The following is a 288,358-nucleotide window of genomic DNA, read 5'->3' on the forward strand; positions in this document are numbered from 1 at the left end:
TTTATTATTCAAGTCACGGGAAGACTACACTTAACTTGAAGGCTGTACTGTTTGCATGTGGGAGACGCGATTGTATCGCTTGGCGTACATTGCGCGCTGTGTATGAAATAAAGTAAATATGTATATTGTGTACAGTACTTCAAAATTAATAATGCGCATGCAAATCTTTGCTAATTATCGTATTTCCAAAATGTATTTCCTTTGACTAAACAAATTTTACTAAATTATGCATGAAGAAAATGCATTTAACCACTCTATATACATATGTCTTCGGACGCTGCGGGAATATGACAGTTACCGAACTGTGACGAAGATTTCTATGCGCATTATCACTTTTGGAGTACTGTAATATGTTATGTAGGTGATGTATAGGAAAATATTGCACGGTGTGTAATGTGTTAGAAAAGGTTGTAAACAACATGGAAATAGGAACGCTACTACACTAAATATAACAACATAAACTTAACATGCCACAAAGACAGCAAATATTAAGACAGGCGCGTTCAGAATAAAATTTCAAGGTCGTGTCATGGCAATACCGTCACGTAAGGCAACGATTTTGGTATCTCTGAATTTTACCAAAGAAGTTTTACTTCTGATACGTGTGCTCGGCTCACACACTCTTTTTATGTATTTTAACTACTAATCATTTTAAAAAAGGTACAGTTTACATCTATGAATATAGACGTTGTTGACGTAGAAATAAAAACTTAATAAAAGGTTATACGTAATCAGGAGTCACGTTACAAAGTGGGGGTCCGAACCCCTAACCCCTCTCCGCAACTAATGGGTCTGGATGATTAATGATTTTGGGCGTTTGTCACTTGTCAAGTGGTAGCTCTATTTGTGACTTCCTTTCGTAAATGTATAAAATTAGTGTAATCTATATGAATATTTATATCTGCATTAGCACCATGCTACTGCTATTGTATATCAAGAACTGTGTTAGCATGTTTGTTAGTCTATTAATCTACTGGATGAAGAGATGTTGATCATAGTGTAAGTATATCTTCTATATTTTATTTGTCAGGTAAAGTTGAAGCGACTGATTAGTTTATATAAATTAGATATCCAATAAATAGGTAAGAAGTAATTCCAGCACTGGTTTATATATCAAATGAAATATATCTACCAAACAGAAATGAAATACAGAACCTAGAAGTTTCACAAAGTCCTAATACTAACTCAGAGGACCCAACCAACCTCCATCCCAATCTTTTTAATTCATAAAAACTTTTAGAAACAACGCCGTCAATGCATTGATGCAGTCACACCCGACACAAAAAAGAGCGTATGCGCCGAGCACACGTGTCAGAAGCGAAACTTCTTTGGCAAGATTCAAAGATACAAAATGGTCGCCTTACTACATGGTGTGACGGCGTTGTGAGTAAATTTCAAGGTCGCATAAACGGTCATGACGCAACCTTTAAATTTACTCTCAACGCGCGTAAAGAAGTTTCACTTCAAAAACGTAATGTACGACAAACACTGCAATTTAACCGCGTCATAGATTAGTTAGTACACAGGTACATCACACTATGTTGAAGTGTATTATGCCCACGCTTGTTTCAGCGCGCCTTTTGAATAAACATGTTTTTATTAATTTTTTTTCTTTATTAGGTGACGAGACGTGACGTTTTCTGAACTGTGAAGTTGTGCTGCTGAGAATTATAGCGTTGGTACTTCTAACTAGTTTAGTGTTGTGACTGAAAAATTATTATTATACGAGTCTAATTTGTAATTTCATAGATAGTACAAAGTCGCTTCTCGGAAAAACTAAACAACGGATCAAGATGAGATTTATTCGATAGAGTGATTCAAGTGGAAGATTTTAGTGTTGAATTTATGATTTACTTGTACGGTTTTAGACAACGAAGCTGCAGCCGGGAAGCTTGTAATTAATTCTATTAAAATACTATATAATATCAGAAACATAGCTGTAATCAATAATTATTAAGGAAATATAAGAATGATATTATGATCTATAATAATTATAATTAACATTTTTATCAAAGATTGTATTTTTTTAAATGAAAAACAAAACTTCTTGTAAGTTCACAAAAAGCGACATTTATTAGTATATACCTCAATAAATCAAAAGAAAATATTATAACTATTAGGTAAATCATCACAGTGAGGCTCAGATTAAAGAATACGATAACAACGTATTTCTACTTTCAGTATATTCTTTCAAAAATGATAAATATCTCCAGCCACTTTCCCCAAAAGGAGCTCAGAATCAGTTTCACCGTGTCGTTAATCAACCGTGGCTGAAAGATTAAACGAATAAAAAGGGCGGGAAAACGTTCAGAAGTGGCTCACAAAAAGTGCAGCGCGTTCGGATTAACGAGACAGCAAGGAACGGCCCGTGTCGTCTCATTTTACTTGACAAATTGCAGATGCTGCTGCGAGTATCCGAATTCAATTTTCGCGCGCTGTCACAAGATGTACAGATAACAAATGTTATGCATTGTCAGTGTTATATTACCTGTGAGTGAAAAACATGCCGCGGGCGATTGGAAAATTGTGGTAGTGAAATTTATTTAAATTTTGAAGTGATATTTGTACCTATGCAAAAATGTGATCCGTGCATGTAATTGCATTTAATCATTTCTACGGGGAATTTAATCTATGCGTTATAATATACTATGCAAGCATACTAGTACGGGAGCTAGCAACGTTTAAAAAAAAGTCATTTTAGTATAGTTGGGTTTTTGATATACTATTTCTCTTGCTATTTCGGTTAGAGTCCGGGCTGTCTGGCTGGCCGCAGTGGTTGCGTTTATTAGTGCGCATCTTATCTGCACAGGAAAATATCCTCAATTTAAAGTCATTTTCAACGCGTAATTTTTAATCTTTTGCCTTTAGATAGATCCATCAGACATAATTTTTTTATTGCAAGACGTTTTTTTCGTTGTAAAATAGGTGCCATACGCAATTTTTATTTCAAAATAACTAAAATGTCATCGAAATAAGTGAAATTACATCAACATGAGTCCGCTTAAAAGGTAAGTAATAACTTTATTATTTATATTATATTATCCTTTTTTAATACTTATATTGAATAATTAGTAAACTAATATTTTTAATAGATGGTTTCATATTTATTACACTTTTGGGTATAAATATGAATTTGATGATATTTGTATTTTCTAGTGTTTGATTTTACGCGAGTATTATACATTTTGAAATTAAAGACTTGAGAAAATAATACAATGAATAAATCGCGTTTAAAATCCGTTAAAAAGTCTTTAATTTCTTGATGATATTTGGTTTTTATCAAGTTTACATTAACGTCCTATTTGAGGTTCGTTGGGAAAAAGGAGGCGATATGGTAGATTTTTGCAAAAAAACTGTAAATAGTAAAATGAATATTATATATAGTATAAGTAACACAGTGATTACTTATCCTTCACTGGGACTCATGTTGATGGAATTTCACTTATTTCGATGATATTTTAATTATTTTGAAATAAAAATTGCGTCTGGCACCTATTTAACAACGAAAAAAACGTCTTGCAATAAAAAATGTATGTCTAATGGATCTATCTAAAGGCAAACGATTAAAATTTACGCGTTAAAAAATGACTTTAAATTAAGGATATTTTCCTGTGCAGATAAGATGCGCACTAATAAACGCAACCACTGCGGCCAGCCAGACAGCCCGGACTGTAACCGAAATAGCAAGAGGAACAGCATATCAAAGAACCAACTATACTAAAATGCTCACTTGTCAACGTTGCTACCTCCTAGAATATACAATTTTGAACATTTTAAAATGTTACATAGTGGTTGTTCAACAGCTGTCTACTTCTATGCTACTAAATTGAATTTCCAAAGCGTGTGAAATTTTTTAGTCAACAAAAACGTGAGAATAAAAAAAATCAAGTATCTGATTTCGAAATTCGAATCGCAAAGCATTCCGAGGGGCATAGATAAAAATAACTATTGTTAGTTTTAAGTGAGGGGTTTTCGACAAATTCACGAATTTTGACGTTCGAAATTTAAATTCTGAAAATGTGGAGAACTGGCAACATGGACAGATAATATTTTTGATGAACAGAATAAAGTTGCAAAGAATTATAAAATGTTGACTTGAATGGCATTGTCTTCAAATACTTTGAATATAAGCACTATCTTTTGAAATATTTTAACAGAAAAATATTTTAGAAGTTCCTAATATATTTTTTAGAGTTAATAATTATATTGGAGATAGAAAATATCTAATATTACTATTAATACTACCTGGCTGAATTATGTGTAAGTAGTTTGAATATAATACGTATGAAATACTAAAACGTAGTTTATGAAAGGTCAAAATTTATATGCTTTTATATTACATAAAGACGCTGTGTGACTGTCAGACAGTGCAGTTTTATCTGCCCTTTTTAACCGACTTCAAAAAAAGGAGGAGGTTATCAATTCGGCCGGTATGTTTTTTTTTTATGTATGTACACCGATTACTCCGAGGTTTCTGAACAGATTTACGTGATTCTTTTTTTGTTCGATGCGGGATGGTGTCGAATTGGTCCCATAAAATTTTTATTCTTTTCTTTCTTTCAGCTTTTCAAATTAATTTAATAGGCCACACATATGAATGTTTTCATAGTAATAAAACTAACTGTGTATGTAGTAAATTGGATGTCGTTGACAATATTAAATATTTGGGGTTGACAATTGATAAACACTTTAATTGGAAATTACATGTAAATTATGTGTGTAATCGTTTGAGATCAGTCTTGGGACAGTTTTACTACCTAAGTCGGATTTTAAATAAACATACTCTGTACGTTGTTTACTATGCACTTGCTGACTCAATAATAAGTTATGGACTGAGTTGTTATGGATTAACTTTTAAAACATACTTAGATCAAATTAAGAACCTACAAGTAAGATTAATTAAGTATTTAGTTCATAAGAAAGTTCGAAAGAAGTTTAAAAATAATTATGACAAATTATTTCCATATTGTAACATCCTACCTGTAAATTATAAGGCTATATATTTAAATGCCATAGATACATATTATAGTAATGACTTTAAAATTGTAAAACAGTTTAGATTTAATACAAGAGCGTCAAAAGTAAGAAAATTTTATGTACCAATAACAAAAAATTGTTATGACCAGCGATCTAGAAAATATTATATACCAAAAATTTGTAACATGTACCCGATTTTACTAGACGAAAATAAATTAAAAATAGGATCTGTAAAGAGTAAATTAAAAAAATACATTTTGTCAAATATCTAGTACTAGCTTTCCGCCCGCGGCTTCGCCCGCGTTGGCTGAAACTTAACATAATATAGATTATTAATTATACTGAAACCTTCATCTTGAATCACTCTAACAGTTGAAGAAAAACAAAACTGCATCAAAATCCGTTGCTTAGTTTTATAGATTTAAGTATAAATAGGTACAGAGAAATGTGACTTTGTTTTATACTATGTATGTCATTAATAGCGGTATTTAAGTGTTTGTTTATCAACTAATTTGGCAATGTATAACCCAGGGTAATCTATAATAAGTAGGAGCGCATCGCCAACAAACTGTTTTACAGTTTGGCGAAAATTTTTTAAGGTTATATAGTGTTAAAATATAGTGTAAATTAATAAATAAAAAAAAAAAAAAAAAAATTCCGATAGGCCCAGTAGTTTTTATTTTATAGGCATTTTTGCAAGTGCAAGTTTGAAGTCGGTTGTTTTTAACGCAGTTATCACTTGTTATTTCACACCCTCTAGATATAAATCATATAAGGATATAAGGCCCTTTATACCGGAAAAAATCCTCAGATATCTTTTCTGTGTGATCATTAAGGATTTTATTTGCAACAAGACAACGAGATTATCTTAGTTGCGACCATTCAACGGTTTTGTGATGTCAAATTTTTGAAAATAAATACTTTTAGAAAATTATTTGATTAAAAGAATTCTTATAGAGATGCAGTCTTTTATAAAATAGACTTAGAAAATCTTGTATTAACATAAGATTGAATTAAATCTGTCCGTTTTAAGTGAGCTGAAATCGAATCTAAAGGGGTCGGTTACCTACATACAAGCAGACGAACATACAGACGAAGTTAATAAAATCGTGTTAAAAATACCAAATTCCCAAAAAACAAGTGCTCCAATATTTCGCACACTAATGTCCAATAGAATATTAACACTAAGCAGACATCTAGACGTAATTATGTCTGAAGCCCGCTTCGTCCGGAGTGCATTATGGGACGACTTCTCGGGAAATTGAATCAAAAATGTCAAAGTCCTTCAGCATAATACAATAATTAGGTTCGTAGATTTAATGTTTTAACGGTCTTTACCCTGTTGTGTTTGCTAATGTGTTCTTGAGTTTTATAATTATTTACTTAACAGTATTAATATTATTTAGAGGTATCTATACTAATATTATGAAGCTGAAGAGTTTGTTTGTTTTAACGCGTTAATCTTAAGAAATACTGGTCCGATTTGAAAATTTATTTCGGTGTTAGATAACCCATTTATCGAGGAGTATAATATTATCATCACGCTAAGACTAACAGGAGCGGAGCAATGCGGGTAAAACCGCGGAGCACCTTCTTCGATGAAATCGGAGTTCCTGAGATTAGCGCGTTCAAACAAACAAGCAAACCCTTCAGCTTTATAATATTATTAGTATAGAAAAGTAAAGACATAATCGCTGAATAGAATAATGTATATTATTATAAAAATAAAACTAAACAAAGCAATGTAGGTATTGTATTTCAAATAATGTCAACTGGAGATAATCCAATTTATGTTGGAAACTCATCCAAGTTTTGCATTATAACTTACGGGACCTTGCCTAGGTCTGCGATGTCCTACCTATTCGTTGACCTGACTCCTTTTGTCGTGAATTGCTGCGTAAATAATATCATTTGAATTAAATTATTTATATTTGTACTATCTACTAATTCAAACTTCCTATAAGAATGATTGATAAAAATATTTAAATTGGAGAAGCTGCAGATCGTTAATTTTTGTATTCGTACAAATTTAGTATTTGTCTACGTAATTAACAACTTAAATATTCTTTGAACATAAACCCGGATATCTATTACCTAGTTTTTCGAATACCATGTTACTAAAGTTCTATACACATATTGCAATAAGGATACGACAAAATCCCGTAAAAAATCGGTAGCATTTGTATTGAAATATAAAATTCAACACATCCAATTATTACGCACCCTCTAAAATAGAATATTTATATCCCAAGCCAATGATCGTTCCATTATCACCAAAACGGACCTCTATAACATACTTTTTATATAGTCCAAAAGGTCCTCAGCTATAAAGACACTATTTATATTATCCACTAACTGCGCTTCGCGGTTTCACCCGCGTGGCTCGGCCTTTGTTGGTCTTAGCGTAATGATATTATATAGCCTATAACCTTCCTCGATAAATGGGCTTACACCGAAAGATTTTTTTTAAATCGTACCAGTAGTTCCTGAATTTGCGCGTGCAAACAAATAAAATCTTCAGCTTTATAATATTAGTATAGATATCGTCTAAAATTCTGCGGCTTTGTTAAGAAAAGCATATAATATGGCAGATTTCCCATCTGTTCATATTACACTGGTCAGTCAGTTATTACAAAGGATCTTTCTCTATGGTTACAAGACTGGAATACTAAAAGGCGTGTGCCTAATGGTTATGTAACTATTTCTTACGGGATTACTTACCTACTTATGTCACTGGTAATATGGATATTGTAGATTTATTAGCGACTTCTGGATAAATGCTGTCAAGGTAATGTCAGTTAAAAAAACGACGTGTAGCACTCGGGGACTGCCTCGGATAAGCTATTGCTAATGCTATGCCTACAAGCCACACCTCCGCCCGTCGGAGTGGGGAGCATGAGGACTGAGGAGTCGTTACGGAATTTCTCGATTCGGTCCCCGCGCTCAAGACCCGCGATAGAAGCTATGCAATAGCTTAACAATCCAGATGGGTTGCTTGTTGATGGTGCTATTTAAGCACTACATAATTATAAGCAAGTTGTAAAACCCTTATTCTCCCGAAATGCAAATTACAATTACAGCCATGTAATGCATATAAACGTTCATAAATGGCAAGGAATTAATGAGCATTTCATTACTTTCTACGATTTAATTAAGAACACACAATATAACGCAGAGATCATAAATATATATTTTTTAAATTATATTACAGGCGGAAAGCTCTGACAATTTATCAATGATATAAAATCTGAATTTGAATAAGACAAGTAACACTTAATTGTTATTACTAGTACGTATGCAGTTGTGCAATTTTCATCTAAAAATATTTATTTTGCATATTAAACAGAAGTCAACATTAAACATCCTGAAAAGGTAACTTCCCCTGCACGTTCAAAAACACACGTATAGCAATCAGAGATAACACCTTGTTTTTCTCTTTACAATTTTAAACAAGTATAAAGCGGGTCACACACAGGCAAGGAAAATGTATAGCGGAGGTACAGTAATGCCTGCTACGTACTCTTGCTCTTGAATACCGGACGACTTGACGATCGAGCTTTTAAGGCTAAACGCTGTTATTGATACACACTGCTGGGGAGAACGGTGAGCGAAAAAAAAATTATTTTATCAATAGTAAAGGTCAATCTATTTGTTAGAATTTATTTTTATGATGTCTATGTATTTGTTTTTATCTTCCTATTAGTATATTCAAACGATGACTGAATTTGTTATTTTGAATTTTGAACTATAAAATAATTTATGTAAAATCTGTAAAAGAAAATAATGAAATCTCTTGTGTTTTTTGCATGGCTTTTTTGGGGTAACAACGACAAAACAATTTATTTTAATTGATAATTGAATAAAAAGACAATATTATTATTGTCTGACCCTGAAAACAACTTATTGTTTACATCGTTCCTCGTAAAATTCTGCAACTGTATCCTGTTTCTTATCCATTAATAATCTAATACAGCAATCAGGCCAACAAATTAACCAAAGAGACAATTAAATAAAACACATAAATCTTTATAAACATATAACACGGATATTCCAAAGTTGCCTGGAAGAAATTGCTTTTAAGCGATAAGGCCGCCAAACTTTTAAGTCTTTATTTCGGTAAATGTTATTTTTGTGTGCATTGTACAATTAAGTGATTTCTATATTTCTATCTACCTAACACTGAAACAGAATAAATTTCCAATACGATTTCCACAGCTAGCTATTTTCTGCATCTATGTGTCAACGTGACACGCTAAGCGACTAAGCTATGTACTGTACACCACATTATGTAAATGTACAAGATACGACACTATTGCGATGTGAGCACGCGATTTCATTTGTTGAATAAGGTTAATTCGGCCGGAATTCATTAAGCTTAGCTATCTTGTGTTTCAGTGAAAGAAAATGTCGGATCTTTTGAATGATAATTAAAAAGTGGATTTTGTACGTATGTTGGTATCATGTTTTATTTGCAGGTGAAATGGTATCATGTTCAATTTTTGGCTGAATTTTTTTCTAAAATTCAATTTTAGGGGAGTTGGTGATATCTTGCTTTGAAGATGAACAAAAAATAATTACTGAAAAAAGGATGTTACAAAAAATTATAATTCCAGATTCCTAATTAAATTGAATTGTCTTTCAAGAGCCGGTGACTTCCTGAGATGATATTAATAATTTTTCAATATCTAAGTAAAAAGAATGATAATGAGAAAAGCAATTGATTTTCTGTTAGTAAATTATTAAGATAAATATTGATTAAATGACCTTGACAAAACAAAGTGGCTTCCCAATGTCTGTCCGTCTTAGATTTTCAAAACTACGCGACCGATTTTGATGAAGATTTTTGAAATATATAGATTGATTCTTTAGGTAGCTTTTAGAAAAATATGATTTTGTAAGTACTAGACAAAGCCGCTGAAGCCGCGGGTGGAAAGCAAATATTAGATAATTAATCCTAAAATGCAACCAATTCTTACAATTAAAGACAAAATTACCAAATTACATTAGTTTACCCTTGCCCCTCATCTTTATCTAAAACTTACATTTCTCTATATCCACATACCTTTCGTATAACCGTTCATGTCAGCCATATTAAAAATAAATGCAATTCAGCATCGTCACTCGTTATGTGTATTGCGTCGTTTGCCGTTTTATAACAACTGCACGCGAATAGCTATCGGGATTTCTTGTTTTAATACTTTTTCAGAGGTCTTTAAATATAAACTAATATTATAAAGCTGAAGAGTTTGTTTGTTTGGTTGGTAAAACTGGGTGTGGTAAGTTAATTTTCAAAATTCGTTAAGTATTTTCTGTTTGTGTTTATTATTCTGTTCTGGGTGTAAATAATTCAAAAGCGTAAAAATTTTCCGATTTCAGAGAAGAAATGCGACCTTTACAATTGACGGAGTAGTCGAATTTTTCAAAAGTAAAATTACTTGAATGTAGTGTCAATCTATTAATATTAATTCTATTATATATATAAATCTCGTGTCACAATGTTTGTCCTCAATGGACTCCTAAACCACTTAACTGATTATAATAAAATTCGCACACCATGTGCAGTTCAATCCAACTTGAGAGATAGGATAGTTTAAATCTCAAATCGTTTTAGAGAAAGCGGGCGAAGCCGCGGGCGGTAAGCTAGTTATATATAAATCTCGTGTCACAATGTTTGTCCTCAATGGACTCCTAAACCACTTAACCGATTATAATAAAATTCGCACACCATGTGCAGTTCGATCCAACTTGAGAGATAGGATAGGTTTTATCCCGGAAATCCCACGGGAAAGGGAACTATGCGGGGTTTTCTCTGAAAACGCGGGCGAAGCCGTGGGCGGAAAGCTAGTTCTATTATAAAAAATAAATAAAGGAAGCTGATAGTCATTTCAATCAATCAGAAATGTACAGCAGATGTATATGATGATGTCGATGACGATGATGAAACCCATGATCTAATCTGTACAGAAGCTTTAAAAAAAGTCTGTGCCGAGCACACGTGTCAGAAGTGAAACTTCTTTGGCAATATTCAAAGATACCAAAATAAAATTTAGTTTAATTAATATTTGAATGATACGGAACCCTAGTATGAAAGATTAGGTACCTCGAAGCACTTAACGATGTAGATTTTTAATTGACATTTATATATTGGCAATGCACGGAATCCGATATCCAATTAGATTTAGAAAAAGCACGTAGAAACTCAATCTCACCAGTTTTTTAGCAAAAAATTCCAGTTTTAATGTTTTATTTTATAAAGAAGAAAGAGCAAAGTAATTATCGCGAGGGACATTGAACAAAATTAGCTTAATTCACAGGTAATCGTGATAATATTGAAAGAAAGATGTACCTAATATATAAATAAAACGATGATTGAGGCTACACATTTTTTATACTTAAAAGAAGAATTAATAAAAAATCCTACTAATATTATTCACGCGAAAGTTTGTGAGGATGTGTATGTGTGTGTTTGTTACTCTTTCAAGCAAATACTACTGAACCGATTACAATGAAATTAAGCACACATATAGATGGTAACCTGGATTAACACATAGAATAGGTTTTATCTCGGAAGTCGAACGGAAACGGGAACTATGCGGGATTTTCTTTGAAAACGCGGGCGAAGCCGCGGGTGAAAAGGTGAAAAAACTGGGGTAAAAATACGGTGACCCTAATGTATTTGATGCCTGAACATTACCTTATAATTGATGTAGCCAGTAAATTATACTCATCATGACTTTTAATACTGAGGTAGGTCACGGTATAAAGGTAAGACAACTTCCCAGAAGCAAGGTTCTGAATACTGTGAATTCTTCCAGATATAAGGTAAAATGAGTTTTTTATTAGCCTTTGAAAAATGACTACTAGTGACATACTCTGTATTAAAAAATTGTCCTAATTAAATTTTACCTATTTTTTGTAATATTTATAATAATATCAATGATGTTATTAATAAAAATATGACGTATACCTTTATATACGGGACTATGTCTTAAGGAGTGGAAAGCGTCGATCGACTATAATAGCACAGGTCTAGTACCTAGTTTAGTCGACCGTCGTGTCTTTTTATTGTGTAACTATTTATAATGTGTGTATAAATAAACGTTTTTTCATATTTTCATTTCATATAATATGGTGATATAGGTTACCAACACAACATTCGATCTTTTAAAACGGCACACTAACTCACACGAAGACGTCATAGTAAGATGACCTATCGATTTCGACGGGCCATTCCCGATACATTTATTTAAATAAGTTCTCACTTTTGCCTACTTATAGTTAGCTCTATTCTTTACATTCGTAGTAACACTTCACACTATAAATATATTAAACATACTGAATATTTATGACACGTGTTCAAGCCAAGTGGCTATACCCCTCCCCGCACCCCTTATATAATTATCCTAGGCTTAAGTCTGCCAATTATATCATCGTTCCAACTTCATTGCTTAATTAAAATATACCTTGATGAAATTTCAATTAGAGAAAATCCTTTATTCATACTTGTATTAAATTTTAAAGACTGTTCCACTTAAACGGCTAAACCACGTCACGGATTTGCATAAAATACCTATAACTAATATTGCGAAAGCTCTGTTTACTAGTCTGTCTCTTTTTCACGAATAAACTGTTGAACCGATTTAGACAAAATTTGCTGCAAAGATGGTAAAAGACCTGAGAAAGTATAGGTTAGCTTATCATATATCATAGGATAGGTTTTAACCCTAAAATTTTACGGGAACGAGAACTATGCGACTTATTTTTTGACTACAGAGGCGAAAAAAAAAAATAGAAAGTATTAGTAGAAACAGTTTCTTGTTTGTTTAACTTATCTAAAAATATAGACGAAAGTCGGGTACAATTTTATTTTGGCTCAGATGAAATATTGACGATCGTTAAGGTATTCTATCTATAAGGTAGATATTCTATCCAAACCCTTTGGGCTAAAAGTTTTATAAAGTTAATTAGCCGCTTATCCAAAGTAGTTTTAATTCTCGTTAAGGCTTAATAACAATTAAATTCTTAAGATAAAATAATAAAAGTTCTAAAGGCTCGGGTTAAGTGGGCAAGATATTAGTTTTTAAAGCGCACTGTGATTTATATTTGAAAAGTTTGTGTTTTCAGATAGTCAGTTTTTAGATTGTAATATTATGAACTAAATAATTGCAAGAAATTGTGGTCTTTTTATTGATTAATTGTAATATTCTGCGGGTAGAGGTACCGTAATTATTTAAAAATTTAAGTTTCTCGTTTCAGGATAGACATAAACCGGGAGATATTGACACAAAATTTTGAGTCATTTGTAACAGGATGGCGGTTCTACAGGGGTCTTAGTACGCAATCTAACTTTTGCACAATTGACCATCGTCGTGCAGCCATTTACGAAAATTGCCATGCCATACTTTTCGGACGATTCCAAATGGTCGCCATACCGCCGAAAATCTGCATTTTTTTTCTCGCCGAACGATTTTAGTAGGTAATAAATTTTATGGTAGCGGTAAATTCTAAAATTTCGCCATCCTGTTACAAATGACTCGAAATTTTGTGTCAATATCTCCCGGTCTAACATGTTATAAAATAATGTTTTTTGTGTAACATTACAGATTTGGCGAATATTTCAAAGTTTCTTAATATATATATACAGTGCCATAGAGGAAAAAATCATTATCAAAAAGAGACGGTTACAATTCGAGTTATCTATACTTAATATTATAAAGCTGAAGAGTTTGTTTGTTTGAACGCGCTAATCTCAGGAACTACTAGTCCGATTTGAAAAATTTACTACTGGTCCCATTTATCGAGGAAGGCTATGTTATAATATTATTATCATCACGCTAACACCAATAGGAGCGGAGCAATGCGGGTAAAACCGCGGGGCACGGCTAGTCTTAGTATGTAAAGTAAGTAGTGGTATTTCAATTTCATATTTCTTTATATTTTATAAGTATCTTTTATACCTTTACATTCTTAGATTCCATCAGGAATTGAAACTGGAACTTTCCAGTCCTACTCTCGAGTTAACTATCGTACCAAAGCGGTAAAAAGCTACACCAATTGTACCAAATCAGTAAAACAAACATATTCCTGTTAAATTAGAATAATGGATTTTAAATTTATAGTAATAAAGGAATAATAGAAGATATTTTCTCTTAAGAATTTTTATCTTAATCTTTAAATTTCTTAGAAATACTATCCGAGTTGGCTTGGATCTTGAAAATTAAAATTACCTTTTGATTGACCTTTAGTCTATATTAAGAATTGTTTTTTCATCAAGTTTCTTATCAGATATTACCTTTTTCATTTCAAATAGTGATTTTTTTGTATTCGTTTTTATAATCTGATAAAATTCAGATAAATCTAAAACAAAAGTCTTGTTATAATTATTAAAGATTGTTATAATGTCACTTTAAAAATACTTTTATTAATAGACAGTTACATCTTTTTAGAGCAACATAGACTATTTCGACTCGAATGAAAGCTGGTGAAGCCTTTATACGTAATTCTTAGTAATACTTTATTATTTCTTTCAAAAGGAATATTCTTTGAAAATGCTCAAAAGAAAATCTTCTCAGCTTCATGTTACAAAACTATAAAGTTGACAACGTGACGCTATTTTTACAAACCTCAACTTTGCTAGCAATAGTCTACTACGCGTTTATTTATTTATCAATTTAATATACCACACCAAGTAAAATATTTACAATAATACAAAACGGATTAATACGGTAGGTACATAAGGCGTTCTTATCGCTTACTAGCGATCTCTTCCAGACTGCCCAAGGTAAGAGATAAAGAAGAAAAGTAAATGTTGCGCGTTTTTCTGTAGGCCAATATAGGATCTAAAACATACTGTTGATCCACAAAATTATAATAATAATATGTAAAAAGGTGTAGATAGGTTAGATAATAGCGGCACGGGAAAAAGCGTCAAAATACCATGTAACCACGTCGAAATATGGCTAATTACGAACATTTTACTTTTGTGTTTTTGATAATTGAATGCTGTGTTGTTAGATAACCTATCTACACATTTTTACTTATAATACAATTACTGTTGATGATGACATTATTTCTATTACTCAAATTCAAACCCATTAGGACACAAGGTTTACGAAATACGGGCTAGTCAAATACCCCCATAATTTAGGTATATACTGTTCTTGAAATCAAAGCTCTCAAAATCAACTGTCAAAATGCACTCTCTCACCAGTGTAATAAAGACGAAACTCGTTTACAAGATGTTATTTTTAAAGGAAAATTGCTCCTTACGAATGATTTAGTGGCGAAACAGTGGGTTTTACGAGATAAGCGTTCCAAGTGCACTTTTGTTAAAGATAATGAGTTTCCAAGGTCTTTATGGTTTCAACATGCTGTATTTTTGAAGTAATAAATATTGTGAGAGGAGATTCTATTTTTACGCTAGTTTCATGTTAAGTGTATAAAAATATGTTAAAAATATTTTTGTGAAAATGTAATCTGATGATAAGTTTTGATATTACAGTAGGTAAATATTTTTATATAGAGCAGTGGTGGCTCAGTGGTGAGACCTTAGACTTCGAATCGATAAGTCCGTGGTTCGAGACCAGGCGAGCGCGTAGGAAATAAATTGATTTTTCAATTTATCTGCGCATGTTGTACCATCACCACTGCTCGAACGGTGAAGGAAAACATCGTGAGGAAACCGACATGTCGAAGAATTAAAAAGTTCGACGACATGTGTCATCCGCCAACACGCACTTGGCCAGCGCGGTGGATTATGGCCTGTACCCTCATAGGAGGCCCGTGTCCCAGCAGTGGGAACGTATATGGGCTGATGATGATGATGATGAAATATTTTTGGAAATAATATGATCTTTTCTGGGAATAACATCTGTGTGCTAAGTGTATATTCGAACAATATTGCTTTTGTATTTATTACTAAGCAATTATGTATAACGATCTGTAGATGCACTCAAATAAATAAATGTGGCATGATAAGATGAATGATTAATTTTTTCTGAACGTGTAAAATTAAGTTTCTGAATGATGATAAGAATGGAAGAACGATAGACTATGAGTGAATGTGAAGCAGAGAGCGAATGAGGAATGATCTCTCTCTTTTATTGGGATCGTGGTTGAAGACGGCTGTTTCTCTGATATAAGTTATCTAAAAATAAAGATTGTAGTCTGAAAATAAGTCTCAAGAAGTTCAAAAGTGTCGTCATTTAGCCCCGATCCTACATAAATAAACCGCCTCCTTGATACAGGGGTTGACGCGTGAGTGTAGAACCGAGGGTCCTGGGTTCGATTCCCGGTGGAGACGAAGAAAAAAAAATGTCTCGGTCTGGTAGGATACAGAAGGCTGATCACCTACTTGTCCCTAAAGAAAAATCGATCAGTGAAACAGATGTATGCATAATGCATCTGCCCCTTACCCCACTACGGGGACATAGGACTTCACACACTACATAAATAAAATTGTTCTGATAGAATCTAAGCTTCTATTACTTTTCTGATATTTTGCCATTACAAAATAGACACTTCAATAATTATATTTGTAGGTATATCATTACAACTCATCTCAAGAAATTTTCAAAATATAAGAAAACATAAACATTCTTGTAATTGAGTTTACCAAAACTAAGAGAATGGCCAATAGGGATTCGCAGTACGCTTTAAAAATATATAAATCAAATAAACTCAAGTTTTCAGTTGTCCCATAGGAATAGATCGTTATATTGCAACCCCGCTATATTATAGTAGATAATTAAATACTGTGGTGGATATTATTTAGGGACTTAATAACTTGCAAGATATATATACCTTTTATAAATTACTAGCTTTTCGCCCGCAGCTCCGCCCGCGTAGTCAAAGGAAAACCGGCATAGTTCCCGTTCCCGTGCGATATTCGGGATAAAAACTATCTTATATCCAAGTTTCCCTTTATGTGTATCGAAATTTAATGAAAATCAGTTCCGCAGTTTTTACGTGAAAGAGTAATAAACAAACAAAATTTCGCATTTTTTATAATTAGTCGGTCGGATATTATTGTCTAGAATTTCGTCTATCTACCTATATTAAAACTAATGCAAATATTCTATGTTTTACTTTGGTGTATTTTAAATGAATCAATAAATTCTTCCTTATCATTATGAATTTAAAAGATACAGACTAACGATGAACGATGACATGTTAAGATGTAGTACGTACAAACATTAATTTTTACCAAAGACAATTACTACCGCTCTTATGTAAATTTTCTTTCACTTAATAAATAACAATATTATACATATTATAATTGTTACATTGAATTAAAAAGTAATGAAGCAAGCCACTCATGATAGAAAAGACATGGAGACGTAATTATTGTACATTTTGTAAATGTATTGTGATGAAAACCAGAGAGTCGACTGGAGGTTTTTGTGTTCAAATATTTCATTTGAAATTGAATTTAATTAAGTGCGCAGTATTATATAATATCTACGAAGTGGCAACGTTATGGCATTAAGTAAGATGATAATTTATAAATTATATAACTCGGATTTGAAACACGAATGAAACAGAGAAAACGCTTGAAAGTATACTCTTTCCTAATGTTCTATTAAAATACTCTTTTTTAATCTTCTTTTATATAATTAATTATGAAAATTTATCTATTTTTAGCATAACACAAATAGATATAATAATATTATGTACGTACCTAAGTACTACGTATAAATACATTTTGTTTTAGTGTTTCTCCTGAGAATCATCAATTCGATACAAGAAGCTTTTGAAAAGTTTGAAGTAATCAATTACGAACTCAAACATTTATTTATTAAATTAGACTTCTACTAGACGCATTTTTGAATCGTCTATCATATTTTTAACATTTACCACTCCAACTACCAACTCTATTTTATACGTAGGTTATAAACTAGTGCTAAATAGATATAACTAATATTCTGAACCTTACATAAGCTCCATTTGCCATACAGTCATATGTTAAACTTCATTAACTAAACACCTATAAGCTTGTAACTTGCACCTCTAACATTTAAATACAATAATATTTTTCAACTTTGTACGCGGTGTTTCAGCATTGAAATGACTGTTATAAACGTATTTTGTTTGCATTTTGCACACAATAATGCGAAATCATCGCGGAATACATTTTATACCATTCACGTTACATTAAAGCAATATTGTGAACCAGTTTTTGTGTTGGGCCAGGGAATAAGCGATGTATACGCTTGTTACGTAATGACTATCATTCTTTATCGAGGACTCGACTTGATAATAATAATATTATAACTATGCGTTTTACAGCCGCTACAAACCTTTCAGAATTCGTGGTAAATAAGGACATAGTAAAAAATAACGAGTTGAACTCAATTTTCTTTTATTTGAGGAACTTTTTTATACCACCGTAACATTTAACTGTGTTAATTTCTTTTCACATTTTCTTTTTGCATGCTTATTGCATGGATCTGGCTGTCACTTATTCCCTATTTAACCCTGTTTTACATATTATAATATTATCATCATACATTATTAACTGTCATTTGTATATCCAGAAGTTAAATAACTAGCAAATAGCAATAAACTCAAAACTCAACATATAAGTATTTAAAATAAATAAAAAGATCATCATCGCCCGTTTAGTGGCCACATGCTTAGAAAGCCAGGCCTATTCAGCGTCCCGTTCCGTTTTGAACACAATATCCATCCCGGATGACACGGCATTCATGGCCTCATGAATAAATGAGTTCGAATCGCCGGTTTAGAGGCCTAGATAGCTTAGACGTTATATGACACCGATTTTCTTTGGATTTACCTTACGGATGACTTCATATGCAACAGGTTGGAAATATGTAAATTTATATTTTTTTTTTTTTTTTTTTTTTTTTTTTTTTTTTTTTTTTTTATTTATTTATTTATTTATTTTTTAATTTACATTGATGCAATCATAAACTCATTCGAGTTTTTCTGTGCACCATAAGCCCACAAACCGCTACATAAATGTTTTAATACTTATTATTAGTTCTTAATCCTAATGAGGGTACTTAGAAATTTTTTAGTGACGAGCGACATCGGTAATCTTGCTGGCCGTGTAAACATACAGTATGCTCCTTTCGTGAATCTATAATTTTGTATTATTTGTATTTATATTTAGATAAAATTAGTTATAAGTTCTTAATATTTTAGAGTTATTAGAAGGTTTTTTTTTATAATAGTTTATTTATATTTACTAAAAAGTATTGCTTTAGTTTGAATTTTAGATTTTTGTGAGTTATTGAATCTCTTAAAGATATAGGTAGTTTGTTGATGAGACAGGGTACCATATAATTTAACGTTCTCTTCCCGTGAAGGTTTCTAAAAGATGGAAGTTTTAGCGTAGCGTTTGTGACGCTACGAGTTATTATATTATTATGAGGCGTTTTTTTAATTTTATTTATGTCAATATTAAAGAATTCCTCTATTGATCCTTTATTGATCATAGATAATTTGCTGTGTGCTGATCCATTTTTTGTGGAGGTGTGATTTTATAGTGTAATTTTTATGCATGGTTAAAGTTTACAGGCTGTTATGTGATTTTACGTTACTAGTGAGTCTAGTGAGTTGTGCATTATAATCGGAGTCAGGGTTTAACTTTGATTGTCAATAAATTATAGTAGACCACGTTTATTTCCTAGTAAGAATGTTAATAATTATCATTCTTACTAAGTAGAATTATTCTACTGTCATTGTGTTTTAGATTACCTTCTTCAATAAAAAATAATAGTCTAAATCTACTCTTTATAATTATAGCTATCTGCCAGTAAAAGTATCAATTATTATTACAGAAATCCCTTGAAAAAAGAACTGATAATGAAGAAGAGTGTTACACAGTTTTAAATAAAATAACCTTTCAGCGTATTTTTAAACTTTTATGACATAAAATTTGTTTGTGCAGCGAACCTCAATTGAGATCCACTGAAAATGATTGCTGCGGATGTAAAGCCCACAGAATTCCTGAGTGATGTCCTTTTTTAACACACACTACCACATTTTATATAGACCACAATAATACAGTCGCATGTAATAACTTTTTAATCATACATACATGTTGGCAAATTAATAAATGTTTTTCGTTTCTTGCTGTAATTTTTGAAATGAAACTTCTTTATCAGGGTTGGAAAAAAATTTAGTGTAATATTTTTTCGTTACGCGCCATCTTTTTCTTATCCCTACCACGCGTGATTCGACGTATTTCTGTAAAGTTGCATATAGTAAATTATTTTTTTAAAAATAAGGTCATAAAAAAGTTTCACTTCTTACGTGTGTACACAAGTACATGCACACATTTTTTGTTTTTAAACTCTTTAGCTATATTCCGCTAGATGATTCTCTCAACAGTGTGTTAAAAATCTATATGACGTATGAACAACTATTACAAATGATTCACAATGTTGCTAAATTAAATTTAACTCCAAAATACACTGAACATTTCAGCTCATTCTCATACAAATAAGAGTTATAAAGAATATGACAAATAAAACTAACAAAGTACCAATTAATATGAGGATCATAAACATAGCATAAGTTTCACGGTAACAAAATACCAGTTTTCATAATATTTTCCCAACAATATCTGATTAGACTATAAATCACAAACTGCTACAGCACACTGTTTTGATTTTAATTAAATTTCAACATAAACGTCCATTCAGCTAAAGTATGAACATTTTAAAATTACTGCTAAGGTCTTTCTCCACAAGTGTGGAGCGATTTGCGGATATATTATTTGATTTTAAGATTGTGCACAGTTGCTTACGACATTTTTATTGAATCGAGATTTCCTAAAATGGGGGTTTTAAATTCATTTGTTACACTTAGTATTATCTATCTTAGTAACTAGCTGTCCGGCCACGGCTTCGCCCGCGTATTAACAGGGGACCCGATTAGTCCCCTGTCCTCTGTGTCGAGCTATCTCTGTACCAAATTTCATCCAAATCGGTTCAATGGTTAAGGTGTAAAGAAGAGACAGACGGATAGACTTACTTTCGCATTTGTAATATTAATAGTTAGGATATAAGTACACGGTTATGTTGGAAAGAGTACAAAATAAATTCATGCGACACCTGTACATGAAGCTTTATGGCGTGTATCCCTTCTATCCTCTAATGTATCCCACACTGTTTGTGCTGGGAATGGTGGGATATAATGAGTTAAGGGTAAGGCGCGAATTTAAGCTGGTGGCATACTTGGTGGAGGTTTTAAGGGGCAAAGAATACAATCCTGGAATATTACAGAGATTGCATTTTAAGGTTCCAGACAACTATTTAGGAAGAAGAATCTTACCCAATTTACTGTATGTTCCAGTAGCGAGGACTAATCTATTAGCCAAATCCCCTCTTTTTTGTGCATTCCGTACAGTTAATGAAGTACACAATAAAATAGATGTGTTCTCTTGTACTTTGAGCGATTTTTCAAAGGTGCTCTTATATATTTTATGCTATCGGGAATGTTAATTGTATTGAGATTATAATTGTTAAGTAGTACTTATTTTTAATTTTAATGATGTTGATGTTTGATGAGATGAGATTTGTTTTTGTTAATTTATAAAAGAACACTGTCGAATTAGGTTAGAATCCTGTAATGATAGTAAGTTCTATGTGATGTAAATAAATAAATAAATAAATAATATAGAAGTCATGAAATAAACTGTACCTACACATTGGATTCTATTTATTTATTATAATACACGTAACAACAATAACTTAAATGATTTAGGTAGGTATTTTAATTTGATACTTAATTAGAATAGAAAATAGGCCTTTTATTTAGTGTTAAATAACATTTTAAACAACCTTAATTTTTCACAGATTCGATTTATATCCTGTGATATTTATATGCTATTTCTTTTTGAAGTGAAACTTCGTTATCGGGGTTGAAAAAAATTTACTGTCACATTTTTCCCTTACGCGCCATCTTTTTCTTATCCCTACCACGTGTGATTTGACGTATTTCTGTAAAGTTGCATATAGTAAATAATTTTTTTTGAAAAAAAAAAGTCATAAAGAAGTTTCACTTCTTACGTGTGTACACTAGTACACGCACACATTTTTTTATTATTTCTTTAGCATTTTTTATTTTTTAAAAGCGCATACATATCTAAAGACAAAATCACAATATCTAGGAGCGACCAAATAAAAATTCGACTAGCATCAAGATATTTTGGATATTTTTAACCGACTTCAAAAAAAGGAGGCCATCAATTCGGCCAGTACATATTTTTTTTTATGTATGTACACCGATTACTCCGAGGTTTCTGAACCGATTTACGTGATTCTTTTTTTGTTCGATGAGGGATGGTGTCGAATTGGTCCCATAAAAATTTTATTCGGATAGGCCCAGTAGTTTTTATTTTATGAGCATTTTTGTCTGTATTTGTCAATATTGCAAGTGCAAGTTTGAAGTCGGTTGTTTTTAACGCAGTTACAGGTAAATTAGCTTGGAGAAATTTTTGCATATGTAGTGGTGTGTATATTACTCAGATTTTAGAACGCGTTTCCACTATATCGTTCTGGCCTATACAAAAATGTTTCGATATCCTAACATTACTATTTAATTTTATACTTATTCCTAGCAACACTTTTGTTTTCAATAAAAACAAGTTTTTATTTGAAAGAAAATGGTTTTGACTTTATAAAAAAAAATATTATATCATTCAATTTCACGTCCTTGAGCAAACGACAAGGCGACTACCGTGAAACAATAAAATATCGTGTCCATAATAATTTGTTTCATAATTAATATTTGACCATAATAATTACGAAACAAAACAAATAAATAAATCGTCACTTGATAGTGGAAAGTGGAAACACGCACAAAACCAGAATAAACCAGTTTACGCAGTCCGCAGGTGCCACGTGCAGTCGTTTGGTACCGTTAGAACATAAAGCACACATTTCATTCAAAAATTATAATTATTACGTATAGACCGGGAGATATTGACACAAAATTTCGAGTCATTTGTAACAGGATGGCGGTTCTACAGGGGTCTTAGTACGCAATGACAAAAAGAAAAACGATGGTGTGAACACTGGTACCGGCGGCTTAGTCGCGTGGGCGTTAGTCGAACTCGTCGGAAAAATAGCGAAAGTCAAACGATTTGTAACACAAAAATTTTAGAATTTACCGATAGCCCATAAAAAAGAAGAAGCGGTAGTGTCATGCCATACTTTTCCGGTGTGACTTACAGCCCGCCATACCGACGCGAATGTGTTGATTTAAAAAAAAACAATTCAACCATTTGTACCAGGCTAACTTTTGCACAGGTAACCATCGTCGTGCAGCTATTTACGAAAATCGCCATGCCAAAAACAGTCGCCATGAAAAAAAAAATTTGCAGATTTTCGGCGGTATGGCGACCATTTGGAATCGTCCGAAAAGTATGGCAAAGTCCCGATTTTGTTATAATATTTGTTGAAGTGTTTAATTTGTGTGTAAGTGTTATAACTTTATATTGTTAATTCAAAATGGCTCCAGTGTTAAAACATGGTCGAGGCAAGCCTTTGACTTCTCAAACTAAAGAATTAAACTTTAAATGTCGTTTCTTTTTCAGGTTAGTAAATTTTTCATTTTAGTAACATTGTTAATGTAAAAGTTATACGTATGTTAAATGTGCAAATATTAAAATAAAGTCTCATCTTTTTCATAGGAGAAACACATATAGTTTAATTTAAAATCCCATATATATAAAATAAAAACTAAAAATAAAATGTTGTTTTATTTTATTTGCTGTGCCATACACTACTACAAACGCAAAAATTTCTCCAAGCTAATTTACCTGTATCACTTGTGATATTACATAGTTTTTCTATCTTTTAATCTTAGTGCTATAAAATAAATTCGTTTAATTATGTTCTTACAGTTTTCTCTTTTAGTAACCTTTCATAAATTATAAAGGTTCATATTTGAACGCTCAATTATTACGTTAGAAATAGCCTTGTCTATCATAGCTGCATAACAATAATAATTATAGTAACAACTACCCTACGAATTGTATTTAATATACAATAGAACATAGTATCAAATACACAAATTTGCATATCAACAATTTCACTAAGATATCACCAAGAATGAAACATTAGGTACAGAGTTTATCCGCTGATAAATTGTATGTCACCGTCTCGGGGATATCATTTGAATTTCTGTTGTAGTTTCATGGCGATTACGTGCAATGCTCGTGACATGATGTTTTGTTGTGTAGTTGGAAATTATGTATGTTTGTTTATCTCTTCTCTATATCTATATTATATTCTAGATCTTCTCTATGTATAAAATTTTCGTGTCATAATGTTAGTTACCATATAATATACTCCTTCGAAGCGGCTTGACCGATTCTCATGAAACTTTGTGCTTATTGGGTATCGGCCCACATTTTACTAAATAATAAGAAGAAGACAGAACAACGTTTGCCGGGACAGTATCTACGTATATACTAATGTATAGTCTATATAGTGACTGTACTAATATTATAAAGCTGAAGAGTTTGTCTGCTGCTTAACTCAATAACTATTCGACCGATTTGAAAAATGATTCCAGTGTTAGATAGCCCATTTATTGAGGAGGGCTAAAGGCTACAGACCAGTAAGAGCGGAGCAATACGGTAAAAGCCACGGGGTAGTAATAAAAATTAAAAAAAAAAACGACAAATAAATGACTGGCTAGCATGCCAGTACATAGCCAAAATTATTAGTATTAGAAACTTATAATGCATTATCAGCCAAACCGCACTTGACCAGCGTGGTGGATTATGGTCTGTACCCTCATAGCCCGTGTCCCAGCAGTGGGAACCTAATGGACTAATGATGATGATGAATATTGTATTGTGGCGTAGTTCCTTAGTCCTAAAGAGAAGGATAAGTAAAAATTGCGTAAATATTGAAGCTTAATATAGATAACTAGTGAAGTTGACGCGATGTCGCGGGCAGAAACCTAGATTTTATATAATAAGCCCTATTTACCTTCGTCATGCCACACCTTTAGCTTTATGCCTTTATTCATATTCTTCAAGTTTTTTTAACATTAGGCAGAAGCTTCGTGAAATATAAAAAGATATTAGATAACTTTTACTTAAACTTCGCATTTTTAATAATTTGCATTAGGACTACTTACTATTAGCCGTAACGTATATGTATATTGTATACTAACAAAAAATCACACGAACCAAAAATAGAATATCACAAAAAATATGAATAAACTGCTAAATATTTAAGGGAATTTTATAGAAAAATATCTCCTGGGAGTATTTTTTTGCATATAAAAAGTGAAGCCTATCAGCGTAGAGCCTCCCAGCGGAAATCAAGTTACCTTAAGCTATGTAGTTAAGTTAGATCGCAAATAGAATTTGTATATTATGTTTATGTCGTGAACATTATGTGAAGTTGAAACTGAGATGATTTATGTATGAGCATCGTAGCTGTGCTATTTATTATAATACTAGCTTTCCGCCTGCAGCTTCGCCCGCGTTTTCAAAGAAAAAGCCGCAAAGTTCCCGTTACCGTGGGATTTCCAAGTTACCCTCTATATGTGTGCTAAATTTCATTGTTATCGGTTCAGTAGTATTTGCGTTAAAGAGTAACAAACACACACACACACATCTTCACAAACTTTCGCATTTTTAATAGGATAATATACCATTATTTAAACTAAACGCTCGCTCTAGGTGTTTTGAATTGGTAAAGCAATTGGAAAAACACTCGAAATATACACGAATAATACAACTGTATTATAATATACATGAATAATACACCAATGAGAGAAGTTTCAAAATCTCTGATGGACGTTGACCCAACACATGATCGTCAATGTTTTCCGCCATTACCATACTATGCCATTATGAATAAAAATCTACAATGACGGCCGATCATAGATAGTGTACAGCCACAGTACGGCCCTCTACACTATCGTAATTGCCTCTATTCGCCCAACGGTGCCCAATGTTAAGAAGGCCCAGTAAGCACGAAAAAAATATGTCCTGAAAATCTTTTGTGTTAATTTTTGATATTTATTTCATTTTGTAGAGATACCGATTGTTAATGGATTAGATTTAAAGAGGCACACGATTAATTGTCCCGGGTACTCCGCCAGTGAAGTCGTGGGCTACAGATAGTATATTATATATAATATGTATAAAACCGACACTCATAACATAATTAAGTAACTAACAATAAGAATGGAAGAATCCCACACTATTCTTTTTCGAACGACAAAAAAAAAACACAGTAGAATCGAGGAGTCAATAACAATAATCGTTTAAAGGAAAAACCGAATATTCTACACAAAAGGTGTAAATTCGGAACAAAAAAACTACCTGGACTATTGTAACAAGATAAGGAAACATAACTAAAGACATTCCATAATGTTATTTTTGATCACTGAACTTTATAGGAATAAGAACATCTAAATAAATATTTATTTATTTAAATAACAACGAGGTCAATAACTTCGATCCAAAATAAACTGAGAAAAACAAATCACGTATGATGAATAGTAACTAAAATATTATTATTCATGACGCATTTCTAGATGATCCTTTACTCTCTGAACCAGAAGAATACGATCATTGTGAAGCCAAGAGTATTCGTGCGTTTACAAAACATATTTTAAGAGCACCATCTTGTTAGAATTATTTTTAATGTGCAGAAACTAGTGCGATAAACCATGGGATATATTTGAGTTTTTTCTTGATTTTTGATTACGTGGATGTGATTTTTATGTTTACAGATTAAAAAATGGTTTCAACATATTATTATATTGTTGACTAGCTGCGCGGTAGCCCGCGGATTCACCCGCGTGGCTCTGCTCCTGTTGGTCTTAGCATGATGATATATAGCCTATAGCCTTCCTCGTTAAATAGGCTATCTACTTAACACCGAAATAATTTTTCAAATCGGACCAGTAGTTACTGAGATTGGCGCGTTCAAATAAACAAACAAACAAACTCTTCGGCTTTATAATATGTCTCTGTCTGTATGCCATAATTTTACCTACATTTAATCGCAGACAAAAGCTGTTAGTAAAAAACCGTTCATGTAGTGTACAACAGCTCTTAAAAAGGAATATTTTTTTTACCCCTGTTTCATCATTTTTCATTGCTGCTCTGCTTCCTTTGGTTGCATCGAGATGTTATTTAGCCTATCCTCGACAAACTATCGAATACACAAAAAGAAATGCAATTCGAATCAGCAGTTTTTGAGATTAGCGCGTCCATACTTCATATCAAACAGACTCTTTAGATTTATACTAGTCCTCTTCCCGGCTCAACCCAACTTAATAACGAAACGAAATATTGTAACTGTTTGTTAGTGAAATAATCATTAAAATAAGTCCAATTTTTGGAGCCTATTCAATACCAACAAAACAAACTTTCCTCTTTATATAATACTAGCTTCCCCCCACGACTTTGTACGTGCATCCCCGTTTTTCCCTGTTCCCGCAAGAATTTCGGGAAATCCTTTCTTAGGGGACGCCTACGTTATGACATCTACCTGCATGCCAAATTTCAGCCCGATACGTCCAGTGGTTTGGGCTGTGCGTTGATAGATCACTATATCAGTCACCTTTAAGTTTTATATATATAGATTAGTGTAGAAGTATAATAGATGATGATGCTCTAGAAAATATTATTTTCCATCTAGAATCTAATAAGTCTGTTTAAACAATAAAACCCAAACGTGCTTATTCGTACATAAGGAGATCACGTTTTCATATTGACCGAATGGATTTCATTTTTCCGGTACTATTTTTTCTCGAAACTTTTTACTATATTAAAAAATGCGTGAAATGTGATTATTATTTTTTTTGTTACTGCCACGAACTGACCTGCATTTTGCATTTACTTAGTATTTTATATACTTGGTATTTTGGATGAAAATGTATATAGGCGAATACAATTAATAAATTGTATAATTATTTGAAAGTGGTGTAATTTTTCTTGCTAGAGCGATAGTTTTCTACATAATAATTATTATATTCTACTAGTATCACACCTAGAAAATTTGGTTAAATGGTAAAGGTGGTATAATTATTTATATTATTGTTCTTCTCGACTTAGTTTTAAAGTGTGGTAGGGGTCACAATTTATGAATCCTGTTTTGATTTGAACTTACTCGAGACAACGTAAACAAAGCAGGGAATTCTGTATAATAGATAATTTCAAAGGATTAAATAAAATAATTTCAAAGGATTATATAAGACACGTAACATAAAAAACCATTCATTTTGTTCATTCCGTTTTTGAGTAAAAGAGTAACAAAGATACATCCACAAAATCTTAGATATTTTTAACTTTTTTAAATATGCGTTTATAATATGATATTCCAAACAAAAAATCAATCCAGTTAATTATCATTTCTACACATAATACAAAAGATAAATGGCTCATTGGAAATTGTTTTGACGCTCTCATTAGTCAGAAGCGCGGTTTTGATGTGCCCGTGACAAATTGCTTTCGCACAACACTGTATATATTTTACTAGCTTACCGCCCGCCGCTTCGCCCGCTTTAACTAAAACCTAATAAATTATATACAAAAACCTTCCTCTTGAATCACTCTATCTATTAAAAAAAACCTCATCAAAATCCGTTGTATAGTTTGAAAGATTTAAGCATACAAAGGGACATAAGGACGGAGAAAGCGACTTTTTTTTATTTATTTTATTTATTTATTTAAATAGGTACACATCACAGCTGACAATTTTGACTAATTATACACAAGTTTAATTACAATCATGTTGCGGTAAAATGCCAGCCAAATTGTGTGTACACAGCACAATTGAGGTTAAAAAAAAATATTAAAAATTACATTATTTAGCACAATTCATAGATTCATTTCATTTCATTTCATTTCAAATACCTACATTACATTCAATCACATAAAATACAGTTAAGTCAATAAGTACCTACATTACATGCAATCACATAAAATACAGTTAATTCAATAAATACCTACATTACATTCAATCACATAAAATATAAAATACAGTTAAGTCAATAAATACCTATGTTTTATACTATTTAGTGATTTGTATAAATTGGGTGTATCTTTATTTTGTGTAAATTTTACTTTTTAGGTCAGAAACAGAAGTTAAGTATTTTATGTTTTTTGTGAGGCTTTTAGGTCAGAAAATGTAAAATGTTTTTTTTTTATATTATTTAAGGCCTTAAAGATTGCTGTCATTACTTTGGTGAGGCTTAGCGTATTATAAATTATTTTACAAGTGATATTTTATAGGAAAAATAGTGTTTCAGCCAACCTAATTAATTTAATAAATTACTTTGTAAATAATACTTTGTTATTAATAAAACATGTGATGTAGAGCAGCTTATAATAAAATTAAAAAGCTATGTAAAAAACGTAATATATACTTACCCATATTGGTTCTTTATTTTGAAGCTACAAACATACAATGTACATAATACATACATCATTCAAAATATTAAATCATCAAGAAATTTTCATTTTTTTCACATTCAAGGTGATCCGGTATATAAGACACGTAACATAAAAAAAGATTTTTTGTTTTTGTTTGGAATATCATACTATAAACGCATAAAAAAAAAGTAAAAAAATTACTAAGATTTAGTGGATATATCTTTGTTACTCCTTTTCTCAAAAACGGAAAAAACAAAAAGGTTTTTTTTTATGTTACGTGTCTTATATTATACCGGATCAACTTGAATGTGAAAAGAATGAAAATTATATTATAGGTAAGTAGGTAATTTACAACATAGAGCGTGTAAGTTTTGTTAATATAAGTTTATAATGTTGATATTTCAATTTTTTCAAAGTTGTGACTTCTTAAGAATATTAAGAACCTCTTCATCCATACAAAAATCTAGTTGTACCAATAATTTAAATCTTTTAAAAGCCAAAATAATGGATTCAAAGCGCCATCGACGTGGCATTAACTTTTGCTCGAAAGGTGATAAATCAAGTTACTCCGGACCTAGTTGCGAATGCTCTGAATAACTTTGTTTATTTTTCTTTTTAACAAGCTGTATACAGTGAGTGTGAGATATGTTTTATAGCTATAGAAAAAGGTAATATTATCCTTTATTCCTTCTGTAGCGGCTTTATATATTCAGGATAGCGGAAATGATATATGATGTTATATGATATATATATTAATACATGCATGCATCATATATATAATGTTATATGATGCATGCCCTAATAAGTAAGCTGTAATGTGCTGACGGCACAATTCCTATATTATAAAGGTATCTTAACACTAAAAAAGAAAGAAAGAATAAAATCATTCCTGGAATAAGGTACACACACAGTAAGAAAACACAAAATGGACTACAACACTACATAGTTTAATAGATAGTCGCTGACTCGCCGTCCCTATCCCGTCCGATTAGGGCCCTTCTGGCCTCCTCCACTCAAGCGACAGCCCAAGCCGAGGTTCGAGATCCCCGTCAAGGGGGGACGCCCTTGTGCATGTCGCTACCAGGGTGAACCTTCAGTTCACCCCCGCGTCCGCGTTAAAATGTAGAAGCCCTTCTGGCTAACATTGAGAAACACCTTACAAAAAAAAAAAAAACGCCGTCCCTATGTATGCTTCTTTAAAACTACGTAACGGGTTTTGATAATGTTCTTTTAATAGATAGAGTAGTTCTTGAGGAAGTCTTTAGTATAAAATTTGTTGCTGTTTATTTTAATTTAAAAATGTAAAAGCTTCTTGTAACTCTTTAAACCTCTCTCCAACCTAAACCTCTTAAAAAGTCATATTTTAAATGCTATAATATCGTAAAGTCACTCGTAAAAGAAACAGCAAGAAACCGTTTATTACCAACCCATTATTAGATTACTTAGTAAAAAAATAATTTCAACAAAACACCGAAATTACGAGTTCCTTAATACCGAAGATCCCTAAAATATTTTACTTGTGTTTTTGTAAATCCCCAAATGGCGTACTAAATAAACAGTGGTTTAACTTTAACCTCAGTTTACTGCAAGTATAAATGTGTCAAAAGTTATGGTTTTATGTGTTGACGGAGAATCTTCGGGACATCGTAAGATGGTATTAGTTTTATGATAGGACCGTTTAAATTTCGGGCAGTTAACCTAAATTGATCGTTGTAGTATTTTCAATGTTTTTTGGGCTTTCTGATAGTGATAGTGATTAAATTATATTCTTCTATAAGTAGGTAATAATATTATAATGCTGAAAAGTTTATTCGTTGGAACGCTTTGATATCAGGAAATACTCGACCGATTTAAACTCAACTCAACAAAAACTCTTTCACTTTTGGATATGTACGTGACCCGTAAATGCAAATTATTATGATGTAGGTATGTACCACGGGCGAAGCTGGGCGGACGGCTTGTATTATCTAAATATTATATAGTAGGTACTCTTATAATTATGCATAATAGCATAAATTTGCGATTAATTTCAAACTGTGTTTAAATATTTATTTCAGGCTCAAGACTCATCAGATCTACAATGCATCTTTTCACAAAGATAGAGTACAGTTTTACTTTTATAGACACGAGTAAAGCCGTGGTTTGAAGCTGGTATATTTAAGAACGATGAAGTCGTCGTTTAGCAAACTAAATTAAACCGAATATAATGGAAAAATTCTAAGTAATAACAGAGATAGAGAACTAATAATTATTTTATTGATAGAATATAACGTGATAACCTTGCTGTTATTAATTAATTGTAACATCTGGGTCTGTAGTAAAGATAAATATCTACCTATCAAGATATTACGTAACTGAATTAAAAGCAAAATAAAATATGGATTACAATTTATTTTATTTGCTAACCTACAATATTTATTTTAGTGCTTAATTACTGAAAAATAAAGTAAATAAACTTTCATGAAACAGTTAGTTATTTGCTTATAAAAGAATTTCTGAATCCTACAAGCTGAAGAGTTTGTTTGTTTGTTTGAACGCGCTTATCTCAAGAACTACTGGTCCGATTTGAAAAATTCTTTCGGTGCTAGATAGCCCATTTATCGAGGAATCCATACTAATATTATAAATCCGAAAGTAACTCTGTCTGTCTGTCTGTCTGTTACTCAATCACGCCTAAACTACTGAACCAATTTGCATGAAATTTGATATGGAGATATTTTGATACCTGAGAAAGGATATAGGCTACCTAGGGTAATGGAGGGTGTGGAGCAATGTGGGTGAAACCGCGGGGCACAGATAGTTATAGATAATGCGAAAGTTTGTGAGGATGGATGGATGTTCTGTCACGATGATGATGACTCTGTCACGCAAATATACTACTAAACTGATTACAATGAAATTTGGTATAAAGATAGCTGAAGACCCAGAATAAGCCGAAAGCTACTTTTTATCCCGGAAATACCACAGAAACGGGGTTTTTCTTTGAAAACGCGGGCAAATCTGGGTGGAAATCTAGTATACTATACAGCTTCGAAGTCAAGATCTTACAAAAAGTGCATCAAGATAGTTAAATTACAAAATAGTACTAACTAGCCGTCTTTGAAATGAAAACGTCTTAAAAGTTGTTTTTTTTTTATTTAATTTCAATTCGAATTCCATTGAAGCTCTGATTGAAAGTGGGTCAACGATAAATTGGATTTGTTTCACCCGATGAGATAATAACGAATAACCTTTTAAAGTTTAGGTACTGAGTTCTGTGTTGTCTGTGCTGAGTTTAATTGTCTGTGGTCGGTCTTGAAAATTATTTTGGTCATAATATTATATTTGGTCGTCTACATGATACTTTTTGAAGAAAAAAACGACGTGTGGCACTCGGGGACTACCGCGGTAAAGCTATTGCATGCTATGCCTTCAAGTCACACCTCCGCCCGTCGGAGTGCGGAGCGTGAGGTTTTTTCGTTGCGGAATTTCTCGATTCGGTTTCGCGCTCAAGGCCCGCGATAGAAGCTATACAATAGCTTAAAAATAACATTTTTATACAAGTATTCCAGAATATTATGTATTCAATATAAAGAAGAAATATTTTAAGTTTTCGTTGGTTAGTTTCATACGACCCTACTTCTTAGGTGACCAATTTCAAATGATTTTAACACGCTTTTATTAGCTTCACCTGTATGTTTGTATGTAACTGACTGATTTAGACTCAAATTTATATTTATTTGACTTTAAACCGTCAGATTTAATTCAATTGTTTACACTTTATCAAGGAGCCCCGTCAATACAATAATTTCAGGAGTTTAGGCGTGTTTTTTAGTTTTTTTTTAAGGCCTGAATCGGGTAGAATCCCCTTTTGATACCGAAAATTAACACTAGTTTATAACCGTTTTTCTTCTTAGATTCTTTATGTACATATCTAAAAAATATATATATTATAGTTTCGAATATGATAAAGGGCATGGTTGTTTTAATTTGTTTATTTTACAATCAGGTTTCTTGGAAAAAAATCATGAACTGAGGTCGATTTTTGTACTTTAAACCAAAACGCTAAGTCAATATAATGTCAATTATTGTAGTGTTTTTACAGTGTGTTTATGAAATTGAAACACAGGGCATGGTTGTTTTAAATATTGATTCAATATCCAAATATCTTTTTAAATAATTTTTATACGTACTTTTACTACGATAGATTCGCGCGGGTCCCCCGATTCCGCCTAGTAAATCGTCGCCAAGGTCGCTAGCCCCTATTAACGCCCATATTTATTTACTAAAAAAGCTCCTTCTTTACCGAGTAACATGTATCATATTTTTGTTTCTCACAACAAAACCATATAAATCAAATCAAATGATTACTGAAAGAATACAAATAGGGAAAGATTAATATTATTGTATGTACAAAAGATAAGCAGAAGTGTAAATCAATTAGGAGACGGAAAATATTTTTCCTTCCACGTGAAGGAAAATAAGCGATCATTAAAATAATGACATTTTTCACTGATACTATGTGATATTTTTATATGACAAGGTGATATTTTTAAGGGAATATTGGAGTTTAATTATATTTTGACTTTTTTTCAATCTGAGACAAGGCCAGAAATCATTGAAATCCGTTCAGCCGTTCTTGAGGTGTATCCTTGTTTTATATAGGTAATTAATTAACATACAATCATAAAAGGAGGGGCTTATATAAAACTAGCTTCCGCCCGCGGCTTCGCCCGCGTGGTGTTTTGATAAAAGGTGGCCTATGTTCTTTCTCAGAGTCTAAAGATTGTCTGTGCCAAATTTCATCAAAATCAGTTGAGAGGTTTAAGCGGGAAAGCGTAACAAACAGACAAACAGAGTTACTTTCGCATTTATAATATTAGTAGGGATGTATCTGGAACGGATACACGCCTACTAATATAATATACACGGTTTCATAACGAAAGTTGAAGATACACCAAGAATTATCTGTTGGAATAAATCCTTTAATTAAGAAACTTCTTAGGCGTTGCTTTTAATTATTAATTTAAAGCCAGCTCAGCTAGCGATACTTTTCCTTTTAGGCATTTTAAAGTTATTTACGTTACAAATGTTGTTAAACTTTGATTTTGAGATTTTGTTAAATTGTTCTTTAATTTTATGTTTCGTGTAAATTTGTAATTGTTTTAATTCAATTAAATCTGGTGGTATTAATAAAACTGTATATTTTAAAAAGAAAACATATTGTCTTTTGGTTTGCAGTTCTTTAAAAAGAGTAATTAGACTTACATTTTGTCATCAATTACCCATAATTATTCTATAACGCAAAGAAAAGTTTTGCCAATATTTTGCACTATAGCTCCTAAACTAGATCTTCTGTTCGACTTAGTCATCAGGAATCTTAGACAACGAGGAAATTCTATTTTTTATTGAAGTTATACTTCTTTTGGCGCGATGGAGAAAAATGATGAGAGTGAATTTTAACGATGCGCGTGCACACCGACACCTAAATTTAACAGCATGAAGTTAGTTCTAGGTGGTATGAAAATAAATATAAATGAATAAATAAATCATTTATTTACACCATTATATGTTATAAAATCTTAATGACCCAGGCTCCTAATATAGTTGTAAACTGTTTTTCAGGAGCCTGAAAATTGATAACATGTTGTATATTCTAGTATTTTTTTTCCATACACCAAAGAAGTATAACTTCTAACGCGTGTACATATGTGCACTCACTCTTTTTTTCAATCCTATACCATGTAGGGATCTAGCACCCTCCCGCCCTGGCGGCCCAATTCGTGCCGAACACAGTGCCGAAGCATGCTAGACTGAACATTAAAAACAGGTATTTTGAATTTATATTTTTTGGTTTTTATGGCATTCAAATGCTTTATAAATATAAATTTATAAAGGATAGAAAAAATTCGATCACGAGGCGGGACTTGAACCCGCATCCTTCGCGCCATTCCGGGGCGGATGCCTAACCAACTCAGCCACTCGTGACCCGCCTGAGCAATCGAATTTATTCTATCCTTTCAGTTTTATGTGTCTTAAGGGACACACCGCGCGCCATCTATTGAGATGATTTAACAACCATTTCAACCAATATGAAGCACTTTTCAGTGAATACAATATTGTAACGATGGAACACGACCTTTTCTTGAATTTATATTTTTTGGTTTTTATGGCATTCAAATGCTTTATAAATATAAATTTATAAAGGATAGAAAAAATTCGATCACGAGGCGGGACTTGAACCCGCATCCTTCGCGCCATTCCGGGGCGGATGCCTAACCAACTCAGCCACTCGTGACCCGCCTGAGCAATCGAATTTATTCTATCCTTTCAGTTTTATGTGTCTTAAGGGACACACCGCGCGCCATCTATTGAGATGATTTAACAACCATTTCAACCAATATGAAGCACTTTTCAGTGAATACAATATTGTAACGATGGAACACGACCTTTTCTTGAATTTATATTTTTTGGTTTTTATGGCATTCAAATGCTTTATAAATATAAATTTATAAAGGATAGAAAAAATTCGATCACGAGGCGGGACTTGAACCCGCATCCTTCGCGCCATTCCGGGGCGGATGCCTAACCAACTCAGCCACTCGTGACCCGCCTGAGCAATCGAATTTATTCTATCCTTTATAAATTTATATTTATAAAGCATTTGAATGCCATAAAAACCAAAAAATATAAATTCAAGAAAAGGTCGTGTTCCATCGTTACAATATTGTATTCACTGAAAAGTGCTTCATATTGGTTGAAATGGTTGTTAAATCATCTCAATAGATGGCGCGCGGTGTGTCCCTTAAGACACATAAAACTGAAAGGATAGAATAAATTCGATTGCTCAGGCGGGTCACGAGTGGCTGAGTTGGTTAGGCATCCGCCCCGGAATGGCGCGAAGGATGCGGGTTCAAGTCCCGCCTCGTGATCGAATTTTTTCTATCCTTTATAAATTTATATTTATAAAGCATTTGAATGCCATAAAAACCAAAAAATATAAATTCAAGAAAAGGTCGTGTTCCATCGTTACAATATTGTATTCACTGAAAAGTGCTTCATATTGGTTGAAATGGTTGTTAAATCATCTCAATAGATGGCGCGCGGTGTGTCCCTTAAGACACATAAAACTGAAAGGATAGAATAAATTCGATTGCTCAGGCGGGTCACGAGTGGCTGAGTTGGTTAGGCATCCGCCCCGGAATGGCGCGAAGGATGCGGGTTCAAGTCCCGCCTCGTGATCGAATTTTTTCTATCCTTTATAAATTTATATTAACAGGTATTTTCCTTATATTTTATATGCAAAATACACGTGAAGCATATTCATTGTTAAACGTAACATTGTTGATGAGGCAGAAATATAACATAGTGAGCTAGTACTGACGAGAGTTATAATTAACCTATTTTAATTGCAAAATTATGATTTATATAACGGAATCTATTGTTTAAACAACTCATTGGATCGCTTTATGTGGAGAATGTTTTGATATTCACTGTCAAATGAAAATTGTGAAAAGCTCTAGCATAATAATATATTATGCAAACGGTTTTCAGATAAATAGAAAATTATTTAAACTGTTTGTTAGCATGTTTGTCCATATATATATTATTATAAAACTAACCGGTAATTAAAGACTACTGTTAATCCATACTAATATTATAAATGCGAAAGTAACTCTGTCTTGAAGAAGTCTAATTGAATAAATAAATGTTTGAGTTTGAGTTTGAGTCTGTCTGTCTGTTACTCAATCATGCCTAAACTACTGAACCAATTTGCATGATATTTGGTATGGAGCTATTTTGATACCCGAGAAAGGACATAGGCTGCCACGGGCGAAGCCGGGGCGGACCTCTAGTAAAATATAAAATAACGAATTGCTTTAATTTTATATAATACTGAAATAATAACTCGTTTTTCTTGGATACATAGATATTAAGTTTAAGAAGGTTCTAAGATGCCTTTTTTGTATTATTATTACAGTAAAATATATTCATTATTTCTTGATTATTAAAGTGTACTTAACTATTCATCATGCCTTTCATTTAGGGAGCAGTAAGGAAAATTCCCAAATTTATAGCCCACAGCTTGAAACATTAATGTGAAGCCAGTGATACTATCTAATGCAATAAAACTGGATGCCCTGTTTTCATGCACCACCAAATATAACTCATAACTTTTTAGAGAATAACACATTTTATTTATTTACTAGCTGTGCTTCGCGGTTTTACCCACAGTGCTATGCTTTTGTTGGTCTTAGCGAGATGATATATAGCCTATAGCCTTCCTCGATAAATGGGCTATCTAACACTGAAATAATTTTTCAAATCGGACAAGTAGTTCCCTAGATTAGCGCGTTCAAACAAATAAACAAACTCTTCAGCTTTATAATATTAAACATAGATAATATTTGTACTTTATTGTACAAACAAGAAAGGAGAAAGCAGAAAATGAACAATACTACATACGTTTTTTTGCATACAAAAAATATCAATATGAACATTTGTTTTAAACATACAAACACACAAGTTTAACGTACAACCTTAGACGTACCACACTCTGTACATCAAACTCAAACATTTATTTATTCAATAAGAATTCTTCCAGAAACACTTTTGAATGGTCATAACATAGTTTTACCATTTACCACCTGTTTGCCTGTATATTAAAAAGTATCATATTATGTTAGTCGTTCTTTACTGAACCCATTGCTTACAGGCATCTGTTACTCAGTACCTAGGTCTAGTCTAATTGGAATTACATACAAGAACCACTCCAAAGGGTTAAAGAAACACAATTTCCCGCGCAAATGTCTGTAAATTTCCCTCCAAATAAAATTATTCGCACATCAAACACAGGGTTCATTTGTGTAGAAAGTCATTTTTCTGCTTCGATGCCTTTGTGGATTTTATATTTAAATATATCTCGGGTAAGTGAGCAAGGGCATTAGCAAGTGGAGCTAAGAGCTTATTTTTATTATTTATAAATGGTAGGCTTAAATTGCTGTGGGATTTTTTACTCCAACTCGATATGTCAACCACAATGGACCGAATAATTGACCATTCAATATGTTTTATTGCAATTAGCGAATAGCAATTTACATGCGGTGTTTTTGTGTTTTAGGGACTTAGGAAGAGCGGATACTATTCTTAAGGACAAAAAGCTAATGCGATGTTGTCAGATGTTTTGGAGACTTATAGGAAGAGTGTGTAGGTATTTTTAAGAACAAGAAGATCTATAACGAACCCCGTTGAGGTTGCATTTGATAGTCTGAATACTTTTTATTAAATGACACATCTATTTAATTCTTCTTCGTCCATAATTAATAACAGCAAGCAAAGCAATTATTTCTTCACGGTTTTAACATATTTACCTATAGTGAAGTACCGTGTCCCTGTAGTGGGATAAGGGGCAGATGCAATATGCATACATCTGTTTCACTGATCGATTTTCTTTAGGGACAAGTAGGTGATCATTCTTCTGTGTCCTACCAGACAGAGACATTTCTTTTTTCTTCGTCTCCACCGGGAATCAAACCCAGGCTCAGGAGACGGTATTTACCTATAAGTATAGAAATAATAGATGAATTATATTTTATAAGTAATACGCTAAAACAGTTTTATTCTTGAACATTCTCACAGATTGTAAACACATTGCAATCCCAATAGATTTACACACAATTACGTAACAAAACATTGCGCAACTTTTTTGAAGTCAGTAAAATAGTATTCAGTTTCTCGCACACCATTGTAAAATACTATAAACAAAGAGATACAATGATGCAATTTAAATAAAGCTGTTTAAAAATGATAAATATACTTCAGGAGCTTACGCTTAGTATCCTCCCGTTGTCTGTGTGTGTCAATTTATATCGCATCATACACAGGAAGCTTATGTTCGAGTGGTACTATGGGAAGTCGACTCGAACTCACTTTAATCTCACACTTTTTGTATAAGAATTTTAAAGTGCAACTTTACATGCGTTCAGTGTAAAATTTCAAGGTCTCGTCATGCTATACCGTCACGTCATGGAGTATGGCGACGATTTTGGTATCTTGCCAAAGAAGTTTCACTTTTTACACGTGCTCGGCACACACATGTGCGTGTGCTTTTATATATTCTAAAGAATAACATGTCATCTCGTTGTTCAAACTAAAAATTATAATGAAAGCTCCTTTAAAATCATTTCTATTATTAAAAAGACTTATTACTACTATTATAAGCACCTGGCAAATCCGAAAAATAGAGTCAGTATAGATAGTGCTAGTTAAAATTACCCCTTTATTAAATAGTACAAGTTATAATATAACACGAATAATAAACGGTATGAATTTGAGTTTACCAATTTAAACGTGGTGAAATAAATATTATTTTAGTGCCCAAGTATGCGCCCAAAATAGTCTATTATAAACTAGTGTCATGTCCTTGACATTTACTGTGTTAGGGCTTATTTTAACGTATTAATTCTATACCTTTCATGTCATCATTACACAATACACTCTTACGCTAAAACCTACATGTATTTTTAGTTCTTTTGAATATAATTTCAATAGAGTGACTTATGAACATAATCTGTCATGTGTATTTTATAATTTAGAATGTTTTAAAATAGATCTTTTACTTGTGAATCAAAGATTACCTACATAAATAGCTAGAGGTGTTTCAAAACACTAAAAATAGAATAGGCAACGAGACTCTTCATTGAAAATTGATTACTCTTATAATTTAACACAGAATATTCGTAAATAATTTGAATATTACTTAGGTATTATTCTTGCTAATAAAATTATTACTTTATTAAAATATAACCCTTAGTAGGGGATAAATAGCTGATATAATCCGATGACGCTGTTCGGAATATGACACTGTGTTATAAACTGACTGACGTTTAAATATTGCTCTGTATTAAAACGTTATAATATAATAAATATTAATAATACACATATTATAAGCATTTTACCTGAATATTAAGCTTCTAAATTTAAACAAATATAATATATGAATAGTTTACAAATAGATATAGGCTTTTTATTGGACACTAAAGCTCCTAAATGTAATATTGTTTAGAAACTTTCATGTAATGTTTTGATAGATGGCTAACTTTTTGTGAAAATAAGTCAAACAATAATAAGAATGACCAGCAAAGTTCTATTTAACAGTATTTAACTAATAAATATTATATACATAGAGGCATTTTTAATAAAATGAAACTATTTCTATATAATATGAATATTGAATAAGTTAATGTAAATAAGTTTTAAAAAATCACGTTTGCGTAGTGTTCGTATTGTCTTTCCTCCTTAATACCCTGAACTACAAAAACAACGCGACAAAGCGAAAATGTATTTATTTATTTTACGTGAAAATATGGTTATTGGATATTATGCGGCGTGGAAAAACATAATATTTGTGGTGTTTCTACTACATTTATTTTACTTACAATATACGAAGCTGCAAAATAATTTAACAAAAACACTCTCGTTTAAATTTCTTATTCTTTACATTATATTACATTATTAACTAGCTGCGCTACGCGGTTTCGCCCGCGTGAATCAGTTTCTCCTTTAAATCCTAATGTGTGGGAATATCAGTATAAAAAATAATCTAAGTTACTCCTCATAACATCAGCTATCTGTCAGTGAAAGTCCCGTCAAAATCGGTGCAGCCGTTCCAGAGATTAGCCGGAACTGTATGATACGTCCGTACGTACGACCCATTTCATTAAAAATATATGGACGATAAAGACCCATGGAGGGTTGTCGCGTAAAAACCACAGGACAGTTCTTTGGCATATTATGATATTAAATTAAATTAAATTAAATATTTTATTTATTTTTCTCATCACAAATGTACAATCAACACATACATTGTTAATCTATATATCTTAATACTAACATTTGTGAGAGACTGGTGCCCGCGATAAGTACAAAATACTTGTGTTACGGGTCACCAGGCCCCCAAGCATTAACAATCACAATCTATCAGACAAACAATGAACGTGAACATTAAATGAGAAAGAATTAATCATAATTAAAGATGGATATATTATAAATTATTTTATAGATGAGATGAAAGGTTAAAATGAATTAATATAGTTAGTGTATAATGTGAGTGTTTGTGTATGTGTGTTAGTGTATGCGTATGTAGGTGAGTGTGTGTGTGTGTGTGTGCGTGTGTGTATGCGTGTGTGTGAGCGTATATATGTGTGATTGAGGGTAGGTGTAGATGCGTTTTTGCGATAGAGTATGCACGATTCAGTTTCTCTACTTTACCGAATATTATGTATAAAATTTTCTGAAGTTTGATAGTCTAAGTCTTTCAGCCATTTACATACCGACGTCTTACACCTTGATGTGCTAAGATAGTATATTGAAATAGACTTATTGATTTTATTGTATAAAAATGCCCCAAGAAAATAGTAAAATCTATGTGACAGACATGTATTAAAAGAGTTTTTTTTACAAATAATATCTTTTCTACGCTTGTCCCTGTTGAAATTCGGATCATATTTTAATTGTGCATGTTGCCTTATTATAATGGATAAGATAAAAGTCTGTCTGACAGTTAGTACATCCCAACGTTTGTATAGTTCGCAAGTAGGATAGCGAAATGGTAAACCAGCTCCAACTCTGAGTATGGCTCTTTGTGCCCTTTCAGCTTCTATGAGGTGTATCTTGCAAGCGCCTCCCCAGGAGCTAATACAATAATTAATGATTGAATGACATAGAGCTGAGTAAACCATTTTTATTGTCCGAAAATCAGCAATATGTCTCAAAATTTTAAATATATATATCAGTTTGCGAATCCGTGTGACTAAAATTTCAATGTGAGGCTTAAATGTGAGAGTTTGATCCAAGTAAACTCCAAGATATTTGATAGTGTCAGTTCTTTGTATAGAAGGACAAAAGCAGGTTCGGTAAGTCATAGGTGTGCATGTATGTGAGGTAATGTTGTAACTTGCAGGAGGAAGAAGATTTTTTTTCGACGCAAAGGCAATATATTTAGTCTTATCCACATTTAACGTTAAAGCATTACATTTTAGCCACTCACAAATCTGATCAAAGCCTTTTTGTGTACTTTGAAACACTTCTGTCCATGAGTCACCCGAGAATAAAATTGCTGTGTCGTCTGCAAAAGACAGTATTTTACCATGGTTCAGTTGAAGTTGGCATAAATCATTTAGATATACCAGAAAAAGGCTAGGTCCAAGAACACTGCCCTGGGGGACACCGTACTGCACCAGTAGTTCATCGCTTACCCAATTGTCAATTTTTACTCGCTGCTTTCTGTGCTTTAAATAATCTCCCAGTAATTGTAATGGAAGGCCTCTCACACCGATCCTTTCTAACTTAAGTAACAAGAGTGGTATTGATACGGTGTCAAAGGCCTTGGCTAGGTCAAGGAAAACCACAATACATTTCTTCCTCTTATCCAAATTGCAAACAATATTATTAGTTAGTTCGTGAACAGCATCATCAGTCGACCTACCTGAGCGAAAGCCATATTGTCCAGGAGAAAGTAGTTCATTAGACTCTAAAAATTTCATCAGACGTTTATTGATCAAGCGTTCCAAGATTTTAGACAGAGTGGGGAGAATAGAAATTGGCCGGTAATTCGTAATGGAGTCTATATCTCCACCTTTATGGATTGGTTTAACTAGTGCAGTCTTAAAAGCCTGTGGAAAAATACCGGTGGTAAACGATAGGTTGCAGATGTATGAAAGAGGAAGCGATATTACTTTGATGTAACGTTTTATGATTTTGCCTGATATGCCATCAATTCCCACCGCAGCATCTTCTCTTAGATCCATAATGATATGTTCAATCTCTGTATCATCAGTTGGAAGCAGAACAAACGATTTGGATATTTGTGAGTGAACATTCTCATAAATGTTAGGTTTATTATGGTTACTGATAATCTTCTCAGCCAATGTTTTTCCAACACCTATATAGTAACTGTTAACATGATCAACACTATTCTTGGGATTGTTCTTATCAATTAGCGCTGAAGCGGACTCTGATCTTTTATTTGTGTTACATATATTTTTAATGACGTCCCACAATTTTTTATTATTATTTTTAGTTTTTTCAATTTCTTGTTTTTCGTAGATTCTTTTTTGCTTCTTTAGTAGAGCGTTGCAAAAATTCCTGTATCTTTTGTAGGTTAATTTAAGTGAATCATCATCAGGTTTCTTTTTTAGTTTTTTATACAAGTTGTCCCTATTGCGTATGCATCTCAGTAGGCCTGTAGTAATCCATGGCTTATGAATCCTCTTTTTGTTAGGTACTCTTACAATGGACGAGTTATCTAATATGGCATTATTTAGAAGTGCGACAAAGTGGTCTGTTGCTAAATTTACGTCACTGTACTCTATTACTGACTGAAAGTTTATTTTATTGATAGATTTATCTAGTTCAGTATAATTAATTCTTTTTATGATTGATAGATTAAAGGTAAGTTTAGTCTGCAAATTAATAGTTATAGCAACACTGTCATGATCAGTCACAGATGAGGCAGCTACACAACATGTAGTATCCAATTTTGTTTTAATCATGAAATGATCTAGACATGTGTGTTGGTGGGTGGGTAAAGTATGAGCGGGTAGTATACAATGATACGCCAGAATATTTAAATATTCAAAAGAGCGCTTATCGGTACTATTGGGACCTATGTCAATGTTAATATCTCCACCAATTACTATTGTTTTATAGTTGTTTAATTTAGTCAGTAATGTATCTAAAGAATTAATAAAATTAGTAGTATTACGTTGACCTGGAGGGCGATAAAGACCAACAATACAAATCTCGTTACTAAATTTTAAGCATAAACAATTAGCATCAACTAAATGAGGCTCATCAACCATTACTTCATACCGGTTTTTATAGTAAATAACAACGCCTTCATTTTGTGTTTGATGGATGGTTGTGCATATATGTCTGTAACCCTCTAAAAGGGGAATATTATGTGACGATCGAAGCCAACATTCAGAGAGAATAATTACGTCCCAATCTATGCCCGATCTATACAATAAAACCTGTAGATTAGGCATGTTACATTGTATACTTCTTATATTTTGAGAGAATATTTTTAAGGTTCGTTTGCCTAATGGTAGGACAGTTTTCATGTCTTCAATGTCGCATGTAAGGGATTTGGCTATATCAAAGGTATCGAGACTTTGATGGATTGATTCAATTCCGGAATTATCGAATTTGTCGTATAAGTACTTTTAGGCTAGCTTTGGTGTATGTTATATGTGAGATGTAAGACATGTGTGGCTGTGTATATGTATATAGGTGAGTGAACGTTTTTTTCTTGTATAATATTTTGTAGAGAAGTATGTAAGTAGAGTTAATTATTTGTGTATAGGAGTAAAATTCCATAATATATCCATTATACATTACAATACCAATAATAGAGATGCACATAAACATAATTTTAACTATAAAAACATAATAAAACGAACATAATATTATAATTAACAACAATACATGCATAAAGAAACTTAAATCTAGTCACAATGATAACTTTTGTAAGTCGGATTCCTCCGCGATACGTAATGGCGGCTGACCGTCTTTTATTTTGATATACACTTTTCCAAAGGAAGTCCATGTGCTAATTATCTTTTTGTTTTTCACAAGCTGTCTGGTCATGTAGTGAAGTTGACGTGCTTTACTCGACAGAACCTCAGAGATGTATATTGGATATGTCGGCCCTGGAAGCTTAATATCCTGTGTATTGAGTAGTGGTTGTTTAGTTAGGCGGCGTGATTTATTATAACTTTTATATGCATTTAAGATAGTTTCTTTTCTGCCAGTGGTAATAAAGTCAACTATCAATGCGTCAGACTTAGACTTATAGACTTCTTTTACTTCTAAATCCACCAACGGATTCTCGGGACACAAAGTTGTACATATACTGTTAATAGTATTCATCATGTTTTGTTTGTTGTCACATGTTTGTGGAATATTGCGTATTTCTATTTTAGAACTGAGTGAAGTTCTCTCCAGTAGATCCATTTTTTTTTCTAGTGCACATATTTGTTTTTTATATTGAAGATTTTCCTTTTCAAGAGCATTAAATTTATTTAATAATTCGTCATACTGAGTGGACATAAAATCAACAGACTTCATGATGTCTTGGTTTTGGGACACTAATAAGTTTATAGAACTTTTTAATGATTCAAACTTTTCTTCTTGTTGTGCTTTCATTTCTGAAAACATGTTTTTTATTTCTGACATAAATTGTTCAGAATTTTCAGAGTACTCCATAAATGTCCGTTTTTGTCGTTTTGTGCCAGTCGAAAAATTTTCTGTATTCGTTTCCTTACATTTATTTAATGCTGAATCAGATCCATATAGCAACGGGGTGGTTTTTAATTTCAATCCGGGAGGTGATCGTTTAACCGACATTATTTATAAAAATTGTAATAAAATAAAATAGATATTCCTAGTAGACCAAAAGTTCTCATCTAACCAAACTGTATTAATAGGAGTTTAACAAAAAAAAAAAGAAAATAAAAAATAAAAACAAAATTTAACACAACTTGGAACCACTCGGATACGATCTCGAACTCGCTGTTAGATACCAATTAATAGTCCAAGTCTTAGCTCACTCAACCAATACGCCACTATCGAGTTTGCGAAATAGTAAGTCTTATAATACGTGAGATCCAATTCAATCAAACCGGTTTCTAATAAGTCGTTGATTCAAGATCAACCAACACTGCACTGTAGCAAATTAATATCAACCGTCACAGATTTAAAACTTTGAAAAATACCACTTCAAGCACTGTCCACTGGTATTATTTAACATTCGACTACAGTCCTATCACTTATAAAAGTTTTGACACTACTTAAAATGGTAAAATTGCACTTCTTTCCATTGAAACAAATTTTTAAACTCAGCTAGCACTGGAACACGTCCGTTCGCATTCGCGGCGCGGAGCGGGGGGGGATATATTATGTATAAGTTAGATATAAGTTACATATTATGTAATATTGACATGATTTTAAAAGAGCAACTATGGAGTTTCTTGCCGATTCTTCTCCATAGATACTGCTTTCCGAATCGGTGGTAAATGTTAAAAATACTTATGTAATGACGATTCGAAAGTGCTACTAAATAGTAGTCTAATTGAATAAATAAATGTTTGAGTTTGAGTTTGAGTTTGAATCTACGTTAGTTACTTCATCCATCCATACTTCTTCATTCCATCTATCTTTTATTTAAAAACAGTATCAACAAAGTACAAAGATGACAATACAGTGCAAAATAACCAATGAACTAAATAAAGCAAGAGAAGTGGATCATACAATAACATAGTTATAACAAGTTTTCTATCAAATAAAATCGAAGAGTATCTCGTGTAATAGTATTTTACAATCGCGTAGAGTTGCTATGAAATGGGTCACGGAATCGTTCAATGATATTTTATATGAAATTAACTGTAACTATAGATTAGTTGTTAAGTCTCTCTAACCGAGCCGTGAATCGAAGTTTTGGGTTCCCAGGTGATGAAGGGCTACATAGTATAAAACAAAGTCGCTTTCTCTGACCCTATGTCCCTATATAATATGCCTAAATCTTTAAAAACTATGAATCCGGTTTTGATGCGGTTATTTTATAGAGTATTTCAAGAGGAAGGTTTAAGACAAAGCGGGCGAAGCCGCGAGCGAAAAGCTAGTCAACAGTATAATGGTATTAATTTCATTTTAGAAAATTCTTACAATAGATTGCAACTAAAAGTTACATACAATACATTTTCGACTTTATTCTATTAAACAAATATATAACCTACATACAAGCCCTGTCCGCACTCTGGAGACTGTATTTCACAACCGGTCAGGCTGAAATTTGGCACATACGTAGCCTCTGGTTTTCAAGCAAATTTAAAGGTATAGTTTCGAAATCTTACTGTGGCTGCTGTTTGTAAATGATACCTGTGTGGTAAGCTTAGAGTTCATTATTGATTGAATAATGTAAATGGTATATAGATCTTAACATTTGCTGCAAAGAGAAAAGATTTTGGTGTTGGTCATTTTAGCTTATAATGTATGAATTCGTGAACTACTTTTCTGAAAATTATTTTATCCTTAGAATGCTGTTAAAGTGACATGGACCATATTTTCCAATGCTTAGATTCGGGCAGAATCAAATAGCTAGAAACCCTATTTCAAAGAAAAACAATTGTCTTGTCTTGTGATCTCGGTGGATTAGCATTTAGCATATAGTATATTTTTCTAGTATTTAGCAATCCTCATTTTTCATTGTCTTAAGTTCAACTACTTAAGTTTTATATTCCACATAGTTATACTACAAAATATAATATAGTAAAAATATATGTAAGTATCTATGTAGTTTTCCAGTGTATATTTTATTATAATTTTTAACCAACTAAATAGTTTTAATTACTCCTTAGGGCGGTCGCGCGGTTGATTTTTTTGACTAGTCGAGTCATTGATTTTCAGGGGGGGTGAGAGCTGTCGACGGCTCTAGCGCAGTCAACGGCTCGAGCAGTCAGTGTATGCCTCACGACCGCTCGTGAGCCGTCGACGGCACGATGAAATTTCATCATGCAGTTGACGGCTTGAAGCGGTCGCGACGGCTCGAGCGGTCATGTGTACGGCGGTGAATGAATGTCCATAGTTCACCGTGCGGTCGCGGCTTCAAGCGTCGGTCTCAACTGCTTGAAGCGGTCTGCGTACGGCCGCCCTCAGGCCGTCCCGACCGCTTCAAGCCGTCAACTGCATGACGAAATTCCACCGTGCCGTTGACGGCTCGCGAGCAGTCGTGAGGCATGTACACCGACAGCTCGAGCCGTTGACTGCGCTAGAGCCGTTGACGGCTATCTCCCTCGTGAAAATCGATGACTCGACTAGTCAGAAAAATCAACAGCTCGAGCGGTTGGTAGCGACGGCTCGAGCAGTCAACAACCGACGGCTCGAGCCGTCAACGACCGACCGCTCGAGCCGTCCGTGTACGGCGCTCAGCCGTTTACTGCTCGAGCTCGATATTTTTTTTATAATTATTATGATGTTCTATAACAAAACACAAAACATAGTTTAATTAAGATTCTATTCATCCCAAACTCGACACGTATAATTAAATATAACAAATTTGTTTGTCAGTTGTTTTGTCTGTTAAGTTTTGAACTTGTGGATAGGAATTCTTAGTAAGGTCGTTGCACTTTCTACTATTAATAATACAATTAATTCATGAAATACGAAACGCGACACTGTTTTTAATAATTACAAAGAACCTGGTTATATTTATTATCTAGTTTGTAAGTTCAATAACCCTTGGAAGTTTGAAGAATGTTTCAATGAACATATTTTATGAAGTTGTTTAATTGTTAATTCAAGTCTTCTAACGGTACTGTAAATAATACAATCTATGCTAAAAGTACCGCTTTTATCTGAAAATGTAAACAATTGATCTAGTTAACAAAACAGCTTTGTCGTCTGGCTTTTCCTATCGAAACTTAGTGTGGTTACAGAAAAATGCTTTCTTATAATTCTTATAGGTAAGTGTACATCACTCAGATGATACTAATATTTTAACGACTTTTGTAATTCTTATTTTAGATACTCTGTTTGAATTCTATCTGATCGAGATAATCTTCGAAAATGCTGAATCAATTTTAATAGAATTGTAACTTGGTGATAGAGTAAATTATATAGTTCGTTTCAGCAAACCACTAGACCGATTCGTTTTATTACATTCAACCTTTACATTTACTTTGAAATTAAGTTTTATATTCCAAAGTTTAAAGCTTCGTGGAATAAATAAACTACAAATAACAGTGTCAATGGCAAAGGCGTAAATTGGAGCCGTCTCCACTTATTTTATAATTGGAGAAAATTACTCGTGGACTTAACATAAACCTGCCTTAATAAGGCTGGTTATATACGAATTAAAATGTGAAAATTTTCTCGAGCTTCTGGAGTAAAAATTGTAATATGTACATGGGTATTTGTATAACTACGCCAGAAGTAGGGATAGGTTTTTAGAGTATGTGTCTTTAGTATGTCCAAAAGGTTTGATGTTTATGAGTATGGTATGTATCATTGGTTTTGTCTTAATTGTGTGAGTATATAAAAATAAAAAATAAAAAATAACGTCTAACAGATAACACAATTTTTCAAAAGGATACATGCGACGCGAGGGCATAACTGCCTGAATTTGCTTATATGCTAAATCATAAAAATCAACAAAATACCTAGTGACAAAATTTATCTTCTTTAATATATATAAATCTCGTGTCACAATGTTTGTCTTCAATGGACTCCTAAACCACATAACCGATTATAATAAAATTTGCACACCATGTGCAGTTCGATCCAACTTGAGAGATAGGATAGTTTAAATTTCAAATCGTTTTAGAGAAAGCGGGCGAAGCCGCGGGCGGTAAGCTAGTTGAATTATAAAATAATAATATTAACGAAAATAAAAACCCTTTTTAAAAATTGAGAAACACCACAATACACCGTCAAAGCTTAGTAACTAGAAAACTTTCCCATTTCACAATCTATTTAATATAAAATTTCTTGTAAAGTGTTAAAAATCAGAATACAAGAGTACATGAAACTCGGTTAAATTAAATCGAAAGTTGTAGAAGTTGAACGAAAAGTGAATAACTAAGAACGAAGCTTGAACTCTAGTCAGAAATGGTTATTTTTTTATTCCGTTTAAAAGTTCCCGTGAGACACAAAAGTATGTCTGCGAGCGTACTTGCTGATTTCATTTCATCAAATTTGGTTTTACATTTTAAAATACATCTATGTATATGTTACAGTCAAAACCCTGAACCAGTCAATAACGTTATTGACCGGTAAAATCGGTTAATAAGGATATTGACTAAGGGCGTCGGTTAATATCCTTATTAACTGATTTTATCTGATTAAACCAGTTAATAGCGTTATTGACTAAGGGCATCGGTCAATATCCTTATTAACTGATTTTAAGTCGAGACATCTAGTCAATATAGGTTTTAACCGACGTGCCCAGTCAAAACTCATAAAAAGTTAAGGACGTTAGTGAAATTATACTAGAAAATCATTTAAAAAGGTTCATAAAACTTTTTAAACTTTTTATATTTAAGAGTTTTATGTTTTATTAATTAATTCGGGGTATTGTTTGTAAACTGCAACCGCGCGAGAATACGTGCCCCAAAATATTTTTGAAGATGGCAATTGTGTTTTAATAACAACTAGGTTTCCGCCCGCAGCTTCGCCCGCGCAGTCAAAGAAAAAACGCATAGTTCCCGTTCCCGTGGGATTTCCGGGATTGCGTTAGTTTCTGATTTGACGGAGTGACCTGCAGGTGTACTTCGAAGACTGCTACTGGATCTAATAGACGAGTAGAGCTAGGAATGCCGAGTTTGGACTCGTTTTGTTAGCTATGTCGAGACCTTACCTCCGGACTTGATGGAATGATCTGCAGGGGTACTTCGACGACTGCTACTAGAACTATTATACGAGTAGAGCTATGTGTGCCGAGTTTGGGCTCGTTTTGTTAGTTACGTTGAGACCTTACCTCCGGAATTGATGGAATGACCTGCAGGTGTACTTCGAAGACTGCTACTGGAACTATTATACGAGTAGAGCTAGGTGTGCCAAGTTTGGGTTCGTTTTGTTAGTTATGTTGAGACCTTACCTCCGGAATTGATGGAGTGACCAGCAGGTACTAACAAAACGTACTAGCTCTACTTGTATAATAGTTCCAGTAGCAGTCTTCGAAGTACACCTGCAGGTCACTCCATCAAGTCCGGAGGTAAGGTCTCGACATAACTAACAAAACGAGCCCAAACTCGGCACACCTAGCTCTACTCGTCTATTAGTTCCAGTAGCAGTCTTCGAAGTACACCTGCAGGTCACTCCATCAAGTCCAGAGGTAAGGTCTCGACATAACTAACAAAACGAGTCCAAACTCGGCATTCCTAGCTCTACTCGTCTATTAGATCCAGTAGCAGTCTTCGAAGTACACCTGCAGGTCACTCCGTCAAATAGGAAACTAACGCAATCCCGGAATCCCACGGGTACGGGAACTATGCGGCTTTTCTTTGACTGCGCGGGCGAAGCTGCGGGCGGAAACCTAGTTGTTATTAAAACACAATTGCCATCTTCAAAAATATTTTGGGGCACGTATTCTCGCGCGGTTAAAGTTTACAAACAATACCCCGAATTAATTAATAAAACATAAAACTCTTAAATATAAAAAAGTTTAAAAAGTTTTATGAACCTTTTTAAATGATTTTCTTGTATAATTTCACTAACGTCCTTAACTTTTTATGAGTTTTGACTGGGCACGTCGGTTGAAACCTATATTGACTAGATGTCCCGACTTAAAATCAGTTAATAAGGATATTGACCGATGCCCTTAGTCAATAACGTTATTAACTGGTTTAATCAGATAAAATCAGTTAATAAGGATATTAACCGACGCCCTTAGTCAATATCCTTATTAACTGATTTTACCGGTCAATAACGTTATTGACTGGTTCAGGGTTTTGACTGTAACATATATACTTTTACTGTGAAGAGGATATTTTTTTAAAACTCAAAACTAGTTAGCCAATTTTCATTAGCACTGCCTGACATCCAAAAAAACACATATTCGTATAATTAAAAAAAATATTTAATAAAACCTTCCTCTTGAATAACTCTATCTATTAAAAAACCGCATCAAAATCCGTTGCGTAGTTTTAAAGATTTAAGCATACAAAGGAACATAGGGACAGAGAAAGCGACTTTGTTTTATACTATGTAGCGATAGTGAAGAGTTCCACTCTATTGGCACATCTTTCTTTACCATGATATAATTAAGGAAACTGTATTTATTATATTAATTAGTTCCTGTTATATTTCCTCCATGATAAAGGAATGACAAGCGACTCGATTCCAATATAGATATCCGATATTGTTAAGGGTGCCACAAGTGATTATACGGAACCAAATTATACCCTTTGTTGGGAATAATGAAAAATAATATACGTTTCATTGGAAAAACATGTTAATAGATAAGTCGTGTCGTCTTAAATTTCAGGAGTGTGTTTGTTTTTTTTTCTATTACTTCGCAACGGAATGATTTAATGGTACAATTATTTTATGTGAATATACTGAGTAGGCTAGAGATTTTAGGTTACTAACGATGTAAAATAATTTTCTTTTACTACACCAATTAAAAAATATCAGAAGGACATAGAAGAGGATTTAAAACAATACTATAAATAGCTTTTAATCTTTATTTTTCTTTCTGGATTTTTGATAAATATGCTAAAAGTACATCCATTATAATTATTAAATTTCCATTCAACGGAATTTGTATCCACTTAACAACGTCTAGGGTTTGGTTCCGACAGCTGGCTGTTACAGATGTCTTTCGAAACCTAGAATTACTTAGAATTTATTTCATTTGAAGTAAGAATTTATTAATTATCGTGATGTAGGATTAGTTATTGATATGAGAAAATTGCCAAGAAAATGAATTCTGTTTAATTAATTAAATTATTACTTATATAATGTTTCCAGTCTGCAGAATTTTCTAACGAAATGATAATATTATTATCTATACATATAATAAATCTGTAGAAGGGTCAATTCTGTAAATTGAAAATATTGAAAAAATAAATAGCAGGGGGTGTTACTGGATCGATACCAAACCCAAATATGTGATTAAAAAAATTTTTGGCTGTCTGTCTGTCTGTCTGTCTGTATGTTCAGGCATCACGCGAAAACTAACGGTTCGATTTCGATGAAACTTGGTATAATAATTATACCTTATTATCCTGGGCATAAAATAGGATACTTTTTATCACGGAAAAAAACGTAGAAAAAAAGTAAATCTTAATTTTTCCGCGCGGGCGGAGTCGCGGGCGGAAGCTAGTAATTACATAATATTTTAAGTTAAGATTTTAATTCACGAGATAACGCTTTTAATCTAGATATTATCTAATGCAAAAAATATAATGTATTATGTTTAATTTACATCTTTAATCTCTATCTTTACTAATAATACCATAAAGCTGAAGAGCTTGTTTGTTTGAACGCGTTCTCAGGAACTACTGGTCCGATTGGAAAAATTATTTCGGTGTTAGATAGCCCATTTATCGAGGAAGGATATTATAATCACGCAAGACCAACAGGAGCTTAGCAACGCGGTTGGAACCGCGGGGCGCAGCTAGTTTAATTACATAGAAGTACCGCTAACGTCGCTCTAGGTATACCGTATTGCTGTATGAAATCTATGTAAATTGACATACAATTTGTTATACCTTATATAAATAGTGTGCCAAATACCATCAATGAAATGAATATGAAAATATAAAAGCCCACGCTCTTTCGAGGAATTCGAAATAACATTTCCCGTGAAACCATAGCGGTGCATAATATGTATATTTTTCGTTCCATATATCGTATTTCAATTCCCAAATCATTTATGAACATTATAATGATAAATTACCTACCTTAGTCAACCTAATTCTGTATCTATAAATAGCAACAGTGGATTGAAAACTAAATCCTTTTCAAAAGACCGACAATCAAACTAACAATATGTTTTGTTATATTGTTTACAACAAATTCTTGTTGTAGATGACTTAAATAAACTAACATATTAAGAAATATTATGGACATGTACTCTGGCGGGTCACGAGTGGCTGAATTGGTCAGGCATCCGCCCCGGTTTGGCGCGAAAGGATGCTGGTTCGAGTCCCGCCTCGTGATCGATTTTTTTCTATTCTTTATAAATTTATATGTATTTATTTATTTATTTTTATTTATTTGAATGCCATTAAATAAAAAATATCAAATTCAACATTATGGAATTAAAAGTAGAAAAACTGAAAATTAAATATATATTTATCTCATACACGTAATTTTACAACTACAGAAAATTTATGGGACCTCTTAGTAAGTTAACAAAAACCTGGAGGACCCGATCTTCTTTAACAAATATAATATAAGAGTATATTCACAATGAATACAAAAGTTTGTTAAAACAACAACAGAAAAAGGGATAAAAATAGCCCAACAACTCAGAAACGATATCACCCACGCCCAAGATTATTATTGAAGAAAATAAAACATTTACTAAAAATAAACAATGGAAAATTATAAATACAAATACAACAGATGTTTTCGTTAAAGAACTATGGAATTATACATATTTTACATACACATATTTATAAACTTCGAAGGTCACTTTTCCAGTAAAATAATAAGTAGGTACGTAATAGAAATCAAGATGAAGAATATTCATTAAACAATGTGTACACACAACAAAGTGTACAGAGCAATCTTATCACTAAAAGAAGACTTTACCAAGCAACCTTTATATATGTTTTTTTTTTTATTTTTTTATTGACGATAGGAAAGAGCTTGACCACAATCTCGCCTGATGTTAAGCTGAGATGTGGTCTAAGATAGTACGCGCTTCCCTAGAAGGTACCTGTTCACTCTACGCTTGAAGATGTATCTCTGGAATGGAAAAAACATGGAATACCTCACTTAAAAATGTAAATTGTAAAGAGCACGACAAAATATATGTACCGCTCAAACTTTAATCATATTTTATTCATAAGTACATAAAGTTATACATTTCTGCGAGAAATCTTGCTTTTCCAGTCGGAAAAGTTTGCTTTGAAATTATTAATAATTAATTAATTATTAATAATTATAAATGAAATATCTATTATTAGCAGTCCCAGCAAACGTTGTTCTGCCTTACTCTTATCACTTAGGGGTAAGAGAATGATGTTTAACGATTCTGAGATCTACCCAACAGGTACACAAAATGTATCTACCCAACCTGTGATCTACCGACACAAAATTTAATGAGAATCGGTCGAGCCGTTTCAGAGGAGTATGGTAACTAACTGCAGTGTGACTGTGCGAGAATTTTATATTATGCGGATGTAATGTAATGTTCTGAAATGGTTAATTCACTAACTAATTATATGTTAAATAAAAAACGAAATATTGAACAGAATACTTATGTTTAACTGTGATTTATATCAAAGAAACAATTTTCAAAATCGATCAAGTAGTTTTTGAACTTATGAATTGCAAACACACAAAAAAAAAAAAATTCTGTATAATATTACTGAAGATATAAACACTAGTATTATTACTTTTACATAAACGATGGCTGATGTTACGTAACGGCATACAATATCTAGGATTAAGGTCTCATAACTATAACTTATAAGATAATACTTTAATACTGTCCAAGAATAAACATTCTTAGCGCATACTAAAACCCTAATTTTAGAAATTTCGGTTTTTAACAGTCTAGAGATAAAGGCTGTTTTCCAATTACAGAGCATAATGCGACTCAGTGGCGCACAATGCCGAATTATGCTGATGCTTAATTGGAACGTGAAACGCACCAGCAGGTTGCGCTAAGTTCAGTGTTGAAAAAAAAATATTCATAGAGTTAGCAATAACCTCATTAATGTGTAAATAAAGTGGTATACACAAGGGTATACATAATAATTGGTTGAAAACTATTTACGGTTATTTTAAGTAATTTGGATTTACCTTCATCCATACTTATATTGATTTTTTTAACACAATTTGAATTAACTTTGATTATTTCGAAAAAACTACAATGAAACGAAAGCTTTAAATTTTTTTCCAACAATTAATAATTACTTACGATAAATCGATTGCTCGCATCAATTCACGCGCATTACTTTTAAGAGTGCTCAATTGTGCGAAGCATTGATGTAATTGGAACATTCAACGTTAAGCATTATGCCGCATAATGCGCTCTAGTGCTGTAATTGGAAAACACGGTATCTAACCACGATACTATATTTCATTGTCAAAATATATTGAAGTTATACTTCTTTTGGCGCGATGGAGAAAAATGATGAGAGTGAAATTTTACGATGCGCGCGCACACCGACACCTAAATTTAACAGCATGAAGTTAGTTCTAGGTGGTATGAAAATTGATAACTATGTTCAAGTTGTATATTCTAGTATTTTTTCCATACGCCAAAGAAGTATAACTTCTAACGTGTCGCACTCTTTTTTATTATTTATTTATGATAAGGTACCTTACAGATAGTGATACAATTTTTGAGATGAATAAATAATATGCTACGCCAATTAAAAGGTACACCAATAGAAATGAATGAATGAATTCATATATTATTATTTTATTCCTGGAAAAGTATTATATTTGCTTCAGTTATAATTATATGATTTATTTATATGCGAAAGACATTAAAATACAGATAATGATCTAATCTTCTTTATATATAAAACTTAAAGGTGACTGATATAGTGATCTATCAACGCACAGCCCAAACCACTGGACGTATCGCGCTGAAATTTGGCATGCAGGTAGATGTTAGGACGTAGGCATCCGCTAAGATATGCTAAGATATATATAAGAAGGATTTCCCGAAATTCTTGCGGGAACGGGGAAAAACGGGGATGCACGTACAAAGTCGTGGGCGGAAGCTAGTATGGTATAAGAAGCTGTTATTAACTTTGATTATTATTTCAGAGAGTTTAAATTCCACTACTCGATAAAATATCTTTAAATTTTTATTGCAAATACATTAAATTTGACTCTACCTTAATTTCCTCTAATTTAATTTCCCTCCGTACTTCCGGTTGTCAAGAAGAAATCGCTGCATAGCGATAAGACCGCCAATTGATTTAATGTAGGTATTCTTAGGTTAAGTATGTAATAATTCTAAGGGAAATAATTATTAATAAAATAAAGAAATAAAATAAATTTGTATAGCCAATTTTATATTTGCCTTTTTGATTGGTTACTAAGCAAAAAGCTACTTTTCTTCAACTTTACAATTTAAGTAATTGAAATCTTTTGAGCGCATTAAAATGTAATAACATACTGTGTGTTTGTTTTAGCTTTTCCAAAAAACAATTGAATTAAATCGTCTATAATAAACTTTCTATAGTCAGATATGCTCTTTGCTCTATGTTGTGGAAAAGAACGTTAATATTTTCATAGCCATTTTATTTCAGTAAATAAAATAAAAATAAAAACCGGCCAAGTGCGAGTCGGACTCGCGCACCGAGGGTTCCGTATTTAATACCTATTTACTACTTACGTATTTAATACCATAATTTGGTATGAATTTCAATTTAATACCTCTACGCGTTTATGAGGAGATGGGTAGTAAGTTTAAAATTATTAAAAAAATATATATTATGTGATGTAACTAAAAATTTATGGCTTTCGTAATTTTTCCTTTATCTATGCTATAAGATGTTGCTTCGTACCAAATTTCAAGATTCTGAGTTCACGGGAAGCACCCTGTAGGTTTTGATTCCCTTGCAAGTGTCGAAAATTTGCCATTTGGTCTATATTAAGACCATTTCAATACAGTCTTGTTGTTTGTTAAAAATAAATAGAGTTTGGAGTCCATATATAAAACTCTACCATAATTTATGTTTTTATGGCTGACGTCTGACTGGCGCCTGTCCACATTTAGCAATCACAATATGCTAAAACTGTGTCCTGTGTGCTTCTGTTTCTTGTTTTGAAAATATTTTATCGAATTTTTGAGTATTATGAATAGAAAATAATTGACCACGGTGGGATTTGAACTCGCGTCTTCGTTCGAATTTATTGTATTCTAAAAAAATTCTAAATAATTAAAGCTATTAATTATACTTTCTGTAACATAAGGTCACTTAGGTTTTAAAAATATAGTACATAAGTGCCCCAATAAGATTTTAATGGACGTACTTAGTCAAAATCGTAGGTGACAAATAATTATTGATTCACCAGCGACCCGCCCCGCTTCGCCCGTGGTACATGTTTACGTTTTCTCTCCATGAGAACCATCCTCATACTTCAAGGAATATGATAAAAAATAATTAACGAAATTGGTTCAGACGTTCTCGAGTTTTGCGCTTAGCAACATTCATTTTTATTATAACGTCGTTAAATTGGCAGAATTTGTTTACTAACTGGTAACAACCTTTTATTTATATCCATTCTATTATTGGAATTCTTTGTTGTTTTTATAGGATTTATATTTATAATGAAGACTCATTCGTTTAAAAATGAGACAGAAGATTGCACTCATTAACTCGGTAGAGCTTTTATTTTGAACTCTTTGAATTTCCGAACGAATGGCGTGACCTTTGAAATAAGAGAGAACAAGGAACACATTTTATTCACACATATTTTTCACATGACATCTCCTCAATTTGACCTCATATTATCACAAAATATCAAAAGTAAGCCTATATATTCAAACAACATAATATCCACCAATATTTCATAACCGATTGCTTTTCTCTACATTATATTCAAACCTTTCAACCGTCTGGACGGCACATAATATATTCCACACAATAGCTAAGCTTTAATACATCAATATGACAACCTCAGCCACATCTACATTTAATAATAATTGTAAAAATAAATGTAAAAATCGTTTTGTTAACGCTCACCCGGGCGAAGTGGCGCCCCCGTCCGGTTTCAGGCAGTTTCATGCCAACCTTAGCTCTGAACGCACGTCCGTCTGTGAAATAATCAATTTACGCACATTTGTGTTGTGACTTGTGAATAAGTGCTGTGAGTGTGGTTTTAAAAACGGAATGTGAAAATGTAAGTTTTGGTAAGCGTGTGTTGTTATTATTATATTCATTTTACGAGAAATTGTCTGAGTATTTCGTTTTACGAGTTAATATCAAATGTCTGCACGATAGAGGTGCTCATAAAATGGAATTAAATGACATTTTTTACACCTTTTACAGCGTAATATTAGCAATGCTTCTAGAAATCTGTCGATGTTTGAAATCTTTATAAGGTCTACGGCGATGAAATTATTATTTGGTTGAATAGAGACGCATCAATCTTGCTCAGAATACAGTTTTATCGATATTTCGAAAATAATTGACGTTAAAGGTACGCAATTTCAGCTCTACATCTCTATATATTTTCTTTTTAGAAGTAATGAAATTAAAATGACGTTTCCGATTAAATTAATCTTTTCATATTATCTATTGTAATTTGTAATAGTAGGTACATAAAATAGTTAATTAAATAAATAAAACTTATTTTATAAAATTAAACATTATGAGGATGTGTATTATTAAAACTCAGTATTTTTCATACATTTCAGTTTTAATAATTAGCATTTTTTATCAATGAGAAATTGCCATCATCTATAAAGTTGAGTTCGTAGCGCTATTAATTTTTCAAGTTCTTTTAAAATTTTATATTGTTCTCATAAAAAAGTCATGAATAAAGCTTTCCCTTTATTTTATGAATACTTGCATATTTATAATGTCAAAGAAACTATCAATCTTTTACTTTAAGGTTAAACCGTACTTATCATAAAATTAATTATGGAGATAGTTTGAGCCTAGATAAGATATTTTGCCCTGTAATGAAATTCATATGGGGTTGAAATGGGACTTATATTTGGAGCATTATGTATTGTGCAGTGGAGAAGCATTTATTGATGAAATTCCATAAAAAAGATAGCTTAAGGTTTACGAATATATTATGGTATGTATATACGTTTTTTTCAAGAATATTCTTGTGTTTGATTTTACTCGAGTACTATATATTTAGAAATTAAAGATTTTAACGGATTTTTAACGCGATTTATTCATTATATTATGATCCTGATATGGTATGTTGTAAGTACATGTAAAAGGTCTATAATAATTAAATGGGGTCTTCTCATGAACTCAATCTCCGTTCCTGCAACAATCTTACGCTTCGTATGCCTGTTCACACTTCCAAATTCTACGATTGCTCTTTTACCGTACAAGCCGTAAGATTGTGGAACTCTCTCCCGACAACGATCAGGCAAGCCCAATCTTTATATAGTTTTAAAACTCTTGTTAAGAACTACTATCTGTCTCTTTAATGCTGTTTGTCTATGTTCTTTGCTGATTTAGTTATCTATTTATGTAAATTTATTTTCCTCTCTTCTAATATTTGTATTCCTATACTGCTCATTTCTCCTTTGTTTTTGTATAATATTATTTGATTCTTAAGTTATCTATCTATGTATAATTACAGTTTCTTGTATATGTATGTATTTATGCACTATCTACCTTTTTACTGATTTATTTTTCCTATATCCCAAGGTTGCCTGGAAGAAATCGCTTTTAAGCGATAAGGCCGCCAAATTGTACATTTATTATATAAGTAATATCGTTTCTGTAAATTTTGTTTTTGTGTGCAATAAAGTGTTTTCTATTCTATTCTATTCTATTCTATTCTAAATTTATTCGTTTTTAGGTATCTAACAACTTTTATAAGCTTGTAACATACGCCTTGTATTCTCGTTAATTGGTACTAAAAATAATTGCTTATTAAAGAGAGCTGCTATGTTGTAACATCTCTTAATTATTTATCTATTTATATCATGGAAGGATACTTTTCCTTTCATAGTTATTGTTTATTCGTATAAAGTAGTATAAAAACATAAAACTTCATAGTTTAACACAAAAAAGTATTGGAACTATTTTTCCTTTTTTATTTGGATTGGTTGAACTATTTTAGAATTTATGCATATATATAACGTAACGGATATTGATTTATATTATACCTATATTTATACGGTCTATGGCTTCTCATTATTTACAGCTTTCAAAAACTACTTCAACTTAAAAGTACCTACGTAGCAGTCCATCGCTTATCAAATACTAGCTTACCGCCTGCGGCTTCGCCCGCTTTGTCTAAAACCTAATAAATTATATACTAAAACCTTCTTCTTGAATCACTCTATCTATTAAAAAAAACCACATCAAAATCCGTTGCGTAGTTTTAAAGATTTAAGCATACAAGGGGACATAGCGACAGAGAAAGCGACTTTGTTTTATACTATAAAGTGATAGTGATAGTGATAGTGATAATAGTATGTATGAATATAAATGTATTATTATCATAACCAAATAACGTCTTAGAAACTTATAAAGTATTTAGAAAGTTTTCATAACTTTAGCCTATCCCTTTAATAATACAGATTATCACGTTTTTAATATTATTGGTGTGGTCTATATTTCTTTACACACGTTAAAGCGTCACCAGCATGATTGATTTCATGATGAAGGGTGTTATAAGTTTAATATTGGGTTTATTAAGTCGTCCCTAGACGATATTTTATTTTTTTTTTTTTTTTTATTAAAGATAGCCAGGCATTTGACTGCATCCTACCTGATGGTAAGTAGTGATGCAGTCTATGAATGAGCATGCCTGCCTAGAAAGAGCCTATTCACTTTTACCCTGAACAGATCCGGATTATAGGTTTCTGGAAAGACAGACGCGGGCAAGGCGTTCCAGTCCCTCGCTGTTCGGTTTATAAAAGAGTTCTGAAACCGTTTTGTGCGCAAAAAAGGTACATCAACTATGAAGGGATGGAAGCCAAGCGCGCGTCGAGATGTTCTGTGGTGGAAAGGGGAGGGTGGAATGAGATTATGCAGCTCCGTTGCACATTCCCCGAAGTGCAAGCGGTAAAAAACTGATAGGCATGCGACTTTACGTCTATGTTCAAGACTAAGCAGTCTACTCTTGGTCAGATTCTGGTCATCTATAATCCTTACAGCACGTCTCTCAATCGAATCCAATGCTCCTAGATGTGTTTTTGCAGCTCCAGCCCATAAATGGCTGCAGTACTCCACACACGAACGAATTTGTGCTTGATATATATTTAGAAGCTGTTTTGGTTTGAAGTACTGCCTGACCTTCGATAATATGCCAAGTTTTTTGGCAGCCATTCGAGCCTTGGATTCGATGAAAGCACCGAAGTTAAGATCAGATGAGAGAGTTACTCCTAGTAGCTCGAGGTGGTCAGCTACTGTAATCGCTACATTCTGAAAAGAAGGCGTCAGCTCAAAACTACTCTTTTTGGCAGTGAAAAGGCAAGCCTGAGTTTTATTGGCATTGAATTGGACAAGATTGGCGTCGCCCCAATCTGAGACCTCTCTGAGTGTCCTATTCACGCGTTCGACCATGGCCTCTCTTTCCATTTTAATTTTGTCCTTTGTTGCAATAGCATCAGATAAGTACCGTTCTACAACGGTGCTGTCATCTGCATACCCAAAAATGTTATGCTTAAGCATATCATTTATGTGCAGCAGAAACAGCGTTGCAGACAGGACAGATCCTTGGGGAACTCCGGCATTAATTGCCAATTGATCAGAAGCGCAGCCATCGACGACGACACGCACTGATCGTTCCCGTAGGAAATCAGCTATCCAAATGCTAAGGGTGGAGGGCACTCCATAGGAAGGAAGCTTGTTTATTAAACTGTCGTGCCAAACTTTATCAAAAGCCTTGGAGATGTCAAGGGACACAGCAAGAGCCTCCCCATGATTCTCCAAGGCTTCTCCCCACAGATGTGAAGCGTGAACTAGAAGGTCACCAGTAGATCTCCTCTTACGGAAACCGTACTGGCGATCATTTAGAAGGTCGTTGGATTCAAGATGCGTGAGGAGCCTATAGTTCAATATTCGCTCCATAATTTTGCAAATTATGGATGTTATTGAGATCGGCCGATAATTAGATGGGTCAGCGCGACTTCCTTTCTTAGGCACTGGTTGGATGTTAGCGAGCTTCCATGCTTTAGGCACCACCCCCATTTTGAGAGACAGGCGAAACAGGCGAGTGAGAATTGGTGATAGCTCAGGTGCGCAGGTCTTCAAGACGATCGCTGGTATACCATCGGGCCCACTTGCTTTATTTACGTCTAGGTTGCGCATTTCATTCAACACTTCTTTTTGTTTTATACGAATTTCTGGCATAATGCACCTTAACATGCATAACGTGGTGTAATGCATGAATATTGAATAATAAATAAATGTTTCAGGACAATTTTCACGCATGGTATGATCTGATTCCATACTAAGATTACTTGTGTTATGAACCAAAACCAAATGGCTGATAAACATACATTTTTTTAATATATAGTTTTAGTTATATAGATAACTAGCTTACCACCCGCGGCTTCGCCCGCTTTGTCTTAAACCCAATAAATTATATACTAAAACCTTCCTCTTGAATCTATCTATTAAAAAAAACCGCAAAATCCGTTGCGTAGTTTTAAAGATTTAAGCATACAAAGGGACATAGGGACAGAAAAAGCGACTTTGTTTTATACTATGTAGTGATTAACTACTAAACATGTCGCAAACATCTATGTTCATCACACGTATATTCGTCCTGGGTGGGAATCGAAACACGACCTCTGATCTCTGACTTCGAAGGCAGGGTACCAACTAAACCAACCGGTCAGTCATTAATAGTGTAGCCTCTAATCGATGATTGAAATGAATGACATGCTGATTGACGAAGCTTCCTATTTTCTATTAGCAAGTTGCATGACATGCAGCATGATCGTTTAGATCGGGTGCTGTCATGCGAAAGCTGAGCGTTTCATGAACGAATGCATGAATTGATATTATTAGACACTCGTGTAGCGTGACAGTTCACGTAAACACATGACATGCTTGGATAGCTGTCTAGAATTACTTAAAAAAAAATGGCGAATGTTTTGTTAATTTTATTTTACGTAAAAAATAGTAATAATAATTAATAGCTCAAACTCAAACTCAAACTCAAACATTCATTTATTCAATTAGACTACTATTTAGTAGCACTTTCGAATCGTCATTACATAAGTATTTTAACATTTACCACCGATTCGGAAAGCAGTATCTATGGAGAAGAATCGGCAAGAAACTCCATAGTTGCTCTTTTAAAATCATGTCAATATTACATAATATGTAACTTATATCTAACTTATACATAATATATCATAATATGCCAAAGAACTGTCCTGTGGCTTTTACGCGACAACCCTCCATGGGTCTTTATCGTCCATATATTCCTGAATACTGTAGTACGCTCTCTGAACTAGTACACCTTTTATATAAGTTTTAAATTTAGAACTACTAAACTCTTTAATATTGAGAGGAATTCTATTGTATAAGCGTATACCTTGACCCATAAATGAATTTTTAACTTTAGCTAATCGGAAAAACGGCATTTCAATTCTATTCCTGTTCCTTGTGCCATAATCGTGTCTATCTCCTACTCTTGTGTGTAAGTCGGCGTTTTTGTGAACATGCAAAATATTATTAAATATATACTGTGATGGTACAGTAAGGATACCAGTATTCTTAAAATGATCTCTTAGTGAGTCCCGAGCACGCAAATTATATATAGAGCGAATGGCTCTTTTCTGTAAGATAAATATAGTTTCTATATCTGCAGCCTTGCCCCACAGTAGAATTCCATAGGACATAATGCTATGAAAGTAGCTGAAATAAACCAATCTAGCCGTATCTTCATCGGTGAGATGCCTTATTTTTCGGACTGCATATGCAGCTGAACTGAGCTTACCTGCAGCGGTGTTGACATGGGCTCCCCACTGTAGTTTCTCGTCCAATGTTAACCCTAGAAATACAGTAGACTCAGTAGGATGCAATACCTCCCCGTTCAAGGTAATATCTCTGTTCAACTTTTTTACATTAGGAAGTAAAAATTCAACACAAGTGGTTTTTTTGGCATTTAATAATAAATTATTGGCAGTAAACCATTCAGATATGTGTGAAAGAGCACTGTTCACTTCGTCAACATTTGGGTCATGCCTATCCACATTAAAAATTAATGAGGTATCATCTGCAAACAGAACTATTTCACACCTATCCTGCAAATAATAGGGAAGATCATTGATATATACCAAGAACAAGAAGGGACCTAAAATGGACCCCTGTGGAACACCAATGTTAATTGACGCACCGCTAGAACGTTCTCCATTAACAACTACAGTCTGTATCCTATCATGCAGGTATGACGCTATGAGGTTCTGGGCTTTTCCTGTAATTCCATAGTGATTAAGTTTACGTAACAAAGTACAATGTTCAACGCAGTCAAATGCCTTGGAGAGGTCACAAAATATCCCCAGAGCATTTTTTGAGTTTTCCCATGCTTTATAAATATGTGTTAGAAGTGCAACTCCAGCATCTGTGGTTGAGCGCCCCTTTGTGAAACCAAACTGTTTGGTGTGCAGTAAATTATTAGATGCAAAATGACTACTCAATTGGTTTAATATTAACTTCTCGAATACCTTACTTAATGTTGGTAAAATAGAGATAGGTCTATAATTGTTACAGTCTTCTTGATCGCCCTTCTTAAATAGAGGTATAACTTTACTAAGCTTTAGTAAATTAGGAAATGTACCATAGTCACAACACTTATTAAATATGAAAGCTAAATTTTTCGCAATATTTTCTATTATATTATTAACTAAATTTACGGACATTCCCCAAAGATCACAAGTATTTTTTAGATTAAGCGTCTTAAAGGCAGTAACAATATCACTAGCAGTTACGTGTCGTAATTCAAATAATGTACTGCACCCCGCAACATGGTCTCTCAAAAAGGTTTCTGCAAGTGCTGAAGACGAATTTAAACTATTAGTAATAGTAGCAGGGACACTACTGAAGAATTCTTCAAAAGCAAGCGCAACATCAGCACTTTTGTCAATAACCCTGTCATTATTTACAAGTTTTATGGTATTACTTGATTTGCTTTTACCCATTTCACCATTAATAATAGACCAAACTGTTTTAACTTTATTATCAGAGTCGCGTATTTTTTCTTTGATATACAAACGCTTTGCAGTAAAACAAACTTTTTTAAAAATTTTTGAGTAATTTCTAACATAACTAAGAAAAGATGGGTCTTTATTATATTGCTTCATACCATATAATTCATAAAGAATGTTCCTGCACCTATGTATACTAGCTGTCGCCCATTTACTAAATGGTAAATCCTTGGTAATATTTAAAGATTTAACTTTAAATATTTTTTCAAATTCATTATGTACTAAATTAAAAAGATTTTTAAACATTTCACAAGGACTATTAGGAAAGGATTGATCATTTAGTACGGGCAGGTTTTTATTAATATTATTCTTAAATTTATTAATGCCTTTTTTAGTTATAGGCCTAACATTAATCCTTTTAAATGTAGGTATGCAATCCCATTCAAAAACTACTTTCTGGCCACAGTGATCCGAAGTCAATGTATTGAGAATATTTTTCTCTAAACAGATGCAGTCACAGTATATATTATCAATACAGGTTGCAGAAGTAGGTGTAATTCGTGTGGGTTCGTTAAAAAGTTTATATAGATTAAATGACTGAAATAAATTAACAATTCGTGTAGCCGTTTGTGTTTGTAAAAGTAAATCAATATTAAAATCACCACATACTATAACTTTTTTTTTACTCCTGCTTAGACGCTTTAATATTTCTTCCATGACTTTCTCAAACATATTATAGTCACTGGAAGGGGGTCTATAAACGCAAACAATAATATAACGCTCCAGCTCCACACAGGACAGTTCAATGGTCCGTTCTACAGAAAGACTAACAATGTCAGTTCGTTCTTTACATTTTACACTATCATGTACAAAAATAACAGAACCTCCGTGAATAGCCTGCGTCCTAAAGTATATACTCTTTAATTTGTAATTTTCAATATTTACTAACGACTGACATTGTTTAAGCCAATGTTCTGTTACACAAAATATTTTAATATTGTTATCATTCAGAAACAATTCTATTTCTAACAATTTGCTAGCCAAGCCTTGAATATTTTGATGCACTATGGTAAAAGACTGCTTAGCTGTTGTCTTATATACTAGTTTAAATCTAGCTTAGGGCTAGATTGACTGTCAACACTTAACCTAGGTTGATGTATATTATAATAACTACTACATAAAATTGTAGTAGATTGATGGTCTGATACCGAACATGTACCAGACTGGTTAATATTATATGCTATTAACATAGCAAGTTCTCGCTTATATCTAGTTGGCAGATACACTGTATTCTTTGTCAAAGTAAAAGATTTAATACATAAGTTGATGTCAAAGTAAATAAATGCATCACGATGATGATTTGTTAGGTTATACAATTTTAAATTCATATTATGAATTAATCTATTTTGTTCTTGTGTTAAACCAGGTAGGTATGGCAATGTACACAACATAAATTTACATTTAGTCCTACTACTAATATCTAACATTTTTTTAAATCCTACATCAATATCCTTATTATTTATATTTAAACTGTCCCCATATAATATAATTACAATATTATTCTTATTAAAGCTGAAATGATCCAGTGATTTGATTATATATTTAAATGAACTGTTAGGGGTACAAACATTAGTAACTATAAGCCCTAAATTGTTAAGCATAGCGCCAAATCCCTGACCAATATTATCTGACAACACAATCAATTCCTGCTTTGAAAGGTGTTTAGTATTACTGGTTGAATTTGTGGTATTGGGTTTACCACTATGTATGTCTGTGTAGTCAGACTTATGGGGCGACGGTTGCTCATTGTCACTGTTTGAACACTGACATACATATTTATTGGTCAGAGACTCAAAACGATCCATATTCTCATTGCTCAACTTAATAAGGTGATCTGCCTGTTGTATATGCTCGTTAATTTGCATTTGGGCAGAAGAATATTTCTGGTTCACATCATTTAACATTTGACTTAAGGAGTCTATCTTCTCCTTAAGTTCAGTTGTTTCTACATCATACAAGATTTTATAATAATCTAGATCCCTTTGATATTTATCTAATTCCTGATGCAGGTTTTTGTTGGCTTTCTCTAATTGAACTACATTTTTTGAAGAACTCTTTCTTACAATTGATTGCGTACGCTTGATGAACTTACTTAATCTAAGATATTTTTTTAACTTGTTATGCGAAGAGAAATTGATCTTTTTAAAGTTTACAGAACCACTTAACTGTCCACATTCAACAAATTCATCATGAAGACTACTTGGTGTGTTGCATTGCCGCTTGGGATTGTTCTCTTCCACTTCCATTAAGCTACATTCCAACTCCGCAATACGGCTGAGAGCCTTTTCATGGTGACTAGAGCACTGCTGGTAGCTGTCCACAATGTCTTGCAGGGCTTTGCACTTGTCTTCACTATTAATATATTTCATATGTAGTTCAGCTAGCTCGGCTTTTAGAAGAGAGTTCTTGTTTATAATTTCTTGAATCTCTAATTCACTTTCATCCCGCTCTTGTATGAGTTTTTCACATAAAGATTGTGAAGCTTTTAAATCATGGAGTGTAGCTTTTAATTTATTCTCCATGTCCTTAGCTACTGCCTTGCGGGTCAGCATGTTGTACTTTTAAGTTGCTGAAACAGATGAAAGGAAATGTATGAGATAGGTAATTATTCCTGAATACTATTATGATAGAACTGAATGTTAATATTAAGTGATTAACGGTATGATGTAGTAAAGAGTAAAGAATAATATTGTCTGGGGCGATAAGTTATTGTCTTCTAAATTGCTTCCAACTTGTCAAGCAAAGTGAGACGGTAACTTTTGTGCCAATGTATTAATTGTGACGTAGCTCATTAAATATGAGCGGTGTTAGTATTACAGCGCATAGCGAATGGAATATCTATTATTACAAGCTTTTAAAAGCTTTTACTCAATGTTGATATGTTTTTGACTGACCTCAATTCAGGTTGAATTTCAGTCAAATAATAGTTGCACTGGTTGCACTATAAATTAAACAGGATTATGAAAGTTTTAATAACGTTTTACAATTATAACGACAAAGGCATGTGGGGGCAATTTCCCGCGCATTTGTGTAAAGTATCTCATTTTCTAGAAGCTCACGTTAATTAATATATTAGCTAGTGATTATCACACGGATTACGGGTTCTGTAAGGCTTATCTTTGGATTAGAGGAGCATCAAAATGTGTTCATTAAATGTGTTAATAAGTAAACTCTACTTCCTGTATTTTTGTCTTAATATCTTTAAACTGTTGCTTTTTAATTTTTTAACTTTATAATATATTTGATGAAATCTTTTTAAAATGATTTGTGAACATTACTTTTAAAATTATTTTCTGAAACAACTCTACATCTATAATTATGGTTCCGAAAGTTTGTGAATATCTTTGGTTGAAAATCAATACATAGGTTGTTTTTTTTTGTATTTGTCTTTCACGTCGCTACAGAACGATTAAACTGAATGATTTCCATGGCAGGAGATAGTGTGAAGACTAAAGAATGATATAAGATTATCGTGGCGTAACATATTTTCCCTTGGAAATTTATTTGTTATTACAATTGAAGCCGCGGTTGGGAAGCTAGCAACTAATATACTATACTGCTAAAAGTAAGGCACTAGCAAATACAGAAATATCTAATTCTATTACACGTCAAACACACGAGATATACAACTTCCTTGACTCCCGTTCATTTCCTCTATTGGTAGGGTGTTGAAAGCACTAAGCAACATTAACTTGGCCGGATGCTAACTTACTGTACTTGGTAAGTTTGATTCTGTAGACCTATGATTTTAAAAGAGCGACTATTGAGTTTCTTGCCCGTTCTTCTCCATAGATACTGCTTTCTGAATCGGTGGTTTTAAAAAAAAAATCAAAAGTGCCTTTATAAGAAGTGTAATTGAATAAATATAATTTTTCCACATGGAATTTGCGATTGAATATTTCTGTAGTATAATAATAAATAAAATATAATATTATCTACTTACGAATTGGACTGATATGGCTGTGGTCTTTTTTTATTAAGGGCTGATTTTTCAATCCTTGGTTAAAACTTATTCATCGAATAATGTATAAAACTACCACTTTAAAAACGTATTCTAATAGCCCGTATTTGACAGTTTACGTGACATTTTAATATTGTCGTGTAATACTTTATTGGACGGATAAGTTTTATCCAAGCATTGAAAAATCGGCCCTAAGTCTTAATTATCAAGAATAGAGCTAAATTCGGTGAATAATAAAGTAGTTAATTTCAAAATATACAGAATATTTTTGAAAATATTTCCGTGGCAAAGGTTTATATTTTTAAATATAAAACTAACATAGATAAAATGCAAATAAAAATCTCGAAAATAGTCGATGAAATGTTATTTCATCCACGATTTCATACAATATTTAGTTTACATTCTTTTTAATAAGTGGGATATAAATTTGATATTAGAAATCAATATAACAAACAGCTGTTATAAACGTTTCAGTAATAAATATATTGTTTGCATGATAATACTTAATCTCCATAATTCCTATAAATATAACGGAACGTTTAACATTGTGTGCACTACAGTTTCCCGGACAGAATTCCATCCCTCCCGTTGACGCAGCTATAAGAGAAAAGATATTTTTGATCAGAAAATTATTATGCTTTAAGCATTTCGCTAGTATGGCGAAATGCTTAAAGCAATTTTGATCAAAATTGCCCTACTTCAAGTGCTTGGAATACTGGAAAATTATAGATTTTTTGAATGTTTTTCCGTGTTCGTTTCAAGAACGAATTTCCGTGTTCTCTGGTGGTGTTTTGGTTTATCCGAAATTAACCTTTATTGATAATAAAATACAAAATATTTATTTTGTCATCATAAAGACGCATAACACAAGAAGACATGATATTATAGTATGTAATATCATCCAGATAGAGACAAAGGAAAGTCTTATCTTAATATATATAAATCTCGTGTCACAATGTTTGTCCTCAATGGACTCCTAAACCACTTAACCGATTATAATAAAATTCGCACACCATGTGTAGTTCGATCCAACTTGAGAGATAGGATAGTTTAAATATCAAATCGTTTTAAAGAAAGCAGGCGAAGCCGCGGGCGGTAAGTTAGTTTTAATATAAATTTATAAATATAAATTTATAAATTAATTAATATTAATTAATTTTTATATTAATTAACATTCTCCCATGATAAAAATTACAAAAATGTATCATCATCAGCCTATGCTTCGACTGCTGGTACATGGGTTTTAGTTTTACTAGTGTTAATGAAAAGTGACCACTTACTAGACCACATGTTCCTTTGCTTATTCTAAAGTAAAAAATATTAACGAAAGTAAATTAATAATATACTTCACGTTTCAATACCAAAATGGATTAACTCGCTACATTAAAATGTAATGAATATTTTGCTAGTAAATGTGTTAGTCAAACTAATGCGACTTATAGGATTAGTTCTTTTAGGTTTGATATTTTATTAATAGGGTTTTAATATAGGTTTTATAAATTACTAGCCATGGTTTTATAACAAAGTTTATATTAATATCCTCTTAAATAAACGAATACAAAAAAACTAACATAGACGTCGCATTTTTTTTATTAATAAAGTTGAATTTATTTCTATATATAAAAAGCGTATTGAGGTTTAAAATAATAATCGCTAAAACCTTAAACTGAATTTCGTCTCTAATAATTTCCATGGTAAATGCATATTCACTGAAGTTTACAAATTATATTATTCGTAATATTATTACCAACTAACGTAAATCTAATGCACGCGGAATTTGCAGTGATATTAATTTCACTGCCATAATTATCTACGATTTGAATATTTGCTCGGATACAGCAAACACAGTTTTCCTGCAATAAACCGTAGATACGCAAACAAATAGTTTATAAGGTAAATATTGTCATTATTCCTTTTATTTGGTATCTGTTTGTATTTTATATTTTTTCCCGATTTCGAAGGAATAATATAAATTGTGTATTTAAAATATAGAGAGATTTCTCTATAGACCTCAACCTCAAGAGATATTTTGATGATTAAAAAAATTGAACTAATGATATTTATCTTTGGTTCTTTAAAATTTTATGTTTAGGACTTGCAAGAATTAATTAATAATTAAAAAAAAAAACTGCAACATATTATGTTTATTTCAACATAAAAAGATAGGTATCTATCTCATCATTAGTTTGTTGATCATTAATTAATCAATCTGTGACATTTTGCTTTAAAACTCAAAACTTATAACATTTTGATGTATCTATGAGCTATCATAGTCGAACCGTTTTATTAAACGACTTTATACGTTTTTGTATTAAATATAATATTCTCCAATTATTTACTTTCGAAAACACAAGCAAAAGTAAACAACTAAACAACTATTACATAAAAACCATCCCAGTTATACTATTACATAAAAAAACAACCCAGATTTATACAGTACATAAAACAAAACGCATTTCCCTCCCAAAAAATAGTACAGTCCAAAAAAGATTTATACAAAGTCCCGTGTTGTTTATCCGATTAAAAAATAAGCATTCAGACCGGTGACATTTCTGGCCCGAAACACGACAGGGGCCTTTGTAGTATAAAATACAAGTGATATAAAATTGTACCATTCAAAAATATAGTGCGAAATATTCGTTCACTGGTACGACTTTGATACGTATTGATTGTATGTAGACTTTTATTATTTTTCTGTACCTAGGTATATACGTGTGTATTGCATATTTCTTTGGTCAAAAGTAGGTAGGTGGTAGGTATATGCTATGTGATAGATAATGAATTAATATGCATATTCTTAGGTACTTGTGCTATGTACTTTAAAAAATGTTACAGTTGTGTTTCGATAAATCGGTACTTATTAAAGTGAAACTTTTATAGAATCAGAATATAAACGTTATTCATCTCATTTATATAAATATGGTGGCTAAGGTGTGAGCCTAGCACCCACGTTTAATAACAAAATCTCAGATAAAAAGTAACTATCCATATTATGTGAAAAATAATTGCTTATATATTATATACTTCACTCTACATTATATCGTAGTTCATAAAATTTTGGTTTTCAACTTATAATATTAACGATTACGTTAAAAGTAATTAAAAATTAATAATTACTTTTAACATTTGTTGTCCAATTTAATTTTTAATGAGGTTTTAATGTTAAAGCTTAAACGAGAAAATTATTATAATTTTAATTTTAAGTATTGATTGTATTTTAAAGTCCATGTTTTCCGTAAAGGATAATTTAACTGCTTTTAAAATAACAGTTTAATTAATATTTCGGAACAGTTTCTACCTTTGCTAAAAGATATTTTATTATTTGTAAAAATTACTAAAAATAGCGAGCTTTCTAATTTATTTTTATTGATAAGAGTTCGTCGTAAAATTAATAGTAATATAATATCTGTGTATCTTTGTTTATATGGATATTGGATTGTATTATATATTTTCAGTATGTTGCCTGAAAGGACCATTTGAAAGTGATTAGGTCGCTTTTTTCTTACTACGTTTTTTTCTTATTTCATGGTAAATAGCGTAGGTATAATAAAATACAAATTAAATAAATACTCATTACGTACTGCAAATTGGCAATGGTCTCTTTTTTAATTCCCCGCCCAGTAATTAAGTACAAACAATGGGTATTATGACCTACTAAAATAACAATAAACCCTAATGAAACTACCTACATAGTACGTTGTGTATTTTGAACGGCTGATAAAAAGTTGAAGTCCCATGTCCCCTAGTGGGGTAGGGGGCAGTTGCACCATACATCTGTTTCTTCCTTGATAAATGGGCTATCTAACACCGAAACAATTTTTCAAATCGGACCAGTAGTTCCTGAGATTAGCGCGTTCAAATAAACAAACTAACAAACTCTTCAGCTTTACAATATTAGTATAGATTAGAAATAATGAATACTAAAATGAAATAGCTAAAATCGGGTAATAAATAGTCTATATCCCAATATATTGCGATCAAAGCATTTTTAATCTATGCGAGCGCAATTTTGAATGGTTATTTGTAAAATAATACTGAAAATAACTATAATAAAATGAAGAATGTGATACGTAAAAACTATTTTTGATCATTCTAAAGAGAACGAAGTAATTCGTTGTGTTTTCTTCTTTTTTATTTAACGTGTTTCAGTTTGAGTTACTTTTCAATATAGGTACTAAGCGAATCTGAGATAGGCTGCTGTATTTCAGATTCTTATTATGTAGATACTATTAAAACACGATATTAAATAACTATTTCAAATATTTATTTTATAATACGATACCTTTTTAAAACAGAATATAAAAAATGGTGAAAATTATGAGCATTATTTATTATCGAACAGAAAATTGCGAATATTTTTCAGTGAGATAAATTCAACATGCTATTTTAAAAAGGGTTTAGGTTAATAAAGAGCAAATATTGACAAATTATATCTCGTTTTTTTTACAAATAGAATATATTATATTTTTGCGAGTGTGCTAAAAATACAACAATAAAACAAGCGTGTGTGCCGAGCACACGTGTCAGAAGTGAAACATCTTTGGTAAGATAAATAAATCGTCGCCTTACTCCATGACTTATCGGTATTGCCATGACGTGACATTGTAATTTGACTCTCAACGCGCCTAAAGAAGTCCGCGGCTTCGCTCGCGTTTTCAAAGAAAAACCCGTTCCCGTAGGATTTCCGGGATAAAACCTATCCTATGTCCTTTCTCGGGTATCAAAATATCTCTATAATTACCAAATTTCATGCAAATTGGTTCAGTAGTTAAGGCGTGATTGAGTAACAGACAGACAGACAGAGTTACTTTCGCATTTATAATAATATTAGTATGGATTTTCACTTCATTTAACAATCCAGAAGATAACATAAAAACGTTTGCCATAAGCTTAACTTTACTAACAAATCAATTATTCTCAAAAAGTTTGGAAAGCTGCATTAACATAAGCCAAAGCACATTTTTACACCTTTAACTTTGAACTATGCCAGCGAAACTGGAATAAATAATTAAAAACTCATCAAGTCAAAAGGACATTTAAATTCCCTTTCACCACTATTCCTTATAATCCAATCTAATGACCTATTTGATTGCGTGTCGACGTGATTAATAGCATTTTCATGTTATACTTTGATTACTTCATTTCCCTTTCGCCATGTTTACTAAGCGTTATGCTAATATTGGGGATTTATTAATTACTCTGTAATGTTTTCATTTTGAGGACCCATTTGCTTGGCGTTTGAAATATTCGGTTTTTATGAAATTACTAGCTGTGCTCCACGGTTTCACCCGTATTGCACCGCTCCTGTTGGTCTTAGCGTGATGATATATAGCCTATAGCCTTTCTCAATAAATGGGCTATCTAACACCGAAATAATTTTTCAAATCGGACCAGTAGTAGCTGAGATTAGCGCCTTCAAACAAACAAACAAACAAACTCTTCAGCTTTATAATATTAGCTAAGTATACCACCTATAAAGTAGGTTGAGTTTGAATGTCGCGGAAGAATTCCAACCAATACCCGCGGCTCGACGGAACACAGTGGGGTTTTAGTCGGTAGGAATCCGACATAACCCACGGCTCCTTCCCCGGGGGCAGTGGGTATCTTTGGAAGATTTCCCCACTATAAAAAAAAAGGTAGAGTTTGAATAGTTGGTAAGGTAGATATTATTTTGTGGAAAATGGTACATTTTTCTTTATTTTCTTAGCATTGTATTGAGCTGCTAGCAATAAAATGGCTATAAATACATTGTATTACAAAATTGCAAATAGTTGAATATCATAATTATAATGTTGAAAAAGGCCTTAAGTCCAGTCTCTGATTTGAAAATTTATTAGATACAGGTTTGAGAAAGCTTTGTCACATGCAAGAAAATATTTAAGCATGATTTGAGACTACAGTATAACGTAAAATACTCAATTCAGAAATAGCACTTATTAAGAGAGAGCAACAGAATCGAAATAAACTAGGTTTGTATTGTTAAGAGATTAACGTCTTACGAAAAAACGAAAAATTTTATTCGATACAAAGATTTATAACAAACATATGCTTCTTTTTATCACAAAGTTCCACATCCACAAAAATCAACATTCCTTTAATTTAAATCAACTAAAAGCCACGAGAGTAACGTATTCCATTATTCAATCAAAATTATAAGGAAAAACCGAGGAAGGAGCGAAACTCAAAGTTCGCAAGATAAGGCACGCACAAATATGAATAACATTTAAAACTTACGCGTATCTCTGCATGAATTTTACATTCAGCAGCAGCAGTATTTCTAGTGTACGAAAGGGATGCCACTAAACGACTTATACAGGGTGTCCCACTATTGGTATACTAAGCGCGAAGGGACTTGTAGTTTTGCATACACTGATTACGTAAAAAATACTTAAACAACAAAAGTATGTCAAAAATTTTTTGCTAAATTTTTCCTGAAAATCCATGCTTTCTCCTCTAGCTTCGCGCAGCCGGCATATACCGCTTCTCTAATGTGAGCATTTTGTCTATGAAAACATAATCTTAAACGATAGCTCACGTGCTGGTGGCAAAGTGGGGCGGGTTGCTTGTTATGGGTGTAAACATATAGTTTTAAGAATTCATCTATTTGAAAAAAAATGCGTCTGGAAATTTATAAGTATTTTTTACGTACTCAGCGTATGCAAAACTATAACCTCCTTTGAGCTTAGTATATCAACAGTCGGACACCCTGTATAGCGCTGTCATTGTTCCACACAGGTATTAACACTGCTTTAAGACATCATGGTACGGGGGGGGGGGGGTATGGGAGCTGGTTTGTTATATTCCCTTCTTATGAAATTGTGAATCAATCTTATGTTTGCTTAGTATGTTTAATTTGTAGGCGTTTTTGTGAATTTAACACAACATTATAACACTTTATCCTATTATTTTAGTACTTATAGTTACTTTTAACAATGTGAGCTTCCTGACAGCGTAATCTTATTACGATCGATGCAGTCATTTAGAAGATGAGAGATGAAGTCATAGTTACACAAAATTGCTGTTTCATAAACGCATTAGTAATTTTCAGTTTTTTATTTGATACTGAATGATTAGCTAACAATAACAAAATAAATACCATGGCTTACATGATAATATTTCTTGTTTTGTTACTTAGGTATTTTATTTTATCATATTATATACCTTCGTTTAACAAGTATCAGATTTCAAATATTAATAAAAAAAAATAGTTTATTTACCCTTCTTAATTTCATATAATATGGAGTAGTAGGGCCCTCCTAGTAAGTTTAATATAAAACCTGTGTCAGGAGGACCCGCTCTTCCTTAACTTAAAATAGGTTATCTACATGAAAAAACTAAACTGTTTATCACAAAATATTAATAGTTAAGTGTGGAGTGTATGGATGTGTGTGTGTAATGTGTTTGTTTATTGTGTGTGTGGGCGCATGTGTGCGTGTGTGTGTGGGTGCATGTGTGCGTGTGTGGGTGTGTGTAATCTACTGAACGTTATCTTCTATAACAAAAATAATATTAAATTTCAAAGCCTTTTCACATAAAATATTATACATTAAACGCTTTAATAATACAATCTCGAAGAACATTAAGTTATATATGGACAAACGCTAAAACGTTGAAAGTTATATAAAATAAATCACTTTTATGAACATTCTGCGAGTATATTAAGTTGGTAAATTCTTCATGTCCCCAAAAACTTTAGCTGGGAACCTATTAAAGTGACATTAGTAGACGGGACTTTTATCTCCCGGTTTTATTAATTATGGCAATGAATTTTCATTATGATTTGATTAAGTTTTGATTTTGGATGGATGTTAATTATCTTTTTTTTTGCAAAGTCGGGGAATGTTAAGATATGGGTCAGGATTGAAAAATAATATGAGCTTTTTCTTCTTAATCTCTTTAGGTTATATAAATAACTAGCTGTTCCCCGCGGTTTCACCCGCATTGCTCCGCTCATGCTGGTCTTAGCGTGACGATATAATGTAGCCTCCTCGAAAATGGGCTATCTAACACCGAAAGAATGTTTCAATTCGGACCAGAACTTCCCGAGATTAGCGCGTTAAAACAAACAAACTAATTCTTCAGCTTTATAGAATTAGTACCTATAGATTATTTATTTTTTTATTAAATGTGTATAGTGAGATAAATTGTTCCTGTCTAATTAAAAAAAATTATATTCACGTGATAATTATTACGAAATAAAAGCTTTTTAATGGAAATATAAAAAATATGTTCTGCCACAAACAATTATATGCTTAAAAGGACTTCTCAATTACTGGAAAAAATGTAAACATATTTGTTATTGAATAAATATTTTTGATTTTGATTTTTTGATTTCGAAATATATTTTACACAATTTACTCCAAATCATTGAAATGGCGCAAAATCTGCTTCTTTTAGCTTACAACAAAACATTCCATCTTTTTTCCTTTACGTATCTATTACTTCTTGTATTTAATTAATCCGGTTTCCGAAAATATCTCGTAAGTCCATCTAAATCGAATAATGGAATACAAATAGTGAAATATCGTAACTAGATACCGATGTCATTAGGCAGCGATCCAAAATATTTTGTGAATCCAGTTTATTTCGACAAATGTACACAGATTCTGTAGATACAACAGTGAGTAAAATCTAAATATATAACAATTTTTTGTTTATCTTTGTGTACATATTGATTACACAAGCACTTTTTTACCAAGATACTCAAATACAAATCTACCTACAGAGGTATACATCTATACTAATATTTATAAAGAGGAAAGGTTTGTAATTATGTATGTATGTATGTATGGTTTTCACGCATAAACTACTGGACCGATTTCAAAAATTCTTTCACCATTAGAAAGCTGCATCTTCACTGAGCAACAAAGGCTAGGTTTTTCCCGAAAATCCCACGGGAACGGGAACTATGCGGGTTTTTCTTTGAAAACGCGGGCGAGGCCGCAGGCGGAAAGCTAGTTAATGGTATAATTTTAAAAGGGTTTTTAAGTACTTCGACATAATTCGATCAATAGGTGGGTCGACAATGAGATGCGGGTCCCAATATGTTTCTTACTATTATGTTCCCAAACCCCTCATAGGAGACCCGTGTCCCAGCAGTGGGAACTTATATGGGCTGTGATGTTCCTAAACTAAACTATAAGCCAATGATACTGAAAATATGGTATCATCTCGGTAAGTAGCAGAGAATCGAATAATAAAAAAGAGCGTGTGTCACGAGCACTCTTGTGAAGTGAAACTTCTTTGGCAAGATTCAAAGATACCAAAATCGTCGCCTTACTCCATGACGTGACGGTATTGCCATGACGTGACCTTGAAATTGTACTCTCGACGCGCCTAAAGAAGTTTCACTTCAAAAATAAACCTACAGTAGACTGTAGAACATAATATAGGCCACTCCTGTTTTATATCGGTTAGAAATCTGACCTACTTTAAACTAATTCCTTTTTCAATTAGTCTACATTATTGTTCAATTAATAATGTAATTAATTTCTCGGGAATGTTGCTATTGGAAAGAAGAAAATGGATAAGACTTAGTACTAGATGGAATTAATGGATCTTTTGAAGCAAAAGCTGTTATCCAATCTTGAAACAGATTTTTAAACTAATAATATATCTGTTAATGTTTTATAAAACTGCAATGAAATATGATTATCCATTTTTATTCTAGGAGGTAGCAACGTTGACAAGTGAGCATTTTAGTATAGTTGGGTCTTTGATATGCTGTTCCTCTTGCTATTTCGGTTACAGTCCGGGCTGTCTGGCTGGCCGCAGTGGTTGCGTTTATTAGTGCGCATCTTATCTGCACAGGAAAATATTCTTAATTTAAAGTCATTTTTTAACGCGTAATTTTTAATCGTTTGCCTTTAGATAGATCCATTAGACATACATTTTTTATTGCAAGACGTGTTTTTCGTTGTTAAATAGGTGCCAGACGCAATTTTTATTTCAAAATAATTAAAATATCATCGAAATAAGTGAAATTCCATCAACATGAGTCCCAGTGAAGGATAAGTAATCACTGTGTTACTTATAGTATATATAATATTCATTTTACTATTTACAGTTTTTTTGCAACAATCTACCATATCGCCTCCTTTTTCCCAACGAACCTCAAATAGGACGTTAATGTAAACTTGATAAAAACCAAATATCATCAAGAAATTAAAGACTTTTTAACTGATTTTAAACGCGATTTATTCATTGTATTATTTTCCCAAGTCTTTAATAATTTCAAAATGTATAATACTCGCGTAAAATCAAACACTAGAAAATACAAATATCATCAAATTCATATTTATACCCAAAAGTGTAATAAATATGAAACCATCTATTAAAAATATTAGTTTACTAATTATTCAATATAAGTATTAAAAAAGGATAATATAATATAAATAATAAAGTTATTACTTACCTTTTAAGCGGACTCATGTTGATGTAATTTCACTTATTTCGATGACATTTTAGTTATTTTGAAAATAAAAATTGCGTATGGCACCTATTTTACAACGAAAAAAACGTCTTGCATTAAAAAAATTATGTCTGATGGATCTATCTAAAGGCAATAGATTAAAAATTACGCGTTAAAAAATGACTTTAAATTAGGGATATTTTCCTGTGCAGATAAGATGCGCACTAATAAACGCAACCACTGCGGCCAGCCAGACAGCCCGGACTCTAACCGAAATAGCAAGAGAAACAGTATATCAAAAACCCAACTATACTAAAATGACTTTTTTTTAAACGTTGCTAGCTCCCGTACTATTTGTAGGTAAACCAGTACACATAGATAAACAGATAATCTATAATATAAAAATGAATCGCAAAATGTGTTGGTAAGCGCATAACTCGAGAACAACTGAACCGATTTCGTTAATTCTTTTTTTATTACATTTCTTGAAGTACGAGGATGGTTCTTATGGAGATGGAGAAAACGTAAAAATGTACCACGGGCGAAGCCGGGGCGGACCGCTAGTATAGAAATAGATATAATATCACCCCTCATATTACGATGGGGGTTAAAAGGGGGTGTAGATGAATTTACTTGTAACATCAATACGTCGATTCCTTTGAAGATATAAGACGAGCGTTTCTCATATATTTCAGAATTCCATTAATAATTTAATCTCATGGAAAACAATATATCATGTCGTATAACTTGGCTCTTTGTAATGAAACAAGTTTATGTTGTAAGGTAGATGGGTATGACAATGTAGCTTTATGGCATGCTACATAAAACGGACGGGTTATACCTACGTTTTAGCTAAGGGAAAAATATCGTAAATTACTGAATGGTGACGAGCTATGATTTGTGACGTTGAACAAATGTAGCGTAAAAATTTCAGCTTTTGCTATAACTATGTGTATTATAATTATATTTTAATTCTATGTATTTTTGTTCGTGTTTTACATGCGAATGAAATTCTTGTAAGGGCTGATTTTTCAATCCTTGGTTAAAACTTCATCGAATAACGTGTTAAACTACCATTTCAAAAATGTATTGTAATTGTCCGTATTTGACAGTTTACAGGTGACATTTTAATATGTTCGTGTAATATGGTCGTTTTAACCAAGGATTGAAAAATCGGCCCTAAGTCAATTAAGAATAATGGAAAATGTTCATTATTGAAATGGGTTTTGATTCGTTTCAATTATCACGAAAAACTATAAGTCTGTTTGAATACCTAGATAGGTTAATGTCCTATTTCCAGAAAATCTTTGTATTTTGGTATTGATTACAATTAGATGATTGTGTTTAGTATTTTCATTATTTGTTTAAAAATGTGTTGCCATTTGCTTTAACTATTCGCTCAATGTTTCTAGTTTTAATGTAAATTCTTCTTACATTGACAGTGAAGTGAAAAGTGAGCTTTAAAATTACTCTGTGACTGTTTGTGAATACTTACATTGTATTTTATGCTAACTGCGCAAATAAAATAACAGTAATGTTTACGTTCAATTTCAACATATTATCATATTGCCGAGTATTTTATTACTTTGTAAATTAGAAAGAATAGACTTGCTTTCGTAAAAATATCATTAGAACTAGCTGACCTGACAGACGTTGTGCTGTTGTAATTTTACACAACGCTGTTTAATTTTCGCATTTTTTCTTGAGTTTCTCTTTCATAAGATCCTTTTCCTGTCAATAACGAACACACCAAAATAAGAATTATCTAAATTGGTCCAACCATTCACGCGTGATGCCGTGAATAAGGGAAATTGGGATTCATTTTTTTAAATAGAAGATTATGATACATGGAAATAAAAGCTTCTTGTTTGTTACGTCAAAACATATGCTAACATAAAACTCATATCGAGAAGCATTTCTAATAAAGATAAAACCTTTCACATAAGAAATGGATACGTCAAATTTAATTACACAGCCAATCAACGTCAAGTGCCATCACAAAGACCCTTTCCCGAAGCTTCTAGAACGTTCCACGCGAATAAAATCCTTCCAATTTGATCGCACCCTATAATTTGTCCTTTCTTATAGTTCTTACATTTTGCCCTTTTCATATCACCCTACGACACGTAAAAGAAGATATTTCCCGCTAAAAGGAAAACTTTCCGTTTATAAGATTTCGTTTGGAAAAGAAATGAGATTTATTGGATTTTTAATTGCTATTTCATTTGATGTGGAATTATAATCAGAAGCCGCGGTATCATAAACCTTATCTATACTAATATTATAAAGCTGAAGAGTTTGTTTGTTTGTTTGAACGCACTAATCTCGGGAAGTATTGGTCCGATTTGAAAAATTCTTTCGGTGTTAGATAGCCCATTTATCGAGAAAGATTATAGGCTATATTTCATTACGCTACGGGCAACAGGAGTGGAGCCACGGGGGTGAAACCGCGCGGAGCAGCTAGTTATATATATAACACAAAATATTATTTTTCACAATAATTATTCATATTAAGTACGTGTGTGTGGGTATGTATAAAAATTGTTTATGTTCACTGGTCCCCATCAATCATGGATAGATAGCTACAAAAATAGTTATTTCAAATATCGTTTTTGTTTACACAAACACAATATATTACTAACTGCGCTCCGCGGTTTTACCCGCGTTGCTACGCTCATGTTGGTCTTAGCGTGACAATATAGCCAGCCTTTCTCGATGAATGGGCAATCTAACACCGAAAGAGTTTTTCAAATCGGACCAGTAGTTCCTGAGATTAGCGCGTTCAAACAAACAAACAAACTCTTCAGCGTTATAATATTATAGTAGACTCTACCTAGAATAAGCTAGGCCATATCTCATGTATGCATCATAATTTATCCATCTTACATTAGATTATAGATCTATAAACACAGTATGAAGCAGATATACTAATTCTCGTTAAACTATCATAAAATTTTAGTATTGTCTCTGTTTTTATGACTGCAAATAACAAGGATAGAGAATTGCATTCCTATTACAATGCAACTATGTCATGAGTTGTTAAAGTTATTATTGACAGTCAGTTAATTTCCTTTAATAGTTATGCAGTATTTATGATATTAAATTTAAAAGCAATGTTACAAATAAATAAATATTTCAGGACAATTTTCAGACACGGCACGATCTGATCCCACACTAAGCTTTCGCTTGTGTTATGGAAATCAGATGGCTGATAAACACACATATATATAATTTTAAATAAATGCTTATATAAAAAATTAACACCAGACACAGAGCCAACCTCTATGTTCATCACACAAATATTTGCCCCGGGTCGGAATCGAACCCACGACCTCTGGCTTGGAAGGCAGGGCCACTACCAACCAAGCCAACTAGTCAGTCAAATTGTTAAATACAAACTAAAACTATGTAGTATGCACTCTTATCTACTCTGTGTTCAACGCTAAAAACGGCTCCGCTTCTGTTGATCTTAGGATATTAGCGTGATGATATTATAAAATAGCCTATAGCCTTCCTCGATAAATGGGCTATCCAACACCGAAAGAATTTTTCAAATCGGACTAGTAGTTCTTGAGATTAGCGGCGTTCAAACAAACAAACAAACTCTTCAGCTTTATAATATTAGTATAGATTATTTATTCAACATTAAAGCAGATTTCTATTGATGAATGAGTTCTCCAATTTGTTTTCGAGTATCTTCTTTACAAACATACAAACCAACCATTAAATCAATTTTAATAAGTAGAGACAAAAACTGCACAAACAAACAGTTTCCATAACTGAATATTGTAGCCAACCGTCATATATCATACAATGGTGTTATATATCAGTTCTTTGGGTTGTGTAGTGGGAGTAGAAAATACGCGAAATATTGGTATTTCTATGGGATTTATGTGATGGACTTTCGTTAAAATGAATGAGGAAAAACGCTACCATCGGCCATATTTGATGAATTAATCGGTGGCTTCAAGGAAAAGCTTTTTATTAAATTAATATTGGTAATGGTTACTTTTATTACTATCTTTACATTTAATTAAGATCGGCTTCAACATTTCTCCTTTGAAACGAAGACGAGTTTATTATAACTTACTTAAGATCTCTATATTTACTATCTAGAGAAATGATTGTCTCTTTTTCTGTCACTATATCCCAATGTATGTTTAAATCTTTAAAACTACGCAACGGATTTTGTTGTTTTTTTCATTAGATAGAGTGATTCAAGAGGAAGGTTTTAGAATATAATTTATTAGGTTTTAGACAAAACGGGCGAAGCCGGGAGCAAAGCTAGTTTAGTATAATTAAATGTCCGTAACATAAAACTTTACACATTCTTAAAAATCTTCTACCATTAGAAAGCCAATTATTCCTCAGTAACATACGCTTTTTGAAAACTGAACGAAACCGGGTGGTTAATCTAGCATGTTCTATATCCGTGATTTCTCCATCATCCTAATATTCTTCCCTTTGTTATTCTATCCAATATTATTAGCGATAGCGGGTGACATGTCTTTATTTTTCCTCGCAAAAACAATATTATTTCTGTCATTTTTATAGATTTCCTTTGTAACATTTACTATAACGTGTAGAATGTATTGTACAGCGGTTAAGAGCGTAGAATGTAGTGGTTATGCGTTTGATTCCAGATAGAGTTAAAAAAATAAATTGACAAGTTTTAGTTCTTGTGATGTTATTTGAATAGGTCGCTTAAAAATCTACTTAGTACAGCCCATAAAGTTCAGCATTTATAGTAAAACCAGTGTTATCAACCTATACTTGCATACTTTATAAGTAAACTCCGTATTAAAATATCTCATCATTACAAAAATATACCTAAATGTATAATATTAGGTACATTTAAACTAAGGAAATACACATATTTACAACCTATGTCACTCAGTGTACCTGGCGAAAAAATTTACAAAACCTGTAACGTACTTTGCGAGCTTATTACTAACTATGCTACGTGGTTTCACCTGCGGACGAAGCCGTGAGCAAAATCAAGTATTTCTATAACTCATGTGTTATTCTGATGTACGTATAACCTATTTATTACTGTAAAGTTTCATCAAATCCATCCAGTGAGCCAATTCGTTTTAACAAACATAGGTAGATACTCCTAAATATTTCCTCTTAAAATATTTATGATTACAAACAAAAACCTTCCTATATTTTTATAAACTATACGTTATATTACTATCCAATTACTAAGGCTAGGATCCATTACGGAATACAAAGCGTTGTATACACTCATTATTGAATTCCTTCCAATCGCGTTGTCAACGGCAGATAAATTGTAGCAAATGGAAAAATACGAGAAAAATATAAAAGTCCTTTGATAAGGATACCTCGGGTTTTGTTTACAAATACTGGGGACTGTCTTTGATCTAATTATAGTATGTGGGTTTTTACGGTAATGAGGGTAGGTAGAGATTTAAATGTTATTAATCTATACTAATATTTTAAAGCTGAAGAGTTTGTTTGTTTGAACGCGCTAATCTCGGGAACTACTGGTCCAATTTGAAAAATTATTTCCGTGTTAGATAGCCCATTTATCGAGGAAGACTATAGGCTATATATCGTCACGCTAAGACCATCAAGAGTGGAACAATGCGGGTGAAACCGCGGGGAACAGCTAGTGTATGTTATAAAGTAAATAATGTGGTTATAAAAAATTGTTTCAATAAGGGTTGTTTTACATTGAAATGTTGTTTAATGGAATTTTAATGAAAAAAACTCACTTGTTTATTTTTCAGCTCATATTTTACGTAATTGAATAATCTGCAGTTTTTACAAACTGGTCTATATTTCGTCGAATCGCCATTCACAAAGTAGTAATAATTGGCGAAGTATTTTTTTTTTTATATTTTTTTGTAACCTTTGATATTTTGTGTAATCTTTAATTAGTAACGCAATAACTAATTGATTGACAACCCTTTAAAAACCCAATGAAAGTTGAAACTTTAATGCCATTTTCTGTGAGGAATGTCACACAATAAACTGCCGCAAAAAATACGGGGTGGCTTCCGAAAATTCGCAACTAAAATGTCGGACTGTCGAATATATTTTTTCGCAAAAATCTCCGGACGAATCGTCATGAAACTGTGGAAATGCGGCTTTTATTGTCGCAAAAACCAATACCGTTAAGGATCTGTGGAGCGTACAGAAATTGTACAACTCGATTTAACGCTCAGGGACCTGTACCTATGTATAATTGTATAACATAGACATGTTATGTGTTTTTCATATCAAAGCAAGTAAATGTACACGTGGACAACCTAATCTATACTTATATTAGTTTGTTTGTTTGAACGCGCTTATCTCGGGAACTACTGGTCCTATTTGAAAAATTCTTTCGGTGTTAAATAGTCCATTCATCGAGGAAGCCCACAGGCTATATATCATCTCGCTAAGACCAACAGGAGCGGAGCACTGCGGGTAAAACCGCGGAGCTCAGCTAGTAATATTATAAATGCGAAAGTTTGCCAGGATGGATGTTTGATGTTTGTTACTCTTTCACGCACATACGCACGAATAATACATATAGGTAGCTGTCACCCAGAACAACACATAAGTTAGTTTTTATCCAGGATTTTTCTTTAAAACGCTGGCGAAGTCGCGGTCGTAAATCTAGCTGCGAGCAACATAACACATAATATTTTACAGTAATAATACTTATCGATCGACTTTTTTTAAATAATAAATTGTGGAACGAATGATCCAATGAATCATGTAACCCTTTCACATTGTAATGTATTTTTTATCGCCATTTATATGACTTCATGATCCTGTTTATTTAATACATTTGATTCCAATTGATATCATGTCATTTGTTTTATGTTGAGCAAAGCAATACGAAGAGATATCCAAATTCGATTCAAAAAACTTGTATTCGAAAATGTCGAGTATTCAATTTTGAAAAATAGATATTATATGTATTAACTAGTAGCTTTCCGCCCGCGGCATAACCCGCGTATTAAAGGAAACCCGCATAGTTCCCGTTTCCGTGGGATTGCCGGGATAAAACCTATCCTATGTGTTAATCCAAGTTACTGTGTAAATGTGTGCTATATTTGTATGTGTGCTAAATTTCATTATAATCGGCTCAGTAGTTTATGCGTGAAAACCATACATACATACATAGTACAAACCTACTCTTTGTAATATTAGTATAGATGTAGCTTGTTTTTATACATGAATGCTTTTCCCACAAATTTGTTCCATCAAACACAAAAGCCAATATGTCCGAACATAAAATTTAATGACCTTGTATTAAACAGTCATAAAGATAGCCACTGTTATTACTAACCTGAAATATTTAGAGCCTCGAATCACGCGTCAGACCATAGAGTGTCATAATATTATAATGGACAGTTCATTGCGATTTTCAACAAAATCTTTACTAATATTATAAAGCTGAAGAGTTTGTTTGTTCGTTTGTTTGAATGCGCTAATCTCAGGAACTACTGGTCCGATTTGAAAAATTCTTTCAGCGTAAGATTGCCCATTTTTTCGAGGAAGGATTATATATCATCACGCTAAGATCAACAGGAGCGGAGCAAAGCGGGTGAAACCGCGGGGCGCAGCTAATGAAAGATACAGGGCGAATGACAATTTGTTTATGTACGATGGAGATAATAAATAATCGTGGTTGTGTTGTAGGTATCAGAGCTTTGAATTTAATTTGCTTTTTATGTTTTATGGGTAAGGGTATAAGAGTTATGGCAAAGCGGTTATGAGTTGAGAATGCAAGTTTAACAGATGATACTTTGTTATATTTGTTGTTAAAGCCCAAATTAATGAAGGAATAGAACGTTATGAAACCGGAACAATATCATTGGATAATAAGTTTAATTATTATCACTATAAATTCGTTCACATCTGATTCAATGAATTAGGAAATTAATGAATTAATCATCACAAGATAATTATTTATAGAATCGAACCTACGATCTCCTCAACACGTACACTTTACTAACCACTCTCCACCAAGGAGGCGCTCTATTAAAAACTTATAATATATGAAATATCTATATAGTTGAATGACATCCAAAATCTCATTGAAATTCAAAAAAAGAAAATATTATTCCAATTTCAAACGGGCGTTATTAGAAAAGTTTACTGCGAACTGTTATGAATCAGGGTTGCCACAAACAAGAAGATAAATTGAGCTTTTTTTAAATAGGGTCACACTCGAGTTTGTAATTTATTCAATATTCAAAATTCATGACCGTGGCTGGGGTAGACTTTCAGTTGGACTCTAGAGGTTTGAGTTTTCATATTAGGTAGTGTAAAAGTATAATAGTATGAAATCATATCTATCAATTTTGCATTTTGTAACAGACTATACTTATTTAATTTGTTTACATGTAAGTTAAATTCACTTTTCAGTGAATTAATAAAAAAAATCATATATATATCTTAAATTATTTTAATTAAAAAGTAAAATTACAATATACGTGTTATTATACAACTCACTGATACTTTTTACTTTACACTTATTCGCCATCGCAAATGCCTTCGCAAATGCCTTCGCAAATGCCTTCGCGAATGCCTTCGCCAATGCCTTCTCGAATGCCATCGCAAATGTCTTCGCGAATGCCTTCGCGAGTGCCTTTGCGAATGCTATCGCGAATGCTTTCGCGAGTGCCTTCGCGAATGCCTTCGCGAATGCCTTCGCAAATGCCTTCGCAAATGCCTTCGCAAATGCCTTCGCGAGTGCCTTCGCGAATGCCTTCGCGAATGCCTTCGCAAATGCCTTCGCGAGTGCCTTCGCGGATGCCTTCGCGAATGCCTTCGGAAATGCCGGCGGTACAGCCGCCGACATTAATTGAAGACCTGGATATAACTTTGGGTACATACCTACTTGGTACATACAGTTGCTAGTAACATATTATTTTTTATTGTTGCCCCACCTTGAGCCCATGGCTAGCTACGCCCATGGGTTTATCTACACTTTCTAAAGCTTACTTTTAACAAAGTTGTTTGTGTATTTATTTTAACAAAGTTACAACCCTAAAAACATCCAATACTTTCACAGATTCGATTCAATTTTCGTGTAAACACTGCTTCGTGGAAATCATACATTAAGTTATTTATTTGTAACGACTTTGTGATTTAATATTTAAAGGGACCTTGTCCCTTACAAGTTCCATGTTATTTATTTATGTTAGCAATAGTGTATGTATGAGAATCATCCTCGACAATATTGAATTTTTGATGATAATACCTTATAATATGTAAGATACACAGGACAGTTCTTTGGTATATTATGATATATTATGTATATAGATATAAGTTACATTTTATGTAATATCGACATGATTTTATAACAGCAACTATGGAGTTTCTTGCCGGTTCTTCTCCATAGATCACTGCTTTCCGAATCGGTGGTAAATGTTAAAATAATTATGTAATGACGCTTCGAAAGTGCTACTAAATAGTAATCTAATTGAATAAATGAATGTTTGAGTTTGAGTTTGAATTTGATAGAAAAAGATAAAAAAATGGCTTATTATCAATATAGGTAATATGATTTCTAAACAACACTAGTTATTGGAAGACAAAAAAGTAGTTGAAATTGAATTGTCAATAATTTATGATTAATCTATTACTATTCGTTTGGTTTATTTGGTATTACTGTTTGGTTTGTAGTTATAATTTGTATCTTGTATAATTTAGACATTCATAAATGTAGCTTAAAGTTTCATGATATTTTAATTAATTTTAGGTAAATAAATCGCTTTAAATTAGAAAAACGTGTTTAATTTTCACTAAAAATGCATAAAACTAAACACAAGTGCTATAATAATTTCCAACACAAAACCTTCAGAATAAACCATTAAATTATACTGTTTCCATTCACTTAATCAAAACACATTGTCTCTGAACAGTATAAACAAACTAAATTGGAGTTAAGGCTAATATTATGCATAGCAGATAAATTTATAGTTGGTAATTTCCCGAACAATATGCATGAAACTACATTATTATTAATTCTAATTATTGAACGTGAATCGTGCAAAGTATGGTAATTTACAGCTGTTAAACTAGTATTCTACCGCAGCTTCGCTCTTATTTTATACTAGCTTTCCAACCGCAGCTTCGCCCGCACAGTCAAAGAAAAACCCGCATAGTTCCCGTTCCCGTGGGATTTCCGGGAATGCGTCATTTTCCCGGGATAAAAAGTAGCCTTTGTCCTATCTCGGGTATCAAAATATCTCCATACCAAATTTCATGAAAATTGGTTCAGTAGTATAGGCGTGATTGAGTAACAGACTGACAGACAGAGTCACTTTCGCATTTATAATATTAGTATGGATTATCTGTGTGAGATACAGATAGATACAGATACCTCTCTGACCTGTCTCACCTGTGTGAGATCTGTGACCGCCTCCTTGGTACAGTGGTTGACGCGTGAGCGTAGAACCGAGGGGTCCTGGGTTCGATTCCCGGTGGAGACGACGAAAAAAAAAATGTCTCGGTCTGGTAGGGCACAGAAGGCTGATCACCTACTTGTCCCTAAAGAAAAATCGATCAGTGAAACAGATGTATGCATAATGCATCTGCCCCTTACCCCACTACGGGGACATGGGACTTCACACATGGATTATCTGTGACGCGCGGTTTTACCCGCATTGCTCCGCTCCTGTTGGTCTTAGCTTAGCGTGATGATACATACCTAATTACATAGCCTATAAGCCTTCCTCGATAAATGGACTATCTAACACCGGACCGGGGAGGTCCGCTTGTTGTTTATAAAATGCGTCGAGGGAAAAATATGAAAAAATAATATTTTTCTATTTACGTTTTATTGTTTGCTTCATTTTATTTGCGATGTGTAAACGTTTCGTTTGATATTGTTTGAAAAAATATTTTATTTTTGATATAACGTGAAAATCTGTATTGGGTATGAATAACCTAGTCAGAGGCAACGAATGTTATATTTTACAAATGATGCAATGATTTAAATGAATTGTAAGGATTCTGAAATTTAAAGCTGCGATTAACAATTTTTGGTAGGTTTCGTGTGGTTTTGTGCCACTCAATAAACTTAACGAATTTCGTAAGACAAGGTTATAATTTAGATGAAATTCAACTATAATATTATAATGTGGTGAAAGGTTTGTAGCAACTTTATAAATTTTTAATTAATTAATATTTCTTGATAAATGACTGCTTTTTTACATTAAAACCCACGAAAATGTAAAATACTCTATTACTAAAATGCATTGAAGCCTTCCTTCAACTGTGTTTTAATTAGACAGAGAATACTGTCGCTTTCTCTGCCAGCTCATTATTTCATAACTGTTTATTTTATATTTTGTTTCAATAGCGCTATTTATTTTAAATATTTAATTCATACATAAAATAATGTTCTAAATAAACTATTTGTATAGTGAAAAGAGTAAAGTGAGCTAGACTATATTCTATAAGTCCCTGACCTTGACCCAGGGTCACTTATTCAGGAGTGCATTATACGCAGCTTTTGAGCGAGCTTCTATGAAAAGAAGCACCTAAGCATTGTGTTTGAAATAAAAAGCAGTTTACTTTTTTATCAACACATATAGCGTAAACTAGACTATTTTATTATTTAAAAGATAGTATAAAGTTTCGTTTGTGTGTTTGATTGGACGCGTTAATCTCAGGAAATGTTAGAATTGAAAAAATGGAAAAAAAGATGGTGTGCGTGTGTGAACACTCGCGTGTCAGTGAAACTTCTTTGGCAAGATTTAAAGATTTCAAAATCGTCACTTCACTCCATGACGTGACCTTGAAATTTTACTTTCAACGCGCATAAAGAAATTTCACCTCAATAATATTCAAATTCAAATTCAAATTATATTTATTTACAAATTACAAATTATAGATGTTTTAATTAGGTACTATATTATTAGGCATAATATGATACATTTAAATCTACAGTGGGTATCAAACTATCGATCCAAAATTAAACGCTCCTAATCATTCTGCCAAGTTTAAGCTTTATTAACAAAACTTAATAACCACATTATTGAAGTAAATTCAAAAATTTTAATTAAATTTAGATTGAGTTTGGTATCGCTACACGCATTTCAAAACTTATTTTTCATCAATCGAAATAATGATAATTATTTGGTACTTACTTATTTTTAAAAATATTAAAATTCTCGGAATATTTTTCGCGTAAATACATAATACTTTTAAAGTATTTTGAATAATTTGTTTTTTACGCTTTGAAAAGTGCATTATTTTTCACGTAAAATTGTTATTAAATTCAAATCAAATCAAATCAAATCATTTATTTGCAATCAAACATGGTTACAACACAACAGACAACTTACATAATATAATAACAGCTATAATATGTGGTACATTTATTGTGACATTTTGATCAATGAACAATTAATTATATTTTAGGAGTTTTGATATGTTTTTGTTACGAATTTGAATATTATATTAATGGGAACACAATATTATGTCCTGAAATAAAACAATTTATTTATTTATTTAACAGATTATTAATCTTTGTTTATTTTAACTCAAATTGAAGTTATACAAATTTTAAAACAAGATTTTTATATTTATTAATTACTAGCGTTTCGCCCACAGCTTCGCTCGCGTAGTCAAAGGAAAACACGCATAATTCCCGTTCCCGTGCTTTTCCGGGATATAAAAACCTGTGTGATAATCTAATAATTTCATGACAATTGGTTGAGCAGTTTTGTGTGAAGTAGTTAAAACAAACATACAAACTTTCGAATTTATAATATTAGTAGGATTATTTAATACGAATAAGAAACATTTATAATAATAGTAACTTGGATTATTTAATCCGAATAAGAAAATCTTTGCATTATAGAGCAAATACAACCTCTTATTACCGTTTCGAACTAAAAATATAATTTCAAAATTGTATTTTACTGTAGTCAAACATTTCCATTAATTTTACACTACTATCTATTTATGTTCACATGATATTCGCACTTGATACACTGCAATAAAGTCCATTATTCCTCAACAAATAAATGTAATAGAGGAAACTCAACACCTCGACGTTGGAAAGGAAACGTAACGTTCATTTACGAGTATGCACGTTAACATTACGTGGTGAGAATTATTAGTAGCTGTTTGTTTGTTGTTTTATATGTATATTTCAACCCTTATATCTTTACTTTTTTTATCTTTATATAAGAGCATCATCTTTTTATAACGTACCTAGTTGTGACGTAGTTTTAAAAGACCAATAGGTATTTAATCATTTCCTTGGTTATTTCCTTTATGTGCAAATAATATATTCCTAGGTAGGTACATACCTACAAAACACGATTATTTTGATGATTGTATGTATGTACAATGTACATGAATGAAAACGTTTTATGTTATCACTTTTCAAATGTTATGATAAAAATTACTAAACTTAGTACCAAAATACTAGTGAAAAATACCACTGTTCTTATGTTTAAAACCTGGAAGAAAAACATATTTCAAGGACACTAGTCGAGTTAAATTTACTGAAAATTAAAAAAGAAGAAATCAAACAAGCAAACACATTCTACAAATAACGTATCCTAAATAAATATCTTAAAATATTAAAGCGTCCAATAAATTTCTCTCCATTGTCTTATTCGGAGGGCTTAATCAATAGTAAATCAATGTTAGTCTATAAATCTTTTGAATAATTAACGGACCTCCATTAACAGAAAGAATTAAGGCCAGGTGTTCTCAGTGATTTGGCCAAGTTTCCCGCCTTTAAGGTCATTAAGTCATTCATTAATTTTTTTGTGTTGATTGAATAAGTCAGGGTTAGGACGTTACAAAAATAATTGTTACGGTTCAATAGTCTTTGGGATTATAAAAGATAATAAAAATTCTACATTATTGTAATTATGTGCTAATAATAATGAACAGTTTATGTGCTCAAAATATATAATAGGTACTATCTTCTACTAGTTTACTTTTAAACAAACAAAGAGTAAATATTAGGTTTAATTTTTCTGTAAAAAATAGTTATAATATCTAGAGACTAAATTCTACATTAATATACACTGGCCTACCTATTACCATAATAGTGTATAATATACTGTATGTGCTGTAAATGTACCTGTTTCTAATCTGTAAGACCAACATTATTTCCATCAAATTTTGCTTTTTATATCAAACCTTTAATTAAAACCAGTACGTACTACCTACACATACTAAAATACACTATTATTAATGCCAAACATTCATCATGCATGTTTAGTTAATTTCCTAGTAAACCGCACGTTGAAATTTCTAGGAACACAAATCGGATAATGTCACACATTTAGCAAAACCTGAATACATGAGCAGTGATAGCACAGTAATATGAAATTCAACAAACAAAAACTATAAATTTTTTTTAAGCTACTGCATAGCTTCTATCGCGGGCCTTGAGCGCAGGGACCGAATCGAGAAATTCCGTAACGAAAAAACCTCACGCTCCCCACTCCGACGGGCTCGGAGGTGTGGCTTGAAGGCATGCTATGTAATTAGCTTTACCACGGCAGTCCCCGAGTGCCACACGTCTTTTTTCAATTTAAGTTTGTAACTATTAACCTACTAATTATTCACAAATCTAAAAAATCAATACACAAACTGTTGTTTACATTATAGGTATTTGTCGTCGTAAACTTTACGTAACAAGTCGTAAACTTTACGCTGCGGCAAGTTCCTTGAGACGTTTACGGCATTTCTTACCGATTTCTACCAAAATTACGTTAGCCAAATCCCTTCCCCTTCCACTCCTTGACTACGCTGACGCCTGTACCACTGATCTTAGCGAAGAGCAATTGAATACACTTGAGCGTCTCCAAAATTTCTGCATTCGTTTTGTTTACGGATTACGCAAATACGATCACGTTTCTCAGTTTCGCAAAAAACTCAAGTGGCTTCCTATTAGACATCGCCGGAATGCAAATGCATTGAAGTTGTTATATTCCATCCTCTTTAATCCCAATTCTCCTTCCTATCTTAAAAATCAATTTAAATTCTTAGATTCAGGTTCCTACACTCTTCGTTCCGCCGATAACCTTCTCCTTAGCTTTCCTTCTCACCATACTTCCTTCCTTGGTAACTCATTTGTTGTAACCGCTATCAGACTGTGGAATTCTCTGCCTGTGGATGTTAGACGAGCTTCCTCTATAAAATCTTTTAAAACTCTTTTATATAAGCACCTCTCCAATTTAGCATATCCTTCTACTTAATATTATGTATTTTATCCTTTCCTATTATTAATTTATATATTTTATGTATTCTATCTTCTATAATTTATATTATTATTTTATTTATTATATCAGCCACCCGCGTAACATGTACGTTTCTTCTTTATCTCTTACCTTGGGCAGTCTGGAAGAGATCGCTAGTAAGCGATAAGGCCGCCTTATGTACCTACCTTTTGATGTACCTTTGTATAATTGTAAATATTACTTGGTGTGGTATATTAAATTGATAAATTAAATAAATATTTGTGTAGCTACTAGCTATCCGCCCCGGCTTCGCCGGTGGTACATATTTAAGTTTTCTCTCCATAAAAACTATCCTCGTACAACCACCAGAATTAACGAAGTGGGTTCAGTTGTTCTCGAGATTTGCGATTTAGCAATATAACATAGATTTTCTTGCCTGACTGACAAAAATAAGGCTTATAAAATTACTTAAATTGTAGAGTTAGATATTTAGTGTAGCGGTGTGTAGGGAGATGAAATAAAGATTGCAGCCAATAGAAATAATATATTCGTCTAAGTTACACAAAAATATATTACTTTAATTTACAAACTACTAAACGTGGGTCGATGGCGCGAGTTGCGGGACAACTGGGGGCGACGCTATGTGAATGTGCGACGCGACCGAAAATCCTGCCGCCTGCGTCAGCACAACATCTACAGATAAATGATAATATATTACTACTCATAAATCTTCGAGTATATTACTAATGTAATATATACTCTAAGTCATAAATGTTTTAATCGAACATTATAATATCTAACAAACCTGCACATTTCACAAGTGTGGATTACAACTGCAGCGACGCCTTTTAACTCTCGTTGAAAGGCGTCGCTGCAGTGAAACAATATGGTCTGACGATTAACCTGAATAATATACAGGCTAAATACTAGGTAGGTACTCCTATACTGGGTATGAAATAGCATATTATCAATAGTAACAACAACAATTTACAGAAGAATTTTATACAATAAAGTTAGGCTTGTTTAAAATTGACATTATTTTCTCCAATTTTCTGAAATTGTTAAAATTTGTTTTTATTAATTTGCGAAATATCAGGAAAATCTCCAAGGTAAAGACGATAATGAATATCATTATCCTTTATTTTGAAAATTGATTTTTTATTTATTCTCATAAAACTGAACGAATACTCTAATACTATGTTGTCACATTTGTTTTCATACAAAATTCACACAAATTCAATAGCAATATAATGTTGTGTAGCGGAAAATGTATTTATTCGCTGACAATAACACCTGCCGCACAGTGAATAATGTATACAGCGAAAAAATGTGATTTTAATCATACAAAAACCGTTTCTAAAAATATTTCTACAAATTTAAACGCCCTGGGGGACTTGTTAAGCGTTTAGAAACCCCTGAAAATATTGATAAAACTTAAATTAAACATAATTCTTAAAAAAAAATTCAATCGGTCAAAACTAGACAAAATTGAAATCGGACCAACCGGAAGAAACTCACTTTCTAACAAAAAATAATTGATTGCAGAACTGTTTTAAAGTGAAACTTCTTAAGCCGCGTTAGGAGTAAAATTTCATGGTCATGTCATGGCAATACCGTCACGTCATGGAGTAAGGCGACGATTTTGCTTTATTTTAATCTTGCCAAAGAAGTTTCACTTCTGATAAGTGTACTCGGCTCACTTGCTCTTTTTTTTGTCTTGTCCCCGGTCCTTGTTAAGTGTACAAAATTTTAATTAAATCTGTCCGTTTAAAGGGGGTCAAAGTCGAGTCTAGGAGTCGGTTAAAAAAACATACACATGAAGCTAATAAAAGCGTGTTGAAAACGATACATTCACACACATACTTCTACAACGTAGTTACGTCAGCTTGGCCCAATTCTCAAATCTTTGAATTTACATTTCAATACCATTATTATTACTATTGTCATGAAACACCGTAGATGTGTGACAGCTTCACGTTTCTACCGCATTGTAAAACACTGAGTGAAGAATAGAAAATTCCGAACAGAACCAATATTGATTTTACTGAAATGTTGAACGTTATTCGACAGCGAAATGCTTTTATGGTGATGTTTTTTAACTGGTGGATAATTGTTTTGGCGATTCACAGCTTTATGTGATAGATTTATATGAAAACATTATTGTTTGCGTTTTTTGAATGGGAGATTTGATGTTAATATTTAAATTGAGTTAGTTAAATTTATTCCATATTCACTAAACTGATTATGATTTAAATTTTGATAAGTCGGTGATTAGCTTTATGAATCAAGTGCTTTTTTAAGAAAAAATAAGAAAATAGACTTCTTATAGGAACTTTAAGTGCCCTTACGCACTAGCGGTTAACCGCGGGGGCGGCTAACCGCGCGGTTAGCCGCTTTCCCATTTTAATATTATGCAACCGCTTATGATTGTACGCACTAATCATAAAAGCGGTTGCATATTAAAATGCAACCGCGCGGTTAGCTGCCCCCGCGGTTAACCGCTAGTGCGTAAGGGCACTTAGGGTTTATCCATTAACTGTGCTATCTTTCTATTGTTATAAAAAATTTCGAATAATATTTTACATGCTTGGTACATTGCTTGACATTGACAAAGACATTTTGTTCTATCACTGATGAAGATGATCAAAGCTGGGGCGTGCAGTTAGTAATAAACATGAATATAAGGTGGCAGGCACTCTTATACTAAAATTTAAGTATTAATTGAACAGATTCAATTTATTTAATAAACCCTTGTTAGGTAATAAGAGAAAGAACAGACTACAAAAAATTCAGACGAAACTGGATTCCAATTTTAATATGAAATATTTCCAACCCAATTAGTAATACGAGAAATTTCATTCAATTAGGTGCTAACAAGCTTAAAAATATATTTTTAAGAGTGAATGGTAAACGTGTCCATCAAAGAAACACTCTTCAAAGAATCCTTTTAAAACCCTTATTTTAAAGAAATGGAATTTGACCCTTCATTTTGCTTGTAAAATAATTTTAAAGTTCATTTATTTTATGAGGTTTTTAACCATATAATAATATATACCTATTAGTTTGTCGTTAAACGATGTAATCGTAATGAAAATTTCACTCTTTGTCTCTACAATGTCGTAGCTTAATTATAAGCTCCTATATTTATAAAACAGTTATTATTAAAGTATACATGTTAAAAATATGTTATGACGATTCAAAAGTGCTCCTAGAAGAAGTCTAATTGAATAAATAAATGTTTGAGTTTGGGCCTGTCACAATTAAGACATAATTTTTACTTTACACAAAGGATAAAACAATCAAGCGTAAACTTTATAATTCCAACGATTATCGAATAGTTTAATCACCCCAACTTAGAAGCCGTAAATAAAATTTAACGGCTTAGTAACAAAGTTTAGTTTGATATAGGTAAAGGCCGATTAAAAACCCGAAGATTCAGTGTCCCGTGAAATTCACTTGAATTGTTTTTCAATTTATCGTCCACCGTGGCGACAAGATAGATTTGTTGAGATTGAAATCAAATGGTAGTTACAGAGTGATATATTTATAGGGATAAGTATTTACTAGCTGATAACGCAAATTTTGCTCTAAAGAGGAAGTTATTTCAACATTCTTCATTGCTGCTACGCTCCTATTTGTTGAAATGGGCTTTTTCTACATTTGATGCACCAATAAAGGTTAAATTATTACAATTATTATTAACGAACATTAACATTGGCTCGATGAATTGAATTGACAAGAAGGCGCACACAATATTGATAGCAAAAGCCTTGCAAATTGGTGGGTTAAATTATTAGATATTAAAAATTTTAATGTTAACAAATACTAAAAATTTCATCTAAATTACTATCAAAGCTTTCTAGATAATTGGATATACTTAGGTAACATATAAAAATTTCAATGAGAACCAATAGCTGATGATCCAGATGTTATCACGTTTAACCAAACTAACAAACTCTTCAGCTATACAGAATTAGTAAGTTTAGATTTGATCGTCTTTTTCAGTGTAGAACAATTTCCTATGATTCCTGTTAGAATAAAAAAGAGTTTACTTTTAGATTTGTACTTTGTGTAATTTTCAATATTTTAATTCATCTCACGAACCCAATTCTAAATAATCTTAATCTTGAAAATTAAGGTAGGTATTGAATATCCAAAAATTAGACTCAAATATCTTCACATTATTAACAAAAAATTGAGAACCAATTGTAACTATAGAACAAAATGTATGCCAAATGCCATAACATAAAAAACATCTTCCCTCTAGCGGTTCTGACAATCTTTGGGAACTAGAAAGCTTCTCCCTCCGGGCTTGTCTTGTGACTTGTCGACTGATGTCACCGGTTTATTCGCAAGACAATAAACGAATATGCAATAGTATGTCTTAATCACGTTACCCCATAAATGAATGGGAATAGTAATATATAAATTCTGCTCAGAGACAAAACGTTCATATAAATTCTGCTTAGTGACAAAACGCTTTTTCACCTTCTAGGGAAGCGCGTTCCATCTTAGACCACATCTCAGCTTAACATCAGGCGAGATTGTGGTCAAGTGCTTCCCTATACCCAATAAAAAAAAAAAAACAAAACGCTCATACACCGAAAAAACAGCAAAGACATAGTTGTGGTTCATAAGAAAACGTTTACGAAAGTAGGAGGAAGACCACAGAAAATTTTGAAAATTTTTTTTCCGCAACGGATGGTATTGTAGTTGTATAAATAGCGGTATAATACTTTCCCCGCTAATAAATATTTAAATCGAAATGACATTTTAAAGACTTTAAACTATTTTATTGAACAATATAGTTACGAAGAAGTAACCATAAGCATCACAGCTTTCTGAATATTAAGTAGTTGATTACTACGAATACACATTTAGACTTATCCAAACACCTATCTTTCAAAGCTTTTGAGGTAATGATGTTGATTCAAGACTCAATGTTCATGGCAAAATACAGTATTATGAGATCGCGTTTTAAACGTTTCAAAAGCGGATAAATTTTCGTTCTTTATAAATTACTTGGAACTTGATCCTATTTGTTAATCTGGAGTATAAAAATAATTATGTTTTAACCATAATTCATACAGAGCGCTGAGACAAACGTCAACACGAAAAGGAATAGAATTCGCTAGCGATACTAATTGTCATAAGCGTATGATATTTCGCTAAGGATTTGTTGAAAATTATGTTTGTGGTCGTCTTCGTCGTTGGTCCATTACTAAAATGTCATGAGCTTATGTCAATAATTATATAGCGGTAGCAGTTTCTATTCCAGCGTTTATTCTATTCTTTGCCATTAGTATCAACCTCTGGTCTGATTACATATTTAGCATGTAAGAATAACAAATATTATATATCCGTCTATTTATCCATATTCTAATTCTAAGTCAATTTCTCTCACGCGTCCTACTATAAAATACAGATTTAGTTACGCGCAAATAACGTGCGTAGGACGTGCGAAGGTTCCTTAGAAGTACATATTATATTTAATTCATGCACACTTAATAAAAAAAGCAAATATGAGTGGGTAGTAAAATTATTATTATTGATGGTAGGTACTCTGGATATCAAAAACTGGCCATCACAGCCATTCACTTATTTTATGTCATGTGCATTCTCTCTAATTTGAAGATAAAAATCCTTTCAACTTTCAATTACTATAAAAATATTCTAGACACCAACACCATCAATCTTTAATATAAAATGAATTGCAAAATCTGTTGGTAAGCGCATAACTCGAGAACGGCTGAACCGATTTCGTTGATTTTTTTTATAATATTCCTTGTAGTACGAGGATGGTGCTTATGGAGAGGAAACGTGAACGTGTACCACGGGCGAACCCGGGACGGACCGCTTGTCAAAGATAAAAATAAAGGTACCTGATATGACAGAGAATTTGACTTGGATTTCTTCTGGATTTCATCTATAAAAATCTACTGGTAATTATTGTAAAAGAGTAACATCATTTATTTATTCTGAAACTAGCTTTCGGCCCGCGACTTCGCCTGCTTTGTCTAAAACAATAACTAATAAATTATATACTAAAACCTTCCTCTTCAATATATTAAAAACCACTTAACTATCTGTTGCGTAGTTTTAAAGATTTAAGCATACATAGGGATATAGGGACAGAGAAAGCGGCTTTGTTTTATACTATGTAGTGATTACAGATAGTAACAAAATAATTTCTATTTCTCATCGCATTTTTAATAACTTAAGTAACACATGTTTGTCTTCTCCTTATTCCTTTAAGAAATTTGATAAACTTCTTATATAATTACAATATTTACTGGATTTATTACATTAAAGAGGTGGTACATAAGTAAATGATCCATTCCCAATCAGATTTATTACCCGTAACAAAAACAAGGATCAAAGTCGAATAAGTCATCCTGGATTGATTTATCTCCATCCTTTAGCACCTATTCGGTATATTGGCCTAAATAATTTTATTCGCCCAAAAGATTTGGATAAGACTTTCCTTCGAGTTGTGTTCAGCCAACGGAATTTATGGGTGTTTTTATTCGATATAAGTTCTGGCCGCAAGTTTATCTGGGTAATATTTTTATGGATATGTGGGTAGTTCGATATTACGTTATGATAACTTATTAAGATTATGTAAGGGGCACGTTTTGGGGGCATGTTTGTTTATATAAAACGGATTCGTGAAGATTTACATTAATATTACATTGGGTCATGTTATAAATTATTAATTAATTATAATTGTTTCCTTCACGTATCTTGACGATATTATAATAGAGTTGTTTTCATTCAAGGCAGATATTATTATAATCTAAAAAAATAACTCAAATATATTTTTATGTATAAGTATTAAGTCAGTCGTGAATAATTATGCTTTAATATATTATGCAACTTACACGTATCGTTATACCAAAAATTACCATCAAAATGTTCCCATCCTTTCAGTATAATGAAAAAAGAGTAAGATTTACTCTAGCAATTTCGTTGGATTCTTAACCCTATCCGTGAATATTGGTGCCATCAATTTTATTCGGATTCCGTAGGTCGCCATTTTTATACGCCTGTTTCTTGCTTTATTTGACTTCGACGGGACGTTAAATTTTATGCGTTCAACTTCCTGTATGTGAGTTATATAGTTCTGTCCCGGGGCCAAATGTGTGTCAATGTTAAACGGATTGATTTCCCATATAATCAACAAAGATGGGTCATACATAATTTCACATAACATGACATTTTGATTAGTTAAAATACATATCAATGCATCGTTGCTATCAGTTCCTCCGTACAAATGTATCTTTACTTACTATATCTATACCTACTAATATTATAAGGCTGAAGAGTTTGTTTGTTTGAATGCGCTAATCTCAGGAACTACTGGTCTGATTTGAAAAATTATTTCGGTGTTAGATAGCCCATTTATTGAGGAAGGCTATAGGCTATAATTATATCATCACGCTAAGACAAACAGGACCTGAGCACTGCTGGTAAAACCGCCTAGTTGTAAATAAGGTGGAAAATTTTAACCGCTTTTCCCTATGAAGTGCTTTACACAATACAGTTAATATCACCAAATGTATAGATAGGTATACAAACAATCGCAAATTCGCGAATTTTAAACAATCAACCCTCAAGACCATTGTCTGAAAACTTAATGGGAAATGATAGAACCGTTTATGAAAGATATCCCTGAATTGGTCCCATAAACAAAGTTCGCTATCTAACCCAATAATGGTTTTGTTGACAATAGAAGATTTAGCTGACTTGAAGTTTTCAAGACGCCATTTTGATTATCGTTCTAAAATTAAACTTTGAAGTTATGACGGTTAATTGTCGAATTTCCTGAACGTAAATAGGTTTAAAACACCTTGAGATTGCAAAATTATGCTTTAATTGTTTACTATGATAGCAGATAATACGATTGTGATTGACAAGGAAATTTTAACGCTGTTAATATTAAAATAATTAGTGGTGATCTAAAACCAATATTGGCATTATTAATAGCTAAATTGAATTTAACCTCAACAGTGTTTTAGTTACCAGTAAATTCTAAACCCACACACAATGGCAGTGTAAAACAAAACAACAATAGAGTTTCAACAAATGAATTCTATATGCCCATACATTTTCCTGACACGTTTGACAGGGGTCCCCTGATGTCCATTAGGCGGTTCTACACAGAGCGAGCAGCCTCGCGAGCACTTGCGCGAAGCTCGGTCAATGTGGACGTGGCTCGGCCGAGAGACATAGTTATGCGCTTAACGTATAATTCATGCCACACCGTGCCGGGTACGGGCCGTGTCAGAGCCGGGAAACATATGAAAATATATCCATACACATTTCAACACCTTGCCCCGTCCGAGCCTAGTACAGTATACTTTAGTGTGTTGTATACTTTTTATATGAATTGATTTTGATACTTCAATAATGTTTGATCGAGCCGCGGACAGAGCACGGCTCTTTCGCGACATGATGTAGCGTATCATTCTTTACTCTGCTGAGCCACGTCCACACTGACCGATCTGCTTCGTGCAATTGCTCGCGAGGCTGCTCGCTCTGTGTGAACGTGCCTAATAACACAATGTATCCAATGTTTGGACATTTTGCTAATTGATCAATCGCGACATATGGTAGCGATTGTTTTCATTGTAAATTCTAACGTTTTTGTCGCTTTGAGCGGGATTAATTGTATTGTATTTTTTACAGGTGATGGAAATGTGTTGTCTAATGTAAATGTGTATTGTGTAGGCATTGATCTGAAAAAGCTTTTTAATCCAAGTTGAAAAGATAAAAGTCGATGGAGACTACCCACTATATTTGTGAAGTCATTCAAATTCATGTATTAATTTTACACAGTGCAAGTTTTTTGTTATTTATGCTAATTGTATGGTACTAAAAATTACTTCAATAAAAATCTTGCAGTACAGAAAATATTCAATTCCAAGTCCAACATATCCGAAGGCTTTCCCTTAACTCGTAAAAAAGTCCTTTATACTGTAATACTATGAAATTAACTGATTCTGTTTTTACATAAAATACTTCGTATACTAACAGAGATGTATTTGAGTAAATACATAAGGTAAGGGTATTCAGTTACTTCCAAACGTGATCAATCTTTGTCAAACGCACGATATAGTTTCACAGATTAGGACGAACTTAGGATTGTAATATATGACGTGTTTTAAGGGTTATTAATGAATTAACGGTATTGTTTAGTAACTCAGAATATTTGTATTTAGATTTCACTATTAAATATTTAGTAAAATTATAAAGCTGAAGAGTTTGTTTGTTTGCTTGAATGCGCTAATATCAGGAACCACGATCGCGATTTGAAAAATTATTTCACTGATGATAGTCCATTTAACGAAGAAGGCTAAAGGATATATATCATCACACTTGGACCAATGTGAGCGGAGCAACGCGGGTAAAACCGTGAGGCGCAGCTAGTACAAAAAAGCACACCTTAGAGATGTATAGAATATTTCAAGGTAAAAATTAGGACCATAGCAGAACAAACATTTAAAGGAAAATTACTCGAAAAAAACATAATATATTTCTAACAACAGGAGAAAATATCTCAGTTTTATTCAACAAAATGGCAGTAATAAAGCGAACTAAGTGGGTACTATTAAAGTTTATATTTAGCTAATTGATAACCTTGACATGGAGTGATGCTTTACGCTACTGGAAACAAGAAAAAATTGTTTAGCTTAGTCCAATGTTTAGTGGGAAAATTCCAAATGAAATGAGAGAAAATTAAAGATACAAACGAACTCTTTAAATGAGTTTGTTTTTCTATTTCAAATTTTTTTGGTTTTTAACGTATATTAAAACTAAGCGCTTAATTGGGACATTAATTGGGGCTTTTTCAGTGCACCTATCTAAATTGGGTAATTAAAGAACTGCAGATGTACGATTGCGTATATAATTTCATAATTTAAAATTAATTTAAGAATTATATATTTTGAATTGTTCATTAATATTAATTGTTGAAAAGTACCTACTTTTAAGTTTTCACAATCTCTCAAAGAGCATAATACATCTAAATGCAAATAAGTATACTAAGTATAGTAATACCTAGGTATAGTAATACCTCGTATACCTAGACTACATGTATCTATAGATAATCTGACGATATCGTCTAATTGAACGAACATGCTCTGAGAAAATTATCTAGCATTACGAGGGTTCGTGTAATACGTTATTTAGGTTTAATAAAATCAGTCTAGACTTGTTCAAGATGGAATTACGAGCTGAAATGTACAGGGATTACAGTTATTGCAAATCGAATACTTTATCTTGTGGGAGTTTTGCTTATTAGGTATCTTAGTTTTTTTTAGTGGATTTGGACAATTGGAATATGATGTCAATAAACGCTGTCATCTTTGATGACGTAGCATTAAATATTTCGTATACCGGATTACTTGGTACTTCATTTTTGAGATAATATAAATAAGTTTTATTTGTTTATGTGTTATGATGTTTTGGTCTTCTTCTATTTGTTCCTATCGAACCAAAGCCATAGATCAGAATTTACTATAGGTACCTATCTATTGACGAGTACATCTAGAAGGAACAGTACTCCAAACAAACCTCATACCTTTTCAATTTGCAAACTTACCTCGTCAAACATTTACCCATTTAACTCTCTCAAAAGCACTACAATTAAGCAATGCAAAAACTAAACTGCATAAACTTTCAGCGGAAACAAAACAGAACAGAAACAAAAAGTAACACGTGTGCTCTCCATTCGGTAAAACAACGGGGCATAAAACCCTCTGAAAACCACATAAAGATAAATTTAAGGAAGAAACACACGCCTGCCTAATGTAGACATAAAACACCTTGACAGTTGAATTCTCGCCATAAAGTAAACTGCTACATTTAAAATTGTAATTAGATGTTAACCATCGCGTGCATATGATGTGTAAAGTTGAACTTTGTATCAGAAAGCCTTTATTACCTCACCTAGTTTAGGTTTTAGGAATGAGTCGTTAAAATTTAATTGGTCGAAGTTGGAAGTGCTTTTTTGATTGACTTTTCAGTCGATTACTGCACTGTATTTGGGCTATGGGTGAAGTTAAATTGTTCTAATTGCAGTGTAGCGTGAACATTCGATGTTGGTTACGTTATTTAACCTTTTGAATTCGAGTGTCTTTGATTGCTAAATGTTTGGCAGCTTACACTATTCACAAACAAGTTTTCTACTAATAAACGTGGATCTATTCTATATCTATTCATGTTATTAAATACAATTTAGTATTTATTTAAGCTATATTATTTAAAGGAATAAAGAAGACCCAGACAGATAGTTGTACAAATTTTTTCAAGCAACTTTATTTAACACTGTTTTATAATTTTTACAAAACTAAACTAAGAGAGCAGATTACAGAAAATATATCAACGGGAGCACAAAATAAAAGAGTATAAGTAAAGAAAAAAAAAACACTGTCAAAGGACGCCAAAATTTGCAAAACTCGAGTGCGAACCGTGACATTTCATTTTGAATTTATTATAAAGGTGAATTTGCATAAAATTTTTAGTACATATCACGTATATGGCGATATAGTCCCAGTTTATAGCGAGTGATATTTTACGCGCCTTCGCGATGCAATATAAAAGAGTATAAACTTGTTTTGAGAGGTTTCCTCCGTTACATACTGATGAAGGGCTTCCGTCTGCTTTGATAGGTGTAGTGATGAATATCCACGATGTTTGTAATTTAGTGAAATATCTATACTAATATTATAAAGCTGAAGGGTTTGCTTGGTTCCTGGAACGCGCTAATCATAGGATTTAGGAACCACGGGACGATTTGATTCTCCATTCAATAGCAAGTCCATTTATCGAAGAAGGCTATAGCTATAATAGCATCTCGCTAAGACCAATAAGAGCGAAACAATGCAGGTAAAACCGTGGGGCATACCTAGTAGGTATTTAATAAATATCACACGACATCTTTTCCTAAATAAGTGACATTTTTACTATGAAATTCTGACATCTACAGTATATTATCTATATGTATATATTTTCATCTTACAATATACACGTTTAAGAAGCTATAAGCCTTCGACGTTACTAAAATACTTGACACCATAAAACTGGAATATTGAAGTTTTTTATGCTAGCAAAAGTACATACTTATAGACGAACCACGAGACGTTATCATAATTTTCCTTACAGAACTGTGGCGACTTCAATACAGCACTATTTTCATAAATTATATTTAAAATACTACTTGCAATGACTCTACAGTAAAGTTAACATTTAAACAGTTGAGATGAAATTCTGGATCGCAGTGATCCAGAATTTCATCTTTCATCACTGAAATTGTGACTACCACTGCTCAAATAAAATGAACTGATCGCAAAAATCACTTGTCAACATTAAAAACAGTAATTATTACATAGTATAAAGAGAACGTAATTACGTACACTGGAACAAAAGCCGTATATAATGTTGAATTTTAATACTCGGAAACGGCGGTCTCTTTGATGAGCTACTCTGTCCGCCATCTTGTCGTGCGGAACTTGTAATGGCGTCGCTTAGACTTTTGTCTATGCCCTTTATGTGGCACTTTAATGACCCTAGTCGTAAATAGCGGTTAACTTTATATGATGGAATGAGGATAGTGTTTATGGCTGCTGGTTCAATATGATTTGGAATTAATCTTAACATATTAGATCTAAGTTTAACAAATGCATAGTTGTAATAAAATAAATAAAAGTATGGGCTTTGTGATAGGTATGTATTTAAAATGTAGAATGCATTTTTTTATTGAACACTAGTAGCTGTCCCCGCTTCGGCCGCGTTAACCTAGGCCCTAGGGTAAAAAATAATAATAAAAAGTGGGCCATAATTTTCAATTTTTAATATTGAAAAGGCAGACGTCCATAGTCCCCATAGACCCAATATACCAGTCCATCTAACACCCCCTTCCATAACCCAGTTTTATTCATTTCCATTTTTCTGCAATAGTCCTACATTGGCCGCGGACTGCCCAGGGCTGTATCTCTATAGTGCAGCCATGGGCACTGGGCAGGCTGCGGCTGGTGTCCCACAACACATTAAATTCTCTAAAGGGCCTCTGCGTGTTGGACATGTGTCCCCACGTAAGCCTTCCAAAGGACCGGGTATCATCCTTACGGCGATACCCGTGTATTATGGAGAGAGACATAAAAAGTGGCCTACATGTATTTGATAAAGAGAGCTTTCCAATGAGTTTTTTTTTATTTGTCGCATAGTTATTCAGGTAACATAATATCTAACAAACAAAAAAAAATACACAATTTTCTCCTCATAATATAGTCTTAGCAAAGATAATTTACATAATATTATAGATATACATGCATACATACTATAGATAAGCATGTTCTAGCCACGTAAAACTTTCTAAAGATTAGAAAAATCATAAAGTGTAAACACTAAAAATTTCAGCATTAGAAAAATCAACTCCTTCATACATTATTTATTTTCAATTTAAAATGTAAGCGTTATGCCATCAAACTTTACCGATGACACTTACAAACATTAGCCAAACAACATTTACCTTTGAAGATTTGGAATTATATTTGACTTTTCCGAACATCAATTTTAAGAAGATACAAACAGAATGTAAATATTAATATTTGATATAATTAATTAAGGTTGGAATGTACAAGATTTTCTAAGATTTTATACGTAAATCACCTCAATTTCGCACGAGTTCAAAAGATTTCGAGAAGAGATCTTCTTAACTATATGTGTAGAAATACCGCTCAATTTTAGTTATCTACTAGATAATACGCGATTCTATTATCTGTACTAATATCATAAAGCTGAAGAGTTTGTTTGTTTGAACGCGCTAATCTCAGCAACTACTAGTCCGATTTGAAAAATTCTTTCGGTGTTAGATAGCCTATAGGAGGAAGGCCATAGGCTATACAATAATATCATCTCGCTAATACCAACAGGAGCGGAGCACTGCGGATAAAACTGCGGAGCACAGCTAGTAAATAATATATTTACATACAAACTCTTAACGTCATGTCTTTTACCTATGTCGGAACTTACCTTTTGATATTTTGTTTTATTGCATTCTGTTCATTAAATTTTTGTAACTTAACCAACTTTTTGTGCTACAAACCTAAGTAGGCAAAATCAAATTCTACGCATACCAGGGAATCATTACTAAAACATTTTCTGGTCACCTTACCCCCCAAATAAACACAATAAGAATTACTACTAAGAAAATAATTTTCACTAAAATTATAACAAACTTCGCATCACATTCAATAAATAAATATACGAAATAAACTGAATTCTCAAAAGCTTAAAACTTGGATCGCGAATTCACAACTTGAACAAGTTTGATTGACGCCCACAAACGACTGTGTGCACACGCGTTAAGAAAAATAACAACGCAATAGATTGATGGCTTCGTTCAGGAAACTGGAAATGGAATGCTTCGCGAACTGTACTTAGCGAGTAATGGGTGATGCTCTGATCAGGATTAACGGGTTCATATCATTCTGAATTAAAACTTTAATCAATTTCAACGTTTGTTTTCAGTTTGAAATTTCTAGACATAATTTATATTGTTGCCTATATTTTTGAACGAAGATTTTTCTTGTGCAATAGACTAAAATAAATAAAAAGAAAAGATTATAGGTAGCTGTTATTGTGAATAAGACTTTTTTAACAAAAAAATTTCTTCAAGTGGTCAGAACTAAACAAAATGTTAATGTGACAAACCCCGAAGACATGAGCTTACAAAAGCGTAATTAAAAAATATAGTTAAATAAGTAGTTCAATATTTTGTAATCTGTTGAAAAATGAGAGATAAAAATTAAAACGAAATATGATTAAACTTACATAAGTACACATTTTTCACGTTGGAGCTTTAAAAACATGTTATGAATACATACCTCATATTATTTCTACATTATGTTATACATTACATCGATTCCCTCTAGGAATTGTTATTAAAAGACTCAATTTCCTTGAAAATCTCTTCGGAAGCTATTTGCCATTTCTATTATACCTCGTTGAAAATAATACTTATATTGTGTTCAAATACACATGATTAAAGTTGTTTATTATAATCTTTAATATGCTTAAAATATATAACAGTACCAAGATATCTTAATATAATAATATCGTTATGTTGAGAGAATGATAAACGAAATCACAACAATGTTATGAAATATTGAGTGAAATGAATAAAAATTCGAGTACCAATAAAGCTTAAATGTTTTATTATATTCCAATTCCCTTAAATCCCGAAACCAGACGGTAATCTGGTTGCTATGGTAACGGCTTAATTGTAACAATAGAAATATCGTTTAGAAAATTCTATTCAATGTAATGTTCGGACGTTCAGCTTTGTTAATTTTCTGTTTGAATTATTAAATTGTTTGGGAAATTAATTATTACTACACAAACATAATTTATTCCAATACTAGCTTTCCACCCGCGGCTTCGCCCGCGCAGTCAAAGAAAAACCCGCATAGTTCCCGTTCCCGTGGGATTTCCGGGATAAAACCTATCCTTTGTCCTTTCTCGGGTATCAAAATATCTCTATACCAAATTTCATGCAAATTAGTTCAGTAGTTAAGGCATGTTTGAGTAACAGACAGACAGACAGACGAGAGTTACTTACGCATTTATAATATTAGTATGGATTAAATGGAAATACATAAGTGTTTTGTTAATTAAATTAAAGTCACATTTCTCAAAACGAGCCTTGAAAGAAGTTGAAAGTCGAATAAAGGATAGGCTCAAAACTTGACCGTTATGTTTCTCGAAATTTCATCAGCCGTTGCTTCGTCGACTAAAATTTTTCATATTAATGTAAATTTGTGTCCGTTTTTAGTCGGCTTTTAGTTAGGAATGACAAAACATTTTAAAAATTTTCTTATCTAATAATAAATTTGTTTTAAACTACTTAAAATTGGTAGCTTAGTGAACAAATAATTGTTCCTAAAATTGAGGCGTTAAGTTTTTTCGTTAATCATAAATTCTGGAACAACTCTTTTTTAGATTTCCATCGACTATGTTTTTTGTAGTACTTGAGAAGTCCTCTTTCTCTTATAATTCCAAGATATTCACATGTTATTCACTTGTTTTTTTCGCTGTGTTATCGAAAATATCGAAACCATTTCTATAACCGAACTTTCTCGAATGTTTTATTCCTCATACGCAAGCGTTTCTGTGATTTATACCCTACATGTTGTCTTCCTTACGTGCCCGTGTTTTCTCTACTATATTGCATTTTGTGTTTTAATATTATAAGAGGTGAATTCTTTAAATTAGACTGTTCTTCTGAATAATGCATATGTATGTATTGATGATGATGATTAACTAGCTGAGCTCCGCGGTTTAACCCGCAGTGCTACGCTCATGTTGGTCGTAGCGAGATGATAATATATAAGCCTTCCTCGATAAATGGGCTATCTAACCGAAAGAATTTTTCAAACCAGACTAGTAGTTCCCGAGCGTTCAAACAAACAAACAAACTCTTCAGCTTTATATAGAACTAATTAGTATGTAAATTATTGACCTAAATATTCCCATATTGGAAGTAATCATCGTCATATATTTCCTTTGTTCTGAATGCTATTGTCTTCAGCTAGATGCTGACGTCATCACGCGCCTGTTATTTTCATTATGTAATAACATTGTGTGGAAAATTAGGTGGCATATGATTAAAATTCTAATTAAAAGGATACATATACCTATGTTTGTAACTATATCTACACGTATATTTGAAGATAGTAAATAAGTTGTGTTCAACTCATAGTTACTTCAAAAACGGCTAAATAGATTCTGATAGAGATAATCTATATAACAAAAATGAATAGCAAGAAAAACAACACAAAAAGGTTACTTATTTTAGTATCCGTCCTTTATACGTTATAACTAGAACATGATAGCAGGACATTTATAAATCAAGTGAAAAGAATATGCTCAGTTTGAAAAATAACAGACAATAAAGGTATCTTGGTCCACAGATAGACGCAAACTGACTGATTACGCTATTTTTCATACAGGAAAAACCGCGTTATGACAGTGTTCACGATAGAGCGTTTTATTTTTAGGGTTCCGTACCGAAAGGGGGACCCTATTACTAAGCCTCCGCTGTCTGTCTGTCTGTCTCCAGGCTGTATCTCATAAACCGTGGAAGCTAGAAAGCTGAAATTTTGCCAAATGATGTATATTTACGATTCCGCTATAACAACACATACTAAAAATTAAAAAATATTAAGGGCGGTCCCCAAACAATAAATTATTTTCTATTACAGATACGAAACCCTTCGTGCGCGAGTCCGACTCGTACTTGGCTGGTTTTTTGAACGAACGTGACAATTTTCTAGTGAATTTTTTCGAAGGGAGTCCCAAATTCGGAAAGTTTTGTCTCGTGGGACTCGGCTGCTATTATCGAGGTGGAACTTAAAGTTGTGGAGAAATCTCGTTATGATGTTTTAGCTTTTTATTTTCATTAATTTATTTCATCTATTGATGCACTGCTCTTATAGACGTAAATACATAAATCATAATCATAATATTAATAAAACGATACATGTAATAAAAGAGTTAGGTCTAAATAAGTGGAACAAGCGTTATTAAAACAAGTAATACAAGGTTTAATTAATTAAAAGGTCAGTTAAATGGCTGCAATGCCGCCATTGCACCCGCTGTTCTGTAGTATATGACCGTGGCCTAAGCATTTTCATACTTATGAAGGATTGCTTTAATTTCGTGATATTGTTATATATTTTTATTGGTTACATTTATTATTCACGCTTCGTCAACTCTTCTTCATTTTTACGATATTTTGTGACCGCTTTTGAGATAATTATAATTTTACGTCGTGCATCATACTAGTCTGTACAATTTATTACATTTCTTCATTATGAGGCGTCCTATGTGTTTTATTTATTTTTTTGTAAAACTATTTATTTGTAAGTTTTAAGTTCATTCCGGACTTTTTAAAACATTCAGAGCCGTCCAACAGATCGTTTCTTATAGTATATTAATATAGATCTATATACACATGTATCTATAATATACATAATATTATATACATTCAATGTCACACTTCTTTGAAAACATTTCAAATTACCTATCAACCATACCAATTTCTATTTTCCCAGTAAAAGGTATTCAATCGTTTCACCTCGTATTTACCATAATAAAAGCTAACGGTTTGCAAATATAAAAATATCTTGGAAATATTTGAATCTCAAATATAAGGATTTGCCCATCAACCCACAATTTCGGGGAATCGGGAAGAGGAAGGGCCTAACACCATTCATTCCTTTTAACGATCAAATATTCATGCGAGATTCACTTCTGAGTTACTTTTGTATTATGAACGGTGAAAAATTGCGTACTTTGATTTTGTTTTATTATTTAGTGGTTGTGTTTTCGTAATTTTATGTTTTTAGATGATGCGCTATGTTTCATTTTTATTATCCTGCCTATCTTTTCTTACAATAATGGTTCTATCGAAATATAATACTGAAGTGTGTGTATGTTTGTGTGTGCGTTTGCGTGTATGAAAGTTTGTATGGATGTTTTAATATTGGCTTCTGAGTGTTCAGTGTGGTAAAGATTCAAAGATTTACTTGGTATGATCGGTACTATTTGAAATGTCAATGCCATACAAAATTCTGATCTTTTTTCGTCATATCACTGAACTATTCCAGAAATTTGATCAAATCACTTAGAAATTTGACCTTTTCTCGTTTTTGATTTTACTGCTACACATACATGTTGTTTAAAGATACCTACATAATTACAGAAGCGAATACAATACACCAAGCGCACGAAATAATTACGAAATGCTAACTCCGCAAAACAGAAGTCGTATAAAACGTTCTGAAATTTAAAACCAAAAGTTTAATAACCAGCTGTTTGTCCATTCTCTTATTTCATTAAAACTTATACTTTCGTCCAGTATGGTATCCGTTTATTAATTCCTTTTTGGACGTTTTCGGAATTCCGTGTCGATTAATAAATTCATTTAATCGTGTGTTCATTATTTTCAATGGAGTTGTTAAATGTTTATCCGTTTAAATATACATGCTTTTTGTAATTAAATATTTAATGAGAGATTTTAAATTATTTTGTTATATTTTACCCGATTATTAATGGGACTATATTTCAGAACTTAAATAGCTTATCAAAAATATACTGTTTGAGATAGAACATTGATTAAATCACTCATTAAACTCGGAAATATAATATGATTATAATGTTCGTATCTAATAATACTTAAAAAAATAAATAAAATATAGATAAATGAAAGAAAGATTCTTCTTCTCCTTACACCATTACCGATTGATATAAAGAACCTATTGACTTTAATGTTTTCCCTAGTTATTTCAGATCAAGCTACTCAATATTTTTTGTGCGGGTTTCCCAGTGCAACAGTTACACAAAAATAATAAACGAAAGACCACAGATAATACAATATAACTTAACAAAGAAAACACACACGTCCGCGATAAATATCCACTATTGTTGGGAACAATTTATACCGCTCGTAGTCGTGTATGAAAGGGAGTAAACGAAATAAAATAAACAAAAAGGAAACCGAAATTCACGGCTTTAGCATTAAGACAAAGTCGCCCATAATCACTATAATCATTTATGCGGGTGTAACATGGATACTGGTTTCTAGAAGCGCCTTTTTATATTTATTTATATAAAAATGAATCCCAAAATTCTTTTGTTATTATATTCCCTGAAGTACGAGGATGGTTCTTATGTAGAGAAAACGTTAATATGTAGGTACCACGGGCGAAGCCGGGGCGGACCGCTAGTTTATTTATATTTTTGATGATAAGGTATTTGGTTATTATTTTTGCGTATTGTTCACTTTTGTGAAACTTATCGTGGTGTTTTGACATTGGTAACTAAACATTATATTTTTTACCAAAATGTGATTGATTGATTGATTTTGATCATTATAACATTTTAGACACAGTTGTTGCTTCATCTCTGTTCTTCACTCATATTATTTTGTAAAATATCAATAGTGTAATTCAAATAAACTATAGCAAAAAAGTACATATCCAGACAATTATTATTAAAACAATCCAACAAACCGTCACCTATAAGACTACACTGCATTTATACAATGCTCTACAAAATGCTAGCAAAAAATATAACAGCGTTAACCCATCTGTTACAACAACGCGGACGTTACGAAAAATAAATGCCGCTTCCTATTTCTCTATATCCTTGTTTTTATAGACTCTATGCAAATCCAGCAACCAGAGCTCAACATGCACCTGCTTTGTATCTGCAAAGAGGTCGAAATTTAAATTTACAATTGTTTTCATAAATTCCTTATTGACGGATTCGGCTCTCTTTGTGTAATGGTTTTCTGTCAGTGGGCCCTTCCCACTGGGTTGTATATGCATAGAAAACGTATTAGTTTTATTAATTTGGATTTTTAATAAAGTAAATAAAAACACTATAAAACTAGCTTCTAGCACAGAATAATAACTAGTAACTATCGTTATTTCTCATTGAGTTAATATGTACTTACATATTAACTCAATGTTATTTCTAGTAAATTTTTTCATGGAATTTAAACTATTATATTTTGCAGTTATTATTATTTTGTTAACTTTATGAAGATTTTCCATTAGATATTAAGAGCATACCTTGATATTATTGTCCTCTAGATAATTAGATATGTTTAAATTAGTTATTTTTAACAGCGATGTTTTATCGCTATAGACTTATATATTCGAAAAATTGGGAAATAAGGTTAAGCAGAAAAAATACAAACCACGAACTACAAACTTGCAGTACGAGTAACCTTAATATTTTAGCTACCTATTCCTTTATAGGGCCACTTACAAAATAATCCAGGAATAAAGAAAATATTCCACGGTATTTAGCACCTAAAGCTAACAGATTACACATAGCCATTAATTTTTAGAACGCAGCTTTACGACAAGGCATAATCTAAGGTAATTACTATCAGCGGTATGTCTTAGCAGTATTCATTCCAGTGCGGAAAAAAGACAGCGCTATAGGCCGTCTAGCGCCATCTCTTTCGCACACTTTAATACTGCTTTAAGACGTAATCGCTATCAGATTTCTTGTAGGCTCTGCTCCAGTGCTCTTGAATCGATTACCTTGATGAGATTTGATATCGATATATACTTAGCTATTTACTTAGCTATATACTATCTTCTATATTAACTTGGGGTGTGTGTTTGAAATTCGACCATACCCAATAGATGCATCTATCAAATTGATGGTTCATTCACTCTGTATGTAGCTAAGTTACTTGTATATCCCATTACATAATATCAAGTATTGTATTATGTACTCCTCAGCACATTTTTCGAAAAACAGAGACAAACATATTTCTGAAAATTTTTTTCTAAAAATCTGGATGAGTTGTGTAAGTTCTGTGTTTGTAACTAATTAATAAATTGGTATTATTTATTATTTTCAGTGTGGAATGTTATTGCAATTTTTCTTCTATTTATTTTTCAGCAAAACGAATAGCTTTGCAGGATCTATAAATTTTGATATAAAGTTTTTTTCAATAAATTTCAGTCTATTTCTGTATGCATACACTCGATCTGTTTGCGATTTTATGAAATTGACATCCCGTGTCCCCTTGTGGGGTATGGGGCTGATGCATTTCAAGTATTTTTTCTATTCCATCGATAGAAATCTCTATGAAGTGTATTAATTTTTTATTTATGTTTTCCACTATAGAATTAAGGACACCAGATTGCGTTGACTACGATATATTTTTATTATCACACAGCATTTTTGAAGTGAAAACTTCTTTAGCGGCGTTGGGTGTATAATCTTAAACTCGCGTCAGGACACGTGGCCTGATCGAAAAAGCGTAAGACGTAAGATGCGTAAGATGGATACCATTCCAAAATATCAAACATGCTGAACGTTAATAATCAAGTTTTCACTTCTGCCGACACTCCCGGAGTGCAACCCGTCTTTTTTTTGTATTTTTATGGCAGATCAAACAATTGTAGATACTTATAATCGAACTAATAATTAAGTAATTCTATCATATTTATTTTCGATTCTTCTCGGTAGAAGCGATATTCAAAATAGGTGCTATTATAAATAATGAATAGGTATTCATAAATACTTGTAAAGGTAAACCTTGTTCATTTAAATGAACAAATATCTATATTTTTTTCGAATTTAATATAGGTACAACAAATCATACAAATGAACAAATATCTATATTTTTTTATAATAAATATACAACAGATTTAACGAATTTTTTATTTATTTCAGGATCATCAGATCAAAGCCAGCGTTATGAAAACGGTAAGTGATATTAAAACCATTTTTCATTAATTTTAATAAAATATATTTTGAAAGCTGTGTTGAACAGCTTTTAAAAAATACGTGTGCGGTTTAGGGTTAATTTTATCCTTTAAGTATCTTATTTCAAATTTTTTATTTAACGAGAATTTATCTTCTATCTAATATATAAAAATCAATGCCACTTTTCGTTGTAATTCCATAACTCGAGAACGGCTGAACCGATTTCGATAATTCTTTTTTTATTATATTCCTTGAAGTACGAGGATGGTTCTTATGTAGAGAAAACGTTAATATGTACCACGGGCGAAGCCGGGGCGGACCGCTAGTCTAATATATAAAAATCAATGCCACTTTTCGTTGTAATTCCATAACTCGAGAACGGCTGAACCGATTTCGATAATTCTTTTTTTATTATATTCCTTGAAGTACGAGGATGGTTCTTATGTAGAGAAAACGTAAACATGTACCACGGGCGAAGCCGAGGCGGACCGCTAGTATAATATAAAAATGAATCCCAAAATGTGTTGGTAAGCGCATAACTTTAGAACAGCTGAACCGATTTCTTTAATTCTTTTTTTATTATATTCCTTGAAGTACGAGGATGGTTCTTATGTAGAGAAAACGTGAATATGTACCACGGGCGAAGCCGGGGCGGACCGCTAGTAATTATATAAAGATACGCTATTAATATTGTTAAAATAAAATTGTCTGGAAAGTACGAACCTTTGATCAAACTAACAGATTTTCATGTTTTCAATTAAAATTATTTTGTAAGTATCTTTAAAGGACATTGAACTTAATGGATTTTTTATATCAATATTCTATTTCAAATATTTTTAAGCTTTTTCTTATTACGATAGAAATTCAGATTGAACTTAAAATGTTGAGGGGCCTATTCAATTTTATTAACTTCCTTACTTTTTGTCTTAAAACCTACCTATACCTTTTGTTTTTCAGTCTAATAATTTGACTATAGTCAGTAAGTAAATGTAAGGATACCATTATGATCTTCAGTCTTTCAAAGCATTGTTTTAAAACAATATCAGCTCTAACCTAACCAAATAGAGTCCCATATCATTTGAGCCATAACTTTATGGTCCGTTGAAGTAAATGACGAACGTTTAGATCGCAGACATTCTAGATTTTTCTTTCGTTTTCGACTAAGTGGATTAGTTCGGGTGTTACTGGGAACAATGTCCCTGAGGAACGGTTATTCATATTTCAGAACGTTTTAATATTCTGACGTTTCATATATTATGGGGTTTGGTTCCTTGAGGGGGAAATAATATTAAATGAGATCTTTGTGCTAGCTAGCTATATTAGTATGGATTTGTTTGTTTGATTGTTGCTTTGAAGGATTTAATATCGGAAATTACTACAAATAATTATTAATATGCGTTACCAAGATAATAATAAAGATTCCTTTGTAACAATGTCGAGGTATTTTTTAACTTCAAAAAGAGGAGGTTATCAATTCGGCCGATTTTTTTTATGTAGATATGGACACCGATTACTCCGATATTTCTGAACCGATTTACGTGTTTATTTTTTTGTTTGATGCGGAATCGTGTCGATCCCATAAATTGCTATTTATTAAATAGGTTTGAAGTCGGTGCCAAACACTAAGCACTAGTATTAGGTTATTCGTGCACCGACATCAAACCTTTTTAGTAAATAGCACATCTAATTAATAATATCAAATTTATTTATTTATTTATTTATTTCAATCTTTTTTATTATTCACTTTTCCGTTTTTGAGGACGGTTGTTTTTAACGAAGTTATTTTTATTACTTTTTTGGGTAGTTCAAAATGTTTGTAATTAATGTAACAAAAGGCTCTGTGTAACCTACTATAGATTGATATTGTGATAAAGAATTCGATCTTTAGTTCATTGTTTAGTTTCAGCAACATTTTTTACACGTTCAGCGATTTTTAACCTTCTAATTAAGTTGTTTCAAACCATAACAATATTATGTAGATAACAACTAAACACAGTCTAGACGTTATACAGTAAATTTCCTTTATACTCGCGACGATAATACAGATAATATAAAGTCATAGATAATAATATATTTTTATTAAAATGATATTTTATAAGTTAATTACTTCAGGCACTTACGTAACAGCTGTTTAAAAGCATTTAATTATAAAATATAAAGCGCGGGATCTCTGACTAATGGCGGAAAAACAAAGAAATCTCAATTGCCTTAGCAATTTGTACTTTGATTGAAATTTATTGTTTTATTCTGTCTATTTTTGCCGCTGATGAGTTTTTGGGAACCATATAAATGGCGCACTTTATTTGCGTTTGCTGTTCTGTAAGACTGATTTATCCGTTTTTAATTAGTGTTCTGTTATTCTTTATGTAGGATTTTCTACTATTATTTCTTTGTTAATGTGTTTGTGTAAATATACATCATCTATATATATTCAATACTTCATAACAATCGCTTCAGTTGTTATGCGTAAAATTGAAAATATAGAAAGAAATAGTTACTTGCACATTTAAAATATTAATATGGATTAACTTAATGAAGTGAAACTTCTTAAGATAGATATTAAATTTCAAGGTCGCGTCATGGCAATACCGTCACATCATGGAGTAAGGCTGGTTGCAGAGCTTGACCGACCGTCAGTGTGTACGTCAGTCGCGCTTGTCATATGTATGGAAATTCATAAAACCTTTCATAGCTAGACCGACCATGCGCACGCGTATTGTCATGCGCATTAGTGTCATAGTCATACAATTGTTGATGCGTATCGTCAGGACCGACGGTACGCACTGACAGTCGGTCAAGCTCTGCAACCAGCCTAAGGCGACGATTTTGGTATCTATGAATCTTGCCAAAGAATTTTCTGACACGTGTGAATTGTGATCATCACGCAAGCTCTTTCTTTCATTTATAACCTTTTATGTAAAACTATACACGTATCTCTTATCTTACATACATATTATCAACTACATAATATAAAACAAAGTCACTTTCTCTGTCCCTATGTCCCTTTGTATGCTTAAATCTTTAAAACTACGCACCGGATTTTGATGCTGTTTTTTTAATAGATAGAGTGATTCAAGAGGAAGGTTTTAGTATACAAGTTATCAGGTTTTAGACAAAGCGGGCGAAGCCGCGGGCGGTAAGCTAGTTAAATATTAAAGAACAAAATAATTTATTTTACTGTCAAATTGGGAACGATTAAATTTTTCATTAGCAGATGTTTGGTTGAACGGTTGCAATTACCTACAATTATATAACAATAAATTTGTGATAACACAGACCCAATTTTGTTATAATTGGAGCAATTAATATGTTATATTGAACTGTTGTAATTAAATGTATTGTTTCAAGTTTTGTCTTTACTTATTTAATACTGTTCGCTTCTATTCTAACACGATAGACACATTTTTTATAAATATTCAAATCATTAAAATCCGTTCAATGTTAATTATTAATTATTATTGTGGCTTGAAGGCATAGCATGTAATAGATTACTATACTAATATTATATAAAAGCCGAAGAGTTTGTTTGTTAGTTTGAACGCGCTAATCTTTAGAACTACTGGTCCGATTTGAAAAATTCTTTCGGTGTTAGATAGCTCATTTATCGAGGAAGGCTATCCATACTAATATTATAAATGCGAAAGTAACTCTGTCTGTCTGTCTGTCTGTTACTCAATCACGCCTAAACTACTGAACCAATTTGCATGAAATTTGGTATGGAGATATGTTGATACCCGAGAATGGACATAGGCTACTTTTTATCCCGGGTAAATGACGCAATCCCGGAAATCCCACGGGAACGGGAACTATGCGGGTTTTTCTTTAACTGCGCGGGCGAAGCCGCGGGCGGAAACCTAGTAGGCTATATATCATCACGCTACGACCAACAGGAGTGTAGCCACGGGGGTGAAACCGCGCAGAGCAGCTAGTAAAAAATATTGATGAAAAACTGTTTTACCGCGTTTAGAATAGAAACCTTAGAAAATGCCTTATATGAATAAATCTCTAAAAGAAGAACCACCAGTGTCCCCTGATTTTATTTTAATGGGATAACCTAGCTTGCTCTATTATAAAAATCCAAAATCGTTAATATTAGCTAGTAGGTAGGTATTTAAAATTGCAATTTCCAACTTCACTTATAGTTATAAACGCATAGTTTGTAAGAATGTATTGAAGTATGTTGGTTACTCATTCATGCGAAAACCACTCAACAGATTTTGAGGATACTTGGCAGGGATGTAGCTTATATAACAGAATAACATACAAACTTGACAATTACTTGCATTTGCCGACGGCAAACGCAACCGCGTGGCACAGCTAGTACACCTATTCATTGAAATATGATTTCCTCGCCTCAGTATTATCAATTTTCCAAACCGTTGATAAATTGTTCAAAACGCGTATCAAAGACGCTTGTTAATGAATACTCCTTTGATTATTAAACTAGTATCTTGACGTCCCGTTTTAATTATCCTTTAAACTTAATCACTAAAGGAAGCTATTCGACATACAATGAATCTATACTAATATTATAAAGCTGAAGAGTTTGTTTGTTTGTTTGAACGCGCTAATCTCAGGAACTACTGGTCCAATTTGAAAAATTATTTCGGTGTTAGATAGCCCATTTATCGAGGAAGGCTTATAGTCTATAATTATATCATCACGCTAAGACCAACAAGAGCGGAGCAATGCGGTTGAAACCTCGGAGCACAGCTAGTAATAGATACATTGGTACTGTGGTATACACGAATTATTATGATAAGCAATTATAGATTTCAAACATTTAAACAATATTTATTAAGCTTTTGCATAGCTTCTATCGCGGGCCTTGAGCGCGGGGACCGAATCGAGAAAAATTCCGTAACGAAAACCCTCACGCTCCCCACTCCGACGGGCGGAGGTGTGGCTTGAAGGCATAGCATGCAAGATAGCTTTACCGCGGCAGTCCCCGAGTGCCACACGTTGTTTTTATTGATAAAGGATAGGATTGTTTTGTTTGAATAATAAAAATAGTACCTATCTATTAGTATTTAAATTATTACGAACTACTTTAGCCATAATTACTATAATGTTTCCAACTAATTCAAGTTTTTTTTATTAAAATGTAAGAATCATTGTTATTATAAATTACATTAAGAAACCTCGTAACTGATTCCCTTGACACTTCTCTACCTTAAATTTAATAAATGTCATTGCGCAATAAATCATCTTTGTGTTTTTATTCACCCACGTTCTCGTGTGCTTTTATTTCATAAAACGAAACTGACATGCAAATGTTGCGTTAAGAAAATATAAAACAAACTGGAATATTGTGAATAAGCCAGCAAAAGCGCGCCATTTTTGTATCGTCAACAATACACGTCATTTTCACATCACTTGTGTCACCACATTTAATTTTAACAAACGTTTGAACGCCACCGCTACACCCAGACAATTACCTAACCCATTTTACGCGAAATGAAACAAAAACACAAGATTCATGACACGCCATTCTTACACCCCGAAAACAATAATATGAATTCGTAAGCGAGAATAAGTCCCGATGTTTTCACGTCCCAAAATTTACATAATAACAAAAAATCTTTCGACACCCGACTCTCCACTTAATATCTCAAACATTAGGGTATAAAATTCAATGTCTGCGAGAGTCCGGGATAAGGAATTTTATGGCACTTCTGTGCCTAAAGCGCGGTGAAAAGTGTGAGGAAAAAATTTAGCTGGCAATGAAGAAATTTATTCAGAAAAGGGTAATCTTATACTAGTGATAATACATTCCAGGACTGGGAGTCAAAGAAAGGGCTATAATTTTAAATAAAGGAGTATCATCTATATATCTCATGTACTAGCTGTTGCCTGCAGCTTCGCCCGCTTCGCAAAATAATTTGATAATATCATAAACAAACTTTCTTCCCCTATTTTATCCCATTGGTCCTTTCTTATTGGATGTCTATATCATAGCGGCTATCTGCATGTCAAATTTTAGCCCGATCCGTGCAGTAGTTTCTTCTAGTTGATAGAGGAGTCAGTCAATAACCTATATATTATACATTTTATGTATTAAGTATAATTGTGTGTATGTATTTTATGTATAATTTTCGTCAAATATCTCATTAACTAATAATCACCTGTTGGTTTACGCCATCCATCCATCCAGTAATTGCTGTCAGGTAATATTTCACGAACCCTTTAAGGGTTGGAGAGAAAACTAATCTATTAGGTCTTCACTAGGATGAGTGTTTTGTTTTGGGATTCCACCAATACATTAACTAAACTAATGGCTTTGAAAACAGGTGGTTTTAATATTGTCATGAAATTCTATTTCCCAGTTTACTTTTCCTGATAATATATTGTTTTGTGCTAAGTGTTTTATCAGAAATACCTATAAATATGTGATTATTTACGTAGTTGACTTGTTTTACAATGTTAACAAATATTATATTATGAACTACTACTACTATAATAGATGCTATGCCTTTCAACGATACTATTATAGTTGTTTTAAGGTAAAAAGGAAATTTATTGGAACGTCAATCAGGATTAAAACTGCACCTAACTGAGTATTATAGATAAACCACCTAAGCCGTAAGGAAAAAACACGTTCGTAAAATAGATATTTTAACAGAATACATTTTATATCCCGCTTCACAATATGTGGTTTACGATAACCCCAAATCTGGTTTAAATAGAACAACCACTATAAATCCAAGCTAGATATTCAATGGATCATTCGTAAATTGCATAGCAAACTAAATCATTGCCGTAGGTACGTACTTGAATACAACTGCACTCAAACTCAATTTACTTGTAAGTGCCCTCAGTCTAGATTTCTGGGTTAATATACTTAGTGATGTAGTTTGAATAATTCGATCATGGCAATTAATTTAATGACTGTAATAATTCCGCTAGGTAACCGCGTTTGTGTTATGCAAGTTTAATTTTCTTTGGTTATTATTATGGATCATTAGAGAGTTTGTAATAGTTGAGTAATGGGTCATAGTTCAGGATACATCGCCCATTTTTGCAAGTGACTACTATCAAGCTGATTTTCCGTTTGTAGCTTTATTTTGATGAGACACCGAATAATTTCGTGTACGAAACTCTCGATTGTGGTAGCTTACAGAGATAACAAGGATAAAATTTTTTGATTTGATGGTTCTCAAATATTTATTACGCAACTAGTGGTCCGCCCCGGCTTCGCCCGTGGTACCTACATGTTTAAACTATCCTATCTCTCAAGTTGGATCGAACTGCACATGGTGTGCGAATTTTATTATAATCGGTTAAGTGGTTTAGGAGTCCATTGAGGACAAACATTATGACACGAGATTTATATGTATATTAAGATTTGTAGGACAATGTCTGTTGAATTATATAAACATTAATTAAGTGGAAACAAAAAAATCAGCTTGTTAGTAATCATTTATGATGACCTCGTTATCGATACACTTTGGAAAGGGGGACTCTTTGAACCAACCATAGATTTTGTAGGACAAATATTTTTTCGAATAATTTAGGTAATTATCTTGAGATTGAACAAAAAAAAAATTCAGTTAGTAATAAATATTTGAGAACCATCAAATCAAAATTTTTTATGCTTATTATCTCTGTTAGCTACCACAATCGAGACTTTCGTACACGAAATTATTGGGCGTCTCATCAAAATAAAGCTACAAACGGAAAATTAGCTTGATAGTAGTCACTTTCAAAAATGGGCGATGTATCCTGAACTATCAGTAATTATGACTTTGACTGCAACATAATATGCTATAGAGAAAGAACGAAACTTTTTGCTTCCAATATCGGTTTCCCATGTCGTTGCATATTTATTATTTGGTGTGGTTTTTTGTTTATTCGAAAAATATGTGTGACTTTTAAGTTTTAGTATATTTCCACATTTACGGATATGATATAGTCAAGATATAGTAGATCTAGATACATTTTTCTAGTTCTTTTAAACAATATTTTCTTGACACTTGACATAATTCGTAATTAAAATTGATTTACATTTTAAAGATATAATATAAGATACTAATCTAATGTATTAAATTTTAATATAACGACAAAGTTCTTTCGTCACAATCACAATAATTCTTATTAACATCTCCTTTTAATACAGCAAAATAAAATATGTTTCTCCACAAATAACGAAAAGAGTAACAATAACTCACACTCATAATATATTATCGGCACTAAAAGGTTCTCCACAGGGACGGTGATCAAAATGACTATCTTCTAAATCCATAACGAAGATAAAAACATATCAAAAATAACCTTAGCCATCAATAACTGCGAAAAACGTGACGGGACTGTAAAAGGCTGCTCATCTTATCATGTTTTTAGGGTACCATACCCAAAGGGGCTAAAAACCTGACCGTAGAGATATATCAGAAGTCTACAATAGTCTACACAAAAATACTATAAAGCAGAAAGATATAATTTTGTTCTATAATAGGTAGATGTTACGAAGACATTGTTCTGTCCTTTTGCCCCTTTAGTGCTTTCTCTCCATAAGAACCTTCTTTGTGCCTAAACAAAATCGTAAAAACATTGCCGAATTGGTCGAGCCGTTCTCGAGTTTTACGCTTAGCAACACATTAAGCGCTTTATTTTTGTTAATTATAGATTTATGATGGATAAACCCAATCCATTTTGCCGTTCTAGAAAATTAACACTAAACAGTTGAACAGTTTTCATGCTTAAAGAAGACGAAGCAAATAATAAATTCAAATATCCAACATAAGTCATGTTATTGTACTATCCTATCATCGGAAAACCAAAGCTCGATCCTTGGTATGCACGAAAGGCTCCAAATATATTAGTTTGTTTAGCACCGATTTGTTGACTTGACCCTTTGCCTATAGCAACGTTTTAGCATATTACCGTCTTTGTCTTATTTAAATTTCGGGTGACAAGATAAATTTGCCAAGGGCTGCATAATCTTTGAATACATTGCGATAAAACCCTAAGCAATTAGTCAAATTAATATAGATTACTTTCTTTGTTTTTATTTTTGAAATACAATTTCTAAGAATGTTTCATAAATGTTATCGTCAAAAAATAAAGGAATTTTCCAGCCATGAGTAATGTTATTTATATCACGAAAATAAAAATAGAAATTCTTATTTTAATCCAAGTGTATTTCTTACAAATAATACAGTTAATCGTATAAATATATTTCTGAATCGGCCGAATATTTCGTGCTTAGAATTCCCTTTTATCCACAATGTCGGGCTAGAATTATTTGTCCCGAATCAATTCTTAAAGAGATCGTATATAACATATTATCTTCTACCGATAGTCGTAAACCTTAATCATATACATACAAATCTACTGGAATTCTGGATAAGGAAAAGTGATCTTTGGCTCAATGGATTAGGGTACAAATCTCTTTGAGAATTCGCAACATGCTTGAAGATGCGAGCATAAAGCTTGACTATCTATTAATTCTGAATATTTTACTTTAATCAAATAGATTACAGTCTTTGACTACCTTTCTCTGGACTTATATTTACATCAAAAGCACACTTTTTTCATAAAGTGATTAAGTATAACAGACATAGCCAAAACGATGGAAATTCTCAATTGGTAGCATTATATTCTTTTTTTCATTATTTTTATCCTAGACCTACGCTGGACAACTACGTGGGTTAATAGACCAAAATCTACCCTATACTACTTGTAGTTTAACTTTACCTAGAAAATGGATTTATTAATCAACATTGGAATTTGAAAAATAGGTCATGATAATGATTTAAGCAAGACCAGCTGAGTGAGCAACAACTGTCCGTAGCACTGCTGCATTGCAGAGAGCAATATATTTGGCACGATGGGTTCTGCTTCCTTGGCTTGTCAGAATTTGAATTAATAACGCAGAACCTTAATTTGGTCCTCTTTCATTTGGATAGTTTTTCAAGTGAATTCAGATCAATAATTTAAACAAGTACCTAAAGGTTAGAAAATTTACAATCTACTTTTGAAGTGAGACTTCTTTAGGCGCGTTGAGAGTAAAATTTTAAGGTCGAATCATGGCAACAACGGTCCTGGAGTAAAGCGACGATTTTGGTATTTTTTAATCTTGCCAAAGAAGTTTTACTTCTAACACGTGTGCTCTACACACACAGTCTTTTTAAAGATACTTGTTATCCACTAAATTCTCTTTAATGTTACCATTCAATTTATTTACATTACAAGCCGAAAAGACTTGCCATTTTCGTCCATTATTATAACGACTGTTTTGTGAAGCAAAATTACGACGTATTATATCAATCCGATTCCATAGTTTTTCCATTAGATTGTAGCTACCCATTGTAGTCTACCAGAAAATGTGTCCAATGGAGCCGTAATAGAATAGATATTCCAGCCATCTTTGGAATACAAATCGCTCAGACTACAAAGTAATTAAGTAGAAGATCTTTGTCAGGGAGTTGTTCAATGAGATGGTTCGGAATTCCTAAGTTTCGGGAGCAATGAATCTATTATATAATTTGGAATTAACGGAACGGTTTCTTGGAATGGCTTAATTTAAATGGGGAGAAAGTTACAATCACCATATGGAATTCGGGAGTTACGTTCATATTGTCTGACTTATCTAAATTCTTGTTAATGTCCTTGTAAATATGTAATATTGTTGCGTCTGTTATTACAATGTTATGAGGTGTTGGGGAGTGCTCATGTGTAGCAATAAAGGCATTTTCAATTCAGTTTTACGTCGCCATGTTATACAATAATGATAATATCTGCATGGCAATTTTGTCTAATTAACTGCTTATTACGTTTTGAATGGTTTCATTGTATTGTATTCGAGCTGTGCCTCGGTATTTCGTGGTATTACCCACATTGCACCGATCCTATTTGTCTTAGTGTTTTGATATTATATAACCTTCCTCAATTAATGAACTATCAAACAGTGAAATAATTTTTCAAAACGGACCCGTAGTTCCTGAAATTAGCGCGTTTAAGCAAACAAAAAAAGTTTTCAGATTATAATATTAAAAATATACTTGGTACAACAACATAAGAATAACATTGTAACAGAACTAATTGGAAACTATTGCATTATGCAAAAAATTCGTGGAATTCATTATAAAATTCAAATTTTCAGTAATCAGCGCACGTTGTACCCACTTAGAGTGAAATTCCAGCTGCCATATTTTACTAAGTTCCTGAATAAATTAATATCTACCCGCGTTCTGAAATTAATATTTCTTTCAACAATATTTGCATTCTTAATTGGTCCATTCATTTGTACTACAAATTATAATGCAGTTATTACAAAAATTGGTAAATTTCTAACGTTTTCAGTGTGAAATTTTCTTGTTTTTAAATTGGGGTTTTAGCGAAGCTTTTTGCATTTTCACTTTCAGTGACTGTAATTTTTTTTTCTATTTATAGGTTTACTACACTTCATATAATGGTAAAATCTATTCCTTTCTTGATTGTATTTTCTTTCTTTTAGATAATCTACAAAGATACTGAACCATATGTTCGTAAACATAGAGCCTATTTTCCTCTGGATTTATCCCGATGAAACTGGGGTAAGCAACTATATATACAGACACATACATAATTACTGAACAAGAATAAAATCATGACAAATTAATCCTTTATTTCGGCTCTCCTCAAGCTAATTAGGTTATGGTTACCTAATTAATTTTGAACACAAATTTCTCATGACAATACAAAGAAATGAATAGCAATTAGAGGAAATTAGCTCAAATTCGTAGTATGTGTTGTGTTATTTAGTAAATTAAGTTCCGGATAAAGGAGAAGATTGGCGGAATAGGCAGTATAATAGAACGGATATAAGGTACTATGTTACTGCATATTAATAATTTATAGCAACAGAAATTGATTTCAATATTCCTTTATTCTCTAAGAGAATCTTTAACTCAATGAATCTTACCATTAAAGTAAGTACAGGAAGACAAGTAATAAATGTGTATACCACAGATTATAATAATATACTAGTAATTGGAAAGGGAAGATAATTGGTAACATAAATTCGCGCGAAACCGAATTTCTTTCAAATTATGATGTATTCTGTCAACACAAGTTTAAGACACAAGTAATTATATTTTATTCTTTATCTTGTATGTTATAAATACGTAATCGTATCGAATAACTTTAATTACGTCTCCTTAATTACGTTGTGTAATAAAATAAACACTATTATAAAATACCTACTTTATATTTAACAATAATACATTTCAACTCGAAACAATATCCGCTCCAAATCCTCTATAGTAATTAATATCTATACAAATTAACATAGTACATGAATCAACCATCCTTTTGACTACATTCGAGATTCGTTAATTATTATAAGCTTCTGGTTAAATGGTATCAAATTTAATCCTAGCTGCAGATTACGGATTATATAACGTTACATTAAATTGTATGGTGAGTAATAGAGACGGATTAGATAGCCACTATGCTATGAGCTTGAAAGCGTACATGGATGTAGTAAGCCTGGATGGTTGTATGCAATATGCGTTTTTGTATAGTGATATTTAAATGGCATCAAATTTAATCCCAGCTGCAGATTACGGATTATATTAAACGGTATGGTGCGTAATAAAGACGGATTAGATAGCCATTATGCTATGAGCCTGAAAGCGTACAGGGATGTAGATTGTCTGGATGGTTTTATGTAATATGCGTTTTTGTATAGTGATATTTAAATGGCATCAAATTTAATCCCAGCTGCAGATTACGATTTATATTACGTTACATTAAACTGTATGATAAGTAATAGAGATGGCTTAGATAGCCACTATGCTATGAGCTTGAAAGCGTACATGGATGTAGTTAGTCTGGATGGTTGTATGCAATTTGTTAGCGTTTTTGTATAGGGATATTTAAATGGTATCAAATTTAATCCTAGCTGCAGATTACGGATTATTACGTTACATTAAATTGTATGATGAGTAGTAGAGACGGATTAGATAGCCACTATGCTATGAGGTTTCGAGCTTGAAAGCCTACATAGATATAAGTCAGTCTGGATAGTTTTACGCAATAATAAATAATAACGTGAAATAATATGATATTTTGATGGGGTAATGGTAAATGTGTTTGCGTAATCAATGTAAGCATTTTGATCTTTCATACATCAACATGCAAAAGATAATATCTTACAAGGAGATAATTATTATAATGTGCATTAATGAACAAATGCACATATTATTATTTCAAACTGTATAATTGTCAAAATTTAAATAATACTTTTATATGTAAAATACAAACTACAATCATCATTTCACCTGTAACAAAACAATTCTCAGCGAGACATAGAGCTCTATGCATTTTAATTAAAAGTAAATTAAGTACGATATTATCAGTACACCTTATCACGAGATCCCTGAATGTAGCAATTTAGCGGAAACATCCGAATCTCCATATTCAACAGCTCAGCTTAACATTTAAGTGGCTACATCGAAACCTCGCATCTCTAGCTTTTAGTTTAGGTCTGTAGTACACACCTGTGCTAAGAGATAAGAGATTTGATTCAGTATTCACGAGGTGAAATAAGTAATAGGTGGGTGGTAGGTTTTACGCAGAGTGGGCGAAGCGAAGGCATATGAAGCAATTGCCCAGCAAAGCAGATTGTTTATTAAAGATAGATATTTTTTAAATATAGTTTCTAAATCCCTTGGCGAGATTCAAAATATGTACACAAACTTTAAAATTCTATACATACACACAATAATAAGCTTCATTCAAATTTATCATTTAATACCGACCATACCATATAAGTAACTGTTTCATTTATATTTCACCTTAGAATGGCGAAGAACACAGGTTCGGATTCCAAATTTTTTCAAACACCGTAGACCTTAAAATACACCACAAGTTCGACTCCCATATATTGCAGACCCCATACAACCTATAAACACACATCACTAGCAAGTAGCATCAGATATTATAGCTTCCCCTACACTACCAGGTTTATAGTATTTCCCGGAACGTTGTTTTAATTTCGCCTGAATATCAGAGTTGAGGAAATTATGTCATTACGTGAGGAAATACTCCGTGACTGTCTGTACATTTACATATTTTATGGATTACAGGCCGCGATCTGGTCTCTAGAATATTTTATTCATTTTTACGTGAAACGCAAGGAGGAATGTTAATTGTAACATTTTCTTGTGTTTGGTTTTCATAAAGCTCCTCTTACATTTGTATTCAGGATTTCAGTTTTATATTGTACTTGAATATTGAAGACATTTCACGAATTAAAATGCGGTTTTCTAGATCATGCTCTATATAAAGTGCTCTTCAATATTGTTGCTTCGTGATTATCGTTATAGTTACCTAGTAATGATTGTTCTTGTAACTTTTACTTTGATCTCAAACCGTTTCAACTACAATAATGCCCGTTTAATACAGATATTCCTGTTATTAATGACTATTTTACATGTAAGAAATAAATCTTACTATCAAATTTCAATATAACAGGCTTTGTTTGCCTATTATATTATTATGTTTGCCATGTACCTTTAATAACAAATAGATACCTTTCGTGGCAAATCATTGAGCGTATACAGAGTATATTCAGATTTATTCTTACTTTATTTTCAAAAGATTTTTTTTATCCATTATATTTAAACATTAGTTTCCCTGACTGTCTGATTTTCATATAAATCTTAAACAGGTATTTATATGTCGATGTAGACAGCAGTGTCTGCGAAAACCTCAAGAAATCTAGCTCACAGAATTTATGGTCACAGTCGCTTTTACGTAAAATGATAATATATCCCTGACTTTTATGTTTTTGGAAGATATCTCAGAAACAATGGCTGAAATATGGGTCTGATTTGAGTTTATGATAGAAAAACTGTTTTTTATTTGGGCCACGTTTTTTCCTATGGTTTTCACTGAAAATCAGCGTCGCTGTAACCCCATAAACCGCTAACCGCTGTTTGTTACCACACTGAACGAAATAAAAATTGAAAAAGGTTATTATAATATTATTAAGTATCAAAAAATACATGCATATTTTATGTTACCATAATACATATTTTTACTTGATCTATTTTGTTTTTACAAAAAAAAAATTCAACCTCAGAAAAACATATAATGAAAACACTGCGAGGCTACCTTATTTACAATTAATAAACACTTTTTATACCTACCTAAAAATATAAAACACAACACAATAAACAAGGGGTTATATTAAAAACGACCGCCTCTTTGGTACAGTGGTTGACGCGTGAGCGTAGAACCGAGGGGTCCTGGGTTCGATTCCCGGTGGAGACGAAAAAAAAATGTTTCGATCTGGCAGGACACAGAAGGCTGATCACCTATTTGTCCCTAAAGAAAGTCGATCAGTGAAACAGATGTATAATGCATCTGCCCCACTAAGGGACATTCTGGACTTCATGGACTTCATTTTTACACGCTTTATATTAGCTTCACCTGTATGTTTGTTTGTAACCGACTTCTTTGGGCGCGATTTTGACCCACTTTAAACGGCCAGATTTCGTTCAAACTTTGTAAATTTATTGAGGACCGATGACAATACACTAATTTGATAAAATTTTCTATTTTTTAGTTCGGTTTTCTATAAAAAGCGTGTTTTTTAGTTTTTTTTAACTATTATTATTTACGTTTGAGTTTGAGTTTATATTTAAACGAAAAATAGAATCTAAAGCGCTTATAGCCTTGTGATATTAATCCCACCAAAACATTTTCATGTAAAATGTTGCCAAGACTCTCTTATACTCTTAAAAAGTTCTGAGATCTAATGTAGAGCTAAGCCCTAACTTAACAAACTCTATACTTAGCTTATATACTATAATCTATCTCTGCAAACAATTTTATCCAAATTAGATCGGCCATTCTTGCGTCAAAGAGAAACAAACATTCATAAAAATAGTTGTATACGGTAAGATAAATATTAATTTAAACAGTACCTAAGCTGTTTATTGATAGATCATTTATCTTGAAAAGCTATTTCTTTTCAAATTTCAAGTAAGTAGTCTTTAGATTATCGAGTGCTGTTAAGTATCCTTCAAGTTAAGTATTCTTAACTTAAGTTTAAGATGAGACTTCAATCTTTACGTTCAAAATGTTTAAATCATTCAATATCATTATCATTAAATTTTCATCAATTAGTTTTTGGTAGTTAAATACAAGTTATTATTCTAACCTAGTGATAATTTAAAAAACGATTATTTAAAAAAAATAAGCAAAAGCATGAGACAAAGAGAGAGAGACTTTAGAAACGCGCAATAAGGAACTTTGTTCAAAAACATATGAAAGTATGTTTGTTTGTCTTTATTTTACGTCGCAACGGAAATATTTTTGTACATGAAATATTTTTGTCCCATTCCAATTTCATTTGACTACGCGAATGATATGTCACGGGTTTAACTTAACCCTACTAATATTATAAATGCGAAAGTTTGTATGGATGTATGGATGTTTGTTACTCTTTCACGTAAAAACTACTGAACCGATTACAATGAAATTTAGCACACATATAAAGGGTAACTTGGATTAACACATAGGATAGTTTTATCCCGGAAATCCCACGGGAACGGGAACTATGCGGGTTTTCCTTTGCAAACGCGGGCGAAGCCGCGGGCGGAAATCTAGTATTACAATAATATAAGGAAATGCTACACCCGGATTTTTAAATAGCTGTTACACGCTCTGGACATCGAAGAGGGTGGCCCGAAACCTCTGTCCGGAAAATGCTGTATCACTACTATCTGTAACCCTGCATTTAATATTACGAACGGTTTTGGTGACATGTATGCAAGTCTTGATTTTTACAGAGAATTCGTTAGTGTTACTACGATTTGTAAAGTGCAAAATATGTGTATAGGTAGTAAATACGATTAGTTGTTAAGTGAAAAAAAAATGTATATTTAAAACAATATTTGTTATTTTGTGATTTATCTCGCGTGTCTAAATATTAATAATTGATTCTTTTTTACATTATAATATGTATTTCGTATTTGTTAATACTTAAAACTGATTGTGGCTTGGTAAAAAAATACTGGATCAATATTAAAGCAGCCTTTAATAATAAACAAAAGTGAAATGTCTTGTGAATTAATTATTTCACTATAATAATCATATCCGTTTGCTTGTTGTTACCAAAACAACACATATTATAATTTTTTGACAGTCGCATTGAAACCACCTTTCCTTTTTTGAAGTCGGTTGAAAAATATTGGCTTCTAAAAGATAGCCACGGAGTTATATGAGATACAAATCGTTACCCTGACTTCAAACAAGGGAAGCATCGGATTGGGCTTATCAAAGTCGGCGTGATAAGCCCTCAGGGGAAATGGTGATGGAATACTTTTCTTTTAGTTTAACTTTGTAACGTGTAAATATGTATTGTGTTAATTAATTTTCAGTAGGTTCTTTTCAGTTTATTTTTAATCAATTTAAAGAGTTCTTTGAATTATCGATGCTGCATTAGAAGCATCTTTCAACAACTATTCGGTGCAGGTTGATATTGGTTTTTCGACCTGTATGTGTAAAAATGTGAAATTGTTCAATCACTACATAGTATAAAACAAAGTCGCTTTCTCTGTCCTTATTTCCCATTGTATGCCTTAATCTTTAAAACTACGCAACGGATTTTGATGCGGATTTTTTTAATAGATAGAGTGATTCGAGAGGAAGGTTTTAGTGTATAATTTATCAGGTTTTAGAGAGAGCGGGCGAAGGCGGAAAGCTAGTTTTATAATATAAAGTTGAACAATTATTTGACATAAAATTATATGCACTAAAAAAAGCAAGCCAGATTTTAGTTGCATTGTTGAGAAATGTTGTAATTTTGAAGTCAAACAAAACAAGTTCTTAAGGTGAAGGATAAAATTCACAATCATCAAAACAAACAATACATAAAATAGTGTATTTTACGGAATTCACACGTCTTACTTCACCCCTTTTCTAATCCGTAAATGGAACCGACATAATCTTTTAACAATATGGCACTTTTTCCTCAAACTTTTTTGTGAGTAGGTATCCATACTATTTAATATTATAAATGCGAAAGTAACTCTGTCTGTTACTCAATCACGACTAAACTACTGAACCAATTTTTATGAAATTTGGTATGGAGATATTTTGATACCCGAGAAAGGACATAGGCTACTTTTTATCCCGGGAAAATGACGTAATCCCGGAAATCCCACGGGAACGGGAACTATGCGGGTTTTTCTTATACTGCGCGGGCGGAAATTTAGTTAATTATAAAAAAATACGTGTGGCACTCGGAGACTGCCGCGGTAAAGCAATTGCATAGCATGCCTTGAAGCCACACCTCCGAGCCCGTCGAAGTGGGGAGCGTGAGGTTTTTTCGTTACGGAATTTCTCGATTCGGTCCCCGCGCTCAAGGTCCGCGATAGAAGCTATGCAATAGCTTAAAATCTCTTCCATATTTCCCTATTCACTGTGTTAACTATAATAAAACCAGCGTCCGTGTCCATGAATAAAATTCCTGTTACATTAATTAAATAACCAAGAAAGCAGCTAAGTTGAAATTTTGCAGCCATAAATTAACACTACGCATACTTGGCACAAATTCTTGCAGCGATTAAGCTGTTTTATTGGCTACACCGTTATCCTTTATGAGGATAAACCTTTTATGTACTATGAACGAAACTGTTAGTAATTGTTAGGATGAGTGTCAAAGAAATGTTTATGGAAGATCCACTTTAGGTACAAAATATAGATCACTCTAGAATCCTTTGAAGCGACTTCTAAAAGATGCAGTCAAGGCGACAAAGTTATGTTTAAACTTCATCAAAGTGGTTTAAAGAAGTAAGAAAATAAAGAAAAATCATTTGCACAAAACAGTAGAGACAAATTATATAAAATTCATCAGGCATGTACCTACTATACAAACATAAGCAAAAATTTGGGTTTTTATAATAATTGTAAATACATTAGGTTCAGATACCTTCCATTTTAACCCGTCATATCTGTAAAAACTTTTTATAATGAACTGAACTAATTTTCATATACCTAATTGAAATGAAATAAGTAAACAAAATTGATTTAAATTTTAATCCTAAAAGTATGTACCTACCTATACGTTAAAACAACAACAAGGCTTTATTATTCTGTTCAGAACATCTGGGGGCACGGTAGTGCCCCCGCCAAGACTAGCCAAAGAAGAAAGCGAAGCGCACGGGCACTACCTATCTTTTCTCGAAGCGCTTCGACGTTTTTTTGAACCCTCATAACTTGGGTTTGGATTATGCTAGATCAACAAAATTTTCGGGATATATTGTCAATAGCGGACTTATTGAACATATTAAGTTTTAATTACATTAGCTTTTATATTTCAGATTTTATTTTTATCTAAAAAACGCTAATTTCGTCACTGACTCACTGATGATCATCAAAATTCTTAAGGTATTTCCTAATGTCCTAGAAAGCTGAAATTTTGTATGTAAGCTAGTATTAGCACACAAACAACAAAAAAATTATAAAACTTGTAACTTTCATCCCCCAACCCCTTAAACTAGGGGAAGGGAGTTTGTATGAGACCTGTAATTTTAAATTAAATTTTGATGACGCTAGAGGTCTAATATAATAATCTAAAACTTGGTTCCCCTAGATATATATATGTATAGGTACTCCTTGTTAAAAAAAAATATTTAAAAATTTAATCGACATGCAAGATATATCGAGACATTACTTCAGATCAGATCATATAAATATGAATAGAAGTGTTGCGAACGTCTCCTGCCTCTTACGTCCACACAGTAGCTAAAAATAAAAAAAAAATTAAGAATAAGAAAAAATAAGAGAGTGGGCTATAAAAAAGGCGTCTCTGATGTGCAAGAAATACACCCCAAAAAAAGAAGAAAAAAATATAAAATTTTTTTGTTACAAACAACTTACAAAAAGAAATGAAATCCCGCCAAAAACATTTTCATGTAAAATGTTGCCAACCCATGCAGGCTCACCCATATGACTCGCACTGTCAAAAAGTTATCAGATCTAATGTAGAGCCAAGCTTCTAAACACTACACGCCCTAACTCTACAAGGCCTAAATTCACAAACTCTACTCCTTAGTCAAAATATGTGGCTGACCGACCACCGACACAGACACCGACACAGACACAGACTCCGACACCGACACAGACACCGACACAGACACAGACAGACACAGACACAGACAGAGACACAGACACAGACACAGACACAGACACAGACACCGACACCGACACCGACACCGACACATACACAGACACAAACACAGACACAGACACAGACACAGACACAGACACCGACACAGACACAGACACAGACACAGACACCGACACAGACACAGACACCGACACAGACACAGACACAGGCACCGACACCGACACAGACACAGACACAGACACAGAGACAGACACAGACACAGACACAGACACAGACACCGACACCGACACCGACACAGACACCGACACAGACACAGACACAGACACAGACACCGACACAGACACAGACACAGAACCAGACACAGACGCAGACACCGACACAGACACAGACACAGGCACAGACACAGACACAGACACAGACACAGACACCGACACAGACACAGACACAGACACCGACACAGACACAGACACAGACACAGACACCGACACAGACACAGACACAGAACCAGACACAGACGCAGACACCGACACCGACACAGACACAGACACAGACACAGACACAGACACAGACACCGACACAGACACAGACACAGACACAGACACAGACACCGACACCGACACAGACACCGACACAGACACAGACACAGACACAGACACAGACACAGACACAGACACCGACACAGACACAGACACCGACACAGACACAGACACAGACACCGACACAGACACAGACACAGACACAGACACCGACACAGACACAGACACAGAACCAGACACAGACGCAGACACCGACACAGACACAGGCACAGACACAGACACAGACACAGACACAGACACAGACACCGACACCGACACAGACACCGACACAGACACCGACACAGACACAGAAACCGACACCGACACCGACACAGACACAGACACAGACACCGACACCGACACCGACACCGACACAGACACCGACACAGACACAGACACCGACACCGACACAGACACCGACACAGACACAGACACAGACGCTGACACAGACACAGACACCGACACCGACACCGACACAGACACAGACACCGACACCGACACAGACACAGACACAGACGCTGACACAGACACAGACACAGACAGACACCGACACAGACACAGACACAGACACAGACGCTGAGACAGACACAGACTCAGACACAGACACCGACAATGACACCGACACCGACACAGACACAGACACAGACACAGACTCGACACAGACACCGACACAGACACAGACTCAGACACAGACAGACACTGACACAGAAACAGACTCAGACACAGACACAGACACAGACACAGACGCTGACACAGACACAGACACAGACACAGACAGACACCGACACAGACACCACTACAGACACAGACACAGACTCAGACACAGACACAGAATCAGACACAGACACAGAATCAGACACAGACACAGACACAGACTCAGACACAGACACAGACACAGACACAGACACCGACACTGACACAGACACAGACACTGACACTGACACAGACACAGACACAGACGCTGACACAGACACCGACACAGACACAGACACTGACACTGACACAGAAACAGACTCAGACACAGACACAGACTCAGACACAGACACCGACACTAGGGCATGCAGAACCGAGTCCGGTTCCAAGTTTCTGAAACCCGGTTCCAAATCGAGCTCGGGTAGAACCGGGTTACCCGGTTCTTTTATAATACCTCGGAAAAAAAAACGAAATTAAACAAAAGTTACTGTAAAAGTACCTGATGGGCCTTTTATTTTACGCGGCTTGTGTCGGGTTCATACGCACTATGCGGGTAGCCGCGTTGCGGGTAGCCGTCCGGCTGACCGCAAGCACAATTATGTACGTAATATTCATTTCTATGCGCACTGTGATGCGGCTACCCGCAGACCGCTCCGGTTGCTCGGAGAGCTGCGGCCCGAGTGACGGCCAGCCGGACGGTTGCTATACGCACTGTGCGGTTCAGTCTGCGGCTGCCCGCCATTGAGTGAGTGTGTGCACGTGGTTGCAAAATGCTTGCTCTCATCTCGTGTTTGCAAATAAGGATGCACCCAGTACTTCTTTCTTTGCTTTTCTTCTATATGTAACGTGTGTAAATGTAGTAAATAGCTGCAACTTCTTCCATTTCCATCTTTGAAATGGATCGACATGACCGCAAATCGCAACGGTTCTTCAACCGCACTATGCGGGTAGCCGTCCGGCTGGCCGCATTCGCAACCGCATCCTGCGGTCAGCCGGACGGCTACCCGCAATGCGGCTACCCGCATAGTGCGTATGAACCCTTATTTTATTAAATTAATAAAGAAACAAAATTTCAATACTTCTCTTTATTTATCAGTCTTATAAAAGTACCTTGTTATCATAATATCACCTATAAACTTAAACCTTATTCATTAACTGTAAACATGGGCGTAGCCACGGTGGGGCAGGGTGGGGCGCTTGCCCCACCCAGGCTTTGACCTGGAAGGTACCTAACTAAATCTAAAAATTGAATTATCCAGGTACTAACTACTAAGCTTAATATCCGTAAGAAAATTCACACTCGATTCTCGAAAGTCGACAGTCGACACAGAAAATGAGATCAAAACATTAGTATTATTTACCTCTACAATGACTGATTAACAAATAATTGTCATACGCCCAGCGACCAAACGGCTGAAGATAGAGACACATTTTGGATCTATTTCGTGATGTGGTAGGTGAACAATAAGGTGTTTTGAATAAGAATAATTCGAATAACGAATATTACACACGAAAAAAGAAAATAGCTGAGGCTTCTATGTTACATAAGCTGTAAGAAAAATGAGTGTAGTACAGTTAGTTACCCCACTATTTTATCCAATTTCAATTTTGTTTTAAGTTTCACGTTCTAAAGAACGTGTCACGTGAGTTACAACTCAAAAAAATATGGGCCTTAGAAAAAAAAACTTTCAGAAAATATTACACAGAATAAAGTGAGTGTTATAAAAAAGTTTTCAAGGTAAAGAAGATGCCATCGCAAATACCATCGCAAATGCGTTCGCAAGCGCGTTCGCAAGCGCGTTCGCAAGCGCGTTCGCAAGAGCGTTCGCAAGCGCGTTCGCAAGCGCGTTCGCAAGCGCGTTCGCAAGCGCGTTCGCAAGAGCGTTCGCATGCGCGTTCGCAGGCGCGTTCGCAGGCGCGTTCGCAGGCGCGTTCGCAGGCGCGTTCGCAGGCGCGTTCGCAGGCGCGTTCGCAGGCGCGTTCGTAGGCGCGTTCGCAGGCGCGTTCGCAGGCGCGTTCGCAGGCGCGTTCGCAGGCGCGTTCACAGGCGCGTTCGCAAGCGCGTTCGCGCTGGCGCGATCGCAGGCGCGTTCGCAGGCGCGTTCGCAGGCGCGTTCGCAGGCGCGTTCGCAGGCGCGTTCACAGGCGCGTTCGCAAGCGCGTTCGCGCAGGCGCGATCGCAGGCGCGTTCGCAGGCGCGTTCGCAGGCGCGTTCGCAGGCGCTTTCGCAAGCGCGTTCGCAGGCGCGTTCGCAGGCGCGTTCGCAGGCGCGTTCGCAGGCGCGTTCGTAGGCGCGTTCGCAGGCGCGTTCGTAGGCGCGTTCGCAGGCGCGTTCGCAGGCGCGTTCGCAGGCGCGTTCGCAGGCGCGTTCGCAGGCGCGTTCGCAGGCGCGTTCGCAGGCGCGTTCGCAGGCGCGTTCGCAGGCGCGTTCGCAGGCGCGTTCGCAGGCGCGTTCGCAGGCGCGTTCGCAGGCGCGTTCGCAGGCGCGTTCGCAGGCGCGTTCGCAGGCGCGTTCGCAGGCGCGTTCGCAGGCGCGTTCGCAGGCGCGTTCGCAGGCGCGTTCGCAGGCGCGTTCGCAGGCGCGTTCGCAAGCGCGTACGCAAATGCCTACGCAAATGCCTTCGCAAATGCCCTTGCAAATGCCCTCGCAAATGCCCTCGCAAATGCCTTCGCAAATGCCCTCGCAAATGCCTTCGCAAATGCCTTCGCAAATGCCTTCGCAAATGCCTTCGCAAATGCCTTCACAAATGCCTTCGCAAATGCCTTCACAAATGCCTTCGCAAATGCCTTCGCAAATGCCTTCGCAAATGCCTTCGCAAATGCCTTCGCAAATGCCGGCGGCGCAGCCGCCGGCCGTGCCACCGGCATTTGAGGTTCGAAGACCTGGATATGACTTTGGGTACATACAGTTGCTAGTTACATATTATTTTTTTATTGTTGCCCCACCTTGAGCCCATGGCTAGCTACGCCCATGACTGTAAACTGTAAAGCAAAAAACCGGCCAAGTGCGAGTCGGACTCGCGCTCCGAACCTATTTTTTATATTGTTGTAACTTTGAAAAATATATGTTTCTAGCAATTTTTTATTTATCTGTGTTATAAGCATCAGTCATTTCATAGATTGTCAGCATCAAGGGACCGAAGACTTGAGTATTCGATATAAATTTCAGCTTGATACCAAAAACAAAAACATGACAGGATCAATATATTATGAAACCTTAGATCATTAAGTAATGAAATAGCATTTCAAATTCACGACAAATCTAATGAAAATATTTCAGTAGCCTATTTTTTGTCATTTTTGAAGCCTAATTTTTTTTGGTAATACATCCGTAGGAAACTTATAGCATCTAAGGTTAGACAACCAATCAGAGCCACGCTTGAGGCGTGGCACGAAAATTCGCGATGCACGTGAGTCTGACGTTGCAGCAAAATATAAATAATACTTGATATTTTAATATTTTGGTCGGAACCGGGAGAACCGGGTTTCAAGCTATTCAGACCGGGTAAACCCGGGTTTTTCGGAACCGGGTAAACCCGGGTGCATGCCCTAACCGACACAGACACAGACGCTGACACAGACACAGACACTGACACAGAAACAGACTCAGACACAGACACAGACACAGACACAGACACAGACACAGACACAGACACAGACACAGACGCTGACACAGACACAGACACAGACAGACACAGACACAGACACCAACACAGACACAGACACAGACACAGACACAGAAACAGACACAGACACAGACACCGACACAGACACAGACACCGACACAGACACAGACACACAGACACAGAATCAGACACAGACACAGACACAGACTCAGACACAGACACAGACACAGACACAGACACAGACTCAGACACAGACACAGACACCGACACAGACACTGACACCGACACAGATTCAGACACAGACACGGACACAGACACAGACACAGACACAGACACCGACACAGACACAGACACCGACACAGACACAGACACAGACACAGAATCAGACACAGACACAGACACAGACTCAGACACAGACACAGACACAGACACAGACACAGACACAGACTCAGACACAGACACAGACACCGACACAGACACTGACACCGACACAGATTCAGACACAGACACGGACACAGACACAGATACAGACACCGACACAGACACAGACACAGACTCAGACACAGACACAGACACAGACAATGACACCGACACAGACACTGACACAGAAATAGACTCAGACACTGACACAGACTCAGACACAGACACCGACACAGACACAGACACCGACACAGACACAGACACCGACACAGACACAGACACAGAATCAGACACAGACACAGACACAGACTCAGACACAGACACAGACACAGACACCGACACAGACACAGACACAGGCTCAGACACAGACACAGACACCGACACAGACACTGACACCGACACAGATTCAGACACAGACACGGACACAGACACAGATACAGACACCGACACAGACACAGACTCAGACACAGACACAGACACAGACAATGACACCGACACAGACACTGACACAGAAATAGACTCAGACACTGACACAGACTCAGACACAGACACCGACACAGACACAGACACCGACACAGACACAGACACCGACACAGACACAGACACAGAATCAGACACAGACACAGACACAGACTCAGACACAGACACAGACACAGACACCGACACAGACACAGACACAGACTCAGACACAGACACAGACACTGACGCCGACACAGACACAGACACAAACACAGACACAGACACAGACACAGACACAGACAGACACCGACACAGACACAGACACAGACACAGACACAGACACAAACACAGACACAGACACAGACAGATACCGACACCGACACAGACACCAACACAGACACAGACACAGACTCAGACACAGACACCGACACCGACACCGACACCGACACAGACACAGACACAGACACAGACACCGACACAGACACCGACTCAGACACAGACACAGACACAGGCACAGACACAGACACAGACACAGAGACAGACACCGACACAGACACCGACACAGACTCAGACACAGACACCGACACAGACACAGACACAGAACCAGACACAGACGCAGACACCGACACAGACACAGACACAGGCACAGACACAGACACCGACACAGACACAGACACCGACACCGACACAGACACCGACACAGACACCGACACAGACACAGACACAGACACAGTCACAGACACCAACACCGACACCGACACAGACACAGAACCGACACCGACACAGACACCGACACAGACACCGACACAGAGACAGACACAGACACCGACACCGACACAGACACAGACACTGACACAGACACAGACACAGACACTGACACTGACACAGACACAGACACAGACACCGACACAGACATCGACACAGACACCGACACAGACACCGACACAGACACCGACACAGACACAGACACCGACACAGACACCGACACAGACACCGACACAGACACAGACACAGACACAGTCACAGACACCGACACCAACACCGACACCGACACCGACACCGACACAGACACAGAACCGACACCGACACAGACACCGACACAGACACCGACACAGACACCGACACAGACACAGACACCGACACCGACACAGACACAGACACCGACACCGACACAGACACCGACACCGACACAGACACAGACACAGACACCGACACAGACACAGACACCGACACAGACACAGACACAGATACAGACACAGACACAGACACCGACACAGACACAGATACAGACACAGACACTGACACCGACACAGACACAGACGCTGACACAGACACAGACACAGACACAGACACAGACACAGACACAGACACCGACACCGACACAGACACAGACACCAACACAGACACAGACACAGACTCAGACACAGACACAGACACAGACACAGACACCGACACAGACACAGACACAGACACAGACACAGACACTGACACCGACACAGACACAGATACAGACACCGACACATACACTGACACAGACACAGATATAGACACCGACACAGACACAGACACAGACACAGACACAGACACCGACACCGACACAGACACAGACACCAACACAGACACAGACACTGACGCCGACACAGACACAGACTCTGACACAGACACTGACACTGACACAGACACAGATATAGACACCGACACAGACACAGACACAGACACAGACTCAGACACAGACACCAACACCGACACCGACTTTGACACAGACACAGACAGACACAGACGCTGACACAGACACAGTCACAGACTTAGACACAGACACAGACACTGACACCGACACAGACACAGACACAAAATCAGACACAGACACCGACACAGACACAGACACCGACACAGACTCAGACACAGACTCAGACACAGACACTGACGCCGACACAGACACAGACACAGACACAGACTCAGACACAGACACAGACTCAGACACAGACACAGACACCGACACAGACACAGATATAGACACAGACACAGACACAGACACAGACACAGACACAGACACAGACACAGTCACAGACACCGACACAGACACCGACACCGACACAGACACAAACACCGACACAGACACAGATACAGACACAGACACAGACACAGACAGACTCAGACACAGACACAAACACCGACACAGACACAGACACAGACACAGACACAGACACAGACACAGACACAGACTCAGACACAGACACAGACACAGACAATGACACCGACACAGACACTGACACAGAAATAGACTCAGACACTGACACAGACTCAGACACAGACACCGACACAGACACAGACACCGACACAGACACAGACACCGACACAGACACAGACACAGAATCAGACACAGACACAGACACAGACTCAGACACAGACACAGACACAGACACCGACACAGACACAGACACAGACTCAGACACAGACACAGACACTGACGCCGACACAGACACAGACACAAACACAGACACAGACACAGACACAGACAGACACCGACACAGACACAGACACAGACACAGACACAAACACAGACACAGACACAGACAGATACCGACACCGACACAGACACCAACACAGACACAGACACAGACTCAGACACAGACACCGACACCGACACCGACACCGACACAGACACAGACACAGACACAGACACCGACACAGACACCGACTCAGACACAGACACAGACACAGGCACAGACACAGACACAGACACAGAGACAGACACCGACACAGACACCGACACAGACTCAGACACAGACACCGACACAGACACAGACACAGAACCAGACACAGACGCAGACACCGACACAGACACAGACACAGGCACAGACACAGACACCGACACAGACACTGACACAGACACAGATATAGACACCGACACAGACACAGACACAGACACAGACACAGACACCGACACCGACACAGACACAGACACCAACACAGACACAGACACTGACGCCGACACAGACACAGACTCTGACACAGACACTGACACTGACACAGACACAGATATAGACACCGACACAGACACAGACACAGACACAGACTCAGACACAGACACCAACACCGACACCGACTTTGACACAGACACAGACAGACACAGACGCTGACACAGACACAGTCACAGACTTAGACACAGACACAGACACTGACACCGACACAGACACAGACACAAAATCAGACACAGACACCGACACAGACACAGACACCGACACAGACTCAGACACAGACTCAGACACAGACACAGACACTGACGCCGACACAGACACAGACACAGACACAGACTCAGACACAGACACAGACACCGACACAGACACAGATATAGACACAGACACAGACACAGACACAGACACAGACACAGACACAGACACAGACACAGACACAGTCACAGACACCGACACAGACACCGACACCGACACAGACACAAACACCGACACAGACACAGATACAGACACAGACACAGACACAGACAGACTCAGACACAGACACAAACACCGACACAGACACAGACACAGACACAGACACAGACACAGACAGACACCGACACCGACACAGACACAGACACCAACACAGACACAGACACAGACTCAGACACAGTCACAGACACCGACACCGACACAGACACCGACACCGACACAGACTCAGACACAGACACAGACACTGACGCCGACACAGACACAGACACAGACACAGACTCAGACACAGACACAGACACCGACACAGACACAGATATAGACACAGACACAGACACAGACTCAGACACAGACACAGACACCGACACCGACACAGACACAGACACAGACACAGACAGACACAGACGCTGACACAGACACAGACACAGACGCTGACACAGACACAGACACAGACAGACACCGACACAGACACAGACACAGACAAAGACACAACACAGACACAGACACAGACAGACACCGACACCGACACAGACACCAACACAGACACAGACACAGACTCAGACACGGACACAGACACCGACACCGACACCGACACCGACACAGACACAGACACAGACACAGACACCGACACAGACACCGACACAGACTCAGACACAGACACAGACACAGGCACAGACACAGACACAGACACAGACACAGAGACAGACACCGACACAGACACCGACACAGACTCAGACACAGACACCGACACAGACACCGACACAGACACAGACACAGAACCAGACACAGACGCAGACACCGACACAGACACAGACACAGGCACAGACACAGACACCGACACAGACACAGACACAGACACCGACACAGACACCGACACAGACACCGACACAGACACAGACACAGACACAGTCACAGACACCAACACCGACACCGACACAGACACAGAACCGACACCGACACAGACACCGACACAGACACCGACACAGAGACAGACACAGACACCGACACCGACACAGACACAGACACTGACACAGACACAGACACAGACACTGACACTGACACAGACACAGACACAGACACCGACACAGACACCGACACAGACACCGACACAGACACCGACACAGACACCGACACAGACACAGACACCGACACAGACACCGACACAGACACAGACACAGACACAGTCACAGACACCGACACCAACACCGACACCGACACCGACACCGACACAGACACAGAACCGACACCGACACAGACACCGACACAGACACCGACACAGACACAGACACCGACACCGACACAGACACAGACACCGACACCGACACAGACACCGACACCGACACAGACACAGACACAGACACCGACACAGACACAGACACCGACACAGACACAGATACAGACACAGACACAGACACCGACACAGACACAGACACAGATACAGACACAGACACTGACACCGACACAGACACAGACGCTGACACAGACACAGACACAGACACAGACACCGACACAGACACAGACACCAACACAGACACAGACACAGACACAGACTCAGACACAGACACCGACACAGACACAGACACAGACACAGACACCGGCACAGACACAGACACAGACACAGACGCTGACACAGACACAGACACAGACTCAGACACAGACTCAGACACAGACACAGACACAGACACCGACACAGTACACTATTATATTTTTATCTATTATATATTTTTATCTAATAAAAACACTATCTGGGGGCACGGCAGTGCCCCCGCCAAGACGAGCCAAGCGAACAAGCACGGGCACTACCTACCTACCTTTTCTCGAAGCGCTTCGACGTTTTTTTGAACCCTCATAACTTGGGTTTGGATTATGATAGATCAACAAAATTTTCGGGATATATTGTCAATAGCGGACTTATTGAACATATTAAGTTTTAATTACATTAGCTTCTATACTTCAGATTTTATTTATATCTAAAAAACGCTAATTTCGTCACTGACTCACTGATGATCATCAAAATTCTTAAGGTATTTCCTAAATCCTAATGTCCTAGAAAGCTGAAATTTTGTATGTAAGCTAGTATTAGCACACAAACAACAAAAAAATTATAAAACTTGTAACTTTCATCCCCCAACCCCTTAAACTAGGGGATGGGAGTTTGTATGAGACCTTTAATTTTAAATTAAATTTTGATGACGCTAGAGGTCTAATCTAATAATCTAAAACTTGGTTCCCCTAGATATATATATGTATAGGTACTCCTTGTTAAAAAAAAATTAAAACTTTAATCGACATACTTATAAAATTTTGTTACAAACAACTTACAAAAAGAAATGAAATCCCACCAAAAACATTTTCATGTAAAATGTTGCCAAGACGAGCCCATATGACTCGCACTGTCAAAAAGTTATCAGATCTCATGTAGAGCGAAGCTTCTAACACTACACGCCCTAACTCTACAAGGCCTAACTTCACAAACTCTACACCTTAGTCAAAATATGTGGCTTGGCCGTTCGTTACTACAAGAACTATTGTATAACACAAAAGTAATGCACAGTGAATTAATTTTTCACCTTACGCCGATGTGAATGTAGCGAAATGGCCAAGCCACATATTTTGACTAAGGTGTAGAGTTTGTGAAGTTAGGCCTTGTAGAGTTAGGGCGTGTAGTGTTAGAAGCTTCGCTCTACATGAGATCTGATAACTTTTTGACAGTGCGAGTCATATGGGCTCGTCTTGGCAACATTTTACATGAAAATGTTTTTGGTGGGATTTGTATTTCAAATAATTGAAACGTTATGGATTTTGTTCAAGCGTAGAGTGAACAGGTACCTTCTAGGGAAGCGCGTTCCATCTTTGACCACATCTCAGCTTAACATCAGGCGAGATTGTGGTCAAGCGCTTCCCTATTACCAATAAAAAAAAACTCAAATGCTTCCTATGTCAAAAATTTTAAATGACTGTCGAAAGAAATAATATTAAGACTAAGTATACAAAACCTTTTTGATTTGTATCTAGGTCAACGCGGTGTTTCGCCCAAAAATGCTTTTAATTAAAATAGATTCATTTCAAACGCGGTTTTTAATTTTTTTTATAATATCTGTGGTAACTTTTCGCTGTGAAGAAATTAATGACTTCAATATTTTTCAAAGTTTCAAATTGTAAAGCACCATTTTCATGTTTAAAATGGATGTAATTGCTCAAGATCGATATAAAAATTAAATGTTAATTTATTTTAAAATAATTCTAGTTGTAAATAGATTTTTACATTGCATAATATTATGAATGGAATTGGAATGTCCGCTCCTTATTTCGCCCCGGGGCCATTTACCAAGTAAATAGTGAGCTGCGTAGATACAATGTAAAAGTAGCCGCACTCCAAGAAGTAAGATGGCCGGGCAAAGGGGAGTGTAATATTGACGATAAAGCGATTTTGTTTTATAGCGGTAATGACACGGGACACCATACACACGGTACTGGATTCATAGTCGCCAAAGATTTCTTACACAATGTCCTTCGCTACGACGCCGTATCTGACAGAATATCAGTACTTCGTATTAGAGGTCAATTTGCCAACATCTCCTTAGTAAATGTATATGCTCCTACAGAATTAGCGGTAGACGAAACTAAGGATCAGTTCTACGAACAGCTCGAACTGATATATGACCAATTACCGAGCTACGACATTAAAATAGTACTGGGGGATTTTAACGCCAAAATTGGAAGGGAGGATATATATGTCCCAACAATCGGAACACATAGTAAACATACACACTCTAACGACAACGGGCTAAGACTAATAAGTTTTGCCTCAGCCAAAGCCATGGTAGTCAAAAGTACTATGTTTCCGCACAAGGATATCTATAAGGGAACTTGGCGATCCCCGGATGGATACACCATCAATCAGATTGATCACGTAGCGATCGACGAGCGTCACAAAAGAACTATTGAGGATGTAAGAACTTTCCGCGGGGCAGACTGTGACAGTGATCACTACTTGCTGGGAATAAAACTCAAATTTAGAATCAAATCAGTAAAAAAACATTCACAAACTGCAGAGGACAGAATTGATATAGATAACCTAAAATCACAAAATATGAAAGAAACATTTCAATTAGAACTGAGCAATAGATTCAAAGATTTGGATATTAATGACCCTATTGACACAGTATGGGAAAATATATAGAACACGGTAAAAGAAATTGGTTTTAAAGTATTAGGGAAGGTCAAAAAGAGAAAGCGGAGGAAGTGGTGGAACCAAGAGTGTGAAGATAAAATGCAAGAAAAACGTCACTATAAGGTCCTGGCGGAGCAAGATAGGCAATGGATTGGAAAATACTCAGAATGCGGGTTACAGCTAAAGAAAGCTATCAGAAGAGCCAAAAGACAGCACTTTGATGACCTCATACAAAACATGGAGTCTTTTATACGAGCCGGTGAATCAAGGAAATTCTACAAAGAAGTTAAAGCCACAAAAAAAGGATACCAACCCACAACCCAAGTGCTGGAGGACGAAAATGGTGACCTCATCACTGATAAAGACGACATCAAGATAGCTTGGCGAGAGTATTTCCAGAACCTACTTAATTGCCCACCCCCTCAAGTTGAAATTACCAGGGTGACCGAAGACAACAAGGAAGACATACCCACTCCCACATTTGAAGAAGTGCACAAAGCAATCATGCGGCTCAAAAATAACAAAGCACCAGGTATTGACGGCGTGCCTTCCGAAATATGGAAGCAAGGTGGGGCGGTGATTCAATCCAAGTTGTACGAAGTCCTTAGAAGAATATGGGAGGAACATATACAGCCAAAAGATTGGAATACAGGGATCATCTGCCCAGTGCATAAAAAAGGTAGCAAGAGGAAATGTAGCAACTACCGCGGAATTGCTCTGTTGCCAACAGCATATAAAATCCTGTCGTACATATTGCTGGATAGACTGGAACCCTACGCGGAAAAAATCCTCAGTGATTATCAGTGTGGGTTTCGTCGAAACCGAAGTACGATCGACCAGATTTTCCTGCTCAAACAGATCATGGAAAAGAGGTGGGAATACGCTCTGAGCATGCACGCGCTATTTGTGGATTTCGAGAAGGCTTACGACAGTATTGATAGGGGCGCCCTGTTTGCAATTTTAAAGGAACTTGGAATTCCAGCCAAACTGGTGGACTTAATTAAAACAGCTATTGGAGACAGTAACATGCGAGTGAGGGTGGGCAAAGAACAAACAGAAGAGTTTGCGGTGTTCACCGGATTAAAACAAGGCGATTCTCTGTCGCCTGTGCTATTCAATTTGGTACTGGAATATATCCTGCGGAAAATGCTTGCATTGGACTGCGGAGTGTTACTAAATGGAAAGCATTTGGTGATTGGATATGCTGACGACCTCGCATTGCTTGGTGAAAACCGTGACGAAGTGGGTAAAGCCGCTGAGACCTTAAAACAAGAAGCTGAAAAGGTCGGACTAAAAATAAACGGAAAAAAAACGGAATATCTCCATATGAAGCGCTATAGGGACACACGAACTCAACGCCAAAACCTACAGGTTGGAGATACGACGTACACGGGAGTAGCTAGCTTCAGATATCTGGGTTGCACGATAACGGATGCACACACTAGAGAGGAAGAAATTAAAATCCGCATACAAAATACCCTCAAGTGTGGTGCAGCCTTGCATAAAGTCCTCGTGTCCAGGCTTCTAAGTAAAAAAACCAAACTGCGGATATACAAAACGGTTATAAGACCAATACTTACCTATGGTTGTGAAGCCTGGACCCTAACCCAGAACGAAGAGCGTAACCTTTTAGTCACAGAACGAAAGCTTCTTAGGAAGATCTTTGGTCCTATCAGACAAGAGGATGGAAGTTGGAGAATCCGGAAGAATGCCGAATTAGAAAAACTCATGGCCGAGCCAAATATACTTGGGGAAATAAAAGCGCATCGCCTGCGTTGGCTTGGTCATGTAGAGCGAATGGGTGAGGAGCGAGGTCTGAAGAGAGCATACTTGGGCCGTCCCTCGGGCCGTCGGCCGGTGGGTCGACCCAAGTATCGCTGGCGCGATCAAGTGGAGAGGGACCTGAGTGCGATTCAAGCCAGTGAAAACTGGCAAGTGACCGCTCAGAACCGGGGAAGGTGGAGAGTTCTCGTCTCGGAGGCCAAGACCCACTTCGGGGTTTCAGCGCCACAGGAGTAAGTAGAGTAAGTAAGTAATATTATGAATGAATTAATGAAAACTCTTTATTCTACACCATATAGGACAATTATTTAAAACAATATGGTTGTAAATAATATACCTAACATTACGTTGTTTACACAATTATAACAAACTTGAATTTCAATGTTAGTTTGTCTGTCTGTTTTTCAATTAATGTTCAAAACTTCTATACCAATTCCGACAGGATTTCACATCCTTGCCTACGTATCTTCCAAATTAATATTACCTATTGAAGTTTAAATCAACATATATTTCCATCATGTTATTTCAAACTACCCGAGATTTTGAATAATTCACAACCAGGAATAATTTATTTATAACAAATAAAATAAAACAGTCCAAGCAATTGTTTCTCAAAGCATGTACTAGAAACTATTGCGATTCTCAAAGAAAAACTATCCCTTTTATAAAAACAAGAGCGATCTCACGATTAGGGCGAGTGTTCACAGACGGCGATTACGTGAACGATAGCAATCTTGTTAATTGCAATCGATGAGAACTCCGCCTAACGTTAAGAAAATGAGCCACTTAGATTAATTTATATCCGTGCAATATGATTAAAATTGTTGCCGCAATCATTCTTAAGAAGCTCCATTAGAATGTTTTATAGTAGTAATCCTAAGTCTAGGTTCATAGCCGTCCGTCTGAGGAATAAAATTGCAGTCTTATTGGTTATCTGTTCTAACTTAAATTAAATCAATTAGTGGAATGAATACATATCTCCCATGTACCAGGAAAAATATAGGATTTCTCAGATAATAGTGCCCCAAAAGGTACAGTAATAATTAATTTTCCATTGACTTTCAAACCAGTACACACATTCATTAATTAATAAATTACGCGTGTTTTAATGTTAACTACTTTATCAACTAGTACCATTAGTAAGTAAACATAATATACTAGCTCAAACTTATTTACTGGCCGTTAAGTAATAATTTTACTAATTTTTGGGACAGTTTTTAAGGTCTTCTTTCCGATGTTCCTTCTTTTACATTACCAAACACAACAAAAACAATTATTTATTGCATATTATAATTCTTTTTTTTTACCTAATTATTCGATACAAGAGCACTCACGTTTGATTTATTGAGACAACACAAATTAAATTAAGCGCACACCCACTAAAAGGAAATATCACAATTTTAATTTCGCCAAGCGCCGACAACAATTTTATAATTTAGTGTCCCAGACGTCCAACCCTGTTTAATATTCCTCTAAAAATTCCTCCATTCTTTCAAACGAAAATGGAGATAATTTGATGAACGCTCGAGATATAATGGAGTTTCCATCGGTTATTTTTGACTTCAGTACTACAGTACTTCTGGTGGGAAAGTTGAGAAATGCTGTTGCAAATATACTTGACAAAAGTGAGAGAGTGTACTTATTCGGAAATTTCTTCTGGTATTTTAGAAGTTTGGATTTTGCTCTAATAACATTAATCGTTTTGGTCAGTATCTATACTTAATGTTGAGTAGTGCCTTTCCCCCAAGGTTGCCCAAAATAATAAAGCCTTTCCTTCAATGAATTTATTGCTCTTCACAATATATAAGTGTTATTTATGCTAGCCGTTATGCACTACTGACTTTTTATTCTAATAAATCTAAAAAGCGTCGGGGAAACAATGTGGACGCACACATATACAAAAAGCTCGATCAGCGAATTGTACATGTGTGTCCCTACATTATTCCCCCCCTTTTTCAAAAAAAAAATTATACACTCCAAAAAATACAAAGACAAACACAGAAATTACCATAAAATACAAATGAGATAACAATGCAATACTGAATACACATATGAATTCGTAATATTTCTTAAATTTATATCAATAAAAGATATAGGTAACATCTAAACGGCTTAGCCTAATTAAAATTGATCGGAATACACTTACTATTCACTACACGAATTTATCCATATGTTACAATTAATACAAGTTTAATAAAAATGCTAAATGAGTGACGATATTATTACCTATGTAATCCGATATAACTTACTAAGTAAATAGGTACTAATTATTACAAAAACAGGAAATACTAAATAAGCATCTTCAATGCGTAAAAACAAAACTATCGTATTACTTTATTCTTTCGCAATTGTTACACAAAAATGTAAAATATGCACAATATAATGTTAATCATATTTATGTAAAACATAAAATGAAATGATTAAACAATAATATGAAACAATAAAAACTTTTACTTCAAAACGTTGTATAGTGAACAATTAATATAAAAATTTGTATAAGACGCAATATTACATGTAAACAAATATAAACTTACATTCTAACAAAAATGTATATAACACACAAGTATAATAAATTGAATTACATACAATACAGATAATACTTCGAATTAAAGACAATAGCTAAATACTGTGTGAAAGTACTATCCCACCAAAAACATTTTCATGTAAAATGTTGCCAAGACGAGCCCATATGACTCGCACTGTCAAAAAGTTATCAGATCTCATGTAGAGCCAAGCTTCTAACACTACACGCCCTAACTCTACAAGGCCTAACTTCACAAACTCTACACCTTAGTCAAAATATGTGGCTTGGCCATTTCGCTACATTCACATCGGCGCAAGGTGAAAAATTAATTAATTCACTGTTCATACAATAGTTCTTGTAGTAACGAACGGCCAAGCCACATATTTTGACTAAGGAATAGAGTTTGTGAAGTTAGGCCTTGTAGAGTTAGGGCGTGTAGTGTTAGAAGCTTGGCTCTACATGAGATCTGATAACTTTTTGACAGTGCGAGTCATATGGGCTCGTCTTGGCAACATTTTACATGAAAATGTTTTTGGTGGGATTTCATTTCTTTTTGTAAGTTGTTTGTAACAAAATTTTATAAGTCGATTAAATTTTTATTTTTTTTTAACAAGGAGTACCTATGCATATATATATCTAGGGGAACCAAGTTTTAGATAATTAGATTAGACCTCTAGCGTCATCAAAATTTAATTTAAAATTACAGGTCTCATACAAACTCCCATCCCCTAGTTTAAGGGGTTGGGGGATGAAAGTTACAAGTTTTATAATTTTTTTGTTGTTTGTGTGCTAATACTAGCTTACATACAAAATTTCAGCTTTCTAGGACATTAGGAAATACCTTAAGAATTTTGATGATCATCAGTGAGTCAGTGACGAAATTAGCGTTTTTTAGATATAAATAAAATCTGAAGTATAAAAGCTAATGTAATTAAAACTTAATATTTTCAATAAGTCCGCTATTGGCAATATATCCCGAAAATTTTGTTGATCTAGCATAATCCAAACCCAAGTTATGAGGGTTCAAAAAAACGTCGAAGCGCTTCGAGAAAAGGTAGGTAGTGCCCGTGCGCTTCGCTTGTTCGCTTGGCTCGTCTTGGCGGGGGCACTACCGTGCCCCCAGATATCGCAAATCGCACGGGTCCTCGGATTACGCGACCGCTCCTAGTTACGCTTATGGGTGGCGCATGCTCAACCGACTTCGATAAAGATGTGTTATGTGGAACAATATTGTTCTCAACTGTAACATCATCTTTTAATATAAAGGCTGGCTTTAACCTGTCAATGGAAACGCGTGCGACTCTATCCGGAAATTGTATTTTAAAAACTTTAGAACTACGTTCTAACACTTGATAAGGACCATCATAAGGCGGTTTTAGAGACCTGTGTACTGCGTCATCTCTAACAAAAACGTGACTACAACTTTGTAAATCGGAATAAACGAATATTTTCTTTGCGTTCGTCTTATCTCTCGTCGGACGATACTGAGATATAGTTTCACGGATTTTCTCTACCAAACTATAAGGATCGTTTACATCACAGTCATTTGTAGAATTATCGTAGAACTCGCCAGGCAAACGTAAAGTTTTACCGAAGGCCAATTCTGCGGCACTAACATTACTATCAGTTCGTATTGCTGCTCTCAACCCTAACATAACAGTGGGTAATTCGTCTAACCACGTTTTTTTACTACTAAGCAGTCTCGCCATAAGGGCTGCCTTCAACGATCTATGCCACCTTTCCACCGCGCCATTACTTTGTGGGTGGTAAGGTGTAGTACGAATTTTATTAATGCCCAAAAATGACATTAACTTTAAAAATAGATTCGACTCAAACTGACGTCCTTGATCGCTAGTTATACGGACGGGACAACCATACCTAACTATCCATCCTTCATAAATATGCTTAGCAACGACGTCTGCAGTAATTTCTTTAACGGGAAATGCTTCAGGCCAACGCGTACATCTATCTATAATTGTTAATAAATATCTAAATCCCTGTGGAGATGTCGGCAATGGACCAACTAAATCCACATGGATATGCTCGAATCGCGAAACTTCCGGGAATTTTCCTATATCCGAAACAACGTGACGCGAAATCTTCGACCTTTGACATGATACACACGCTTTGGTCCATTTCCCTATATCTTTATTCATACTAGGCCAAAAAAATTGTTTAGTGACCATCTTACGAGTCGTACGTATACCGGGATGACTTAAATTGTGAACACTATCGAAAGCAATTTTTCTAAAATACTCTGTTAAATAAGGTCTAATAATATTATTTGAAACTTCGCAATATACTCCTTTTTTACAAGTCGGTAAATACATTTTCTTAAACTTTACATTATTATCGCTATGACCACTACGTGTCATATTAATCAAGTACTCGTCTTTCGCTTGCGAGTCAGCAAGTTCGTTGAAGTCGAGTACAGTCGGGCAAACAATTGTTTCTACGCGCGATAAAGTATCGGCTACAATATTATCTTTACCGCTAATATGCTGTATGTCGACCGTAAATTCACTTATAAAAAGTAATTGTCGCGTCCTTCTAGGCGTTTCTTTACTGTCATTACCTATTTTAGAAAATGCATGACATAATGGCTTATGATCTGTATATATTGTTAAAGGACGGCCTTCAAACAATTTCCTAAAATATTTAATAGCTTGAAAAATCGCTAGTAATTCCCTATCATAAGTAGAATACTTTTGCTCGGTAGGCGAAAATTTTTTGGAAAAATATCCTAGGGGTATCCACTTACCTTTTACTCGCTGTTGCAATACCGCACCCATACAGGTATTGGAAGCGTCGGTCATCAAGGCTAAGGGAACATCTAAAAGGGGATGTGACAATGTGACGGCATTTTGTAGTCCTATCTTACATTGCACAAAAGCATTATCACTAACATTGTTCCAAATAATTTTCGATTTATCATTTTTCTTAGAATTTACTAAATATTTATTGAGTTCGCATTGATGTGACGCTAAATGAGGTAAATGTGGTCTATAAAAATTGATCATTCCTAAAAATCGTCTTAAATCCGATACTGTGACGGGTTTAGGAAAATTAACTATGGCCTCGACCTTATCTTTGAGTGGTTTAATTCCATCTACACTCACTTCGTGACCTAAGAATTCTATACGCGACTGTCCGAAGCTACACTTGCTTAAGTTTATAGATATGCCGTATGTATTGAAACGTTCGAATACTAACTTCAAATGTTCTTGATGTAAAGTCTCATTTTCGCTGGCAATTATGACGTCATCTAAGTAACAAAATAAAAAATCGAGACCTTGTAAAACGGTATTGTTCATAAAACGTTGAAACGTTTGTGCGGCGTTCCTTAGGCCAAAACTCATACGGGGAAATTCGAAAAGTCCAAAAGGGGTAATAATAGCAGTTTTTTCTATATCGCATGGGGCAACTTTTATGCAGTGATAGGCTCTATTTATGTCTACTTTTGAATATATTTTTTTATTAGCCAATATAAAAGTAAAGTCGTGTAATCGCGGAACTGGATATCTGTCGGGCTTTGTAATTGCATTGAGCTGTCGATAATCTCCGCACGGCCTTAACTCGCCATTCTTTTTAACTACAACATGAAGCGGGCTAGCCCAAGCACTTTTAGAAGGCCTACAGATACCTAATTCTTGCATAACCCTGAACTCTTCCTTCACCTTTTTGTATCTATCCGGGGGTAACGGTCTAGCTCGAGCATGAATAGGTGGGCCGCTCGTCTCTATATAATGCAAAACGTTATGCGATGTAGTTTCTTTAAACGACATCGGCTTAATACCTAATGTCAGGAAACATACTTAATAAATCGTAATACGGATGACTTTTGCACACAGAATTTAGCGATTGTTGCGTACACGAAACTACGGAGGCTAATACATGTAAATCGGTAACTTGATCTATTAACTTTTTTCGATACAAATCAACTAATAATTTATGATGTGTTAAAAAATCAGCTCCCAATATTGGCTTTTTGACATCTGCTAAAATAAAATCCCAACGGTACGGTCTTCTTAAATTAAGATTTAAAACAATTGATTCAACGCCATAAGTTGCAATTTCTGTACCGTTAGCAGCGTATAACTTAAGATCGGATCGACATAATTTATTGTATTTAAATGGATTTCTAGGTACGGGTAAAACGGAGACATTGGCACCGGTATCTACTAAAAATTTTAAGTTAGTATTTAAATCTGTTACCATGAGACGGCTGCACGGCGTGATGGTACAGACCTCCGCCGTAGTCTGCACCTGCCTCGCTAGTTTTCCGGCTGGGCGGCTGCTGCGCTGGGGCTGGGGCTCCTCTTCCACGCGCACGGTGGGATGCACTTGTGAGCGCGCTGCCGGTGCTTGAAGTGGTAGCTGCACAACCAGTCAGGTGCGCCGGGACGACGTCGCTTCGAAGATGACCTTGAAGACTCTCGAAAATTGCGTGACGGTGTTCTGGGTCGCCGGTGTACCGCTCGTGATCGTGAGCGCTCGATGTTTGAAAGGCGCACGTTGATTTTCACCAATTCCGCCGCAAGGGTGCCGTAAAAGTTAGATGTAGACATCGCCATGTTAAAATTTAAATTCTTCCAATAAATCTTCGTCTTCAAAATAATTTTATTGTTATAATTTCTTGTTGTTCTTTGTCGGGGGTCACCAATGTTGAATATTATAAAGCTGAAGAGATTGTTTGGACGCGCTAATCTCAGGAACTACTGGTCCGATTTGAACAATTATTTCGGTGTTAGATAATCCATTTATCGAGGAAGGTAATATAATAACGTTGAGACCAACATGAGCGGAACCACGTGGGTGAAACCGCAAAGCGCAGCTAGTAATTAATAGTCTTGGTCAGTGTAATTTTATAGAAGTGACCTCTTCAATACATTGTTATATTATGGTTCAGAAAATCTTATATGAGTAAGGTATAGGAAAATTTTGAAAAAAAACGACTTAGGTATAAAGTTTTCAAAGAGAAAGTATATGGTCTAAAATCAACAGCCACTTTAGTATTGTAGTAAAGCAAGCACTACAGTGAGGGGTGTCTTATTGAGGACAATCTCCAGCTCAGTACATTAGCATCAGATATCTAAATAATTTGTTACATTTTGTGCGATATAAATTAAAAAAAAAAAAAAAAGTTATCTGTGTAGGAAGATGACAGCAGTTATTCTAAGAAAGAAACCTTACTAGAACGATCAATGAAGCTTGTTAAAGACATAAGGAGATTAAAAGAAAAGTTTAAGAAGTTGTAATGTATAAAAATCTAGAAAATAATTGAAATAGATAGTTAACAGAGTAAAGAAAAACCGTTTTGACGTTTACTGCGTTTCATGTCTTTTTGTGTAATCATTTGTCTTGAACAGACTGTCGCGTCCATAAAATAAAAACTACTGGGCCTATCCGAATAAAATTTTTATGGGACCAATTCGACACCATCCCGCATCGAACAAAAAAAGAATCACGTAAATCGGTTCAGAAACCTCGGAGAAATCGGTGTACATACATAAAAAAAAAAAAAACATACCGGCCGAATTGATAACCTCCTCCTTTTTTTGAAGTCGGTTAAAAAAAGAATTATCGAAATCGGTTCAGACGTTCTCGAGTTATGCACTTACCAACACATTTTGCGATTCATTTTTAAATATAAGACTAGTGGTCCGCCCCGGCTTCGCCCGTGGTACCTACATGTTTAAACTATCCTATCTCTCAAGTTGGATCGAACTGCACATGGTGTGCGAATTTTATTATAATCGGTTGAGTGGTTTAGGAGTCCATTGAGGACAAACATTGTGACACGAGATTTATATATATTAAGAAAGAATTTACATAAACTTAATAGACATTACAATGAACTCGCGTTACTCTAATGTTATTGCGTTTACGTTGAATATCATGGTAAATAATGATAATTCCAATTTTAGATAAAGCTTGATGATTCTCTATTTTTTCTTTAAAATTGAAACTCTTACAGTAAATTCTATTTTATTTGGCTTTGCAAAATAAATTAGGGCTCCAAAGTCCAAATACGCATATTAGTGATAAGAATTTAGCGGAGAGTAAATTAAATACATTATCGTACCAACTATAATCGTAAAAATAATAAAATCTGCTCTTTACGTTTACAGCACTTTATTCTCGAAGGTTCTTTGGGCATATCAATATAAAACTTCTCAAGGTCTTCCTCTTAAAATGATTGCAGATAGATTCGATTGTGTGTACTTGCACCATTGTGAGCAAGTACACATATATTAATAAAAATAAAATGACTAATTATAAATGGTAAAATATTCAATAATGATAATATTTAAATTAATGTAAATGTAAACTGTATGAAAACAATGTAACTAACATAGTAATTAAGAAATAATACTCACAAGTGGACCTCTGTTGTTCTATTAATCTATACATATAATAAATCTGTAGAAGGGTCAATTCTGTACATTGAAAATATTGAAAAAATAACTAGCAGGGGGTGTTACTGGATCGATACCAAACCCAAATATGTGATTAAAAAAATTTTTGTCTGTCTGTCTGTCTGTCTGTCTGTATGTGAAGACATCACGTGAAAACTACCGGTTCGATTTCGATGAAACTTGGTATAATTATACCTTATTATCCTGGGCGTAAAATAGGATACTTTTTATCCTGGAAAAATACGTAGAAAAAAAATTAATCTCAATTTTTCAGTTATCCATAGACGTTGTTCTGTAGTAGGTACCGCGAACACACGTTGCGTATTATTATAGGCCTAGCCGTATTTGGGTCCATAGATATTTATAAGATGTCATTGTCCGAGTTACTCAAAATGGAGAAATAAACCATCCACGCAAAGACCGACATCCGCGCGGACGGAGTCGCGGGCGGAAGCTAGTAAATAAATAAATATAATAATAAATATTTAAAGAGTGGCTCACGTTTTAGGTTCATCATACGTCTGCACCTCCATAAATGTTAAACTACTCAACATACTCGTATATCCCATCAAAAAACTTTAAACCACTCTAGCTAATAAAACCTTTACGGATAAAAGAATAACAAAACCATATTTTTAATCCATTAGCGGGATTCAAATTTTAATATTAGCACGTTAAAACCGCGGTAAGAAAATATTTCACAGAAAAAACGTAATTTGACTGCTTTCTTTGCTGTGTTTTAAGTTTCTTTGTTCTGGTTTGTTTTAAAAACAACTTTTTAAGAAGCAATTTGTTTAATTATTTTTGTTTGAAGTTTTATTGATGGCTTGGTTGCGGTGATTCTGAGCCACGTCCTGGTTTATTTTCTCTGGAATAATAATAATTTTTAAGGTTTTGGATTAATAATTACCGTCTATAGTACGGAAGGAGATAAATTATTGCATCCAATAATTAACGCTTATGTGATGTGATGGAGTTTAATTCTCAGGCATATTATGCGAGCATATTATCTGCTATGCATATTATGCAGAGCAGAGAGAGATTGGTCTTCCTCAATCTTGGCAATATAGTTCAGTTACAAGAAAATTAATGAATATTTTTTGGCGTTATGTTTGAGAATTTGATTGCAATTTCGTTTTCACTCATGAGATTGCTAATATACCGGTTATCAACATTTTATATTTATTCGAGAGTAGAGTTTTCATTTGGTAGAACTTTCTTACAAACAAACATTTTGACTTGTTTATACAGAGATAGGTGAAGAATGTAAGAGGCACCTAGAGTTAAGACTATTTCATTTACTCTAGGAATAAGTTCTCAATGATAAGTTTAAGCTATTGCATAGCTTGTATCGCGGGCCTTGAGCGCGGGGACCGAATCGAGAAATTCCATAACGAAAAAACCTCACGCTCCCCACTCCGACGGGCGGAGGTGTGGCTTGAAGGCATAGCATGCCATAGTTTTACCGCGGCAGTCCCCGAGTACCACACGTCGTTTTTTATATGTATGGTTTGGCGTATGCCGTAAATAAATAATTTTTTTTTTCAAACTAAATTCAAACATGATATATAGAAATCTGAACTGGTCCGATATAACCGTTAAATCCCAAAATATATAACATTATTGGGCTGTTAATATTCCGGTTACATCGAGCTCACGCTCAAGGGTTTAGGCAGTAATCCATGTTGGCCAATATCTGGTTCGGGTGTAACATCTCATTGAACATTTTGGTGTAATCTTTGTCAGCACGTACGTTATTGATCTAGATAATGATTTATGAATATAATATTTAAACTAGCTTATTGAACAGAAGATGTCCTGTCTTTGCGCGAAAAAGCTGAGAAGTTAGCTGTTAGGTTAGGTTAGGAATTTGATTATAATGATTCATTTGTTGTATATTAACACATTTAAACTAGCTGACCCCAAAGATATTGTCTGGTCTTCGCGCGAACTGCCTTGTGTGAAGTTGAAATACTTAAGAATTTACCTTTAATTTTTTTTTTTTGAATAATTACTTAAGAATTTTAGTAATTTTTGGAGCAAATCTATTACGTCTTTCTTTCATAAGATCCTTCACCTTCAACTCTTGGTTATGATAGTGGCACTATTATAACCAAGTGGCACTATATTATAATATTATATTCTGTGGCTGGTGCCACTGCGTGCTTCAATGTCTGTAAAAAAAGGTTTAAAATAGTCGACTGAAAAACCAATTTCTAATAATAAACCGATTATTTAATATCACAAGTGAACAATTTATAGTCGGGTTTAATATTTATAACCCAATATCAGAATATGTAAAAAATAATAGAAAATAAAATCAGTTTCAAAAATTTAATATTATGGTATTCATGACAATAACGATAAGATGGTATAATTAATTATAAACCCTTGTAATATAATTTGCTTTTCAATATTCAATTACTGATTAGTAATTAAACCTAGTATTAAATATATTCACAATAAATAAACATGCTTTTACAGTATTCAAAATTAGGTCACCTGTGTACGTCATCATGTCGCTATTCATAGCTTCAGTGAATTTGACGCGAAGAAATAATAATGTGATATTCGATTTTATTTCATATTATAATAACGAGGTCATCTAGATAAAACTAAAACCCTCTTTTATATATAAAATCCTCTATAATTGTAGAAAAGAAATCTTATTTATTTCTATTTTGAGTCTGACTAGGTTAAATTGAGCAGACACAAACGGTTAGGCACAAAAAATACAATTTACCAAATGCTCCGGAAATTTATTGAGAGTTTGTGAATCGAAAAAATGTTGAATTGAGTACGTAAGTTACTAAAGCCAGATTTGTAAACGGTTAACGGTAAAAATACATAATATATTCATATTAAATAGTTATAACTAGCTTTCCGCCCGCGGCTTCGCCTGCTTTTCTTAAAACCTAATAAATTATATACTAAAACCTTCCTCTTGAATCACTCTATCTATTAAAAGAAACCGCATCAAAATCCGTTGTGTAGTTTTAAAGATTTAAGCATACAAAGGGACATAGGGACAGAGAAAGCGACTTTGTTTTATACTATGTAGTGATGATAAGGAGGTAAAGTTGATGAGTATTTATTATAGAACTAAATAGATAATTGAAAAGATGATTCACAAATAAGGCCATATCATTCCAGAATTACACTGATCAATTTCTATTTATTAAAATTACAACCGACGATGTAATTTCGTTCTATTCTCAGCTAACTCAAGCATATTATATTCACCCGCCAAGGGTCCAATCATAGCCAACTGTAAATCATCAATCGACTCACACCAAATTAATCATACAATCGCAAGAACAGATTGTCACATCATTCAAAGCTACAAACAAAGGGTCTATTGGGCAAGGCGTTGGCAAGATTGAATTACAGCGATGTACTTAAGGCAGCCTGTTAAATGCTAATGGTATCGGGTCAGGTGAACGCTTAACTTCGCAAGGGGATAATTGAGACAATGTCCTTTATGTAATCGAGCTCAAAACATGCTCCCTAAGGCAGGTATTGACCCGCTTTCAAGGGTCTGTGCATGTTTCGTTTTTTATTTCTATGTGAGCTGTGAACTTTGAGGAAATAATTTTATTTTATTTTACGCAAAGTTTGAAAGTAATGTAAATAATGATGGCAATGCACATCCATATTAATATTATAAATGCGAAAGTAACTCTGTCTGTCTGTCTGTTACTCAATCACACCTAAACTACTGAAACAATTTGCATGAAATTTGGTATGGAGATATTTTGATACCCGAGAAAGGACATAGGCTACCTCTTATTGCGAAATAAGTACCACGGGCGAAGCCGGGGCTTACCACTAGTTTTTTTATTTTTTTATTTATTTTGGTTTTCCTATATAATTAATGTTATTAAATTTATTTTAATATTTTTAAGAAATTGACGAATTGTAATTGTAATTGTAATTGTAATGGTAATTGTAATTGTAATTGTAATTTTAATTGTAATTGTAATTGTAATCCATTCTGAACGCTGTAATTTCCTTTAATTAGAGGTGCAGAAGATCATGTACTTGTATTAGATGTAACGAATGTAATCTGTATCCTCTGTCGGAAATTCTAAAATAAATAAATAAAATAAATTAAATCACATATTGTATAAGGATCAGAACGACACAGTAACAAAGAAAATGTAAAATTTAATATTATTTGCGATAAGTTTTATGCATTCTCAGAAAAAATAACAAGTAACAGTGAAAACATGATGACAGAAAATAATAAAATTTGAGTAATAGACCGGAAATTAATTTAATTTCCAAGAAGAGAAAAACATATTTAAGGCAATTAAATGCGTACAAACGTTTTGTTTTAATTTATATTTGTATTTTGGGTATCAATAATTTACAATCATATTCTACAAGTATTAAAATTTAAAACACTCAAAGACTTTCCATATGCGTAATATTGTTGTAATGCGACACTAATTTGTACCAGTAAAGATGAAAATATTCTTTGAAAAGGGTACCTAACTATCGAGTAAGTCACAATTATTTATATTCCAACAAATTGCTGGCACTGATACAAGACCCACGGCTATTCATGAAAATCGAGGTTTACGAAATAAATATCGGCGCGATAATCTATTGCCGAAATGCTCTTAGAGCTAAATTCAAAGGATTCTCCGTAGAATTTATGAGTTCCCTTTGAGGTTTAGGTTACAAATAAAAATATTATTGCCTCAATCTTCGGTAGATGAGAAGGGTGGGGAGTCGGCTCGGTTTCGTCTTAAGAATTTTCCTGTTATAGACATTTAAAAGAATTGCGGTGGATCAAAGGTTAAAGGCCGGATTTAAATTAATACAAGTAAATATGGGAGTGATTGTGTTTGCTGACATTTTAATATTTTTTGGTATAGAGTTTGGTATTAGAGATTTATATGGTACTAAGAAAGCTGGTGATATTGAAATACAAGTCGAAAATTGATGGCAGATAGACTATGAAATGCACGCAAAGTAAGAAGGCCAACAATAATAAATTGCTAATGCTACTCACACAAAATCTCTACTTTAAGAAAGAAATCAAAATCCAAATACCAAAAAACATTGAAATCTGTTCAGCACTTCTTGAGTATTAAATGGCATAACTTTTTTTTGCATACTAGAGATATAACATAAAATTCTTGAGTATACTCCACCCTAAAATTCATCAATTGTTTCTACCTTTATAACAGAACACAGCTTCACATAAAGAAGAAGCAAACGATCCAAGATTGAGTCCTCCTGATTAGAATCCTCGTGATTTATTCCTGTTAAAATGCACAAGGTGACACAGAGCAGCCGCGAAGCCAATCTAACTGCTTGTTTGACAATCCATTTTCTGCACGTTGCTGTAGAACTTGTAAATGAGTTTCCCAGTACTATTCCTCAATACACTTTGGTAAATAGTCTCGGCTTTAGAGTAATGCTATTGCGTTGGTCTTATCAAGTTTGGAGAGTTGTAATTTCCGTTGTTTTGGGCAAATAACTTGTTTTTGTGTCCATTTCTAATGTATGGTAGTGAAATTAAGAGAAAGAGTATGTGTTCTTATGTACACGCGTTAGAAGTTATACTTCTTTGGCGTATGGAAAAAAAATACTAGAATATACAACTTGAACATAGTTATCAATTTTCATACCACCTAGAACGAACTTCATGCTGTTAAATTTAGGTGTCGGTGTACGCGCGCATCGTTAAAATTCACTCTCATCATTTTTCTCCATCGCGCCAAAAGAAGTATAACTTCAAAACTATTTTTCAAACCAAAATCCGTCGTGTTTGATAACTGAGTGTAACTTGTAACTTCAGTTAAAACCCATGAATATATTATTATTTTAATTGGCTAATACTTGAATTTTGTCAGTTAAAAATTCTTACTTCTTCAATAATCTTGTTTTATGAAACCCGGTAGCGTAGTAGCCAGTATCTAATTCTAAGCTTTAACACGAAAAGGAGATTTCGGATATTTATTTTACTATGATCTTCTAAATTTACGAAATATCATTTGAGAGTTAAGGTTATGTGATCATAAATAATTTTGTATTTTTTTGTTTCCGTATGTTTATATAACTTATAATCAATGACAGCACAATATTTTATATAAAGCCATCCGCATATACTTTGTTTTGTATAAACTTGAAGTGAATATACGATGTAGTTGCAATTTTAATATCTGATCTGAATTCTGTTATTGCTCTACCACATCTGTGACATAACTTCATTTCATTTTAAAATTTATTACTTTTTTAAATGGGATTTTGTATTTGCGGTCTCCAGTTGGTTTATTTTTGTAGACTATGTTAATTCAATGGAATTTAATTTGTTATTTAAATAAAATGTAACATGATAAGATAAATTGTGCCAGCTTTGGTCACTATATATCTAATATATAAAAATCAATGCCACTTTTCGTTGTAATTCCATAACTCGAGAACGGCTGAACCGATTTCGATAATTCTTTTTTTATTATATTCCTTGAAGTACGAGGATGGTTCTTATGTAGAGAAAACGTTAATATGTACCACGGGCGAAGCCGGGGCGGACCGCTAGTTATTACAAATATTCTGATATTCAATCTTTATATTTTACAAAATATAATGTACATACTAAATTAGATAAACTTACCTATTGCCTATAAACTACAAATGCTACTTCATTATTTATTTAACTACTACTTCATTATATATATTACTTCAGCTGTTCATTAAAAAGCCAATCAAACAGAGACATCACATCGATATAATTATCATTAAAAATTTCATAAAGATAAATATTGCAGATACATCTCTTGTTTATACAGAGATCAATTCCGATGTTGATTCCTGATTTTACCAATATGTCAACTAGCCGATATCCGACACCAATATCAAGAACGAGCATTTCCCTGCATCATGTTCCTAATTGAGGAATCACGGCGCCCGTTGCAGCCAATTGATTTCACACCTTTAAAGCTAGCATTTTGCAGGATTTCAAAATGGCCGCCTTTAATCTGACTTCAACTGGTGCGGGATTTGTTTCGATGCACCTTTTTCAAACTTGTTAGTCTCAACACTTGGATTTGTTGTTCACAAACGAATGGTTACTTTTATTGAAATTTCTATGATACAAATAAGCCGCTCGTTATTAAATAGTGTAGTTTAATTATATAAATTATAGAAGTTTTAATAAACAACTGGCGAGCAAACTTCACAAAGGTCATAAATTTAAATTTCATAATATGTACCTACTGTATAATGAAAAAATCTGATTACTCGTTAGATGAATTTATTTTTTTGCACGATCCAATGAAAATATTCATATTTATATCTATGCATATAATAAATCTGTAGAAGGGTCTATTCTGTACATTGAAAATATTGAAAAAATAAATACCATCTGGATCGATGCCAAACCTAAATATGTGATTTAAAAAATTTTTGTCTGTCTGTCTGTCTGTCTGTATGTTCATTGTTCAGGCATCACGTGAAAACTAACGGTTCTATTTCGATGAAACTAGGTATAATTATACCTTATTATCCTGGGCGTAAAATAGGATACTTTTTATCCTGGAAAAATAAGTAGAAAAAAATTAATCTTAATTTTTCAGTTTTTTCCATAGACGTTGTTCTGTAGAACCGCGAACACACGTTGCGTATTATTAAAGGCCTAGCCGTATTTGGGTCCAATAGATATTTATAAGATTTCATTGTCAGAGTTACTCAAAATGGAGAAATAAACCATCCACGCGAAGACCGACATCCGCGCGGACGGAGTCGCGGGCGGAAGCTAGTTTTAAATATATTAATTTCTATGTACCCTGCCTCTGTATTATTTCTATTAAGCAGAGATAAATATAAACTAAGCCGACAAAAATAGTAAAAATTTGTAGAATTTATTCCATTTTTTCCATTCCAGTTTATAACCTACAAAATACTCAATAATTTTATTCATTTCATCAAATAAAGACACAAATTCCAGTCCTTTAATTACCGAATCGGTCAAATCAGAATATTGAGATGTAATAACAGTTATTCAGTTGGGAGCTCACGGAGACGCAATGCGGTGCCAATACGGTAATGTATCGAAAAGTAATGAACGCCTGTATTTTAAAGCAGTAATAAACATAAATTTGTATGCTAGATGTGCGTCGTGAACGTTTCAACTTTGGCGGGATTGTGTCCTTGAAGTACTATAGTAGATTTGAATGGTTTGGTGATAAACTGAATAAACTTATTGGATTTTACTTTTTATGCGCTGTTTTTATGAATCTAACAACAATATTAGAGTCGATCATTTGATCAAAAATATAGCTTCAAATGAAACCTGAATGTACGTTTTATGAAATTATATTTCTTCGTAAAAATACGTAATTCATATTTTGAGTAATTTTTAATGTTTATTAAATTTCTTGCTCGTATTTTAAAATAAACACGTGAATGAGAGTTTAATACTCTATATTGAATGTTTACATTTTTGCGTTTTTAACGCAATTCGTATATAATTTAATTTTTTTTTACCGAATTAAATTTGTGAAATAACTCGGCGTTTTATCATTATTCACTATTTATTTTATATTGCATTATGTGCATCCAAAAGATTTCTATACTATACATAATATAATATTATGTTAATATACTTCATTATAGTACGTTACTTACATATAAATCGTTATATAGACAGGTTATATTATATTCCAAATGGACAATAAAACCTTCAGCACAAAGTTATAGTACTACTAGTGGTCCGCCCCGGCTTCGCCCGTGGTATATATTTCGCAATAAAAGGTAACCTATGTCCTATCTCGGGTATCAAAATATCTCCATACCAAATTTCATGCAAATTGGTTCAGTAGTTTAGGCGTGATTGAGTAACAGACAGACAGACAGAGTTACTTTCGCATTTATAATATTAGTATGGATCTATTAAACTAACGAGAAAGACATAAATAAAATATAGGCATAATATCGCGGATTTACCCAGCAATTATAGAATACAAAACTGAAATATTTTACATCTAGATTTTACATAATATAAAAATACTGCCTGGCTTTCAGCCAAGGGTGATATTCAGCACGATTGTGTATTACTCTTGGTTTTCAAGTAAAATATTTTTTGTTTTAATATTTCGCGTATTTAAAAATATATTTTTGTAAGTGCTATCAGGTAGTGGAGTTTTTCAAATGGAGTCAAGCATGCTACGTTACGAATTGGGTTGCGTTTTTATTAACGTTATCGTTTTCACTCGAAATTGGGAAGTGAAACGTTTCTGGTTTTTGTTTAATAATGGCATGGTAAAACGGGGACAGGTTTGTTATGTTAAGCGGTCACTACCACCCATAAACATTGTCAACTGCACTGGTGTTGTCATGGGTGCTTTGCCGTTTTTACAAACCTACCTGCTCTTTACTTGAAGGCCTCAATGTCGAAATTCTTTAGGAACAACGCAGGAGCTTAAACTCAAAACTATTATTAATTAATCTTGTTTTATTTTATTAGTACATCTAAATTATCAAACATACAAAAATTATTACTTACGTATATATTCCAGTCATATAAAAACAAATGAAAATCTGTTCTATTAAACTAAAGATTCATCTCTATCTTTTCCATCGTACAATCTCAGGGATCCTAACTCAAGCTTCCATCTTCAGGGATTACACGTGTTACCCTGCGTTATCTCATCTAGCTACAGACCTGTCATTGATTTTGCTTGCTAAGGTCTTCGAGAGAGAACGTTCTAAATTCAGTGTTTGAAACGTTTATAAAGTGATCTAGTTTTTTTTTGTATCAATTCTTGACTGTATTTATTCCTCATCATTGTTTGATATCGTCTTTTTCATTTCTGGTATGACCTTTTGCATTTGCTTATTTTTATAACATAGATGAGTGAAAATATTGATGAATTAATGTAGTAATTAATCAATCACTAAAATGATAGACGATATTTGAAAACCATTTGTTATTTATTAAGCACGTGTTAATATTATCAATAACGGACCCATAATAATATTAACCATAATCATTTATGTATATTTAATTAGTAATTTTAATTATTTCTACGACTTTCCTTTTATGAAACCCGTAATAAAAGGAAACTAAAATAACGAAGTACAATCCATACACATTTCATAAAACAGAACTATTCAACACAAAAACAAAAATATCAAATAACCGCAGAATTCACTCAACAATATTTCCTCTAAGGGAATATGGCATCCCAGATCATTGGGATTTACCCCGCTTGTAAATGCAGTGACCTAAAAATGGATAGCTAAAGAGGGCGAAAAAAATTGTAACATCATTTATCCAAAAAACACCTCACACAGTTTCGGCAGGTTGACATAAAAATACATTAATACGCGTCAAACTGGCTCACTTAAGGTACAATTCCGAGACGGGCCGCAGACCGCAAACTGCAACAGCAAACTGCAAGCGACACCACTTGTTTCTATGAACATCTATGAATCGCTGCGCGTTGCGTCTGCAGGCAGCAGTGTCGCCGCGCTTAGAATCAATTTCATACATGTTCATAGAAACAAGTGGTGTCGCTTGCAGTTTGCTGTTGCAGTTTGCGGTCTGCGGCCCGTCTCGGACTTGTACCTTTACATTTGCAAAAAGTTGATGCTATACCCACTACGCGTATTGTTACGTTTTAATGATATTTCGCTTTCAATATTTTATTCGTTTATGAAATGATAATACTACATTCACTTCACTAGATCCACGCGATTTGATCGATTACTAAAATAAATATGTAAATATTATAAAAACTAAATCGGTTTTATACCTAATTTAGATATTGATATGAGTCTAGGCGAGATTTTAATTATTTTAGGTCACGATTTAGACTATAATTATCAAACCAAATAAATTTTTCACACAAATATAAGTTGCCATATTAATTTTTAGTGTCTATAATTTTTTCATTGTAAATACTCAATCATTTAAGTTTTTTTTTTAAATATTTTAGTACTAGACCCTCCCTTATGCAGCCAAGTCAAGTATTACATACGGCCATACCATTATTTTTTGATATTAATTTATAGGAGCCATAAAAACAGTCTCACCAAATGCAGTCGCGCAACATAATAGTGCGTAGACCAAGAAAACATCAGTACCATAAATCAAAACGTAATGATAGTCACGTTTTTACAACGTTTTTACGAAGACCATTTCGGCTGACATCCAATTGGAGATGGCCCGCTTTAATTTGCATACGATTCCTGTCAAATAGCATTGTATCATTTAGCTCTAGTTGAGTTTTTACCATGATAAACTTAGTGTCAAACCGTTGAAAGGTTACGGTAAATTTTCAATTTTATATCAACGTTTTTAAGCCATGACTTGGAAGTTTTTACAATTTTTTGGTATATTTTCAATTTGCAGGTTGGAAGTTTCTTGGAACATTTTCAATTTATCGGCATTTTTCAGGCCTTAAAGTAATCGTTGGAAGACGTCATGTCAATGATGATGGATGTTTTAGGCTTTTACCAGATTGAAGTTGGATAAGAATTCTACATAGGTGGATAATAAGGTGTCCCAGGTCGACTATTATTTTATGAAATTAGAGAAAAATCACAAAACGATCATTACTTCTAAACCGTGAAAAATAGCATACATAATATTATATTCTATACCACCACTTGATAGTCTTTCCTGGAACACTCCGTATAACTAAGCACTATGACGATGCAGTTTACAGAAGGCCTCTCAAAGTTCTATTATGTAACATACAGTTCAAATGTTGCTTCTATTTGAAATCTCAAACGTAATATTGTCTGGTATAAAGTGTCAAATACACGACTATATTCTGTCGTGTAGTTTGTGCAATATTTGAAATATGATAAAATGATGTAAGATATTATTGTCAGGAAGCTTAGCTTTAAGTCCATTTTAGCTAAAACTGTGAAGTCTGCTTATAGATCAACGTCCACAAAAATTATTTGCATCATTTATTGAAGTGAAAATTCTTTAGGCGCGTTGAGAGTAAAATTTCAAGTCGCGTCATGACAATACCGTCACGTTATGAGTAATGCGACGATTTTGATATCTTTAAAATCTTGGCAAAGTTTCACTTCTGACACGTGTGCTCGGTATACACAAGCTTTTTTTTACATTATTTATAAAAAAGAAACTAAAAGTTGTTGAAGAGAAAATACGCAACAAAACAGTTTAAATAGACAAAGAACAAAGGCGTAATTTTTAAAGCCGTTTAATTTAAAATATAATTTATTCACCGTTTATTAACTTAATTAGTAGAGAGTAAATTTATTTTCCTCACTTCGTCGGAATAAAGATCTAAGAACTAGGAAATAGAATTGTTCCTTTTAATTTATATGAGAACTAATTAGTTTGGTCCACGTCACGTTCAAGCTGAGAAAATACAGTGTTATATAAAATTGACTAAGTTTTTAATTATAATTTTATATTAGTTTTTCTCTTTTTTTCTTCATAATGAATTTTTAGTACCCGGTGTGTTTATTTTTTGTATATATATCATCATTTTGACTTTAGAAACAGAATTGACCGAATCGGTTATTCTACAAAAAAGAGCGTGCTGAGCACACGTGTCAGAAGTGAAACTTCTTTGGCAAGATTCAAAGATAACAAAATCCTCTCCTTACTCCATGACGTGACGGTATAGCCATGACGCGACTTGAAATTTTACTCAAAACGCGTCGAAAGAAGTTTCACTTCAAAAAATCTCTCGAAATGTAGCTAAATTTCGTATTGTAATAATAATTATCAAAATTATTTTGGTTCTCTACGAAAAAACAGTGACTAAATAATGTAAGTCGCACGTTATTCAAACCACATCATTTTAACTTCAAATAACCACAAAACAATAATTCGAAAAAGCTGTTCCACTAAATGGAAAAACGTTATACAATAAAACTCAATCACCATTCACATTATTAATAACAGCATCATAACAAATTTAATTTACCTTAAAAATATAATTAACATCTGACAATAAGGCACTTTTCCGAAACATAAGTTTCAAATTGTCAAGTCGAGCATCGTTAGCGACTTTCAATCAAAGTTATGAAGTGTCGAGCTTCGTCACAGAATAATTGGAAGCCATTGAACGTACGTACTGCTAACTTCGGGAACTATAAATTGTGTTTTTGTGATCTATTTTAGGCTAAAACTGTTAACACTGCTGAAAACGACTCGAAACAGTTAAGAAGAATGTCTACTACATTCTGGGCAGTCATAAATCTTGTGATTTAGTGACACAGGCGAGGCAGAGTGCATTAAGATTGCAGAAGTAAACAAATTGTTAACGTATGCATTGAAAAACTTTGGACTGTGAATTGTGATATTTTGACCCATTCGTTGGCTCAAACGTCTTTCTTTACCTACCGGCTAATAATTCTTTAAATTGAAATAATAAGTAAACATTTTTGGACAAAATTGAATTTAATGAGCAAAATAATATTTATTACATTAAATTAATCCCTGAATTTGAAACCTTTCTAATCTAATAAGCCCTCCTAAACTCCACCACCAAATAATGGCGAAACAAAATGTAATATAAAAACTCGAATAACACTTAAAACGATTGATTTGCTTTCTTTCCAAATAAATAATCACTGTTATGTTACATTTTCATTGAGAGTAAGTCATAAAAGAAATGAATCAAGTCCCTTGATAATTGACGCGGGTGACAAAGCATTTTGTTGATTGCGGAACGTATTTTCAAAGTTTCCTAATGGCTTTTGATATTCTTGACAATGTGAAACTGGAAAAATATTTTTATATTAATGTTTGCACGTGTTTTTAAAGTCTAAATTTATGAAGTTGAGTGACATTTCTATGAGAAAGTTGATTTGTTGTTGTTCAATAAATTATGTAATAATGTTATTTGGTTAAAAAAATTAACATTTTGGAATTGTGAATACAAAGAAACGCCGTTACAAATCTACAATTGGATTAGCTTAGGTATGTTAATTGACAAAATATATAAGTTCATGTCAATAATCAATTAAATTTGCCTATATGTATAGGATACATAGACCTTATCTATTAAATACTTAAATAATAAGCAAACTGGGATTAATACTATAACAAATGAAATCGTATGGTCACTATACTCCTAACATTTATTTTCCCATATACTGCTTTAATATTGAATGAGTCGGAAATTAACGTTAAAATATCATCAATAAATATTTTCTATTTCATCATAAGGAACATATTACGTAAACATGATACATGTACCAGATAATATTGCTAGTTAAAAAATGCTTAAAGTATAAAGGACTTTATTACAAAAAGTACGTCCTTTAATATAAGTTTCATTATATTTTCATCCGCCTTAGCGTAAGTAGGTGATCAAACTTTAAGCCAGACTTTTATTAAATGTTGGTTTCGCTCATTAGTCTAAATTTTCGGACCTACTTTTGGGTATCGCGGAAACATACGTTTGATAAATATGAATTCAGTACGCATCATCGCAAATTACAATTACAATACATTTCGCATTGTGCATAGGTAGTAGCATAAATTCATGCGAAAATTTTATACTATTTATTCACTTGGCTATGATGAGAGAGAGGAAGTGATGGCTTGTAAAATAATAATTAATGAAATTAAATAAACTCATAAAATTATTGCGATGTACGTATGCTATAATTTGCTGATACATTAGTTTGTTTGCTATCTATAAGCAGCCGCTGTCTCCATAACATTAATATATTATTATGAGGTCTAAAAATCCTACTTCATATTAAAAATGCGAAAGTTTGTGAGGATGGATGTATGTGTTTGTTACACTTTCATGCAAATACTACTGAACCGATTACAATGAAAAGTAGCACACATATAGATGGTAACTTGGATTAATACATAGGATAGCTTTTAATCCGGAAATCCCACGGGAACGGGAACTATGCGGGTTTTTCTCTGAAAACGCGGGCAAAGCTGCAGGCGGAAAGCTAGTCTAATCTAATTACAATACCCAACTCTTCAAACGGGTGCAGTAGGTAAAGAAATAACCTTCTAAATTTTAATTACTAAATCTACAATTACAAACCACAAGCAATGTAATGATTTTAATTAAACTGGGACTCTGTCCAGGAAAAGGCACACATTGTGGTCACCCTTCTTACTATTTATCTGATTCTTCCCCAAGGGGCCGGGTTAATTCAAACTAGACTGCTGATTAACATGGTATGTGCTGCCAAGACTATTTATTTAATTGTCTGACTGTTATTGCATTTTTCTTAGCTTTTCTATAGTATAGGTACACGTTTTTAAAATAAAGTACAGGGTGTCTCAAAAGAAAGTTTATATTTTGTGGATGAATAAAAAAAAGTAAGCGGTGTATTGAAAAAATGTTTATTAATTATTAAAGTGCATAATATGGGAATTTATTTCTTAAAAATAATATCGTCCAAATGCAGTCCATTGCGTTCACGGCACTCATTTAATCGAACACTAAAATTATTTATGACAGCTCGGCAGGTAGACACAGTGATGGCTGCCATTTCGTGTCGGATATTTTCTTTTAAATGCACTAGAGAAGTTGGTTTTTTGGCATACACTTTAGATTTAAGATACCCCTTTGTAAGCGAAGCTGCGGGCAACAGATAGTAATTATGTATTGTCTTTTACCAAGATTTATTTATTACATCAAAATGCATACAGCTGTTCTGGCATGTTATTGATATACCTACATATTCAGATATGAACATGGTCTCTTAACGATCAAAATTTTCTAAAACAAAATAAAATATCATCTATTTAAAAACTCAAACCTCTTAAATCTTTCTAGATAAGCTTCTGCTTATCAAATACAAGTAATGCATCCTTACATTATACTATCACTCTGTCCCCTCTTTCCTCTAACGATAAACACATATAACTCCATAATATTAAATATCTCAAACAACACTGCAATTTGCTGAAACGACATCGGCATATCCAACACTGTTCTCTCCACGTAACTAGTTTTATCGTTTTTATGGGCCATTCGCCCAAAACTTTGACTTTATGTATGTATGGATATTAGGTTTTGGTATCTGTGATGTTGTGAAAGGATAGCGGACAATTTATATAATAATTCAATAATTCAATAATTCAATAATTTTTATTATCCAAAATAATATGATACATACAATATAAGAACCCTTGTTCCCACACTAGGATTCCCTGTGTCGTGGGAACAAGTTTCTTCCATTTGCATAAAATTTTTACAAAAAAACAAATTTTTTAATAATTAATAATTATACAATACAAATTATATAAATCACTGTTGAACATGCGTGTGTATGTGTGTGTGTGTGTGTGTATGTGTGTGTGTTTGGGTGTGTGTGAGTAATTTAGATAGGTCTCTATACTTCCAACTTCAAAATCTCTTCCGTCTGAATATAATCAAGGCTTTGCATCCATACTTTTAGTGACTTTTTTAGTTTACATCTAGTCATTTTAAAAATATTTAATGTATTGTTAATTTTAGTATATAAGTAAGGACCTAAGAAAGAGAAAGATTTCTGAGCAAAAGAGGTATGAGTGGCTGGAGTTTGCCATATAAGACGTCTACTTTCTGGATTTGTTAAAGTTCTATTAGCTGACTTATGAAATTTTAAAATGAGTGCCATTAAAAATAACTTCCGTACACTAAGAAAGCCGGTTTCTAGATACAGTTGCGTTGTTGAGAATCGTAAGTGTTTTTTATACGCCACTTTTATTACTGCCCTTTGTGCCCTTTCCACCCTCAGTAGTGTGCTTTTACAAGCTGCACCCCATGCACATATTCCGTAACACAGAAGCGACTGACACAGCGCTGTGTATATAATACGCATCGTTTCTGTATCAGCCACATTTCTTAATAGTCTGAACATGTACATGAGTTTACGAACTCTGGAGCTTAGAGCACGTGCTTGGGTCTCCCATGTTAGTTTCTTGTCAATTATGACACCAAGATATTTAGTTTCATCTACTATTTGGAGGTTAGGGCACGAGCATAGTGGTGTACCATCTTTGCAGTGATGGATGGTAAACCTCATATCTACCCCAGGTGCCGTTTTTAGTGTTGTGTGAAAACAAACAACTTTTGTTTTGTCGGTGTTTAGGGTAAGTAGATTACTTTGCAGCCAACTTGCCATTATTTGAAGACCTGCTTGGGCTACACCAACGACTCCAGCCCAGTCGCGCTCGTAGAATATAACAGCAGTATCATCTGCGAAGGCAAAAACTTGAGCCTGAAGCATGTTCAATGAGCAGAAGTCGTTGATGTAGACCAAGAAAAGGGTAGGACCTAAAACACTACCCTGAGGAACGCCGAAATTTATAGATTTAATATCACTACAGAAGCTTTCCAACTTTACCCGCTGTAACCGCTGAGATAGATATGAGGAAAACCATTCCAGAGGTAAACCTCTAATTCCCACACACTCAAGTTTCCTGAGAAGGATTTTTCGAGAAACAGTATCAAATGCTTTTGCCAGATCCAGGAAAACGCCAGCACATCTGTAGCCACCATCTAATTTAGTAACAATAAAGTCAACCAATGATGTGATGGCATCCTCCGTAGATCTGGCAGCTCGAAACCCGTATTGGTTAGGTGATAATATTTTTTCCTTCTCTAGAAAGCGCATCAGTCGGCTGTTTACTATTTTTTCTATAATTTTAGATAGTGAGCTAAGAAGAGAAATAGGCCTATAGTTGGATGGTGTATTAGGGTCACCTTGTTTAAAAATTGGACAGACATTAGCAAGTTTGCAACAGCTAGGAAATATACCGGAAGATAGACTCAAGTTAATTATAAAAGAAATTGGACGAGAAAGAGATAATTTGGCATATTTTAGAATTGCATTAGTAATGCCATCTATTCCCGGAGCGGAGTTTGCTTTCAAGCAATTAATGACTTTCACTACTTCAGAAGGATCGGTAGGTGTGAAAGCAAGTGAGTTCGATGGACTTTTTGGTAAATTAGGGTAAGTTCGAGCTAGTTCTGATTCGGATTTATCAAGATTATCTAGAATTTTAGTAGCCAATTTTTCACCTATTTCTGAAAAATAATCATTAACTGTATTAAGGGAATCTACAGGGCTGTTAGGTTTGATGTTCAGAAGTTCATTTCGATTATTTTTGGCATCATCAATTTTACATATCCTTTTGACAGTTCTCCAAAGTTTTTTACTATCTTTTCTTGTATCTTGAATAGCCTGTCTATCATATTCATCTTTTAAATTTTGAAATAAATTATTGCAGGTATTCCTATATTTTTTATACTCATTTTTAAGTGCTTCGGAGTCGGGGAACTTTTTTGTCGTCATATGTAAAGCATCGCGTTTTTTCAGACATTTTAATAAGTTTGGGGTTACCCATGGTTTTAAAGTTAATTTACGTTTACTTGTGATGATTTTTGTGGTATTTTGTGTAATGAGATCAGTGAGAGAGTCAATAAAAAGCTCTGCTGCCATGTCAACATTACTACAGTTATATAAAGTTGACCAGTCCATATTTTCTATTGACTCTAGCAATTTATTGTGATTAATTTTTGATTTAATTAATGTATCTGTACTATTTGAAAAACATTTATCCATTATTGTAAGGCTAATTGACAATAAGATAGTATCATGGTCAGTAATATCAGAGTGGCAAATAATAGCTTTGCACTGTGATCGTGACTTAATCATACAATGGTCAAGACAGCTCCCCGATCTCGTTGGTACATTATATGCAGGTATATAGCCATATTGGGTCACTAGGTTTAAATATTGCTCAGAATAGATAGACATGCCAATATCTGTTATATCCAGGTTCAAATCACCGGTTATCACTCTATTTCTACTCGTACATTTTTTTAATACAAGTTCTAAAGAGTTCAAAAAGTTATTTATATCTGTCATGGAAGTAAAAGAAGGAGATCTATAGATTGAAGTTATAGAAATAATAGAGTCTATTTCTAAGATTAAACATGTCCCATTACGAAAACTAGGTTCCACTATTTTCACCTTGCTAAGGCTAGCTTTATAAAAAATTACAATACCATCACTTTTGTTGTAGTATTTTTTTGAGTATGCACAGTAATAACCAGAAAGATTTATACCCCCGAATGTATCGTCAATCCAACATTCTGTTAACACAATAACATCCGGCTGGTAGCCAAGACGATCTAGAAATAATTCAAATGCGCTGATGTTTTTACGTATACTTCTTATGTTTTGTGTAATCATTGTGAACTGTCTATTAACGTCTCCAAAGTAATGGATGCAAGATTCGGGCTTAAAGGTTTGCCAGAACGGAATAATACATGTCTGATCTATATCATCAATTATTAAGTTTGTGTTAGCCATTGGAATTTATTATAATGATTATGTGGAGACCAATACGTATCTTTGATACGTTTATTGTTGTCCCATTTGAAGAAATAAAGATAGTGTCTGGCAGAGTTATAATATGTAAGTGGTGTAGGTGGATAAGGTGAATGTATTATATTATGGATATATATAAGGTTGAAATTAAATGTTTGTAATCGACACACACAAATTTCTGAGCAGTTGATATGTGCAAGAGTGAAAGCGTAAGAAATCAATAAAATATTTATACATTTTTGATGAGTTACAATTATAATTTTAGAACGTTTTAAATATTCGTTGTAAATAGTTAATTTCAAAAGTACAATTCCATTTTTTGTTATATTACTACATAACAAACATTTCATAAATAATATTATATTAGAATTAAGTACACGATCTTTTATAAAGCAATAATTGATAATACACTGTATAAGAATAAACTCATCAAAAAATAATATAATTTTAGTTGCACAAACATAAATAATATCTTCTAATATAATACATTTTGCAAAAATATTATTTAGATACTTAAACGACGCTATTCTATTAAATAAAATATAATAAGCATAATTTGTAAGACTATTGCATTTAAAGCCTTGTATATTAATAAAATTTTTAACATAATTTAACTTAACACTAATCAATATTAAAATACATGCATAAAAAATACCAAAATATATTATTGTTATTAGTCATTGAGTAAGACTTTTTAATTGTTGTTCATCTCTTACGTGGATATGAGGAGAACCATCAGCTTTGCGCAGAAACACACGGCCGTTACTCGACCAGCAATATTTGTACTTTTCCGTATTAGCAAAGTCTCTCGCCAGGAAGAATAGCCGTTTTATTTTAGCAGTTAATAATTCTGACATATATATGGTTGATGTTGAATTTAATCCAAGATGGCTTGCATTTAGTTGCTTCTGTGTAGATTTGTACAGTTTCTTTGCAGTCTCCAAAACCTTGTGCTTAGTAAAGGTGGATGTAAACTCAATAATTATAGGAGGGGATGACGTTTTATTGTTTCGGTTAAATCGCCGATAGACGTCTCGAACATCCGACGTATGATAGTCTAATTTTAATGAGTTAAACAATGAGTGTACCATTTTATATAACCCTTCTTTTTGCTCTTCCTTTTGATGCGGAACCCCTCGTATTTCAATACAAGTTTTAATACAGAATTGGTTATAAACTTCACACTTTTCGTGGATTGAATGGATTTCTTTAGACAACTCTTTTTTAACTTCCTCCAGAGCTTCAATTTTACTCTGCAATGTTTCCAATTGCCCACTAATATATTCCAATGATTTTTCTATTTCTTTATTATGTTGGTCCATGCTCGTACAATGTTTTTTAATCTCTTTTATCTCAGAAATACTCTTTTCAATGAGTTCTAGACGTTTGTTTTGCTTAGATTCGAAGACTCCAAACATTTCTTTGATTTCATTTCGCAGTGATAGAATAGATTCATGAATTTCAACATTATCCCGGGTCAAACCCTTGCGTTCCTTTTGGACTGTACTCGTAGAACCATTTTTATTTTCAGGAGTTATTTTCCGGTTCATTTTATGCAGTTAAGATGATAAAAAATGATATGTATAGGATTTGACCTTTATTAATAACGTCTTAAGGTACTATAATCGTCTCAAGTAATTAGTCCAATAGTAAGATAATGCAGGCTCCGCCCATCAGCGTTAATGAGCAGTTGACTAGGGCGGGGCTTAAGTAGGAAGCGCGTGCGCAAATAAGATTTTTGCACGGCAAAAATTGAGACACACTTACTATGCGTCGTCCTCTAACACGTAGCCGGCACGAACACCGAGTACCAGGAAAACAGCAATGCGTAACGTAAACTTGAACTTGCACTCTCGCTGTTTATGCGCTCCTATTATTTCACTTGATTTATTAGATTCACTTTTAATTTATTTTTAAGTAAAAATTTAGCACGGACACGACTATTCACTGTTGGATCCCAGGCGGAAGAGGGCTGTTTCTGCGTATTTCAGTGTCCCGTATCGCTGATAAATAATATACTTATTGTATTTTCTTTTTGTTGTTTTACGCGATTAAAATACATTTTCTTACATATACTAATATACTAATAATATAAGAAAGCTTAAGAATTTGTTTGTTTGAACGCGCTAATTTTGAAAAAGTTTTTCGTTGTTAGATAGCCCATTTATCGAGGTAGGCTATAGGATATACATATATCATCACGCTAAGACCAACAGGAGCGGAGCACTGCGGGCAAAACCGCGGAGCACAGCTAGTGTATATAACAATTAAAATCTATAATTTTTTTCTCATTTTCGTATAGATTGGTCGCAAGTAGCCTAGTAGTTAACAATTTAGTCGTATAAGTTTCTGTGAAGTTTAATTTAACATGGCTTGACATTTAGTCATTCCATTATTAATGTTTGAACATACACATTTCGTCAAACACTGTTCCGCACATTTATCAAACACTTACGAGATTCTAAAACAAATTGGTACAGAAGTAAGCATTAGCGACTCATTCATTATATTGACTCTACCGTCACTCTAAACCCGGCTTTATTTCGTTGCAGTAACGGCTATTATACCTTGCATCAATATAACTGTAACATTATCTGTATCAAAAATAAAGCATTGAATAATAATATAAAGTCGTTCAAAGGTCCCAAAGTCTTCAGAGATTTTATGAAAGTTCAAAGTGTTCGTGTTTTGTTTGTTTGATGTCGAGTTTTATTCGTCATTGCCACTGTTTAAGTGGAAACTCTAGGGAACGATACAAATACCGTTATTTGGTGTTTAACGTTGACTAAATACCGGTATTTTTAGTTATTCAAGTTTGTTTGAGGTTTGAATAGGTGAATAATGAACGTTCAAAGAAAAGTCTTTATAATTTTTTTTATCTTCTTACTACAAAAGCAATCTATTTTATGTCAAAGTGGTTTTAGAATTTGAGAAAATAAATATTGGAAAATGTTGTTTTATTAAAAATAGAGTTCTAATATTGGAGTCAAACAGACAAACGCCTACGATTTATTTAGCTTAATAGTGAAAAATCTCATTCGAAACAATATCTTATACCCATCTTAGAAATAAATCTATACTTATATTATAAAGCTGAAGTGATTGTTTGTTAGAACGCGCTAATCTCAGGAACTACTGGTCCGATTTGAAAAATTATTTCAGTGATTGAAAGCCCATTTGTCGAGGGAAGGCTATATATTTTTTTTCTATATAGGCTATATTTTTTTTTTTTTTCATTTATATATCATTACGCTACGACCAACAGGATCAGAGCCACGCGGGTGAAACCACGAAGCGCATCTCATATTTTGTAAGCGGTTCCATCTATATTTAACTCTGAAATTTCATTTTTTATGAATATTTTAAATCTCACTCAAATCCAAAATTTAAGGAACACGAAATTTAATTCTTCAACACCAAAATCAAACCAAATTTCGACATAAATCACGTTGAATTTTAACCACCATCAAAAGTTTTACTTTGCCATGTAAATTTGTACAATATCGCTTAATATATTCAACGTTTTGTCCCCACTTTTCAAAGACATCGCTAAGTCTTACCCAATCTTAACACGGAAGGAAACCCGAATAAACAAGCTTCACAAATGAACACCTAAACAAAATCGGTTTATGCAAATGGCGACCCTTGTGGCCGGTTAGATAAACTACCCTCTTTAACTGTAAAACAAAATATTGCATTGGTATCAGCGATAACAAATTTGCATACGTCCCTTTTATGTTAAGGTCAGTTTTTAAGTGAAATACATACGAAGTATTTAAATATCGCGCAGGAAATAAATTGATTTTTCAATTTATCTGCGCATGTTGAAACATCACCTCGAACGGTGAAGGAAAACATCGTGAGGAAACCGACATGTCGAAGAATTAAAAAGTTCGACGACATAATATTGTGTCATCCGCCAACACGCACTTGGCCAGCGTTTTGGGAATGGCCTGTACCCTCATAGGAGGCCCGTGTCCCAGCAGTGGGAACGTATATGGGCTGATGATGATGATTTAAATATCTTGTTTGTTAATTTTCACGAAGAAAACGAAATTTAGTGTTCGAAATTAAACCTTATTTTGCATTAGGCGTATTATCTGAATTGTGATATGAAACTATCGATACATATTTTATAGCAATTTTTAAAGCGAATAAATATGATGTTTAAAGTGTAATATTATGTATTTCGCAAACTAATTATAGCGAAGAAATATTTATGAAATTAGAAATCGCGGAGCTCATTACTGATTTCACAAAAATAAATTAATGATTTCAGACGTAAACAGAAAATTTATACGAAAATGTGTGCTACATTCATCTAGAAATAATCACTACAAAATAATTGTACACTTCAAACGAGGAAATTTAAAATAACGGTGCACGAGTACAAAACTATATCATCAAATTACAAAGAATTGTACAAGCGTAGCTTTTGTGTGATTTTATTCAGTTCTGATGAGTTAAGTGGGAAAGAGTATCAAGAAAATTCATCGTTATCGGTATCGAAATTCGTTCAGCTTTAACATGAAACCTAAAATAATACTACACATTGACGCACAATTTCAGAATCTAGAACATTCCTAATCAAAACGATTTGCATTTGAAATTAAATATCGACAATTATGCTTCGCGTCAATGCCATTTATCAATGCAGATTTGCGTCGAAATAAACGATAAGGCGGTTCCACACAGAGCGAGTAGCCTGGCGAAGAATTTGCTACGCGAAGTAGCTGAGTCTTTGTGCCACGTGGCACGCTGAAACAGCACACGCATTCGCTTCTTCGATAGGTTGCTAGCTCCGCCTGATCATCCGCCTGATCATTTCCTTGACCAAGCCATGTCTTTCATATACGAGCTACTTCGTGCAGCGATTGCTTCGCGAGTCACTCGATCTGTGTAAATCTGCTTGTAGGTCTTAATTAGGCGGTTCTATAAAGAGAGGTGGTAGCTCAGCCGAGGAAAAGGCAGCAAACGCGCTTTCCTTAAGGTTAAGGAACGCCACGTTCACATAGACCCGTCTGTTTCTCGCCGTTATTACTTTTCGAGGCTGCTCGCTCTGTGTGGACGCGCCTATAGACTGTAATTGAATGACAATAAATTACGCCAGCATGTGGAAATAATGACGTGCATTGACCATCACTTTGTGATAACCTTTGATACGAATTGGGTCGAATTTTGGATATAAAAGGCGACTTAGTCCATTGAGCCCCGAGCGGCCCGATCTGACCACGACACAATAGATTTTCTATTGTGTCTGTGATTCCGGGGGCTGAGTTATTAGAACATGCCATGAGCAAATATGAAAATATATTAGGAAGCTATAGATAGTAGTTGTAAGGGTATTTATCTACCAATGGATATTGTTACATTGTTTTAAAGTTGAATAATGAGACTTATTATGAGATTTATTTCAAAGTAATGCGCTTCGTTAAGCGAGCAGAATATGATAGTTTTTAAATTTTTTTTAATTCCTTTACACAACTCAATTCATGCATCAGGAACAATACATAGAACTATATTGTGCAAACTCATGAAATATTTTTTTCATGCTCGACTAGAAAGTGTCTCGCTACAAAGTGCCAGTTTCTATTATTTTTTATACATTTTAACTGTTGCTTAGAACATCCTCTATTTGTTTTCGCGGCCTTTTCGTCCACCTATATGATAAAATTATTAATCAGAAGAGGTCCACCCATCCAGTAGTGAAAATTAAACATACATCTTTAAAACACATTTTATTATTACAACTTTAAGTAGGTATACTTATTATAGCTTCCAAAGTTTATTTACGTAACAACAAAAAGGTCGTTAACAAAATACAGGTAGGCAATAACTAAATATAGTTGCCGTCACGACAAAAGGTATTTTGGGACGAAAACTAACAAGTGAAAAGTTTTGGGATAAGCGAAGTTGGATAAATCATTTTTCCAACTTCTGACAGGCAGAAGACTAAGTAAGACGTATTACGCGTTTGGAATATAATATATTCTGTATAACACATTAAGTTATTAAATTAAGAGATAGAAGTAACGAAAAAATTAAATTAAGAGATAAAGTAACGGAATAGAACTGGTGGCTCAGTGGTGAGGACCTCAGTTTTCAAATCGATAAGACGGGGATTCGAGACCTGCGGTTGTTTTTTTTATTTACCTACACATGTTATAACAGCACCACTGTTCAAACGGTGAAGGAACACATCGTGAGGTAACCAACATGTAGAATAATAAAAAGTTCGACGACATGTAACATCCGCCAACTCGAACTTCGTGCAGCGAGGTGGACGGCCTAATTTACTAGTAAAGTTCTTTCCATTAGTAAAAAGCTACTATTTTTATGTCATAGGCTATTGTTTTTTAAGTCCACCCGGATGAAGCCAGGGCAAATGGCTTGTATCATACATAAATAATGATTGTAGGTATGTAATGAAGTCTATTCTAACTGCATAATATTAATTTTTATAGTCTTTAAGGATAATTATTTTTATACTTGTGATCAGAAATAACATCGTTTAATCGTCCATATTCATTGTTGTGAAGTGATTAAAAATAGAAGACCATTTAAATTTGCACGCGCCAAAAATAAAACCAAATTTTTTTTTTTTTTTTTTTTTTTTTTTTTTATGTCAGAGCAAGCAAAGGAGCAGGTGGGCCACCTGATGTTAAGTGGTCACCACCGCCCATAAACACTTGTAACACAAGGAGTGTTACAGGTGCTTTGCCGGCCTTTAATGGACAAATACGCTCTTTTCTTAAAGGCCCCAATGTCGTAGTTGTTCGGGAACACCGCAGGTGGCAGATCGTTCCACAGTTTCACCGTACGCGGAAGGAAGTTGCGGGTGAAGCGGACAGTGGTGGAGCGCCAACCATCCAGATGGTGCGGATGGAACTGGTTTTTACGGCGTGAGGTCCGGTGGTGGAACTGTGCGGCTGGTAAAAGGTGGAACAATTCCTCAGAGCACTCCCCATAGTAGATTCTGTACAGTATACAGAGAGACGCAACGTCTCTCCGCACTGACAGTGGATCGAGCCTATCGGAAAGCCTACGGTCATCGACAATTCGAGCTGCTCGACGTTGGATGCGGTCAAGAGGAAGGAGTTGATACTGTGGGGCTCCGGCCCAGAGATGAGAACAGTACTCCATATGCGGTCGCACCTGAGCCTTGTACAGCTGAAGTCGGTGGGCCGGCTTGAAGTACTGTCTCGATCTACTGAGCACACCAAGTTTTTTCGAGGCTAATTTAGCCTTCGCTTCCAAATGACTGCGGAATTGAACGTCACTCGAGATTTCAACTCCGAGGATTCCGATTTTCGGCGATATACTAAGGGGAGTACTCTTAAACCGAGGTTCTACGACAAATGGGGTCTTTTTAGCGGTGAACGCGCAAACCTGTGTCTTTAGGGGATTGAACTCGACAAGATTAAGTTCGCCCCAATCCGAGACTTCTTGGAGAGAAGACTCGACTTCAGACACAAGTTTGTTTCGACTCTCATTGAGGCTTTCCTTTGAGGTGTTTGCACGGCCGGGATAAAGAGCATCCCCCGTACTGTCGTCTGCATAGCAATGAATGTTACTGATTTGTAACAAATCATTGATATGCAGAAGAAACAGTGTAGGAGATAGCACGCAGCCTTGTGGGACACTAGCGTTCACATGAAGAGGCTTAGAGCAAGAACCGTCGATTACGACCTTAATGCTCCTCTCTTCCAGGAAGCTGGCAACCCAATCGCATAACCTCGCAGGAAGTCCGAAAGATGGTAATTTCGCTAGAAGTGCCTTGTGCCAGACCCGATCGAAGGCTTTCGCTACATCCAAACTTACAGCCAATGCCTCCCCTTTACTCTCAACCGCCTCCGCCCATCTGTGAGTGAGGTACACCAAAAGATCACCAGTCGAGCGACCACTACGGAAACCGTATTGCCGGTCGCTTAACAACTGGTTCTCCTCCAGATACCTCATGAGCTGGCTGTTAATAATGGATTCCATTATTTTGGAGAGTAAAGAAGTGATGGCGATCGGTCTGTAGTTAGATGGATTTGAGCGATCGCCTTTTTTAGGGATTGGGTGGACAAGAGCAGTCTTCCACGAATTCGGAACAATGCCTTTGGCGTAAGAGAGCCGAAAAAGACGCGTTACAACCGGTGCCAACTCAGGAGCACATGTCCTAAGCACAATAGGGGAGACTCCATCCGGCCCTGTCGACTTATGGATGTCAAGGGAAAAGAGAGCGTTTCGAACGGCACGTTGTGTGAAACGTATATCCGCCATTGAATGGTTGCACCGCGGGATGGTCGGCGGTGTCTTTCCCCTGTCATCAAGCGTCGAGTTCCTAGCAAAGAGAGCGCCCAAGAGTTCGGCTTTCTCTTTAGCGGAATGGGCCAGAGAGTCTTCGTCCTTGTGCAAAGGTGGAAAGGATGAACGACAGAAGTTACCTTGGATGGCCTTGGCGAGGGACCAAAACGCCCTTGTTCCCGAAGGAAGTCGCGTTAGTCTATCGCCAAGTGCACCAATATAACTAGATTTAGCCCTAGCGATTTCTCTTTTGTAGGATCTGGAGGCAAAGTTGTACTTCTTCCTGATGAGACCAACGCTTGGATCGCGACACGCCGTTGCTGCAACCCAGGCTTGAAAAAGTTCCTGTTTCTGGCGAGACGCCATGTTACAGGAACGTCCAAACCAAGGCTTGGATTTGCCACCGACGGGCACAACAGAGTATGGCACAAATAGTTCCATACCCTGCAGTACCACGTCAGTGATAGACTCAGCACAAGCGTTGGGATCCTCCGAGGAGAAGCAAACAGGCCCCCATGGGTAGGAAGCGAAAAAACCACGCATTCCGTCCCAGTCTGCCGACTTGTAGTGCCACACACGGCGTCGAGCTGCAGGTGTCTGCTGTTTCGAACCCGTAAGTGGCACCATACTCCGTATCAGGCAATGGTCTGATGACCCCAGTGGGGCCACGACGGAGACCTGATAGTTCTCGGGATGTGTGGTCAGCAGAAGATCCAGAAGAGAGGGAGTATGGCCCTCCACATCCGGTATTCGCGTAGGCGATGAGACCAGCTGTGTTAGGCCATAGGCTAGAGCGAAATCGTGCACAGTTCGTCCCGCGTGGTCAGTTGTACGCGACCCAAGCCATTCAACGTGGTGGGCATTGAAATCGCCTAAAACCACAAGCTCCGCAGAAGGGAACTGTACAAGCAAAGTGTCGATCATCTCTTGGATGTGCTCAAATAAACGGTCGGTACCAGTATTCCCGCTGTGGGATCTGTACAGGCAAGCATAGACGCGAGGGTGGTCGCCGCAGTCAATATGCAGCCAGATAATGGACAGATCCTCACCTTCAAGGGTGCCAAGACGTCGACAACAGATATCTTCCCTAACGTATGCGCATACCCCGGCACGCGGTGCAAAAGTATGCTCCAGCTTAAAACCAGGGTATGTGAGATAAGATACGTCGGCCGGAGTTGATATCTGAGTCTCAGTCAGGAAGAGCAAGGCCGGCTTAGCCGTCTCAAGATGGTAGTGGACGGCGTTTAAATTAGTGTGCAGCCCCCGGATGTTACAAAAGTCCACCGTGAGAGTGGAGGGGGGTGATTTTCTTCGCTTGCTCTGCGAACCCCTTGGCACATGACCGAGCGGAATTATGCCCGCCCCAGAATACGACGGGCTGCCGCAGCGCAGGCGCTGCGGGAGGGATTCTCCTGCACCGTAGGTGCCGGTACCCTCCTGGGGTATTCTGCCTGATAATACCGCGTTCATATTTGGGGGTTGTTTTTGGGTCTCCGGACCCCTCACTCACCGTACGAAACACGGTAGCATACTGTTAATATGCCACCATTTCACGCCGGTTTTCTGTGAGGGTGTGGTAACTTCCCCGGTGCGAGCTTGACCCATTTTGTGCCGAAGCAGTGCTCGACTCCCACTGCTGATAAAATTATGATAATTGTAAAATTTTCGTTGGATAGTGCATTAATAATTAATTAATAATTATTTTAATTTTAATTCTATATTCCTGATCTCATCATTTACTTATTTATTTATTTTCTCTTTAGTAAAACAAACGATTTATATCTTTTATAACTATTCTGGGTCTTTATCTATTTTCGCACCAAATTACTATTAAACGGTGTGACAGACAGACAAACTTTAATTTAAATACAAATATGGATTCGTGATTATTTAATACATTATAATAGATATTCATCATTATTATCTAAACAAAAAACAAAACAGCCTATCTAAATACACGGCTTATCTAAATATCAAAAATGTGGATGAAATTTTAAAATATCATTTTAATTTCCTATGCCAAAACAATACTCTAACGAAATTAAATCGCTGTAAAATATGATATCAGATAATAACATTATTAAACTGTTTATCTGTTTTTATTATAAACCTTGTTGTACCTTAAACCTTTATAATTAATCAGTATTACGATTCCAGAGAAAGTTTAGGTAATTCTCGGAACCATTACCAGAAGCTTTGTTTTACAAATTTAACAAAAATTGTTTTTTCAATGGAATATTTTAGGTTCATTATCTATAAGTACTTATTGTACGCAATGCACTTATTGTACACAATTGGCAATGTAAGCGGGTGCCGAGTTAATCTAAATTATTAATGATTTATTTCATGTCACTGAATTCCTAATGAAGATAAAAACAAAATAAAACAGGGATTTAGTTATAGTACAGTACACAGTATTCTCAAATTAAAACAGCGATTTAATTATAGTACACTTCACAGTATTCTCAAATTAAAACAGCGATTTAGTTATAGTACAGTACACAGTATTCTCAAATTAAAAAAGCCATTTAGTTATAGTACAGTACACAGTATTCTCAAATTTAAACAGCGATTTAGATGGTACAGTAATTTATTTACTTAAACATATGCACCTTTAAATAAATACCATTTACTTGCAAAATATAATTATTTTATTTCTTCACCTAAATTCATGAATTATATTATTTCTGGTACTCAATCACGTTCCACGCCTGAACATCCAGTAGTTGTTCTGATGATATAAAGGGAACGCTAGAGAATAATACAGGATACATTATATCAAACACGAAAGTTTATAAAATGGAGAGAATTTAGTATGGGCAACGGTTGTCACGCGATAAAATACACGCAAAGGAAGCTACGAGCGAAAAGTTAGTAGTATACTAGCTTTGCCGCGTGGTTTTCCCCCCTCCTACCCCGCAGGCAAAATAAATAAATATTTCAGGACAATTTTCACACATTGCACGATCTGATCACATACTAAGCTTTCGCTTGTGTTATGGAAACCAGATGGCTTATAAACATACATTATATTTTCAATAATTTTTAATAAATACTCATATATATATAGATAATTAACACCCAGACACAGAGCAAACATCTAGGTTCATCACACAAACTTATTTTCATTTCATTTCATTTCAAATATTTGCCCTGGGTGGTAATCGAAACCACGATCTCTGAATCAAGTATTTCTTTAGCTCATGTGTTATTCTGCTAAGTAAGCTGTACATAAGTTATATTACTGCAAAGTATTATCACTATCCGTTCAGTGGTTTTCGCGTGATAGAGTTACAAACATACATACATCCATACTCACGAACAAGACTATGCAGTCTTTTGCCAACCCGTAATTGGCCAGCGTGGTTGATTATGGCGGGAACATAAAGGGCTGATGATGATGATGAATAATCTAATTTAAGAATTAACGCTATTATTTAAATACGATGTGATTCGGGCAAAATAAAACAAAAAGTTGTTGAAATAAAGAACAAAAATGTATTGTATTTTTCAAATGACATTTAACCCTTATTTGACACAAAGTTTCCTATTCTCAGTGAAAATATCATAAGGTTTCTTTTAAATTCCAGAACAAATATTAACCTTCCGATTAAGGATCAAGAGGCCATGTGTATAAACAAATTTCACTGTTTGGTTTTGACCCTTTGCTCACTTCACTCCGGATCGTCTTACTCCTAACAAAGACTCGTAATTGGAAATTTTACGATCCACTAAAGTATAAAATGTTAACGTTTAACATAATGAAGCAGTTTTATGTAATCGTATCCATTACATCCCTTGTAAAGACTGTTTTACGTACTTTTGTGTTAAATAGTCTAACTTTGGGTATAGCAGATAAGTTGTACGGAAAGTTGAGCCGATAAAAATCAACCAAGCGCTATATAAAAGATGAAAAGATTGATTTTTGAAGCGAAACTTTGCGCGTTGAGAATAAAATTTCAAGGTCATGGCAATACCGTCACGTCATACATTAAGGCGACGATTTTGGTATCTTTGAATCTTGCTAAAGAAGTTTCACTTCTGACATGTGTGCTCGGCACATACGCTCTTTACATTTTATAAATTTTTTCATAAATTTTAAATTTTCTTAGAAATTCAGTAATATACCAAATACTTGCCGGGAGGCAAGCCATTGTCTCTCTCTGTCTGCCATTGTGTTCTCGAGTATCAAAATATCTCTAAACCAAATTTCCTGCAAATTGGGTCAGTAGTTAAGGCGTGATTGAGTAACAGACAAACAGACAGAGTTACTTTCGCATTTATAATGTTAGTATAGTATGGATGATTCATTTTTATATTTTCAATCCCGTTTACTAAGAAATTCAGTAATTTAGCAAATATTTTCTTGTTTTACGTATTCAATTATTTCTATCGTATTACAAAACGTTACTTGTAATTCAAGAACGTTACATTTCGCAACAGGAAAATGAATTTCGCAAAGCAATGTTTGTTTGGGCAATGTTTTTGTTTGTATTTGTAAATTTTAATTACCTTTTTCCCAATTTTATGTACTCAGATGGTTGGGCCGGGGTAAAAACGGCCGTTATTTTAATGTGTCTTACTTAAATGGCTTTGCTCTTTTTAGCTGTACCCAAAACAGAAAGAATGGGTTTTTAATCTGGGTTGAAAATGTTGGTTCGTATCAACGAAGATAAGAGTTCAATGTATCAATTAGGATCTAATCTTTCTATGTATCTTATCGATATTCAGGCTATTTGAGCCTAGATCCCGGTCAGTCTTAAATTCAGAAATATTATGCGTCCAGACCCCACGACGAGTCCGTACACTCCATTAGGGTCTGATTTATCGCTTCCAACTAAAAGGGTCTCACAAGGAACGATCTTTGGTCCCCTACTCTATTTAGTATATAAGCATGATATACATATTTTGTCGTATGAAGATTTTCTATGAAATATTATTTTCTTTGATCGTAAGTACATTAAAGTGCCTCTCAATGGTGTATCGATTTTGCATTAAGGCACCCTTTTTGTCAAGATTGTGACTTGCTTATATTACGTTATTAAGACGTTTTATGCCATAAAGTATATTATTTACATTAACTTTTAATTTAAAAATGATAATATTATTTAAAAATGCAATACAATGTTGTACAGTTGGCGAACATTTAATCTAAAACCATTTACATAATCAGTTATTGAAATTATTTGATATGATTAGCAGCAAAGCATTTCATTGCATACACAGGACATATTAATTCATAAACAACATTGTTATATTACAAATTATTTCGAATATATTCACAATCCTTTGTTCTAAAATCACTATTATAATATTTCGAGTGAAAATGGTGATTTTCTCTTCATTACATTATGTTTATTTAGCAAAACCGAACAAATTATCATAAACTAGCTTACCGCCCGCGGCTTCACCCGCTTTGATTTAAACCTAATAAATTATATACTAAAACCTTCCTCTTGAATCACTCTATCTATTAAAAAAACCGCATCAAAATCCGTTGCGTAGTTTGAAAGATTTAAGCATACAAATGGACATAGGGACAGAGAAAGTGACTTTGTTTTATACTATGTAGTGAAGAAAGAAGTGCACAAATAAAAACAAAACTTTTATGACTTAGAGTTATGATATAATAGATATAAATTATAATAGCCTCCTCGCAAAAAAAAAATGGGAGTTCCTGAGATTACTGCGTTCAAGCAAACAAACTCTTCAGTTATATGATATTAGTAAAGGTATATAACAGCTACTAACGCTGAAACAAGTTTAAACAATACTAATAAAATGAACTTATTACGCTCACGTTATCAAGATCTCAAGGATTTACTCTCTGCCATCTAATTGGCTATTTCTTATTGTTGTTTACCAAAGGATCTGGGCTATTAGGTAAACGTGGAATGTAGGTCGATGCAATCACTTTGAAAGCTGAAATAGAGTATTGTTCATTGGATTTATTGGATAGTGCAGTATCTTGGCTAGATATTCTTACAATTGTAAACCGCTCAAGGGTTGAATACTGTTGTGGAATGCTTCGATCTGACCAAAAAGCATATTTTAGTCATTTATTTATATTTAATTTCTATGAGTATCATGCATATTGCATGAGCTTGATTGTGTCATAAGTAAATATTATATTTGATTGTGTCTTAAGTAGCGTGATGATATGCCTTCCTTGATAAATGGGCAATCTAACACCGAAAGAATTTTTCAAATTGGACCAGAAGTTCCCGAGATTAGCGCGTTCAAACAAACTCTTCAGCTTTATAATATTATAGATATAATTATATAGTTTTTTTTACAAAAAACTGCCGTTTCCAGAAAATTGGTTCTACAACTATTGGAATTGAATTGTATTGTATTCTATAACAAGCATCGACGCTTTCCGTTTAGAAACATACGTGCCTGACATTCATCTTCAAATGCATCTGTGTTCTATTATTTATAGTTTTATAGTATTTCAAAAACTTATTTAATTTCTGATAATACTGTAGAACAAGGTGCTAGTCTCTGAACAACAACCTCTATATTTTAGATCTATCATTTTGGCATTATAGAATTACAAACAGATATCAACACACTTATGTGGATGAGTTATTATGAAAAAGATACGAATAAATAGTTAAAAACACGCTCTAATGACTAATCAGATAATTCATATAATTATTAAAGAATCACCGATCCGAAGTGTATAGAGATTGAATTAAATCTGTGCGTAAACAATAGGTCAAAACCGAGTCAAGAGTTGGTTACATACAGACATACAGTCACCTGTAGCTTCACAGCTAATAAAAGCGCGTTAAAATAGTTCTTATAGCAAGATTTCACATGTTAGCCTTATTAAACAGAAATAACTTTCATTTCCATAATTATTTAAAACTAAGCATTTGTCAGCATCATCAAATTTCGTTGTTAATTTCATTTGATTAAAATACTGACCAGTGCAATATTTAGCAACAAATTAGCCATCAATGGAGCGTGAAATATAAAGTAATTTATAATACCAGTAAATATTAAAATTGCTTATAAAGCGAATGTATACACAAATCACATATTATCCCATTATCGGTTATTGAACACCGGTATTATAACTGTGACCTCATTTGAGTATATAAAATTACTAGCGTGGTAATACACGTCGCGTGGTAAAGCTGAAATTTCCTGATACAAAGCTTCATCTCCTATTTATGCCCTTGGGAGTAGAATTTAACAAAATCTGGTCTTAGTGGATCTTTCATTAAAGTCTCAGCCCGATCGGTTGAGTAGTTAGGGCTGAGCGTATGCGATCCGCCAGTCAGTCAACTTACCTCTTATATTATACAAAGACATGAAGATTCCAAAGCTTTGTTTAAAATTACTGGAAAATTTCCGTCCGTCTATATTATGTGTAAGGAGAGAGTATGTATCACGATCGCAACGGGGAGCCAGTAACGTCAGGTTATGTATTTAATTTCTTGATTTATTCTGTTATTATTTTTTGTTTTATATCAGCAGTTTTACAATGTATCACTGTTATAATATAACACTTGTAACCTTTCTCCTTTAACCAAGTTAAAGAGAATATATAAGCCAACATTTGCGTATGGTATGCGGCATGAATACACAGTATGTAATATAAAAGAAGACAGGAATGTAATATATTGTATGTTCTCTACACTGCATAATATATTCAACTTTATTTATGAATATATAAAATGCTTCACTTTAATTCAGCAGTTAAAGTGAAGCAAATTATGTAACAGATATATTTAATTAGCTTTTCTTCCATATAACTCATACAATTTGAAGAGTTTTTCAATGTAACTGTATGAAACTGCGCCAGTTTTTAAGCTAAAACGATAAAAGCTAAATGGTTGTTGGGCGCCCTGTGAAGTCAATAAGAAGATAATCAAAGAATATATTATGTAGGTACATAAGAATAATAGATATAGACCAAGATATTCTTCTACATCCTTGTGAAAAAGTTTATCTCAAGCCTTTCGTTGCTGATTCATTGCTTGAGCACTTGCCTCCCTTGGGTACACATTGTCGATTCAGAGTCTAAGGCCAATCTACACCAATACGATCATGATTGTCACCCGAGGCAGTTGCTTTGGAATACTAATCTGATAGGTCCGATAAGTTTAACATTCTGATTTGGACAGGCGAGTAACTTGGGGATAATCTGTATTTATAGGCCGAGGGCCGTGACGTCATTGTTGTTTTAGATTGTAAGCCCAGCGGATCAACCCAACAATAACAGATTTATAGATGGAACTGATTTTTGAAGACAGCAGTTTTGGAGATTAGTGTATTCTGTTGTTAAACCGATAAATAATAGTTTTAAGAAGTATTTATAGTGGTATTGTTTTCTTAACACCGCCTCGTGCATATTATAAATTCTCCATAGATATGAGTGTGTATACAGTGAGTTTGGAATATCTCTAGGAACGTTACATTTCCTCTTTTCAATTATAGCTCCATTCATACTCTTCCTGTAAACTTGTTATTAGTTCAAACATGTCACCTCTTTTTCTCCAGTTGGAATCTATCTTACTGCTAGTGTAATTGATAAGGTTTCACTTCTAACATCATACATAGTCTTTTTCTCTATTAGGTAGAATCAATCTTACCACTGGCAACTTTGATAAGGTTCTACTGCGATCTATCACAGTTACGTTTCTATATTTCTCTGTATCTCTAATTTATATGTTTTACTCGCCTTCCAGCTTGAAATATCTTTTAAACACCACATTTAGATTGATATTTAGTTTTATAGCATTCAAATGCTTTTTTTACAATTTCACAACCTTTGTCTTATTCAATATTCGCAGAATTAACCTGTTCCTAAAATTGGTAATAATTCTAAAGCTCGATCAACCAAGCAAAGCAGAATGGCGTTTTGGTGTCAAAGCGATTATTATTATGATGCATAACTCGCTTCATAGTCTCAGCCGGGGATGATTTATTTTCAAGATGGTATAATTATTAAAGTGGAGTAACAAATTATGAGCTGGTTATATGAAAGTTTTGTTGGTTCGAAATACGTGTCGACAATAATGAAACTGTTATATTATATTCATCGATTTGTATCGATGTGTGATAATATATTTAGGTAAGTTATTTTATGCATAAATTGTTATTGACCAATTTGCAAATAATATACGATGTTTTTTATTTGACCATTTTACGTCTAAATGCGTTTCACGTGACCAAGGTAGCATGTGTGTTTATTAAGTAAATAAATCAATTTAATCTTTCACAAACACCAATTCCTCAACGTAATTTATCTAACTCCAACAACACAATACAATTAACTTTCAAGAATAGCATCCCAGCCTTTTCTTATTGAAGACATATAAAGTTGTCTATCCTTCGAACATTACCCTGGACCCAGTGTACAAAACTCCAATAATGCTAGAAGATAAATAATAAAGGTCACAATGTTCGCAAACTGCTAATAGAAAAGGAAAATAAGTCATGAAACAACAATCCAGTGATGTTGTTATATGTTACTTCAAATTCATTTGCTCAAGTATATTTCGGAAGAAATATCATCAACTTTTTAAGCCCTCTGGAGTTTTTATTCTTATTTAGTTAATATTTGAATACAATGTTGTTCCGCTCCTTTGGGTGGAGTTTTTTTAATGTACCTACGATGATAATAAAATAATTTCTTTGTTGTTTTGAGTTTGTTTAATCCTTGTAACAAAGAAATTCCTTTAAAATTTTCTCGCTAAACTTTTTTTGTCTCATCAAGGCTCGACGTTGCTATCCGTATTAGTTTTGATATTAATATTTAAATTAGAGATCATTTCCACAACTTTATAACAAAACTTCTTCTTTTGTCTCATTTCAAACAGTTTTGGAACAGTCTACTGTCCTTCAATAGGGTATAATCATTAGAAGTCATATCCAGCCAAAATATCAAGCCTAAGTCACAATTTGCTTCAAGAGTTTCAGCAGTAGTGTGGACAATTTTCAGACAAATTGAACACGACGGTTTAAATTTATCGCTTGATCACTATCGAACCCTCGACCTAGATTTTCGTTAAGGGTCTTTGATCTGCGGGCCTTTCAAATTTCATAAACATTTTCAGTTACTAGATCTTTGTAAAGGTTGTTTATATTCAACGCGATAAATAGTTTTATAGAAATTGGATAGAGGAACATGCAAATTTGTATTTCAAACTAGCTGTTATGGCTTCGCTTGGGGGGACAAAGGAAATACCTTTATCATTATTTAGCCTAGTAAGGATAACGTAAATATTATAGCCATTATTTGCAACTCAAAATCGGAAAGGAAATATGTGTCCTTTCAAATTTAATTGTCTAAAGGCATTCAATTTAAACTTGTAACATTACTCAGATAAAGTTAGCCAAACTTTGACCTAAATGCATCCACAATCAGACTGCAGGAAGGCTCCGAGATCTAATTAGAGGCAAGATTGGGTTTGACAACTTGTTAGTTTGAAGATCTAAGGTATTGTCGGACTGATCAATAGAATGGTGCTCGGGTATAAAGGATTCCAGAGGTATATACGAGACGATAAGATCTGGTTGGTTCAAAGGACTATTTATGTATCTAGCTGTGGTGTATAATGTTGTAAATAGGTTTTGGAAGTAGATATTTTAATGACGTTTTGTGTATTACTTATTATTTTTTTGTATAAGTGTGAAACTTAAAAATTAAATAAATAATCTGCATGGGCTCCTTTCGAAAAATTAATAACTGAAATATAACAGTATGTTAAATGCATCTTTTGTGTACAGAATAACGTTGTAATCCGATATGTTAACATTCATAATATTTATGAAATCTTACTCTACTTTTATTAAAATAAACTTAACAATAATTCGTTACCTACCTGACTTGAAACGTCTTACAAATTTCTACAAAATATTGCACTAATAAACGTAATATAGAACTATGAGAGTTTCAACAGAATAATTTAATATTCGCAAAATTATTAATCACTCAGAAATATTTAATGAAGCAGGTCTTTTTCCAATTTGCAATTTCCTACAAAGTACATGTAAATGAAAATACAAAACTCGTAGACGTAACTCGTTTTTCTCAAGTCCAATAAGTTGAAAACTTGAGCGTACAATAAAATCTATTAGAGAACGAATATTGGAGTCAATCGTGAAGTTAACGGGTCTGGACATATTTTATAAGAAATAGCGTTTTCAAAAGAGTTAGCGATGTTTTCGCTATTTAGTACCATTTAAATGATTTAATGTTGGTTATTTTCTTTGCAATGTAAAATATTATAGAAAATGCTTTTATTTGTATACCAGTTTAGAGCTTATACCAACTTTTTTATTAATTCACATTTTAATTATCTGGTTCCTCTCGTTTTTCTGATTGATATTGATTCCATGTTAGACTCAATTTAAAAAAGTTTATTGTAAACTCCAAGTTTTTTTCTGCTCAGTTCCTTCCAAGTTCCAGGAATTATTCATAAAGTAGAAAACAGAATAAATTACTAAAGTAAAAGAAAGGCAAACCGCACATTTCATTACTGTAACATCCCCCCACCAAGGTATGTTCTTGGCGTAGATATATTTGAAATGAGAGGCTTGGAAATTTTCACATAATACGAGGTCGTGTAAGTCTCTCTAATTACTTTTTAAATTCTGAATAACTTTCCTTTTAGCTCTTATTAATTAAGGAACTATCGAGAACTCAATAACGCTATTAAAATGAGCAAAGATATTTTATACTTAGTTTTACGTAGAGATTTTTATAAGTTTGAATTCGACGTCAATATAGAAGTGTAGAGTATTATAATGGGTAAAATTAATTCTATCAATTGCCTGTATTAGTGATTTTTTATATAGTTACCTCGTGACAATTATGGTATATCTTTGAATGTTTAATTGCAACATAGATTGTATAATTTACTTATTTATAAAATGAATGAGGTATATTCTGCTTATTTTTATACTTTACTAGCTTACCGCCCGCGGCATCGCCCGCTTTGTCTAAAACCTAATAAATTATATACTAAAACCTTCCTCTTGAATTACTCTATCTATTAAAAAATGCATCAAAATCCGTTGGGTAATTTTAAAGATTTAAGCATACAAAGGGACATAGGGACAGAGAAAGCGACTTTGTTTTATACTATGTAGAGATCTGTTTATATTCATTTACATTTTGGAAATACGTTCAACAAATACATTCAATTTATTTCACCACTAACTTTAATTTACATTTCCCATTACTTGAACAATATGAAAGTTGCCTACTATATCTTACAATACTATGAACTTTTATAAATAACCCCATTTTTCCATCGTCTCGCCAGGCACTGGCTTGCATCCAAGTGTCTTAGCAGAAATGCTGGGAAAAGAAAAGTATTCCGAGGGTATTACTTCTTTGATCAGCTTAAGAGATTTTCCGGTTTATTTATTGCTTTAAACACTGGAAAGGTATATAAATGTGAATTGTTGTGAATATGATTCAAACTTTACGTATTTTCAATTTCAATTTTCGGTATTTATGTTTAGGAAATAGGAGATATGAGATATTTTGGACTCAAATATAATTTGTACGTTACTAGCTGCTTTTTGGCCTAGCGGCTTCGCTTTGTTTAAATCTTAACAAATTATGGAAAATAACTAGAAATTAGGTTTAAAGACTTTATTACTCAAAAATAAAAACCGCATCGAATTGCGTTACGTAGTTTAAAAGATGCGTACATAGGAACAGACAAACAACGGGCAGCTATATATACACACGTATAAAAAATCTTTAAATCAGTAATTTTTGTTTCAAACTACGGTCCTTCGAGCCGGATTCTTTGAAACTGAAGCAATTAAAAATTAAAATTTAGTCTCTGTCCTTCGTAAATATTGAAATCCTTTAACTTAAGACGGTAGTTGAATCCCGTATCTCTTACCCTTGATATCCTTTTATCCCACGTGGCTTCAGTGTACAGTTTGAGGTTATGCGGTGTATTAGTATGTAATCCATAAGGGTACACTTACGCCACTAATAGTTATTATTAGAGGACGTTGTTTTTAATATACACTTTACAGTATAATTATAAAAGAAACGCCATAACAGGTAAGGATGTTTAAGAAAGAGCAGCTAAAGTAGTAAAGGAATTATTTTGCAACATAAAATTTTATTTCATATTGAAGACGAAAACAAGATTTAGCATCAAAAAATCGGTAAATATAAAAGACGTGTGGCACTCGGGGACTGCCGCGGTAAAGCTATTGCATGCTATGCCTTCAAGCCACACTTCCGCCCGTCGGAGTGGGGAGCGTGAGGTTTTTTCGTTACGGAATTTCTGGAATCGCGCGCTCAAGGCCCGCGATAGAAGCTATGCAATAGCTTAATATCTTCAATACGCGTTTTTTAAAATGGCTTTCTTATTATTAAAATAGAATAATAGATAAATAACTGACCTAACATCCATTCAGCGCACTTTCCATTCAGATTAAATATTTAATATTCATAAAACCTATGAAGTATAAAATTGAAGCGATTTCAATCAATTCTAAATAAAAAGCTGTTTCAATTAAAAAAATCAATTTCTTCATCCATATTAGCTCCAGGCGGTTTAAATCGTATTGAGAACAAGGCTTGCTCTGGATTAGGTATTGTGCAGGAAATGGGATCGAATGCCAATTGCTTGGTTTGATATCACAACCGCATTATTGTTCTTGAAGCATCCCATAATGGGATACGGGTGCGATCGGGCGACAGTCTTTTATTCTGCGCGATTCTTCTTGGAGTGACGTGGCGATGGTAGTTTTAAAATGCAGGCTATCTGTAAAACGTTTAGATGGTTGAAGGTTATGAGTTTATGGCTTATAGTGTAAGCAATAATATCTTCAAAAAAGTAGGTTTACGATATGCCGTATTTCATGTATACATTTTAGATAGTACTCGATGTATAAATTTTGATACTAAAATAGCATCAGTTTCGAAAACAGCTTCATCAAAATAGAATTATGATTACTCATCCGATTCTTTTAAGTAAGTATTTTGTATCCTATCTACATAAGAAGACTTATAGTAGAGCCATTTTAATAGGCAACATTTGACAGTTCAACAAAATTCAACAACGTAACCTAGTAACGACGACATAGAATAACATGATATTTCGTTTTGTTAGAACTGCACATTTGCTTAACTTTTTTCAATTACGATTACATATTTATAATTATAATGACCGATACAAGTTATTTTAAGATTTCATTTTACTGATAAACCATCCTAAACGTATTAACCAATTTCTGAATTGAAGAACTGACGTCGCTACAATTTTGTGTCAATAAACCTTTTTTCTTTTTAAATACTAGAGACGTTACTCTAAAAATCGAAATCTGACATCTAGAATCGAATGCATTTATTACTTGTGAATAAAAATCATCTTAAGTTAATAAATTCGATTGACAAATGTTTCAAATCCGTATCGATTAATACACTTTAATCGATGTTTTTAAGCAGGTTACCTCTCTTCGAAGATAAAATTGATAGACGTCAAATGTTGCCTATTAAATTGGCTCGACTATAGCTGTTAACGTTTAGAAATTGAGATGAAAATTATGTCTAAATCTTTTATTTTTTGTTACTTTTTCACTTAACATTTTATATCTATACTAATATTATAAAGCTGAAGAGTTTGTTTGTGTGAACACGTTAATCTCGGGAACTACTGGTCCTATCTGAAAAATTCTTTCGTTGTTGGATAGCCCATTAATCGAGGAAGGCTTATAGGCTATATCATCACGCTAAGACCAACAGGAGCGGAGCAATGCGCGTGAAACCACAGGGAACAACTTGTACCTACTTTATAAAATCAAGTGCAGCTAGGGAAAAACTAAGTAAATTGAGCCTGTTTTTATAACGCAAGAGATTATATTATTAACTCTACGTTATTTTATACCGCAAAATAGTTACGGAAGTTGTTAACTGCACGGCAACTACTGGCTACTATAATAATTCGATGAACGTACCAACTCATATAGAAGATTGTTACATAAAGCTTTCTAGGTAATATTAATTTAGTTTGTTGTTGGTATAGCTCTGTTAATTTGTATATTGATAGGTAAAAAAGCTTCTTTGTTACCATAATTAAAAAATTGAAATGTGAAATCATTTTCAGTCTTATATAAATAAAAAAGGAAACCCGTTTTCCATTGTCCCGGCATCACGCGTGAACGGGTGGACCGATTTCGATAATTTTTTTTATTATATTCTTCGAAGTACGAGGATGGCTCTCATGTAGATAAAACGTAAATATGTACCACGAGCGAAGCGAAGGGGCGGACCGCTAGTATATCTATAGAAATGCATGTGTGAATGTATGACATACACACACGCATATCACTTCTTGAAGATGTTTAAATTATGAGCATTTTAAAATTTAACTATTGGTACGTTTTGGATTCAATCCCTGTTTAATAACACCTCTGTAGAATATAAACAGAAGTCTTATATGACTTGAAACGGTTATAACCACTTGATTAAAACTAATAGATGACATTGCTATGAAATGCCTACCAACACCACTACTTATTTGAAACTTACAAAAACAAAAGCAACAAAAAATGCATCTAAAACAGCGCAAATACAAAACACACCAACATTTACATACAAAGCTGATAGCAAAACACTAATTTTCTTTCTACAGCGCTCATTAACCGAGAAAGAAAAAACAAAGCACGTCAGAAAATAAATTACAACAGCACAAAGACTGAGCCAATTACGCGGTAAAGGCGAAGTTCGATTTCCAACTTCTAATTAACGAACATATGCGCATAATTACGCAAATGTAAGGAATTGCTTATATTATACCCCTTGGCTTTGTTCGCGAAATTAGACGGTATAAACGTCAGCACATTTCGGCTAGAATTGGGGTTATGTTAAGGTATTGAAAAATGTAGATCGATAGAGTTTTATTGTGATAAAAATTTAGTATACACAGCTATAATTTTAGATGTAAATAAGGAAATAATATACTGGACGGATCCAGGTTCATGTTATCCTAGATAATAAACTAAGACATCAAAGTATCAAACATTTTACATTCAAATTGATTTTATCGTTTTCTTATAAAAATAAAGAAATAATATATTATCAAGTTTAAATTGCAAATAATTTAATATCATAATATTATAAATTTTACTTGATTCTCATGAATTTGTTTTAATTAATATGCAGATCGATCTATCAGCGTGAAATAAACATACCTAAATTTTAGAATTCAGTCGTGTAAAACTAATTTGAACATATTATTTATTAAGTCTATACCGATTTCGATGAAACTTTGTCAAGTCACGCAAAGGTTAGAGTTTGTTCAACCATATTATATCGAAGAAAATATATTCCCAAAGGTGCAATAACCAGATTGCTCACTTCTAAGGAGTTCAATAGAGTGTGAAAGTTTATGCGACATTTTCGTCATTTAGAAGTTAAAATCTTGTGGATGTTCAGCTGAATTAATTTTATGTTAACACTAGCGGTCCGCCCCGGCTTCGCCTGTGGTACATATTTCGCAATAAAAAGTAGCCTATGTTCTTTCTCAGGGTCTAAATATTGTCTTTGCCAAATTTCATCAAAATCGGTCCAGTAGTTTATGAGCCTATTCATTACAATCAAACAAACAAACAAAGTTTTCCTCTTCATAATATTAGTGTAGATGTACGTAAAATTTAGAAATAACTTACTAATATTATAGATGCGAAAGTAATTCTTTCTATCTGTCGATCTGTCTGCTTGTTTGGCGTCTATTTCTTCACTTCTTCTTCGCCGTAAAACACTGCACCGATTTAGATTAAATTTGGTAAGAATATAGTTTGAGACCTGAGAAAGGACAGAAGATAAGTTTTATTCCGTGGGTCCAACGGAAACGGGAATTATGCGTGATTTCCTTTGGCCGGAAATCTTTAATATAAACTTAAAAAATTGGGAAAATTGTTTGACGTATCTATGCTTACTGTAAAAACAGCAGCATCTAATCGGTATGAAACTTACAGAGGTAGATTAGGGTCTGGATAACATTTTAACACAACGTAAATGAAGTCTTAGTTCTAGCTTGTAATTTATATTTGCAAATTAGTTCGTCTAGACGCAATATTGATAGTGAATGTCAGCAGTCACGCACTAAATTTACTGGTTCTGAAAGTAAGATTAAGGGGTATTTTATAACGCTTACATCAGTTAAATAACGATTTTCTGATTTCAACCTTAAGGAGAGATTTAAGTTCGAGGTCTTAACTTTAACAAATTTATAATATAGTTTAGATTTAAGGTTAAAGTTAGAGGTATTATATTTTACGCTTCACTAGGCACTGGCATGTTGACTGGCCATGCAGTTTTCACCTGTTAAAATATTTTTTATACTAGCTGCGCTCCGCGTTTTCACCCGCGTGGCTCCGCTCCTGTTAGTCTTAGCGTGATGATATATAGCCGGCTATCTAACACCGAAAGAATTTTTCAAATCGGACCCGTAGTTCCTGAGATTTACGCGTTCAATCAAACAAATTCTTCAGCTTTATAATATTAGTATTGATTTGATGAATTTCTTCAAAATATAAACGCTAAACAATACAATTACAAATTTAGCTTTAAACATGAACTACATTAGTATATAATACTAGCACCTTGCCTCGACTTTGCTTGACCAAATTTGAGATTAAAAATACACCTCTATCACTCGGTAAAGATTGAGCTTCATGATAGTAAAAAAATAATTATTAACATAAATCCAGATGTTTTTGAGTTAAGCCAAATCAAACAAAAATATTTTCCTTTTCATAATATTGGAATAGATGAAAGTAAAGTCCCATGTCCCCTTGTCGTGAACAAATCGGGAAACCGTTCGATGCAATTTATTTATATTAAAAATGTCGTGGCCACGGGATTGCCTCTAGCTACTTCCTTAAGGAGTGTGTGTGACATATAATTTACTGTAGGTTATTTTATGTTAATTTAATATGGATTCCAGCCAGCAGTAGGTAGAGTCGATGACAGTTGAATATTATGTTTACATTTATACAATACTTTCAAATAAAACAAAAAACAAAAACAGACGGTTAACTAGTTTATTTAAGAACTATAAACAGATAAAACTATACCAATAACTTATATAGTTATTACTTCACCGCTTGTTGATGGGAAGAAAAATAAAATTAGATTTAGAAATAGCAGATTGAGAAATTATTGAAATAAAAACATATTGCAAAGACATTTTATATTTTAGCGCAGATGAAAAACCTTCTAAAAGTAAAAAAAACGACGTGTTCACGTGTGGCACTCGGGGACTGCCGCGGTAAAGCTATTGCATGTTATGCCTTTGTAGCGACACCTCGCTCTGAATCGCGCAAGCGAAATTTTTTCGTTACAGAGCTATATATACAACTTTCCGACATCATCCATTGGGGCCTAATCGGCCGGCCAGTCGAGTAGACTAGTCGTGAATTCTCTCTTTTTCGATGGAGGAATTCCACCTTCCTTCCTCCACACCTTCAAGCCACACCTCCGCCCGTCGGAGTGGGGAGCGTGAGGTTTTTCGTTACGGAATTTCTCGATTCGGTCCCCGCGCTCAAGGCCCGCGATAGAAGCTGTGCAATAGCTTAAAAAAATCCCTAATATCTTGTAAGTATAATTTCGTATTATTTTAGTCAAGATGTAAATATTATGTTTATTCTTGTAAATTCTATGCCACTTGTAACATGCTTATTCGTCACACAAACTCCCAACGTCTTATTTACAAGACTTCAAACAACCACAAATTTTTCCCAAACCCAGACTAGCGCGTTTAATCAGAAACTTTGTTCATACATTTCGCATAACAAAGGACGAAAGTTTCTCAAGTCATTGTCACATATAGCGAGCTAGTTGGGCTCAGTTTGCGAAACAAGTAAAATTGAAATTCTTGTAGCGTTGAGATATTTATGCTAAGACGGGTTAACGAATGTGTTTATCTATACTTCTATACTAATATTTTAAAGAGGAGAAGGTTGGTATGTATGTATGGTTTTCACGCATAAACTACTGAACCGATTACTATGAAATTTAGCACACATATAGAGCGTAACTTGGATTAACACATAGGATAGGTTTTATTCCGGAAATCCCACGGGAATAGGAACTATGCGGGTTTTCTTTTGAAAACGCGGGCTAGGCCGCAGGCGGAAATCTAGTGGTATATATAATATTTTGTTACCAGGATATAGATTACTAGTTGTGCTCCGCGGTTTTACACGCATTGATACGCTCTTATTGGTCATAGCGTGATGATGTTATAGCCTTCTTCGATAAATGGGCTGTCGAACACAGAAATAATTTTTCAAATCGGACCAGTAGTTCCTAAGATTAGCGCGTTCAAACAAACAAACTCTTCAGCTTTATAATATTAGTATTGTTAGACGTAACTTTTGATTTAATATTTTTGTGGATGAATAGTTGTCAATATAGTTGTCATTATTTCAAGTAGCTGTCGAATACTTTAAAAAGCCGCTTTCCTTTGTCTCGTGGCGCATTCGTACGAATCGTGCCTAGGGGCTCGGACGTTGTTTATACGACGTTCGACCCAACTACCTTCACTTTGCTAATAGTCGTTGACTTGCTGCGTTTTGTTATCAACTACCTACATCAATTAGGTAGCTGTGTAGAATCGCAGTACATTCTTATTACATTCAAACTAATATTTAACCCGGCCTCGCGTGTTATTTCTTAGAGTATAGATTATTATGTTTTCATTTTATATTAAGTTATTTATATTTTATATTTATTTATTACTTAGTTAGTTATGAGAATCTTCAATCAATTTTTTATATCCTTTAAAATATTCTCATGATGTTTTATGGCTAGTAAGTATAGTTTGAAAGAAAGAAAGAAAGAAAGAAAAGAAATTTATTGCCAAAAAAAAACACAGCCAAACACAGCTTTGATTCGGTTGGTGTTTTTAAATCATGTTAAACAATATTTAATACATAATATGGTAGAAAAATATATACTAAGTCACATATTATTGCACTGCAATAATACTGCATTATTTCAGAGTCAAACTTCTACGTCCTCGTTAAATCAAATTAATTTAGCAAGCATTCCTCCATCCTTCAAGAGATACTCTATCTCTTCAAGGATGGAGGTGATCAAACATCATGATTCCTACATACATACTGTAAATAATTATGTTTAGTTATATTAATTGATAAAACACAGTTCAACTTAATCACATCTTATATATAAAATTCTCGTGTCACAATGTTAGTCTGCATACTCCTCCGAAACGGCTGGACCGATTCTCATGAAATTTTCTGTGCATATCGGGTAAGTCTGAGAATCGGCCAACATCTATTTTTCATATGTACCACGGGCGAAGCCGGGGCGGACCGCTAGTTATTATATATTATTTTCCTATTAACGCGACTCCACTCGAAACGCGAGTGTGACCCAAATTGTATTCAAGCATACTCGACCGTTTCAAAATTCTGGTTAAAATAATTGAATAAATAGGGACAATGATTACTTTCCGGCTAAACTCAAGATCAAACTGGGGTCTGTATTTATTCAACCGTAATGTCCGACTTTCAAATCATCGAAAGCTCTTAAGCATTTTGAACATTTTTGTTGTGAAATGGTCAATATTATTTTGCCGTCTTATACTTTGATACTGATGAAATTATAGGGATCAAGGAGAGGAATATTATGCGACCAAATTGTAATGAGCTTCATGTACAGTTTTCTTGGAACTGATATTGAATGCTTCTTGTAATTTGCTTTAACGATTCGACTTGATTCTATTAAACTGAAGACGTTAAATTAAACCACGAGGCCTGGGATAATTATTTCGCGTTTTGGTTTTGAATTTTCCTTCCTTATTCTTTCTTAATAAAATACGAATTTTGAACCCCAATGATTAAAAAAATATAATTTAATAAATTAGATTAATTAAGGGCCTACTAGATTTTGAGTTTATTCGTTACATAAAATATAAATCCTTCCTCATTATAATATTTATTAGTATAGTATAAAATCTTCTTGACGTTGTTTAAATTCTAACGGCCTTACTAATAAAAATATAAACAATGGATCTACCATTTTCTACCATAGCTGTGTCCTGCTCTTGCTCACATGAAACGTCATTCATAAAAACAAGACAGGTTATTGCAATACCTAACTAATCCATTGCATAGCGAATGAGTAACATTTTATTAGTAAGACCATAATGATATAAATACCATTATTCAAATTGTATTTCTTTCTTTCCAGATACGAATCTTCATTGCGCCAGAAGAATGAGTAAAGGGCTCTAGAGATGGCGGTGGGTCTGCTGTTTGGAGTATTAGGTGCCCTTGCTCTAGTCACAAGGACTGGTAAGTTGATTTAATTTACTAACTTTAATAATAACCTATAATAAATAACTATAAAACAAATTTTAGAAGAATATCTAGGTTTATCATTGGCGTTAAATAAACCACAAAACTCACAATCTTGCTCAAAATTGTCCAACGCAAAACTCTGCCTACGTCTCCATTATGCAGACTTTAATGGATAGCATTCATTTTCCAAATAATCATCTAATCCAGGAACATTAGTTTTAATATCCATAACACACAAATACTCGAACATTTATCTTTAATTTCCGCCACGGATTCACAAAAGCATTCAAAGTCACGCAACCATTATGAATTTTTCCATCTAACGTCGAAAATTTGAAGTCATTCTATATAATGGAAGGTCTTGATTAAAGTGGTCACGATGTAATCCAGCTCGGATTTAACTGATCCCAGATTTCGTATAAAGTTGTTTTTAAATCTCTGCATTATTTTAAATTCAGATTAAAGTCCGAGTTTGTCGTAATGGTGCGATTCACTTGTATTAAGTTTTCTGTTTTGATGTCGCTCTTTATGGGTTTTTGCTTCGATTTGCTAGAACGCCTTTTATATGAGAAAAAAGATATTGGACAAACAGACGAACTGACTGTATATATACCTATATATATGGTCTATATGCTTGCCCAATTCTCACTGCGTTATTCACATCTCATAGCGTTTATTGTCACGTTTTTAAAAAGCATAACTTTTGAAACTGAAACAGGCCCGAAATACGAACTGAATTTTACAGGAAAAGGTACGAAACATAATTCAATATAATTTTTTTATTCGAAAAATTTTTCTGTTAAGGACCAATTACAGTGAAATAATACAAATGTATCATATTATTCAAGAATATTTACTATCTTTTGAATTTATCCTGCACAAAATAACACAAAACCCAACTAATTAGTCGTCTTTATAATTTCCACAAATACTAAAGTTTTATAACAAACTAATGCTATGTAAAGACAACTCTTAACTCTGTTATTATACTACTAAAGTTAATGTTTGCATTACGTTTCAAACAGTGTGGAATCTCTTTGAGTTTTATTTACAAGGGATATACAATCTCTAGAGATAACAAAAATATCTAGCTGAGGTAGATTTTTCTAGATTTTTACCTCATTAATTAAACGAAAACATTGTGTACATAAACATGTAGTAATAGAGAAATATTTTTTTTATATTTTATGTCATCTAAATTCGTTGTAATATTTATTTTATTTGTTTATTTTATTATAATGAAGTCCTATGTCCTCTATGGGTGTATTAACATATATTTTGTATTTTATTTCCTAAATCTTTGTTGTTGTAAATTTTAATAATGTTATTATGTCCAAACTACTGAGTATCTTGTTCCTGTGTGTCTAGTAAATCATAAATCTTAATGTAGAGTTACTTGTCAAAATGTTTTTAATTAAGTTTTGTTGACTCAGTAAAAAAAGTAAGAGGTGGGACTACATAATTATGTATTTATAAAATACTAGTGGCCCGCCCCGGCTTCGCACGTGGCACATGTTTACGTTTTCTCTCCATAAGAACCATCCTCGTACTTCAAGGAATATTATAAAAAAATAATTAACATAATCTGTTCAGCCGTTCTAGAGTTATGCGCTTACCAACACATTTTGCGATTCATTTTAATATTAAAGATGTACCTATGTAATTCATCTAGTAATTTCCAATTAAATAGTTTTATCTTATTTGTGACAACTGTATGAAATTGAATAAGAATTATTTTGTCACTACATACTTAGTATAAAACAAAGTCGCTTTCTCTGTCTCTATGTCCCTTTGTATCCTTAAATCTTTAAAACTACGCAACGGATTTTGAAGTGTTTTTTTTTAATAGATACAGTGATTCAAGAGGAAGGTTTTAGTATATAATTTATTAGAATTTAGACAAAGCGGGCAAAGCCGCGAGTAGTAAGCTAGTTGTTAATAAAATACAATTTGAAAATCACTCACAGAACAATGAATGGAGTGAGTGAGTGAAGTCCCATGTCCCCGTAGTGGGGTAAGGGGCAGATGCATTATATGCATACATCTGTTTTACTGATCGATTTTTCTTTAGGGACAAGTAGGTGATCAGCTTTCTGTGTCCTACCAGACCGAGACATTTTTTCTTTCTTCGTCTTCACCGGGAATCGATCCCAGGACCCCTCGGTTCTACGCTCACGCGTCAACCACTGTCAGTACCAAGGAGGCGGTCAAGGAAGACGCGGTTCTTATTTCTTCGCATCGTGTTTATTGTAACCTCTGACGTTATTTTACTAAAATAACACGAATAAATACTCTGATATATTACCAGGAGTTTATCATCGAGCTGAATATAAAACAATGGCTGTTTCTGCTTTATTAAACAATTCTGAAAAACGTACAGTAACTATAACAAAGCCCCCATTTCGTATTCTGTTTAACTTTTGATTGAACTAAACACTGTATGTTAATAAATTAATATTCGCTTCGACATCAAAGCGCAATGGATTGTTAACAATTTGTTATATTATGTACTACCTTCTATATATTGTATAATTTATACTTATTTATTATTTATATAAATAAACTAGCGGTCCGCCCCGGCTTCGCCCGTGGTACCTACTACATGTTTAAACTATCCTATCTCTCAGGTTGGATCGAACTGCACATGGTGTGCGAATTTTATTATAATCGGTTAAGTGGTTTAGGAGTCCATTGAGGACAAACATTGTGACACGAGATTTATATATATTAAGAAGATAAATAAACGAAAGACTTTATTAAGGGGAGGCTCCCTAAATTTTATGTGAATTTGCATTAATATTCTGAAACAGTCACACATACAAACAAAATGGAACTTTAGTATATTATGATTTATTGGGTCTTTTTCTTTCCATGTACAAGACAGTTACGTAATTGTAACATTTTCGCTCGATTCATTTTTTATTCAAAAATTATGCCTTTTTTTTATATTTTCTTATGTTAACAGTAAGAAAATATAGTTTACTATCCAATCCCAAGATATTTTTTCTCTAGATCAATTATTACTTTAGTTAAAAACGAAATAAGAATTGAGACTTACGAGATTTAGTTTCGAGCTCGAACGCGATCAAAGAGCGCACGCGATATTCAACTTTATTACGGCTGTGTAAGCAAGCGTCTAGTACCATAGCAGTGCCAGAAATTATGTTAGGGAGCCTCCTCTTAAGGCCTCTGTGATAAAACTTTCGTCTCGAATCACTCAACCTATTGAAAAAAAAAACATTAAAATCCATCCGTAAATGTCAACTATGTTTTTTGTAGAAATATTTATATGGTACGTACAAAAAAAATCTTTAATTTGAACATAATATAACTGATAATTAAAAAAGAGACTCCGTTATGATTATTGATTACGATTTACGACATAAAAATTTGACCGATTTCATTCTCGTATAATTACTAACAGAGCTTTCATTTAAAACTTGGAATAATATTCTGGAAATACTGTTTCTATAATGAGAAAGAGTTTTTACTTCGCATGGATTTTAATTGCCACGTCTCTGGTTAGAAAAACAGAGACGATAATGGAATTAATTACATACGGTAGTTTTCATTATACTCTCAAAGAGATTGCATGCATTTTCCCTTTATTATAAAAGTAGATTTTACAAATACATACGAATGAGTTGATATAGATAGTTGATTTTAACAGCTCTTGAGACTCTAACTAGTGTTAAGATTTTGTTTGGTTTTTTTATTCGTGACGATTGAGCTTTTAAAAATATTCCATTTGAATAAAATAGGCTTATTTTTTATTGCCTACTGAGTATGATAATTTTATGACGATGATAATGATGATGCCATAATTATAAGTGCTATCGCAATCATATTGTGTTTTTGACTCAAAATGTTACCATAAAAAAAATTACAGACGTTTTCAAATGTCTACAGGTTGTACAGACAACACGAATGGCCTGACCGACATGCAGGATGGGTACAGTGACGTGGAGCTCGGCCTGGCGCAGAGAGGTCCCTACTTCGACGTGGCGTACTCTAAAAATGTCACTGCTTTAGTGGGGAAGACAGCACAACTTAATTGTAGGGTCCATAATCTTGGGAACAGAACGGTATGTAGTTAAAAGTTTTTTGTTAATTAACAGGCGTTATTTATAATTGGTAAATATAAAAGACACGAAGAGTGGATGAGAGAGACAATTCAACAAATATTTCAAAATAACGAAATAAAAATATGAATAGTACCTACTGTTTTTGTCATACTTTCAGGATAGATTAAGCTTTAATTTTTTAACATTGTAATCGAATTTTAATTTACAGTATGTAGTAATAATCGTGTTGATTTAGAAATTGAAACAGACACGGATTAAAAACAAAATTATAAATAAAAATTATTTGTCTAGGTATCATGGATAAGGCACCGTGATATCCACCTCCTAACATCCGGGCGGATGACGTATACCTCTGACCAGAGGTTCATCAGTGTTCACAACCCTCACACGGAGGATTGGATACTAAAAGTGAGTGTACATCTGTACAAGCTATGATATTATTTGTTTTTTTAACACGCTTTTATTTTTTAGAACCTGTTGTAAACTTTGTATGTAAACGATTCCTCTCGACTCGATTTTGACCGATAACGGAGATTTAATTCCAACATAACACACGTATCAAGGTTCGGTGACTGAACAATAATTTCATGAGTTTAAGCGAGTTTTTTAAACTATATTAATTACTAGCTGCTCCGCGCGGTTTCACCCCCGTGGCTCCACTCCTGTTGATCGTAGCGTGATGATATATACCTATCCTTTAACCTTCCTCGATGAATGGGCTATCTAACACCGAAAGAATTTTTCAAATCGGACCAGTAGTTCCCGAGATTAGCGCGTTCAAACAAACAAACAAACTCTTCAGCTTTTTAATATTAGTATAGATTTATAAACAATATGCATTATATGAAAATTAATAGGTGTAGGTACATGGAATGGTTTATACATACCTACGCGTAAAATGTCAATAGATAGGGAGGCGAAGAGGGGAATTTTCTGCAATACTCGAGCGTGGCAGTTTAAGATATGAGAGATACCGTAGACCTAATAGAACAACCTTGTTAACTATTTAGCTCTTTAAGTAGTGACGCGCGCCCAGGATAGACGATCAGATTAGTAAAAAAAAATCGATAGTCTGAAATACTCGAGCGCGTCAGATTAAGATATTGGGGGTTGATTTTAGTGTTTTAAGACTAAATTTAACTAATCTGACGATAAGTCCTTGACGCCGCCAAGTTATAGGGTCGCGAACTTGTAAAAAAAAAAACGTTAATCCGGCATTCTCGAGCGCGATTGTTTTTATTTTTATTTTGAAGAATATAATCTAAAACTTACTAAAAATACAAAAGCTGCCGGTTTCCGCGTGACGAAGCCTGGAGGAGCCATTTCGTCTTCCGAAAAACGCGTTGCAGTATATAAGTCGCGAACGATACATTTTACAAAAAAAAAAAGTTTGAATAAACAAAAAAGGTAATTTTATTTTACACAAAAAAAGGTATCTTTACATTTTTGTCCAAAGTTAAAACTTTTTGACTTGAAGCATCATAAAAACTCAAACTCCCGGTTTTTTGAGTATATCTCGAAAACTGAGGGTGTTAAGAAAAATTGATATGAAATAACGATGATTAAAAAAAAGAAACTCTCAAACCTTTTTCGGTCAGATTAAGAGAACCCACCAACATTTTTGTCAGATTAAGAAAATATGCTTTCAGGAGACCGAGATAAACCTCCCCTATGAAAATCTGACGCGCTCGAGTATTTCAAAAGGACTTTTTTTTTCTGCATTTTCAAAAATTCATCGTAACTTATCGTCACGCCGAAATCGTCAGTTTTTTTAAGGGGAGCTTCCTTGGGGCCTACTTAACACCCCTTCCGAAAATCTGACGCGCTCGAGTAAATTTTTTTTTTTGTGCATTTTTGACGAATTAATATGCCTAGCCCCACCACGCAAACCGGCAGATTAGTATACCGTTGTTATCAGAGGCACTTGGGGCATACGTAGTATGAATATCTGACGCGCTCGAGAATGCCCAAGTAACTATTTTTTTTTACATTTTTGAAAATCCGTACACGCCAAACCCACCGCTAAAATGGTTTTTACCATAGAAGCTTTTCTTTTCGAAATTATTTTATCTATCGATTTTGATAAGTCTCGACGGCGCCGTTTAATTACGCCATTTAGCTACCTCGCCTCCCTATCTACAATGAGAAACGATCGAGTTTTCTTTTACAACATTTCACCATTTCACTTATTGAACAAAATTGGTTGAAGTTGAATAATAAGATTTCCTTAATAAATTTTAGAATATAATATTTATTGTTTATTCATATATAAAGTTTCTATATTAGTTTTCTATACTCTTTAGGTATTTAATCCTTGTAAACTTGTTGTATTCGCTATTAATAAAATTACGAATCACAACTTCTATGAACAAAATACTGAATCAATCAATTAATAAACCGAATTATGTCACAAAATAACTCACGTGGAAATGTTTTATCTTTAATTTAGATGATAATGTACTTCCATTTAAATAATTCTGTTGACAATACCCTGAAGACAGATTGGTTCATGAATAAAAATCGAATGTCGTATTCAAAAAATTCAGCCTACCTAAATGGATCTAAACTCAATAAATATCAATCCACTTGTCCCTTTTATACATAATCTATAATATAATATTATAAAAAAAATGAAACCCGTTTTCCCTGGTCACGGCATCACGTGTGAACGGGTGGACCGATTTTGATAATTCTTTTTTTATAATAGTCCCTGAAGTACGAGGATGGTTCTTATGGAAAGAAAACCTAAACATGTACCTACCACGGACCGCTAGTAGTTTATAAAACAGTAAAATGAACATTATTGTAAGAAAACTTAGTATTTATTTATTTATTTATATTTGGGAAACAAACAATACAATATATCTTATACATAAGAGATAACAAACTATACACATATCAGCAAAGTTTCCACTAAAAATTTAAGTTATTTAAAAAAAAATACACATTCAGTCACAAACAGTCTACTTTAAGATACAATTAGTAATGAAACTATTATTATTCATTTGATTGATACCCAATTTTTTAAGGACGACGCTATTATGTATAATATAATATCTATCTCACGTAAAATATGATGAATATCGTCTCATTTGAAACAATAATTCCAAAACAAATTATTGAAGTGAAACTTATTTAGGCGCGTTGAGAGTAAAATTTCGCTTCACGGTAATACCGTCACGTCATTGAGTATGGCGATGATTTTGGTATCTTTGAATCTTACTAAAGAAGTTTCACTGCTCATTTTTTACATGAAATATACTTCATTACAAATTATTTCCTCAGGTAAGATTCCCACAAAGAAGAGATTCTGGGATCTACGAGTGCCAAGTGGGCACCACTCCTCCTATTGGTCATCGGATGTACCTCTCTGTTGTGGGTTAGTAATATATCAGCATTAATAAACATTATAGAATTAACTATAATATTATAGTAACTTACTTGACTTGGCGTTGGCGTTAGTGACCCTGTCTTCCAAGCCAGAGGTCGTTCGGTTGGGTTCGATTCCCACCCGGGGCAAATATTTGTGTGATATATGTAGATGTTTGCTCTGTGTCTGGGTATTGATTATCTTTATAAGTATTTATTTAAAATTATATACGTATGTTTGTCAGCCATCTAGTTTCATAACACAAGCGAATATTTTCTATAACACAAGCAAAAGCTTACTATGGGATCAGATCGTGTCGTGTTTGAAAATTGTCCTGAAATATTTATTTATTATTAGTAAACCCATAAAAGATAATATTTGAGCAATTTTGTTCACTCTTGCATGTTTTCTCTTATCTCTTCAAACTACTGTTAAACTGTTCTTGAGTTTATTCATATAATATTGTAATCAGTAGGTATGAAGAAATATAGACGTATATTCAAAGTTTTCAATCACTAATTATTGAATACCTACTTAAATCAGCATAATATACTTGAAATTACTAATAAAATAAATAAAAAAATTGATGCATCATGAAAATCCACTGTATTGAAATTATTCTACTGATATGAAATGACATAACTTTTTATTGAATTACTTCAAATACCAACTATTCCATGCAAGCAAAGGAACTTATACATCTTTTAACCAAGCCAATATCCACAGAGCCACTCACAACCATCCTCGGAGGACCAGAGCTGTTCATAAACACCGAAAGCACGATCAATCTAACCTGTGTGGTGCAGCACTCGCCGGAACCGCCACCAGCAATACGGTGGACGCATAATGATGAGGTAAGTGTAGCGACACCTCGCTCTGAATCGCGCAAGCGAAATTTTTTCACTACAGAGCACATATCCAACTTTCCTTGCATCATCCAACGGGTCCTTGACGGCCGGCCAGTCGAGTAGAGTGATCGATGATTCTCCCTTTTTCGATGGAGGAATTCTACCTTCCTTCCTCCACAGTGGAGACCCATGACAGTTCACAACTGCTTCTGTCCATCCATGATGTCCAAAGAAACTGTACTGAAATATTATGGTAGAAATGTGAGAAAATAAAACGTACTATAATATATTATGGTCGAAATGATAGACAACACGAGTACATTCTGTTGTACATGAAAAAAATAATAAAATGAATTAATACATGATCCAAAATATATTGTGTGATATAATCTAACTAAATATTTACTTTAATAAATAAGTGACCATGTAATGTATATAATATGTACAAAGCTAGTAAAGATTCGAAGTAAAGATATGTTAATTAAAAACTGCTAAGTTGCTTTATCTCTATAATATATTTTTTTTATTGTTACTTTTTGCCACTAATCACCTAGGAACCTAAAACATATAATGCATATAATATTTCTCTTAATAAGGTGACATAATATTAATACATAACATAATATTACCTAAATATAAATCCATGAGCTAGAATCTAATATCAAGAATGTATAGTTATACATAGCTTATATTATACATTGTTTGTATTTAAGCCAAAAGATGCCCAAGCCTTTTTCCTTTGTGCTATGATCCCTATCGTACCTTCGAAGCATTGGTATCAATAAATTTTGGCGCGTATCCGCTCTTATGATGTATCTCGATATCCGGGTTATTGGAAAATAGTAGTTTATTTATGTATGAGCAAAAATAAAAAGACTAGAAAGAAATCATCTTGTAAACATGTTAATTTATTTGGTTTACATATTTACCTGTGTACGAGGTTTCTAAAAACGAGGTGTACATTCTAACATCAATATCACAGACAGCTAAATAGCACTAGTAGATACAACCGCTGTTTAACCTACAAAAATTAAAGTCAGTCGTAAATAAAGACAACTTGTCTTTTCTTCCAATGTGCATGATTTATTCCAAACAACTTCCGCGTAAATATACTTCTGCAAATCGATAAGATATACATCCCCAGAATTACGCAATCAGAGCTCGAGAACCTTCGGCAAGCTTCCCCGTTTTTATTTACCCCCTTGAAACGGTGCCAAAACGACCTCACTGGTCTGCCAGGAAATAAAATTGATGCCTCCACCATTGTTCAACTGATGGCCCAGTTTTAAAGTCGCCGTGTGATATTGACATACCTAAACATGTCTGGGTTATAAAGGCCGTATGTGGCAAATGTTTGTGACATCTGTGGTAATGATGGACATGATTTTGAAGATTCTAATGTTCGTTGAAAATTGTTTCTACTAGAACTAGAAATAACTGGAAAGCAAAATCATCACAATCAAATAGACTTTGAAATTCATATCAAATTAGGCTACCTTTGTGTGTCTAGATGAGAAACCTGATTAAAATAATATTCCCCAGCAGTTTTCTTTACTGGTAAGTTTTATACACGGTTCTGCATATCGTAATATCACATTGCCATTATCTTTTTTATGTCGCAGTCAAAAATATAGTCTCAATCTCGCCATGTAATCTCTTTGCTGTTCTCCAGAATTTTTCCAGAATATTCGAGAACAAAATGTCGACTCAAGTTTGCCTGCATCATACTTAAGCTTTCCCTGGCGTTTCAATAAAGATTTTACGAGTTATCTGAATTCTGTACAAATGTCTGCTTTTAAACATTCCCAGAATAAAATTATTTGAAATATTTTACAAGAAATAACAACATTATATTCATGGCATACTTTGATGGTGGAATAACCTTGTTATTATTCGGAGAAGGAAGATTTAATCCTTTAGAAATTAAAGATGTTTTAACGGATTTTTAACGCGATTTATTCATTATATTATTATTTTCCCGACGTTTTGAACACTTCACAGCGAGCGTGGTCAAGGGGAGACGTTCGAAACATCGGAAAAATAATATAATGAATAAATCGCGTTTAAAATCCGTTAAAACATCTTTAATTTCAAAATTTATAATACTCGCGTTATATCAAACACTAGAAAATACTAAGATTTAACCATGTTGAAATTATTAAACTTATATTAAATACGTAAAAATCTTTCCATTCTTAAAAGTAATTGATAATTTCAATCTGTTCTATAAATTCTGGCAATGAAATAATTATGATAAAAAGCACTGGGTTGCCTTCTCATATGTATTAGAGGTTCCCACGTATCGCAAGGATAATATATAACAACGTGCATTTGTCGAATTTTTCAACACGATACGTGCAGTGCAACGCTAATGAGAATTGTTACAATAGGATTTAACCAATTAATTTTAGTTTTTGAAACTTCTTTATCAGGGTTGGAAAAAATTTAGTGTAACATTTTTTCGTTACGCGTGACATTTTTCCGTTACGCGCCATCTTTTTCTTATCCCTACCACGCGTGATTCGACGTATTTCTGTAAAGTTGCATATAGTAAATTATTTTTTGAAAAATAAGGTCATAAAGAAGTTTCACTTCTTACGTGTGTACACTAGTACACGCACACATTTTTTTATAACTTCATTCATCTAAAATCTTAATTCCAAATTTTCCTTACAATTTCCCAACCATTCTTAAGGCATCATTAACCAAACATGAATCTTCGTTTTTATATCACGTTTCTCGTTATTAATCATCGTTGTTAAGTACATCAACATATCACTACATAGTATAAAACAAAGTCGCTTTCTCTGTCCCTATGCCCCTGTGTATGCTTAAATCTTTAAACTACGCAACGGATTTTGATGCGGTTTTTATTAGTAGATAGAGTGATTCAAGAGGAAGGTTTTAGTATATAATTTATTAGGTTTTAGACAAAGCGGGTGAAGCCGCAGGCGATAAGCTAGTTAACTGGATAGGTTAATTCTAGTTCCTGCTTCAATGTTTGTGTTCATATTAACTTACTCTTCAAAATCCATCTATTTTTCGAAACACGAAATTTTCATTCTAGATCGTTACATTTTTACCGACTACAACCACTTAATTTCATCAAATCAACTACCTAGGTATACTTATAGGTTAAATTTTCAGTTTGTTAACTTCTTTCTTTTATTGAAGTGAAACTTCTTTATCGGGGTTGGAAAAAAAATTAGTGTAACATTTGTTCGTTACGCGTGACATTTTTCCGTTACGCGCCATCTTTTTCTTATCCCTACCACGTGTGATTTGACATATTTCTGTAAAGTTGCACATAGTAAATTATTTTTTGAAAAATAAGGTCATTAACGTGACGTTACGTCTGTACACTAGTACACGCACACTTTTTTTTTATCTCCCTTACTTTTCGAATATTACCTATATTCAAGATCTTCCTAGATCCTTCTTATTCATCTAAGGGTATTTATTAAACACACACAAATCATCCTCTCCATCGTTACACCAAGTAACTCTATAACTAAGTATATAGGTTACACATCCAGTCTATGACCTATTATACTAGACGCGGCATACGCCAACATCATTGCACTAAAAAACAGCGTAATTAATACATACCTACTTACTAACGCATTATCACCAATACAGTTGTTCTCTCTTTCACTCTCACGCACGAGACATAATACATGTCTCACTCATGTACTTCGTAATAACAACTGCCGATTAAAATATAAAAAGAACATCCAGCCACGACGCTGAATGGTGCGTGACTAAGTGAAACTCGGGCACTTAGCTGAGTTTTTTCTTGCCAAAATAGAGAGCGGGTAACGTATCTAGCTTTTTTATATATCATAGCATCCAGTATATTCATTACGTGCCAATCGACGACCCACGCGCGACCGCTCTATTAAACTTTGTTTGAACTGCTTTCGCTCATTTGCGCTAGCTATTACGGGAACATCGCCAATGGGTTCTGTATTCATGCCTTTAATAATATATATTTCAGTTTTAAGCCTTAGTACTCCTGCTTCTTAGATCTTACTTATTGTGTGAACGTTTTTGAGAATAGAGGCGTGTTAACGAAATAATTTGGACGGACCTGAATCAAGGTCCGAAAAAATATCAATTTATTCGTCATTTCCCACATTTTATCCTAGTTCTACGTGATGGTTTAAAATTAATTTTATATCACCACATTAATTAGATATAGATACTTCTATACAACATACAATATGAAAATTTCATTAATTATTTTGTTACATTACAAATCAATGTATGCTGTTTGCATCAGAATATTGAAAAATAGAGTGCTGTCATTAGTTCTTCTTTGATAACACACTAAGCAAGCGCTCGGAAAATCATTCGCTAGAATTCATACCTTTAAAAATTCTCCATTTTATTCGTACATTTCAACGATTTTTACGTGTCTAGCTGCAGTCCCAATAAATCCAGTTTAAAAGACAGGTGCCAATATTCAGTATGAACATTGCTTTTACTAGTGTTATTCAACTAATAGTAAAGTCTTGATCATTTCAATTTAATTCAGACTAGCTGCCACCCGCGGATTCCCCTGCGATTCCGTGGGATTTCCTAAAACTGTCCTTTCCTTTTAAAGTTCCTTTTAAAATTGGTAAACTATATTTGTTTAAATTTCAGGCATAGTTTGAATGGTGAAGTCACAGACAGACAGACAGACTGAGTTACTTTCGCATTTTAATATTAGTTATGATTAAATACCTCAGTATAATAATTATACTTTTAATTTATAATTATGCATTTTCAAATAAGACAATTATTGTCTTATTTGAAAATGTATGAATATATGTATGAACTTATCTTCCTTATTTCAATTCGTTATTTTTCTAAAGTGGAAAGGAAATATCAAAGAACCTGATGTTATACCAAGAACAACTACAGAGTTTCTTGCTTTTCCCTGTAGAAACTGCTTTCCAAACTGGTGGTAAATATTATCTATGTATTTTGATGATTCAAACGTGCTCCAAAAAACTATATAGTTACTTACCTTATTTTCTCTGAAGAACCTTCTTTTCTTCGAAAAACCTATTCTTTATCCATTGATATCGTAACAAAATGCAAATACCGGAACGACGCGAGTTTAGTTTTTTAATGTATTTTGAACAACTTTAACAAATTTCGTGTGTGAAATTTAGAATTTTGGTTGTTTCATCGTTGTTGGTAGCTAACCTAACCTAACCTAATCGAAACATTAGCAAAACTAGCTTATGTCAATTAGTATCGATAGCGGATTCTATTTTTTAGCGTTTCTGCCATATGTCTAGAGATGGTGGTGATTATTAATTATCTATATAATATGCTTCTAAAGGAAGTCTATTTGAATAAATAACTGTTAGAGTTTGGGTTTACCTGATACACTTACACAAGCATGAATAATAGGACACGCAACCATATCCTAAAATGCGGTTTGTACTTCTGTTAACATTGTTACAGAAAGGGAAAGGTTCAACACGTGTATTTGGGTCATTGTATTTGATTATAACATCTTCAATTATCATTCTGTTTCACCACAAATCTAACCTAGTTTCTGGAGGTCTAAAAGAATACATTTGACATTCATAGCAATTCCTCTATTTTTCGTAAGATGGCCGTTTTCTCCATCATTTTACAACTTTCCATAATATGATCGTATTCATCGAAAGTGACCTTAGTAGCCCCGTAGTTCAACCTTTAGGTATATGAATAAATTGTCATAATCATGATTCATAATTATAGATGTAGGTATTCAAAAGTTCAGTAGTTTCAATTTTATACATCACCGTTATTGGACGTCAATTTCTTTTCCAATGTTTCAACGTCATATTCAATCTCCTTTTCAAAACCAATCACCAAACGTATAAAAGATGCATCCAAGACATTTCATACGTCGAATCGGCTCCATTCCACTCGAACATTGATATCCTAAAGCTATAAAAGATTGATAGGTATTCATATAAAACATTGCAAATACGTGTTACAAATTGAGTAGGAGTGATACATGCATGAAATTGAAATGAGGATAGCTTACGAATCGCGGTTTGTGTGATATGAACCTATTACTATAAAGTACGTTCTCTTTTGTATTCGCGGAAAGGAATGTACGTGAAGCCATCTGTAAACTTTGCGATTGAAGCATATTTTATGATGTTTTATTTGACGGCATTAGTTTGCTACGAATTTTGCGAAGTAATTTTATGTCATGTAAGCGAATAATCTTTAGCTAGTTCTTACGCCTTTCTGTTTTTGTTATTATTTGGATTGAATAATGAATATAAACTAGAGAAACAATTGAATGAATGAATAAATTGACTAATAATTTGGAAATGTTACACTAAAAAAATATATTTTTACACATATTTTCTCAAATAGAGTACAAAATACAATATATTTTTTCAAGACAGTAAAAAAGAACCCCTCACTTTTTGTGCATATTAAACGACTTACGAGTCAGGAAATGAGCTGTTTCTGATCCGGATATTAAGAAATTTTGAAAATATCTCGTCACTGCAATGACTGTTTTGATTTTATGACTTGGGGTTTGTATCGACGCTTCAGTTTTCAGATCTTATACGACTTTGTAAGGGAATAAGTACATATGATTTGAGTTGTATGTGTTCGTTGCCTCTTGTGTTAGAAATATTTAGAAATAGAGCATAAATAATTTGATGAATAAAGGCATTTTAAATAATACAAAAGAATTTTGTTTTAGTGAATATTCGTATTTATTTCACCTTTATATATTATATTTGATTGATTCATTCGAAATTGTTTTGAAGATTAATGATTAATTTACAATATTACTTCAGACTATTGATTAACCATTATTTCTTTAGAAAATAATGTACACCTAACAATGCTTGAATGCATTGACTGATAACTTGTAAAGTCATAATATATTAAAAAAAAACCCTTATTAATGACAAATAAAATTAACTTAAACCTACTTGCACTTAAAAACTCTACCTGTCTTAAAAATAACTCCACCAACCAAAATTTCATTATGACCAACATTCCATACAAAGTGTATAACAATAAACAACCTATACGGTCGGTCAAAAACTAGACACATATTAGTAAAAATCTATCAAGATACCAGGTGGAGCCGTCAAGACCCTTTTCAAATAAAAATACGTCCATGACTTATGTCCTTTTCAACAAGGGCCTGGTACTAAAGTATTTTCTAAAGAAATAAGCCTCTTATAAAAAGTACCCTTTATGTGTTGAATCTTGTAATTTTTATGAAAAATATTGTACGGAAATAAATTTATGGCTTTTTGGTTGAGTTCTGAAATCATCTAAATTAAAAATTGTTGGGAAGCTGTAGAAAGTATTTTATTAGAGCGTCCTCAGTAAATTAGGCTTATTTATTTATATCGAGTGGATTCCTTTTTTTGAAAATGGTGAATCAATATACTTTCTAATTTATTTAACTACCTACTACAAAATATTATAAATATATTATCATGATCAACAACAATAAACGTTTATTAAAATTCAGAGTTGGGTTAGTTTCCCAACTTCTGGATATTGTTTGTTTAGCTTATTTGACATTAAACACACACAAAACAATGAATAATGTATTTAAATAATAAATATATATCAAAGTGTTGAATAGGCTGACTTTATCGGCAAGTCGTGAAATTGTCCATTTTCGTTATATTCGGGTTGTTTGCGGATAAAAATAAGCCAAAATATGCAACCATTTAATATAAAAAGTTACAAGGCTGAAATTTGTTACCAAATCACTTAGCCAAATCATGCATTTTTTTTTCATCATATACTTATGCTTAAAAATGATAATTCATAGAATGTATATAATATTACTAGCTTACCGCCCGCGGCTTCGCCCGCGCAGTCAAAGAAAAACCCGCATTGTTCCCGTTCCCGTAGGATTTCCGGGATTGCGTCATTTTCCCGGGATAAAAAGTAGGCTATGTCCTTTTTCGGGTATCAAAATATCTCCATACCAAATTTCATGAAAATTGGTTCAGTAGTTTAGGCGTGATTGAGTAACAGACAGACAGACAGAGTTACTTTCGCATTTATAATATTAAGTATGGATTATTATATTCGGTGAATTTTATCTAAACGCGTTATAATTTTATAAAGGTCTGCTAATCCAATAAGAGGAGATAAAATTAAGAAATTTTATGCGGGTTACACATGTTGCTGTAATAAAAAAATGTTATAAGCGCTTACGCTTCCCTATCAACAATAAAAAAAAAATATTTAACAAGCTTTGCTTAACCCACCCATTAATAGTCATGAAATTCAATATTCAATAATTTCATGACTATTAATGGGTGTTTTTTTTTGTTTTGTAAACTATATTTATTACTAGCTGTGCTCCGTGGTTTCACCCGCATTGCTCCGCTCCTATTTTTCTCAGCGTGATGATATAATAATATAATCTATAGCCTTCCTCGATAAATGAGCTATCTAAAACCGAAAGAATTTTTCAAATCCGACCGAGTAGTTCTTGAGATTAGCGCGTTCAAACAAACAAACTCTTCAGCTTTATAATATTAAGTATAGATTGTTTAGTATTTTGTCGTGTTTGATTTTACGAAAGTAGGAATTAAACATGTAAAAATTAAAGACTTTAACGGATTTTAAGCCCGATTAAAATCCGTAGGTAGGCTTTATTTTACATCCTTCTCTTTTGACCAGCATATCCTGAAGTATATGTATTAAATTTTTCTTCTTCCCCAGGAAATAAACTACGACTCCCCTCGCGGTGGGGTGTCCGTGATCACCGAGAAGGGAGAGATGACCACCTCCCACCTCCTGGTGCAGAAGGCGAGAGGCTCTGACTCAGGACGGTATACCTGCGCACCAGCCAACGCCAACCCTAGATCTGTTCTCGTCCATGTACTTAGTGGTAAGACTTGCCTATTGATCCTGTTAATTTAACCTAATACTATAGCACTCATTAGCCTATAGCATTCAGGTTTGACGTACATATTCAATTCTGAAAGAATTTTTGAAATTGTCCCAGTAGTTTCTGAGATTAACGCGTTTAAATAAACGAAAAAGTGTTCCAGCTTTATATTATTAGTACCGGTATAGGTCTTTTAATATCTGGTGTAAACAATGTTCGTATAAAACCTTTTCTGTTTTTGTATGGAACAGCAAACACATCTGTAGGTACATCGCTAAATACTTTCTCATTTATATAAGTCGAAGTAAATCAACTAAGAGCTAGCGCGCAAGAGCAACTTTTGTCTCCGCAACTATTTTGTCTCTCCCATCAACTCTATGGGCTAGTGAGAAAGTGCGCGCACGCAGCGACGCAACTCCTCATAGAGTTGATGGGAGAGACAAAATAGTTGCGGAGACAAAAGTTGCTCTTGCGCGTTATCTCTAATGATTCAGTCAAAAAACCTAGACACCAATCGCTTTGACCAAACTTCATCAATATTACACAATAGATTTGAATCTCAGAAATACTTATACGCGTTAATCAACACTTATTGTTAATACTTTTTCTGATAATATTTTAGTATCAAACCTTTTAATACGAAAACTTTCATCTGGATCGCTCCCAAAAATGAACAGTAAATTGACGCGAATTTCATTCCGACGATAAACGCGAAACGAAACTTTCTGCCGATAAAAATTTTATAGTTTTTGTTTCTAAGTTGTTAAACTCACATGTAAAATGTTAGATTGGTTCGATAGTATTAGAACATGTTTTCATTTATTATGGATAATTGTTTTTTCGAGACGAAGTTTTTTTTTTTTATATCATCATGTCATAGAACTTAATATTTTATAGAGCGTTGTAATTTCTGATGAAATTTTAAATGAAATTATTCTACGGAAGTTATGCATGTAGGTACCTACCTATTGTAATCATAAGATGTAAGAGTCAGAGAAAAATGTAAGAGTCTCATATTCTTTGTAGTCGTGTTCGATTTCATAAGAATTTAAACTAAAGAATAAGAATTTCATTCAAGGCGACTTTTCAAGAAATTTATTTTTACTAAGTACTTTACATTTAACATACCATTCCATATATTATTATGTAAAAAAAATCAAACATAATATATTAGTAGTATTTACAAATACCAAAAAAGTAAAGGTCACAAGAAGGTGAAAACATTCTTTGTTAACCCAAAAATGTTTACGTAGAAAAGCAGAATTTCCTTCCTAATGATAATATTCCCTAGACATCCACGCAAAATATCCCTATTATTTCAACGAAGTCGCATTTGCTCTATTGACGTATTATATTTTATTTAAAAAAAATAAGGGCTAAATTATAAATCTATCCAAAAATTTTACTGTAAAACCTGATTAGTAATTGAAATGTAAAATTTTCATAAAAATAGCGTTTCCCTAATTCGCATAAAACTGAAAATGCTTTCAAAATCGATGCTACTTCTGATTTTTTTTTTTATCGAGTTAAATATTTAATATTGTGTTTCTGTCCAAAAATTCCACTACATCAAACGTTTATCTGTACTATATATTTTTTTAGGATTTTAAATATGATGATTTCTCTGAAAATAACATGATTTAGAAACATGAATTTCGGTCTATGGCCCCTTAATTATTTCGTTCGCAATATAGAATAACGAGCTCTAATTCCAGCTTTTAGGTGCATCTCTTATACATTAATCAATTTGCGTGTTGAAAGCAAAGGGAAATTCCAATTGCTTTTGGGGGCACATACTATGTTCGCATTGAATCTCGCTTGCACGAGAATGGTTCGTTCCTAAAAGACCCATGATATAGTATTTCTAGTTTCTACATTCTACACGATACTGAAAAGATTTGAGCTCTTATAGAGGGGTAATTTATTGTTGTTTGTATATAGGTTCCTTTTTTATAGTGGGGAAACCTTCCAAAGATACCCACGGCCCCCGGTATACGTTATATAAGTTTATAATATTATAGTGAGAAGATTTGAGACCCATATATCTGACCTTTCTTGTTTAGATTTAAATTTCCTTTTGGTAAAAAAGTTCAACCTATACAGCAATATAACGTTTCACGAATTTCAAATAACACCTCGCTGCTGTTTCATTTTACAACACAGAGTTTTTGACTTACAGATGGCTCGTTTAATTTTATTTACATTTATTCACATGATGTATATTTTCACTGCGAGGTAGTCTGCCCTTCTTATTTTCAAATGCCAATTTATTTCACTTCAATCATGATTTTAATTCTTATTTTTTTAAATATACTAATATTTTAAAGCTGACAAGTTCGTTTTCTGTTGTTTGATTGAACGCGCTAATCTCAGGAACTAGGTCGGATTTGTAAAATTATATCAGTGTATATGCTAATCTCAGGAACTAGGTCGGATTTGTAAAATTATATCATTTATAGAAAAAAGCTGTCAATACACAGTCCAATAGAAAGGGAGCTGCTGGTAAAACAGCGGAGCACCGCTATTTAAATAAAAGATAAAATATACTCTAGGCTCTAGCGCAGTCAACGGCTCGAGCTGTCATACTCCGACAGCCTCGACCGCTCGCGAACCGTCGACGGCACGGTGGAATTTCGTCATGCAGTTGACGGCTTAAAGCAGTTGCGACGGCTCGAGCAGTTATGTGTACGGCGGTGAATGAATGTCCATAGTTTACCGCGCGGTCTCAACTGCTGGTAGCGGTCCATGTATGGCCGCTTTAGAAACGAACTACATTTAAATACATTCTATAATCTTATTAAATCACGTACAGAATATTCTAAGTTTTCCTTTGTTTCAGGAGAGCACCCAGCAGCAATGCAGCATGGGGGTCAGTTGCGCCTGCAGTACCCGCTGTCGGCAGCCCTACTCAGCGTCATTGTAGCCCTTATGGGTTGCTAGTACTCGAATAGACTAACATTTTTAATTTTAGGGCTGGCACAATAGATCGAGACCATTTTTTGTAGAGAAAATTGACATTGAAATATTAGCTTATTTTTCAGCCCATTTGTATTTGGTTTTATTTTAGGATTAATATATAATTTAAACCAGGGTTAGTAAGCGTTTTATATAATCGAACTATTTGTAATATCTTCGCCATTTTAAAGTTATGTATGATAATATGACCAATTAGTTTGTTCATTAATAAAAATATTTAAAAATATCGATGTACGAATACGAACGAATACGAATAAAAGGTAGATACATAATTTCATAAATTATAGTATTTAAGATTACTAAAGATAAAGAATTATGAAAATGGTATATTATATTATGCTTCATTTATTATACTTTCAGAACCTTTGAAAGAAAAAGTTTAAAAGTGAACACTTCCTATTTTAAATACTACGGTCATTAAAAGCAACCTTGAAACCTTTCAATTGGTCCTTCAAGCCGGATACGGCAAACGAAATACAATTACTTACAGTTTCAAAATTCGAATTGTAATAACCAATAACAACACACTTCAACAGATCCCCAGACAATACCACAACATGACTAACAATCCAACTAAGATATGTCATGTAAATTGAAGTTCTGTCACGAGATTTGTATTCCCAAACCACTAGTTTTGCTTGCTATAATTTAGTCAATGTATTCTAGGCTTGCTACAATTTAGTCAACGTATTCTAGAGATATGTTACAATTTTGAAGATTTAATTTTAATATACACGAAGTTCTAACTTCAAGAGAGTTGAATATGAGATAAAATAAAATGTACAGGTCCGTTTGTACGGTGGTTTGTAAAGTTAGCATCTCTGGGGATATTATACAAATAAGAACGACTTTGTTGGTAGAGGTCGATGACACGCTTTGAGTAAAAGAGAATTATTAGAACTTTATCTCTCTAGAACTTATTTCGCCTTTAAAATTAAGGCGAATTTTGACCAACTTCTAAAAAAATAGCAAGATCAAGTTAACTATATTTTTTTGAGTTGGTAACCCCATAAGTTTCGGCTAGATGAACCGATTTTGATGATTCTTTTTTATTTAAAAGCCGTCCTGATATTTGTTTATTGTATTTCTTCATTTAATTTTTTTCCACTGCTCACCTCTTCCAGGCGGTTTAGTTTCTTGTCAAAAAGAATTATATGATTCGTCATCCATTTGTCATTGGGTTTTATACAAGAGTTACAAATCTATCAGGCCAAGGCCACCTTTCTGTGAATGTGGCGTCACGCAGATGTCCCACTCTGATGCGAATCGAGAGCTTTTCTGAGTCGGCTCTTGACATATTGTTCACAATTTTTATTTCTTATTGTAATATTTTAGGTCAAGTGATTACTGCGCTGTTTTTTGATGGAAGATATTCGAATGTGGCTATTATTTCAAATGTTTATTCTATATAAGTCCATTGCTCATATAGATCATTTGAATGTGGCTATGATGACATAAGAGTTCATTGTTTAGTCATAATTTAAGAAGATTATTTCACTTAGTTTGTCCATTATTTAATGTTACTTTAATTATATACCTAATATTAATCTATTTCAAGCTTTAGTTAACAAGGTATTTTCAAATTCACAAACCCACACACATCGACACTTTTATATATATTTAAAATTTAAAAAGTTAAGAACGTATAAAATCTTAATGGTGATTTGTGAATATATTAAAAAATGGCGAAGATATTATTTAATTAAACAATTAATTTTGATGTGCATGGATGATGGTGTTAATACATTTGTAAATAATAAATTAAGTTGTAGTGTAATTAATTAAAATTGTAATTGTAAATTGTATTGACGAATGGGAATATGTTGAATTTAGAATTAACGTAAACTATGATTCCGATCATACAGATTGTAAGTTCTCTTAAGACTCGGGTCAAACCAAATATGAGCGTGTGGGCAGAGTACACGTGTCAGAAGTGAAACTTCTTTGGCATGATTCAAGGATACCTACCAAGCTTTATTCCATGACATGAATAAGGAAACAACAAAGTTACTTTCCTGGAAGATAAAATAATTTCCTCGAACGTGTCAAATCTTCCGTTTCATTGGACAAAAAATGAAATGAAATCCAATTAAGATTTGCCTTCAATCCCCTAGTAAAACGTTACTTAATAATAAACCGCAATACTTCAATATATAAAAGTGATGAAACTGTATAGCCGATACATTTAAATACTTACGATGATGCTTTTCCGTGCGTATTCCATTACTCCTCACAATGAAGCAGACACAACACTCCCATACAAAGCCATCAACGTATTTGTGTCGCTGGAAAAAATCGTTTTTCACCCAATTGATTTTTAAAACGATATTCGAAACCTTTCAAGTAAATTGTCCCGTTTTGAGAACAAATGGACGGATTTGGTTAAGTCATCAGAAATTTACGAATTTAATTTTCAAGGCGGAATCAAATTTTCGTTTGATTTGAGAATACTTTTTTAAAATGAACAATGGCGCCGTTCTTTTTGAAAATTTTTAGAATAACTTAAATTCTCATTTCTTTTCCTATGAGTTCAGTGGTTAGCGCATTACCTAAATGAACTATATTTTTAACTCAGTTTGACTCTCAGTGGAGACTAATACTGCCTATATATTATTATCTAGAATATTAGGCATAATATCGTAGGTACCCTACAACCAAATTATAAGTAAAGACTACATTTTAAAACTATGGTAAAAAAATCTATACATTCATCCTTTGCATAGGGCTGTCCCTATTGTCTCTTTCCTTACGCAAACTTTTTAAAAACGTGCAAAGGGCTGGTCCTATAATAAATTAGGTTTGTCCACGACTTCGCGTGGGAGTAAGTAAATTGCGTTTTTCCCTCGTAATTTGCAACATTTTTCATTGATGCTACGTGGTGGTAACTTGATGTCATTTGTTATATAGACTTCTCCCCCGGCTCTGCCCGGATAGTTCTTTTATTTATCGTAAAATAAAATAAACTATTATTTTTTTAAAGTCTTATTAGATCGAGTCCTTTTAGAGTCCATAGTTTATGTGAATTAAGATAGCCTTCCTCGTCAAATGAAACATAGAAAATACCTTTGGATCTTGAGAAATAAAACCAAAGACCTTACGTATAGTACTAACTATTTTACCAAAGAAACAGCTACCATGATTCACAAAAATCAGTTTATTTATGTAAATATATTACTCGAGATATTCAACAATTTCCATTTGTCAATACAATATTTTCACGCATTTATTAAAATAGATTTAGACCATGTTACATTAAAGTTCTTAAAGCATACAATGTACGAGTAATTAAATTATTTAAGCTAATTAAGATTGTAATTATCATGCAAATGTTTGAGTTTTACGTTAAATTACGGTTGTGTAAATAATATCGAGGATGGAAAGATGAAATACTGTAAATCTTTACTTATTACCTTTTTTTTTAAGTGGGGAAATCTTCCAAAGATACCCATGGCCTCCGGGGTAGGAGCCGTGGGTTATGTCGGATTCTTAACGACTAAAACCCCACTGTGTTCCGTCGAGCCGCTTTAATGATGGGGCCGCTGGTATTGGTTGGAATTCTTCCGCGACCATGCAATTATTACCTACTTAAATATAAAAAGTTCTCAGTTTTTTTGATAGACTTAAAAATGTCGTTATATAGAATGTTCTGCAAGCTTGCTTATAAATAACTATTAACTACAATAATGTTTCAGGAAATATTTAAACGATTAATGTATAAGTTAATAATTTAATTCTGTATTAGTCTATTATGTATATTTGTAACAGTATTTTACCTTTCCCATAGCGATGTAATGTTTTAATATTAAGGAAATAAAGTAATCGTCAGACGAATGTTATGTTTGTTTCATTTTAATTTCATCCTACATTTCTATTACTAGTACCTTTAGTGATAAAACCTACAAATATGAGCCATTTCTCATCTGATTTTGACTTATTTTTCACACTATTTTAAAGCTTAATTTAAGCCTAGTTTTGCAATCACTATTAATAAATAAAATAAGCCCCATAAAGAATACTCTCGTAGAAATCTGCATACCAAATTTCATCCCAGTCAGGTCCAGAACAAAACATTTCCACATCAAAAACGTTTTGCAGACAGTATAATATCAAATGAAGTTGTCTACGTCTGGTTAACTCGATCCGTATAGCCTGCGGACAAGTTTGTATAAAATATAAAGTTTAACATTGCCAAGCTAATCTAATAACCTCATTATTCGCTTACATCGCGAGCGGAAAATTACATCAAATATACAGTGAATATTATTATAATAATTCATTCGTAGCACGCGGAATGACCGCCGTCACACACACCTATTTTGCGGCAAAGATTATTTTGCAGATGTGACTAATTTTTAAAATACATCTATTAGATTCATTATGTAAATATATAGTTTTCCATATATGGTATCGTAGTTTGACCGTTTAACTAATTTTCATTTAAATCTAAAGTTAATTAAAACTGTACAATATAGGTTTAGTCTAAAGACTTAACAGTAGGAAGCTTTCATAAAATCTGAACATTTCAATTAAGCCGAGATTCATGGCAATGTTCTATTAAAGAAAGGCTTACGATAATTTAGTTGTTAAAATAGTAAATTATCGACTAAACAAGACAGAAGTGGAAACGTGAATAAGATTTAACACGTAGCTTTCTTAATAGTCCTTATTATATACCATTAAAGGCGTTTTAATTGCGTTTTCCTTAAAATAAAACAGGCAATTTAAAGTACAGGAAAGGATTTCTCCCCTTCACGGTAGATTGGCTTTAAATAGAAGTAATTAATGATATTTGAGTTGGGATCCGTATCAACACCTGAAGTATTATCCTATAATTATAATATAATTCATAACCAACCACTCCATGATTAGGTATGTATAAAATTGTGTTGTTACATAGATTAATGTAACGATAAAATATTAACATAAAAGAGATAGGTATACCCCTGTTAAATAAATATCATTTTTATTACTGAGATAGAACTTAGAGAGATTTACAATTTAAGTTCTCATCCAATCTTGATTTCACATGATAAAATAGACATATAAATTGACATTTCAGAAATTATAAAATTGTCTTAGGAATAAAAACAATATCTAGCTTAAAAACAACCTGTGTACAACGTAGTTATAGCCTCTCTACTTTATGATGTAGAGAAGCTATATTACAAAGAAACAAACAAAGAAACAAAAATACTTTATTGTGCACCACAGAGAAAAGTACAAGTAGGTAAGGACACAATACATTAGTTAATAAAAGAGCACAACATTACGTTTGTTATGAAAAAATTATACTATGATGTTATGGTTTTAATATGGATATATTATGATACTAATATATTCCACTGATTATACAAACAAATAAAAGTTATGCCACGTCTACATTCTACTCTTTGCCACGCACAATCCCATCTGATACAAACCGCAAACCGCGCTTCATAACTTTGCACTTAATTATAATTAGATAAATCTATTACAGCTGCTATCGCAAGATTGCATGCGGTGATCTCTGATGTGATAGGATGATTATTGTGTCACAAACGTTATGTATCTAGACAACTATGTGTTAATATCATCCAACAGTTAGATAGTATTGTATTTTCTAATGTTTGATTTTACGCCAGAAATTAAAGATTTTAACGGATTTTAAACGCGATTTATTCATAATATTACTATCCCGCTCCCTGCAAAGTGTGCAAAACTTCGGGATAATAATATAATGAATAAATCATTGAATGAGAATGACAAACAAACAAAAATCATCTTTAAAATCTGTTAAAATGTTAAAAATTAAGTTAGATAATATATTATTTTAATATATTCTCTGATAAAAAGTATAATAAATAATCTCTGTGACCAAATAAAACGTGTATTAAAGCGAGAGGACCCTTTAATAAAAAATACATTTTCAAAAAAGCACAAATGAAGACACAAAACAAATGAAGAAAAATAGCCTCTGGTGTAGAGAACAAAATTTTTTTCTAATTTTCTCTACCTACTTTTATGAATTGCCTCCTAAATATTTCGCCAGCTAGTTATATAACCAACTAGCGGTCCGCCCCGGCATCGCCCGTGGTACATATTTACGCTTTCTCTATATAAGAACCATCCTCGAACTCCAAGGAATATAATAAAAAAAGAATTAACGAAACCGGTTAAGCCGTTCTCAAGTTATGCGCTTACCAACACATTTTGGGATTTATTTTTATATTATAGACTAGCAGTCCGCCCCGGCTTCGCCCGTGGTACATATTTACGTTTTCTCTACATAAGAACCATCCTCGTACTTCAAGGAATATAATAAAAAAAGAATTAACGAAATCGGTTAAGCCGTTCTCAAGTTATGCGCTTACCAACACATTTTGGGATTCATTTTTATATTATAGATTAGCAGTCCGCCCCGGCTTCGCCCGTGGTACATATTTACGTTTTCTCTACATAAGAACCATCCTCGTACTTCAAGGAATATAATAAAAAAAGAATTAACGAAATCGGTTAAGCCGTTCTCAAGTTATGCGCTTACCAACACATTTTGGGATTCATTTATATATTATAGACTAGCTTCCGCCCGCGACTCCGTCCGCGCGGATGTCGGTCTTCGCGTGGATGGTTATTTCTCCATTTTGAGTACCACTGTCAATAACATCTTATAAATATCTATTGGACCCAATTCCCAAATACGGCTAGGCCTATAATAATACGAAACGTGTGTTCGCGGTTCTACGGAACAACGTCTATGGATAAAACTGAAAAATTAAGATTAATTTTTTTCTACGTATTTTTCCAGGATAAAAAGTATCCTATTTTACGCCCAGGATAATAAGGTATAATTATACCAAGTTTCATCGAAATCGAACCGCTAGTTTTCACGTGATGCCTTCACATACAGACAGACAGACAGACAGACAGACAGACAGACAGACAGACAGACAGACAAAAATTTTTTTAATCACATATTTGGGTTTGGTATTGATCCAGTAACACCCCCTGCTATTTATTTTTTCAATATTTTCAATGTACAGAATTGACCCTTCTACAGATTTATTAGATGTATAGATTTAATGATTCTCGGTAGCTCTTATGATAAAGCGTAAAAACATCAATAGGTACTATGTAAAAAAAACTTTTTATAACGAGCAAAAAATACTTGCATTAAATTCAATTCGTATACTATTTAAATCTCCGTATTAATACACATTAAGTTCCCTCTTTGGAGCTTTAAGGGATTCTCTCCGATTAGTGGTTAGAAGCACCCTCATCAGGGGATTGTAGTAAGTATGTGATTATATTATAACGTATTATGTTTTAAAACTTGAATGTCTTAACCGACTTTACAAAAAAGGTGTTCAATTCTGTGTTTTATGTGAGTTGATCGAGTACCTGCGCCAATTTTCATAGATTATATTCTAAGAAATTAGCGCTACATTAAAATCGATTTAGAATAGGTTCAGCAAATATTCTAATTTATCAAATTTTAAATTTTTCTTCATCTCAGCGTTAATTAATTAAATTACATCATAACTGCCTTATGAGAATTTTCATTTGACTGATAATAATTAGGTTTACCTACATGAAAACCTGCTTCACCTCAAAGCAGCCAAATAGATCCAAAATACAATCACTAACAAAAGAATCTATTTAGAAAAAGGTGCATTTTTCCAAGCACTATTGTACATAATGTCATGTCACATTAACTATGACTAAATAAGGGCTAAATCTATAGCAACTAGTTCAAACTAAAACTTCTATGACCTTCACGAATGACGCAGTAATAAAATCTTGTAAAACAACAATTGGCCTGTAAACAGAAACAAGAACATTTCAAAATTGCTTTAAAACTATGAAGTTTATGCTTTGTACAGCGTACAATGGAAGGCGTTATTTATTTATCACTAACAAGCTCTCTTGTTGAGTGACAACGAAACTTGACTTTGAATACAATGAACGCTAATATTATATTCTTGAGCGTTTACAGAGTATCATAGAAACCTGGGCGGAATTTGTGACCGTGAAAATGTTGCTTTTGTGTTGCAATAAACATTTTTAATAGCTAATTATCTTGGTATTACCATGATTTTAAAGCAGTATTAATTCCAATGTAGGAAAGAGGCGGTAGACGACGTATTAATAGCTCTGTCCTTTTTCCGCATTGAAAATAATATTGCTTTAAAATGTCATGGTAAGGGGGCCGGTTTTCTGGGTTGAATGGACAGCGGTTAAGCCTAAGCCGTAGAACCAAGTGATCTTGGATTCGACTTCCAATAAAGACTAACAAAAGATACAAGTAACAATCTGGTAGAGTACAGTACTTGCTAGCTTATTTGCCCATAAAGAAAATCAATCGTTAAAACAGATCTAAACATTTGTCCCATTAAAGTTGGTACAAATTCTCTTCAAATTCTAGGAAAGGGTAGATATCTGCAAACATACACAAACTACATGTACAAACAAAAAACAAAATAATTAATATACTATCAAAAGGTAAGCAAACACCGTACACATTAAAACTATAATATTCATTCACATGCAATTCAATGTAATTGTAGATCTTTAAGATAAGAGATTAGAGTTATACATTATAAAAATGTACGGAAAATATTACAATGTAACAAACAGATTGAAGACAAAATGTTTAAAACAGTAGTAATAATAGAAAATATTACTACAGGGAATCGAAATAATATCACGAATTATCGAGGTCACGCTCGAGGCTAAAACAGATATTGTTGTCCTCGTTTTATAATTGTAAATAAAGGGTTTGTAGCTTATTCAAATAACATTTCCTATTAATATAGCCATGATGTAGAATTAAAAGGTTTTAGATTTAATACCCTGTAGACTATCAAAATAGTAGTAGGTTATAAAGAGAAACAATATAGATATTAGATATGTATTTAATCTTAAATTTGGTTAAAAGCAGAACACAGAACTTCCTGTATTTATTCCATACCAGTACCTTTCCATTAACATTCATAAAAATATCTTAGGCCATTCTCCCATTACGATACGCACAGGCGATTCAAGTATCCTGCAAGTCTCGGAGACTATAGTCACCACGGAGTATCTCACATACATTTGTATGTAGACCTTAGTACTAGCTCTTCACCCGTAGCTTCGCAAGCGTAGTCATGTCATAATATCGATCCATAACGAGTGGAAGATAGACAAACAAATGAATTTTCGCATTATATCAGAAAGGATTAGTAAGTCAACAACATTTAGTTATAGGTACTTCAGTTGAAGTAAATACGGCACTCCACTCCTTGTTCAAATTACCACAATACATTAAGAATTCTACCCAACTCCAGAAACCTAGACAAAGAAGACGATCAATTAATTCCTCAGCTCAAAACGTTACAAACAGCTTTTGCTGCGAAGGAATCCAATATAAAACTTGAGCTAACCACAATTGAAAGTTCAACACTGCTTTGTATCCATCCTTTCAAATGCCTAAGTGATACGAATCATTTTATTTACGAGATACCATGTACATTGTGCGGCTTTTAGGGTTACCATTTTTTAAGGTCTAGACCCGAATTCAGACAGATTCAACTGGATAAGAAGTATCTAAATTTACATTATTTTATATTATACTTAAGTTACGTAGTTATAAAGTACAATAGCAAATTTAATGCGAAACCTTTTGTCGCTTTTACACAAAACATTCAAACTTTCAGATATAAGAAATGTCATATTATATTTTGTCGTTTTAGGAATACACAATATAATAGTATTTCTTTTTTTTCAAAGTAGTGATTGTTTTAAAACTACAAAAAGTGTAAACCTCTAATATCACATGTCAATATTAAGAACAAAGTAAATTAATATAAAAAAATACATTTCATAAAGTTCCTGAAAAATCCAAAATCATGGTCAATACGAAGAATGAAAGAAATCTTGATAGCGTATGATATAAGCTTTTGAAATGCGTAACGTTACATATCATTTTATTTACAACTCCCTATTGAGATCTGTGGCTTGTAGAGTAACCATGCTTCCTGCAATTATGGGAATTAAATAATCTTAAAATTAAACACTGTTACTTCTTGATGAAACTTCATTTTATAGTTTAGTTAACTGATGATTTGATGAAGATTATTTAATAAAACCGGTAGTTATTTTTATGATTAATGTCAATAAAAGTGGAACAAGTTAATTGGAATAAAACTAGAAATATTTTATTTTAGTTGCGATGTAAATTGCAGTGAAAACAAAAATATTGCTACAACGATAATGCAAGGTTTTAGTCAATGTGGCTCACAAAGGAATACATATTCATGTAAATCATCGACACTGCGGAATCGGCTTGTTGATGAATCGACCTTGACCTGTTTTATAGAGATCAGGTGTTGGTATCTCTCCTATAAATTAATGTTTTCTGAATACAATGATGGATGGATTTGGTACTTTTTTGTTTCATATGATATGCTATTTATAAATGTACCTAGTAAGTCAGAGTAAAATTATCACTGCTACCTATGCAATAAGATGACTATTCAGCGGTACAGCGAAAAATCAATAGAAATTTGTTAAAATATCGGAGTTAATTGTTATATTTTAGCTTAGATGTAGCTTAGTAGCTTAGTGTATCTAGCTTAGTCACTTGTTAAGGCTTGAATATGTGAATATCTTTTCCCTAAATTAGTAGATCTTATTGTATTAAATAGACACGTACTAAATAAAACAACATTTTTGTCAACAACTTTTATTGCGTTACTTGCTCAAGAAAAGTATTTCTCGCTTATTATGATAACGCTCTAATCCACTGAAAACTGTATTTGATAAATAATCTTCCAATTGAGCTAAAATGCTACGAAGTTCCAGAGAATTCCAGAAAATTCCAAAATTATGGTGCTATTAGGGCAGTATGAATTGAAAGTCTTAGTTAGGTAACGACTAATGCCGGAATTTATATTTTCTACCAAAATCGGGTCAGCTCTTGAGGTTTCTCCCAAACAAATTCCACTGACGGCAGTCTATTGAGCTTTTAGCGTTTCAAAAGCTCTGCCTAAATACATGATATTTATACAAAATGTAATTCTTCGTCGTTTTTCGTCCGCGCATTCGAGGTCACGGTTAGAATGTTAAATTTGTTTTGACTTCACTTTCATGGTTTTCAGTCTAGTAAAATATACTGTAGATATTATCTTAAGTATAACAGATTTGAATAAAAATAGATTGATCAGTTTTTTTAGATAACTCAGTAGTCTAAATTTGGAGTAATTCACAGTCTTTTTTTTTCTGAACAAACTTAATTAATACATTAATATTGTTCTCGTAGACAAAAAAAATAATCTCAGTTTATTTCCTGCTTGTGTTCAATGTAAAATCAATTATTGAACACATTGTTCGCAGCCACATAAATTCAGGTGTTTCATTTTTTTACCAGAATCTTACAAGTAAATAAAGGCTCGAAAATAATTTTTTAACCTTTAGGTTTATAGAGAGCGGGTTCCTGCGGTAACAAAAACAAAATATAGGCACCGGAAATTGACAACCTTTACTCTAAAAAGGTGTTAAAATAGATTTCCAAAAATAAAACAAGGGAGAACATTTCTGTATCATCATTTCAACATAAAATTGGTAAGCTTACAGAATACTCGTGTTTCCACCTGTGTTTGCTCACAGTTTGCGCCTAAACCAACAACTTGTAACCTCCCGTTTAAATAAACAGTGCTTACAAAACGTAGTACTATATATTTTATACGGAATGTCGTTTGTTTGCATTGCCTCTTTAGAAGAGTCGTGTGAACATAACTATAGTGCCTGAGGTACTGGGTTCGATCAGTCGAGCGGTATACGATATTTCCGTTTGGAATTTTCCATACGTCGATGTTCTTCACGTTGAAATACTGACCTATTTTTATATGACATCTTAGCTCCTACACTAAAGCTAAAGAATTTGTATGTTACGCCTTCACACAACAACTGCTGAACGGATTTTCATGAAATTCGGCACACACATAGAGGGCAACTTGGATGGGATAGTTTACACCGCCGCCATTTAAATGCTTTGACAATGCGAAGGGAGCTGTTGGCGAAAAGGAACTTAGTTCTTAAATAATAGCATAGTTATGTAGACCATCATACATACTATATACATAATATTATATACCAGTACCAGTATAGATTCTAAGCAAATCCTTAACTAATTACGTCGTAAAATTTATCTCGTAGTTTCTAAGGTTAGTCACCCCAGTCAATGATTCAGCTTATTTGAGATACCCAATAACCTTATCTATGTGACCTAGATGAAAAGAATCCATCGTTATTACTAGCGACACGCCCCGGCTTTGTATGGGTACAATACGATTAAATATACTACGCTATATTATGGGTGTACTTATCCCTACATCCGACAGACATCTAATATCTAATATATATTATAAAGGCGAAAGTTTGTAAGTATGGATGTATGGATGTTTGTTACTCTTTCACGTAAAAACTACTGAACCGATTACAATGAAAATTAGCACACATATAGAGTAACATATAGGGTAACTTGGATTAACACATAGGATAGTTTTTATCCCGGAAATCCCACAGGAACGGGAACTATACGGGTTTTCCTTTGCAAACGCGGGCGAAGCCGCGGGCGGAAGTCTAGTCGGAAATATTTGTATAATTACCCATGTAATGATGATGTTAAACCATACATATCTTTATTCTTTCAACTACACGAAAAGACACCTCTCATATTATTATGCCCATCCTTATGAAACACTAGCAATGTCGCACGGTAAGCTAGTTTATAGGCGGGTCCACACTGAGCGAGAAGGCTCGCGTAGCATTTTGCTACGCGTAACGTTTTTGGAACGAAATTCTTTATCGCGTGTTGCGAAAGGGGGCTAGACTGAATTAAGACCAAAAGTTGAAACGACACTTTATGCAATAGTTGTAAGCCGTGCGGCGTGCACGCATTTCTCTGTCTATCTCTTTCTCTCTCATAGAAAGCAAGTCAGTTATTTTAGTAACTTCGTTCCATCCGAGAGAGGTGTGAACAAGGGACGCCTCCCTTGTTCACACCTCTCAGTTTTTATCGCGTAGTAATTGCCTCGCGAGGCTGCTTGCTCTGTGTGGACCCGCCTAATAACATTAGTTCCAGTATCGTGGGCCACAGAACGTGCCACTAAGTTAATAGTTGTTCGAATATGCGGGATAAGGTCCGGGAATAAATTATGGAATTTACGTGGGTGCTGATAGCACGGTTTTGTGGGATACGGGTCATAGAGTATGGGGCCAGATGCGGACTTTGGTAGGAATGTTTTGTGATGTGTGGAAATGGGTTACTGAAATGAATATAATTTAATTAGGTATTTTGAATCTTTTTTATATTTGAAATCTGTATTGTTATAGTAATTATGTGTGCTCTTTTATCTGAGATGTATATGATGAGGAAATTGTTCTTTTTAACTTGCAAAATAATTGGCTTTATATCAACTACAAGATACAGTTAATTCTATATTGTATACTCAAAAACATACAAGTTATCTTAATTTCTTTAAATTTATTAGTAGAAAATAGTTCACGTTTAAAAATTAAATTTGACATTTTAAATAAACAAGAACCTCAATAATTTAAATAATCTTTGACCAAACGAGATTAGACGCGTTTCTAACCTGACGCAAAGCTTTAACTATCGCTATAATATGAATAAGCCCAAATTTTCTCTTAATTAACTTACTAGCCGAAATCATTTGTTATTTCACTATTCTCTATTGTGAGAACAATAGAGTTGATATATGCAAAACAATATGGATGGAAAATTGTCATAAATATTTTATGTGTTCGGATTTGCTTTTAGTTCACTACTAACAGGCTGTCAAATGAATAAAATAGACTAAATTATGAATGTATTTTAAACAAATATATTACATAAATATACGCAATAATTTTATGGAGATTAGTTGGTAAGTTTGTACCGAGATGTAGATAATTTACATTTTATATTGTTTTAAGTTTATAAGAAAATATTACCCACGTTAACAGAACATCTACTTCTTTTCTATGCTCTATATTTAGTGGAAAACTGACATCTATACTAATATTTTAATGCTGAAAAATTTGTTTGTTTGAACGCGCTAATCTCAGGAACTACTGGTCCGATTTGAAAAATTATTTCGGCGTTAGACAGCCCATTTATCGAGGAAGGCTATATATCATCACGCTAAGCCCAACAGGAGCGGAGCAATGCGGGTGAAACCGTGGGGCACAGCTAGTACTATATAATATTAAAAAAACTTAATAATAATCCTTAAATAAAATTAAATGGTCTACCAAATCTTACATGAAATAATGTCTAAGACCTTTAAGTATATATACTCGTAGACTAAACTAAGTCAGCAGGATCGTGACCCCAAAACTTAGACCGTATGAAGGAAGTTTATTGCAAATACATGTTATAAAGCAAATGTTGTATTTCGTTATTAATACTTTTATTTTAGTTGTGTGTCTATTGCAGAAAAAAAATATTTAAAAAAATATATTAAAGTGAAACTCAAACGTTTATTTCACTACATAGTATAAAACAAAGTCGCTTTCTGTGTCCCTATGTCCCTATTTCCCTATGTCCCTTTGTACGCTTAAATCTTTAAAACTACGTGACGGATTTTGATACGGTTTTTTTTTAATAGATAGAGTGATTCAAGAGGAAGGTTTTAGTATATAATTTATTAGGTTTTAGACAAAGCGGACGAAGCCGCGGGCGGTAAGCTAGTATTAAATAAGGCTATTCTAGGAGCACTTTTAAATCGTCATAACATTAACCACGGGAAGGCAATTTCTATACTCCGTACACTGTTGCTACTTCTTGGGAACTCGTACTGAGTCCCCACAATAAATGTCACTAAGTAGGAAAGTATCCGAAAATTTTTTACCGAATTCAATTTTCCAATTAGCGTTTCGAACATCCAACAAAACTCTCGACCCATCTTAAAAACAACGTGACCTATTCCTGGCATAGTACTTAACCCTTCGTTGATAAGACGGACCATTGCTTTTAACACAAATTGAAATCCATTTTACGCAGTCATAAATAGCCTTTCAGGGTGAACAGATTTAAACTAATCGTTAAATTTTTTCCAATACCCAAGCGGCATGCAATCTCCGGTACTTAGTGTTACCGCCATTAAAGAAACATTCACCCTGGCCCATATTTTTATTCTTTTCACAGGAAGGTAGACATGGCTCTCCTTTAGTAAGGAACTTTTTCTTCTACACTATGATATTTTAGTTTAACTTATTTATCAAGAAAGTCATGAAAATAACGTTCTTTATCAAGAAAAATATAAAGTCAACATAATCATGGCTTGCTCTTAAATATTTGATATTATTTAATAATAATGTAATGAATTAACGCTTACCTCGTGTTCACCCAGAAAAAATACAGCTTTTGCCAATCAATAATAATGAAGCTCCTAAAATGAAAGAAAGAAAGAAAAAACATTTATTTATCAGGGACAGCACAACAAACACACACATACATAGGCATCACAACATAGTATAAAACAAAGTCGCTTTCTCTGTCCCTATGTCCCTTAGTATGTTTAAATCTTTAAAACTACGCAACGGATTTTGATGCGGTTTTTTTAATAGATAGAGTGATTCAAGAGGAAGTTTTTAGTATATAATGTTTTAGACAAACCGGGCGAAGCCGCGGGGGGTAAGCTAGTAAAAAATAAAATGAGAAATATAATTGTTTATGTGAATTATAAGTCACGTTCTAGCATGAAAATGCCTCGCTTCTTACCAAAAGGAGATTGAATGATTGAAGATTTTCTATAACTGCGGTGGTCATATTTGTCCGACTGATCAGGCGGTCAGCACATCATCATCAGGCTCATTTTAGGCTATAATAACATTTTTCTATACTTAAACATATTTCTTCAGATATTTTCAGAAATAAAATATTTTTCTCGATCAATTAAAGAATGTTTAGGCTCTATATTTTTATATAGTCAATATTCTTAGTATTGCTTCCAAAATATGCAATACTACCTAGTAACATACCCCCAATATTTCTACTAATTCTTCTCTACCACTATTCTACTACCTCTCCTAACAATAATTATACAGAACCACAGAGCACTAAACAGTAAGTACAGAACGTTGCCACAGTCCTCTCAAGTCTAGATGGCCGAGATAAACTTGTTCTAACAAAGTGCGAGATGAGAATCCTTCTTTTAATTAAAAACGGTTTCTTGAGTCGTGACGAAGTGACACTTTTCCTGCTAGGACTCTTATTCCTGGATTTTAATTACCTATTTGGAAAACTGTGTCTTAAATGCCAGTGTTTGCAAGTAGGTTAGGACTTGCTTGGTTTTTATTTTCGTTTTAGTGTGTTACATAATAATGTATGGAACACGTATTCTTTGAGTAGGTATGGTGTGATTTAAATGTTATTAATAAATTGGTACAACATTTTAGGAAGTTTTTGTATAAAGTTATATGAATTGTTTTCTTTTCATTCTTTGAACTTCATAGTTATTTCATAGTTCATAGTAAGGAGATATTTTTGACGTGACAACGTCTTATAATTCGATAGAGCCGGCTGCACGCATGAAAAAACATGACTCATGCGGCGTTACCTCGCTCTGAGGCATTCCGTGGCCTTGAAGTGCAAGCGAGAGCGCGGAACGAGCGACAAAGAAGCACAATCGTACGTTGTCACGTTCAACTATCGTCAGTAAAAAGACTTTACCTACAGACAACCAATTTTTTTCGTCAAATATTTATGCAATACTAACGGTAAGCCCCAGCTTCGCCCGTGGTACATATTATTTCGCAATAAAAGGTAGCCTATGTTCTTTCTCAGGGTCTAAAGATTGTCTGTGCCAAATTTCATCAAAATCGGTTGAGAGGTTTAAGCGGGAAAGCGTAACAGACAGACAGAGTTACTTTCGCATTTATATAATATTATATAAGTAGGGATGCATATCATTTATGCACTAAGCATATCAGATTCATGTTCTTTTTTCCACTTGTAGGTACATTGTATCAAAGAATTCTAGTTTCAGTACAATTAAAATGTTCTGAAAATTCATTATCATCATCATTTTGAGTCTATACTATCGCTTATGTTAGGTATGTCCTTTATTTTTTGTTATAATTCATTACTTTAATAACAAAACAAAATTAAAAGGAAATAAATTGTGAATTATTATTGTTGATAGAATGAGAGCTTTTAATTTGGTTTTAAAATAATCTTATACAATCGGCGGCGTAATTGATAGAAAATCTTCTCGTTAAAAAGATAATTTGAGTTTATTCAACGGATCTTGTTGACGCAATTTCGTAATTTTTTGCGAACATTTTTAGGATTCCAAAGTTTATCTAACGTGCTGTTTTTTTAATGTTAAATAACTAGTATTATATTATAATTATGTGATTAAAGTATTGTATAATTAATGTCAACTTTATTATCTATACTATCTTATTATAAAGAGGAAAGGTATGTATGTATGGTTTTCACGCATAAACTACTGGACCGATTTTGATGAAATTTGGCACTGATAATTTTTAGACCCAGAGAAAGAACATAGGCTACCTTTTATTGCGAAATATGTACCACGGGTGAAGCCGGGGCGGACCGCTAGTTTCTTATATTATTGCAATGTAATTTTGTTTTCCACTTGCATTAGGAAAATAACTGCAAAAAATCTGAAAATCTTACAACAGCGGCATAATGTAGTTGATTAAGATTATCATCAACACCCTAAGAGCTCTTCATAACCGATAAAACTTCATAAATTAAAAGTCACTTAATAACTAATTACTCGTCGAATAAGCACACACCGAGATTGCTGGGTGGCTATTCTCAAACCCTTCGTCGTTATGTGTTTATGTACCGTATCGGGGGGCTATTATGTGTACTATCATTTCGTTGTCAGGGTTATGAAATGTGTTTTTCTATATGTAGTTAATAGTATGAATTGTAGTTGTTGGTGAATGGAACTAAAAAGAAATATAGTAGCATCATCCTAGCCTTATAATATAAAAATGAATACCAAAATGTGTTGGTAAGCGCATAACAATGAGAACGCCTGAACCGATTTCGTTAATTCTTTTTTTATTATATTCCTTGAAGTACAAGGATGGTTCTTATGTAGAGAAAACGTAAATATGTACCACGAGCGAAGCCGGGGCGGCCCGCTAGTAGTATTATAAATGCGAAAGCTTGTTGTTTGTTACTCCTTCAAACAAAAACTGCTGAACCAATTTTCATGAAATTTGACAAACATATAGAGCGTTACTTGGATTAACACATAGGATAGGTTTTATTCAGTAAAACCCACAGGAACAGGAACTAAGCAGGTTTTCTCTGAAAACGTGGGCGAAGTCGCGGGCGGAAAGGTAGTATATTATTGTATTAATGACATAATTATATTTATTGATAGGATATAAATATCGGGCTTTGAACATGTACATATTCGCTCTGTACAGGTTTTTACAGCCAACGCAAGAGTGTAAAATAACTAATATTCATGTTAATTAATACAGTTCATATTTGTACGACAGTGCCTGACAAAACAACGCGCCAGAAAGTTTCATTAGTTTCATAACAATAAATAAATAAAAAACGTAATGAACTCTACAGAAAATAGAAACAATGAACAAAAAGACGTGTGGCACTCGGGGACTGCCGCGGTAAAGCTATTGCATAGCATGCCTTCAAGCCACACCTCCGAGCTCGTCGGAGTGGGCAGCGTGAGGTTTTTTCGTTACAGAATTTCTCGATTCGGTCCCCGCGCTCAAGCCCGCGATAGAAGCTATACAATAGCTAAAAAAACACGCAGTAAAAGTAATCTATATAGAAAACTAAAGCAATGTACAAATAAATACATTATCAATTATTCACACTCCGCGAAACAGCCACTAAAATATTTAGCCAGCAATTATAAGTTTTATCTACATTACACTTGGAACGCAAAAAGTTAAATAGGCAATCTATACGAATTCCAACCCGTTAAGGGCCTTGTTAATTGACCTCAGCGTATATAACCCTTAAACGCTGATATAGGCCTGACGGTTAACCCTTTCTTTTGATACAAGACGAATTCAACCCTTAGCAATGGTATTACGATCGATTTTATCTCGAAAACGGTTTCTTAATACGAAATTAAAGTGGCCTTTGTGAAACACCAGCAATATTGCTTAATTATTAAGATTTTAGTATTGTAATTGTTGAAATTGAACAATTTTGGCATTTAGTTTGAGTGTTAAGTCAGTTAATGGTTAAATTGGTGTAAAATATCAATTGAATATTTAGTAGTCGCTTTATAGTCTTGAAATTCAATAAAGACAATAATAGTACTATAAACCCGCACTTTATGGATATTAATTCAACTACTGAACACAATTTGATGAAATCGTTTAAAAGTAGAAACTAATTTTCAATGTTTAAAAAAACCTTTCCGAAGACGGTTATAATTTTATACATATAAGGGTGATACTATACGAGCGGTTTTCCCGCCGCGGGAATCCGCTTCTGAACCGCACTAGTCACAATTTAATATGAAAGTTGTATGCTGCATACTACACTGCGCGGTTTGCCGTCGCGGTTCACAGGCGGGACAAATTCGACCGCCGCATGCAGCGTCAAACCGCCGCTGATAACCGGCGCTTTAAACTACACGGGCGGTTTCCCACTACGTTACATCATTCGGCGCGGGACCTTGGCGCTCGCTCGTGATGTTCAAATGAACAGAAAACAGCGATAAACCGCGTCCCGTGTAGTTTAATGGTCTGCGGCAGCTTTGGCGAGCGGATTCAGCGGCGGGAAAACCGCTCGTATATTATCACCCTAAAATTAGGGTGATACTATACGAGCGGTGCACCCTAAAATTAGGGTGATACTATACGAGCGGTGTTCCCGCCGCGGGAATCCGCTCTCCAAAGCTGCCGCAGACCATCAAACTACACGGGACGCGGTTTATCGCTGTTTTCTGTTCATTTGAACATCACGAGCGAGCGCCAAGGTCCGAATGATGTAACGTAGCGGGAAACCGCCCGTGTAGTTTAAAGCCCCGGTTATCAGCGGCGGTTTGACGCTGCATGCGGCGGTCGAATTTGTCCCGCCTGTGAACCGCGACGGGAAACCGCGCATTGTAGTATGCAGCATACAAATTTCATATTAAATTGTGACTAGTGCGGTTCGGAAGCGGATTCCCGCGGCGGGAAAACCGCTCGTATAGTATCACCCTTAAAGAAAATGCCTCAATTCATAAAAAGGTATAAACCGAATTTCAAAGAACAAAAATACGTGACGAATAAACGTCAAATTAAATTTAAACCTTTTACCAAAGAGGTTTCATCTAATGATAAATTATGGCGGTTTTCTGATTCGGCCACACAAGCGAGAACACTGAAAATATGTACACTGACTGATGTACGCGGATGCTCGGTGAAGATCGCAACCGGCTGACGCCTTTGGCTACTAGTATTAACAACATATTAACACATAAAACCTTTGATGATAGAAATGTTTGATAACAGTTTGATCGTTTGATGATTTATCTACATTCTTAGTAACCCCTTAAGAACAATTTGTTCCACAAATAAATAGTAATTCTACGAAATATTACCAAACCCAAATCCTATTTACAAATAAATCCAAGAATCTGACATCGACAATTTGATTTACAGCTGACTTCTACAGATATAAAGTAAACAGTATCAAAAGACCGAAAGAGACGATATCAAAAAGATATCTGGAGAACGTCAAAGTCATTTCATATCGAGGTTTTATAGGCCGGGAGCTTGCGGCGGAAATATTACAGACATTTTATATTATGATAAGCGGAAATCAAGATAGTTTCTTAGAAATAAAATTTTCTGAATGTTATCATCCAAAACTATAATAAATAACGTAAGTATTTGTATCCAAGGTAACAAAGTTACGTTAGAAACAGCTCATTGAAATATACATAAGTTGTATACAGTTCTTGATACCTAAATTTTATTAAAAAATTGGTTGTTTGTAAAGTAGACTTACGATCGAGATGTTTACGTGATAACGTCTTATTATGAGATGAGACGCTCCAGGTGAGACGGGAGATCGGTCCGTCTCTCTCTCGTTATACCTGCGATCGCGCTCGTGAGGTTTTGGTGTGACACAAGTTTCTGAACATGTCACCCGACTAAAACGATTTTAAAGACGTTATCACGTCAAAATGTTTTTTTATTATACATATCTATATTGGGTATAAGTGGTTAATCTTCCTTTCTGTGGTACTAAACAAGATCTAAAGCATCGACCAGCATTTCATGTATCTTTTAAGGTATACTGTATGTGACAATATAATTCTCTACAAATACTTTCCGATTTGGAATCTCCTCTCCCCTCCTCCCCCTAAACTTTAAGCAGTCGCCTTATTTTCATTCTATCTTTGACTCTATCTTCTTATCAACATCAACTTTAAACGAAATAACAATCATCAAGTAAAACATCCGCCTGCTCCTGGCCTAATCCCCCTACGAGACGTTCCAAATAACCAGGAAATAACCCGGATAACTGAAGAATGGAATTTTATCGAACACTTATTGTCTTACTAAGAATGTAATATAGTCACTATGGTAAATTTTTCGCGTGCCTCGAATTACAGAGGGTGTAACTGCTAAAAAAAGGTTTTGGAAAAGGGTAGGATTTAAAAGAGATTGTAATAAAAGGGATTGTATAAAAACAATGCAACTACTCGACACAAACGCATAAACAAATATTTAGAAGTACATTTAAGAAAATGTGTATAAGATTAGGTATATCTATACTAATATTATAAAGCTGAAGAGTTTGTTTGTTTCTTTGTATGTTTGTTTGAACACGCTAATCTCAGGAACTACTGGTTCGGTTTGAACAATTCTTTCGGTGTGAGATAGCCTATTTATCGAGGAAGGTTATAAGCTACCACATATTATCATCACGCTAAGACCACCAGGAGTCGATCAATGCGAGTAAAACCACAGGGCACAGCTAGTTATAGATATTGACCAGCTTTTATTGTTAAGCTGCTATTATTAACATTTATTTTGTTGGTACTTTGTGAGAGTATCTTTATCTTATTAACTTCATATTAATATAAATACTTTTTATAAAAGGCTACTTAAAATACACGATACTAAAGACTATAATATAGAGCATGATTCATACAATATAATAATATTGTGTGTATGTTCATGTACAACATTACAACTACATATTATTAAAATTGATATTAGTATACTGATTATTTTAATAGGTACCTATCTCAATTCACGAACTTTTATTTTTTTCATACAAACTCATTCTTATCCTCACAAACAAAAACCCCCAATCCATTAAAACCATACGTCACTATTATCCAGAAACAACCAATAGTTCACGGCCACAATAAATCACACATGATCCATCTCAGTTATTCAAATCACGGGCCCGCAATAAAAAAACGCCAGTCTGTTTCTGGAACTTTCTGATTTACGAGCGAGCCCTGTGAATCCGCGAATACATGTCAACGAAATGTATCCGACTATTTTTGGAGCGAAGTTTCGGAAAAAAATCATAGTTTTTACCGCTTTAAAGTCTTACGTATACGTAATCGTTCTGAAAATCCGTTCAATACCTAATTCTGTTTTACAATATATTATAGAACTAGCTGTGCCGCGCGGTTTCATCCGCGTTGCTCCGCTCCTGTTGGTCTTAGCGTGATAATATATAGCCTTTATTACTCGTGGATAATGTAGCTTTCAAATGGTGAAAGAATTTTTAAAAGGTCCAGCAGTTTATGAGCCTATTCATTACAATCAAACAAACAAAGTTTTCCTCTTTATAATATTAGTGTAGATATATTTTAAAAAAGATTTAGAGAGAATTTTAATGTAAATATTACTTTAATTTCATTTATTCATATGGAACTAACAGATTTACAAGTACATTATCCGTACATAACTTTAAAACATTTGTGGTTAAAGTTGGTTGAAACCAGAAGACTTCGAGATGACTTGCTGAAGACGCTAGACAATGGAACAGCTACGTGAATAGAGCTTCCTGTACTTTATTACAAATAACTTTACAATGATATAAATCCATAGATGCGCCTTGAAATTAATTTTGTAAATAGTCATGATGATGTGCGTATTACTTCGCTAAAACTTACCGTGTAAAGTTATGATTTTGCGTAATATATATAATTATATGTACGTATGTTTATCTATTTTAGCTTACCTCCTAAAATATTGTTAATTATTAATATTAAAGTCTCACTTGTTCAAGCAATCCACAACATAGAATTTTGTACCTTGGTCGATAAATCATTATTATTTATTTATTTTTACTAACTAATTAATGTTCTAATAAAAATCAACTTCTCATCAAACAAACGTACCTCATACTTTTTGGTCCATCCTTTTCTACCACATTGAAATTTATATTTTCATCTCCACAAGATATTTCGCTCCAGTATATACTTCGACACCAGGCCTACACCCGCATCACGCTGTCCTAACTTCTCTGATTTATTGTGGAACTAAACTATTAAAGCTCTTGTTATCTCTTGGAGATGACATAACAACCTTGAGATTGTTTTAAAAGTCTGGTATTTGAAGATTTTAACAATTTTATGATACAAACTTTATGTTTATATTGGCGACTAGCTGTGCCCCGCAGTTTTAACCGCATTGCTCCTATTGGCGTGATGATATTATATAGCCTTCCTCGATAAATGTACTGAAATAAAAAGTGAAGTTTTCAAATAGGACCCGTGGTTCCCGAGATTAGAGCGTTCAAACAAACAAACACTAAAACTTTATAATATTAGTATACATTTTAAATGCATGTAAAAGGACGCTACAAGAAAAGCACAAAGTATTTTCTTCAATCTCTTGACTGGAACTTTTGTTGAAATATTGATAAAGACTATTGATATTAAACAAAGACGAATAAACATTTCAAATAAATACATCACAGAAACTATTTCATTCTAGTTAAACAATATCTTACTGACAAAAACAGAACACAAACCCAACGAAACCATTGCCAAAAGAAAATACCAATCAATCGTAACGCTTTAAATTCTACTCCAATATGAATGACAAAGACATCATTTGCTTTGCGAATATTCAAGATTCTGTTAACGGGCCTGAATCTTGTTCTATACTGTTTCAATTCCACTCCAAAACAAACAGAAACTTAACCCGTTGGGTTGATGGATAACATTTTAATTTCGGTTATCGAGTGCCACACTTGAACTATGTAAAATTCTACCTATTTCTAGCCATCAAAATTCGCGAAAATTTCAACCTATTTTTCCCTTTACATCAGGTTGTATAAAATCGCTTTCAATGTTTACATTTCTTGAAAGAAAAACACGATTTATTTATTTTTATTGAAAGCAATGTTCCGAGTATTGTCGCGCGTGAAAATTGCCGCGACAGGAATGTACGATATTTATTTATAGATGAAAAATATCGTTACAAATAGTGGTGGCTCAGTAGAGATCCTCTAACTTGAAAGAGACAAGTCGTGGGTTCGAGAGTAGGCGACCACGAAGGAAATAAATTTATTTTTCAATTTATCTACGTATGTTAATAACATCACCACTGCTCCAATGGTGAAGGAAAATATCGTGAGGAAAACAAACATATTGAAGAATAAATAAGTCCGATAACATAATATTATATTATTATATCCTCATCATCTCTCAATACTTAAAATGGCAAGTAAAGTTTAAAATATTTTTAATGTAATACGATGAAAGATATTGAGCCTCACAACACAGAGGAATATCTTCTTAATATATATAAATCTCGTGTCACAATGTTTGTCTTCAATGGACTCCTAAACCACATAACCGATTAAATAATGAAATTCGCACACTATGTGCAGTTCGATCCAACTTGAGAGATAGGATAGTTTAAATTTCAAATCGTTTGAGAGAAAGCGGGCGAAGCCGCGGGCGGTAAGCTAGTTATTATGTAAAAATTTTTGAAACCTACCCGTACTTTGCTACCGTGTTGGATTATGACCTGTACTCATAGGAGGCCCGTTTCCCAGCAGTAGAATATATGAACTGATAATGATGATAAATATACATTAGATATATCTTTAGAACATAGGTTGTTTTACATTTTGTTCTGTTGAAACTTTGTTCAATACATTAGCGTCTGAAACACACGGATTGAATTACTTACCATATTTTCCAGGCGTATCCGTTTATATAGCTGAGCAAAGTTCGTACGGTTTTAGTGTTTCAAGGCTGTAACGAGTGAAGCGGCAGCGGGATGTATTTGCATGTAAATGATCATAGGACGACAAAAAGTGATAAAATTGTAATAACTGAATATTTTTTTTATGTTTAATTTTAATGTATTTTCCTACAGTACACTAAATGTTTATCCATTACAAATTATATTATTAGTGTTCTAGTTTATTTATTTTATTTATTTATAAGCTTTATTGCACACAGACAGAAAATACAAATTTTACGTCTTAATAGGACATAATTAGTCAAAAGGCGGCTTTATTGCTACAAGCAATTTCTTCCAAGCAACCCATTCGATCAGTGACATAGTTAAAAGTACTAGGGATGATTATGTACACAATAAAATAAAAAGATAGCTAAAAAAAACTTTTGAGTTTAGTTCCGTACACATAATATTTTACACGGCATTTTTTCTCTACAATAATGTGCTGCTCAAATCAACGGTAAAACCTATTTTACAGCTTTAATTTATAGTATAGTTTTCGACGAAACACATTTTTTATACATTATGATTAAAACAAGCAATCATACATTTACTTTATTGCTCGCTCCCGTCTTCGCTCGCTCCCATAACCTCTTACCTCAAAACAGCGAAACTCTAAAGTGAATCGCATATTCTTAACGGCCATGTAAATTGCAAGAGGACAGCCCTGGCGGGCAGCCAGGCAACAAATCGGTTCAGACAAAAGTTATTTGTTCTCTAAGTAATACTGGTTATATGTCAAACTGGTAAGCGTGCGGTATCGGAAGTTTTAGGGATGAACTATACCGGTATTTGTGTTAAACTATCGGTGTATGAATTGTGTGTGAAAAAAATTGATACTTTGTAATGAAACTAGCTGTGCTCCGCGGTTTTACACGCAGTGCTCCGCTCCTGTTAATCTTAGCGAGATGATATTATATTATAGCCTATAGCCTACCTCGGTAGATGGGCTATCTAACACCGAAAAAATTTTTCAAATCGGACTAGTAGTTCCCGAGATTAGCGCTTTCAAACAAACAAACTCTTTAGCTGTATAATATAAGAATAGATTAAACATTGCATAACATTGATTATGGTGTACTGACGATTTCCCATAGCTACGTTCGCGTGGTCATGGGAAATTCCTATGGGAGATTTCACACCATAGTATCCATCTAGTAGCATATATTTCTACCTAGCCTCCTATAATTGCAACATGAGAAAAAGACAAACAAACAGGATTCCGAATTTATAATATTATGAATTAAATATGATAGGACTGTTAGGATATTAGCAGCAGTAAGGATTACTTATTTACAGAATATTAAAAGAGGTAAGGCTATTATAGACGAGGTACTTTACCCCTGGACGAAGTCGCGGGCAGCTGCTCGTTCAATTTAAAAGTTATTTTAATACATTATAATATTAGCACATGTCGTAGCGATGCGACTTTATATTTTCTAAATATTTCGTTAAAAACACTTGATGCACCGAGACCTCCAGCTGGATGGCAAACAAAATATAGCCGGCGCGCTACGTTTGAAGACAGTGCAGATACTCTATCGCTATCTCAATCTGGCTTATGCTGTTATTGACTAAGAGTAAGTAGATTAGAAAATATGTATTTTGTTCTGTCTCAATATAAGAACTCTATAGGTTTATTGCTCTGAGGTTCCCGTATTGTTTCCATTTTTTGTGAGCCTTTAATTTATCCCGCACAACATGAATAAGTGGCTTACTGTACCAGTTAGGGAATTTAAGTGCTGTTTTTCCCTTGGTCTTAGGTGTAAAAAGGGTGATTTGAGCATAAAGTCTCTGATAAAATACATCTACTATTTCGCTTATATTATTACCAACCAAAATTTTAGACCAGTCAGTTTTAGACAAATTATCGTTTATCACAGTAAAATTAGACCGATGGAAGTTGTACCGCGGCTTGTATATTATTATCCAGATTCGATTGAAGGCACTTGGATAAGATTTCTTAAGTAAAACATATATTTAAGTCATCAACTTGAGTGTACTTAGAATATATTGACGTCTTTGTTTTATAGAAAATTATGTAGAAAAATAACTTGGAACACATTATTTTATGGACATCATTAACATTAACATAATTATTACATTAAAATAATTATTATGTTTGTTATATGTAGTAATTATTGCGTTTAGTTTCAAATTAAAAGGGATACTTTTAAATATTTTTGTAACATATCAATTATAATAAAAAATAATATTGCCAAAAAATGTTTTTTTCGTCACTGAACCGAAACTAAATAGCTTTAATCGACTTTTATAAAAATTTTCGTACGGATGAATCATGAGTTACTCAATCATTCATAAAAAAAATTGGTTGTCTGTAAAGTCGGTTTACTGACGATAGTTGAACGTGACAACGTCCGATTGTGCTTCTTTGTCGCTCGTTTCGCGCTCTCGCTCGCACTTCAAGCCTTACATGGAACGCCTCAGATGAGTCAGAGCGAGGTAACGCCGCATGAGTCATGTTTTTTCGTGCGTGCAGCCGGCTTTATCAAATTATAAGACGTTGTCACGTCAAAAACAGACAAGCTTTCGCATTTGTATCACACTAGCTTTCTGCCCGCGGGTTCACCTGCGTATTCTTAAACTTCACCTTATACTTCCAACAAAAAAACACGCTATTCATTGTTAAAACAGAATGAAAATCGGCGCAATAGTTTTTGAGTTTTTCACGAACAGACAGACTGAGAGACGCGGCGGAGGATGTTTTAGTATATTATTTTGTAGAGATAAGTCATAATAATAGATAATAAGGGATTAATTCTATTTTCGTGTAGAAAATGTCATAAACTTCAGTTTCTTTGAGTTAAATATTTCCTAAAAATACCGGAAGTAACCTAAGTTTATGAAATTTTCTACCAAACCAGTAATATTCAAGTTTTACAAAAGAAATCAAACCAGGTTCGTATTATGCCGGCACTTCACATAGGCCAACGCGTTCGCAAGCGCGTTGGCACATGCACTTGTCCAATGTGTAGAACGGGCGTTCGCGCGCTCGTGGTAGGTATTTGAACGTTGGCCAGCGCGCTCGCGAGCTTGCCGCGCGGTGTCGGAAACATCAAAGGACACTTGTCGCAAGCTTGGCGCACCATCCACACATTGGCCGCGCGATCAGTTTGACTGTAGCAGCTATCAGGAGTGCACGTTTTTTTCTTGCGGCGAATTAACACCTAACTTGACAAAATGGCGAACAATATGAGTAACGAGGAAACATTTAAATTTATTGAGCTCTATCAGAGTGAAAACTGCCTGTAGAACCCAAAAAATAAGTACCATAAAAATAAAAATGTTGTACCTATGTATTAAAAGTGCAAAATAAATAAGGTTCTTGGACATGCCGTTTTTCTCACAATGTTTTACTTCACAAAGAGCATCCTACTTTAATATTATTTATTTATTCAATTTATTTCAGATAATTGCAATATCCATATAATTGTTAGTATCTTGGTACCTTAAAAACTACGTTAGTATTAAAATTACACAATTAATTATTAACAATACTATTTTAAATCAAAATGTGCTTGAGACATGGATTTTAATCCAATGTCTCAAGACATTGCATTATAAATGTGAAAGTGTGTTTATTTCTTTGTTTGTTACATCCATTTTGAATACGTCCGCACATTGGCTCGAACCAAACCATACTGAACGACTTTCCAATGTGTGGATTACTCACAAGCGCGTTTGCAAGCGCACCGCCAGCGCGCTGGCGAATGCGCTGGCCTATGTGTAGAGGCGACATTACACGGTCGCGGAAGAATTCCAACCAATACCCGCGGCCCCATCATTAAAGCGGCTCGACGGAACACAGTGGGGTTAATCGTCTCAAACTTTTTGGTCTGTGTAGCGCATGTCGCGTGACGCACGATACGTACGATAATTATCGTACAAATACGATAATTTTTAGTTAAATGTCCATAGTGTGAAAAAAAGTTTCACTTTTACCGTGGTTTCATAAAACCACACAACATTTTTTTTTCGTAAAGTATGCAGATTAATTTGTAAGGTATCTTATGTCATTTGGTGTTTTGAAATCAATAAATTGTGTAATCCTTAATATTATTTTGTTTAAATTTCTTCCCTTAAATGGTTAAAAAAATTGTGTAGGTAAAAAAAATATTGATTTTTATTTTGATATCAAATTAAGTTTGGTAACTACCTAACTAAAATCACAGAATACATAATAGTAGCTAAACGCTACAGAACGGACACTCTCTGCCTCCCGCCAAAATTAAACACTTACCTCACCCCGCACGATCAGACATAAAATGGTCCATATTTTTCTACAGGGACGATACGCAACGAAGATTGACAACATTAATCAAATTGACTTAAAGTAATTTTATTATTTTGGATTTGTGATTATCGTTTTTCGTAGAAAATGGTTAGATATTGTGCCCTCTTACGGATGTATATCATCAGAAAAACGCGAATTTTTTTTTACGCTAGTCAAAAATGTGCCAACCATAAAGCGTTAACACACACATTTGCAGTCTCTACAGTGTGACTGTCAAAACGATAATTTTGTATGGAGTATCCGGGGTGTGCTAAAATTCAACTTAAAAACAAAAATACTATTACTAGCCTTAAATTCAATTCCATTCTCCCTAGCGGCATTTAAATTTTAAATAGGTCAAATTCTACAGATGTTGCTGACGAAGCCGGTCAGTAAGCTAGTTTTGCATACTACAATGATATATTAATTTAATATGAAATTAAACAAAATTAACAATAATAAAACTGTTTTTGTCTATTTAATTAGCATTATACCACATATCATATTATACGCGAAATTAAAATACTTATAAATCAGATGGGTCCTTCACATAATATATAATTTAGTAGCTTTACGCCCGCGGCTTCGTCCGCGTTTTAGAAAAAATCCCGCATAGTTCCCGTTTCAGTGGGATTTCCGGGATAAAACCTATCCTATGTGTTAATCCAAGTTACTCTCTATACGTGTGTTAAATTTCATTGTAATCGGTTCAGTAGTATTTGCGTGAAAGAGTAACAAACACACACATAGACATCCTCACGAACTTTCGCATTTATAATATTAGTAGGAAGTGGGATAGGATTAGTAGGATCATTGCGATAAAACACATATATAAATACTGAATCCAGACCTATTTTATATCTAGCCTATTCATTAAAAACCATATAGACAGCTCTGCCCCATTTGATACAATCAGATAAAAGATTTTGGATGGTCGCCATATGCGCTGAATATATGAATATATTCATAGATTTCCAATTGTGAAAGAGGACAATGGAATCTACATATCGTATAAAATTTAATGCCTTATGGTGGCCTTGGCTCGAAACTGTTTGTTATGCAGATATTAGTTTGTCTGATTTTCATTAGGCGGGTTCACACAGAGCGAGCAGCCTCGCGAAACAATCGAAGCATTAAGTGAACCAGTCGTTTGTGCACTATCTTAGTGACGAACCCCACAGTTCGGTCAATGTTCACATTGCTACGTATATCGGTCTTGAAAAGTTTTAGAAAAGTACATGCGCTGTCCTCAATCAATCTACTATTTCTATAGGTCGTGTGTTACTCTGATATGTACAGTGTAGCCTGTATACCTGTAAAGTTTCAACCAGATCTTGTCGTTTTTACGTGAAATATTAACAAACATCGATACATCCATCCTTCCATACGAACAAGCTTTCGCATTTATTATTATAAGCATACAAAGGGACATAGGGACAGAGAAAGTGACTTTGTTTTATACTATGTATGTTTCTTTCTTTCTTTCTTTCTTTCTTTTCTTTTCTGTAACATCATTTCCTTCGGCCTGGCCGTCCACGTTGACCGAGCTTCGCGCTATTGCTTCGCGAGGCGCTCTGTGTGGAGCCGCCTTTATTTGTGTCAAATTGTATGTATTTGGGTAATCGAAAATATATTTGTATGGGTTATCACTCTTGTGATGAAAATGCAAAACTGATAAATTCTGTATGTTAGTTTTTCACGCTAGAATGGCTAAATAGATTTGAATGAATTATGAGTATGATAATGATATTATTAAAAGGAAAAGCTTTGCTAGCTTTCCTTAAAATCACATTGCAAAGTAATAAAAAATACCAAATAGAAGCTTAAAAATATTTACGTCAGATTTATCTCCATTTGCATTAGGATAAAATTTGAAAACTGCAAAAAAGGACGTTGTTCCAACTTTCATATGAATAAAAAATCATATCCATAAGAACTACCTAGCTAATAAAATACTTGATAATTATTTACGACTAGCTTACTGTCCGCGGCTTCGCCCGCTTTGTCTAAAACCTAATAAGTTATATACTAAAACGTTCCTCTTGAATCACTCTATCTATTAAAAAAAAACCACATCAAAATCCGTTGCGTAGTTTTAAAGATTTAAGCATACAAAGGGACATAGGGACAGAGAAAGCGACTTTGTTTAATACTATGTAGTGATACATTAAACCAAATAGCAAGTGCAACCGAAATACTACAAACAGTACTAAATTTCGTTGGATTGTACAAATTCATACTGTATTCAAAAGCTAGCATCTTCCTACATTCGATTTTACCTCCCGGCTGTAGTTATAAATGCACCGAATATTATGTATCTATTGCACAAAATGGTCGAATTCACAACACGAACCAGACTTCGTAAAATAAATAAATATTTATGAATTTAGTACCTAGGTATGGCAGATTTTATTAATTTTCTACAAATAGTTTCGCCTATTTTTGCATTAAAAACAAATTTTACATTTAAAACATTGTGTATCTTTATGGAAATAACATTTAACAGGAAATTCACATGATGTTATAATTGCAAAAAATTAAATGCTAAGAGAAAACTTATCACACTTTATACAAAATCAGGTGTAATTATATAGTATATCGTATTAATACATTATTCTCGGTCATTGATTCGATCTAAATATCATGTGGTTGATTTGGCGATGATTAAATAATTTGATTAATTTAATCAAAATCTGTTATAGTTCAACATAGCAAATCACACGTTCTATTAAAAATTATATTTGTCTGTATAAGTAAATGTTATTTGTATAATTACTGTGAATTACTAACGCCACTATGTAAAATTATTTTTATAGAGCATTCTTGATTCTTAAGTTGTTCTTAGTGTGTTTAAAAAGATTCTGTTCAATGTTCTTATACTGCACATACTGCACTAACAACACCAAATACAAATTTTCGTTTACACTAAAAGATCACACAAAAATAAATGCCTGAAACACAACTATATTCATTATTTAGTATTTTTCAAAAAGTGACAATTAATCAAGTGACCCTAATAATCAATATAATAATATATAATATTTCCTTATTATATTGATTATTAGGGTCACTTGATTAATTTAATCACTACATAGTATAAAACAAAGTCGCTTTCTCTGCCCTATGTCCCTTTGTATGCTTAAATCTTTAAAACTACGCAACGGATTTTCATGCGGTTTTCTTAATAGATAGAGTGATTTCAGAGGAAGGTTTTAGTATTTAATTTATTAGGTTTTAGATATAGCGGGCGAAGCCGCGGGCGGAAAGCTAGTAGTGAAAATTTAAATCCAAAAGGGACTTCAAACAGCTCTGATCTAATTCCGATAGTTTACCAGAACTATAACTTAGAGCAATGTTCTAATGCAGCCTTTCCCAACCTTTTCCAAAAGCGGACCCCTAGCGCCACATTACCTTGATCCGCGGACCCCTAGCGCCACTTTATCATAATCCGCGGACTCACAAAAAAACTTATTATAAGTCAATCTATCTGTATTATTTAAAAATTTATTGATTTCTTGCAGTGTTTTTGTATGAAATAGCTTAGCCACCCACATCACAGATTATTCCATCTTAAAACTGATAAATACAAAGTCCGGCCGTCAGAATAGTCTGGTCACTATAACTTTCGTAATTTTTTTGCTTTGTCTGCGGACGCTCTGGGATATGCTCGTGGACCTCAGGTTGGGAAAGGCTGTTCTAATGAATGAGCTACGTTCGAAGACATGAATATACATCTGTCTTTATTTATCTGTGGGTACAATTTGTATTAATCTACTAGAATTGGTTAATACGGGCTGGTGAATTAATTGCGTTGTGGAATTCGTGTATTGGATACGATTTCGTGCATTGGGTACATAAACATAAAGGAAGGTGTTCATAGTTTTAATGTTATGTTTCTGTTTATGTTTGTAGTGTAGTAGTTTTTGTGAAGTAACGTAGTTCTAAACTTTAGGTTTAAAAAAGCTATATATAAGATATTGTTTGAGTAAAAATATAAGCAAATCTATACTAATATTATAAAGCTGAAGAGTTTGTTTGTTTGAACACGCTAATCTCGGGAACTACTGGTCCGATTTGAAAAATTATTTCGGTGTTAGATAGCCCATTTATCAAGGAAGGCTATAGGCTTTATATCATCACGCTAAGACCTACAGAATCGGAGCAATGTGGGTGAAACCGCGGACTAATGCTTTATAAATTGTCTTTATATTGTAACTAACACTGTAACCTACCTATGAGTTTTATGTGTGGTTGCAACTGTTTTTTTTTTTGCTTTTAAATTAATATTGTTTGAGAAAATACTATTACCATCAATTCATAGGAGTTAACTTTGTTTTGGATTATAAATAACATGTATCTATATTCGCTACAGATAAATAGTTGAGTTTTACTATCTTAGTACATAGCATTATAAGTACTAGGTATCATCATCACAACATAGTATAAAACAAAGTCGCTTTCTCTGTCCCTATGTCCCTTTGTATGCTTAAATCTTTAAAACTGCAACGGATTTTGATGCGGCGTTTTCTAATAGATAGAGTGATTCAAGAGGAAGGTTTTAATATATAATTTATTAGGTTTTAGACAAAGCGGGCGAAGCCGCGGGCGGTAAACTAGTAGTAGTATATAGCACAATATTATAGGAATTACTTCTTACATGTATTTTAATGTTAACTCTATATACCAGTACGTAAAAGACTTTAATCCATACTAATATTATAAATGCGAAAGTAACTCTGTCTGTCTGTCTGTTACTCAATCACGCCTAAACTACTAAACCAATTTGAATGAAATTTGGTATGGAGATATTTTGATACCCGAGAAAGGACATAGGCTACTTTTTATTGCGAGATATGTACCACGGGCGAAGCCGGGGCGGACCACTAGTACCTAATCCATACATTTTCAGTTTCGAAGCTGTAGTACGAAATAGTCATCAAACTTGCCTTTGGCCACTCGCATATCTTCACAAAGGACTTACATTTGAATCGAGTATTGCGTCAAAGGTAAAATACCAACGCTGCTGCGAATTTATAAAATTGAATTCTGCGCTGCGCGAAATAAATCTCAATATTAAATGGAGTTGTTGCGAACGGATTCAGGAGAGTTGTTGAGGCCAATAAGGCTTGTTTTAGTAATTTATGCAAGTAGAATTTATTTTCGTAATCACATTACATGAATAATAGTTAAATAGTTGCGGAATCGACTAATCGAGGCCAAATATTTTTTTTTTGATTGTAGAATCTCATGCTTCGCAATAGTCATCATAGTATAAAACAAAGTCGCTTTCTCTGTCCTTATGTCCCTTTGTATGCTTAAATCTTTAAAACTACGCATTAGTTTTTGATGCGGTTTTTTAAATAGATATAGTGATTCAAGAGGAAGGTTTTAGTATATAATTTATTAGGTTTTAGACAAAGCGTGTGAAACCGCGAGCGGAAAACTAGTGTAATATAAAATCTATGTTACTGTAGTACGTCTATTTTCTTGTGTTTAATTATACGCGAGTATTATACATTAAGAAAGAAATACTTAATAATTATTAATATAATTAATAAAACGCGTTTAAAATCCTTTAAAGTTTTTAATTTCTACCTATGTAATATATAAAGTAATATATATTATAAAGCTGAAGAGTTTGTTTGCTTGTTTTAACACGCTAATCTCAGGATCTGCTGGTCCGATTTGAAAAAATATTTCGGTGTTAAATAGCACATTTATCGAGGAAGGCTATAGGCTATATATCACCACGCTAAGACCAACAGGAGTGGAGCACTGCGGGTAAAACCGCGGGCACAGCTAGTAAAATATATATTACGACTATACTATACTACAGCACATTCCCAGACACTTTTAAAAGACACAATCTTGGTGAGAAAACAAGCAATCTATCTTAATTCCCCCTAAAGCCTGATCAATCGCTTGACGGTATTAAGTTACGGTATTTGGATGGAAGTGGATATAATCCTAGTAATATTAACGCGAAAGTTTTTGTGAATGTATGTATGTTTGTTACTCTTTTATGCGAAAATCACTGAACGGATTTTGATGATAATTGGCAGTTATGTCGCTTATGTACCAGGATAACATATGAGCTGTAGATATATAAGTAAAATGCTTGTTTGTCCACGGATTCGTAGCGGGTTAAACCTCGCGGCACAGCAAGTTTTATAAACGCCTAAGTTTTAAAGAATCTAGATATGTATGAAATATGGATTTATGTTACTCTTTCTCGCAAATACAGCTAATTGGATCTGAACAAAATTTAACATAAGTATAGATTATAAGTCTAGATAAGCCCCCAAATATATTATCTACCAAATGTTTCCCACCTTATTACAAGTTGGAATACTTTTCATAGGTATTTTTTGCGTATTCGATCACTTTTGTTTTTGAGCTTCCTTATCTATATCCTACTATGGAAATAAAACGACGCAAATACATCCCTGGCTATTAGAAATATCGTATTTAATATCAACGAACGAAAACAGACTTAAAACGATCTGATCTAGTTACAATATAGGACGCTAGAACATTCTACACATAAACTCATATGGCCGCATCCGGTAGCGAATGCATAGTTCAAAGGACGTCCTTATTTCCCTCTATAATAGCGAATTATTTAGACTATCCTTTATGGACAAGAATGCTTTATGATTTTCAAAAATATTTTGTAGTTTTATTATGATAAAAATATATTTTCTTAGTTTTAAAGTCGTATTTCCGTTTGTATGAAGTGTCTGTTATTAAAATCTAAATCAAAGGTGGGTATGTAATCTGTTTTTATACAAAAATTCATCTTAATCCATTCAGTGGTTCGGATGTGAAAATGAAACAAAGACACAGAACAAATTTTGCAAATACAATATTATTACTATTAAATATGAATACTGTTTTACTGTCGAACATAATATTAAATAACACTATGTAAAACAGTTAAAGTTACAATATATATCTTTGGCATATTATGATATTATATTATGTAGTTAGATATAAGTTACAGATTATGTAATATTGACATAATTTTAAAAGAGCAACTATGGAGTTTCTTGCCGATTCTTCTCTATAGATACTGCTTTCCGAATCGGTGGTAAATGTTAAAAATAATTATGTAATGACGATTCGAAAGTGCTACTAAAAGTAGTCTAATTGAATAAATAAATGTTTGAGTTTGAGTTTGAATGTAACCCATCCTTTCTGAGAATTCCAAATAATTATAATTTATAATAATAAATTATCCTTCGCAGATCCCTTTCAAGTATCTCGCTGTTAGTTTAAAAAAAGTAATACTATAATATAGCTTATTGACCAAAAATCTCTAAGAAAAAAATTGTAAAGAAAACCACAAAGAACACGCACACACTTACACACACACTCACACACACACTTACACTCACACTTGTACTCACACTATGGTTTTATTATTTACCACAAATTCGGACAGCATGTGGCAAGATTAGGTATATAGTTGCTGTATTAAAATCATTTTAATTTATCTTTTTAATTCCACACCTTAGCTTACCTTTTATGTATACAATCTCACACTTAAAAAACATACACAAAATACTCCACATAAAGGTATGTAATAACCTCAATTTGGAGCTCGGTTAAAAATATAATGTCCTCAGAAAAGCTATTATTTATATCGCTTGGACGAAGGGTTAAGTGCTCCGACCCTTTTCTCGATCCCTAGTAAAGGGTTACATCTAAAACCTTCCGGCTAAGACGTTTTATATAAGTTGTGTGGTTATGGAATTTCACACGGTATATTTCGTCATTAATAAAACAAAAAAGAGCGTGTGTGCTGAGCACAAGTGTCAGAAGTGAAACTTCTAAGGCAAAATTCAAAGTTACCAAAATCGTCGCCTTACTCTGTGACGTGACGGTATTGCCATGACGTGACGAAAGAAGTTTCACTTAAAAAATATTTTAGACGAGACAATAATTATTATAATGTACTTGTTCGCTTTCACAACTCAACACAAATTAAAGTATAAATGATATGATTTTTTACATTTAACTAACGATTGTCAGCCTCTTCACCTGCCTAGTTTAAAACTACCTTTGCGTTATTTTTAAGATGCATGCTTACATAGGGATAGATAGCCAGAAGGGATTTAGATAGAAGGGACCGGCTCTCTTAACACAGGCTATGCCTAGCAAGAGAGCCAGAGCCTCGTATTCAAAATTGTATAATCTAAAGGTGAAATAAAGATAAAGACGGCGAGAAATTACTTTGTTTTAGACTATTTTTGTACAGAAACAATTTATGAACATTTTAAAAATAAAACATACAAACTCAAACCACCACCTTTTTCATACACCTTTATTTTTCAGTTGTCATCATTATAATACCACCACATTCAAAGGTCCACACTACATAATCAGGGAATCATAGACCAAAAGGTCAAGACTATTACATCCCTTCGCTGAGCTATGTTACATTTTAATACCTCAAAAGCTTTAATGGTGGTCTGGATCCTTTAAACCATCTGCAGCCATAACCGTTTAACGTTTAATATTAAATTTCCCACGGAAATTACGTCGTATGAATTAAATTTTATCTTTTAAAACTTCTCACATCTTGTCAAATGTAGATATATCTAAGATACAGGAATATACGTGATTATCTTCCATTTTCCTTTTCCATTTTGAACACATAAAAACAGTTTCAAAAATGTTTCACTTTGCAAATCCTATATCTTTATTAGAGCCACAAAATTTTAATAACTATAGTATACTCAAACTCAAACTCAAACTCATTTATTTGGCACCAATTTTTACAAAAATAAGGTACTTAATTAAAACAAACAAAAAGAAGAAATACAAAATAAAAATTAAAATTAAAAAAAAAAAAAAAACAAGTATAAATAAGTAAAAATAAGTAAGTATGTTCAATTAACTCCGTTTCAAGCTTATAAGGTAGCTGCTAGACTATCTAGCAACTGCAACGTGACATTGCAGCTGTATTTTGTAAATTAAGCGCGTCACATCCTGTTACAAATGACCCGAAATTTTGTGGGTCATTTGTAACAGGATGGCGGTTCTACAGGGGTCTTAGGTACGCAATGACAAAAAGAAAAATGATGAACGCAGAAGAATAAGAAGAAATCAGAAGAACGCTGATACCGAATACCTTAAGATACTATAACGTTTTATATTAGAGTATCTTAACATAAAATATTATAGTATCGTCACCGTGTGTGACGCGCTTTAGTGTTTAATAAAAAATTGTAACTTTAATATTATTATGTTATGTCACACGTTCATTTATTAAACCTACTAGCTTTCCACCCTCGGCTTCGCCCGCGCAGTCAAAGAAAAACCCGCATAGTTCCCGTTCCCGTGGGATTTCCGGGATAAAACCTATCCAATGTCCCGGGGTAAAAAGTAGCCTATGTCCTTTCTCAGGTATTAAAATATCTCTACACGAAATTTCATGCAAATTGGTTTAGTAGTTAAGGCGTGATTGAGTAACAGACAGACAGACAGAGTTACTTTCGCATTTATAATATTATATAGGTAGTATGGATTACAAAACAACAATCAACTAAAAACCAACTTCGTGAATCATAATAAATTTACGTTCAACAAGTGATAACTGCGTTAAAAACAACCGACTTCAAACTTGCACTTGCAACATTTACAAATATAGACAAAAAAACTCATAAAATAAAAACTACTGGGCCTATCTGAATAAAATTTTTATGGGACCAATTCGACACCATCCCGCACCGAACAAAAAAAGAATCACGTAAATCGGTTCAGAAACCTCGGATTAATCGGTGTACATGCATAAAAAAAAACATGCCGGCCGAATTGATAACCTCCTCCTTTTTTTGAAGTCGGTTAAAAAAGCAAATGCCTTCAGAGAGCATTTGAATAGGTATTTAAATGTCTGCATCTCTGGTGCGATAGAGCACGAAGGAACACTGGAGTATTGTAAAATGCAACTGAATGCAAATATTTTTTCTGCAGAAACTAAAATATGACATCGGCGATCTTAATCGAGGATTTTGTACTTATAAAATACAGTAATTTATAATTCATATGTACATGACTATTTTTTGTTTCAATAGAGCGATGTTATTTACTATTTGATTACATGTCTTATTTATCAAACTGCGCTTGGCGTGCGTCGAGGATTATGTCTTATACTTATCCTGCGATTGGGAACTTGGGGACTTGGACTATAGGCAGGCGATGATGATGATTATAATGACGGTTAGAATATTGTAAATAGGTTAATCTTATTTTCAAGGGAAATTCCAGTAAGCCTGGCAGTCAGTGTAATTGTATGATTAATTGAACCTTACTTTTGATAAGCAAATGAAGCATGTAAAAGCTAGTATGTAGTTATGTAATACTTATAGATTAGCGACGCAAAGATGACGTTATAACATGTTAAAGACAATCTTTATCCTCCTTATTACAAGTATCAAATTAAAGTACTTAATAATTACTTTTATTTGTTTATTTATTGAACAATCATTTTGACGTGACAACGTCTTAAATTAGGTTGCGGCTGGGAGTCACTTATGAAAAAGTGTAACGCTCGGTAACGTTACGATGAGTCACCGAAAGAGGCACGCGGGCATGGTTAGCCCGCCTAAGAGCGAGAGAGACAGACATAAAAAGTCGTTGTCACGTAAAACTTTCGCCCGTATACCGACTTTACAGGCAACCAATTTTTTTTTTTACACTACATCATCATCATCAACATTGACCGCTGGACACATAGGCTCATGCTCATGTCATAGAGCTCGGCCATTCGCTAGTTGTCGCCATTTTTGCCCAGCAACCCTGCGGATCTCGTCACTTTACCTTATAGTTCTACGCTACGACACAGCACATACACAGCATAGACTATATAACCCCGTTAAAATATTAAAGTCACTTCATATTCTCTCTGTCTAGAACAAGTTATCCATCGAACTGCAAATAAAAAGAAACCTTCTTTCCACGGCTCTAAATCCCAAAATGCAATTCCAACTGCTTACAAAACATCATTGTCATGTAATTATAGGGAAATATGTGATTGTATGAAAAATGCTGACTCGTAATTTGATTCAGTCTTAACTTGGCTGGTTTGTATGTGTCGTGAAATATTTTTATGAATGAATTATATGAAGTATCATGAACGTTATATTGTTATATTTCATTAGTAGGTTGGTTTAAAATTTAAATACATCTGTATTCTTTATACTTTCTAAAAATACGTTTCTGGGGAATAGGATAAGCAAATAGGCAAACGTAAATAATGAGTTGAGAATAAACTTAGAAAATAAGTAGGTATATTTTATACATCTGTTTTTAATTTCAAATGTTTTATATCTCTTTTTTGACGGATTTTTTTAACATCTAATTTTGAAAATCCGAATTTATAAGGATTTACTTTGACTCAGTGTAGTGACTCTTTCAACACTACGCTTCTCATAAATAAAGTGGTAGTTTACTACACAAAATACCTCACTAACACGGAACTTACAACGTTTTAAAAATAAAAACGTTTTAAAAATCTTTATAAAAAATAGTGTTACATTCAAAGCGCATTACACTGGAAAATTCATTTTTCGCTTAAACTCAGTTCTCCACATCGAAAAATGAATAAAATTGTGATTCGATAAACAATTACCTTTATTTGATCGCGAGAATATAGCGATTGTATATGATATTTCTACATTTGTACTGTATATTTTTAACACAGTGTTTTTAGTAGAATTATTTAAATAGTAGTCGAGCATGAATGTTACCAGTACAAATGAAATAACTCAATGTAGAGCCATAATTGTCTTCTAATTTTGATCATTAACTTCTTTACAGATTTCAATAGTGCATTTACTAATTCTCACTACTAGGAAGTAGAAACAGTTTACAGTTACAGTCTTATAGTTTTACCACGAATTTTGATAACATGTTCACTGGAATAATCGATTTGATGAATTCTAGCTTCGATAGGTTAGTTCACAATATCATGCTTAAAAAAGTATAAAAAGACGATGGACTTTAAATATATGAGTCACAAATTGTCTATAGTACAACTAAGTTTTACATATCATACTAGCAAAACTCCATTTTGCCACCAGATACACCTTTTCTTTACTATAAACCTCACGGAGCCCGAGACCTTTCCAACGAATGCAAATCCGTGGAAATCAGTTCGTGCATTCTGGAGTTATAGCGTTAGGAAGGAAAACCCGACTTATTTTTATATAGTAGATTACCACATACTTTGTTACCCCAATATTAAAACAATTGAAGGAGTTTAGTTCCATCAAAATCAGGTTATGAAGTTGCTGACGCTACTCAATAAATCTCGATTCCTGAAGGATGAATTCACTGCATTGTACTCATTCCGAGGAACGATATTACAAACACTGTATTTACTTTTTCTTTTATATCGACTGGCGATACTGTTAAACTTCTTTCCAATAATAATTTACTTGATTTATCCAGAAGTTTCTTGAGAAATTTTATTCAAAGAAGCAAATAAAAGTCTTTGCTTCTCATAAAATTGCATTTGTACTTTGCTGAAGGAAGGCTTTGCAAATATTTACAATGGTAACTAAAAGTATTGATTGGTTCATTATGTTCTTTAAAAGGTTTCAGAGGGATTGAATCAAACAGTACTTTTACTAGTTTTATAGTACCTATGTTTGTATAAAAAATAGTAAACTTCTACAGACCTATTATAATATTAGTATCCTCGATAGTTCTTCACAAATGGACTCGGATATAATATATTTTACAGTACCTAATTATAAGTTGCTTGTTTTGTAAATTTCATAACTTAGCAGTTAATTAGTTTAACATGAATTTTGTATACGTTTTTGGTCAGTTATACTTTCTTTTACATACTTTTATAACAATTCTTAAGAAATAGTTTGTATTCTCGTTCCTTTAAGTTTGTACATGATTATATTTTTGACACATTTTTTTGACGTGACAACGTCTTATAATTCGATAGAGCCGGCTGCACGCACGAAAAAACATGACTAATGCGGCGTTACCTCGCTCTGAGGCGTTCCATGTAAAGGCTTGAAGTGCAAGCGAGAGCGCGGAACGAGCGATAAAGAAGCACAATCGGCCTTAAGACGTTGTTACGTTCAACTATCGTCAGTAAACCGACTTTACAGACAAACAATTTTTTTTAATAAATGTTATTGTCTTGACTTCTAACAAGCTTTTATGAATCTCCCAAAATATTATTATAAACTAAGTTCTACGGTACTAAAAAGCGGTCAGTAGTAACCAATCTTATATTAACGATATTATAAGTCGGTTTATATTTTACTTATAATATACCGTTCTAGAATACCCATCAGAATTTAGGCAGCTGACATAGTGCATCCGTGCGGTGAACAGAAATGTTTAAAACATGGCGGCGAGTATTCCCATCCATACATCAAGTTCCTTAAAACCTTTGCTTTGAATGCTGGCGTTTTGAAGACAATATTAAAGTTTAGGAGAGAATTCTAAATGTTCTTCTTTGTTGCAAGTAGCAGTTGAAATTTTAGTTCAGTAGGAAATTGCATGTTTTATATCCTGAATTCTAGAATGTCTGTGTAGTAAAGTGATTTATATGTTGTAGAGGTTGTGGGTTTGATTCCCGGTGGAGTTAATCGTATCAAATATACTAAACTAGAAGAAGAACATCTACGTAATCATTATTTTTAGAATTGCCCTGTTATACTCTATTATTTTCAGTAGAAACACTCGCGTAGTACAGTAACGTGTCTGCTAACGTGGGTTATAATCTATCTCTATTCAAAATTTCATACAAAACTGAACAGCTGTTTATGGATGAAACATTGAAGCATCAAACGGAAGATTTCCAATGTACAAGATAGAAGAAACGATATTAGCATATGAAAAGATAGAATATATAATAATAATTAATATGGACATATTTCTATGACTTATATGCTCAAATATTAAAAGTTAAAAGTTAAACTCCATTCTGTAGTTAACAAATATAGTTAACTAGGCAATTAACCAAAGAATTAGCCAATTTAAAAATTTAAAGAGTTCACCTTATCCAAAATTTATCAAGCCATCAAAATATTTTCCGCCGTTTTTAATATTATTAGAGCAAACGTTCCACAAAAATTTTGACAGATGTTCCAAACAATGGGTTGAAGTAATCTGTAAGAATAGCGTAGGATAAGAATTATCGACGTATTTTCTTGTGATTTTTTGGTATTATGTTTTTTAAGTTAAAACAGTATTAAGTTGCAACACTTATTTTTGGTATAAAGTGGTACAGCATCACTATTTCTCCCTTCCATGAAGAACCTATAATTTATTCGTAAAAAAAAACATTTCTTTCTATATTATTTTTCAACAAAAAATAAACCACCCTATGCCGCCTAAGCTAAAGTAAAGGTACAGTTTCTATAAAAAAAATTCATTTGTTCAAGTTATATTTACCTTTATTATCATTAAAACAACTCTTCCTTTTTCAAAGTCGGTTGAAGCTCTTATCCCTACTAATATTTTAAATGCGAAAGTAACTCTGTCTGTCTGTCTGTTACTCAATCACGCCTAAACTACTGAACCAATTGGCATGAAATTTGGTATGGAGATATTTTGATACCCGAGAAAGGACATAGGCTACCTTTTATTGCGAAATATGTACCACGGGTGAAGCCGGGGCGGACTGCTAGTACAACATAAAACAAGACTGAATAACATACGTCTTTGTGACGTTGACACCGTTTATTCCCTTTATGGCTGTTAGGAGCCGCACGCGAGATTCTCTGATTTACAAACCTAAATCGAGAGGATTATATTACATTTCACACGTGTAATAAAACATTTATTGAAATTACTGCGAATAATTTTGAGTTAAAATTTACTTGGGCTATACGAGTTCTTAAGTTGAAAGGCTAAATCTTTACAATGTTATTGTAAATGTTGTGATGAATAATTTAATAAGGGATAAATCGTCTTTATCGATCCGCTCCTGTTGGTCTTAGCGTAATCATATAATAAAGCCTTCCTCGATAAATGGGCTATCTAACACTGAAAGAATTTTTCAAATCGGACAATTAGTTTCTGAAATAAGCGTGTTCAAACAAACAAACTCATCAGCTTTATAATATTAGTATAGATAACAATAATAAGAGTTGGTGACTCTTTTATTATTAACCTTCTCAATGAGCACAGAATCAACATTACCACGAAAATAAATAAAAGTATTTTAATAAGAATAAGATCCAATTTATATACAATATTACCACTTACGAAGATTCAATAAAGTTCTGATAGCGGATTTAAAATTATTATTACATGAGTTACTCTTCCAGACATTCTAGATAATATTTTTCGAAGAACTTAAAATGCGGAAGATCTAATACAATTTAAAACCAGATTAAAAGTTCAATTTCTTCTTATAAATATTCTGGCTTTTAGATTGGGTTTAATCATAACATTATTTTAAAGTTTGTTAAAATTTAATTTTTCGTTATTTTTTATATAATTTATTTTTTATATAGATAGATATTATATAATTAAAGAAATGAAATATGTGTCTCTGTTTGTGCTCACTCTAATATTTTCATTTAAAAATTGCTATTTTTGAGAGTCTCTCACAAGCAGGAAATTATTTTTAAATCAAATCAAAAAATATTGCGTCATTGTGCCAATTATTTTCGCTGGTATACTTCATTACTATTAAAATATCCCAATTATATATTATGTGCCTGTGTAATGTAGAGCTTGTGTCAAGCTTAGGTACCTACTTACACTTTTTAATTCACATATATTCAATAGTCATTTTTAAACACAATAACTATCTACCCAAATAAAAATATCATTCACAACCTACTTATATTGTTTCTGAACCGTATACAAAAAGGGGAACAAATTATAAAACGTAACAGGCATTTTTTAAACATTAATTCCAATAAAAAACATACAAATTTTATTTTTTCCTGTCAGGTAAAACGGGTATAATCCACCCACATAACAATTTCCTTAAACGACAGCGGTTCCAAGTTACTGTAACTTGTCCTTCGTTTTGTACTAATTAAAAACTCCACAATCTCAAAGTTTATAAGTTTATTTCGCAAGGAACGCCGCAAGTGATTTAACGATAAATTGTTATAATATGTTTAATACTTTTTATTTTTAACAAGTTGTGTTTCGCGGTTTCACCTGCATTACTCCGCTCCTGTTGGTCTTTAGCGTGATGATAAGCCTATAGCCTTCCTCGATACATGGGCTATCTAACATCGAAAGAATACTTCAAATCGGATCGGTAGTTCCTGATATTAGCGCGTTCAAACAAACAAACTCTTCAGCTATGTTATGTATTAATTTGTATGATGATAATTATATTATACGTAGACTGTTGATAGTTTATACTGTAGCGACACTTCGCACTGAATCGCGCAAGCGAAATGTTTTCGCTACAGAGCAATATATACAACTTTCCGACATCATCCATCGGGGCCCTAACGGCCGGCCAGTCGAGTAGACTGGTCGAGGATCCTCCCTTTTTCGATCGAGGAATTCCACCTTCCTTCCTCCACAATACCAGCATGAAGAAAGTACCAGGAGTTCCAAGCTTCGTTTCAACTTAATGGATAAAAGTTTGTATTTAATAAATAAATTTATTACTTGTATAAGTATCTCGCGTTTACTGTAGTTAGGGTCAATCCTACTAATATTATAAATGCGAAAGTTTGTGAGGATGTGTGTTTACTCTTTCACGCAAATACCACTGAACCGATTTCAATGAAATTTAGCACACATATTATGTAGGGTAACTTGGATTAACACATAGGATAGGTTTTACCCCGGAAATTCCACGGGAACGGGAACTATGCGGGTTTTCCTTTGGCAACGCGGGCGAAGCCGCGGGCGGAAATCTAGTTTAATCTAAATGCCTGTCTTGATAACGGTAAGCGGATTTAACGATTACAAAATCAAATATAATTTTAAATCAATTTGAATACGTATCTAAATCTAGAAACTACTCATATTAAATTTCTTCAAATAAAACTAATTTTCACTACTTTCAAAATCCAAGAATTTTCTCTATTTCGCACTATAAATACAATTAAAGAGCAACCATATTTTCCTATAAGGTCAATAAACGTAGTAACGTTCGCTGATTTCCCAGGAGTAGGAATTGGGGCTGTGACCTGAGATCCTAGGCGTTGATTTAATTTAAAACTTATTTAATATTTAATATTGTTTTTCTTCCTTATCGGATCGGAGGTTTCCGCGTAGGCAAATGTAAATTAAGCATTTTTGTTATTTTGCGATTTTATTATTACACATAATAATCAAGTATTTTGTCAGTTTTTAACATAACTAATATTATGTGCATCCAACTCAAACTGCTGAACCGATTTTCATGAAATTTGGCTCAGACATAGAGGGTAACTTGGATTTACAATAGGGTAGTTTTTGTCCCGAAAATCTTACGGGAACGGGAACTGTGCGGGTTTTCCTTTGACTACGCGGGCGAAGCTGCGGTCGAAAAGCTAATTAAAAACATATCACAGAATATTCGGAGTTTGCTATAAATATTTGTTTAATATTAGTCTTTTGGCCCATAGATGTTATTTACTAGCAAAAAACATTAACTCAGAAATAATTTAATATAAATTCAACATCACACTAAGAGATAAATCTAAAACTAAATGCGGTGAAGATTTATAGCTCAATTATTCTGCAGAAACGCAGGGAATGTCACGGGATCGAATATGCATTCGTGTGAATATTAAATATTCGTATTGTAAGTCTCACGCGTTCCACAGTGTGGTACAAGTGATATGAAATACGCGATTAGAATACTGATATTATATATGAGAGGCTGTCTGTTTGTTGCGTTTTACGGTAAAAACCAGAGCACCAATTTAGAATGAATTAATATTATAAATGCGAAAGACTGTTTGTTGACGGCTAAGCGACTGCACTGATTTGGTTGAATTTTGCAATGTAAATATTTTAAGACCCTGGAACATAGAGAGCCTTATTGAAAAAAATTATACCCAACCAATCGAAATAGGGCACGAAATTTTCCAGTGCAGATTAATTAGTCTGCAGATGCAACCGTTTGCACACCTACTTTTTTATATATATTAAATATAAAGCACCGATGTTTATTATTATTTGGATAAGCTACTATTTTGTTATCTGTAGAATGCTGTGATTGAAAAATAGAAACAGACATTAGTTGATCAATATCAAATAATTAGCTACTTTAGCCACTAGATCAGATCATGGTGTAAAATCGCAATATACATGTAGACGTACTTTCTCAAAATCAAATCGACCATATTTAATCGCTCTCACACATATCTTAATCCACACATAAATCGCAGGAATTCAAGCAAATGTGTAGATATCTAGATTGCATGAGTTATGCAAAAATGCATACAATGCTTGGATATGCTTGCATTCGCCCATTATTAAATCGTGTCATTTATTTTATTAAGCTATTTCTATTGACAATCCTAACAATAACTTATATCGGGTTTCTTTTTATCTGTTACATGAGGTTTGAGTCGTCGCGAGTTTTTTTTTTTTTATGGTAGAAGAAGGCAAACGAGCCGACGCCTTGCCTGATGGTAAGCTAAGTGCGCCGCCCATAGACTACCGTAACTGGGTTACGGGTGTTGCCTACTGGTAAGGGATTTGGAAGGAGTTAGGTAGAAGGGGCGAGGATGGGAGGGAATGAGGATAGGGAAGGAGAGGATGGGTAGGGGATGGGAAGGGATGTGGGCCTCCGGACCCCTCACTCATCGTACGGAACGCGACAGTAAACTGTCACTATGGCGCCGATATTCTGTGAGGGCGTGGTACCTTCCCCGGTGCGAGCGTGGCCCAATTCGTGCCGAAGCATGCTCGACTCCCACTTGAAAAAATTGAGAGATTGCTAAACTAACGAAAAATTGCTTGTCATTTTTGTAATCTAACTGCAGTGACATATTTCTCGGTATTTATAAATAATATATATGTTTTTTATCACTTTTTATATTAATTAAGTTCAGAACTAATCTTCGTGTCAAAATAGATAATTTTATGTCTTAAATATTAAATTTTCATACCAAATAACTCACACGCCTTGAAAAGAAGGACTTCAAATGAAATATGAGTAGTTTAGAAGTTTTTATGCATCTATTTTTTAAGCTATTGCATAGCTTCTATCGCGGGCCTTGAGCGCGGGGACCGAATCGAGAAATTCCGTAACGAAAAACCTCACGCTCCCCCACTTCGACGGGCGGAGGTGTGGCTTGAAAGTGTGGAGGAAGTAAGGTGGAATTCCTCCATCGAAAATGGAGATTTCTCGACCAGTCTACTCGACTGGCCGGCCGTTCTGGCCCCAATGGATGATGTCGGAAAGTTGTATATATAACTCTGTACCGAAAAAATTTCGCTTGCGCGATTCAGAGCGAGGTGTCGCTGCAAAGGCATAGCATGCAATAGCTTTACCGCGGTAGTCCCCGAGTGCCACACGTCTTTTTTTCTTTTGTTTAGTTTTAAAGCATTTAAAAGCAGCTCTACCTGATTATATTACTTATGGGCTTCTAAAGAGTTGCGTGCAATATTTTAAATATACTTTTATTCATCAATAGTTTAACAGTTTATTTTACTCAGTTTCCTTTGGTAAGGAAGTTGTAAGATTTATCGAACTGGTAAAGTGGATTGCGTGATATGTAATTTATGAAGAAAGGTCTGTCTTTACGTCCGTTTCACTTGAAGGATAGATTACAGAGAACTGGCTATGTAATATACCCGACTGCGCAAAAGGAGGTTATGTTATTCAAGTGTATATGCGATATATATAGGATTTGGTATAAAATTGTTGAAGATACAGAGTCAAAAAAAGATTACCTTTCATTTGAAATAGTGGCGGAAAGTTTGAGTAAAATCGCAGAGCATTGTTAGTAGTACGATTTTAGTATTTCCAATAGAAAAATACAATCCTTTTGAAGTTCTGAGCTTAGAACTAATTTTAAAATAAAATTCAAATATGATCCAATAAAATATTTCTACTAAATGCTTTTTTAAGGCTTACGTAGGTAGAGATTATATAACAATGGTTACATTTTTTATGAATTATTATACACATGTTTACGTATCAAAATATATTCTTGTGTTTTATAATTTATTGAAAAAAGAGGGTTCTTTACCAAACTTAAGACAATATAGAGCGTCTATATTTTTCGTTTTTATTTATTCCGTAATATTTAAGTTGATTATTTTTTAATTTATAAACTAACTCTTACAAAAATTATTACACGCTTTATATTAGCTTCACCTGTATGTTTGTATGTTTGTAACCGACTTCTTTGGGCGCGATTTTGACCCACTTTAAACGGCCAGATTTCGTTCAAACTTTGTAGATTTATTGAGGACCGATGACAATACACTAATTTGATAAAATTTTCTATTTTTTAGTTCGGTTTTCTATAAAAAGCGTGTTTTTTAGTTTTTTTAAACTATTATTATTTTGTTAGATTTTTTTTATATTTGATGCGGAAATAGCTAACCTCAACTAGGTTTCCACAAAATTCTACAAATGTCCAATCACATGAAATCCAGCGTTACATTACAATTACAATATTATGTTTTTTTTTTTTTTTTTTTTTTACTTAGGATAGGGAAGCGCTTGACCACAATCTCGCCTGATGGAAAGCTGAGATGCGGTCTAAGATGGTACGCGCTTCCCTAGTAGGTACCGGTTCACTCTTCGCTTGAAGACCCCCATATTGTACTCGTCGGGGAACACAGATTCAGGAAGCGCGTTCCAGTCCCTTGCGGTTCGAATGAAGAATGTAGAATCGAACCGCTTAGTCCGGGTACATGGAACGTCCACCATATGGCGATGCCTAGAATCTGTGCGCCTCGACGATCGATGGAAGAACGGGGATGGCGGAACAAGTTCGTGAAGTTCCGCAGCGCACTCACCAAAGTGTATCCGGTAAAAAACCGATAAGCTGGCCACTCTGCGACGATGAGCGAGGCTCTGGAGTTTTTTGCCTACTAGCTCATCGTCGTTTATGAGCCTCTTGGCACGCCTCTCTATCGCCTCAAGCGCCTCCAGCTGGTACTTGGCGGAACCGTCCCAGAGGTGAGAGCAGTATTCCATGCACGATCGGACTTGTGCTTGATAAAGGTTGAGCAACTGTCCCGGGCTGAAATACTGTCTCACCTTCGCCAGAATTCCAAGCTTTTTTGAGGCTACTTGGGCTTTGGATTCTATATAGGAACCAAAGTTCAGAGTAGGCGTCAAGGTGATGCCAAGAAGCTCGAGGTGGTTGGTTATCGGCACGGATACACCCTGGAAAGTCGGAGTCAGATGGAATGGACTCCGTTTAGCGGAGAATAGACACGCCTGGGTCTTGTAGCATTGAACTTGACCAGATTGGCATCGCCCCAGTCGGAGACCGCCTGTAAGGACAAGTTCATGCGATCGACCATCGCCTCCCGTAGAGACTGGATTTGTGCCATACTGGCTCGCGCGCTGGATACATATCTCTCCACAACAGTGCTATCGTCTGCGTACCCATAGATACCGGGTTTCAGCAGATCGTTGATGTGTAGCAAGAAGAGTGTTGCGGAGAGAACTGATCCCTGAGGGACCCCGGCATTGATAGCCATTAGGTCGGACGAGCAGCCATCAACGACTACTCGTAACGACCGGTCTCTCAGAAAATCTGAGATCCAGGCGCAGAAACCGGTAGGCAGACCGTAGGATGGAAGCTTGCCAATTAGGCTATCATGCCAGACCCTATCGAAGGCCTTTGAGATATCAAGGGAGACAGCAAGTGCTTCACCATGATTCTCTATGGCCTCGCTCCAGACGTAGGTGGCGTACGCTAGAAGATCCCCAGTGGACCGGTTTCGGCGGAACCCGTATTGTCGGTCACTGAGAAGGTCGTTCGCTTCTAGGTGTGCCAGGAGCCTACTGTTCAGTACACGTTCCATAGTCTTACAGAGTATGGACGTGACTGAAATTGGCCTATAGTTGGAGGGGTCGGCACGACTGCCTTTTTTGGGCACGGGCTGCACGTTGGCAAGTTTCCAAGATTTCGGTACTATTCCAGTCATCATCGAGAGGCGAAAGAGGCGTGTCAGAACAGGAGCAAGTTCAGGCGCACAGGTTTTAAGTACTATGGCTGGAATTCCATCAGGGCCACTGGCTTTATTCACGTCAAGATTCCGCAGCGTTTTAAGCACCTCAGTCTGACGGATGCGAATTTCCGGCATATTCACCTCGCATCCAGGTAGACTGGGAGGTTTCGTATTTGCGGGATCAAGACGAGAATTTTCCGCGAAAAGAGAAGCAAAAAGGTTCGCTTTCTCTACGGCGGTGTGAGCCAGCGACCCATCCGGTTTCAGCAGTGGAGGAAGTGAGGGGCGGCAGAAATTCGATTCAACCGTCTTAGCCAGGGACCAAAACGCTTTGCTACCAGAGGGGTAAGAAGCTAGTTTGTTCCCTATACGGCTGACGTGGTCAAATCGAGCTTTCCGTAGAGCCTTTTTGCAGGACTTGGCGGCCCGGTTGAAGGCTTTCTTCTTGTCTGACACGTCCTTGGCCTTGCGGTGTCGAGCATCAACCCATGCCAGATATGCTTCATGCTTTAGCGCTTCAGCGCGTCTGCAATTGGCTCTGAACCAGGGCTGAGCTTTGCCGGACATGGCCACGTCCGAGAATGGGATAAAGTACTCCATTCCCTGTCGCAGCACATCTGTCACAGCATCCGCGCAGGTCGAAGGATCATCAGAAGAAAAGCAGACAGGCCGCCAGGGATAAGACGCAAAGAAGGAACGCATCTCATCCCAATCTGCTGACTTGTATCGCCACACGCGCCGAGAGCCCTTAGGACTGGGATCGGGCGGCGAGTAGACAGATACAGATTTCACCAGACAGTGATCGGAGCTGCCAAGCGGCGAAGAAATCGCCACCGAGTAACGGTCTGGATCTGTTGTCAGCAGAAGGTCCAAGCAATTGGCTGAGTGGCTCTCAACATCAGGAACCCGCGTCGCTCCTTGGACCAGCTGGGTGAGATTTAATGCAATGGAGAGTTTACGCATCTCTTTCCCAGCTAGGTCAGTGCACTGGTATGGGTATAGCCACTCCTGGTGGTGGGCATTAAAATCCCCCAGTAACACAAGCTGAGCGGAAGGGTATTTGTGTTGAGCAGCATCCGCCACCTCACTAAGGTACTCTGTGAGCCTGATCGTCTCCTGGTCTCCGCTGTGCGCCCGGTAGACACAGGAATAGAGAAGTTTCTCTGGGCCTGTGTCCACCAGCATCCATAACACTGAAAAATGGGGGTCTTCAAGATACCGGAGACGCCGACAACAGATGTCATCTCGGACGTACGCGCACACACCTGACCGAGCCTTAAAATTATGCTCCAGGGTGTAGCCGGGATAGGACAGGTACGCCAAGTCAGACGGACATCTTATCTGCGTCTCCGTGAGGAACAAGATACACGGTTTATGAGTCTCAAGGTGGAAGTGGACTGCAGCGAGATTAGAGTGGAGACCTCTGATGTTAGTTAGGTCCACTTTCAGCGAGAGGGAGTGCTGCCGCTGTGCAACTTTATTCCTGTATCTTGCCTTGTTCATAGTTGTTTTAGAAGAGAGTGAAGTAGGTATGAAGACGGCAGTGAGTCGAGGCGCTTAACACCAGGACCAGAGACACACACTTAGTTGCCGCACTATTGGGGACTAGTCTGGAGACTGCGGGGACGCCCGAGCCCCCCCAAGTTGTCCATAGGGCCCTCTCATCCGGTCGCCAACCGGCACTATGGCGCAACTTGGGATTTTTCGCTGATTGGCGGGGCAGCCTTTCGCGTGTGGCTAGCACTCTACTTGGGCCCCCTACTGACCAGCGGTCGGCCAGCGGTGCACCGTGCCTCGGATCCCGCTAACCTCCATGACTAGGCACCAGATGCAGCAACTTCAGTGTGTGTCAGATCGTCCCGATAGTGAGAGCGCAACTGACTCGACCCGTCTTCACTAAGGCTACATCAGCTTCATCGAGTCGGAACACGGACGCTTGGCGACTCGTCTTCAGCTGATGGGTGGTCATTATAGCCGCGACAACTGTCTCCCACCATGTCACCTGTTTAGCACCACCCAGGGGCCACGTGTAGGGTTTCAGAGTTCAGGGTATACTCCTACGGACGGAGGTGACTCGGCCCCCTGATTGAGTGATGTACAGTATTAATATTTAAATATTTTTAAAATAATATTTGTAAGCTGCAAGCGAGTGTCAAGTTTCGTTCAAATATTCCGCCATTTTGAATGCAGATGCCATTACATCCGAAACGTGAATATTAGTATAATATTAGATGCTTATATTATTTAGTATTGTGTATAGTGGGGTTCGATGCTCTGTTTGTTTGATATTCTATAGGTATGAATATTTATTTCTTAACTAGAGGTCCGCCCCAGCTTCGCCCGTGGTACATATTTCGCAATAAAAGGTAGCCTATGTCCTTTCTCGGGTATCAAAATATCTCCATACCAAATTTCATGCAAATTGGTTCGGTAGTTTAGGCGTGATTGCGTAACAGACAGACAGACAGAGTTACTTTCGCATTTATAATAATAATTAGTATGGATTTTCGCGGAATTTGTCTAAGTTTTTTGTTACTCGTACAAATATAAAATTTTCGATAAGTAAAGTAAATAAACATAACATGCAATAAATTATACAATAATATAAGACTAATAAATAATCTTTTAAGCGCAGAGTTCGATAATTGTATTTATATACTAGCTTCCGCCCGCGACGCGACGAAAAATTCAGATTTATTTTTTTCTACGTATTTTTCCGGGATAAAAAGTATCCTATTTTATGCCCATGATAATAAAGTATAATTATACCAAGTTTCATCGAAATCGAACCGTTAGTTTTCACGTGATGCCTGAACATACAGACAGACAGACAAAAAATTTTTTAATCACATATTTGGGTTTGGTTTCAAACTCAAACTCAAACTCAAACATTTATTTATTCAATTAGACTTCTTTTAGAAGCACTTTTGAAACGTCATTACATATTTTAACATTTACCACCATCGATTCCAGTAACACCCCCTGCTATTTATTTTTTGAATATTTTCAATGTACAGAATTGACCCTTCTACAGATTTATTATATGTATAGATTACCGCAAATTCAGTCATATTATGATAGGTATCTGGTCGATAGGTGACCTGTGTGCTATTTTTTTTTTTTGGCTAAAATTCATCCAATCCGAATTGTCCATTTTTTGTTAGAGTAACGAACAAGTAGTACAAGGAGTTCCACCTCTTCTTTCTGAAAAAATGTATTTATTGTTTATCAAGTAGTTTCCACGACACTTGCTTTCCTACATATAAATCTATTCACACAGCTGAACCGCAAGACTACAAATACAGCGGAAAAATATCGCGAACCTCCAAACTTTACAATAAAATACAAAATATATGAACGTGCCTTAACTCACAAGTGACACGATATTCCCGTCACGATATTCCCGTCACGATCGCCGGGCATCGAACCGGCTGCCAGTGCTAACAATCGAGCCTAATCAATCGTGTTGAATTTCAATTCAAGTGCTATTTTTCGTAACCTATTTAAATTGGTAAGTTTGATGTATGAGTTTGCGGGTGCAAATGTACTGTTTTTCCGTGGTGATATAAGTAAAAATAAGTCGGAAATATGATGTAATATACGCGGGTTCAATTCTATTTTACTTTACGTTATAATACAGACACACAACGACGTGTGGCACTCGAGGACTGCCGCGGTAAAGCTATTGCATGCTATGCTAATTTCTCGATTCGGTCCCCGCACTCAAGGCCCGCGATAGAAGCTATGCAATAGCTTAATAAACACAAGTCCTTTACTTACTTTCAAATTAATGCTATTATTACGATATCACACACGCACATACACACACTATAAACATAATACATCGGCTCATCCATTAAACTACACACATACATAACACCATTCACACACACACACACACATACAATACGATTAATTCATTCACACACACATTCATTTAGTATTAAAAACACTATTAACACCACAACAAGCAACCTTACAAACAGTTCACCGTCACTATAATGACCATTCATTAGCCTGTTATTGCATCTCCACGCGGTGAGCAGAGCATCGGAATCTACATAATCCCTTTCGGGCTGGATTTGATACCAAGCGATACAGTTTACACGGCACAACATTTCTTGGGTTGAAATAATATATTTTTTATTTATACATATTTGACACGTATTTTACTACACTGAATTTATGTAGAACAATTTTAGTGTAATAGTTCATTGTACAAACTCCAAAGCTATATCAATTCGTATTATAACCAACTAGCTTTCCGCCTGCGGCTTCGCCCGCGTTTTCAAAGAAAAACCCGCATAGTTCCCGTGGGATTTCCGGGATAAAACCTAGCCTATGTTACTCGTGGATAATGTAGCTTTCGAATGGTGAAAGAATTTTTAAAATCGGTCCAGTAGTTTATGAGCCTATTCATTACAATCAAACAAACAAACAAAGTTTTCCTCTTTATAATATTAGTGTAGATACTATTATCAACAAAAGCACAATACAAGTAAACATTTCAGATAGAAACGAAAGACTTTTCAATTAAATTATTTAACATTATATCAGTCTAATTTTCAATTTTTAATTAATTTGATATACAAAATTTTTTGTTTACATAATAATATATCAAATAATGTAAACCTATGAGATGACAGAACTAGATGTTAACCTACATATTATAGTTTTTAGTTTTAAAGAATTGAATGTATTTTTGTATTTGAAAAATGTTTAATAATATAAAAATTAGCTCACAATTCGAACCTACGTCATTCACCTCACAATAACGACACCTAGACTGCTATGACCCATAATGATGATGATTCACTATAAGTCTATAGAATCTTTAATATTTTAAACAGAACTGCGTGGCCGGGTAAAGCGACCGCTTTGAATTAATCTACAATCTAGATGCTAGATCCGCGCATGACACAAACCTAGGTTGTAGGATTACTGCGGCCTAGCATTGCCTGTTTTTAATTAAATACCGCTGTTATGGCGCAGATGTAAATACTGTCTTGTTTGATATTTTGCTGCTTTATTTGTGTTTTTGTATTGTTTTTAGGTATTTTATAGCACAATGTTAATAATTATTAGTCACTGCATAGTATACAGCACAGTCGCTTTCTCTGTCCCTATTTATGCTTAAATCTTTAAACTACACAACGGATTTTGATACAGTTTTTGAAGTGAAACTTCTTTATCGGGGTTGGAAAAAAATTGAGTGTAACATTTTTTCGTAACGCGCCATCTTTTTCTTATCCCTACCACGCGTGAATAAATGTAATAAATTATTTTTTGAAAAATAAGGTCATAAAGAAGTTTTACTTCTTCTAGTGTACACTAGTACACGCACACATTTTTTTAACAGATAGAGTGATTCAAGAGGAAGGTTTTTGGACATTATTTATTAGGTTTTAGACAAAACGGGCGGAAAACTATTAATGAGCATGGTAAATTGTGTGAAAAGGCAAATAACGCAACATTTCCTTACGACATTAAAACTAATATAGCTTACCCAACAAAACACACACAACACCAAAAAAACATTTAAAAAACACTTCAATAACATAAAACTCAACACTAAATGAACAAGCCCTCAAATCAAACTAAACCACTATAA

The 288,358-nt window shown here is 34.1% G+C and overlaps 2 protein-coding genes across 3 annotated transcripts; both read left to right on the forward strand.

Moving 5' to 3' along the window:
* Positions 1-58,841: 58,841 nt before the first annotated feature.
* LOC123699358 (zwei Ig domain protein zig-8-like) lies at positions 58,842-234,935 on the forward strand. 2 transcript variants are annotated; one of them, XM_045646288.1, is made up of 8 exons: positions 58,842-58,949; positions 210,874-210,977; positions 214,893-215,068; positions 215,360-215,476; positions 218,354-218,447; positions 219,165-219,292; positions 228,005-228,173; positions 231,013-234,935. In XM_045646288.1, exons 2-8 carry the CDS (start codon positions 210,920-210,922, stop codon positions 231,111-231,113), a joined length of 843 nt encoding a protein of 280 aa, XP_045502244.1. In that variant the 5' UTR covers positions 58,842-58,949; positions 210,874-210,919; the 3' UTR covers positions 231,114-234,935. The 2 variants fall into 2 exon arrangements, with proteins under 2 accessions (XP_045502244.1, XP_045502245.1); XM_045646289.1 differs by having other exon boundaries at positions 231,016-234,935.
* Positions 142,041-151,340, forward strand: LOC123699325 (craniofacial development protein 2-like). Its single transcript, XM_045646253.1, has 2 exons — positions 142,041-142,108; positions 150,599-151,340. Exons 1-2 carry the CDS (start codon positions 142,041-142,043, stop codon positions 151,338-151,340), a joined length of 810 nt encoding a protein of 269 aa, XP_045502209.1.
* Positions 234,936-288,358: the final 53,423 nt, after the last annotated feature.

This window comes from Colias croceus, chromosome 17 (genome assembly GCF_905220415.1).
Source record: "Colias croceus chromosome 17, ilColCroc2.1".
Classification (NCBI taxonomy): domain Eukaryota; kingdom Metazoa; phylum Arthropoda; class Insecta; order Lepidoptera; family Pieridae; genus Colias; species Colias croceus.

Coding starts and splice junctions, on each gene's coding strand:
- LOC123699325 (XM_045646253.1), top strand. CDS start 142,041: ATGCCGGCGGCGCAGCCGCCGGCCGTGCCACCGGCATTTGAGGTTCGA. Junction 142,109..150,598: donor AGACCTGGATATGACTTTGG/GTACATACAGTT, acceptor TTTGTTTTATAG/CGGTAATGACACGGGACACC.
- LOC123699358 (XM_045646288.1), top strand. CDS start 210,920: ATGGCGGTGGGTCTGCTGTTTGGAGTATTAGGTGCCCTTGCTCTAGTC. Junction 210,978..214,892: donor TGCTCTAGTCACAAGGACTG/GTAAGTTGATTT, acceptor AAATGTCTACAG/GTTGTACAGACAACACGAAT. Junction 228,174..231,012: donor TCTCGTCCATGTACTTAGTG/GTAAGACTTGCC, acceptor CCTTTGTTTCAG/GAGAGCACCCAGCAGCAATG.